The 242,628-nt window shown below is 39.5% G+C and overlaps 1 protein-coding gene and 3 non-coding genes across 4 annotated transcripts; all 4 read right to left on the bottom strand.

The window, feature by feature from the left end:
* Positions 1 to 22,517: 22,517 nt before the first annotated feature.
* On the bottom strand, positions 22,518 to 182,255 carry LOC139696881 (facilitated trehalose transporter Tret1-like). Its single transcript, XM_071595761.1, has 8 exons — positions 181,583 to 182,255; positions 123,756 to 123,933; positions 42,626 to 42,761; positions 34,680 to 35,007; positions 31,797 to 32,021; positions 30,281 to 30,723; positions 26,030 to 26,205; positions 22,518 to 24,971 (listed from the first exon to the last, which is right to left on the bottom strand). Exons 1-8 carry the CDS (start codon positions 181,636 to 181,638, stop codon positions 24,558 to 24,560), a joined length of 1,956 nt encoding a protein of 651 aa, XP_071451862.1. The 5' UTR covers positions 181,639 to 182,255; the 3' UTR covers positions 22,518 to 24,557.
* A 32,724-nt stretch (positions 182,256 to 214,979) lies between these two features.
* Positions 214,980 to 215,052, bottom strand: TRNAK-UUU (transfer RNA lysine (anticodon UUU)). The gene has a single exon. It is a non-coding gene; the product is annotated as a tRNA-Lys (tRNA).
* A 2,535-nt stretch (positions 215,053 to 217,587) lies between these two features.
* On the bottom strand, positions 217,588 to 217,658 carry TRNAG-GCC (transfer RNA glycine (anticodon GCC)). The gene has a single exon. It is a non-coding gene; the product is annotated as a tRNA-Gly (tRNA).
* A 9,881-nt stretch (positions 217,659 to 227,539) lies between these two features.
* TRNAG-GCC (transfer RNA glycine (anticodon GCC)) lies at positions 227,540 to 227,610 on the bottom strand. The gene has a single exon. It is a non-coding gene; the product is annotated as a tRNA-Gly (tRNA).
* Between the last annotated feature and the right edge of the window lie 15,018 nt (positions 227,611 to 242,628).

The following is a 242,628-nucleotide window of genomic DNA, read 5'->3' as shown; positions in this document are numbered from 1 at the left end:
AAGGATTGTTCTCGATATAGAGAAGAATAAGGCTTTTTCTTGATAGGTCTCTTTTTCTTATCTCCATACCCTTTTGAATCATATGTACGCTTACCTAAATTTTGATGCGTTGTCACTTGAAGGAGAAAAGATTAAGTACGCAAAAGTGGGTAAGTAAGACTTGGAACACATTCAACTGTACTTGTCAGCCGTTTTGATTACCGAAAATGAAATTGAATGAAGATAAGTTTCAATGCATCCTGGAACTGGGTGAGAGTTAATTTTCAATCCTCTTTTTTTTTAAGTGCTGCATCCTGCCGTTGGTACTTGCAAAAAGTTCAGAGGGTAATTTAATCAAATGTATCAATTGAGGGAAAAATATTTTGAAGTCTTTTTGAAAGATAACCATTTGCAGTTATTGATTTGTATATTAACGAAACCGGGTAACATTTATGGATGAATTTTACATTGTCTTGTATAGTAATTTTTATTTTTTTAGTCTACTAAATGTGAAAAATATTATTTCAGCCATAAAAATTTTGATTTTAAGGAACAAAAGTAGGTAGTACACTTTTATAACATTTTCCTATGAAAGCACAATTTTTAAATGAAAAACTAATGGAAAAGAAATGTGGAAAAAATTAAGAATAGCTTTTTAGTTGCATTTTTTTTATTCTGCCTCTGCACAGTTGCATTGTGTAGTAAAGTCTTGTTCTTACAGCTTTTGTTGGACCGTTCATCCAGCATCTATGACTAACAAAACAAATGCTATGCACACCTTTTTTCGCAATGTATGAACATTGTTCAGGATGTTTTCCTCTCCTGGTCATGTATTCTGATACAAACTGCGCAATTCTTTTCTTTTTTAGCTGGAAGTTTCTCCAATCCGGCATTTGATCTACTTGCATGAGGAAATATGTCACACTTGGTCTCCCAAAGGCATTCCATCTCTGGAGACTCAATGATGCGTGTAGTGTATTGATACCTGGTCGTCATTTTCATTGGACTTTTTTCTTTATTTATGATGAAAGGAAAAATAGAAGCTTGCTTATTTGCTTGAAATCACATTTGATTCAACCGCACACTCACAAGGGACAAACGGTACTAAAGCTTAAAGAGAACAAACTGTTCTTCGCATACTATTCCAATGTACTTTCTGTCTCAAGGCAGTATAAGAAACAAACCCTATCAGAAAGAGAACTGCTTAGTGTTATCACATAATAAAAGAGGCCAAATGATTTCCTAGGATAGAAGGCAAAGGAAAGCAATATGTTTGCATAGTAATACTTTTACTGGCGTTGCATCACTCGAGTCTTAGCAGTTTGTATCAAAGCAAATTCATCAGAAGGCATTCTTAAGTGAGCAGATTTTCTTTGATTAGCATTTCAGCAGAATGCATAATGAGCCATCATGAAAAGACCCCTCAGCGAAAGAAAAGAGCATAGCATTAGAGTAAGTGTTTACAATAAACTGAGTCCCTATATGTGAACAGTTCAACATAAAAATTATGATGAGATTAATATCTTACTAGAAGTATTCAAACTATAAAATTTAAAGAATGTTATATAAAGCAAAGACTTCATATTTTTGATAAGAGAAACAATGCACAAGATGCAAAAAAAATTGATAAATTATAGCGATTCAAACTATAGCTTATGGTTGACTGGATACATTGACCCGCTGCATGTTTTGCCTGAGATACAAAAGCTGATATATTGGCCCGGCACAATATAAGGATTAACGGGCTGATTTCCATCGTGAGCACCCCAGTTTATGATAGGTGAGTGCCGCTACACATCCGTGGCAAACCCCTCGTTCAATCCTGAGGGATACTCTCCTTATACTGCCTCTACACTTTCTATTGTGCCTTATTTGTAAGCAAATGTCCCCACTTATTTTCCAAAAGTTTCCAGTATTAGAATTATAACGTAACAGTTTCAGGTTTAACTTTGTGGAATTCCTTCATGATGAGGGTAAAAAAGAAACTTTATACTTCCACAATAAATATTAAATATTTCATGACCATGGTTTCAATGCTGCACTCTATGACCACTAATAGGTTGCTGCATTTGCACGCAACTTATTCCCTCTCCCTTACTCACCTTACTCCTCTCTTGAGCAAGACTATATAAGTTGAAAAATGTTGATGTATGTGGGTAAAAAAGAAACTTTATACTTCCACAATAAATATTAAATATTTTGCGACCATGGTTTCGATGCTGCTGCGTTGTGTGATTTTTCAGGTACCAGATCTTCTAGGGTAGTAGTAGTTTTGAGGGGAGGCGACCGACAGCTGAGGTCATTTGCGCCATAGGGGATGGATAGGAAAGGATGAAGGGTGGAGAGAAACCCGGCGTCGACATTAGCCTACTCTTTACGAAAGGCGCCAAGGGGTCCACAGTTTAACGTCCCATCCGACAGACGGCGTACTCACTCAAAGTGCCCTCCACAAAGCACCTCAAGTAGGGATCGAGATACCTCTGAAAATATTCAACACCGCCGGGATTTGAACCCGGGCCCTCTGGGTGGAAAGCCAGTGCGCTAGCCCCCGCACCATCTCGATCCCCCAGATCTTCTAGGGAAACCATAACTGGCCCAGGGAAAGCAACCGGCCCCCCTACCGTGATGTGTGAATTTCACTCTCCCTATAGGGCTTAGTACTGGGTGAACTCTACCATCACCTACCAAACCGATCTTCGGGTTGATTACTGTGTTAATGGTTTTTTTAATCAGGTGACGATGATGTGCAGCATCGAAACCATGGTCATTAAGCATTAAATCTTTATTGTGGAAGTGTAAAGTTTCTTTTTTACCCTCATTACAATTATGATGCTGAAGGAATACCAAGTTAAAGAAACTGTGATGCTATAGTAAAAGCTCAAGCTTGTAAGGCTAAATATTAAAATTTTAAATTTAATTCTAAAGCATAGTTTTTAGTCTGTTACCAATTGGGTGAATTAAAGTTAGTATCCCTTATTTATCTTGTTTAATTTATGTTCAAAGTTCATAATAAATGTCTGTTGCACAACTTATTAAAGAGTAACAGAGCAACTTACAGATTGCGGTTACTATGGTGATTAGCTGGCTAAAGTTATTTGTAATTTTTTGGTATTAGACCTTATAATAATTTTAAATGCATTTTATGGAGATTTCTGAAAATAAAACTATAGAATGTTCAACCTTTATGAGTATTTGAATGAGCGCTACAGGTTTGGCCTGGGGAATAAAAATAGAGAGCTGTTACTTCGTGGGAATGACTTATTTGATAGATTTCAGTGAGTGGAATTCATATAAGTTTTATTTATTCCTATATTATTCTGTTTGTCCAGAATGTAACATAGAGCATGATCTTAAAAATATACAGAAAATAGAACAATACATGAAGATACACTTTTTGATGAAATATAGCAGTCAATCCCGAATAAAAGTTGGCAAAACTCACTGAAACACTTCATATACATTCTTACATTTAATAAAGCTGTCAATCACAAATTATTACTCATTAACTCATCAGCAATGTAATAGTGCTTGATTAATAGCGGCCTTTAAAGTTCAGTTTTAAACATATTTACTGTAGGTTTACATTTTATATTCATAGAGACCTGTTAAATATAAACAGTTAAAATATGAAAGTTCCTAACACTCACCGTTCGCAAGTGATCATTCTCTTTTAGCTATAGGTTGAAAGATGGTGATATCCCTTCACTTTGTACCTTTCTGGCAACTTGTGAGGTATGGTCACTTGACATTTGCTATAACAGAATTACTGATGATGGATTATGTACGTTGGCTAAGTATATCAAGGTAATTAATAGTTAATGCTTATGTATGTAACATTTCACAGTTATGATGTATGAATTATTGTTATAATTTGTATAAAAATGACATAATTATAACAATAATGAATAAAAATGTTCATGACATAAAACCATTAATGCATTTTGTGCACTTTCATTGTAGTGTTATCTTTGCTATCTCTCTTTATAAAATTGTTTATTTAATCAACCGATCATGTCAGTAACAGTATCATTAATTTATTTGGCCAATATTCTGTGATGTGATAATTAATAATTAAAATTTAATTGAATTCCATTTAAATGGATTAACGAAAAGTATAACGGTATTTGGATGCTGGAACCAGTGTTATTTGAAAAAAATTCTGAAAATTGCAACAGCTGTCATTTGAGAAATCAATTCTTGCTGTAATTGGATATAGTCTTAATACCTCCAAATTGTAATGAACTTTTTTCTCCATCTGCACCTATTGCTAACCCATTCCATCTGAAATTTTCTCTTCATTTTAAAATTTGAAAAGTACATATTAGGAGTTCTATGATGGGGGTGATTGTTCATGTTGAATGGAAATAATGACAATTCTAAGTGTACATGAATGCATTGATGGAAATTTCTTGTAACAATGAAACCTTTGAAAACCTAAATCTCCACATTAAAAAGTGTAAAATTATTTAGCCATCTGGTTTAAGAATTTTCAAAGCATTTTTCTCAACAAAAACTTTGAGTAGATGAAGAGTTAATTTGTATTTAGCATATTCTGATGAGCTTGGCCCTTTATGTACATGCACTCTGCCATCTCGTGTTTCATTGCATATATTATTGTTCTTTCAGGAATCTTCACATGAGTTCATTTCACTCAACCTGATGTGCAATGACATAAGTTCAGTGGGAGTCCAAGCCCTTTGTGATATTGGGCCTGATTTGAAAATTAAGTCTTTGAGGTTGAATGGAAATAAATTTGGAACAGAGGTAGGCGGGGATTATTTAGTCTCTTTAGGGAATGACTCGTGGAAGAATGAAACTAAAGAGTGCTTTTACAGTTGGAAGAAATATTGGAGTTATTACAAAGTTACGGCTTTAAATTTCTTGACAGGGAGGGAAAGCTCTTTCAGGTTTTCTTGGAAACAATGACCATTTGCAGCATTTAGATATTGGAGAAACTGACCAAAGTATAGAAAGCATTGTTTACATAGCAGCTGTTTTGCGCAACCCTGATACCAAGCTAAGGTCACTCAATTTGAGTCGACCACTAATCAAGTTTTCAGAATCGCATGCTGCTGAGATTTTGGGACAGATGATATTTGTAAGTTTTCCCTCAAGTTTGATTTGTATGCTTGGACATTTACCTTCAATGTATCCTTTACTTAATTATTGGGTATTTTCATGGGTGTGATTGTTTTAGGAATGTACTGTAGTTCAGACAGTGGCAGCGGATAAGGATTTCTGTGTTGAAGAACTTGGGGATAGCAATTTGTTTGTAAGGGTAGTGCTGTTGCATGGGATTTTTATTGAAGTTCCATTTGCAATCCTACTATTTTTACAAGGGGTAACAGGGTTAATGGATTGACATTCCCAACTTTTTCCCAATGAATTCACTGTCCTTTTTCAAAGAATTTTCTCCCCATTGTGTTGGACCTGATTGCTTATTTTTGTTGATCATTCCTCATCTACTCGTGTGTCACTGAAGTCAGTCTGACGGTAGGTTTAGTTTTTGCCAGGAACTCCTCTCTCCATGTTGTACGGCCGACGTAAACTGATATCACAACTAAAAGAAACAGGATTCTCAAGGGAAATTCCTGATTCTCCTAAATGTCCTAATTTTTTTAATTGCCAAGCATATTTCCATTTTTATCTAAGTTTTTCATGAGGGAGTTATTCCAGATGTTTTATTAATTTTTCATACTGAGTGGCCACCATGTTTTAAATTGGGTGTATAATGAAATTTTCCAGCGATGCTTTCTTTTGACAATAAATGTATTTGGAAACTTTTTTGGAGTAATAATGGAGGTGTTGTTAGTAAGAGTAACAAACTAATGTTTTTCAGTGCCATAAAATAAATAAACTCATGAAGTTTCACCACTCAGCAATCTTCAGTAAAAAGTTTTACCTTTCTTCACTTTAAGAATGATAAATGCATTCCCCCTGGACATTTTCTTATTTCTATCAATGTGAGCATTTAGATATTTATTAAGTTTTTCTTTACACTCCAGTGTAAAATCATCAAGATTCTACTTTGGCACTCTCCTATCGTAGTGACAACTAAATTAAGATGCAAATATTAACCTGGGAAGCTGTGAGTTGCTGACACTGTTCCTAAAGTGATGTCAAACCATGATATAATCTATATCTAGTGTATTATAAAACTGATATCTACCTGTTTCTGCTGGCATCTTCTTCCATACTACCTCAGATGTTTTAATCACGTGTTTGCTATTATCAAAGCCTTTCTTCTACAGAACTTGGGATGGGTAGCTTGAAAATGCAGATGATAACTACTTATTTGTTACCCATTGGTATAACGGACTAAATGATGCTTTAACTTGGAGCAGGTATTGTGCGAAAAGACTTGGGTAAATATATGTATGTACCCAAGTTAAACCTTTGGTGCTAATGAAATTGCACCCACTTTGACGTACAATGTTTGTGAATCCTATTCAGTCATCTAAAAAGTTTTAGTTTGGCACTCTTTGATTCTAATTCTGTTTCATTTTGATCATTAGATGAACATGAATTTAAAAGAACTGGTTCTACAGAAATGTGGACTGATGGATCATGACATTGAACTCTTGGCATTAGGCCTACATAAGTATAAGAATGAGAGATTCTTGTTACCGACTAGAGAACCTCCAGCTGTGAAGTATAAGGTTAGATTTTGACCAATTTTGTATCAGAATGTAATGGAATATGAATGAGCTTCTGGTATTCATGATCTTTATAAGAGATGAAATGATCTCAACCCTCACATTCTGAGCCTACCTCTTAGTTGATTATCGTGGTTATGGTCGGATATTTTGATTATAATAAAATAAGATTGGAACATTTGCTTGGAATAAACAGTTGATAACAAACAGAATCTGCTAATGCTCCAGATAAATGTTACATCAGTGGCGATTTAAAGGAAATCTTTTTCAGGAAGTAAAGAGCTGCTCTTCCTATGAAACTGTAACCTCTGTAGAAAAATACATGAAGGGCAAAGGACTGTGGGAGCAAATGAAGGATGGCATGCTTTCTGAAAATCTCTCAGGCAAAGAACAAGCTTTTGAGCATATGGCAGAGGACAAGGAAAACTCTGAATCTTCAACAGAATCGGATTACCAAGATATTAAATCTGAAAATCTTGTTGAAAATACTCCCCCTCATTCCCTTTCTGATTCTTACCCTGAGAGTGGTGATTCTGAATATAGGTTCACAGAAGAGGCAGACCAAAAGGCAGAATTAATCACTGATTCTGAGAAAAATGAACCTAAAATGAGAACATTGCAGGCTAACCAGGAAGGAGTTTCAGATCTCACACTTCATGATGAGACTGCTGCTAACCCCCTGAAAAGATTAATTTCTAAAGAGAGCTTTGTCTCCAACTTAAGACGCCTTGACCTCAGTTGCAACAGTCTTTCTGATTTTTCAATTAAATATTTAGGCCCGTACCTTCTATCCAAGCCTCCATTAATGATTTTGAATCTTGCATTCAACATGATTGGTGATGAAGGTGCAGTGTAAGCATTATTTTCAGATGTTTTTAATACATATATACATCTATGTGTAATAAATAATGAACCTTATAGCGCCACATGCAATGGTAGGTTATACAGTTTTGACATATTTTAATTTTTCCTTAGGCTTTGTTCATGCACACATGCATTTGGAAAGTTATTCTACAAATCTTTCTTCAACATTACAGTCAAATATTTGTTTGTTGTAAAAGTCTGATGCAGTTTTTAGACTATTGTAAAGACTTTCCGGAGGTATTTTTATTTAGTTATTATCACGCCTACTCTCTTTTGCTGACCATGATAGCATGAAAAAAGTATCCACATTCATGTGCAGGTCTGAATATTTAGTTAACATGCACACATGTTTTGGGAGATGGTTGCGTCTGAATTTCTGTTTGTAAAATCAGTTATTGACAAACAATTTCAAACCTCACCTTTCAGGTGGACCAGCAAGAGGCAAAACATTTTTGAGGAGCTTTATTTTTAATCTTTTTATGTGAGATAGCCTACTAAAAATTTTTTTCATTATTGTGTATGTGAGTAATCCATAGCTTTTTTGTGATTTTGGCAGTGAAAACACCTTTTCTTCATTATAGAAGGAAAATGCCAAAGGTGTAATCATAGTGATATCCAAAACTTGCAAAAAGGGTTGGGATAAGAACAAGAATTGGATCCCTGGAAAAAAAGTGTACTATATCAGGTCCATGAAACAAAACTTGATATTATAGCAACATAATTTCTATTTACTCAAAAGTATTTTGAAAAAGAGTTCTCTGCAGCATTATTTTCTAGGTACATAGCACTAGATAGGTCTTTAAGGCTGATTCAATTTGATTACTTCTGCAGGGAGCTTAGCAGATACTTACCAAGTACTAGCATAGAGGTGCTGGATATTAGTCACAACAATATTGATTTTGATGGAATCCAAAATTTAATTTACCGCCTAAAGCAGCCAGCCATCATGAGAAAACTTTACATATGGGGAAACCGGCCAAACATAGCTGTGCTTAAGGTCCGTTTTGTTTTTAATCTAAGAAAAGTAACCATATTGTTATTATGAAATGGTTCACCTTTTTTCACATTTTGATTTAGCTCTTTTTACTTCTCACTCATATAATAATACAAGGTCTGTCCCAAAAGTAGTAGGACTTATTTTTTCTTGGATATACAGATGGATGGGCAGCGGTTTCTCTGGTTGGGTTTGAGGGAGGGGAATCTCAGGAAAGGCTTGGAGGCCAGTGGCAGTTTTGGCTCCCAGCCTTTGTGGAGTGCAAATCATTTGTTTGCAAAACCTCTATTATGTGACCTAGTTATGCTTTGTCATAAACCGGTTATTGGAACAACGCTATGCCATCAAATTTTGTTTGGAACAGGGAAAAACCAGGAAATGCTCAAGACAGCTTATGGTTATAATGCCATTTTGGTAGATCGGGTGTCTTTGAGTGGCACGAGTGTTTTCAGGAGGGTAGAAAAGGTGTTGAAGATGTCAAACATTCAGGAAGCCCTTTGACCTCCAAAAGTGACAAAAATTTGGCCTGAGTGAAGGGAAGATGCCCAAGGGTGCTACTTCGAAGACTTTAGAGTGAATGTTTTTAATCAAATCAGTCTTACTACTTTTGGGACAGACCTTGTACACATGATATTAATATCTTAGTATAAATATAGCCAGGTTTGCCATCCTCAGGCATTTTGACCTCAAGATATTGAGTAAATCAGATTTTGATAACTTGAATTGCGTAGCGGTGGATCATTTAACATGAATTTGGAAAATTTGTCTGGCAGTGGAGGGGAGGATATAAAGTAGCAAGACTTTTTTCTTTTGTATGTTTGGTACTTCAATTCATAACTAGATACATTTAAAACTTGGATTTTTTCAGTCAAAACACTGAGTGGTGGCAACCTTAACTGCAGGCGAAACATCTTACATGAGCAAAATGCTGGTTTTGAACTTCTTGTAGCTGATTTTAGCCTGATGGTGCTATACTATATAGGTATATGGTATCAACATGTGATTTACAGAAGCCTTATAATGGTTTAACTATGCTTCAGAAATCTTCAGATCATTAGATTTGTTCATGTGAGGATATAGTAATACGATCCAAGTTCTTCAAATGGGAGTTTAATATACCCCCCTCAGGACTACACAGTTGAAATATCATCTTCTCAGTGCTATTCACCGAATGAGAAACAAAAATCCCTCTAAATGTTTGCATATATGTATGCAAAAATGTATACATGTGTACAATTATAATGTAATATTATATTTGTGCACATGCAATGTAATAATAATGATAATAATTTATTCATTTTGAAAAATGGTACCACCATATTTAATTTCACCGATATAAATATTATTTAATATAAAAACATAAGTTCTTAAATGTGATGAATATTGTCATAAAAGAATTCATCCAATGAGTAAAGTGGGTGAGCAAGTAACCAGGTATATACCCTATTGCTGAAACTCTGGATACAGTCCAATTTCAACTGAGTACAGTCATATTTTAGCCAGATTTGTTTCACATGTAGGGAATGACCTCATTACTTAACACCATAATTCAAATGACATTGAAAGAAGGCATGGTAAATTGTTAAACAATACTCATTTCAAATGAGAAAGTTGAGCTTTCTTAGCATATAAACAGCTATACTCAGTTTATTACAGATCTGACTGATGTGGGTCTCCCGGTTAAGTTTTATATCAATATAAATTCCAAGTATTTTAGCAGTTTCACTTTCAGTTATTTTTGATTTAAGACTGCATGCAATAGGCTGGGTTGATTCAGAATTTAAATGTAAATGATTCATATTAAACCATTCCTTGCCTGTCTCTGGGTACCGCTAGTTTATACCTCTTGATCTTCTAGATGTTGACATTTTTGTACTAAAGTGGTGTCAGCAGCATATAAAACAGATTTAGATTTCATATTATAGAGCAAATCATTAATCATGATGATGAAAAGTACTGGGCCAAGCACAGAGCCCTGTGGGACACCACATTTTACTTAAAGAACTGCAGATGGACAGCCATCAAGTTCAACCAATTGGTTGTGATCATCCAATCCAATGTATAATAGTATGTAAAAATATAATTATGAATTAATAAAAAAGGTAGCTCCCGGGGTTCCACCATGAGGAAATGGTTATTATCTCTCGCTTACTATGAGGAAATATGGTAGATAGTATTATTTAACATTCATACAAAGTAGTGCTAGATGAAAATTTTTCTTATCATATGTTCTTAAGCATGAAGTGTGAGGGAGAAGTTCTGCTTAATGTTGACATACCCTTGCCATGCAAAAGTTTCTCATCAATGTTAGTGCCAAATGTGATATTTGGTTTACGGTAATAATACCTCTGATAGTTACTTCAGGCAGGCAAAAATATATCCTCTGAGTCCTCACAAATACCAAGGGTAAAACAAACATTCCAGATTATTTTTTTTACAATGAACCATTTTATGTTATTCTCATAACAACATTTGAACAGAAAATAAAAAGCAGAAAAATCATATATAGAAGCAATATTTTACCTGCATTGATTGACCATATACTTACACATTAATTTTGATACTGGTGTAGATTTTTTAACAATGATTTGGTGTTATGAAAGTGGATAATAATACTTAAAAGGAACAAAGAGTTTTCTCTACTTCTATGTAAGAATGCCGAAGGTTCTACAGATATCTTAGTGTAACCATAAGAAATTTCATGTGAAAGTAAGTTCCCATTTCACGAGAGTTAATTAGGTTGATTATGCCAATGAATTGCTGCATTTTGGAGCATCTCACATGATATCACCAGAATGTACACAAGGGTGATCTGAAACTGAAAGGGAGTCAGGAGGTATGCAGGTGTCTCAGGATAAGTAATTATGTTCAAAAGTGACTGGTATAAGTATAATTTGAGATTTAGGTTCAAGAAAAGATAAAACTTTAATCATATGGTACCTACATTGAGAATGCATACCCATATTATCCTAACACGGTTCCTACCACCATGACCCACTAAAAGGGAAAGTTATGTGCACTCTAAATAATGAAATTTCTATTCAATTGTTCACGGGTCAACCTTGTGGAAATTCATTTTAATTAAATGAAGAATACAATACTATATATCTTTCCACTGTCCTTTATTTGCGTACAACCGGTTTCAATGCTCAGGCGTCATCATCAGGTACAAATTAAACAAGTCGCAGTCCACTTATTTACCAATCATGAGGGAGAGGAGGGGTGGGTGAGAGAGGGGGAGAAGGAGGGGAAATAAAATGGAGTTGCAATCGGCATTGATGGGGAGAGGGGTGTTAAGTGTCAGGACAGGTGCTTGGTTGGTTTACAGTGGGGTGGGGTGAGTGGGTTTGTCGGGTCTATCTGTGAGGGAAAGGGGTACTTCCAGGATTGGGGAGAGGTATTCAAAGAATAAATCGTTAAAAAGGCACTAAACGCAAATAAAGGACAGTGGAAAGATACATTGTATTCTTCATTTAATTAAAATTAATTTCCACAAGGATGAGCCGGGAACAATTGAATATTTAAAAAACGCAAGTATAGCGAAAAAGGCCAAACTCTACCCGACACTGACCATCAAGTACAGGGTGGCATCTTTGAATATCTACTTCAATAGCATATGCATCAATCTTGGACTCATCCCGAACTACGTCAACTTGAACATCAACAGCGATTCCTTAGCGGGAGGCACGCAGTCCGAGCAGCACAGAGAGTATGGGTGAAAAAAGAACTGCAAACCTGGTACGCAAGGAGAAACAGCATCTACCACTACAGATTCCTGTTACACACGGAGCTGTGCCAAGAGCTGAGCTGGATCGAATGGACGTTATTGGATGATTACGTTCGACAAAAAAGCAGTGATATTGCGCCCAAGAAGAGGTTATTTATCTGTGATAAAATTGACCGTCTTGAAAGGTTAAAGCATTCCTCAAAAAAGCCCACTGCGGAAGACACTCCATCCGTCTTTCACAACAGAGTGGTTAACATGTCTAATGTAGAACTTGACATCGAGCACAATAACTTAATTGATCAGGGTTTTAAATATGTCCCGAACATTCCAATTGGGACGAAAGACTTGGAAAATTTAGCCGTGGACTGTGAAGTTGCCCTTGTTGAAGAAAGTCATCGGCTTAAAGACGATCACAGCTTGGAAGTTTAAATCCTTTGTCTATGTGGACTTCCCTAAAAGTAGGTTCTATTCTCAAGAGCTATCTTCGATCATCTCGTGCAAAAAATATTTGAAATACAACAATCTGATCGTTGAAAAAGCGGACAAAGGCAACACAGTGGTAGTGATGAATAAAAGTGACTATATTGGAAAGTTTTATGACTTCATCAACAGTGAAAAACTTGTGAAACTCCCAAATGACCCCACCACGAACTTCCAAAGAATAGTTATCAAGTGTTTAAAAACCACCCCCAATATCCTCAAACAAAGCGATATTTACACAGCAATACTGATGAATCCGAGGGCTCCCAGATTTTTCGGCCTTCCTAAAATTCATAAAGTAAATATTGCCATGAGACCAGTGATTTCCAGTGTATCCGCCCCCACGAGAAAACTAGCCTCCCTTTTGAACTCCCTCTTCAGAGAGTTGACAAATTTCCAATCTAAGTTAGGAGTGATAAATTCCAGTGATTTCTGTGCACAGCTCTCCAAGAAAGGTTCCCCGCCCTCCAAACTTATCCTAGTGTCTTTTGATGTCAAAAACCTTTTCACAAATATCCCGGTTTTGGAAGCATTGTTAGTGGCGGAAAGAGTGCTGAAAAGTGTTGGGCCGAACCACCCTTCCTCAGTGAATACATGTTACTTTTGAGATTGTGTGTGGAACAAAATTATTTCCAATTTAACAATGGTTTCTTCAAACAAGTTGAAGGATTAGCCATGGGGTCCCCGTTATCACCACTACTTGCTGACTTGTACATGGACGATTTTGAAAGTAAAATATTCAGCAACCCCTCAATTTGCGCCAAGAATATTCACTGTTGGTTTCGATATGTAGACGATATCTTTGCTATATGGACGGGCACTGATAGACAGTTAGATAAGTTAATGAACAACCTGAATTCCCAATGCGAAAGTAACAACTTCACTTGTGAGAAAGAACAGAATGATCAATTAAATTTTTTAGATATCACAGTGTCGAGAAAGGGACGGGACTTTGAATTTGCAATTTTTCGGAAAAGTGCCACCACATACCACATTATCCCCTCCAACTCCCACCATCACATATCGCATAAGCTTTCCACTTTTCATTTTCTTCTAAACAGACTGTTGGCCATTCCTCTTTCCATAAGTAATTTTGTTAAAGAACTCAAAACGATTTAAGGTTTACCAATGAAAAATGGCTACAAAGAAAATTTAATTGACAAAATACTACAAAGAAAATGTTCCTCCAAAGCATACAATCTTTTGTTCAAACCAATTAATGTGGGGGAAATAGGTTACACAAATGGTGCAAACTCTCATATTATGGATTAATTTTACAGAAGTTAGACAACCTTTTTCCTCGGGAGAAATTTCGAATAGCTTTTTACTATACTAATGTCTTAAAATCATTCTTGAATACCAGTAAAGACAAAATATATATAAAAAATAAAAGTGGCGTTTATAAGTTAACTTGTGGGGACTGTGGTGCTATATATATAGGTCAAACGGGGAGGTAATTAAAAACAAGGGCGGAGGAACATAAACGCTGTTTTAGAACTTGTGACCTCAAGCAATCACTTTTCGCCAAACATCTATGGGAAGAAAATCATTGGAGTGATTTCAATCCGGAACCCTTAAACCAGATGGAAAAAGGAATGAGGATGGACAAGTGGGAAGAGCTTGAAATCAGGAAGAATTTAAAAACGGGTCATTTGCTTAACGATTTATTGTTTGAATACCTCTCCCCAATCATGGAAGTACCCCTTTCCTTCACAGATAGACCAGACAAACCCCCCCACCCCACCCCACTGTAAATCAACCAAGCACCTGTCCTGACGCTTAACACCCCTCTCCCCATCAATGCCGATTGCAACTCCATTTTCTTTCGCCTCCTTCTCTCCCCCCTCTCTCACCCACCCCTCCTCTCCCTCATGATTGGCATATAAGTGGACTGCGACTTGTTTAATTATTACCTGATGATGACGCTTGAGCGTTGCATTGAAACCGGTTGTATGCAAATAAAGGACAGTGGAAAGATACATTGTATTCTTCATTTAATTAAAATGAAATTTCCTTTCGCGCTGTCATCTTCCCATCCATACAGTCATATGCAACTTTTTGGGTTGAGATGGTTACCCCGGCCGGAGATGGTAACATCAAATTTTTATGCCAAGATATCTTCCTTTTCGTAAAATTCTATGCTAAATGAAAATCAAAATTTAGCTCCATTACGAAAATATACAGAATTCGATTGAAATTTAAATGAAATGATGAATGAGCACAATGCTTAGGGAATGTTTCCATGGAATATATTTAAAACGGCAACTTCGTTTTACCCACCATTCACCCAATATTTCACCCAAGGTGAAGTATAAAGAAATTTATATTCTAAATTTAACTAGAATAATATGCCGTTCAATAATGTTAATGTAGCAAACAAAAGAAAGACTGGAAGATATTTTGGCACATCAAAAGAATGTTTCGAGAGTGATAGGTTAACATGCAGTCCAATGCAATTAGTTTACTGTCATTGAAGACTTATGTCTAGACTAAGGTGTGCCATCTAGGTAATGTTAGTTAACAGGCTTGAAACTTGGAGGAAAATATGATGGATTAAGAGGACCTAGGTTACTGAGCTTAAGTTGAACTTTTAAAAGCATCAGTTTGGCACTTTGTGTGTGAGGTGGCATTTGGTGGCACAAAAATAGTGGTTCTTCCTAACATTGGCTATATGGGGATATTGCACCACTCTACAGTTTTAAACAATACCTGGACCACAGTTTCAAACTTGATAAACTTCTGACCCTTAGTTTTATGTGCCTATCACACCTTTGCATTTAAGGCCCTTGATTTAATCTTTCCTGGTCAGCAGCCAAAGGAGTTTCATGGGAGAATTTTTTGATGTGGTAAAGTACGAGCTTGGTTTGGTAAAGTCGTAAGCTTGTTTTTGTGGATTTATCAAACCCCTTATTTTATTGTCTTTAATTTGTTCATCAAAATAGAAAGACTATCTATTGAAAGTGACTTTTAAATGACCCCTAACAATCTAATTTGTTTGGTCTACATCATTTCGTTTTTCAATCCTTCCTAGTGTCTACCTTCCTTTATGCCATTTACAAGGCCTATTTCCTTACTTTCTCTTCTCTACTTTCCATTCTCCCATACACCATGGCCTTCATGCCAACATTCTCCATTCGAGTGCAGCCCTCAGTATGATATCACCTCTTAATATCTCCTCAACTCACTTTTTCAGCCTTCTATGAATTTGGCCTAGAAATTTCCTTCTTTCTCCATGATTAGAAAAACTTCTTCTATCTTCCTCTCTTGCCTCTACTTATTTTCACTATTCTTCTCCATAGCATATCTAAAAGCCTCTAATATATGTCAATCATCATGTCTCAAAGACCAGGTATTGATTTAATTGATGCCATTATCTAAATCCTTCCTCTCGTATACCTTGCTGTTACCAAGGAAAAAGACTCATCATCTGATAGCTGGATTGCAACTCTACAACAGCATTTTAACTGAGATTGATGGCCTCATGGAGTCAGGGTCACAAATTGTGTTCTCAAATGACCACAGGGAAGATGGATCCATACCTCCTACCATGTAATATACATAACTGTACCATGCATTACTTTCATTTTCTGTTGTTTCATATGATTCTCAAGTAGGGGAAGCAGATTCAGGGCATTGACTAATGAGTAAAGCATGAGAATGGGGACTACTATCAAAATCAGGAATATAGGGGGGAATTTAATGAGCATCCAGAAGTTTTTGGCAAATTTTTAGTTTCTGCCTCAAATTATCAGCAAATATTCCGTATAATTTCCAAGTGACTACAAAGCATTATGATCGTATAGATATTTCTTTACTTGTATGTTATAATTGTTAATTTTATCCTCATTTCACTCATGATGCCTGAGTACTTATAGTATAAGTGTTCTCGACTACCTCCTGTCTGACCGTCACGGAATAAGCTTCACTTTTGAGACTCAAATAGCTCAAAATAAATTCTCAAATAGAAGCAAAAGCATAACTATTAGGCTCATAACAGTAGAAGGTTCAGAGAGTTTCAAACTGCCTTTATCTTGTATCAATTGGCATGGTATTTGCACAGGTTCTGTTGAGCAACTTAGTTTTCCAAGTTTTTTAGTTAATTTCTTAGAGATATTTGAGCATTGCTTTCCTAGAAAAATACTAAACTGTAACCTCAAAAGAATAAAAATAATTGGTGGTATACTGGGGAGTTATTAGCTCTTAAAAATTATTTACTCAGTTAATACCACTCTCACAAAACCAGTGGAAGCCTGCATGACAAAGAGGCTTATTTGAAATTTTAAAGAATTATAATAACACAATTAGGTGTGCAAAAAATAAAGCCTACAAGGAATTTATTTGTAATGCAAATAATAAACAAAAAACAGCGTTGAGAGTAATCAAAGAAGAGGTTGGCCATGATAATACAAAAGAAAATCTTCCTTTTACCTCAGGTACTGTAAATAATTTTTTCTTTAAAGCTGTTGAAGACAATTTGATCCCTGAAAAAGTTGATGCAACCAATATTGGTGATGTACCGCAAAATCTTTCTCCAAATAATTTAAATTTAAAATGTTATTTCGTTACTCCATTTGATATTATATTGACTGTAAAAAAAATTTTAAAAATCCCTCTGTAAGGATATCCATAGTCAGTCTAATTCCCTAATCAAGGATATTATTGTGCTGATTGCAGAATCATTAGCTATGTTACTCAACTTGATGTAATTTTTTGAGGCAGGAAATTTTCCAACAGCTCTAAAGTACTCCCAAACAGTACCCATCTATAAAAAAGGTGATAAAGATGATTTTACTAACTGCCTCCCCATTTACATAATCTCTGTTTTGGGTAAAATTTTTGAAGCTGTAATAAAAGATCAAATACGTGATTTTTTCACACAAATAGTCTGTTTTCCAAATGACAGTGTGGCTTTTAATTTGGGAAATCTACAATTATGGCAGCAGAGTCCATAGTTAATTATGTCATTAATGCATTTGAAGGGAAAGAATCAGTCTCTGTGACACTATGTGATCTTAGTAAGGCTTTCGACTGTGTTAATCATTCAATATTACTATCGAAGCTAGAATATTATGGTATTAAGGGAGTTGCACTGACATTAATGAAGTCATTTTTGGATGATTACCACCAATTGGTTGAACCTGATGGCTGTTGATCAGCAGCTCTTAAAGTACCTAAAATACAGAGTCCCGGAGAGTTCTGTGCTTGGCCCAGTACTTTTCATTATCATAATTAATGATTTTCTCTGTAATATGAAATGTAAATATGTTTTATATACTGCTGAAACCACTTTTGTACCATAAAGTCAAAATCTAGAAGATGCAAAGGCACGATCTAGTGCTACCCAAAGACAGGCTAAGGAATGGTTTGATATTAATCATTTACATTTAAATACTAAAAAAAACAGCATATTGTATGCAGTCTTAAATAAAAATAACTGAAATTGAAACTGCTAAAATACTTCGAATTTATATTGATATAAAACTTAACTGGGAGACCCACATCAGTCAGACCTGTAATAAACTGAGTAAAGCTGTTTATATGTTAAGAAAGCTCAACTCTCTCATTCCAAATGATTATCGTTTAACACTTTACCATGCCTTCTCTTAATGTCATTTGAAGTATAGAGTTGAACTATGGGGTCATTCCCTACATGTGAAACGAATCTGGCTACAACAAAAGAGAACTACAGGTATTGACTCTCTTGCTAATATACCACCATGTGATTCCTGCAAGCCTTTTTTCATTAGGTATGGAATCATGACTGTATCTTTAATGTTCTGATTCATGTAAAAGTTAATCTAGAAACTTACCAATCAAGATCTCACATTAATAACTGCATCACAAGGGGTAAAGCGAATCTAAATACTACTTTTTGCAGATTGTCTTCAACTTACACCTCATTTCATAATGTGAACATTCGATTGTACTTGGTTGAAATTGGACTGTATCCAGAGTTTCAAGAATAGGGTATATACCTGGATACTTTCTCACCTACTTAACTCATTTGATGGATTATTTTGTCAAAATCATCACATTTAAGAAATTGTTATATATGAAGTGGTATAACCATATTAATGCTGGCAACATTTAACAAGGTTATACCATTTATCAAAATGAATAAAGTATTATTATTATTCTGAGGGAATAAATTCCTCTACCCTGCAGTGCTTACTATTTCTTTTTTTTGGTTTGGTATCTGAGTTTGCTAGCTAAATGTTTTTACATATAATATTTTATAAAATCTAAATTCAACTACAACAGTACATGATTTACTCCGAACTAGTATTGTTCATGCACATTTTTATTATTTTGGTCAAATGCAACATGTTCTGGGAAACCAAAACAAATCTGTAGAAAATCTTGAAAACACAAAAAACTTCATGATGAATGGTTTGCGAACATCCTGTGAATACTCTGTAAAACTGACAATTATGTACATGCAACTGAAGTCTCGCTAATTGAGAGTTGACCGGGCAAACAAAATATCCCTACCAGGGATCAAACTTGAGCAATCAGCTTGGAAAGATCATAAAACATTCACCCTCTGATTGGAGTTGCCTTTATAAATGGTTACATGGGCTTTCATACTATTTTTCTCTCAAAATTACAGTACTTAAGAGAAGTAATTGAGATGGGAAACATTTTACAAGAAAATATTGATATGAAAATATACCAAATTGATGGCATAGAATTTGCTGCATTCAATCAGGAGTGTGAAGATGAACAGTCAGAATATTATTGTGTAAGGAAAACCCCTCTTTATGTCAACAGTGAGTTATCACCATGCATGCAGAGGTTAAAAGAAACCACGGAGAAGTCTAATGCTTAAATTGTCACAAAGTACCTTTTACAGAATCGAAGATGAGCATTTTTTGTGTAATTTAACCAAGTGAAAATTATACTTTACTCTTTTGAAGGAATATTTTGTTGTAAAGTTTCATTCTCCTAGAAAAATAAAATAATATTTCCCATGTAAATCTCATGGAGGAATTTTGAGATTGCAAAAATCATATTTGTGTTGAATATGCACATTAATAATAATAATACTTTATTCATTTTGAAAAATGGTACAACCATATTAAATGTCGTCATTATAAATATTATTTAACATGAAAACATAAGTTCTTAAATGTGATGAAGAGTGTCACAAAAGAATTCATCCAATGAGTTAGGTGGGTGAGCCAGTAACCAGGTATGTACCCTGGATTGAAGGAGTCCGTAAAAATCTGCATCTAGTGATATAATGGAACACACATTTCTTTATATATATATATATATATATATATATATATATATATATATATATATATATATATATATATATATATATATATATATATATATATATATATATAAACAATTTTATTGCTCTGGGAGCAAAGTCCCTTGGAGCAGAATACAGGTTACATTAGGTTTTGAAACCTTTGGAGTGAAACTGGTTCTAAACTAGTGATACAAGACATAATTTAACATCAGTAGAACGAAACATATAGTACAATACATACATACAAATACAAAGAACAATAGTTAAATATTTAGCCTGATAGAACAGTAATAAGGTCATTATGGTAGTGTGGTAAACAGATATTCAAACATGTTCCTGTTGAATTGGGATGTGTTCCTGGATAATTTTACTTTATTAGGCAAACAGTTCCATAGTTTACAGGATGAAATACTGAATGACTTTTCATATATAGCCGTGCGGTATTTGGGAAGATGGAATGTTTTTGTAATGCAGGTTGATCTCTTTGTCGTAAGTGAATTGAATATAAAATTTTCATATAAATATGAAGGGGTTTTTGAATTCAGAACTTTAAATAATTGTGAGGCCTTTTGAAGCATTCTCCTCTGATCGAGTTTTAACCAATTCAACATTTTGTAGTAAGGAGTTACACGTTCATTAAAACGCATATTAAAGATGAATCGTAGACAAGAATTTTGGAGCCTTTGTAATTTGGTACTTAGCTCCTTATTCACATCAGCGTAGACAACTGAGCAATAGTCTAGATGTGGTAATACTAACGTTTGAACAAGCTTCTGGCGTAATGTTATAGGGATTAGGTGTCTGAAATGCTTCATTGTGTAAAGAGTTTTATGAACTTTATTAGAAATGGCATTTACTTGCTCGCACCAGGTTAAGGTGCTGCTTAGATAAACTCCTAAGCTTTTCACTGTATTTGAGTAGTCAATTTGAATATTTAAAACACTTATTTTAGGGAGATCACTTGCGAGCAGCATATGTACATTGGCGGTGCTTCCAAAGATTATCGACTTGGTCTTTTTGGGATTTAGATTTAGCCGATTTTCAGTCAGCCATTCACAGATGTGTTGGATATCCTTGTTGACCAAGTCAATGGCATGGTTAAATTCAGAGGGATAGGACTCAAGATATATCTGTAGATCGTCAGCATAAAAGTGATGTTTACAATGAGTTATTATGGTAGCTAGTTCTTTTATAAAAATAGTAAATAATAAAGGCCCGAGAATTGTCTGAATTTCTTTAGAGAACTAACAGAATATAATCCAATTATTATTTAGCCATCATGAGAAATTCAATTGGTAGCATGATTATCAGCTAATAATTAGTTAGGAGAAGGGAAGATATGTTACCCTATTGTCAGTACCTGATCAAGTTCATATTCTGGGTTTTGTATTTGGAGAACCAAATGCAAAAGCCCAAATTTTCTGTTTATTAGAGCTCTTTGTGAAACTGGGTGGTGGTACAGGGAAAGATACTTGCTATTATACCCTGAAGTTGTGTATTTCACGCACTTAAAGGCTTGGTTTTGGGTGAGCTCTCTGTCCTCACCTATAAACAAAAACCAATGGGTTGGGTGACCAGATATGCCGCATTTTCTGGACATATCCTACATAATGACCAATCTGGAAATCTCGAAAATGTGCCAAAATATCTTACTCATAAAGATTTATTTCAATGCAACAATTTCAGAGTGTAAAAATTATTCACCTTTACTGGGATTCCAGTCAAGGTGAATGATTTTTACACTCTGAAATTGTTGCATTGAAATGCACATTAGCGGATGACTCCGTTAAAAGTTACTGTTGCAGCATCTCCCGCAGTTTCTTTGGAATTTGTCAAAGATTTATTTGTTTAATCATTCCTAATCTCATTCCATTTAGTTTGTTAATGGGTTCATACCAAAACATACTAGTCATTTATTCTATGAGGTCTATTTTGTGCATTCTTGTTTCATGCTGCATATATGAGTGATAGTCAGTTTGATGAGTAGAAAAAACATTAGCAAAATCAGCATGCTCTCTGTGGTTTTTCATCATTTGTGTCCAAGAAAATGCAGTTGATACCACGGCAGTAACTTTTTATGCCGTCATCTGCTAAATGCACCTTGCAATGCAACAATTTCAGAGTGTAATGCATAATTTGTGTCATTATGTAATGTTGTTTGCATGTAGCTGCAAGCGTGGTATAATATTTTTGTATGAATATTTGGTTGATTAAGTTATAACTATAGTTAATGAAGTGTCATCCTCTTATAATGTAAAATTATGTTTACCAAGAAAATGACCTACATTTTGGTGGTAAGGTTGTACAAATAAAGTCTCAGTGGCCTGATTTTGGGCAATGCTCACTTTTCCTATGGGTTGAATGCTGTGGGTGAATAGGAATTGCTCAAGTATTATCTATGAGGGATGAGAATCCATTTTTTGTTGTGTATATGGCTGATTTCCTCAATCTATTTATCTCTGAGGAAATAGTGTTTCAGGTTTATGCTTTAATTATTGTATGTATATGAAATATTTCAAATATACAAAGGCCAGTAATAGAAGATACTTTTTGGAGAAAATTTATTAAAAATACAAAAAATATACATCAATGCAATTTGCATTTTATAACATTACAAATAATATTCAGAGAGACAACTCTGTCATTAAGGTATCACTTATTCAAGCGAGTTTCAAAAACAAAGGAGTATAAAAATGAAAAACTGAATACTGTAAAACTAACTGCACATTTAAGAAATGGTGTTGTTGGTCAGCTGATCCCCCAATGTGGGTACTTCAATCATAAGTGGTCACCTTGGGTGACAGAACTTAAAGAGTTTTTGCAATATGGTTGGGTAATTGGCAGCATGTTCCTGGACTAAGAAAAAAGAATTTTCTAGCTGAAAAACTCATTTTTTTCCTCTCATCTAAATTGTTCTCCCCCAGGGGATACAGGCGTATCAATTGCTTCATGTGTCATTCACCACAATCTTATGGAGATATAGTAACTGAAACATCTATTTAATAGGTCACCATGTTTCATCTGGTGGTTGAACTACACATCTGGACCCTTGTGCAATCAAATTGTACAGATTTTCTTATGCTACACATAATTAGCATAGCAAAACCTTTTCACAGCTGTAGGTTTTCAGTAACATTTCATATGATTTTTTTCTTTTTTACATGGGCAGCAAATTTAATTTATTTCAGTGTCAAAGGAGCAAATTGCAAAAAAATCTGATCATGGCAACTGACATTGAACAGATTGACATGATGATGACTTGCTGGAGAGTGACAAGGAAAAAATTGATCATAGTTCTTGATTACTGTAGTTAATAGATTCTTCCAAACGGCCATTTAATCAAATTTAAATTTCACAATAACCAACAATTACATGCAGTTCTTCATATTTATAGTTAACCTATTACCTGACAAGTTCCAATCAACCCTTTTGCTTGAAAACACAATTACTTCCATGTTTGCCTCTGTTGACAGGCTTCTAAAAGTAATACATCAACACACACAAATAGCTTAACAAATTTGATAATAAACTCAATAAAAATCACTGTGGCTTCTGAAATCATCAGCTCGAATGACTTTCTCAGTCTATGTTTAAAGCTCATTTGAAATAATATTGATCATGAATTTTTAGATTGTGTAAATTGACAACATGCTTCGTCCATTTACATGTCAAGTCAATGAAGAATCCTTTATTTTAAAGAAATTAAGGCAAATATTTGCCAATTGACGTTTTCATTGTAATATGATGGAATGAAATTTGTTATTATGCACTCTGTTGTTGCCCATTTGTGCCAAAGTTCTTTTCCATTATTATTTGAAGCCAATTCTTTAATGAGCATTTAGTCATCCAGCTACCTTTCATAGGAAATAATTGAAAAAGTGATATTTTTTGTATCTGATAACAAAATAAACAATGTTGCAATCACAGCCAAAACATATAATAATTATGAATTTATATGGATTAAATTTGAGGATTAGATATCCATCAAAGTATGTAATCAGTTTTGGAGTTTTTCTGCTTATCATCATCATCACTGTTCTTATATCTCTGACAATAGCAACAAAAGTTAAGGGATATCCATATCTTGAATGTTTATAAAGCTACAATGTGACAGTTAAGGGAGTCATTTGATTAATTTCTAACATAATAAGGACGAGCTGCTGTTATCCTTCGGAGAGTTTCTTTTTGGTTGGGCACCCCTTATGTTGTCATCTGTTTCTCTTTTCTCTCTCCTGTCCATTGTCATTCTTATGTACAATTAAAAAAAAATAGTTCTACTTGCTCATAGGCCATCAAAGTGAAGGTTCATTTTAATTTTCAAAGAAACTCAAGAGACCTACCTATCATGATGTGCAGAAGCATCATAAAACACAGTGGCTGTTCCTCATTTGAGGTTTCTCAGTGATGCTAATTCCTAGAGGTCCTCTAGTGTTTGGATATGAAATATGTGCCCAACCACTATGGTCTCCTTTTAGTGGAGCAAGTTTAGTAGGCAAACCAAGGATTCTGTCTCCGCATTTAATGATTTTTGCCTTGCATAATTCTCACTACATTCTTGCACTCAGTAGCACTCAGGGGAAAAAAATAAATAGATCACAGCCTTGATTCATACTCAATTTTGGACTCTTTGCGGGTTTCCCCCTTTTCCATGTCCGCTTGAGTATTCCCTTGCCCCCCCTCCTCCGCTGTCATGGCGGGATTGTCAGCAGCCCAGTTCTCCTTGTCTAGCTTTGCCTTCATGGCGAGGCTTTTGGCCTTACTTGCCACACCAATCTTTCGAAGGTCTATTTTGCCCTCAAAGTGCTGCTGAATCTCGTACAATTGGTGCCCCTCAGTCTCCGGCAGGATGAAGTAGAGATATACAGCTCCGGCCAGTCCAATCCCTCCGTTGAGCCAGAAGACTCCAGGGAGGGTGAGGCTGTCACGAAGGCTAAAGAAGGTCTTGTTGGCGGCGAAACCAAAGATGTAGCCAGCAGAACCAGATGCACCACTAGCCATGGCCCGGACCTGAGAATAAGTTTTGTGGATGGGATGAGATGAGATGGAGTTGTCAACAAAATTTAAAAAGGAGTGTCAATGGGATTACTTCAATCCTCATTTTCTGAGCATCAATGAGGATTAAATGAGGATTAAATTATTAATAAAAAAATAGGTTCATTTTTGAGTCCTTTGCCATGACAGAATAATTATGAAATGGAAATATTAAACTAAAATTTATGCTATCTATTACATATATAGAGACCTGAATACCTTATTCTACTTGTTACATTGATTCTTCAATGTTTCCATTGATTGGTTACTGCTATCCTTAATTCTTTTCCATTCCAGCCTCCAACTCCATGCTAACACTATTCCCCTGCTTCAATTTTCCCTAATCTGCCCCTAAGTCTTCCACTTGTGGGGTTCCCTTCAATTTTTTCTTATATTACAATCCATAATTTCTGAATGCCTCATTTTGGGTCCATCCAGTTTTTCTTCTCATCTCCATAATCTATTTATCTATCATAGTGTTCCTAAATGATTTCCATATATCCTATTTCCATATTACCTTGAACAGTTCCCATGTATTTCATAATGGTATTTTTTTAACCAAAGAATGACAAAAAATAGGTAACAAAAGATGAAAATGCAGGTTTACAAAAATGTACTTACTTTTGAGATTAAACAATACTGAATATCAAATTTGCATGACTACCCGTTAACTCAAAATCCTTGGATATAAGTGAAAGCATTGTCAACACCTAGTTGGCTCTGTAGGTGCTCAGTATTGATGGATTCTCTTGAGTTAGTAGTTGAGTTCCATAAGTTAACATTTCCCACTGTTATCCATAACTTTCCCAAATCTCTCATCCCTCTTCACAATTCCTGGTCATCAAAAACCCATCCATCTAACTTAATTCCCATTTGACCCTAAACTGGAGTCATTTTTGCATTAGAGGTTGAGGTTAATGTAGAAATTTATTTAATGCTATTCATTACCAATTTCATATGAGTACTGTTAAATTTTTATGGCAATATTGATTGCTGTATTAAAAATAGTCCCTGCTTTTTGTTGTCATGCTCACCTCTGGTGGATACACTTCCCCTATGAGTATCCATGGCAATAGCCTAAGTCCCACGTGGGAGAAGAAGGCCGCGAAAGTGAGAAGGACTAAGGGGGTCCAAGGTTGCTCCTCTGTTGGGCTCACGGGGCCGTTTAGGTGGGATATTGTGGCCACGGATATGAAGCAGCATGAGGCAGCTGGAAAGGATTGCATTCACTTTATTCGTACAGTTAGTAGTGGTAGTCTCCTCAGAGACAAGTTCAATTAGACAGTTTGAGAATATGATACTCACTTATCCACGCCACCCTTTCAATGAAAAATATCACTTCTGAAGCGTTTAGATAACGGCAATTGTATTTATTGGACAAAATATTACTTTTACAAAAAAACCTGCCTTTATACGCTAGTCCATGAGCAAAGAGTATCAAAAATGGACACTTTTTATCATGCAAAATTCTTAGCATCGGTCATCATAATATTAAAGAAATAATTTTTTAATATTACAAAAAAATCAGACAAATGCTCAAACTCTTCTTTTATCCGAATGGTGTCCTGTCCAAAATTTGAACCTGAGAAATAAATTAATATGACTCACAAATGTGTTATCTCAATCACTCATTATCACATTTGATTTCTAATAATATTTGGTGTTGGAAAGCTTATTTTAGCACTTGCCACTGTCTCCAACTGTGCTTATGAGTTACATGGAAGAAGCACTGCATTCAAATATACACATGTAATGGTTTCTGTAACTTACAATTAGTTTATGGTAATAACGCCATCAATTTGTTAGCCTATATACTATAATGTACTATGTACTATAATTATATATTATCTATATATATATATATATATATATATATATATATATATATATATATATATATATATATATATATGTATGTATACATATATTATTATTATTAGGTAATCTACCGGTTAAGGTAGTTTTTGGATGGACACAGCTATTAGCTAAATATTTTGTGCTTCCTAACAAAATATAAAATCCAGTATCCTACTCTACATCAGGTCCCTCTTCATCTCTGAGTACTTTCTTCCTCCCTTCATCCCGTCCAACATCCCTATCTTGTTCCTTCCCTTTCCTCGTTTGCCTAACATTCTCCCCTCAATTACAGTCTTCAACATCCCGCTGCCGGTCAATACCCCCTTCAGCCACTTTTCCTGCCTCCATAGGATTGCTCCCAACAAGCTCCTCTCTTCGCCCACCATACCAAGTACTTCCTCATTTGTTTTCTTCTCTGTCCATTTCACCTTCTCCATTCTTCTCCACACCCACATTTCAAAAGCCTCCAGTCTACGTCTATCCTCCTGCTTCAATGACCACGTTTCCGCACCGTACATAGCTACACTCCAAATTAAAGTTTTTACGAGTCTTTTCTTAACATCCTTACTCAACGTCTCTGTCATTAACTCCCTCCTCCTTGTGAAAGCCTCTTTGCCTAGCGCAATTCCTCTCCTTACGTCCTTACTACTTTGACTGTGTTGGTCCAAAACACTACCGAGATTCGTAAACTGTTCTACCTGCTCTAGTTTTTGCCCTCCTATTTTAATGTTAAGCTTAGCCTTTTTCTTTCTAGAAAATCGCATGACCTTTGTTTTATTAATATTGATTTTCATCCCATACCTGTCACACTTCATTTCCAATTCACTCAGCAATGCTTGCAGCCCCTTGGCTGACTGACAAACTAAAGCTTAGTCATCAGCAAACCTAACTGATTTTACGAATTCCCCGCCCACTTTCATTCCTACCTCCAGTTCTTCCCATGCCTCTTTAATCATTTCCTCTGCATACAGGTTGAACAGCAGCGGTGATAATGGGCAACCCTGCTTTACACCTCTTCCTAACACTGCCCAACCCGACTCCCCGTTCCCCACTCGTACCTTAGCAGTCTGAGACATGTACAGGTTGCGGATTAGCCTCCTTTCCCTCCAATCTATTCCTATTTTCTGCAATATACTCATTAGTTTTTCCCAATTCACTCTATCAAATGCTTTTTCGAAATCTACGAAACAGGCAAATACCTCCTGGTTGTGTTCTATATTCCTCTCAATTAATAATCTCATTACTGCAATGGAATCACGCGTACCTCTCCCCTTCCTAAACCCAAACTGATCATCCCCTAAGTAATCATTTGCCCTACTCTCTATCCTTTTGTTTATGATCCTGAGAACAACTTTAGCTGCGTGGGATATCAAACTTATCGTCCTGTAGTCCTCACATGATGTAGCCTTTACCTTTTTCGGAATAGGAACTAAAACTGATCTCACAAAGTCTTCCGGCCAAATTCCTTCCTCATAAATACTATGGATCAGCCCATATAGCCTCTTCATCCCACAATTCCCTAAGCCTTTTAAAAGTTCTGCGGGAATGTTATCCACCCCCACGGCCTTATTTAGTGTTATCTCCCTTAATTCCCTTTCTATCTCATTGTCTAGTATGCCTGGACCTAAGCTATCTTCCTCTACGTCATGTTCCTTTTCAATGTCTAACTTTGTTGGTCTAAGTTCTTTACTATACAGTTCTTCTATATATGCCTTCCATCTCTCTTGGATCTTCCCTGCGTCAACTATTACCTTACCCGCCTTATCTCTAACTGCTATCGTTCATCTCCCTTTCTTACTTCCCGATAAAGATTTAACTTTGCTGTACAGCGCACCTATTTCCCCCTTCCTCTGCAGACTTTCCATATCCTCGCACTGCGTCTTCCACCATGCTTCTTTTGCTTTATTTGTTGCCCGTCTCAATTTATTGTTTAATTCTTTGTACTTCATTTTGCCTAATTCTGTATTTACATTCTTCCATTTTCTCCGCTCATCCATCTTTGTAATCATCTCATCCGTGATCCATTGTTTCCTAGTTCTTTTAGCGTTAACGGTTCCAATAGTGTCTTTTGCGGTTTTAGACAACCCTTTCTTGAAACTTTCCCAATTTTCTTCGATAGTACTTATGTCTTTACCATCCTCCATGATTTTCTCTATCGCCTGTTTGTATTCCTTCCTTTTCAAACCATTTAATGCTTCTACATTCCATTTTCTGACTCGCCGCCCCTGCCTTATCTTTTTGAAACGGACGCTACATTTCATAACCACTAAATTGTGGTCAGAGTCCGCATCTGCTCCCGGGAAGCTGTGCGAATTTATCACACTGTTCCTAAACCTGTGTCTAACCAGAATATAATCTAGCTGATATCTTCCTGAGTCACCTGGCATTTTCCATGTATACCTGCGTCTTTTGTGGTGTCTAAACCAAGTGTTGGTGATGACTAACCCCTGTCTCCTGCAGAACTCAACTGCTTTCTCCCCGCGGTCATTCCTCGTGCCTAAACCGTAGTCCCCGACCTCGTTACCATCTCTTCCTTCGCCTACTGATGCATTCCAATCCCCTATCCAATCCACTATCAAATGTTTCCCTGCGGGAACACACGCAATTATGCCCTCTAACTGATCGTATATCCTATCGACCTCTTCTTCCTTATGGTTACTCGGTGGCATGTATACCTGAATAATAACCAAGTTCGTCGGTTCTGCTTTTATCTCTACTAGTAGTATTCTATCCGTTACCTGCTCTATGTTGAGTACGCTTCTCCCTACCTCTTCATTTAATACTATGGCAACCCCTCGTTGGCTCTCGTCCCCGCCGCTGTATATTATTCTATACTTATCACTCCAGTAATCCCCGCTATCTTTCCATCTCACCTCGCATAGACCTAAAATATCTATATTTCCCCTTTCCATCTCTCGCTTTACATTCTCCAATTTCCCTGTCCTCATCATTGTCCTAACATTCCACGTTCCTATTCTAAGTAATTTGGTCTTCTTCTCCTGCGTCTTCTGTCCTACTGCTGCCGGTTTTCCCTTGCAAAGATTTCGTGGGATGACTATCGCGGAAGCCTTGCCTCCCCCGCTGCCGGGCACGACACACGGCCGATTGGGCCGAGTTCCGTTGTTGCCTGGACTCAAAATCTCTATTCTGTCCATCATAAAGGTCATTTGTGTTGTGCACTCGGAAGAGATTTCGGATGGTTGATCTATTTGATCAAACAACATCCCCCTTGAGGCTAAGGTATACTTTGGGAAACGTGCTGGTAACTTACATGGTTATTGCGATGCAACACCAAATGTGGTTAGTTTTGTAATACCAAACAGAAGAGTGGCTGGTCTACTACGAGTACATGAAACTGTCGAGAGAAATTTTAAAGTGACGATTGAGGCCCTGTGGCCAGGCATGACCTCTTTGGCTTCGTTCCTCACCTAATGCTGAGAATATGGCCAGAGGCCTCTTGCCCAGCCAGTGTATCAAGACGGCGCACACCACCGTCCCCAGCAGCTCGACAATCCCGAGGACCAATGTGGCCGTGTAGCGGCCCACGGGCGACCCGACCGTGGCGAAAATGCTGACGGCGAACGTCTGGAGAGTCGTCATCCCACCGAAGTGCCCGACGAAGAACGCTGTGCAGATGAGCGTGTAGGGCCTGATGAACGTCCTGAGGAGATACGGCTTCACGCGGAACGCTATCCGGGAACAAACTTTGTCCCCGAAGCCCTCCGGGGCCGTCTCCATCCCCTCGCAGGCCGCCCGCTTAATTTCCATCTGGGTCTTTCGAGACCTGGCGATCTTCTGACCGCTGATGTTGGTCACCAGGACGTCGAATTCGCGTTTCACGTGCGAAAATGGGACCCAGCCCCTCAGCCAACTGCAATAAAGAAAAAAGTACTGCCGTCAGTGCATACATGTTGGATCGAAGTAATACTCTGTGAGCGTGTGCAGAGGCACTTGTCTGGGTGTATCCGGGAACCAGTTCACAAATGTGCGATTTCGAAGGTTGTGTATTCTTTTGGCGTTCTTCAAAGAAGGAAGTGATGACTGCGTGATCTTTCTATCCATACTTGGTCGCACAATATTTATTTTGTTGGATTTCGAATTTTGCGAATGAGAGACAAATATTTCAGTCGAGCATTTTTGGTCATCTGTCACTCTTATTTTAATCGGCTCGTCGATGTGGTGATTTTTTTTGCGAGCTCTAAATTAATATTTGAGATTCAAACAAGAGTGCAGTATTTTTGCAATGATTTAGGAGGAAGAGGGGGAGAGAGCAATCCTTTTGGCGTAATATACAGTATATGCGGCAAAAACAAATTTTGCAGAGTAAATTATAGCTAAATGTTTTCTATCGATTCCTTTCATGTTGTCATTAATTAAACACTACTAATGATTTTTCACTTGATAAATTTTTTTATTTTACGACCGGATTTCGATGTATTACATCATATGATGATGACGTAATGCATCGAAACCCGGTCGTAAAATAAAAATTTCATCAAGTGGAAAAGTGCTACGATCAAGTTATTCATCATGTTCAACTTCCAACACATCACGCCTGAAGCTTATAAACACTTCTAGATTGAAAAAAAGGAATACAGTTGATGGGAACTGAGGAAAAGAGATGGGAAGGTTAAGGAATCATCACAGGGCATCATTTGCAAATATATTATCTTGCCAATCGATAAAAACTTGTCCTGGGATATTATAGGATTTTTTTTCTCTTCAAATTGAATGCGTCAATTTATTTCACATTTTCACGGGTTTAGGGTGGTCCCAATATACATCTTATCCTCGCCGGTTTTTCCTTCGTGAAGATGAAATGTCCCGTGGACGATGAAATTCGCAAGAGGATGTGGGAATTCAGCACATAAATTTCATCAATTGCAGAGGGCTCCCCGAGAAGTACCTTGAATTGAGGGGGTCGTGTCGAGGGGAGAAGGTCACCTGAGGGCGCGCTTCGCCTCTTCCATGCGGCCCTTGGATATCAGCCAATGGGGAGACTCCGGGACGCAGAGCAGGGCGGCGATGGCCACCATGGGGAGGGCAGCGCTGATGGCCGCGGCCAGCCTCCAGCCCTCGTTCCCGGCGGCGGCGGTGGTGGCGGCGGTAACCGTGGCAGCCTCCAGGGCTCCTTCCTCCGCGGCCTCTCCGCCGTGACCCCCGGCCACACTGCGGCGAGGAGAAAGGAGCGAAACGGTCAACCCAATTGGACGAGGATATGTACCTGCATTTTTACTTGCCGATTGTTTTTACACTTTTCAGCGGTCTCCACCAATGTAATGGTCATGAACGTTGAATTTTTTTATACTCTGTATTTTGTATACTCTAAGATCCGTAACTGTGCGGGGATTACGCAAAATGCAAAATTATCGTTCAGTCAAAGGAAAATATCTTGATTCCCTTTTATAGAGTTTCCGTCACGTTGTAATATTTTTGTACATTTATGTGCTACGTGCATTTTGTCTGGAAATCGAAAGTATATTTGAATAAGAATTGCGTTTGGTGATGAAGGATTTACAAAAGGGATGGGAAAGATAATTGAGTGAAGGCATTGAGAAAAGATATTAATGACAATTGTGGCATGGAGAAAAATTTTGTATGCTCCGAAACTTGGTCTTCGAGGAAGGAGGATGTGTAGATTGGACAATTTTGACAAGTGGATGCGGAGAAGACTGGAAAACTTAAATGGGCAGAGAGGAAAACGACTGAAGTGCTGGGTATGACACGAGAAATGGTAAAGGCTTTCTGTGACATTCGCAGAACAGGGAATGCCTGACATACTGACTGCGGTTGAAACTAGGATAGAAGGAAGAATAGCGAAAAAGAGGAAGGAAAATAACATGTCTGTTGGACGGAATAATAGGAGGTAATGTTAAGGCGGAGTTGAAAAATGATTTATTGACATATAATGGGGTCATTGGTGTCGAGTGATTCGGTATTTCTTATAAGCATCAGTACTTAGTCCCTGGATCTGTCAAAAACCTACCTTGACCGGTGGTTTAATCTTAATAATAATTTAATCTGAACATTAAGCCTTTCCGTGGGTTTTTAAGCGTCACGGAGATCGATCGTCTTTTGGCAAATTGTAAATTGCGCTGGAGAATTCAACAGTATTAATTAAAAATAAGGTTAACTTTTACTAGACAGTAGCCTCATTGCACTCTAGTTTCAGAGTAGATACAAAGAGGAAAGACAAAAGATTCTTGGAGTAATATTTTTGTCATAGTTTGACAAAAATATTAATCCAAGAATATCTTGACGTGCACAGTTATGGTGTAAAAAAAGTAATTAAAGAAATAATTTGACAATGCATTAAGTTTGCATGGGAAGAATGTAAACTCTCTCATCAGAATTCAAGCATTACAAAATAACTGTATCAATGTAATGTATCTGTAATCATCTCTTTGCTTCCACCCTTGCGGTGGTTGGATGACCGGGATATTCAAACAACTCAAGTACCACATCCAACCTATGAAAGCTGTAGAGCGAGTCGGAACCACAATGTGATTAAATATATTGCTGATCGGTCATTTGACCTTACTTAGCACTTGAAATGACGCAGTGAAAGCCCATGGGCATACTTAAATTACAATTAAACATAGCTCTCGTGTCCTTATCATATGTTCCCGCTTGGGTGGAGCGAAATATCCGGGTTAAGAATCAAAGTAGAGTTTCGAATGTGTATCGGGTAATGGAATCTGCCACTAATCCCGACAGTTGCGGAATTGCGCAGGCATTACTTGAAATTTTAGCACCCTGCAAGCCACCGCTAGGGTTTGTGGCAGGGGGTGAATACAAACTAGATTAATTAAAACCCGAATATGACCCTACCGCGGTCGGCAAATGTTATTCTGACCCCTTATCGTTCGTGGAAAATATGACATCTTAAATCCATCTGTTCTGCACTTAATCTCTCTAATTTTACTGGCATGATCTCTCCTACCGTGGTACGATGGGGGTAATAATACATTTTTGTAAGATCATTACTTAAGAGACGACGTTACAATTTATGCAAGAGCTTCAATCTGTAGTTTAACCTTCGCTCCTCGAGTGATTCCCAGCCTAGCTGCTCTAACATTTTGGATACGCTACTAAGTTTACCATAACAACGTTTTACAAATCTAGCTCCTCTACGATGCACGCGATCCAATGCGACAATTAATCCAACTTCGTGAGGATCCCATCTATTTGCAGCATATTCTAAATGAGGCCTAACCAGTGAAAGATAATATTTTTCTTTGACCCTTTCATCACATTTACCAAGTACTCTACTAATAAATCCTAATTTTTTGTTAGCTTTTCCATATATTCCCCGTATGTGCTTCAACCAAGTGAGATCGTGAGTGAGGGATACGCCAAGGCATTTAAATTGAGTCTACACATTCCATTTCGGTGTTCCCAATGCAGTAGGCGTTCAGGTGGTAATTACTCTTTTTCTTTGTGTCACACCATCGATTCATGGCATTAAGGTCATCTGATAAAGCTGCTGTGCCCTCAGTATCACGGATATCACGGTAACCCAGCGTATCGTCGGCATATACTATAAACGTATCTTATTAGTGACTACGGAGCCAATTTCGTTAAAGTAAAGTAGGAATAAATGAGGTCCGATAATACTTCCTTGGGGAACACCTTGCAGTAACTACTACTGCATTTAAGCCAACTCCATATATAACTACTCTTTGTACCCGACCATTCAAAAAGTCTTTACTCGGGGCATTACTGTCATCCGCGTGATCACTCGAGTGAACTCGCTCAAGGTCATGCGATCCTTCATTGCTCATGCGATACCCACACCGCGGTGTGTGTTCGACAGCCCTGGCTCACCTCTCGCCGATGAGACTACCGAAGAGGAACTCGAGGAATATACCCAGGATGACGCAGGAGGAGGCGGTGGCCGAGAGGACCCCCCTCAGGTGCGGCTCCGTTATCTCGGCGACGTAGGTGAGCACGGGGGCCTCGAGGAGGCCACCAGCCAGTCCCGAGAGGACCATGGCGGCGTACAGGTGGCTCGGGCTAGTGGACCAGTAGAACAAGGACCAGGAGACCAGGAATGGTATGTTGACCGCTATCATGGCTCGCTTCTTCCCCAACCGGTCGGTCAAGGCGCCGGATATGATGCACCCCAGGGGGACGGTTATGAGGTTGATGCTGCCTGGAAGGGAGGAACGGGTCGGGAGAGAGAAAGAGAGCATTTTGTATTTGTCCGTTCGATCTCTAGTTGTGTTGCGTGCGGAACGACCGATGGCGGTTAGTGCGCCGGTTCCTCGGCTCATATTCAACCACGTACAGGTATGCACCTTTAAGGCGTTGAACGATGTGTCGTTCAGTGATTCCCATACTTTTAGCTCGGCGGATCAGGCATAACTCGAGGGTAGGTGGGTCACATTTAAAAATTATATTCATGTGAATTAAATAATATACAAAATGTCAAATTATCCTCTGGAGAATTCCTTCGACTTGAAGCAAGTTCAGCATTCGGTGAATTTTATAAATTACTAGCTGAATACCCGGCTTTGCACGGGTTAGGGAGAAACAATAATATAAATATACTACATAAATAAAAACAACAAATTATAAAGTACAGTAATACACTACTTCATACAAATTTAAGAATCTTTTTTATTTAACACCTGTTTATAAACTACATTTTTTGTTTCATATCCAGGAGAAAGAATATATAAATTTTTAGGCGAACCTACTCTGGAGCAAGCAACATAAAGTTGCCCGTGCCTAAAACATGGCGATCTTAGATCAACACCACAAAACTTTAAAGACTGTCCCTGTGATTTATTAATGGTAATTGAAAAAGCTAGCCGGACTGGAAACTGTAATCTTTTAAAGTTGAAGGGAAGATCAGTTGGGATTAGAGGTATCCGTGGAATAAAAATTATTTCACCTTTTCCAGTTAAAATGACTGGCTGGATTATATTTTTCATTAATTTTGTCACACACAATCGTGTCCCATTGCAGAGTTTTGGTGAATCTAAATTTCGCAATAAAATGATTGGAGATCCTACACCAAGTATAAGGCGATGTTGTGGCAATCCAGCTGGATCAAGTGAATTTAGGAATTCCGTTGGATAATTGACGGCTTCGTCAGCATCCACTACGGTATCAACCGATTTATATTCAATCACGTCTCCTGGCAGCATGGCTAGTATCTCCTGGTTAATTTCATTATCATCATCGTTCTTAGGAGCAAGAATGGCTCTTTCTCGCAACCATTTAAATTTATAAATTTATAAATTTGTAAATTTTTATAATTTTGATTAACGTTAGGATAGACTGCTCGTATCATATCGCGGACAGTTTTCACCGATACACATAAATCTGATGACAATTTTATCATACCAGATGCTTCAATAACTAATCTATCTTCTCCAACCTCCAAAAGTTTATTTGCAAAATTTTGAGCATTCCCATCTCTTAAGAGGATTCGCATGTTTTGTTTAAGGCTAATTTCTTGGACATGATTCCATAGAACAGAATGTTTTAAACAGGCATAAATTTCATCGGCTGGAGTCGATTTTGGAATGACAGGCAGAGTTTGACGGAAGTCTCCACACAGGAGTACCAGAGCTCCTCCCATTAAACTGCAGTTTCCTCTAAGATCTTGAAGTGTTGCGTTGAGGGCCTCAAGAGATTTTTTATGAGCCATCGTACACTCATCCCATACTATCAATTTACAATCTATAAGAACTTGTGCCTGGCCGCTTGTTTTATTTATATGACATGTGGGATTTTCTTGTCGGGAATTATTAAGTGGCAACTTAAGGGCAGAGTGGGCTGTTCTTCCTCCTTCCATTAATGTCGCTGCAATACCTGAAGATGCAACGGCTAGAGCAATTTCTCCATGAACCCTGATTTCAGCGAGAACTAAATTAATTAAAAATGTTTTTCCCGTGCCACCAGCAGTATCAAGAAAAATGATACCTCCTTCTTGTTTATCTACTTGATCCATTATTGTTTCGTACGCGAATTTCTGATCTTCATTAAGAAGTGGCTTTTTATCCGCGATGCATGCTTCTGAGTCTAAGACAGTGTAGCTAGTTTCACGTATATAATCTGGATAAAATACACACTGTTGATCTTGTACAAGTGCAAAAAGACCGAGTTCCACTAAAGTCTTGTTAACCATGGCGATACACTTTTCCTCCAAAATAATCAAAGTTTTATTAAAAATGTCGGAGTTAAACGTAATATCCAATGTAGGATTTTCACTTCGAACTTTAGCCAGTATATCCTCACTCATTGATTCTTTATATTTTTCCCATATTGTTTTTGGGTTAGATGGATTACAGGAGGTTATTATGATGGAAAACAAAATTCGGATTTGTCCTGGAAGAGAAATCAAACTGGCCTCTCGCAGTGAGTCATCCCAGTGCTGATCTCCTTCTAGCAACCCTAAATTCTGGCAAGCTTCTCTGAATGTCTCACATATTTCTCCGTTTACCGTTCTTAATTCTGCAAATGAGCGAGGTCCTCTAATGGTATGTAGAAGCATTCTTAAAAAATAACATTCGGCGTTGTTAGGATGGACTGTGTAGACTCGGCCCGATGCGTCACATGAATAAATATTATTCTCAGGATCAAAGTTGCCCATTTTTCTCCTACAAAAGACTTTCCTTGATGTATTCCACGTATAATATCTCGGCAATTCTGAATACAATAGTGTTCTTGCAAAAGTATCCTGCTGGCATAGTTGGAAAAATGCTGTTTCTATGACAGCAAAAAGTAAACAAATTACATACATACAAACAAACACTCTCCTTTATATATATAGATAAAACTTCCATTTCCTAATGATTTCATGATAATTTTTGAACTAATCCTTCATTCAATACGTCCCGGGACTTTTTGAACGGGATATTATTTTGGGATGGGTAAGGTATGATTTACATCGACTGCCTTGAAAAGGGAAAATCTATCAATAGTGACTATTAAATTGTTGCTTATTGGTGCTTTTGAAGGCGGAAATCGCAAAAAAACGACCACTCACGAAGAAGAAAAAAATATCTTTCATCAAGACAATGCACCACAGTGCCACAAGTCAATGAAAACAATGGCCAAATTGGACGAGTTGGGCTTCAATCTGCTTCCCCACCACCCACCATACTCTCCAGCTCTGCCCCCCAGCGACTACTAATGGCTGTTTACTGTGATCTCATAAAAGATACTCTAAGGAAAAAGATTTGGCTCGAATGAGGAAGTCATCGCTGATCAACTGAAGCTTATTTTGAGAGGACAAGGACTAATCGTTTTACAAGCATGGTATCGAAAAGTTAGAATCCGGTGAGCATGTTACAAATTGTCATGAAAATAGAGCAGGTGTGTGACGCGTACGCTGGGAAATTTGAGTTGGAAGCCTCTTGATTCACAAAGAATGCAGGCATGAGTAAAACTTTTTCAAAGGTAAATTTTTACACGGAAATATAATTTGAAAATTTTTAAAGAGATTTCTTCTGGAAAGTGACTCAGTTTGGGCCTAATTGAACCATGATAATATTTAGTGAGAAAGCTTATGGAGGCGTAAGCAGTTTTATTCATGAAAATGTATGAGAACCAATTCTTTATCACGGTTCCCGTGTCTACACGATATATGGATCTACGTATACATTACTCAGTCGCATCAACGACACCATCCCACAATGATGAGATCCTCACTTGAGAGCAAATTGTCCATTGTGGGGATTTAATTAAAATTCTGTAGAGAAATGATAGTTAACAATTTTGAATGCCACAATAGTATTTTTATTCACACGAACCGGGTTCCAACACTTCGTATCATCTTCAGGTGAACATTACATGCATGCTGGCAAATATGTACTCTTGTTGATAAGAGGAAGGAGGGGCAGTTGAGGGGAGGGGTTTTTTTGGTGGGCAAGAACTGGAGGCTGATTGGCTGGGTTCACAGGGGCCGAGTGGGGAGAGGGAAGGAAAAGGGAAGTACTGCATATGAGGGTCTAGTACGTCGTGATAATCCATGATCACTGCAACTTTCCCCCCCTGCCATACACCCTGGCGGTGGCTTGCAGGGTATATATAAAAGTATATTATAAAAAAAAAACCTCGAAAATTTTCTCAAAACCGCCACTACCGGTCTTTACGTAATGTTGATGGTCGAGTGATCAAAGAGTTAGGACAAATTATAGATTGTTAGATAGGATAACTGATGACGTCGCAAATGCGCTGAAACCACGACAAAATTCATGCACAGCACACTAAGTAGGTAAGAAAGAAACACTTATTAAACTCGTTCTAACTTCAATCCTTGCTGCCTCAGCGGGTAATCGGTCCTCGTGGTTCCGAAGGCTAGGGTGAGGGGTGAGAGATACGGGCAAGGGGGGACTATGACTCTTCAAGTATCCACACAGAAATCCGAGGGTGGCAGGTCGTTGCGTGTCCTCTTGATGCACTTCAGGGGGACGGAGAACAACATGGGGGAGTGGGAGGGAAACACTTGATCATTAACGAGGATTGCGTTGGTCGTTGTATGTAGCACTATTTCAAGAGCCTTTATAGATATTTTTTAGACACATTAGTTCCCTGAAACCCACCGCTTTGGTTTGTGGCAGGGGTTGAAAACACACCAGAGTAATTTTGACCCGAATTTTTTTACCCCTACCGCCGTCGGAAAATGTTATTCTGATCCCTTATCATTAACGGAAAAAATGACATCTTAAATCTAACTGTTCTATATTTGATCCCTTTGATATTTTTGACATAGGGTTTCCTACCGTAGTACGATGGGGTCAATAATAATGTTTCAACATCACTGCTATAGAGTCGTCCTTCAAATTTATGCAAGAGATGTAATCTGTAATTTAACCTTCGCTCCGTGAGAGATTCCTAGGCTATATCCTCTAATATTTTGGATACGCTCCTAAGTTTATCATAACAACGTTTTACAAGTCTAGCTCCTCTACGCTGCACGCGATCCAACTCGGCAATCGATCCAACTTCACGAGGATCCCATATACTTGCAGCATATTCTATAAGAAAACATTTCTTTTTGACCTTTCCTCAACATTTATCCAGTACTCTTCTGTTAAATCTCAATTTTTTGTTAGCTTGTCCGCATATTCCCCGTATGTGCTTCACCCAGGAGAGGTCGTGAGGTAGGGTAATGCCTAAGTATTTAATCGAGTCTGCACATTCAATTCAAATCACCATTCAAAAAGTCTTTAATCCAACCTCGGATATTTTTATCTATGCCATATGCTTCTAGCATAATAAGAATTTTAATATGAGGTAATTTGTGGAGGGCTTTCTTAAAATCTAGAAAAATTGCGCCCATTGGAACATTACTCTCTCCCAAAGTAAGATTATCATGAACAATAAGCGCCAGTTGTGTTAATAAGGATCTACCTTTTCGGAAACTGTGCTGATTTTCATTAATAACTGTCTCACGATCGAACTAGCAACTATATGTTCCATTAGCTTGCACGAAATGTGTGTGAGGGAAATGGGTCTGTAATTGCTCGGTTCCTACTTGTCTCCGTTTTTATATATTGGTGTTATGTTAGTCGCTTTCCAATCTCTGGGAATCTTGTGATCTACCAGCGACTTCTATATTGTGATATCTAGATTCGAGGGAATTTCCGAAGCTAGATCCTTAAATATACGAGCGGGTATTTCATCGGGTCCGGAGGATTTATTATAATTAATATTTTCAGCCAACGTTCTATTCCATTGTATGAGCTTTCAATTTTGGACATCGGTTGACCGGTTGACGATTTGGTAAGTTATCGAGGACATTCGGCAAGACATAGGTGAAGACACTTTGAAAGAAGGAATTTAATAAGTTAGTCTTTTCCAAACTTGGGTTACTCTTTCGCCTTTATCATTTTTTAGTGAATTGACCGTTGACTTATTTCCCTGAACCTCTCTGACGTACAACCAAAATGCTATTGGATTCTCTTTCAAATTTTCCGCTAACCCTTTCCTTTTGAATCCGTTTAACGATTTTCGAAATTTCGTCTTGACATACGCTCAAGATGTATCGGTATCTTGAATTGTAAGTGATATCAATTATTTTATCGCTATAGATATAATCCCTAATATTTTTCATATTGGCATGAGGTAGCCTTTGACGTCATAATGCCTTTCTTACATCCGCGTTGTACCATCTAGGTTCCGTGTTATCTTTCATACATATACTGGGAATGAACTTGTTGGCTGCCGAGCGCGTGACTTCAAGTAAGTGATTCCAGGTATCCTCAGTATTTCGGTGATTACTATCTCTCCTAAAACTTAATTGACTCGGTAGCACGCATTATAGGCCATTATAGTTCCCTTCTTTAAATTTTTCTTTTAGGCTTTTTATTTCGGACCCCATGTAGCGAAAACTTAGCATTTACTGCCCTGTGGTCACTAATTCCTTTTATAGTTTCTATAGTTAAGACGGAATATTCGTTGCTAATAAATCAAGAACATTATCGCCCCTGGTGAATGAAGTGAAATCTTGATGATATTAATTCAACGTAATAGAGTTCAATAGCGACTCGCGGATATCTTTGTCTTTACCGTCCGTTTGAAAACTATATCTGTTCCGCTCAATAGATGGGAAAATGACATCTCCACCAATTATAACGTCGTGATCATTGTTTTGTTATAAGAGACCTTTGATTTGCTGATCTAATTCTAGTATTGAATTATCTTTGTCCTTCGGTCGTCTGTAAAATGCGCATAAATACATTCTTTTGGATTGAGGAGTTTTATTTGAGCACCAAACCATTTCCAAACCATTACCCGGAATTACCTCAGCCCTACTGACGCAAGAATTTATAACTGCAATGAAGACACCGCCTCCGATTCTATTTGTTCTGTCATTTCTTTAAACGGAAAAGGATTTTGGAAAAATTTCACCGTCGGCAATTACCAGTGGATAACAGGTTTCTGTCCCAATAATGATATCTACCCCTGTGCTTTGAATTAGGTGATGATATTCTGCGACTTTGTATTTTTTTTGAACTTCGGCAATTAACTACCAATATAGATAATATTTTCTTGGCACAAATGCTTTTTGAAATTTTAAAGTGGATTGTTTTCGTATTAACATATTTGAAAAAAGGCGTTCGATGTTGTCTGATTCGTGTCAAATGAACTATTACTACCATTGAACCTCACTTTATTTAAAGCTACATTATTTGGCATAGGAGATTTGAGAGACACCCACTGATTGACCTAAACGCTGACCCACATTTTAATCTTAAAGAGCCCTGCAGTGCTCGAAAATCCTACCCGCTCCACACCTGGTGACCTCGGACGTGCAGTGAGATAAGGATGGAGGGGGTAAACGAACATTAAAAGGAAAAAAAAACAAATGTGGACGTGATATGTATGTTGGGAAAGGAGAGGGGATTGTCAATTTCAAATAGAGGCAGGACAGTTGAATTCAGTGCGAATGGATGGGGAATGGGATGTTAAAGACTGTGATAGAGGGGAGCACGTTTAGCAGACGAAATTGTGCGACGAATAAGATAGAAGTATCGGATTGCAGTTAAGGGAGATAGGAAGTATTCGGAATTGAAGAACATTTTAATGTAGTTTGGGGTGTCAAAATGTGTCTGGTCAGATGAAGCCAATACATGGAGCGATGTTCGCTCTGTATCCTTCCAAAAACTACTTTAAATAGTAGAATGCAATTTAAATTTTAGGTAAATACCTTATCCTTAATTTAAGCCTAACTGAATATTTTATCTTCTCGAGAATTGCGAAAATATGCGAGCATAGTTGCGAGAAAAATGCTTGTTAGGATCGATACTCACTGAACCATGATATTTGCTCCTGGGTCATCCTCACCGAGGCATTGGGATTTTGTAGGGTCGGAATGACGATCGTCGGGAAGCCGAGGGTCATTCCGTAAGCCAGGAGCAGCATATTCTTCGCCGAGGTCGCCAGCACCTGGAAAGGATAAGACGGAGGAGGAATTTAGATGGGATGACGAAAGGGGTCGAAAGCAGTTTGACAATCACCGTGGATCTGTAAACTAAAACTCTTGGCCTGATTTTTTTTTTCGATATCTTTTTGGTACCCTGCAAGCTTGAGTGTGAAGCAGGGCGTAAATACAAACCAACTAATTTTGACCCGAATATTATTATTACCTCTACCGCGGTCGAAAAATGTTATTCTGACCCCTTATCGTGTGTGGAAAAAATGATATCTTAAATTAACTGCTGTAAACCTAATCTCTCTAATTTTACTGGCCTGATCAATCCTGATTTAGTACGATGGGGATAATAATACATTTGCCAAACATCACTGCTAAAGAGTCGTCCTTCCAATTTATGCAAGAGTCTGTAATCTGTAATTTAACCTTCGCTCCGTGAGTGATTCGCAGCCTAGCTGCTCTAATATTTTAGATGTGTTATTAAGTTTATCAGAAAAACGCTCTACAAATCTAGCTTCTCCACACTGCACGCGATCAAATACGGCAATTAAACCAACTTCGTGAGGATCCCATCTACATCTACATCTACATAATACCCCGCAAGCCGCCGCAAGGGCGTGTGGCGGGGGATGTTAGGTTACCAACCGTAAAAAGGAAAAATACCATATGCAAAAAAACAACACGGAAAATTACACCCACAGCAGCGCACACACTCATGCAAAAATCCCTTCATCCAATACTCATGCAAACACATATACCGTAAAACAACTAAAAACTGCACCCCATGATGCAGCACGAAAGCCATCCTACAACACGGAAGCCAGGACACAACAAGCAAGAAATTGATACATCACTACCACATGAAAATGCACCACAAACCTACTGCAAACAAAAAATCTACTTGCAGCATATTCCAAATGAGGCCTAACCAGTGAAAGATAGTATTTATCTTTAACCTTATCATCACATTTACCCAGTATCCTTATCATAAATCCTAATTTTTTGCTAGCTTGACCGCATAATCCCCGTATATGCTTCGCCCAGGTGAGATCGTAAGTGAGGATAACGCCTAGGCATTTAATTGAGTCTACGCATTCTATTTCGGTGTTCCCGATACAGTAGGCGTTCGGAAGGAAATATGCTCTTTTTCCAAAAACTCATCACAACGTACTTTTTTAAATTTAATTATAATTACCAAGTGTCGTACCAGCGTTGTATAGCATTTAGGTCATCTGACAAAGCTGGTGTGTTCTCAGGATTACCGATATCACGGTAAACCACTTCATTGTTGGCAAATAAAGGTGTCTAACTAGTGACTACGGAGTCAATGTCGTTAACGTAAAGCAGGAATAATAGAGGTCCGATAATACTACCCTGGGGAACACCTGAAGTAAATTTTATTGCATTTGAGCTAACTTCATGTATCAGTACTCTTTATACCCGACTATTCATAAATTCTTTTATCCAACCCCGGATATATTTATCTATATCATATGCTTTTAGCTTTGTTCGTAGTTTACTATCAGGCACTTTTTGGAAGGCTTTCTTAAAATCTAGAAAAATTGTTTCCACTGGAACATTAATTTCTCTCAAATTAAGAATATCATGAACAAAAAGCGCAAGTCATGTCTCGCAGGATCTACCATATCGGAAATAATGCTGATTTTTCATTAATAACTGTCTCACGATCGAACTAGCAACTATATGTTCCATTACCTTGTATGAAATGTGTGTGAGGGAAATAGGTCTGTAATTACTCGGTTCATACTTGTCTCCGTTTTTATAAATTTGTTTTATGTTAGCCGTTTTCCAATCTCTGGGAGCCTTGTGATCTACCAGAGACTTATTAAGCATGATTTCTTGATACGAAACAATTTCCGAAGCTAGATCCTTAAATATACGAGCAGGTTTGTCAGCTGGCCCGGAGGATTTACTAGCCTTAATATTTTTCAGCTACCGCTCTATTCTATTATATGATATTTCAATTTTGTACATGACTGGCATGATCTGGTAAGCTATACAGGAGGCCTGTAGGAGGCATTAGGTGAGACATTAATGAATACGCTCTAAAAGAAAGAATTAAACACGCTAGCCTTTTCCAAACTGTTGGTTACTCTTTCGCATTTATCATTTTTGAGTGAGTTGACAGTTGACGTATTTCCCTGAACCTCTCTGACGTACAACAAACATGCTTTTGGATTCTCTTTCAAAATTTTCGCTCGACTTTTTCTTTTCAATTCGCTTAAAAATTCGCACATCAAAAGTTTTTCCCAATTTGGGGCAAGTGTTGACAACAATTGCTACAGGACAGTATTATTTGCTTTCAGTGTTCGCAATTTACCCCATGTATATTATTACTTAGCTATTTGGGGAATTTTGAAAGAAAACACTTCATTTATTCAATTTAATCAGTTGCATCTTTCGCCATTTCGCGAGGAACTGTGTACATGTTCGAGTAGCATGGTGAGGACCATCTTGACAGATTTTATTTTCGTTATGAGTTAAATTTCACATAATGAGTTTCGTGTGGCCAACTAATTTTGTTCTATTCTGCGACTACCTCTGCTAATACTTTTTCATAGGTTTCAATGTTCACGAGTTCTGTCCAATAAATACGCGAACTGAGGCCGTTAAAAACTTTATTTTGCAAACTTTAGTATACATCGATTTTTTCCCCTTCAAAGTACTCTCCATTTGTTGCTATGCACTCCTTCCATCTTCTTTTCCACTATTTAAAGCACCCTTGGAAGTCCTCGGCAGTTACGCTTCTTAGTTTTATCGTCGTTCCTTCCTTTATTGTATCCACATCTTCCACGTGATGTCCCCTCATCACATTTTGGGAATAGGAAAAAGTCGCTGGGGGCGAGATCTTGCGAATAAGAAGGATGATCAAGGACGGTGATTGAATTTTTTGGCAGAAACTGGCGAACAATCAATGCTAAATGTGCAGGTGCATTGTCATGGTGAAGGATGCATTTAATCATGTTCGATTAAAATAGTGTACTGTTGATTTTCCTCAATTCAGTTCATCAGCTATCATTCGGACAGTTTTTTGACGATCGGTAAGGACAAGTGACCGCACACGATCAATGTTGTCGTCAACACAAGTGGTTGAAGGTCGTCCCAGCCTTGCATCATCCGCGGCGTCTTGTCGGCCATCTTTAAAACGCTTAATTCACTTGAAAACGGATGTTTTCTTCAGAGCATTATCACCGTAAATAGCTGTCAACATTTCAGTAATTTTTTTCAGTAACTTCAGTAACTTTTACCGCAATTCATCAAAAACTTGATGTTGATTCGTTGCTCCGTAATTTCGTCAACTTCCATTTTCGGCAAAAAGTAAAAACAAGAGCAACAGAAAGTAACATAACTGGCACCATACGCACAGCTCGACGATCCGCCAAGCACAGAAGGTTTGAGATTTGGTCACAGGCGACTAGCCCGCTAGTGGGCAGATTGCACTAGTTCGCGGATTAATTGGACGATCTTACTTTTATAAAGAGTTCGCGCGTGTTTTAAGCTGAGCCATATCTTTCACCTCCAGTCCCGATGAAAAAAATTGACATACCTTAGAACTTGATGGCAGCTCGTAAAACACAGAAATTTCTAACTTTGCCCCGCTGCTCACAGCCGCAATTTAAAGCACAATGGATAGGTGATCGACTAAAATTTGTTCCGAGCAACCTTAACCCGTTCTCCAGGAGGCAAGCACGACAGTCAACGCCTCATGAAAACAGACCACCGCGTGAAAGCGTCCGGGTGTTTTTCTTGCGACAATGTGAATTCATTACAAAAAACAATTGATCTGAGCATGGTGGGCCACTTTCAAAGACATCTACGCTTTCCATATTGTCCACGTTCATTTTTATTTGCATTCCGAAGACGAAAATTTTTTTATCTTCGCCAGGTCGGTTAGGTTTGACGAGCGGTGTCACAGTCGAAAGCCTTTTATATTCGGTTTAGTCCAGCGGAAATTTGGGTCATCTCTTAGTACTTCCATTGCATCGAAGAACGCACAGACTCAACGTAACATTCATTCGACGTGGCTCTTTGATCACGCGTCATTTTGATTACGTCCCTCCTTCGAAGAAGTCTCATGGCCCAGAAACGGTTCGAAAGGAGAACAGGAAAACGCAAGCTAAAATATTTATATGACTGAAATTAACGCACGCAAAGAGAAACTGAGAGAGAAGTTGAATATCTGAAATCTAAAAAAAATAAGAAGGTTCGTCCTTCGCTACGGGAGTCGTAAAAATATTTTTATTCTCAATTCATAAGGATTCGGTTTTAAAAATATTACCAACTTCCTCTGAAGGAAAAAGATATTTAACTGCATACATTTCATGATTTAATCACTCTATCAGTAAGAATTTCGCATATATATCATATATATATATATATATATATATATATATATATATATATATATATATATATATATATATATATATATATACACACACACACACACACACACACACACACACACACACACACATATATATATATATATATATATATATATATATATATATATATATATATATATATATATATATATATATGTAATTTTTTAAGATGTGTACGTCCGGGAATGTTGCCTCATATAATTGCATCTCATTAAAATACATATATTCAACTTTCAAATATTATTTCGTAATATTTCGGTAGGTGTTTAAATAAGATATCCTATTCCATCTTGTATTATTTTGAATTGCGAAAAGCCAATGATTATTTAAGAAAAATAAAAAATTATTTTATTGTTACTTTTCTGGGCAACACCAAAATTACAAAGATAAACTTGTCAACACAGTTTATACATTTAAATTTCATTCGTATTTGGTGTCCTTCACAGCACCTCCCCTTAATTTTCGCTTCAATTATGAATTCGGTAAGATGCCGTACCTTGGAATATGTCCAATTAAGTTCTCTAATCTTCTCGTGGCCTTCAATGTGCCATCGAAGTATTTATTCGTTTGTTATCCTGGCAATCACTTTTATTTTCAGCATTGTCAATCAGGAATAAAAACCCTTCACCGCCGAATTTCTATATTCTGCTACTCCTATTTTCAATGTCCCACACCCTTTGGACAATACACTCCATATATCCGAATGCTAACCGCTTTCTTAGGCCCAGGCTAACACTATTTATTGCTAGTAACAATCTCTTATTTTAGAAATCCCTCTTCGACTGCCCGATTCTGTTTACCGTACGACTGTTGTTTATCTCATAGTTACCCAGCAATTACCCAAATAATCATCCATGCCCACATAAGTGGAGATGAATTCTTTTGACGGTTTTATCTCAGGTGCGCATTTATCTTTCCTCATACTTCAGATTTTTTATCGTGCATCATCAAATAAAATTTCTTCGTGGAGAGAACGATCACTGTATGCATCGAAGATCAATATTCTTACCTTCCTCCCATCATGCCTGACGGAAAGTGAACGCAAGATCATGTCAACGCCCGACATTTAAAATGGTCCACTTATTTTCCTACCTCTCGCTGGCGGAAGAAACTCGTGACGTTGAGCCGTACCACCGCCCTAGCGACATACTATATAAATGGAACAATGAACTGCTCCACGTGAACCTCCATGAACTCTGAATCACTCCGACTTGGTTCTAGGCCAGAAGGTATCCGCTTGCAATCAAAATGACATTAAAATTAGCCCAACCACGCTTTGCAAACCCTACATCCCCCCCACCACCGATTGCTCCTTATTTAGAACGCCTCAAGGTAGTCAGCTCTCACCTCAGAAAGAGCCGTGCGTTTTATTTAAATGTTTACTCGAGAGCAGAGCCCTCATTCGTCTTAAATTTAAAAGCATGATTTAAAATAAAGAAATAATAAGGAAATATATCAATGATAATTTAATTTTTTTCAAATAATTTTTTTAATGTCGTAAGGATCTTTTTAACTATGATAAAACCTCAACATTAATATACCTTGGCAAGCAACCAATACATGGATTAAACTATTTTAAATGCCTCTATTCTATTTCTAATGTTTCTAAACTATTGTGCTTATTATGCCTATTAACTACTATAAATGCTAAAATGAGTACTTTTTCCAGTCAAAAAATTGTCATCGTTTGACATATTTTCACCAATTATTGACATTGAAATACTTTGCCTGACGATTAGAGTTGTGCATTAGACAGTGACGGCGGCGGAAAAAGTGCGCTTTAATTTCCTACTACGATAGCGCACTATAAAAAGAATCACTTCAAACTAAACATTCACGCATGGTTAAATTATTTCTAGTTGAGCCAATAAAGAAAGCTTTCGCTGTCACGCCAATGGGCAAAGGCAAGGGAAGGCGTGAACTACGTCTATTTTGGCTCCTGATATTGACAAAAAAATTAACAGTAGAAATATGAAAGAGTGTTTCAAGAGTATCTTACGAGAGTTTCCCTTTGTCTATTCCATCCTTGTGACCCGGCCAATAACGCCCCAGTGAAGTGCCCAAGTGCCGATAATGCATTGTCCTATTAGTTACTTTATTTGTATTTAATTGATGGTTTTCGAAGGATCAGCGAAGGAAGAAACTTGTGTGAAACATTGAAACGGAGAAGAAGCAAATTCAACTGGAATGCCTACGAGACAACTTGTCGTAAACAAAAGAAAGCGTTTATTGGAGATAAAAAATCCGATCGATCTAATATGCAAAGTGAACAATGGGAAATAAGGGAGAAGAACGAAGGTAAGAGTTCTGTCCAATAAACATGCGAACTGAGACCATTTATTTTGCAAAATTTAGTCTACTTCAAATTTGTCCCCTTCAAAGTACTCTCCATTCTTTGCTATGCACTTATTTCATCTTCTTTTCCACTATTGAAGGCACCTTTGGAAGTCCTCGGCAGTTAGGTTTTTTGTTTTCTTGTCGTTTATTGCTTTATTGTGTCCGCATCTACCCAGTGATGTCCCCCCATCACGTTTTTGCATTTTGGGAATAGGAAAAAGTCACACGGGGGCGAGATCTGGCGAATAAGGAGAATGATCAAGGATGATGTTTGAATTTGTTGCCAGAAACTGGCGAACAATCAATGCTGAATGTTCAGGTACATTGTCATGGAGAAGCATACACCCATCGCCTCGAGTCAAATTTGGTCGCACGCGATCTCTCAAACGCTCGAGAACTGAAAGGTAGAACTCAACATTTACTGTTGGTCCTTCCGGAAGAAATTCATGCCGAACAACACCTTAGACGACAAATAAAACCAGGAGCAATACATTTTCAATCGGATTTTTCTTGATTTGCTGGTATGATTTAATCGACTTGAAAACGGATGTTTTCTTTAAAGCATTATCGCCGTGAACAACTGCCAAATTCCAGTAATTCCTTGATAACCTTTACCGCACTTCACCAAAAACTTGCTGTTGATTCGTTTGCTCCGTGATTTAGTCAATTTCTATTTTCGACAAGCATTAAAAACAAGGGCAACATAAAATAACATAACTGGCACCATACGCACAGCTCGACGATCCGCCAAGCACAGACGGCTCATTGGGTCTCAGTCAACTAGCGACACTAGTGGGCGGAACTACTACCTTGATCAAAAATTTCCCGGAATTTATTCAGAAAATTAAAAATACAAGTTTATTCATCTAAATCTATATTGTCCCCTTCAAAGTAATCCCCATCGACTGCAACACACTTATGCCAGCACTTGATCCAATCCTCGAAACATTTTTTATATTCGGTTTTCGGTATGTCCATCAGTGCTTCCTGCGATTTTTCCATTACTTCCTCTCGGCTGCTAAAACGCGTTCCCCGTAATGGTTTTTTAACTCGATTGAACAGAAAGAAGTCACAGGGAGCCAAATCAGGTGAATTCGGTGGCTGTTGGATGGTATTTGTTGCATTTTTCGTCAAAAAACTACGAATAATGATAGCACTGTGCGACGGTGCGTTATCATGGTGCAAAATCCACGAGTTTTCTGCCCACATTTCTGGTCTCTTTCGGCGAATTGCTTAACGCAAACGTCTCATAACGCCCAAATAATACTCTTTGTTTACTGTCTGGCCTTCTGGCAAAAATTCATGATGCACTACACCGTTGTAATCCATGAAAACCGTCAGCATTGCCTTCTTTTTTGACTGAAAACGACGTGGTTTTTTTGGTCTCGGCTCATTTGGTGAACGCCATTCACTTGCCTGATGTCTGGATTGCGTGTCGTACTCATAAACCCACGTCTCGTCTCCAGTAATGATCCTTTTGATGAATGTGGGATCGGATTCAGCCTCGCAAATCATGTCTTTTGCGACGTCAACACGGTCTCTTTTTTGCATGAAATTGAGGTCTTTTGCTGCTACACGACGGAAACCCAAATCATTAACCACAATGTCTTGGGCGGATCCATAGGCAATGTTCAAGTCCTCCGCTATTTCTCTGATGGTTAATTTGCGGTTATTGACCAACATTTCTTTTACTTTATCAATTTTTTCACCGACTTTCGATGTCGATGGTCTGCCACTGCGTTCATCATCTTCGATTGACTCACGACCACTTGTGAACCGCTCGTGCCACTGGTAAACGACCGTTTTTTTTAGAGAATCGTTGCCGAAACACTTTTCCAACATTTCCAACGTCCGTGCGCCACTAAATCCGTTTTTTACGCAAAATTTAATACAAGTTCGTTGTTGCAAATTTAAATCCATTTCTGAAATTGTAAAAAATCGCCAACACACACAGAGATAGATGTACTCTTGGCTACGTAACTTTTGCAAATGTCAAGTTATGACACTAAGATTTAAAGGGAATATCAACAACAGATGTACCAATTTAACAAAAAAACAGAACTCAAATCGGAACGATGGGAGCGCCACACGGTGGTTATTCCGGGAACTTTTTGATCAAGGTAGTATATAGTCCGCGTCATGGCCGCCAGATTGCACCAATTTGCACATTTATTGGGCAGACTGCGTAAATTTAAATTTAAAATTCCTTTTTTGTCATGTCAATTAATTCCTTATTCATTCCTGAAGTTTTGATTTTTCCTCATCAAGTGCCCTTCGCATTCGTTTGTACGTATCTCTATGCAAATGCACTCAAATTTGCAATTTCTATCCTCTCCTCTCGTTTACCCCCGTGATCATTCGCTTCGTGATTTGTGAGTGCATTTCATTATCACGACCATTCATCCCCCAGGCTGCACGCAGGCGTTTCCAAACCCCCCTCGCTTTTGGACATTCATGATGATTTAATGTTTCCGAACAACGCACACTAATTCAAAGAGTCTCGAAGGAAGGAAAAGAAGATGCAAGCGCATTGGGTCGCTTTTCCTCTTTAAAAGTATTAGTCGTGGGAGAATTTCATCCCGTGACCTTCGTCGTGGTGTTGCGATTCTTAAATCAATGGCGGAGGATATATCTTGCTTAGCTGTGTTCTTGCGCGGAAGGGAGAGGAGAAAATACCTCCCTCTCGGTGCACTCGCTTCGCTGCCTATTTTCTTCACATTTCCATTAAAAAAAATGGAAATTTACGATCCTCGTGGTCAAGGGGTAATTTCTGATTCCTCCTCCCCACCCTCCTTCCCCTGCCAGTTTGCCCACCTGGTGACGCCGCCGTTTTGACTTAAGGTTTACCTTCAAGCCGGATATTCCGGAAATTTCACCAAAGCGTGTGTAAAGAGAGTATTATCCCTCCCATTACTGGATTTTCCACCCTAGTTTCGCGCTGACTCATCCTTTAGAGTAATGGTATCTGAAACGAGATCTTATTGTCGATGATGGCCCTTTCATGTAAAAATGTAAGCATGAAAGGTTAACCTGTCTTTTTGGAAAAATAATACGTGAACTGGACAATTTTTTTCCTGGAGAAATGCATTTATCTTCCCTCGCATTCCTATATCCGGGAAGCCACGTGGATATACAGAGGGTGATGCACCAGTGCTGTATGTGGAGAAATGTGAGTGCATTATGGAATTACTTAAGTCGTGTAAGACTCGAATTTCATATCCAACCCAAACATTGGCAGTTAAGGATTATTTAGATTACTTATTGTTCCATTATCAATTATATTTATGTTATGAATATACAGAGAGCATCACTCATTGCATTACATTTTTGAAGATGTGGCCATGAAAATACGTACATATTTGGGATTAGTAAGTAATTACATAAAATGACACAGTTTCAGGCGCAACATGGTGGTAATCCTTCATGATGAAAGAAGGCACTTTGTTTTTCTGCATAGAATTTTTTTTGTATTACGACCTAGGTTTCGTCACAATGTGACATCTTCGGGTAAATTGGAAGCAAAGTTGTTCAAAAATTTTCCAATTTATCTGAAGATGTTACGCTGTAACGAAAACTAGGTCGTAAAAAAATCAATGGAGAAAGGCAAAGTGTCCTCTTACATCATAATTACTTTAACGTAACTTATCCTAGGAAATGTTGACATTTTAAATTCGAAATTTCATAATTTCTCGTCATTGAAGGGGAAAATAGCTCTTTCAATCACATACGTTTTTCCACTTGCCAATTTGTTTTTAAATTTATGGACAAAGGAATATGTTTTAGGTTCGAAAGAAGCACAGTTAACAGTTTATAATTTAATAGGGCAAAAACTGACTTTCTCAGGACTAGAATACGACATGCTTTACTAACAGAATGTAATCCGAGGAATGATTTTTACAACCGGTGAATATTTATTTATTCCCAAACACTTAACAATTCCTCGGCAACGATGAGTCAAGTTTCGTAATCCGCTATTTGTATTATGGTATTTTATGAATTAGTATGTTTCGGGAATATTGGTAATACTTTTATTCGCTAATGTTATTAACTTAATGCTGTGTAGATTAACCGTGATGTCTCAATTATGATTTGATGCACATTAAAGTAATGAAAACATTTCCCGAGGCGCGCGAATTCAACCCCGAGTCACATTAAAGAGTCGATCGTTTGCGCACGATGAAGCGAGTCTTCGTTTCGCGGGACTGTGGGCATCGTTTCAGCCTTTCCCGGAAAGATCTCTCTCCGCTCGTAGCATCCCGGGGGTGGCATCACAACGAGACCTTGGGAGCATTCTAAAAGTGCTGTCCTCTCTACTTCAGGAAAATGTTCGCTAAAATAGAAGTTCGCTGGCGTTTTGAAACTGCTGGAGAGTCCGGGGGAATCCTCGAAGGTCGCGTTTACATCGCTTTAAAGTCGAGACAAAGGGTGGAGGGGTGGGGAAATGTGATCTCTTCACCTTGAGATTATCTCCCCCAAGACTTTCCGTGTGCGAGGGAGGAAAGTGACGAGATCGTATTTCGTTCTAATGGAAGATGGATTACATCGACGACCCCGCGGAACATTTCAGTGATTACACTCATCACTCCGCGTTCCCGCTTATCTGGCCTTGGATTAATACTCACGGTATTACTTTTCTTCCCTATCAGGGAAATTTTTTTCTCGAAGCTACAAGTCAACTTACAAGTCCTGTAAGAAATATGCTGAAAACTAATGCGCACATGCTTGTAGACCACAACCAAAATGACCTTCAGAAGAACTCCTAATGGCACGTGGAAATAACATTCCCCCTCAACACGCATGCGCAGGTTTGAGGTCGTTACATTCATCCAGTGTATTTTGAGAAGTGGAAGTATGGAGACGTGTTCTAATGATAGGTCAACGCGAGTTTTTGCTGTGTTTAATTTTCTTAAAAATTGTTTCACTTAGAAAAATCATAAATGCTGTAAGCAGATCCATTTCTCTTATTTAATGGCTAGAATAAATGTGCAAGGGATACGTTTTTGTTAACGGAGCTTTGAGATTTGTTTTCACGGATATCTGTTTGAATGGGTCCAAACATTTATGCCATATTATCTGAGGTAGTCAATCAATCAACTGGAGCATACTAATGGAGGTTGGGTTTCCTTGTTCCCTGTCATTTTGGCTACACCCAGCTACGTACACGAGACCTTTCGAGTAAAAGATCTTCCTGAGGAGCTGGCCTCCCTTCCCCCGACGCGTGAATTCCACACACCATGTACATGCAGCCTTTAGTAAGCACGTGCTTAACTGTATGCCGACTACATTTTAATGGAATTGTGTATTTGTTTGTGTTTTTTTAAATGAACATTTTTAAAAAAACAGCTAACATCTATATTCTACATGTTTAGTATGCCATGATGAATTTTTTGCGGATAAAAAATCGAAGACGGCTGAGCAGCCGATTTTTAAGATCGATATGGCTCATTAAAGAGATTGCTGAAATGGCGTGACATCCCTGCGAAATTTGATAAACGAGGGTCATGAGTCGTCCATAAAAGTGTGATTTTTTCTCCTTACCAAAAGCTTTCTCAGCAGTGACAATAATTTCCTTATTTATTGCATACATTGTTTGGCGACAACTCACTGAAGACAAGCAACAAGTAACAACATTCAACACATCAAATAGTTAAATAATGATGGATGTGTTGAATACGTTTCGTTGGGACATATATGATAGTATTGCGTCCCGTGTGTTTTGATTAGTGTGATACATTATCACGCAAATGTTTTCATCAGGGGATGGCCAACCAGCGTAGGAGCAAATTTACTTTTACGACGCTGATACTACAGATTAGCACCAAATGAGACAGGCGGCGTGCATGGTCAGTGATGAGCTTCTACACATTTTTATGTAAAAAAAACCATAAACACAGTAATCAACCCGAAGGTCGGTTTAGTAGGTGATGGTAGAGATCACCCAGTACTAAGCCCTATACGGCGTGTGAAAATTCACACATCAGGGTAGGGGGGCCAGTTCCTTTCCCTGTGCCGGTTATGGTTTCCCAGGAAGATCTGGTACCCGAAAAATCACTTTAGCTTGGGTGGAGCTGCAGGTGCCCAGAGTGCTTTGCCCGGGAATCGAACCCGTGACCCTCCGGTCAGCAGTCCAACGCTCTGAACATAAATGGAAAACTCTCGATCGAATTCCTCTCGATACGAAAGTTGTTAGTATTTAACGGGGAAAATGTTTCAACTTTAATTATGCGGTATTCGTCCGTCATGGATGCAATCAAAAAACTCTGTTAAATCCTCTTCGTGATTTATTAGTACGACCCTACTAGATCCAGGTTGTCATAATAGATCATTAAGTGGGGATAACTAAGATTCATAATCATCTCTGTTATCAGTGTTTTATGTACACCTAGATATATGGCATTCGCGATACTTTATACCCGATACAGAACAGGAGAGGACAAAATTAATCAGACAATATACGAATATATACTGCACGAGTGGAATACCGTTGTTGGCCAATAGAGAATGCAAACGGTTAGGATAAAGAAAACATAGCTATTTTTCTTTCCGATTTGAATTTTTTGTGCATAAAATGAATTGTTCAATTTTTTTTCGTCTTTTAAGAATACTTGTCCTGCTGTCATTGAGTGGCAAATCTCAGTAATGGTTAAAGTAATGGAATTACTTCCGGAAAAATGAAATATTTGGAATGTTATTATGTCGTGGAATTAATTTCATCATAAGGCTCGAGATCATGGACACGATTTCATTAGACATTCAAACGAGCTGCTAAAATAAGGCAAAATAACATTTCTCGGAAAGCGAGCACATAAATAATTAATGCTGGCAAAGTTTGTTCATGAAAAATAGTCATGATAAGTTTTTACCGCTCTTTTGCCTTTTGACTGTACAAATCTCCTTAGGCGGAAAAATTTGCGGTACTCAATCAACTCCAGATGCACATAAATAGTGTTCCAGTGTATGTATTATTAATTGAATTCCTTGAGAATTAAATTTCAGTTGGATTTATTTAATTATTTCTTCTTTGTAATTGTCTCTCTCCTCCAAACAATTCTTACATTGCGGATCAGCGCCATGTTGAGGTATTACAGGGCATCTAAGATACCGATTAAGATTGGCTTCCGTACTGTCCCTGAAAACTGTCGCGCTGAAAGTACGACGTAATTTCTTAAACAAACACTCATCACAGAAGCAATATTTATTTTTAACTGTTTTCTTCTTAGTTTCCCAATTTATTCCTCTCCCATTCATTAATTTCTTCTGAAATATTTGCTCTTTTTTCTATCCGTAGCATGTTGCATTTTATGTTGGTACAGATTTTTAAATCACCCTGAAAATGCATTAATTACCTTATACGACCTCGTTTTCTGCACATTCTCTGAATTTTTTAAAGAACTTTCCACTATTTATTTAACATTTTAAGAATTATAGTTCTATTTCACTCAAAACAAGCTAATGTGTACCGTTCTCTTCCGTACGCTCATCCACTTTCCTCAAAGACCAGTCTAGGTAGCCATACATACGCCCTACGCTATATATAGGGTGCGGCAACATGACTTCCTTTTTTATAAAGCAAAACCCCTTTAAAAAAGAATGTTATGCTGCCGAACTCTGTATTAGTCCTTACTAACTCATTTGATAAATCTTTACCCACGTCAAAGCCCTCATCTCCATCAATTAATCTTTATTTAACGTAATTAAGGTCCTAATTTTCGTAAAGGTATAATAGCTTTCTTCCAACTGCATATTTTTATTTATAATAAGACTCTTCCACAGTACCTTACTCTTTGCAACAGTTTTCTCCATTGCACTCAGAAATTTACCATTCAAACGTCATTTACAATCATTCAAACTCGGAATCAGTGCATTAATTATGGCTTTATGAATGATTTCTAGCAATTTTTGGCCACCAAAATAATCAGGCGGTCTTCTTGTCTCTTAGGATCCCGATAAGCTAGTCTTGTCATCAGGTTTCTCAGGAACCGGACAACCAGAGTTGACATCAATTGATCCCTGACGTACATGATTAAATGTCAGTTAATCAACATGAATAATCATACTATTTATATATCAGTTTATTAGAGTCGATATTGGAGGTGTGAAATACTGAGCACGTATTCCTTACTTCCGGAAACTTTCCGCTGAATGACTTATTCTTACTACATATAACTTACTATTACTCCCATATGTAATCTCAGATCGTGGATTCAAATGCTCCAATGTGTTTCAGTTAATGGCTGCCACAATTTGTTATTGAGTGATTAGTTGATATTGTAATTTGGCGATAAGATACTAAGTGCCCGCCCGAGGAAAATTTGGAATTTAATAGAAATTTGAATGGCGTAAATTGAATTGCATATATACCATGCCACTTTGCATAAAAACTGAGAATTGAACACTTGATAACATGACAGGTAGAACAAAGAGTGGTGTCCATTTCGAGTACGTTATCCTGTTTTAGCCAATATGGCAAATCATATGGGACGAAAAATACAAAAACGGAAATAAAATGATTACAGATAAGAATTCCATTTTCTCTGATATTTACTAGGCAGTCTGATTTGCTAAAATTATGTGTGGATCTATTAAAGCCCTGACTGAAGAAGCGTAATTTTTTATATAACATACAAACTTTATATGAAAAACTTCCTTCGCAAAATAATCACCTGAACAGGGATTTAAACCCTGAACCCTTCTGTTAAAAGCCTATTGCTCTACCAACAGAGTTATCCGGGCCCTATAATAAGGCTGTGATGGTAACCGAGATAATTTTTCTTTAGCATTACCTGCGGAAAGGTATTACCTAAGCAGTGAGACGGGCGATATTGGCGAAGGGTAGAGGGAATCTGAAAGCGTTTGACATGTTATCACTTTGGATAATGGATAAAATAAAATGACGTCTGGGCTATTAGGTTTAAAAATGAGGAAGTTTCAAAGACAAACATGGACAAAAAAGAAAGACAGCCAAGCAAAAAGAGAAAAAATGTTGTTCTAGATCAGCTGCAAATGTGATAAATGCAGGAAATTCTGCTGGGAATTGAAAGCAATGAATACGAGCCATACCCTCGCTTTTGTTCGCTCAATTCTTTTCAAACGAGGCGGTTCTTACACACCTATTCATTATTCTTTCAATAAAAAAGAGAATAAACCTGATGTTGTACTAATTTCTATCTAACTGATATTTTATTTTATTCGTGCCACGTTGTTTTTCGTTGATAATTTTCCTGCCTCGCGTACCGGACGTCGTTCTGGGTTTCTGGCGGTGAGGGATAGGGGGCTCACGCGGGGGGCCGCGGCGACGGGACTCCGAAGGCCCAAGGATGCGTCCGACGCGCACATTTATTCCGAGGCGCTTTTGTTTGGCCGGGGAGGAGGAAGGGGGATTGATGCTCATCTGTTTGCATTCCGCGCATCTAATTAGTGCGACGAGAAAGCGATATCCGGGGACTTTGACGTCGGCCGCTTTTGCTTTCCATTGGCTCGCGAGGTGGGGAAGTACCGACGTACGTGTCGCAATGCGAGGAAGAGTCTCTTCTCGAGGCTTTCAGAGAGAAGACGCTCTAATTAAGTCGGCGCAACAGTGAGGTCTCTCGTTTCAATTTGGGTTGTCGAAATGTCGAAATGTTTTTTCAAATACGTTCCCGTAGTCTCTAGTCCAATTCCCTCTCTTGGCACTATAATTAACAAGCACATACCGTACCAAGGAGGAGGAGACGTTGAGTAAGGATATTAAGAAAAGATTCATAAAAACTTTGATATGGAGCGTAGATTGGAGGCTTTTGAAATGTGGGTGTGGAGAAGAATGGAGAAGGTGAAATGGACCGAAAGGAAAACAAACGAGGAAGAATTAGGTATGGTGGGCGAGGAGAGGGGATTGTTGGGAGAAATCCTATATATATATATATATATATATATATATATATATATATATATATATATATATATATATATGCGATATATATACCTGAGAGGAAGGGTGAAATCGGTGCGCTGTACAGCAAAGTTAAATCTTTATGGGGAAGTAAGAAAGGGAGATCAACGATAGCAGTTAGAGATAAGGCGGGTAAGGTCGACGCAGGGAAGATCCAAGAGAGATGGAAGGAATATATAGAAGAACTGTATAGTAAAGAGCTTAGACCAACAAAGTTAGACATAGAAAAGGACCATGACGTAGAGGAAGATAGCTTAGGTCCAGGCATAATAGACAATGAGATAGAAAGGGCATTAAGGGAGATGAAACTGCCAGATGTTAAGAAAAGACTCGTAAAAACTTTGATATGGAGCGTAGCTATGTACGGCGCGGAAACGTGGTCATTGAAGCAGGAGGATTGACGTAGACTGGAGGCTCGATCGATAATACGGAAACACACGAGCAGTATAATATTGGGACGGCACAGTAGAACACAAATAAAATAGTGACATTTAAAAGGACACTCACAAGGTAAATTGTTTGAGCTTTCAGCCTTCTCCGAGGCCTTCTTCAAGTAAGAGATGTTCTATTGTGCCGTCCGAATATTTATATATATATATATATATATATATATATATACCTGTATATATAATATATACATGAATTAATATGCTAGATAAAAGACGGAGTATGCATTCAAAAAAGCTATCACTCTCTTAAGATCAGGCGTGCGAATGGAATTCTGCGTGTCCATACCTGTGTTATGCAACGTATTATATAGTATATTCAATGGTTTCTGGCTCAACTTTGTGGAAGTTCACGTTCATTTGATGAAGAACACAACATGTCAGATCTGTCCGCCACGATGAAAGGAGGCTTGCATATTTTTCGCACCTGTTTCGGGTGCCCCTACGTGGACGTGTCCGCGGGAGCCGCTACTTCGTAACATAGGAGACTGTTATTTTAACTCGCGGAAGGAAAAAAAAACGAAAGTGGGTTGAGGAGCCGAGAGAGAGGGAGGGAAAGAGGTCGAACAGCTCAATAATCAAAACATCGGCGCTCGTTTCCTTGGAAAGTCAACGACCCACCGCGACTGCTGCTACGCGCCGGGCGATTTTTTTTGTCAAACTGCGTTTTTTTCTTTCCTGCCCTTCAACTTTCCTGTTTGAGTGAAAACATTTTCGCGCGAGTGAACTTTTCCTCCTTCCTTCCCCCGCGTTTCCCCGGTCTCTGTCCGCATATATTTTCGCTCCCACGGAGGCGGGAAGGTTATGAAATAAAATTTGATTTAAATGAGTAATACTCGAGACTTTAAATGCGTAGCGGAGGTAGGAGGATGGAGTAGAAGCAGTTATGCTCAGGAGAGCGTATTAATCCCGAAATCTTCATCTACATTCGCACACATTTTACCTCACAAGTCGACGCGAGGGAGTGTAGCAGTTTGCTTTCAGGCCACCGGACTTGAGTTCAATAACTAACTATTTACAAACGGATATTATTTTATTTTTTAAATATAAATTATTATTATATTTTATTTTTATTTACTCAAGCCGATCAGGGAGGAAGTATTAAATAGGGTGGGCGAAGAGAGAAAGTTACTGGGGAAATTCCGAGAAAGGCAGAGAAAGTAGGGAGAGGAAATGTTGATAGGAAGTGCGTAGTTATAAAGACCGCGATAGAAGGGAGAAGGTTGAGTGAGCGGGGTGGAGGAAGGGAGAGACATTTTTTTTAGACTGTATGAATGTAGGAAGAAGTTACGGTGAAGTGATAAAGGCAATTATGTTGAGAAAACAAAAAAAGTTCGCGCAAGACATATGTAGGAGATAAAATTCATAAGGTGTCCTCCAAAAAACTATCGCTAATGGGTAGAATACCTTGAAAGAGTGAATTTGGTGAAATTTATTTCAGTATTATTTGATAGTCATAAAACCATTCCAACTCCCGCTCCAAGAATGGAAGGCACGTTGCGGGAGATTAGTGCAAAAGGTGATAAGTTTTCATGTTGAGTTAATTACGAGGGTTGCTATTAATATTCACCAGCGTTTCACAGTGGCAAAGGATTGGGCTTTATCGTCAAAAGTGGAAGTAACTTGAATGATGCACTCCTGTTTTGATAATCCACGTCGAAAGTCGCAAAAAATCATCGCACAAAAAGTGTTCACGAGTCAACTCCATTTTTGCACTGAGACAAAATTATCGAGTCACTGTAAACAACAGAAGTAATGTTCAAACGACGAAATGTTCTGAAGAATGTTAGCGTTAAAAGGGTCAAACTTTCTGATGGAAACGTCAGATGGCGTCTAAAGCACTTAGTGTTGCCAAGGCTCAATATATAACAAAGCGTATTAGTGCCCCACAGTGGCCTCAGCACACAATTCCGTCATCAGAGTATATTTATAAAAGAATTCCTGCGCTGAAACCTTGATCCGGTTACCGGTAATAAGTAAGTGTGTACGTATCATATACTTACTAGTATTTTCACTTATCTCCTGCCACATGAATAAATAGTATTTACACAAAGTTACGCCTGAAAATCTTTAGTATGACAAGTACAGTGTAGTTCACGATGTGTGCTCATCATGAATAGATACTAGCCACGTGACCTTTTGGTCTGATCGTGTTTCCTCGACGCTATAGAGTGAAAACGGTGCGTGTGCAGCCTCCCGTAGTTGTACTCCCTAATAGCGCGTAGGTCTACTAATCCTCCAGATAGAATTTTCAAACATGAACAGAAATAATTTAATAACTATTTAAGGGACCTATAAAACCTTCATAAATGACAAAGAAAGTTTAATTCCTGTGAAATTAATTAAGGCTTTTGTAAGATTCCAAAGAAACTGTGGGAGATGCCGCAAATGCCGAGAAAACTTTTTACGGGGTTATCCGCTAATGTGGAATTCAATGCAACCATTTCAGAGTGTAAAAATCATTCGTCTTGACTGATTTTTACACTCTGAAATGGTTGTATTGCTTTTGTGAGAATTTAAACTAGCGTCAGCTATATAAGTAATGTTGATTTTGAGTGTTATTTAAGCGAAAAATATTCCCCAGGGGAGGGGCCATGTTTCCTTGGATCCGCCTTTGGTAACATCACTTGGGAAAAAGATCCAAAGTTGCTGTCAATTTAAATTATAGATGTTATTAACACTTAATTGCATAGCTTTTGATCAACAATATGTGTCGATTTTTATACATCCTTCCAAACTTATTTCGCTCAATCAGGCGCTGAATCTAACGCATCTCATTTCATCACTCTCCCTCCGATAACTACATTTTAATCTTTTCAGTCCCACGCATACTCTTTTAAATTCTTACATATCTTGGTAAAATATTGGTTGGTGCATGTTGTACAAACCAACGTGGCCCTCTCTCTCTGTTATTCTCGTCTTTTAGCTTCCTCTGAAACGAGTTGTGATCGAAAATCAGAGAAGTAATCCGCGGGGATTGGATGGCGGATGCACTTGTGTCAACAAACGGCGAGAATGAGTGTCGAAATAACATCTAAATGAAATAAATCAAGTGTTAGTGTTTATAGGTTTATTTATTTTTATCGATCGTGAACTTTATTGTATGGCCAAATGCATTTCAATACGAGAGACAATTGACGATTTAAATTATATATGTTAATCGGAAATTAATGATAGTAGGCATGTTTATTTTGGTGTGCTTCATAACATTATTTGACTAACGCGATTATATTAATTTTTATATTACAGGGCTATGGGAGAATATGCACGATGCTCCTGCATAGAAAAATATTATGACCAAAGTTGAGTCAACACAACATTAGACGACAATTTCAGCTCATTGGCAATCATCTCGATACTCAATCGACGGTCAGAGCCCAACAATTGTCGAACAAGAACCACATTGTAGTCGGTTTTGCTGGTTGACGGCCGTCCAGAGCGTTGTTCGTCGTGAACCTCTCCCCGGCCCTCCTTAAAGGTCTTTTAAACACGTCGAAACTTGTGAGTAGAACAGAGAAAGGTCCTCCTCACAAATCTTTTTTTTAGTCTCCTCAAGAGATTTTTTCAGTTTAGCACAAAACTTAGTAATCGCGTGACGTTGCTCGATCGTCGATTCCATTTTTTCGTGACACTGTCGGCGCGCAGAGGTTTACAATAACTGACATTTTGCCACTTTCACAGCTTAAAGAGCACTGAGACCGGTTTCGCGGCAAAGCTTAGCGTCCCCCACCTTCACCTGGTTCGATCCCACTCTAGCCAAAAGAGGCGCGGCGCGGAAAAATTAATTGCATTACTTTGGGAACGAACCCTGTATACAAGTCAATTTGAGAACAAGGAACGATCTCTCAGAAAAAAACAATACTGATTAAAGAGCATAAATACCCCTGTGCTTCATACTATGTGTTAACGTCATGCATATGAATTGCCATTAGTCGAATAAATGTCTGATATATTTTAGCGGAAGTCTTTCATGTTTAATTCGCTTGAATACAGTTCGTCCGGTCGACTTCAATCGGGATCGATTTGAGTGAAAATCTCTCCAAAAAGGAAACACAAAAGTGGATGAGTGCATTAGAATGCCCTTCGTTTATTCTGCGATCATTTTCGTTCGGAGATCAACTGACAAGCTAATTCCCTTGCTCGCCCCAATCTCTCAAATAAAACCGCTTCCCCGGGGCACGTGTCTATCCTCTGGTTTCCCCGACCTCCGTACTGGTTCAATTCCCGAAATAAAGGACACGTCGGAATTGCAACGAAGGGGAGGATTACACCGTTGCAGAATTGGCTGCACCGTGATCAAAGGGGGCTTTCTACGCTCCCGAGTGGAGGAAGAGGCAACCGGCATCGTTTTTACCTTTCCGCCGTGCCTCACTCGGGAGTCACGACCAATCCTTTGCTCTTCGACGCGGAAAGAGGGCTTTAATCCGGGAGTCACGATCGACTCCGTGCTCTCAAGGCATTTCCCAGACGGCAGAGGGGGAAAACCCCGGGCAACGCCAATTACTCCGTATTCCGCCCGCGTGGGAGCGGGCAGAGGGAGAGAGACGGAGGAGGCGCTGTTGAAACAAGACTTCTCGGACTTCACCGGGGCATCATCGAGACCCGTTTTACGTACGATCTCCTCTGTCATCTTTCCAGCTAGATGCCGAGATGGTCACGGTCGAGACGACCCTTGATGGGAGAGGACGGAGTGCGGTGGATTCCGTTACTATGGGGAGGTGACGAATATATAATTGAGAAAAGTCGGTTTTTCGAAAGCATCTTCTCTCTCAAGTCATGTTGAAAAGTAAATCTTCCCAGTGATGTCTCCTCATCACATTTTTTCATTTTGGGAATAGGAAAAATTCGCAGGGGGAGAGATATGGCGAATAAGGAGGATGATCAAGGATGGTGATTGAATTTTTTGCCAGAAACTAGCGAACAATCAATGCTGAATGTGCAGGTGCATTGTCATGGTGATGGATCCATCTGTAATGCTCTGTTGAAATAGTGTGCACTGTTGATTTTCCTAAATTAATTTCATTAGCTATCATTCGGACAGTTTTTCGATGATCGATATGGGCAAGGGACCGCACACGATCAATGTTGTCGTCAACACAGGAGGTGGTTGAAGGTCGTCCCGGTCTTGCATCATCCGTGGCGTCTTGTCGGCCATCTTTAAAACGTTTAATCCACTTGAAAACGGATGTTTTCTTCAGAGCATTATCGCCGTAAACAGCTGTCAACATTTCAGTAATTTATTGATAAATTTTATCGCACTTCACCAATAAACTTGATGTTGATTCGTCGCTCCGTGATTTCATCAACTTCAATGTCCGACAAACAGTAAAAACAAGGACAACAGAAACCAACATAACTGGCACCATACGCACAGCTCGACGATCCGCCAAGCACAGACGTCTCATTAGGTCTCAGGCAACTAGCGCCGCCAGTGGGCGGGGCTATAGTCCGCATCATAGCCGCCAGATTGCACCAGTTCGCGTATTTATCGTGCGTACTGCGTATATTTATTCGTGCAGTCCCAAAATCGCATGCTGTGCTTAAATTTTTGAGGAAAAAATATCTCCTTGTATTTGGATAGCTCAAATTTTGTACGCATCGCAATTGAGTGTAATGTGTATTTATCCTTCACGCCCTATAAGCCAAGCCAATGATGTTTTCGTTAACCTCTCTCCCCTTACTTGTTTTTGACCGATTTGAACGTAATTCCGTTAATTAGAACCCGTATTCTATTTTATTCCATGCTGTCGTTACAAGTATCTTTCACTTCGGTTACATTAATAGATTATTTGTTTCATGGCGGCTCTTCTTCTCCTCAAAATAGCGATAGTTCTTATCTTGAAAGCATGGAATATAATTGCAATTTCCTTAATTTATCAGGTTGACAACCTACCTGAATTTTATGTATTCGATCATTCCACCAAATATTTCTACAATGAAACCTATTAGTCTATTATGCTTTACACTTTCCAATCAACTGTGATTATCTTCAAAATGAATTTAATTTACATCTGCATCTACCCTGCAAGTGGGTGTGGAGGGGCGTGTTTGGGCACCACCCGTAATTAAGAAAAAAAACCGTATTCAAAAGCCACAAATGTACACAGTCCACAAACAAGACATGGCATAGATTCATGCAAAAACCCTTACACCCCACACATATGCAAATAAACAAACTACCAGCTAACATACACATGTACCTACAAATATACCTGATATCTTTGCTATGTTTAATTTTGCTCCGACTTGTAAATTAAATGTTTTTAATATTTCTAAATTGACTTCGGTTTCTAACAATTATGATTTCTGATTATTCGGGGAAAGAATGAGTATTTGTAGTATCTATCTGTATTATCTGTAATTCAAATAATAGTTGATATTAGTTCTTTTAAGTCCTTCTCCTAATGACCAATGGCCGCTTGAAATTAATTCAAGATTTTTTTCTTTGCATTATTTTTTTGACATTAGGATGATTGTTGCTGTCTTATGACGTGTATATAACAGTCGTGGAGTCTTATGAATTGCAATTTCCCATTAGCGTTTACACTACGTATAATACCTCAAGTCGATCCTAAATATGCAACCATGTCACTCGCTGTAAAACCTTTTGAGTACAAATTTGAAGCCATTATATTGTCTTAAAAGTTGACCAAAGATTAAACCAATAGATCGCTCTCTAAACGACAATGTAACGAATACTATTGAGCAGGGAGAGAAGGATGAACTGAGGGCCAGTTTTCCAAGGTGTAACTTCAAGATAAAAATGTTGGCAGTCCACTGGACCTCTGTAGGATTATCACCTGCGTTCTTTGTCCGGTTTTCCACGCGAACATGGTGCACCGCTCTTTTCTCTGCGGGCGCTCCATTTCGCGGCGCCTTTCAGCGGAGATCGCATCGAAGGCTTTGCAAAACGTGTCCGCCCCAATTCGAATGCAGATGATGATGACGAGCGGAGAATGCCTCGCCGGCCCCGAATTGCCAACTCCGCCCGGCTTTCCCTGCCACGGCGATGGGCAAGCTATTCGGCGCTCGTGCGTTGCAACTCGGGCGTTTCGTTCCCTATCCTCCGGCGGAACGGAGCGATAGAATTGGGCGCCCTGGAAACTTTCAATGGGGGTCAAGGTCTCGGAGTCAAATGCACTCTCACGTGCAAGGGCAGGATTCACACGTGGAAATCGGGACTCTTTTTTTCTTTTTATTATTATTTTTTCAGAGATTAATTGAAACGAAAGGGCGAGGTAGACCAATGGGGGGAGCGTTGGACATAATGACCGGAGGGCCCTGGTTCGATTCCTATCGACGACTATTTGTACCCTCAGTTTCACCCAATCTGCATGGTATTTTGAGAAGAATATTTTCCTGCGAAGCCAGAGATGGCTCAACTGGCCCGTTTACTAACCTGGATCTGTGAATTATTTCATAATTTTCACAAATAATTTCATTTCAATAGGGTTCAGTTATTTGGTGAGATATCTACCCCTACTTATCAAACCATTCTTTGGTTTGATGATAGTTTTTTAAATGGAAATGGAGTCACAATATGTGTATCTGAAGGCTGCGTGAGAAGTTCTGTGCCAATTGAGAATCGAGCAAAAGCGTGCAAAATGAAAAAAAAACGATTCCCTTCTGTATTTTATATGGTTCCGTAAAATTTGAAATAAAGATGAGAAATTATGAGTTATATATACCGCATTGAATACAGTGGCGGATTGAGAAGACCTTTTAAGGAGACATTTTCAATTGGGGAGACCTTTTAAGAAGACCTTTTAAGGAGACATTTTCAATAATATTATAAACTTTTTTCTTGCAAAGAAATCTCATGAAAGTGTGGAAAATGCTAATCGAATATCATTTATTTAGGGACTGAAACTCACTCTAAAATGGATATTTTAATGCTCAGAGGAAAAGAGTACAAGAATCATTTTCAGACACATAATTAATGGGAATATTTTGAATTTTCTTTTCGTCAAATAAAAGCAAGGGATTCGTGCAACGAGGAAAACAGACCCGTGAACCCATGGTGAAAGACAGCAGTTTCACCATTAGGCACTGGTGGAGCAGACCGAGTGGGTCGATCCGGCATCAAATGCCACAGCTGCGGGCGGGAGTGAAGTGCACGATGTCGGCCGCAAGTAGAACAAATACAGGGTGCGGCAACACAACTTACTTTTTGAAAGCGTTTTGCGTTTGAAAAAAGGAAGTTATGATGCCACACAATGTGTATGTATTGTGTACTTAGGGATTGGGAGCATCCCAATATGGGAAGAGTTCTTGCATGAGGCACGGTGCTAATGGAACGAATATTTAGAAGTGTGGCGCACTGTCCAATATTAGTCGATAGTTGGCTCTTTAGAGGGTGAACCACATTGCTGGAGGTGCATGAGGAGTAGGGAGTTGGTGGGAGAGAGTTAAAAAGCGGGTGGGAGAGGGGTGGATTTCATTTTTTGAAAATAGGACATGTTTTGACATCTAGGTTTATATATAGACATATATTAAGGACATCTAGATTTACTGCGGGGCATGTGAGTGGTTTTGGGACGAGGTCCGGATTTAAGGAGTGAATTGGTTGATTTAAGGAGATCTGATAAGTTTGCGGGGCGTTTGAAAGTAACAGAGGGACATTTGGGAAAAAGGTTGATGGTCGAGTTATGGTTTTTGAGGATAGGGTAGAGAATATATTCTATTGTTTCAGGCTTCACTTCGTGGAAGTAATTGATATCCATTATTGAAATAGAAAGAAAGACTCGTACTTTTCCACAGATTTGTGGAAATTTTCCACAAATCTGTGGAAAAGTACGAGTCTTTCTTTCTATTTCAATAATGGATAGGGTAGAGAGTTTTTTAAGATGGATCTCAGAGAATCTCTGCCAGGGAAGTAGGAGGTAGACATTGAAAGGGGGCGGGTATCTGCGGTGGAGGGAGGTTTTGGAGTATAAGCATGTCTCGGAATAATATATTTAAAGAGGGATTCAGGATAACCTCGTTGGAGGATGGAATGGTGTAGGCTTGAGGGGAGTTCATCAAGGGAGTCGGAATGATAGCAAACTCTATGTCTTCGCTAGGAAAGGACAAAAGAAATGAAGATTTTGATGTGATTACGGGTGGCAACTGTTATAGCGTAAGTTTTGTTAATTGTTGGTCGGTATTATATGTATAGGAGTGTAGAAGTGAAGCATCCACTCTTTTCAATATTTAGAATGAGAATTCTGTCGACTTAATTCAAACCACTGTTTTAAACGGGTTTGAAAATTGTTAAGTAATTGGACGTTTTCAGTCTTATGTCGCTTCTTCCCGCAATAGCTGCATTTATAACCAACTTTTTTTAGCCATAGATATCGTTTTAGAATATTATCAAGTATCAACTCGTAACTTCACTCACAACTTCAGATTTTACTTGTGTGGATCGTTTGAGAAATTGCAGCGGTTCTTTTCAAGTATCAGCGCGTGGTTTATCCGAAAGGAGGGTAATTTATTTGTATTTCAACTGTCATCATTCCGGAAAGCTAACGATGTGCTCATTTCCATTTAAGCGGAAACAGTTCTCGGTTGTGAATCGTGATTTAGGTTTTCACGCTCGCACTCGGGGATTTATTTTTATCCAAATTCCCTCCTGGGGGATGATTACGTCAGGTGCCCGTGAGGATTTCCCGTGGAGGGGTCCGTGCACAGGGGGTGTGATACCAGAATCGTATTTCCACCCGTCGCGAAGGAGGAAAATGTTCAGAGGTCATTCATTCATTGCGTCATCCGATAAAACTATATACCTTTTCATTTGGAGCTCTTCTATCGATTTCATTACTTTTTTTACGTGATTTAGATCTCACATACTATTTCTTGCGTTTATCTTGGTTCCAAACACTCAAAACATTATAGTTTATAATCCTAGATGTATTTAAACATCTCAGCGATATAATTTTATTCTGAGAACAAAAAATGCACTTTCTCACAGATTTTAAATCTGTGGAAAAGTGCAAATTTTTTTCTCGTAATGACGAGCTTCCACTAAATCTCTCCTGAATCTATTGAATATAATTTATTCCACTGATAATTAAATAGAACCAATGAAAAACGAATATATACGGTGCATAATTTTCAATTTTTTGAGTTTGATTTGAACGGTACTAATGAAGAACTACTCGTTGTGAACACTGGGATATTTAACAACAGGAGCATTAAGATTCGTGTTTTCCAGGTTTGTCTTTCAAGTTTCATCCGAGACAGAATTAGTGTTGTCAAAAGTGGGTCATATCAGACATCAGCGAGGTTTCCTCTTGAGAAAATATATGTATAGTTTTGTGATATCATCAAATGGAAAACATTATCAAAACATATACATTTTCGCTCTTTTTGACGGTAAAGCATTTAATGTACCTAACTACGCATAACACAGGAACTACCGCAGGGAGTGGGAAAGGAATTTCATCAAAAGCTACAGAATATACCGCGAGTTAATGACGGGGGGTTTTGGGGTGGATGTTAGAACACCAAGCAACAAGAGAGTTAGTGGAAGGAGGCCGTAAATGGTGAGATCAGTGTTAATTTGCTCGATTATCACTTTTAGAGAAAGATAAATTCATGAACTCGTCTATTAGGCCTCACTATGTCATGTAAGAATTGGATGATTTACGCATTATCTGAAGTATAATCGCTCGCTCAATTGACTTAAGGGATTGGATTAGGGACAGAAAACTCGATGTCAATTCTATAACTTATTTTTTGCGGGAATAAGGAGCTCCTAAAGCTATCTATCGATGCTAAAGGCATGGCGCATTTGGTGGGAACGGCGAGTGAAGCATCCAATGATTGATCAAGAAATGGAGAAACAAAGATGTGAACGATTGACTGCGAATATTTAAGGTGTCAATCCCATTGCCAATATTGAATATTAACATTAGAATAGTAATAGTATTTAATATTGACTATAGGGTCGACTCCTGAAAAAATGGAGGATATCAATTTTGCACAAAACTGAACTGTTAAGTTTCAGCATTTTTGGTTCCACTGTTACGTAAACTGCGCGACTCCAGGTAACCATCGTGAAGTATGTGACGTAGATTCTCAAGGATTTCCCATTGATGGAACGATCTATGTACATAGGCCTTGATGGATAGTAGGATATTTATATATTATAGGAAATGTGAAATATAAATGCATTAACTGCAAAACAGGCGAATTAATGAGGAGACGTCGGATTAATAAACATTGAAGCAATTATTGATTGGAACAGTTGACATATAAAACTATTCGAGCCCTTTTCTAACAGGGTGAACACTTTTAAGAACAGATGTAAGCAATTTATGTAAAAATTTGATCAATAGATTGCGTAAAATTTGAATGTAACAGCTCAGTTTTGATTTTTTTTCTTGTTGATTTGGGAAACTGATGTTAATGAGATGGGAATTTTCATTTTTATTTGTGTTAGAGATTGATGTTTGGAAGTTTCTTTTGGGCGTATTATTTTCTGACTGATTTTATTTCATTTCTTTTGGGATATTGATTGGATTTGAGATGTCAGGTTATTTTTCCTGAGGCAAGTTTGATTGTAATACTTGGGACTTGTGCCACCTAACAGCTGCACATGTTAGTTTTAATAATAATAATAACAATAAAAAAAATTATAATAATAGTATAAATCCTTGCGGGGCAGAATGGGATGGGATTAGATTCTCAGGTATTTAAACGGAGGAACCGTCGACACTCACGTTGATGGGATGGGGCAGAATTTACACATTGACTTAGCGAAAGATCAAGACCGAAGAGAAGACGATGGCTACATAATATTCTTCCTCGCGGTTTTAGGATACGACAAGGTTTTCAGGGCTCACGAGAGAGATCTCGGGTGGAAAGGAATGGCACCCGGGGGTTTTCTCCCGGTGTTCTTCGTTCCCTGGTTTTAAAAAAAAATGAACTTTCATGAACGTCGACGGAGCACTTGTTTCAAGGAGGCTGATTCCTCATTTCCTTCCTCGCAAGCCCGCGTCATTCGTCGAGGGATCCATACATCCATTAACAACGGTTCCCGCGGGAGGCATGGAGCGTTTCCCCAGATCTGGTTCGCTCCAAAACCTCGTCCGTGGGCATTCCTCGGAGGAGGAGGCAGGCAAGGTCCTCCTCTGCCCCCCCTATCGCACCCCGCCGCCCCCCTATGGGTACTCGGTCACTGGGGACGGCAGCAGCAACGTTGGGGGCCGCGTGGTTCAATTATGTAAATGGAACGAAATTGCGTGCAGAGTAGACGGTATTTTTTTTATCGGTTTTTCGCCTCCTCAGGAAACTATTAGAGAAAGCCTCGAGGTTTTCTCGACAGAGGTCTTTGTTTAAACAGCTGCTGTTTAACGAGGGAGTAGCAGGACAAAAGTCGTCCAGAGGATTTCGTTATTCTTCTTTTTTTTAAAAGAATTTTGAAAAGAGGGATATGTGCATTACTTAAACGATTTAAAAAAAACCGGAATTTCATCCGCGTCAAACAATCTTTCATCGTGGCTTTGATGCATTCAAATATTTTCGAGAAATCTTCAAATTTTCTTATTTGATGGACTGTAGAATTTTCTTCACGATTCTCATATTCATACTTGTGTACACATCAAGATCGACCCGATGTTTTTGTCTCGAAAGAGCGTTGAACATTTTCTCATACGCCACGTTTTTTTCTCAAAAGGGCGAGATCTAGAGAAAGAAAAGAAAATTATTCGTGGCCCATGAAATATGGTTTATTCCGCTGGAGTCAGGCAAAGAGAAGAAGTTGATCTGGACGTATTCGAAGCGTTGAAATTTATGATGCGACCCTGCCGTGTTTCTCTCGCTGGATTTCAAGCCATTATGCTCCTCCAAATGCATTCAGTTTCAGTTGCGAAATAAATGCATGGCTTCGAGTTGAATTAGAACTTTAATATTTTCAAATATCGTGAAACCTCTCGAGAACAATGGTTGAAGAGTCTATAGGCACTCCGTACTCAATAACTCCGAGTTGAAGTAAACATTATAACGGCGACTTCTGCTTGAACTTTTAAAAATATATTGAATCTTCTTTGGGTTAAAAATATGGCATTACTCTCATGAAAGTTACTCTATAACTGGTATCGTGAGAGCTTTTGTAAAAATCTTTTGATACTTGGTGACGGTTATTTAAGCAGGTTAAAGTTAAGCTACAGATTCGGGTGTGATGGGGTGTTCCATAATAACAGAGAAGAAAACTCTTGCAATATTCCACCTGATAAAAATTATTTTCTTTGGCTTGTTTGTTATTCATTTAACTTGAAAATAATGCAGTAAAACGAAAATGAATTATTTTTGAAATGAAAAATTGCAAGAGTTTTCGTCCCTGTTACTGTGGGTGAAAGATGTTTCAAGAACACTACCTGAAATGGAGTAAGTCCATTGCTCTTTCATGTATGTTATTTTAGCACTTTTGAGTAAATATTTCTGAAACATGAAGAGTTTAAGGGCAAATAGAGTTATTCAACATGCTCTCTCTAGGCATTCATTAGAACGTACCCACTGGTTTTGTTTAGAGAAGGATAACCAAAAAGAAGGAATTTTCAGTCACAAATGCACGACGATAAATCCAGCCCTTACTATAGTCATTTACTCTTCACAGTAATTTGCCAGGTTAGGGTGAGTTTGCGATTAACCTTAGAAATATGCGTGATCTGTGCAATATATGCACGAACTGCTTCAATCTGGCGGCCATGACACGGACTATAGCCCCGCCCACTAGCTAGGCGCTAGTTACCCGAGACCCAATGAGCCGTCTGTGCTTGGCGGATCGTCGAGCTGTGCGTATGGTGCCAGTTATGTTAATTTCTGTTATCCTTGTTTTTACTGTTTGTCGAAAATGAAAATTGACGAAATCACGAAGCAACGAATCAATATAAAGTTTTTTGGTTAAGTGTGTTAAATTATATCAAGAAATTACTGAAATGTTGGCAGCTGTTTACGGTGATAATGCTCTGAAGAAAACATCCGTTTTCAAGTGGACAAAGCGTTTTAAAGATGGCCGACAAGACGCCACGGATGATGCCGGAAGGCCGGGACGACCTTCAACCACCTTGATCATCCTCCTTTTTCGCCAAATCTCGCCCCCTGCGACGTTTTCTTATTCCCAAAATGCAAAGACTTTGATGAGGGGACATATCAGTGGGAAGATGTGGAAGACACAATAAAGCAAGAAACGACGAGACAACTAAGAAGCCTAACCGCGGAGAACTTCCAAGGGTACTTAAAACGGTGGAAAAGAAGATGGAATGAGTGCATAGCAACGAATGGAGAGTACTTTGAAGAAGAGGACAAAATATATGTAGACTAAATTTTGCAAAAGAATGATTTTATGGCCTCAGTTCGCGTATTTATTGGACAGACCTCTTAAATTATTCTGACCCTAAACTCTGATAGACCTGGTACAAAATATTCCATAACCTACTTTCAACAAATTCTTTAGCTCTGAATATTTTCTTCCTTCCTTACTCCAATCCAAAATGCCTATTCTATTCTACCCTCAACCTTGCTAACCCACGATTCTCCCCTCTGTTACCGTCTTCAGCGTCCCACTGCCTCCCTCAGAATCTCCTGCCTTCCACTTAACCCACCTTCTTCTCATCTCGCCCAGCAGTCTATCTCTCTCTTCCCATTACCATGCCTAAAGTTTAATCGTTTGTTTTCCTTCATTTCGTCTTGTTTTCTCCATTCTTCTACACACCCACATCTCGAAAGCCTCCATTCTACGCCTATTCTCTTAAATCAACGATCAAATTGTGTATAAAATAGTTACAAAATTACAATTCATATAAATATAATATATTTATATAAATATAATTCATATAAAACCACGCTCCATATTAAAGCTTTCACTAGGCTGGAATTTACATTTTTACTTATTTTTTTGTTTTTTTCCCCACTTTATTAGGCATTTTTTTACACCTTTAAGAATGATTCATTTTCTCGAATAGAAGCCCTTCTGCCTCTTCTCAAGGCAGTTGTGGGATTACAAGTTCTTCACTAATGGTTACCATCGATATCGAGAAAATAATACCATCCATTTTTAACCGACCGATTGCAACATATTTTTTCGTATACATTTATAAAAAAGATCACAGAAATTGCTGATATATTTATGAAAGACGGTCTGGAATTTGTGTTACACTTCACGTTTAACCAGCATTACGGTGACTCGCAAACATCCATGTTATCCAAGTTTTAAGTTAAGTATTTGAATAATATAAAATAAGTGAGCCAGAGAGAGTACTATGGCAAAACCAAGCAACTTCAATGCCGTTTATTGCACCTAAATTGTTAACACCTGCCCGGAAACAATTGCACGAAATAAGGCTTTTAAATATGCGTGACGAAACGCGGGTGTGCGCGTTTCAATTGCACTGCCGCAATTAAAACATCATTAAGATAAGAGGTTTTTACTAAAACATAAGTAATAAATAAGTAATATCAAGATTATGCTTTACAAAAAACTGATCTAGTAGCTGTATTACTCACATTTTATATTTCGTTATAATTAGTCACGAGAGAGGATGGGGAAACGCCGGTGTCGCTCCATTTATCAAAGGGTGTAGCGGTGATTCGAAGCTGATTGGGATTGCATCAAATCCTATGCCCCTGGTTGACAGTCGGAGAAAAATCCTGTTCAATAATTTTGAAAAATGTAGATGAAGGCTTTCAACTCTCGTCAGAACTAAGTCCCTTGTCAGCGGAAGCAGATAATTATGTACTTGAAATTGCGTGGAGATAATTAAATGAAAACAATCAAGAGATTTTAAGGAGATGGCCTCGACTTGCAGCTGCATTCTGGGCCACGAGAGATGAAAAAAATTGAGGGAATCTCACGCGAGGATCAGAATGCGAAGCGTGACCGAAAGCGATTAATTAAATACATCGTCAAATTCGAAGGAAAATCCCAATGAATACATGAAGGTAACCTGCTCCAGCCTGGGACCGCTCTCTTGATTATGGAGGAGGTCAAGATTAGAATCAACTGGGCACCTTATCTGATGCATGCCATGGTTGAACCTGGACCTGAAATGCTTTGGTATGTTTTCACATGTCAACCGATTGATCAATACGGAAATACTATCTGTATCACGTACGAAAATATATTTATTTGTAAATAAATGCACGCATGCATATGTTCCCCTGCCACACACCCTAGCGGTGGATTGCGGGATACTAATAGAAATAAATAAATCCCTTTATGCAGTTTCCTTTCCAGGTAGTCAAAGTCATAAAATCTTCATTTTGAGTGATTTCAAGAAGCAATAGTCCCTTTCCATGAATTCATACTTCCCCGTCATTTCGCAGATATTTCTTCGCCGTAAAATTCATTCATTGTTTCATGCATGCCCTCCTGTTCCTAAGACTTCTAATGCTCGTGAATCTCGAGATTCTCCTCAATCACGTCAGTCGCCGAGAACTCACTCCGTCGGAAGCTTTTTTAATGATGGTTAATTTTGAAAAAAAATCGATATAATAAAATTAGAATTTTCTCCCGATAAGCGGACGTGGTAGTCTAACGGGTAGAGTAGCCCTGGGCTACTTATTCGAGGGTTCGATTCCGCTTGACGTGTCTGGGCACGCTCAGCTTCACCGAAACTGATTTTTTTGGGTACGAGATCTTTCTGGGAAAACACAGGTGGCACAGTGAAATGAACGCCCCCCCCTCTTTTAGTACCTTGTTGGCGTATTTAACTCGTCGTTGGGCTTACATCTTGGTACTCTACGCTTACCTATCAAATCAACTTTCGAGTTGATTACCCGTTGTGAGTTTTGGTTTCCCAATAATCAAACACAGTAAAAATAAAACGATATTACGATACACGTGATATTGCAAACGGATAATTTTTAATTATTTGATTATTTTATTGTTAAAAGTAATTTCTTTTAACTGAATTTCTTTAACCAATCATTGTTAAATTTAATATTGATGTGATAATCAAATAATTTTTCGATGAAAGGTATGCTTGAATAAGTAACACAATTTTTACTCTCTCCATAGAGTAGTAAAGGGAAAAAAGTTGATTATATGTGAACCTCGTTTGGGAGAACTTCTCTGTTACCCTAACAATAAGTCTACTTTTACTTCCTCTTTGTGCATCAAGTGCCTACGTGTATATGACAATTTTTTTGTGTTCAATAACTCATTGACCATCAACCAGAGAAGTACGGAATTTCTTAAGTTGCAATTTTAGATGAACTGACTAGATTTATCCCAAAATCCACCAAAATGGATTTGACCGTTTCGTCTTTTTTCAGATACATGTCACCCCCACATAAAACATTACAAAAGAGCGGGAGATATTGGAAATATTTTGATGAAACTGATCTGTTAATAAACATTTTATTTTTTTTCGTTAAAATATGGCATAAACGAATTATTAGCGTGAACTGTTACATGGATAACAATCGCATTATTTTATTATGGACACCATTGATCGTATCTTTCCAGAAATATTAAAAAAACATCGTTCAAAGGCGGATTTGCGGTTCTTTCCTTAGCCCATGCAAATTCGGTCACCATAGAAACCCCTATGATAAACGCCGGCTCTTAATCCATAATGTGGCAAAAGCCAGATACATTTCATCCTGGAAGAAAACGCTCACTGAAGATGCTACAAATAGGAGAACAAACTAAATAAGAAGATGACTCTGTTGACGATGATGTGTCTTCTCTCATTTAGTTTAGGAGAGCCACGGAGAAACAACTTTAAAAGAAATTAGCTATGAAATATGTTCACGTCAATTATGAAATGCTATTTTTAACCGAAAAGGGAAAGTAATTTGCGGGAAACATCAGTTTTTATTTCTACTACAGATAATCTTAGGTAGATGCCCCGAAGTAACGCCTGAAACCATGAAGTTTCAACTGCAGATGTAAAGCTAGAATCATGTTGATGGAAAAACTCCGTTATATGCGTATTTCGCAATAATTTCTCTCAAAATTATTTTCCTTGGATCTTCCTTCCTGCCTGGAAAAAGCAAATTCTAGGGCGTCAGGCTTTCCCTTGTGAACTGATGTCCACCCGAACATTGGTGTTCGAATTCCGATGAATTTCCGCGTTTCTCTTTAGGCGTTGAGATGGGATTATGGCAATTTTGGGACGTTTTCTTTTGATTGATGTACTCGTTTTTTTATTCCTTTTCCGAAACTATTTCCGATGGCAGTCCATTAAATTTGGAGAGCAGGAAAGCAGATTTACCGGTGGCAAGGATGACAAAAGAGGGAATATTCTCTCGAAATATCCAGACACAAAAAACGTACTTATTCAATTTTTAAGCATAAATCAGCAACAATACCGGGCAGACGTATTGGAGCATTAGAGCATTATGACTGATGATAATTAGTAATGGCTGATGACACTATCGCTTCGTTGGTTGCTCTTTGAGGATCATACACAAATATGTAGAAATGTTATCATGTACTTTCTGAATGAGCCTCTTTGGGAGGAGGCATAGATATAAGTCAAATAGGCCAACGCTCATGTATTTAATCTCGAAATTCCATTTGTTGTTTATGCAACCTTTTTTCATATGGCATGTGAGGTAATGAGAATAAATAATTTTTACACAATTGAGGGGCATATGCAGTGGGCTAGGTAGGCTATAAATAATTACCATTTTTTTCGGTTTTGTCGAAACCTAATCCTGAGTAAAGAAGATCATGTAGTATGCGGTGTACAATAATATTATAAAAAAGTATAAATAATTTGATGAAAAATTTATAATATTCAACTGAATAAAAAATAATGTTTAGTAACTAATATACATGCATGTGTCTATATGCATGTCGCATTATGTGGGTGTATATATATATATATATATATATATATATATATATATATATATATATATATATATATATATATATATATATATATATATATATATACCTACATACATACATAATGCGCAATAGTCTGTAAGAGTTATGCTCTTTTTACCGTTGTAAATAACTTTTAATTACCTGTAAGAGCAATGGTCAGAACGAATTCTAATCACATATCTCCTGAATCCTACATTTTTTCTCAGTATGTAGGGTATTCATCGTGCCAATGAGTGAATAAAAGTAAATATAATATAGAGTTGTACATGTAGAAATACTCCAAATTTTAAATGCTTGCTAGAATAGCGGTAAATTCGTCATCAGGCATACCGTCTTACAGACGGTAAAAAATTAGCTCAGGACGAAAGACTCTCCATTCTCGGGATGTCACCGCGTAGGTTGTTTTTCTGACAACAGTTTCGGCCGTGTTTCAACGAGCGTCTTCAGGTCGTCTTCGAAAAACAGCCTACGCGGTGACATCCCGAGAATGGAAAGTCTTTCATCTGAACGCCGCGAAAATCTACGATCCATTAGCTCAGGACATTAAGAAAAGGACTGAGGTTTACTTTTTCAAGTGAAATAAAGTCGAGTATCAGTAAATTGTTTTACTGAAATTGATTATGTATTGACCTCGTGGAACCAAATTAACATCCCGGGTCTACAATCTATGTAGTGGGGGTGAAGGTCTACTTTCACAGTTTATGGAAGTAATAAAAACTAAAGTAAAAAGTTTTATTGCCGAAAGCTAAAACTTTATCCGATTTAGAACTGTTCCGAGAGTGCCTTTCAAATCGATTCGAAGCCTCAAGCATTAACCTCTTTGCCTTCACACTGAGGGGTATCTTATTTAACCTTTGTATGGCTTCAGAAGAACCCTAACAGAGCTCGGTGTTACAAAATATTTGTGAATTCTCTCACTTTTAACCATACCTCCATAATGAGGCTAAAGAGTTTATATTTTACAACACGCTTCTTTTTCTAGTTTTTTTTTTATTTATTCAGTACCCAGGAAGCCACCGCTAGGGCGTGTGGCAGTTGGTGATTATACACCAGACTAATTTTGACCCGAATATTTGAACCTCTACCTCGGTCGGACAATCTTATCCTGATCCCTTATTGTTCGTGGAAAAAATGGCATCTTAAAATATCTGTTCTAAACTTAATCTCTCTAATTTTATCGAGATGGTCTCTCCTATTGTAGTAAGAGTCGTCCTTCCAATTTAAGCAAGAGATTTAATCTGTAATTTTAACCTTTGCTCCGTGGGTGATTCCCGGCCTAGCCGCTCTAATATTTTGAATACGCTACTCAGTTTATCATAACAACATTTCACAAATCTAGCTCCTCTTAGCTTCACGCGATCCAATTCGGCAATCAATCCAACTTCGTGAGGATCCCATATACTTGCAATATATTCTATATGAGGCCTAACCTGCGAAAGATAATATTTCTGTTTAACCTTTTCATCACATTTTTTTGTTAGCTTGTTCACTCATTCCCTGTAGTACATGTTTCACCCAGGAGAGGTCGTGAGTGAGGGTTACTCCTAGTTATTTAATTGAGTCTAAACATTCTATTTCGGTGTTCCCGATACAGTAGGCGTTCGGAAGGAAATATGCTCTTCATCACAACGTACTTTTTAAAATTTAATTCTAATTACCAAGTGTCGTACCAGCGTTGTAAAGCATTAAGATCATCTGACAAAGCTGGTGTGTTGTCAGGATTACCGATATCACGATAAACCACTGCATTGTCGGCAAATAAAAGTGTCTAACTAGTGACTACGGAGTCAATGTCGTTAAAGTAAAGTAGGAATAAAAGAGGTCCGATGTCACTTCCCTGGGAAACACGAGAAGTGGCCCTGGAAATGTAGTGCATTTGAGGTAACTTCATCTATTACTAACTCCATCTATCACTACTCTCTGTACCCGACCATTCAAAAAGTCTTTTATCCAACCCAGGATATTTTTATCTATACCATATGCTTCTAGCTATGTGCGTAGTTTACTACGTGGTACTATGTCGAAAGGTTTCTTAAAATCTAGAGAATGGCATCCAATGGGGCATGCTCTCTCCCGAAATAAGAATATCATGAGCAAAAAGTGCAAGTTGTCTCTCGCAGGATCTACCTTTTCGGAAACCGTGCTATTTTATTTTAACCAAATGCGCTTCGGATGCCAATTTTAGATGTAACATAGCCCTTAAGGATAATGGAATCGCTAAACTATTCATTGTCAACCGGGTACATGTTTACACCTGCCACTGGTGGGTACATTCGAGAAGGGAAACGTAGCAGAGGAGAGACGATTCAATGCAAGACTGAAATTATTAAATAAATTCAGATCCGCATGTTTCAGCACCGAGGTCTCGCAGATTATTCGTACTCCTACATACATTGGTCGCTTGGATCATGCATGTAAAATTCGGGAAATAGATGCCAGGACTAGCCGACTCAAGGACTCCTTCCCACGGACAATACGGGATAGCAACTGTAGGATTATAGATAGTAAAAATTCCACTTGCCACCCTTCAGTGTCTAAAAAATAATTAGTTCTACTTAAATGCATGCTCCTCCACTAACCTTATGTGTTTTGTTATAATAACCCATTCTTTCCGAATGACCTCATTCGTGTTCTGTTCATCTGTTTTTAAGTTTCCCTTTCAATCCCTCGTCCCTCTCCGCGGGGGGAAATTCCTGCTACCTGCAACGTTGGGTCGAATTCCCTTCCTTTTACTGTCTCTTTGGGGGGTTGAGTGTTTTGTGGTGCATTTTCATGTCGTAGTGATGTTTCACATTCTTGCTTGTTGTGTCCTGGCTTGCGTGTTTTAGGATGGCTTTCGTGCTGTATCCTGGGGTGCAGTTTTTTGTTGTTTTGCGGTGTATGTGTTTGCATGAGTATTGGATGGAGGGAGTTTTGCATGAGTGTGTGCGCTGCTGGGGTGTAATTTTCCGTGTTGTTTTTTGCATGTGGTATTTTTCGTTTTTACGGTTGGTGAACTAACACCCCCCGCCACACGCCCTTGCGGCGGCTTGCGGGGTATTATGTAGATGTAGATGTAGCACTGGGTAACAGGTATGGACCTGTCGCGAACAGTTGTGAGGAATAGAAGGAGCAATTACATGTATATCCAATACTCAAAAGGGAAGGAATTTGAAAACCCAATTGCGGCGAGTAAGGTAGCGGATAGGATACTCGACCACTGTAGGCCTTTTTTAGGATAGAGAGCAGGTCACTTAGTGGGTCAATAACATCTGGGGATAGCGCGTATAATATTATTAATAAAAATATAAAAGTCATTGACAACACTGGCAATGATTTAGAAAGACATGTGACACGCACTTCCCCACAAAGGCGTCCTAAATTACAGTCAGACACTAATAAGGACGTTATTCAACATCAAAATAATTTAACTATACTTGTTATAAATTGCAGAAGCCTCAAGAACAAATCAGCGGATCTAGAACACATAATCCAAAGTCATTCCGCTGATATAGTATTAGGCACAGAGAGTTGGCTGTGCAATGATATTAATGACCAAGAAATTTTCCCAATAGATTTCAAAGTTTACCGACACGATAGAGATACAAGACCCGGAGGAGGGGTTTTCGTGGCAGTTAAAAGTCATTTTGAAAGCAGGCAAGTTTCATTTGAAAATAATAACATAGAAAGTGTTTGGTGCACCTTAATACGGACCAATCAACCCAACATAAATTTATGCTCTTTCTACAGACCTCCAGACTCAGATTTGAAAACACTTCACACCCTCAACGATCAAATTCACAAGTTTACACGTAAATATAATAACAGCATAAACATAATTGGTGGCGACTTTAACCTCCCTGGTATAGATTGGGACAGCAATATTGTTAAATCTGGGACCCGCGATCGCGAATCTTGCAATTCCATGATAAAATTGGTTCAAAGAAACTCCCTCCATCAAGCAGTACGCATGCCCACCCGTGGAAAAAACATATTGGATCTATTTCTTACAAACACGCCGGAACGTATTATTAGTGTATCAACTGATGAGGGCTTGAGTGACCATAAAGCAATTAATGTCCATTTGGACATAGCAATAAAAAAGATTGTTAAACCAAAAAGAAAAATTTATAATTACCATAAAGCAGACTTTGAATCTTTTGCCAATCAATTAAACTCTTCACTACCCGAGTTCAAAACCCGCTTAAGTCATGCCAACGTGGAAGAAACTTGGACAGAATTTGTCAATATCATGCAAAAAGGAATCGTAGATTTCATACCTATAAAATACGTTAAAGCAAATCGCGACCCCAGGTGGTACAATAAAGACGTTAGAAAAGCCCTTCGAAAGCAGAGAATGCTACACTCTAGGGTAAAGAGGGCAGGCGTGAACACATCATCTCCTGAGAATACACAATTATGGGACACATATAGATCCTCTAAAATTGAAACCAAAAAACAATTACGTAGCGCCTTACTGGAATTTAAACGCAAAGTACTTTGCGAGCACTTGGACACTGACCCCAAAGCTTTCTGGTCATATGTTAGGGAAGTAAATGGGAGTAAACAAACCGTGGCTTGCTTAAGGGATTGTAGCAATGTAATTCATACAGACAGCGAGGTTAAAGCTAACATCTTAAATTCATTCTTCCAAAGCGTTTTCTCGAATGATGTTGCCACCGCATATCTCCAAGAAACAATACATACTCCACCCATGGAAAAAATAACAGTGGACCAACAAGGAATTCTAAAATTACTTAATGAGATTAAACCCAACAAATCCCCGGGTCCCGAAAATATACCAGCTAGGGTGATAAAACATTTAGCTCCAAACATTGCCCCGTACCTTGAATTTATATTTAACAAATCCCTCACAGAGTGCAAAGTACCTAAGATTTGGAAAACCGCGCAAATAACGCCTATTTTTAAAAGTGGTGACAGGGAGGATCCCAGTAATTACAGACCTATATCTCTCACTTCTATCTGTTGTAAAATATTAGAGCACATAATCGTCAGTTCAATAATGAGACACCTTGACAACATTAACTTTTTAAGTGACAATCAACACGGATTCAGGAAAACCCGCTCCTGCGAAACCCAATTAGGATTATTTACACATGATTTACTTGTATCTGGTGAGAGAGGTAGGCAAGTGGATGCCATCTTCTTAGATTTTCAAAAGGCATTTGATAAGGTCCCACATGGTAAACTCATTCATAAATTAAAGGTCGCGGGTATAAACAAGGGCGCTATAAGTTGGGTTAAAGATTTTCTTTCAGAGCGGGAACAGAGGGTAGTCCTTGATGGCGCTAGTTCCGACAGCGTTCGAGTCACGTCGGGGGTACCTCAGGGAAGTGTGATCGGGCCGTTACTTTTCTTGATTTTTGTTAACGATTTGAACCGCGAAGTGAAAAGTAACATTAGGATGTTTGCGGATGACACGGTGATCTATCGGGAGATATCTGGGGATGAGGATCGTTTTATTCTAGCGCAGGATTTAGATTGCATTACTAAATGGTGTTCTAACTGGGGATTGACTCTAAATTATAATAAATGTTCGCTGGTAAATTTCTTTAAAAGATCAACGGGATTTGCTTACAAATTAGCTGGAGGTGACCTAGCAGTAGTTGATACGGTAAAATACCTAGGTGTCACATTCACTAAAGACTTAACTTGGGGGACTCACATACGTAAAGTCTGCGGTCAAGCAAATAAAAAATTGGGATTCATTAGACGCATTGTCGGCAAAAGTGACTCAAAGGTCAAGGAACGTTGTTACCACGCTCTTGTAAGGCCTCATTTAGAATACGCATGCAGCGTGTGGGACCCGAGTGAAAAAGGTCTCATTCGGGAAATTGAGAAGGTTCAACGCCGGGCAGCCCGTTTTGTAAAAAATTCCTACGATAAAACGCAAAGCGTTACCGAAATGCTCAGGGATTTGGGGTGGGAATCATTAGAAGAGAGACGATTCAATGCAAGACTGAAATTATTAAATAAATTCAGATCCGCATGTTTCAGCACCGAGGTCTCGCAGATTATTCGTACTCCTACATACATTGGTCGCTTGGATCATGCATATAAAATTCGGGAAATAGATGCCAGGACTAGCCGACTCAAGGACTCCTTCTTCCCACGGACAATACGGGATAGCAACTGTAGGATTATAGATAGTAAAAATTCCACTTGCCACCCTCAGTGTCTAAAAAATAATTAGTTCTACTTAAATGCATGCTCCTCCACTAACCTTATGTGTTTTGTTATAATAACCCATTCTTTCCGCATGATATCATTCGTGTTCTGTTCATCTGTTTTTAAGTTTCCCTTTCAGTCCCTCTTCCCTCCCGGCGGGGGGAAATTCCTGCTACCTGCAACGTTGGGTCGAATTCCCTTCCTTTTACTGTCTCTTTGGGGGGTTGAGTGTTTTGTGGTGCATTTTCATGTGGTAGTGATGTTTCACATTCTTGCTTGTTGTGTCCTGGCTTGCGTGTTTTAGGATGGCTTTCGTGCTGTATCCTGGGGTGCAGTTTTTTGTTGTTTTGCGGTGTATGTGTTTGCATGAGTATTGGATGGAGGGAGTTTTGCATGAGTGTGTGCGCTGCTGGGGTGTAATTTTCCGTGTTGTTTTTTGCATGTGGTATTTTTCGTTTTTACGGTTGGTGACCTAACACCCCCCGCCACACGCCCTTGCGGCGGCTTGCGGGGTATTATGTAGATGTAGATGTAGAATCTTAAAAAATATAATAATTCTCCAGTAGAAATGGTTGAAAGTCGTTGTAAATGTATATATTTCTTCAGCTGCATATTTTCTTCCGGCCTAAGATATATTTACTTAGATTGTTGTTGCAATATAATCTTAAGAATTGGAGCGCCAATAAGAAAAATACACTTCCATGTTATCTGCAATAACTGTCTAGGTATTATAATATTTTAAATGACCTCAGGGCAAAATTACTTTGTTACTAATCATCAATAATGATGAGTCATAGTAACTCAAACTATAATTGTTACCAACCAGACTGCCGATCAAACCGTGTTTTGCTATCGAACCCATACCCATCTTACATTTGTCCCCGCCAAATCCTTGTAACCTTGTAGTTTGGACTGGTTAAGTTTCAAACTGGTTTGCCCCCAAATTCCGCTTTTCGACGGCAGGCGATGGTTTATGAACTTGCGATTGGAGAAGATTCATTTAGTATCATGGACACAACATTGTACCATGTCGGATTTTTTTAAGGAAGATGATCTATTTATGTTTCTAAACTGGCTTAAAATGAAGTCCATATGCATGTGGAGGCTTGAATGTCTTGATTTTCTCCATTACAATCGACGAATCTCCCTGGGAAGTGACTGGACGATGAAAATTGCAATAATTAGAGCATGGATTCATTTCGCTTAAAACTGATATCTTTTAATTAAATGATTTTTCGCATTGAACACAACTAGTTGATTTGAATTGCCATTATTGAGGATTGGCTGAAAGTGCCGCTTTTCATATTTGATTTTTTTATGTCATTTTAAAACCTATGAATTTTTGAAAACTATTTAAACATACCAACCCATGAAGAACACTGAGTAAGGAAAAAAATTCCCCGGTAAAAGATATTTCATCGCCAAGAATATGATTCATAAACGTCAGTTTCGTGGATTTTCTCCTCGATATAAATTGTCTGCTGCGCGGACCGAGATCCGTTATACTCGTAGTCTTGATCTCGCTGCCATGTCACATGCCGCCAATCACGTCTCGTCCTGTTTTTTTTTACTATTGAGATCATTAGCAAAAGCAACGAGGCCTTCAATTCTCTGGCACCTCACAGATATCAAACCTGAGATGCCCTATTCCTTCAAACTTGGTCAGAGATGAAAACGTGTAATGGATTAATATTAATAATTACTGCACTGGATTCTCAGAAGGCATTAACGAAACGAACACATAGGGGGGATCGAGATGGTGCGGGGGCTAACGTACTGGCTTCCCACCCTGAGGGCGCGGGTTCAAATCCCGGCGGTGTTGAATATTTTTCAGAGGTATCTCGATCCCTACTTGAGGTGCTTTGTGGAGGGCACTTCGAGTAAGTACGCCGTCCGTCGGATGGGACGTTACACTGCGGACCCCTTGGCGCCTTTCGTAAAGAGTAGGCTAATGCCGACGCCGGGTTTCTCTCCACCCTTCATCCTTTCCTGTTCATCCCCTATGGCGCAAATGACCCCAGCTGTCGATCGCCTCCCCTCAAAACTACTACTACGAACACATAGCAAACAAAGTCAGTAAGTATGCAGTATAAAGGGAAAAGACGATTTCGGAATTTTTGCAAAGGATAACAAAAATCAGCTGTCGAAGATCAGTTTTCATACTTGAGTGGCAACAGCGGTTTTACTGGGGGAAAATTCGAATGAGCTGAGGAGAGGAGAAAATATCTCAGGGGACGTAAGGAATTGAACAGAACTCTACATAAACATTGAAATACGAAGGAACATAGAATATCCATTTACGATATCTCTCCCTCGTTGTAAAGGCTATCTTGTCAGTTTTCAAAATTTTATTAATGCACACTTTTATTTAAACGGTTGTTATTTCACAAGTATTCGCTTTTTTCTCATAAGTAGAACGTTCGAAATCGAACGAAAAATCTCGGGTTTAAATCGGGCAATGCGCCTAGCCCACAAATGCATATCACTCGATTATGCTAACTATTTATTCATATTTACTCTCAAGCCATACGAAAGATGGTCGTGGGGATCGAGATGGTGCGGGGGCTAGCGCACTGGCTTCCCACCCAGAGGGCCCGGGTTCAAATCCCGGCGGTGTTGAATATTTTTCAGAGGTATCTCGATCCCTCCTTGAGGTGCTTTGTGGAGGGCACTTTGAGTGAGTACGCCGTCCGTCGGATGGGACGTTAAACTGCGGACCCCTTGGCGCCTTTCGTAAAGAGTAGGCTAATGCCGACGCCGGGTTTCTCTCCACCCTTCATCCTTTCCTATCCATCCCCTATGGCGCAAATGACCTCAGCTGTCGGTCGCCTCCCCTCAAAACTACTACTACGAAAGATGGTCGTATAAACAACAAATGGAACAGGTATTTGGACTCCAAAAAGAAGTAACGGAATCATTAATAATTGAAGGGAACATCAAATATCTTTTGAGGATGGAGTCCTTCAGTCTCTTGCGTTGTTTTCAAGGAAATATAATAATAGCTGGAAGACCTTCCACGTATCGGCAGAAGGCCGAAAGAACTCTTTCGGGTCCGGTGAACTGTCGGCGTTCCTCGGATTAATTCGTAAAAAACGGAAAAAAACTAAAACAAGTGGAGGTCAATTCGTGCTGTAAACAATAAAGTACTGTTGAGCTTTTATGTAAGAAGTAGTTCAGGAATGAAGAAAGAAATGAAGTGGGAAAATGGGAGTTCTAAATTAATATGTAGAGGATTAGATTTGGCCAAAATTTTTGAAAATCAAACTTTAATTCGTAGAATCCTTGAGAGCTTGAAATTAAGTTTTATATCCATTTCTCGTGATTTTCTTTTATAGATTTTTATAACCAATTTCCCCAAATCTGTATCCGTGTAAATATGGTTTCGCCATTTTTCTGGTGAATGTGTTTATGTGTCGTATGTTTATGTGTGTATATATATAGGAATGTGTGTGTATGTATGTATGTATGAATATATACATACATATATATGTATATATATATATGTATATATATATTATTATTATTATTTATATTAATAGGTAATCTATCGGTTAAGGTAGGTTTTTGAATGGACATAATTACTAATTAAATAATTTGTGACCCCTAGCAAAACACAACATGCTACTCTACCTCAGGTCCCTCTTCAGCTCTGAGTATTTTCTTCCTCCCTTCATCCCGTCTAACATCACTATACTGTTCCTTCCCTTTCCTCGTTTGCAATCCACTCCTTCCTCCTTGTGAAAGCTTCTTTGCCCAGCGCAATTCTTCTCCTTACGACGCTACTACTTTGACCGTGTTGGTCAAAAAAAAAATTTTTTTTATAAAGGAGTAAGACAAGGATGTAACCTCTCACTAGTAAGGAGGTTATATATATATATATATATATATATATATATATATATATATATATATATATATATATACCTGGAAGAAGCAATAAAAGAAACAAAAGAATGGTGTATCAAAGGAGTCAAGGTAAATGGAGAAGAAATCAACATGCTCCGGTTTGCAGATGACATCGCGGTAGTGGCGAAAATGCGAGAGGGCCTGCAAGCAACTCTAAGTACTATGGATAAAGTACTGGAGGAATGTAATATGAGCATCTACAAGAAGGAATACTCCGTTCTGTCCCTCTCTTCCTTGAGGAAGGTGGCTGCGACCAGCGAAAATTCGAAACTTAGTGAGTCTCTTTTTTGTGTGTTTCTGTCTGTGTCCACTTGTGCTAAATTTATTCATTAAATACAGGTATATATATATTTTTCTATATATATATGTATATATATTTTGTATATATATATGTATATATATTTTGTATATATACGAGTATATATATATATGTATATGTATATGTATATGTATATATATATATATATATATATATATATATATATATATATATATATATATATATATATATATATATATATATATATATATATAAACACACACCCAAATATATATTCGAAAATATCCTCATTTTAGTTCAATCATCCCTTCGCCAAATATTTTGGGAGCAAATCGCAATTACATGAATGAGATGAAGTTCGTGGTTATAATTTGATTTAGGAATGCGACATTCCTTTTTTCGATTATGATAACTTCAAATAGTTTATTTGCCCTCAGTTTCCGACCAATAGAGGCAGAGTTTGTTTTATATATTTTTATTTGTATCCGTGAATAAATAATTTAGCTTTGCATGAAGAGAGTCACATTGTAGCCATTTAAGAGAAAAGCAGATCCTCTAGACCGCATACGACGTGATTACGTAACGTTGTGAGCCATGGAATCCATTTTAGCGAATAGTGACCTGGGAATAAGGAAAAATGAATTTCTTTTGCCAACACTGTTTCCTTTCATTTTCAAACATCTGGCCGTGGATTAACTTTCTAATGCTCTTTTTTTGCCTCGTAACGTCCAATTCTTGCGGTTGGATTTCATGGACGTATTGAGGTCATTGTTCGAGGAAAACATGTTAAGGCCCGCATAAAGACCTCGCACTAAACCGGGTCTTAAAATATCACGCAAACTGGTTCCGGAATTCAAGGCACCCGGAATGAAGGGGGCCTGAAATCAATTTGTTAATGACTAATGGCTACTTATTCCTTGATTTTCGCGGTAGCTGACCGGAGGAGGAAAATTGGCTCATAAAATAATTTGCTTAGCCATTGTGAGCACTTTTTAAATACTGTTTTCCGTTAATAAATGAATGTCTCCATTTTCCGTCCAACAAATACGCGAACTGAGGCCATAAAAACTTTATTTTGCAAAATTTAGTCCACATCGATTTTTTCCCATTCAAAGTACCCTCTATTCGTAGGCTATGCACTTATTCCATCTTCTTTTCCACCGTTTATTAAAGCACCCTTGGCAGTCCTCGGCAGTTAGGCTTTTTAGTTTTCTCGTCGTTTCTTGCTTCATTGTGTCCACGTCTTCAAAGCTTTATTATGGAGCATGGTTTTATATGAACTATATTTATATGAATAGATTATAATATATTAAAATATGTTATATTTATGCGAATTATTCATGTGAATATTTTATGTGAAACTTGGTCGTTGATTTAAGAGAATAGGCGTAGAATGGAGGCTTTCGAGATGTGGGTGTGTAGAAGAATGGAGAAAACAAAACGAAATGAAGGAAAACAAACGATTAAACTTTAGGCATGGTAATGGGAAGATAGAGATAGACTACTGGGCGAAATGAGAAGAAGGTGGGTTAAGTGGAAGGCAGGAGATTCTGAGGGAGGCAGTGGGACGCTGAAGACGGTAACAGAGGGGAGAATCGTGGGTTAGCAAGGTTGAGGGTAGAATAGAATAGGCATTTTGGATTGGAGTAAGGAAGGAAGAAAATATTCAGAGCTAAAGAATTTGTTGAAAGTAGGTTATGGAATATTTTGTACCAGGTCTATCAGAGTTTAGGGTAGGAATAATTTAAGAGGTCTGTCCAATAAATACGCGAACTGAGGCCATAAAATCATTCTTTTGCAAAATTTAGTCTACATAGATTTTGTCCTCTTCTTCAAAGTACTCTCCATTCGTTGCTATGCACTTAATTCATCTTCTTCTCCACCGTTTAAAGCACCCTTGGAGGTCCTCGGCAGTTAGGCTTCTTAGTTGTCTCGTCGTTTCTTGCTTTATTGTGTCTTCCACATCTTCCCAGTGATACTACCTTGATCAAAAAGTTCCCGGAATAACCACAGTGTGGCGCTCCCATCGTTCCGATTTGAGTTCTGTTTTTTTTGTTAAATTGGTACATCTGTTGTTGATATTCCCTTTAAATCTTAGTGTCATAACTTGACATTTGCAAAAGTTACGTAGCCAAGAGTACATCTATCTCTGTGTGTGTTGGCGATTTTTTACAATTTCAGAAATGGATTTAAATTTGCAACAACGAACTTGTATTAAATTTTGCGTAAAAAACGGATTTAGTGGCGCACGGACGTTGGAAATGTTGGAAAAGTGTTTCGGCAACGATTCTCTAAAAAAAACGGTCGTTTACCAGTGGCACGAGCGGTTCAGAAGTGGTCGTGAGTCAATCGAAGATGATGAACGCAGTGGCAGACCATCGACATCGAAAGTCGGTGAAAAAATTGATAAAGTAAAAGAAATGTTGGTCAATAACCGCAAATTAACCATCAGAGAAATAGCGGAGGACTTGAACATTGCCTATGGATCCGCCCAAGACATTGTGGTTAATGATTTGGGTTTCCGTCGTGTAGCAGAGCCAAAAGACCTCAATTTCATGCAAAAAAGAGACCGTGTTGACGTCGCAAAAGACATGATTTGCGAGGCTGAATCCGATCCCACATTCATCAAAAGGATCATTACTGGAGACGAGACGTGGGTTTATGAGTACGACACGCAATCCAGACATCAGGCAAGTGAATGGCGTTCACCAAATGAGCCGAGACCAAAAAAACCACGTCGTTTTCAGTCAAAAAAGAAGGCAATGCTGACGGTTTTCATGGATTACAACGGTGTAGTGCATCATGAATTTTTGCCAGAAGGCCAGACAGTAAACAAAGAGTATTATTTGGGCGTTATGAGACGTTTGCGTGAAGCAATTCGCCGAAAGAGACCAGAAATGTGGGCAGAAAACTCGTGGATTTTGCACCAATGATAACGCACCGTCGCACAGTGCTATCATTATTCGTAATTTTTTGACGAAAAATGCAACAAATACCATCCAACAGCCACCGAATTCACCTGATTTGGCTCCCTGTGACTTCTTTCTGTTCAATCGAGTTAAAAAACCATTACGGGGAACGCGTTTTAGCAGCCGAGAGGAGTAATGGAAAAATCGCAGGAAGCACTGATGGACATACCGAAAACCGACCGTAACTTTTGCAAATGTCAAGTTATGACACTAAGATTTAAAGGGAATATCAACAACAGATGTACCAATTTAACAAAAAAAACAGAACTCAAATCGGAACGATGGGAGCGCCACACGGTGGTTATTCCGGGAACTTTTTGATCAAGGTAGTATGTCCCCTCATCAAAGTCTTTGCATTTTGGGAATAAGAAAACGTCACAGGGGGCGAGATCTGGCGAAAAAGGAGGATGATCAAGGTGGTTGAAGGTCGTCCCGGCCTTCCGGCATCATCCGTGGCGTCTTGTCGGCCATCTTTAAAACGCTTTGTCCACTTGAAAACGGATGTTTTCTTCAGAGCATTATCACCGTAAACAGCTGCCAACATTTCAGTAATTTCTTGATATAATTTAACACACTTAACCAAAAAACTTTATATTGATTCGTTGCTTCGTGATTTCGTCAATTTTCATTTTCGACAAACAGTAAAAACAAGAGCTACAGGATGTAACATAGCTGGCACCATACGCACAGCTCGACGATCTGCCAAGCACAGGTGGCTCATTGGGCCTCAGGCAACTAGCGCCGCTCGTTGGCGGGGTTATAGTCCGCGCAATGGCCGCTAGATAGCACCAATTCGCGCATTTATTGCACAGACCATGCATGTAGATATTTACGTTTACGTAACGATATTTATTAAGATGTTATTTGATACATTTTCGAGAAAAAGGTTTAGTGATTGGCTATAAAAGGTTGAGTGGTTTTAAGATGTGCTGCTGAAGTGTAGCAAATGATTATCGGAACACAAAATAATTAAAACTTTGTACTAAACGATTGCTAAAATTCGATTGTTCAGTGTGAAATGAACGCTTTTGTTTTATGTGTGCATAATTACGTTCTCCAAATTTATAGCTAGCAATTATTTCTTGTTGGTCCATGCAGGATATTCAAAAAGTATAAATATGCCCTATGCGTGTTATAAATCAATTAAGATAATTACAATTCAGGTCGTTTTAAACGATTCAGTCAATGAAATCAATACGCTACTTATTAAATTTAAAACTTGGAGCTAAGTGTTGGCTTGACTTTTTTTCAAGATCCAACTCTTCTTTCGACTAAAGATTTTGCGCACTCGCAAATGCCTTTGTTTTACCTTTTCGTCGACCCGTGTTGAGCGAAGAATATTATTGACTCCGGCACAACAATTAACAGTCTCTCGAAGAGCTTCTGCGCATCCGCGATTGGCTGTTCGGCTGAAGAATCAAATATAACGGACTTTTTTCTCTTTTCATTCCTGGAAATCGATTTCAACTCAACTATAGTATATGATTCCCTCTTGTGGACGATTCAATTATGAGAATCTTTAATCATGTATCGATATCAGTACTGAAATAAGCAATACGCGAACTAAGCAATTTCTATGAAAAATTCCTAACCCCAATATCGAGTACGATTGAAATGATATCTAATGTACAAGGTCCGTTACAAAAGTAATGCAATTGAATTTTCCGTGTGGTGGTTGAAGTGGGATCGAACCACTTGGAGTAAGTGGGGGGGGGGAGCGCGCAAATATTTGCCGCGAAATGCAAATGTGTTCAATAAATTACTAAAAAAAAAATTGCATTACTTTTGGAATGCTCCCTGTATTTTAACATTTTAAGGCTGTATTTGCCAGAAGTTATTTTTTATATTTCAAGCTCCCCTTCCTTTCTCCTCATCTCCCCTCGTCCCTCACCCCGGGGTTGATATTCCATGCGGTCAGCTGCCATCAGCAAGGTTACACATGCGGCATCAGAGAGGGGAAGTTGCATGACCCTAACTTAAATTATGATTTCCCCTTCTTGATTCCTAGTTCTGCGTGACCTATCCTAGTATGGTTGCGGTCTCTCGATTTACTGAATGGTTTTCATTTTCATCCACTCCTATTGTATATACAAGTAGACTTTAGCAGTGGATTAAATTTACCACTTGTTTTGAATTAATTTCGGTGCTAAGATACAAACATGTGAGCGTAGAGGTGTGAATTCTCTCTTTGATAGCCATCGTGCACGTGTTTTTGAGAACTATTAGGTGGATTTTTCTCCCCTTCCCCTCTCTCACTCATCCCTTAAACCTGCCACCTGGTTTATGCACCCCTTGCCACACACCTTTTTGGTGGATCGCGGGGGACTTGTGTGGATGTAGACATCCCCACACTCTCCCGCAGAATAGTTTGATATCATAAATTTGTGACCCAACTTAGACGATTCGCGTCAGCAACGGGACAAGAGCTACAGTGTGCATTCCGAAAGTAATGCAATTACATTTCCCGCGCCGCTCCTATTAATTGAAGTGGCATCAAACTACCTGGAGTAGATGGGAAGGACACTAAGATTTGCCACGGAAATAATCTCAGTGCTCTCCAAGCTGTGGAATTGGCAGGACGTCAGTTATTGTAAACCTCTGCGCGCCGACGGTGTCACGAAAAAATGGAACCGACGATCGAGGTCCATTACGCTATTACTCAGTGTTGTGCTAAACTGAAAAAAATCTCTCGAGGAGACTAACAAAATGATTCGTGAGGCTTACTGGGACACTGTTCTGTCCTCCTTACAAGTTTCGAGGTGTTTAAAAGGCCTTAAAGGAGGACCGGGAAGAGGCTCACGACGAACAACTCTCTGGGCGGCCGTCAACCAGCAAAACCGACTACAGTGTGGCTCGTGTTCGACAATAGTTGGACTCTGACCATCGATTGAGTATCAAAATGGTTGCCAATGAACTGAACTTGTCGTAAACTGTTGAGTTTTGCAGTTTTACTGAAGATTTAGCGATGAGGATAGTACGCGCCAAGCTCGTGTCCAAGGCGTTGTCAGACGACCAAATGACACACCAAGTGGAAATTTCAAGTGAACTCTTACAACGTATTGAAAATGAACCTGATTAGTTTGACAACGTCATCACTGGTGATGAAACCTGGGTTTTTGAATACGACCTAGAAACAAAACACCAAAGCTCTGGGTGGCACACCCACCAGCCCCCCATGCCGAAAAAGGCAGGAATGAGCAAATCATAAGTGAAAGCAATGCTCATTGTCTTTTTCGACAGTAAAGGAATGGCCCGTAAGGAGTTTGTTCCTCAAGTACGGACAGTTAACGCTGCCCAACTACGTGGATGTGCTGAAAAGACTCCGAAAAAGGGTCATCAGGACGAGAAAAGACTTCTCCTTTGCCTGGCAACTCCATCACGACAACGCGCCTTGCCACAACACTCTACGAGTCCGCGAGTTCCTGGCCAAACACCAGGTTCCGAAGCAGCCCCAATCCCTGTAGTCCTGACGTCGCCCCAGCAGAATCTTTTTTGTTTCCTCTCATTAAGGAAGCCCTGAAAGGAACCCGTTCTTCGTCCCTAGAAGAGATCCAATCAACCGTGACGAAGACCTTGCGAGAGGTCCCAGAAGACACCTTCCAGGGCGGAAAATTGGTCATGGCAGAGTCGATGGAAAATGCGTAGAGGCCCAAGGACAGTACTTTGAAGAATTTTAAGTGTTTGTGCAAATATGTTCAATAAATTACTTTAAAAAATAAATTCATTACTTTCAGAACGCACCCTGGTCGTTATGAATCCATGATATTCCAACGCGAAATTTGAAGAATAACCATACAAATACGTCAGCCGTCGCGTGAGTAACCATCATTCTTGCGTATTGACTGGATCCATAAATGCGCCCCACATTCGATAGCTCCGAGTTCATTGCATTGATAATAGTAGTTCCATGAATTAATATTCTTACTTGCATGATGAAAAAATGCCCATTAAAACTTAACTTGGAGAAAAATATAGACATCCATAATCAGAAAATAACCTCGCATTTTCCACACTTTGATTGGTGCGCCGATCAACGCGTTTACTACACTGTAGCATGTGCCATCAACTATGTTCATGTGAAAATAATTCATGGTAATCCCCATTTAGGATGGAGTTGCATAATAGGTGCTCCTGGAATTTCAACCCAAAGTCTAACTACGCCAAACATCTAAAGGAAAACTACCGCGGTGACACCGGAGGTCCTTAACAAACTGAGGAAAGGTGTAAAAACAGATTCCTTCAAAAATTTGGAAATTGCCATCCACGCCATTCAACTTTTGAAAAATGCAAAGCTATTTTTAACAATGGATAACTCAACCGTGGTATTTAACTTGAAGGGGAGAGACGACGAAAAGTTATGGAATCAAGTGCCTGATTCCAGCTCCTCTTTGGGAGGGCATGGAATTAGCTTCCTGGAGTGGCAACGGAGGAAGTTTGGAGTGGAATTCAGTGTTCGCTGTGGCTCGCAGATATGAACGTAGCATATTTCTGACCTTGATTCCCTTTAATCTTTAGAAAAAAAGCTCGTCCATCATCCTTATTCAAAAACCTGTCTTCCGGTTTTCGCCGTTCAGGGATTTCATATTAACGATCAAATATATGTAAATTATATTTCTGAAGATATTACTCAAAATAATCTGTTTTTGACTCCTTTAATATCTTATGCATACTTGTGAAGTTCTCTCTGGCAAAGGTTGAAAACTTGATCATTTGATTTAATTGGATCAGAAGATTGATTGAATTGATTGAAGACTCACCTAAACTTATGTACTACACCGCAAGCCGTCGCAAGGACGTGTGGCAGGGGGTGTTAGGTCATCAGCTATACTATATATAATCCAATAATTCAACAAACACATGGCACTCAGTGATCCACTCACAGGGAATGTGGAAGGGGGTGACCGGGCATCATAAGTCAGGCAACATCCGTTAAACGCATTAAGGATATTATACTGTTATTAGGTCCTTTACTGACTAGGCTAAAGCGATTCCTGAAATAAAGGGTTGGGATGCGACTCTCATCCGCAAACGAGAGTTAGGAAAGAGTGTGGGAGGGTTAAGCACGAGGCACTCGCCGTTCGAACGCGCTCATCTCATCGGGAAACGCACGGCTTCTCATGGGGCTCACTCACTTACCGGTTTCCTCTACGATTGAGCCGATGGGGAAAGAGGAGGAGCCGGTCGAAGACTTAAAATCACTTTGCTGCCTATCTTTCTTCTCTCTCCCTCGAGAAAGATGCAACGAGAGAGATGCTTGGGAATTTTAACATATTTTTAAGCATTTGTGAAATAGATTTTTCTAAGTTCCAATCGAGAAAGACGTTGGTCCAATTCAGTCAGATTTAGTTTCATTCTAGCTTTAATTTCATTAAATCGAATTTGGAAAAAATTAGGAGTAGAACAAACTTCCTACCGGAATCCGCAAGCCTATTCTGCATTTTTTTGCGAACAATCTTCCAAGCTTACCTCTATTAAAGTCTTCGGCATTCCATTGCCAATCAATATGCTTTGCATCCATTTGTTCGGTCTCCTTACAACTTCTCCCAACAATTCCCTCTCCTCCCCTCTGACCATGCGCACACACTTCCTCGTTTGTTTTTCTTTCTGTCCACTTCACCTTCTCCATCCTTCTCCGCACCCACATTTCAAAAGCCTCCAATCTACGCCTATCGACCTACTTCGACGACCATGTTTCCGCGACCTGCGAAATCACGTTCCATATCAAAGTTGCGAAGTATCTTCTTGACGTCTTTACACAACGTCCCCGTCTTCAGTTCACTACTCCTTGTGAAAGTCTCTTTGCATAATACAATTATTCTTATGATCCTAATAATTTGACAATCTTGGTCCAAAATACTTCCAGTATATTTGACTGCTCTGCTTGCTCAAGTTTATGACCTCCTGTTTTTACATTTAACTTAGTGTTTCTCTTTCTCGAAAGCCGCTGCACCAATGGCTTTTTGACTTTAATTTTCAACCCATATAAATCACATTGACTCACCAATGCGCTCAGAAACGCTTATAACCCTTTGGTTTACCGTAAAAGTAAATATTGATCATCCGTAAATCTGATTTGATGAATTCTCCTCCGAATTTCATTGCCGTACGAACCTAAAATATATTACGTATATTTCACGATTAATCAAAAGCAAAAAAGAGTTTTAATTTTCTTCACTGCTCTTACGTCATGTGCTACATTCGGCAGAGCGAGGGTGCAAATACATATTATTAGTTAAATGAGGGACGCCTCCTTTGAATACGGATCGACCCCCACTCTCCCCTCTCAATCGATTCCCTGCGCACCTACGTGCATCTCAATTCACTTTAGCTACGCCATTGCGAGTGGAAAGAGCTCGCCTCGATAATCGCTCATCACTTAATCCTTCGTCTATGGGTGAGCTCTCGTCCTTTCAAGTGGCTTGATGGCAAAATGAATGCCCGCTCAAGGTTGATTGGAGCTCCCCATGAAAGCGGGACGCAATACCGTTCTGGTACGACTCCATAAGACAAAGGCTCTCGACGTTCAGCGAACTTGGGAGAAATAAGGACCTTTAAGTAGATAATGAATCACGACTCCTGCGAATATGCGTCTTTGTCGTGAAACGCCAAAGTCTTATTTAGTTGGCCAACTTTACATCAACACGGGATTTCAAAACCTTTCTTTGATAATTTGGCCAATTTGAATCATAGTTTTGAAAGGTTCAAAGAAACCAAAACCATGTCAATAATATTTCAGAGATCGGATGCAGAACCGACAGATTTGAGATGCCATTATTCTGCTATTCTGATAAGGGATCAGAATAACTCAAAGTGACCGCGTTATGGGGAATAAAAAAAGTATTTACAATGTGTCATGCTGTAATTTTATCATTTCACCTTCGTTCATTTTCTCTTTTTTACCTAAAGCTTACAGCTATCACTTATTACGCGTACAGAAGTAGGTTTCAGTTAAGTACCGCACTGCATGTACCTTCCTGTTATCAGGATACGAAGTGTGTTCAGAAAATAACGGGTATTTTTAAATTTCGCGGGTTTGAAGATTCCGATTGTCAAATTTTTTTTTGTGTTGGTATGCATACTCTTAAAGTATGATCAAATTTTCAGCTGTATTTATTGTTTGGTTTGTCTGTGGCAGCCGCTCTAAGGTTAGACGTGTTTTTATGAGGCTCGGCGATTTTCGTTTGTTGCAAAAAACGGATCAAAGAATTTGTATCAAGCCTTAGTTTCGACGTCATATCCGTGAACCCATGCTTCATCAACTGTTACCACAACACGTTTCAGTGATTCTGCATCGTCGTTGATTTCATTTAGTGACTTCTCTTGAGCAACTTCCATTCGCCGCTGTTGTTTTTCAAAATTCAACAATTTTGGAACAAATTTCGCTGTCACGCGTTTCATACCCAAAGTATTCGAAAATATTTCATGGCATGAGCCAATCGACATACGTACCAACATCATCAGTGACTTCTCTGATTGTTGTATCGCGATTCGGCGATCATTCATAGCCCTTTCTTTCATTTTTCTTTCACGTTTTCATCGGTTGCTGATGTGCTGGGGCGTCCTCCTAAACGTCTTGGAAACGCTTATGCCACTCTTAAACTATTATTTTACTCCTAGCAGACCCACCATAGTCCATTGTTAACATTTAACACACTTTATTTCATTTTTTACGCAACATTTTGCAGAAATTCCTTGAACCATTTTTTTCGAACAAACAAAAATCTTCGATCTAATAAAAACACGCCTAACCTTAGAGCGGCTGCCACAGTTAAAGTAAACAATGAATGCAGCTGAAAATTTGATCGTAATTTAGGGGAATTCATACCAACATAATAAAAAAATCGGCAATCGGACTCTAGAAACTCGCGAAATTTAAAAATTCTCGTTATTTCCTGAACACGCAGCGCAATCTGCACATCTACAACTAACACTTAAGAAGAATTTAATTTTTGATGTTTCAAGCCTAGCGTTGGGTCAAAACCTGCCAAACACCCTAGCCATGGATTGGAGGGTATCATGTGGATATACAGATGCAAATCCAGGTGGCATAGCACACATGTCAGAGACGGGTTTCAAATTTACGACCTTTAGGTTTCAGTTGGCGAGCGCGTTGACTCCCATCCGGCTAAACACAGACAGCTAAAGAAAGTTGTTCAGTGGCACCATTAAGTCCGAATTCGCTATATGCTCTACCACAGCAGGTAACTCAATAACTTTTTCTGAAATACCAACTGGACAAGATAAAGAAGAGAGAAGTACGTTGAAACTAAAGCCATAAGTCTAACTTGAAGTCTAAAAACATTGAACCCAAAAATGTCACCAAGGTGGCATTATTTACAATGTTTGACCCCAAAAGGGTAGAAATTAGGATAGCGATGGCGACGAGAGTCAGAAATAAGGGAAATCTCATTAAAACGGAGTATCATGACCTTTACTGAATAAATTATTTCAATATAAAAAGCTACTCATCACTAAGGAGTAAAAATATTTATAAATCCGGAATGGAAGTCTGATATTCTAGTTTATGGTAATATTTTCGAGGTTTTAGGCTTGCTTATGTTACTATTGAGTAACTTGCGAGGGAAGAACGATTATCTACTTAAATCTCTCTGTTGCAGTGCCCATCTCTCTCATCATATCCCGATAGTCGAATCTACGAGATTCATTTTAGATCTAGTCGAATCTACTAGATTAAGTCTCATAATAATTCCATCGGTGTCGTAAGTGAACTCGAGTGCCCTGTACCATTCGCTTAATTCGAAAGTCCTTGTGTGCTCCTTTTATAAGCCAAGAGGTTCCTGACCTAATTCTTCTATTATACACGTGACACGCTTACTCTGTGGTAATTTTTAAAAAATCTGAAAGATTTCCTCTGACTCCATCCCAATTCCTAAATTAATATTTTCTCCCATGGATCCCAGATACTTTCCACGTATTTGAAATGTGGCCTCACTAAAGCGAAGTTCCACCTATCTCTTACTTTTTCATAACATTTTCCTATAGCCCATCTAATAAAATTTAGCTTATTTTTAAGTCTGGCGGTCATTTTCTTTTGATGTGTTTACCCATGAAAGGATTTTTGTCAGTATTGCCAGTTTTGAAAGGATCGACTTGATCCCATCTATTTTCAAATGAATGTCTTGTTTATCTTTTATGATTCCAAAACGTCAATGCTGTACATTTGTTGAAACATGATTTTAGCCACCATTCTTTACACCACTCTCATATCAGGTCTATATCATAAAATTGTTGAACCCAATCCCCCTAGGTTCCCTTTTTTCTCTGTAAATCACTGTGTCCTCAGCAAATACGTGGAATGTGCAATAAATGCGAGAACTGGTGCAATCTGGTGGCCATGACGTGGACTATAGCCCCGCCCACTAGCTAGGCGCTAGTTGCTTGAGACCATGTGAGCCGTCTGTGCTTGGCGGATCGTCGAGCTGTGCGTATGGTGCCAGTTATGTTAATTTCTGTTATCCTTGTTTTTACTGTTTGTCGAAAATGGAAAATTGACGAAATCACGAAGAAACGAATCAACATCAAGTTTTTTGGTTAAGTGTGGTAAATGATATCAAGAAATTACTGAAATATTGGCAGCTGTTTACGGTGATAATGCTCTGAAGAAAACATCCTTTTTCAAGTGGATTAAGCGTTTTAAAGATGGCCGATAAGGCACCACGGATGATGCAAGGTCGGGACGACCTTCAACCACTTGTGTTGACGACAACATTGATCGTGTGCGGTCCCTTGCCCTTGCCGATCGTCGAAAACTGTACGAATGATAGCTGATGAACTGAATTTAGGAAAATCAACAGTGTCCACTATTTTAACCGAATGTGATGACCCATGATTCTTCACCATGACAATGCACCTGCACATTCAGCATTGATTGTTCGCCAGTTTCTGGCAAAATGTTCAATCACCATCCTTGATCATTCTCCTTATTCGCAAGATCTCGCCCCCAGCGACTTTTTCCAGATTTCGACCCATGGGAGTTAATCCTGTTTCCAAAATGCAAAAATGTGATGAGGGGATATCACTGGGAAGATGTGGATACAATAAAGGAAGGAACGACGATAAAACTAAGAAGTGTAACTGCCGAGGACTTCAAAGGGTGCTTTAAACAGTGGAAAAGAAGATGGAATGAGTGCATAGCAACGAATGGAGAGTACTTTGAAGGAGACAACATCTATGTAGACTAAATTTTGCAAAAGAAAAGTTTTTATGGCCTTAGGTCTCGTGTTTATTGTACAGACATCTCCATCTAGGGCTTGGATGTTGGTAAATGTGACCATTGTTATCGTTGTTAATAGTTCTATGCAAAGGCCGAAATGTGCTGTTTTCGGACTAATACTGAATAAATAAATAAATTAATTAATTAAATAAATCTTAGATTGCTTTCAAAAATGTGAGTAAAGTGCTCCAAAAAATTGGAGCGCTGTTGGATCTCTCGTGTTTGCCTTTGATACTTTTGCACGCAAAACCAAGTAGTTGTCACTCTCAATGCGTAATTCTCGGGGAACGGGATTAAACTTTAGCCGAGGGAAGACAAAAGGAAGACGGATGCGATATCAAGATCGCGTGCGCAGTCACCCCGAAGCCTGTGGCTTTTGGAATCTTGCGTTTGGTTGCGAGTCCATTATGTACGGCCGTAAATTAAACATCGCTCCAGGCGAATGCGGTATTTCGTGCTGGTATAACGCTTAATTTGGGCGCCTTAATTTAATTCGAGTTATACCTACCGGCGTACTAATTAATGACGCGACGGCGGTGGAGGGGCTCCCGAATTCATCGTTTCGATTAGAAATATTGATAAATTGGGTTTTCTGCAGCAGATAAGTCGCTTATTCCTACAATCTGCTCTTATTCTTCCGTGATTTAATAAGGATTTCTACCCAGAGACGTATTAATCATTAGGTTTAAACTACGTTGATCATTAGATAATGGATTGATGTCGCTCTGCCATCGAATTTAATTGTACGGCACAGACTGTATTTTGCAGACAGGCACTGGCTTACGCACTTTCCATTTAATGACACATTTTAGGTAGATATTTTCGGACTGTAGTTTTTTTTAACTTGCAATTCTGTTCTTGGTTGAAATGGATAAAATACTCAAAACTAAAATAAACTGTGATTAGTAGTTGATAGCAGATTTTACTCTCCCCTAATTCTCTACCAACTTCTAGAAGATTGTACGTATTTAATTTCTGCATTAGTCTAAGCAAAAGGCTAACTTATTAAATTCCTTCTTTCAAAGCGTCTTCACCAATGTCTCAATAAATGCCTCCGATAGCTTACCAAATCTTACCGATAAACCGGTGCCCAAAAAATTGAGACATTATCGCCGAAGAGAGACTGACCATTGGCCAGGAATTGCGGCGACAAAACGAAAGAAGGTGAAGGAGAAAGGCGGACCCCGGCAACAGTGAGGGGCGACGGATCGCCATTGCCACCGAAGGGGAGGCGGCTCCGTCTCATTCTTATGCCGGCCTCGTCCCTTCCCCCCGAAGGCCAAACTTTTAAACCACCACTTTCGCGAAGGCGCCGAAATGGCTTAGGTTCTCCTCTTAAGCTCCGAGCTACAATAACCCTGTGGGCTGTTTGATTGTGTGGTGGCATGCATACGACCCTCAATCACCACCGCCTTAACGAAAAGGGTGTGTGGGCAGAATCCGTGGCGGATTTCTTGCGCACGCATTTTGAAATGTTCCGTTAGGAAACATTTGACATTTCACAAGGATGAGGGAAATACAAACGCACCTATTGGTAGAACTTCATTAGCAGTATATATCATTATTATTTATTGCATCGGTAGTTTTTGAATGAGAATCAAATATACTTCGCCGCGAAAATGAAAACGATATAATAACGAAGATACGGAATGTTACAGTGATGAACACAATTCTATAAATGATGTTTGAAATAAGGGTATCCAACGGGCGGAACGTTATCACTGTTCAGACAGTTGCGCATAATTAAGCGCAGGATTAAAATCAATATGATAAAGGTGGCCAGTTCATTTCCCTCTTCCGCCCGTGGTGATCTTTCGTCCAAAAAATTGCAAAGTTTGGTTGAAGATTTGGGTACCCAAAGGATTCGCCTGAAATCCAACGCGGGCCCATAGGACAAGTACCCAGTGCTCTAACCACTGGTCCACCAATCCTCCTTGCAAAAAAAGAAGTAGAACACAGATGTCTTGGAAGCACAATACAAATGTCTCATTGCGGCGGGTCCTGGAGTAAGCAGCTATAGTTCAGAAACTTTAACCTTGTGTTGAGAAAGGTCCCACAGAACCCTAAAACTCATCATATATCTTTGCTCATATTTTATATGGGCCTATGCTTATCTCTCATTGTATTTAGTCATTCATTCTTTATTCATTAAAAGAATCTTCTCGCATAAAGTCAAAAATGTTCCATTAAAAAAATAACGTTGACATCCTTTTTTTATGTCTTTTCACCTCCTCACGAAACTTGATTTTATTTGGAAGCCATTTAAGTACTCGATATGGATAATTATTCTACAATGATATCCAATTCAGCTGGACGATTCTTACTCCGAATTTTATGTTTAATTTTTAATTTAATTTAATCACGTTGATTAAATTCCTTTGAAGGTAAGATGGAAATCCACGTATTTTGTTTAGTTCTCAAACTGCAGTAGTCGGCCTTGCAAAATATTCACAGAATACATATTTTTTTAATCTCTCTTCGACTTGATCGTAATTTTAATTCGATTCGATTTTACGCTATGTGACTGGAAGAAATCGTCTCGGTGACTAGTGCATTGTCTTACCCATCTAACTTCGTGAATGACTCTCCAATGGATGCAAAGTTTTCGATGATATTTTGGTCTCTCTTTGAGTTTTCGTGGTGAAAAAAACTTCGGAGGACTGCGCAGCATCCATTACTTTGAGTATTTAACGGTAAAATATTCTGCAACAGGCTGAATCGGAGTCTCGAGAGCCTACAGTCGAAAATTTTACGATCGATAGCTATTGCGTGAAACGGAGTCCGTTGTTGTCAAAAAATCAACTATTTTTATATGTACAACCGGCCTCGGTGGCGGCGAGGTAACGTCCTGGTCTGCCAATCCATGGGTCGCGGGTTCGATTCCCGCCTGGGTTGGTTTTCTTCCACCTAGGGCTTGGGTGTTTTTAATCGTCTCCATTGTTATTCTTTGTTAATAGTCCGATGTAAAGGCCAGAGTGCTGTTTTCGGACTAAGGCTAAATAAATAAATTTTCATCTCCATGAGAACAGAAAAAAGAAAATCTACAGGTAGTTTGTATCGAGAGGCGAGGGTAGAGATCATCACGGACTAAGTTCTTCAGCGCATGAAATTCGTTAATTGAGGGAAAATAGAGAAAGCGGTTCCGTTCTCTGCATCGCCTTCCAGTTTTCCCAGGGAAGACCTCTACCCGAAATATTGCACGGGAAAGGCCAAGTTCGGGATGTGCAGAAAGTCACCGGGAATCGAATCCGGGCTCTCCGGCCAGTTATACGACACTCTACCTACAGTGCTTCTTACAGATCTCAATTTGACAAAAATGGATGCCTTTTCACTCAAAGAGTATTGACCTAAAACTACTCCTGCCTTAAAATTCCTGGTTTCTCTTAGCACTTTCTCATTTACTTGATTCTCCGCTTATGCCCAATCATCCTAAATCTTTCATATTCCAGTGTGCACAACAGAGAAGACTTTGCGTGGACCTGACCTAATTCTCATGTGTTTTGAATTAGCCATCGCATTGCATCACGTGGAGCAGTTGAAGAGTTGAATGCCATTCCGATCCTTTTACAAGGACAAGAAGTGTACTGCTTCAGACTGAATCCAATTCGTTAGACCAGGCGCACAGTAATAAAATGGTCGGCAAGGAATTTAATCAGATATTGGCGGTGGATGCTGAAATGATATAAACTAAATAACATTTGTAGGTTCAAATTAAATTCTAATAATAATACTGAATTGAAATTAAATGATACTATTTATTTTGTAATTCCAAACAATTTTGTGTGTGGAATTACAAAGTCAATAATTATATTTCAATAAGTTATACAAATTCCATAAAGTTGCGTCGGAGACAACAAATAATACACCTGAAGTTCGACAGAATGTGAATTCGAAGTATGGGTTTTGAATAGTTGATATTCTCAAAAAAAGGCGGGCTTAGATACACGTTAAAGACAAATGTAAGGGTTGGTGGAATAGTTCATTTGTTTAGTGAGTGCTTTGAATGAGGGTGGGCAGAGTCGGCAGAGACTGCAAAGCAAATTAATGAATTATTAAAAAATGCAGTATGAGGTTTTAGGATACTTTATATCGTATTAGTTACGGTTTAAAGGTGCAGTACTTTGAAGTGCCATGTACTATCATCGAAAAAATGCCCTAACCCACTAAACCACAGCTAATTGCAACTTCATTTGATCCTCAAGGCGTGTCCAATTATAAAAAAAATACATCTTTCAATATGAAACAGAATTACAGAAAAAAATGCAATATGATAAACATAAGAAGCTTTAATTCCCTTTTAGTTTTTCGGCCATTCATTCAATAACAAGGAGAAAGAGGAAATCAAGGAAAATAATATATATATAGAAATAAGATAGCGGAACGAGGGTTTTAATGGTTAAGTGGTTGGGATGCAGTTGAAGGTGAGGAAGGAAAGAGTGAAGAAAGGGAAAGAGGATATCTTCGGACAAGCATGAATGAAACAAGTATCGGAAAATATTACACATGAATTTGCACACTTTGAAATCACTTTGAAGGCAAGATCGAGAATTCATTTGGAAGAGAGGGGAGAGACGGGGGTAATACAAAAGGAAGTGGGAAGGTATCACGGGATCGTTGAAGAGTATTATATTTTTTATCTTTGCGGCAAAAAAATTCTTTTATTGCTCAAGGAAGGCTGTTTTTTTTATTTTTCCACCACGGGATGTGTTCAAAAAGTAAGGTGACTTTTCAAATTATGCGGGCGACATACATTCGATTTTTTTGTTTTCCTTTTTTGGTACACATATATAATATTTCACCTGGTATGCATGTTCATTAAAAATGAAACACCAAAATACAATTTAAATAAAACTGCCAGCTACTTCTCAAATACTAGCACATTCATCTCCATGTGTGATAAGGAGAAACTAGTTGGATCTCGGGTCAGTATAAAAAGCATTTCTTGATGATTTTAACGATCCTCTTTCCATTTCCAACTGCAATCAGGATCAGTACATTTAACTTATTTTTATTTTTTGGCTTTGGAAAAAATACTGCATTCAACACCGTCTTCTGAGTCCGCCGACTCTTACCGTGAGATTCCGTTCGCTTGCTCGTGAGCCGTTTTCCTACCCTCCCCTCCCCCGCTTTCCCCATCGAAGGATGATGTTGCCGAGTGAAGGGAGGGTGAGTGGAGGGTGGTTCTAATTTCTGCCGCGGCGTGTTGGGGATGAAAGAAGGTCGTCCTCTCAGAAGCACTCACGGAGGAGAGGGGGGGGTATATACTATCGTCTTCTTGCACCGAAAGCCAATTTAGTTTCCTCTTTCCCATCTTCAATCACGAAATTAACTGCACTTGCGTCGAGAAAAGAGGCCGGAGAAACATTAACCAAGCCAACATGAACGGGGTTTTAAGATTTTTCAAGAAAGAAACACTGCCTTATCTTTTGTTCCTAAAACTTCTATTATTCCTTGTCATGAGAGTTTCTTTGATAACATTTACCCTCGGACTCCTCAGTAATTCCGCGCAAAAAAGAGTAAAAAATACCTGAGAATTTTCAGATGTATCAATACAATTAATGTGCTTCAGGGATTATAAGGTAGCTAATTTAATATTTACCAAGATCCAGTTTGATAATATATCGTTAAACTGAAGGTTTTTTACTTTATTTCAAGCCACAAAACCCGCTTTTTGAATCGTTAGCTAAGTTCAAGACAGTCCGCTAAAGTGCTCGTCAATTTCAAGATGGACATCAAATACGGTTAAAATGTTCAATTACACTAAGCAAGTCTGAATTGCTTACAAGTATCGGAATTATCACTAAGCTCAACGCAGATTAAATGTACACATAAACATAAGTATACATTAGTACATTAACTTAACTATTTAGTATATCCAAGCTAGAGTACGTGATTAAAATGCATTGATTTTATTACGTTTGATTGGTGGGCCACTGGCGTAGGGAGAAATCTCTCGCGTGCCCTGTCTGGGTCAATGCTTTCTATTACACTTTAGCCAGAGCGTTTTTGTTGAAGTTTGAATTCTTGAGATTAGCAAGGATCAATACTATTTAGTGCATCCAAGCTATAAGCTGCCTGATTTATTCGCATTTATTTTATTACGTGCGATTTGTGGGAGGAATCTCTCGCAAGCCCTGTCTGCGTTAGTACTTCATACGGGTGAGGGTTAATGCTATCTAGTACATCTTAGCCAGAGCGTATTTGTTATCATATTTAGTTTCAATCTTTTTTCCTGTTCTAATCCCCCTATATCATTTAATTTTTATTTTATTTTAATTAATTATTTATTTTTACTCTCAAATTTTCCCTCACCATTTCCTTTGGCCACTTATAAGATTTCGGCTGGGGGTTGATTCTTCCCATAAAATTCACTTAACATTGTGGTACATTTTCTGATTTTTTATTCTAACAACCATTCCTTACATCACTCCGATATCCGTTCGAAATCTTAATTGTGCAGCACGCCACCTGAAGGGGTCGCTATTCATCTGTAAATTCCTGTGTCGCCAGCAAATAATCTGAGATTGCTGCTAATGTGGGAGCTTAGGCCGTTAATGTATAACAAGTAAAGTAGGGGCACTAGAACACTTTCCTGCGGCACTTCCTAATGTGCCACAGAGAACTCCACTTCTACTTCAACACGACAACTCCTCCATAGTTACCGACGCGAAGCTTCATACAGCTCAAAAAGAGTGCGCATGACGCCATCAGATACGGCGCCAACATCCTTGTCGAAGTTTACCATGTCGCGTAACGTAGAGCCGGTGTCCAGGAGTTGGTAACTTCACTAAATGTATAGAATTTACTTCATTTATTTGCTCAGTTTGCTTTTGGAGAGAACCGATACCGCACGAGTAGTGTTAACGTGTTTTAGCTACTGAAGGAATGGACAATATTCCGCCTGCCCAATACTAGCGCCATCGCGGCCAGTATGCAAAACAAAGAATAAGAAACGAGCTAAGCGCAACGTAAGATTTAGTAAAGATTGTTACAGTATTAATAGAATACTTGGCTAAGTTAAGGATTCTTCTCATGGAAATCTGTTTTTGCGACAAATATTTGATACTTAATTAATCGTGATTTTGGCGTAAAATAACTTTTAGGCGGAATTGATTTTTGAAACGCCGGACAAAACATGCCGATGTCACGTGAATCCGTTTGTGCCTCTTTTTCTCCCTCCGTGCGAATTGGATGTACACTCTGCTGACGCGAGGCTGCGCGGTACGTTTTGCAATCGATAGAATGCAGTTTCGAAATCGCAAATGTGGTTTTCGGAAGCGCTCCCCCATCAAAGATCGTTTCTCGACGCACCCTCCCATGGTGCTCGAGACCCCTGGCGACCTCGTTCGCGGTTTACTGGTCGATGTCCCGGAACGCACACACCCCTAAGACTCCCCTACTCACAAAAAATTACGATTATTAGAAGAGTACTTGGTAAATGCAATGAAAAGGTCAATGAGAAATATTATCTGCCGTTGTTGGGCCTCATTTATGATATGCTGCGAGTATATGGAATCCTCACGAAGTTGGATTGATTGCCGAATTGGATCGCGTGCAGCGCAGAGGAGCTAGATTTGTAAAATGATGTTATGATAAACTTATCAGCGTATAAAAAATATTAGGGAATCACTCACGGAGCGAAGGTTAAATTACAGATTGAATCTCTTGCGTAAATTGGAAGGGCGTCTCTTTAGCAGTGATCTTAAAAATGTGTCACTACCCCCATCGTACTACGGTAGGAGAGATCATGCTAATAAAATTAGAGAGATTAAGTGTGTAACAGATAGATTTAAGATGTCATTTTTCCCACGAACGACATTGTTCGACCGTGGTAGGGTCACGTTCGGGTGAAATTATTCTGGTGTGTATTCACCCCCTGCCAAACTCCCTAGCGGTGGCTTGCAGAGTATATATAAACGAATAAAATGTATAAGGACGGCAGCGAACAGCGTGGAATTCTCATGGATTCCTATTTGAAGCGTATCGTTTACTCTTTTGGCACGACAACATCACCAGGGAAGCATGACGGATATGAAATGAAGAAGTGGTATAGAAACCCCCCCGACCACTTCGCCCATCGTTGTGGTCACCGATCTTTGAAACAGGTATTCTCCGCGCAACGTGACGACCCAAACTCGTTTGGTTTCGCATACTCATCGAGTAGGATATCCACGAGTTGGGAAGAGGGAGTTTATCTCGCGATTTGGTTGAGAAATGCGGGGATTGGTCCCTTCTCCCTGCCTGCTGATTCGTCGAGACCCCTGCACGGACGTGATTCAAAATATCACGTCCTCGTGAGTTTTCGCATGATTAACGACCGCTCGGTGATTTTGTCGGAGTTGGATAATGAAGTGTCATCTATTCTCTAGTCAGAGCGAATCCGACAGTTAATGGAAGGCGTGAGATGCCTTTTTTAGATAGGAAAAAAATTAACTTGGAGGAGGTAGACGAGTGAATTAAACGGCGACCGTGTATGCAAATTCTGCAGATTTCCCATATTACAAAAACGTCACAGTTCGGTAGCTCAAAGTTTCAGAGTAGCCAATGGAATGATGACAGACAGCGGGCGCTTTCAGATGTAAATTGTAGCGTAGAGGTAAGCTGCTGGCTTATAAATGCATGGAATTTTAAATTTACCATGGGTTAAAGTCTGTTCAAGCCGATATGCGTAAGCTTGTTCAACCATCAAAATACCTGACTCATACAGAGTTGATTGAATTAAGATGTAGGATAATGAAATGTAACGGAGTTGATGGAGCCAAAGTAAAACTATACTACAATAGAGGTGCAAGGAATAAATGGAAAAAAATTAAGCTAAATGAACTTCATCTAAGCTGTGTGATTTATCGCTGTAATACCCTAACCTAGAAAACCAATATTATGATTGAATACTGTGTTTATTTTCGGTATTTAGGACCGATAAATGAGAATTTATGGGCATAGGCAAGATTTTTGAATTAGCCACGCCTGAAAAAGAAAAATTCTTTTAAACTTCCTATTTTTTAGAACCCTTTTGACTTTTATTATTAAGCTTTGTTGTTTGAATTTAACTTTAATGGATAGAGCAAAAATACCGCGCAATATAATGAATATTCACGAAATGGGTTTTCAGGAGAGGGAATTTTGGGTAGTCCAGCGAGGACCATTCTGCTGTATTTAAGCCAAGGGAACATTTATGTACACTGCCACGGAAAATTTTGAGAACGGCACAATTATAGAGTATACACTTTTTGTACTCATTATAATAGAAGTTCAACTCCATCATCGAGGGGATCGAGATAATGCGGGGGCTATCGTACTTGCTTCCCACCCTGAGGGCGCGGGTTCAAATCCCGGCGGTGTTGAATATTTTTCAGAGGTATCTCGATCCCTACTTGAGATGCTTTGTGGAGTACGCGGAGTAAGTCACTTTGAGTTAGTACGCCGTCCGTCGGATGGGACGTTAAACTGCGGACACCTTGGCGCCTTTCGTTAAGAGTAGGATGACGCCGGGTTTCTCTCCACCCTTCATCCTTTCCTGTCCATCCCCCATGGCGCAAGTGACCTTGGCTGTCGGTCGCCTCCCCTAAAAACTACTACTACTACTCCATCAACGTGTATGACTGGATGTTAAGGGTAATTCTTTTTGAATATTCAAGAATTTCTCCTTGAGGGTAAGGAGCTTCGGTTTGAACTGATTTGTATCCACACTCGGAATTCAAGATATTGTTCTGAATATATTCGGCACTTTTCTTTTCCTAGGTGCTGAATGTCTTGCACCATTTTAAGATTGCATCAAATTGGATGCCTGGGACATATTGCTAAACTGCAAACCTATGAATGTAGTCCAAGGCATAGCTGTGGAAAATGGAAATGTTTTCGATAGCTAATGTTGAGAGACCACCAACTCTGCACTGAAATAATTATCCAGAGGGTATCATCGTAATACCTTGAGTGAGATATTTTATTTTTTCCGAGTATGTCAGAATCGCAGTCGCAGTGAGTAAACTTGCTCAAGACCCGAGGAAATAATGTTTACAGGGACGTTGAGTAAGGATGTTCGGAGAAGACTCGAGATGAAGAGAGGAGATATTATGAGAAAAACTTTGATATGGAGCGTAGCTATGTACGGTGCGGAAACGTGGTCATTGAAGCAGGAGGATAGACGTAGATAGGAGGCTTTTGAAATGTGGGTGTGGAGAAGAAAGGAGAAGGTGAAATGGACAGAGAAGAAAACAAACGAGGAAGTACTTGGTATGGTGGGCGAAGAGAGGGGTTTGTTTGGAGAAATCCTATGGAGGCAGGAAAAATGGAAGAATGGTGTATTGATCGGCAGTGGGATGTTGAAGACTATAATAGAGGGAAGAATGTTAGGCAAAAGAGAAGAGGGCAGGAACAGGATAGGCATGTTAGACGGGATGAAGGTAGGAAGAAAGTACTCAGAGATGAAGAGGGACCTGATGTAGAGTAGGATACTGGATTTTGTGTTTTGGGAGGAGTCACAAAATTTTTATTTGGTAGTTGTGTCCCTCCAAAACCTACCTAAACCGGCGGATTACCTTATAATAACAATTGGTAACGATTGACTGTTACTTCAAAATGAAATTTAAAAAAATTGGCGATAAATTATTTGCTGTATGTTATCTTTGCGCACATAACAGTGCTAACGTTGAAGAATATAATAAATGATATCCGATCATTAGTTTAGGGGATTAATTACTTTTAATCTTCTCACAAGGACCAATGAGCCTTACTGGGATGAGAAATAGCACTCAGGCTATTGCTAAATCAATTATCATCTCTATAATGATGATTTATTAATAGATAAGCAGATTTTGAACATTTTTATTTGAATATCTATTTCTCTATGTAAATTCAATTTAATATTTGGCAACAGCATAGTTTAAATTTGTTCGAAACTTCTGTTCTCATCTAATACGAGATTCGTAAGAATCTATAAAATATCGAATGAAACTAATTTATTCGATATGAAACCATTTTTCCAATTAATAAGAATTTAAAAATGCCCCTGAAATTTCACATCTTATTTAAGATATTGTTTTTTAAATGCCTTAGCTGATCATATATTATTAAAAAGAATTTAATTTAAAAAAATAACAGTGTGTTCACGTGAGTCAAAGCGACAAAAAAATATTTACAATTCATGTTCTGCAATAGTAACTGTTTATTTTTCCAAAACACTTCAATAGCTTACATGTTTCAATATACTACCTTGATCAAAAAGTTCCCGGAATAACCACCGTGTGGCGCTCCCATCGTTCCGATTTGAGTTCTGTTTTTTTGTTAAATTGGTACATCTGTTGTTGATATTCCCTTTAAATCTTAGTGTCATAACTTGACATTTGCAAAAGTTACGTAGCCAAGAGTACATCTATCTCTGTGTGTGTTGGCGATTTTTTACAATTGCAGAAATGGATTTAAATTTGCAACAACGAACTTGTATTAAATTTTGCGTAAAAAACGGATTTAGTGGCGCACGGACGTTGGAAAAGTGTTTCGGCAACGATTCTCTAAAAAAAACGGTCGTTTACCAGTGGCACGAGCGGTTCAGAAGTGGTCGTGAGTCAATCGAAGATGATGAACGCAGTGGCAGACCATCGACATCGAAAGTCGGTGAAAAAATTGATAAAGTAAAAGAAATGTTGGTCAATAACCGCAAATTAACCATCAGAGAAATAGCGGAGGACTTGAACATTGCCTATGGATCCGCCCAAGACATTGTGGTTAATGATTTGGGTTTCCGTCGTGTAGCAGCAAAGTTGGTGCCAAAAGACCTCAATTTCATGCAAAAAAGAGACCGTGTTGACGTCGCAAAAGACATGATTTGCGAGGCTGAATCCGATCCCACATTCATCAAAAGGATCATTACTGGAGACGAGACGTGGGTTTATGAGTACGACACGCAATCCAGACATCAAGCAAGTGAATGGCGTTCACCAAATGAGCCGAGACCAAAAAAACCACGTCGTTTTCAGTCAAAAAAGAAGGCAATGCTGACGGTTTTCATGGATTACAACGGTGTAGTGCATCATGAATTTTTGCCAGAAGGCCAGACAGTAAACAAAGAGTATTATTTGGGCGTTATGAGACGTTTGCGTGAAGCAATTCGCCGAAAGAGACCAGAAATGTGGGCAGAAAACTCGTGGATTTTGCACCATGATAACGCACCGTCGCACAGTGCTATCATTATTCGTAATTTTTTGACGAAAAATGCAACAAATACCATCCAACAGCCACCGAATTCACCTGATTTGGCTCCCTGTGACTTCTTTCTGTTCAATCGAGTTAAAAAAACCATTACGGGGAACGCGTTTTAGCAGCCGAGAGGAAGTAATGGAAAAATCGCAGGAAGCACTGATGGACATACCGAAAACCGAATATAAAAAATGTTTCGAGGATTGGATCAAGCGCTGGCATAAGTGTGTTGCAGTCGATGGGGATTACTTTGAAGGGGACAATATAGATTTAGATGAATAAACTTGTATTTTTAATTTTCTGAATAAATTCCGGGAAATTTTTGATCAAGGTAGTATGCATTGCGCGCATTTGAGTCCCCTTGGGTTCTCTGACCACACAGTAAGCAACCTGGGCTCATGGTTTAGCGATCGCGAGCCTTAATCAGATGACGCCCGCCTGTCTGATTCATCAACTCTGTCAATGGGGACATTAATATTGTCAACTCAAAGGCCGTGTGGGACTCTGCTCATCGGCTTGCATTGATCGTTGTGGACGTGAATTAATGACAGTGGAAATGCCGGCACTTACGCAGTGCCTTGGGTGGTGGGGTCATTGCGATTAAGCATTCCCGGGGGAGCACTTCAGTGCTCTGGATGGAAGTCACGACCTCGCATCGAGTCGCGTGGGCTTGGAACGTTTGGGAATGCTGGACTCTCGCATTCGCACGGCATTTAGATCCTTGTTTAATGGTTGAGGTGCCTCTTGAGATCCGGTTCTCGTGGCGGAGGATGACTCACTTTCCTGCATTTGTTTGAATTAATTCATAGCATTTGGTGCGATTCGCGTCAACTTATTATCCCGAATGATCGTTCCTAAAGAGTTTCTCTCGTTTCATAAAAAAGCAAATATATATATATATATATATATATATATATATATATATATATATATACATATATATATATATATATATATATATATATATATATATATATATATATATATATATATATATATAATATCTTCGAAATGGAACGCTCTTCGGCGACGCACAAATATAGTATGTAAAAACACAGATTTAGATTTTTAGAATATAGAAACACAAAGAAAGGACACTCACAATTTGTTATTTGACGTTTCGACAGCACGGCTGTCGTCTTCAGAATCTGAAGACGACAGCCGTGTCGAAACGTCAAATAACAAATTGTGAGTGTCCTTTCTTTGTGTTTCTATATTCTAAAAATCTAAATCTGTGTTTTTACATATATATATATATATATATATATATATATATATATATATATATATATATATATATATATATATATATATAATAGAGATTAATTAAAAACAGGGAAAATCTATTAGAAAATTTTGCTAGGTTTGTTTAGAATTGCTCCGGGGAAAGGGTGGGCGTAACGAGTGTGCTGTGCTGTGGACCTTAATAAGACATATTTCGATGGAATTCTGAAATGTGCATCTCAATGTAAAGGAAACTTGGGCAGAATTGGGAGGGGTATATTGAGGGGAAGCAGTGGGAAAAGGGTGGGAAAAGGGGAGGAAGGCAGTAGAACACTGGGCCCAGTGGGAAAGGCGGTGGGGTTAGGAGGCACGTCGCCCAGGCAGAGGACGGCTAATTGAAGGGAGCATGTGGGAGCGTCAACTAGCGGCCCTTTTTATAACTGAATTGTGACGAGCGAAGGTGAAGGTGAAGCCGCCGATCTCAGGATGGTGCTTGGGTGCCGGATACTTCACCCCGCCCTTGGTCAAGGTCCCCCGGAGGTCGGGGGCTTGAAGAACGGGGGAATGGGGGAAGCAAGAGGGAGGGAGAGGTTGTGGGAGTGAATTCTTTTGGGAAGGCGGTGGGAAACAAAGGTGAGGAAGTTGCGAACAATTGCTCATCACAATGGGGAACATTGGGCGACAAATAATAATATGAGCATTAATAACAGTGAGAGTAAGCATATAAATATTTTAAATAAAAATAATGCAGGAAAGTACATTTACACTCTCTTTGGAGAAAGAATCCCATCTAGCAGTCATTGCAAATATTTAGACATTTACTTAACCAGGGATCTTGGGCGGGGAGTCCAAGTAGATAATATGATACGTAAGGAATTTAAAGTACTGCATTGGGTAATGAGAAATTTAAAAGGAAATAACGTAGCCAAAAAAACAAAAAGCATATAAGGAACTGGTTATCCCTATCCCAGAATACTCCTCCATAGTATGAGATCATGATGAGGTGGGACATATTAAAAAGAGAGAAAAAGTTCAAAGAAAGGCAGTAAGATATGTACTCGGAAGGTACAAAAGAACAGATAGTGTCAGGGAAATGGGAGAGTTTGAAATATTGAAGAAAAAAGAGTAGGTTAGGCGCGAAGTGTAGAATTGTCAAAAGTGACAATCCGTGGGAAGAATTATGGAAAGAGATAGAAAAACCAAACTTTAAGGGTAAAAACTGCAACAGTTTTAAAATAAAAATACGAACGCAAAAAACAAAAAATACTCGTTTTTAAACAGAACTATTGCTGATTGGAACCAGCTACCTGGAGGTTTGTTTGAGCCCTTTCCATCCAATTCTAGGAGTTTTAAGAATAAGTCTAAGGCAGCCACTGGGTGATAAACTTCATTGATAAGTGATTATTATACTATTGTTCTTATTAATGTATTGTTTGTATGTGATGTGGACGGCGTTAGAATTAGTATGTTTAACGGTGCGTGATTTTGAACGGTATATGAAATTGATGAGTGTCTGTTTATGGACGGAGTGCGGCGATGGACGGAGCGTTGTAGACATGGTATGAGCCTAGCCCATGGGAGATGGTAAAGGTGCGGTTGGTAATCTTAAAGTGTCATTATATAAATAAGAGTATTTTGTCTCATATCTGTTCTCCTTGTGTATGCATGTATGTACATTGTAAGAGTGACCGTTGACCTGACTTGACAGTTTCCACCAGGACAATTGCCTTATTGCGACGAGATTTATGTAATACTAATAATTAATCACGCTAGACATGGCAATTTCAATCTGCGACAATGCGACTTTTTGAATACAAATCATAGGGTCACTTGCAACATAGACTATTGCGACTTGGTCATTGATAAATGCTGAAACGGCGGAAGGGGAGGGGAGTGACGTGGAGCGGGGTGTGTAGGGAGGTGCGAAAGAGGATGCCGGAGTGGACAATTTAAAATTGGTCACTTCATTTTTTCCAGGTCAATTGCGGGGAATGAAGTTGCGTAACTTAAGTTATTAGTGCTTTGTTGATGAGGATTGTGAATGAATCTTAAACAATTTGGAAGTGAACCCAAATCAGGTTTTCCCTCCTGAATAAACTCTTTGCCTTAATTCCTCGCGACTGGTGCGAATGTTTCTTTGCAAAGTGACCTGCATATGGGTCAAAGGTCACCAAAATATCACTCCTCCCGCAAGGAGCACGGAGGACCGGGGAGGGTGGCAAAAGTTTCTTGCTATTTGATTTTTGCAATTTTATTCTATACATCCAATCATTTAAAATGCATAGGATTTTCTGTTATTTACCGCACGCGTACCCAGCCACTGAAAAGCGATCCCATCAGCTATACCATATAATATTAATCCTTTATCCAGTGTTGCAACTTGCTCCTTCGCCCCGTCACCCCGGGCGAGTTGCGACAGCCATTGATCGGGCGTTCTGCAATATCACGGCAAACTAATTGTGCCCTCAAGGAAAACGTAATTCACATCGTATGATAGGTATTATTATTTAAAGGCACTGATAAACACATAATAAACAGAAACATATATAATAAAATTGTTCGGGGATAATTTGTTGATGGTAAAATTTTACATTACCACAGTTAAAAATAATACAAAACCCGGGTTGCAATACAATAGCATCGCCATAAAGTCCCTGTAAACATTTGATTGAAACTATCAATAAAAATTGCAATGGATTTACTCAAAGTTTCGAAAGAGCGATTTTGGTTTATTAAGGAATATTTTCTTTATATTTAGGATTCCCATTCTTCGTAACTTGGAAGCCAATTATGAAGAAATGTTTAATGTTTTCAATAAATAAATTACTAAAGTAAAACTTATCCTCCTTTAAGCATTTCTTGAACTATGCCCGAGCTTTGAGCTTCATTGACTACGTTGATTTTATTCCCATATTTTTATATGCACAAGGACAAGACGCAGAAGTACACTCGCCATCGGGAGAATCACAACCATCAAAATAGTGAACTTTGAGCTCCTTCTCATGTGCTGTCTTTTCGTGGGTGTCCCTGGCCTTTGTTTTACGTGGTGTGGCTGCGTTCGTCAACTTATTTATTCTTGTATTTCTTTCATTGTGACCCCTACGTCCAAGGCGTTCTCTTTGGCTTGGAGGAGAGACGGCCATGAGCTTAAAAGATCCGAGCGGTGGGGGCTCATCGTCCCATTCATGGCGTGTGGAGAGTGAGATGCCTGCCTACTCTCCATGGCCCTCGTCACCGGCGTGGATTTTGAGTTACCATTGGAGTGCGAACACGCGGCGTGGATACATCAGTCGTCCCTTAAAGGAAAGCGTTTGAGTCACCGCCGTTTGAGCGATCGAAACCCTCGAGGAGGCCTCGCGCACAGCTTTGGAACTTCCCCCGTATATGACGTTAATCAATGTACAGCTTACGAAATACACGTTCACACCTCAGCGATACTACGTAATGGAACGTGATCACGGTACTATATTTTGAAGGTTTTTGCAGCGAGTGATGGTTTTGCTGCATAATTTTTTTCGGGAAATCCCATTGCGAATTTGGAATTTTTTGTGACAGCATCATGTTTTACCCAGAGAGAACTTCATCGTGTGAAACTGAAAATTTAGTCCTAATTATGACCTTGTGTTCACATCACCGGCCCTTGGCCGCTGTTGAGCATCTTTAAAGGTTTTTTGAAAGTATCAATCGGTTTATTTCTTACGACCAATGAGTAATAACGGATTTCTTGTTATTGAAAAAAATAAATATGGTCAGCAATAGCCAATGGCCATCTCATAGAAACACAAAAATGGCTAAAAAATTCTTCAATCAACTTCTGACGACGTTTTTAGCAGGAAGAATAAAACATTAATATATCTGAATATATGTTTATTAGGCACAGGGAAATTCCAAAAAAATGTATATGGAAGAGAGTACATTATATCTGGCTTCTGTGAAAATTTTTCTCCTTGCTTGAATTCATTAGTTTTCAGATGTCTTCGTTGAGTACACCTGTGAGATTTTCTCGCATAAGACTACATATTGGGCCACCAATAAAATGCACCTCGAGATATTATTATTGCTATTTGGTAAGCTATCGTTTAGGGTACGTTTTGGACGGACGCAATCTGGATACCCTTATATTTCTCAGCTTCGGCAAAACAAGACAACCTTGCAACCCACCCAAACATTTAAATATTCTTAAATTCTGCATGCGCTCTACTTCCTTGCATTTCTCCTATCCTTTTCCTGCCTCTCCCCCGCTTGCGTAACATTCGCTCCTCAAACACAGCCTTCAACATCCAACCAAAATGCTTTTCACCCGCCTCTTTTGCCTCTTTTAGGTTTCTCCCAACTCTCCTCTCTACTTTCCCAACATGTCTAGTCCTTCTTCGTTTGTTTTCCTTTCTGTAAATTTCACCATTTTTAGCCTTCTCCACACACACATTTCAAGAGCCTCCAATCTACGCTTCAATTTTAAATCATCTTACTTCAGTGACCACGTGTCCTCTCCATACAAAACCTCGCTGTGAAAAAAACATAACAGTTTCAGGTTTAACTTTGTGGAATTCCTTCATTATGAGGGTAAAAAAGAAACTTTGCACTTCCACAATAAAGGTTTAATATTTCGCGAACATGGTTTCAATGCTGCGCATCATCAGCAGATCTGATGATGATGTACAGCATCGAAACTAGGTTCGCGAAATTTTAAACCTTTATTGTGGAAGTGCAAAGTTTCTTTTTTTTTATCCTCATAACCACGCTTTAAAGTTTTAGGTTTTCATGTCTTTTCTTAGCATCCTTACTCAAGGTTCCTGTCATCAATTCCCTCCTCCATGTGAAAGCTTCTTTGCCCAACGCAATTCTTCTACGTAAGTTCCTACTACTTTGACTATTTGGGTCCAAAACACTTCCAAGATAGTTCAACTCTCCAACCTGCTCTTTTTGAAAAACTACCGTTTTAATTTAGCTTAGCTTTCCTTTTCTTGAAAAGCGAATCAAGTTTATTTTGTTCACATTCATCATCAACTATTACATGATTTTTTGTACTCTCAAGCGAATTTTGCTCTTACCTCCAGCCCTTCCCATGCCTTCCTTAAAATGAATTCAGTGTTCATATCGAAAAGTCATCTCAATATAGTGCTTCTTAAAGTATCAAATGTTACGTGCCCGTTGAAAAATGTCTCTTGCGATATTCCACTTGTAAGGTGGCGATCATATATTGATTTATTGGCAATAATGGTTTATAAGTTCCTCCGGGAGACAATTCTTTATTCCAAATTATATATTATTTAAAAATTCATAATTATTTTAGAGCTAGAATGCCATTTAATGAGTTGATGTTATGACAAACAGGAGTGTGAAAATTCCTTCTGGTGCGTGCTTAGTGTGGGATCTCCCCCGGGGCCATTTAGGAAGCAGTGCAGAGGCTTGGCAGGATACCTTGTAAACGTATATTTCAGTGACTCGTAAAACATAGCCGATGGTAATTTCCAAAAAATATATCAAATGAAATTAACTTCACAGTAAATATTCTTCAGCCATGTAAGTTGATACCATTAAAGTAATTGTAAAATAATGGCAGAAATATTATTAAGCGGGAATTGTAATTATTCATTTTGTTAAATAAGTTATCTGTAGATTTACCTTACTATGATGTGTCATTTTAAGTTTTTACACTTCACAATCGGGTTTTGGGGCTTCTTGTGCAATGTTCGAGCCTCTCGAAGGCGCGGAGAGAAGATTGCGACATTTGCCAACAATTCGGCGCGCGGAAAACACGCGTGAAAACAGTTCACGCTCTAAAGGTCTCCGTTTACAAAATTACTAAACGAATTTTGCAGTGAAGACTTGAAGGGAATTCCCATGGTTACGGACGCACGTCGCATCACGAGAACATATGTGAACAATTTGGATTTAGGGTCTCACGCTCTGGGCAACCTAAGAAAAGACAACTCAGGATGTGTGCTTAAGCGATTAGCTGTGGACGTACTCACTGTTTCTATTGAATTGTTTTTCTCGCCTTGCCGATGACAAATATCGATGACAAACGATGACACAACGTTCAAAAGAGAGGAACAGGTGTACATACATGCAGATGGAGAAGCCTTCAAAAAACGTGACATCTATTCTTTCAATTTAGTCACGATGAATTTACCATCCAGCTTAATAATTTACAGAATTCTTGCTCTATAATCGTCGTATAAACTAGGAATGACGCGTAATAATAATGAACTCTTTGTCCTTAGTGAAATACAAATCTTTTAAGAGTTTCTTATCGGAATATATTCATCCCACCAAGTTGTTCGAATGGACAATTACTGTGAAGAATGAAAAAGTTCTGGCAACTTGACGGCAGAAATTCCTGAAGTCGTATTTAGTTGACATCTATCGTTTATGCTGGCTTGACAGAATATTTATTTTGTCCACGCACCTAAATTTGATTCTTGTCAATCCCCTGATGTTAAAAAATTATTTTTATCTTGCTCACATGGAAAAAAATTCCAACTGTCATTTTTAATCATCTTCCCGCTCTCTTTACGAAGAGAGCGGGAAGATGTATGAACCCGTGAGCTTTATTGCGTTATTCCATTAAAACCTCGAGGGATTTAATTTCCCATGCTCCGTGGACGTTGGTAAAAGACAAGGTGTTATTCTGATTTTAATTGAATACACTTCAGTAATTAACAACGAACGTGTAATTTACGATCGTAGATTCGATATTTTTCCTGTTTTAAAACTTGAAAACAAAAACTTCAGTTGTTGATTGTACCCATGTAGTTATTTTTACATGGCAGACTACCGTATAAGGTGAGTTTTAGACGAACAGAGACTGGGCAATGATACACTTATTAGTCTCTCCTATGAAAAAACAACCTGACACAAGGCATTAAAATATACAGGGTTCACTCCGAAAGTAATGCAGTTATTTTTTTTGAAAGTAATGTATTGAACAGATTTGCAAAAACACTTAAAATCCTTCAAAGTACTGTCCTTGGGCCTCTACACATTTTTTTCCAGCGACTCTGCCATGATTGGTACGCGCCATTTTGAATTCACGCGTAAATTTAAAAGCCCCACGTCATTGAATATTGACGGAACTCGCTGCATCCGTTAGTTCATGATGGATGGTGACTAGAAGTTTGGAATGCATTCGATGAAAGAACCAGAACGAGATTTTAGCGACAAATTGCGTATGTTGCGCAAGTAAGCCACTGAATCCATCGAGGCAATTCGAACCCAGTCATTGAACTTAAAATAGTAGATATTTAATATAGGCGGAAAATGTCCACGCTGTAAATAGCTCATTTATGAACTTATTGAGTTGAATAATGGTGACATAGCGTTCGAAAATTATATATGTTTACATCGTATATTCATGACACCAGAAATCTCTACTTTCAACTATCGAAATGGAATCTGATTGAAATTAGCCAAGGTAATACGCTAATCACTACCATTGCCATCAAACCGAAGGTTGGATTGGTGGGTGATGGTAGATCTCACCCGGTACTAACCCTAACGGCGTGTGAAAGTCAGCATGAGGGGAGCCGTGCAAGGGGAGGCAGATCCATTCTCTGTCCTGGTTATGGTTTCCCAGGGAGACGAGGTACTCGAAAAAATTACTCAGCTTGAGTGAAGCTGACGGTGTCCAAAGGTGGCTCCCGGAATGGAAAGCCGTCCGGTCAGTATTCCATCTCTCTTCCCTCGCTCTTCCCCCTGGACAACCAGGCCCCTGGTAACATGTTATTATTTGTAAATTCAAAAGTGGACAAATTCACCGCATGAGAACTGATAAGGTATCATAAACAAGAGTGACTAGATCTTATCAAGAAAATAAAAGTGAGTCGACCAAGGTGGGCACGTCAGCCAGAGGTTGCACTTCCGGATGAGCTCACGTTGTTTGCCTAGCGCATACTTATATACTCGATGACCTTGACCCCTTAAGTGCCCACTTTCACTCCGTTCGTCTTCCCTCCCCTTCACTTTCGCCCCAACACCACAAATCGCTTTAGAACCTTCATTCTCCCGCTCTTGTGTGTGCACACACGCACGAACTGAAGAGCATCCTATTGGTCGATCACAACAGCTGATTGAATGACTGACTGACCTGGGGCAGTGCCCTCCTGAAGTTCTTCTTTGTCTCCCACTCGTGCCCATGGTCCGGCACGCTGCTCTCCACCCCAGCGTCCTTGGCGGTGTCCTCCTCCCTTATGGCGATCTCCTTGACCCCGCCGGCGACCACCGCCGGGTTCGGGTCGACGACGCTGTCCTCGGGCCGAAATCCACTGCGGGGAGACACAGAGAGATGGGAGCCGTTTCAATGGGTGATCGATACGGAGGGTGGTTGAAAAGTGGCGAAAGGGTAATACAGAAGGAAATTGAGACTTAAAAACGACGGACAGTGGAGTGGAACCTCATTGCCACTTACTAGGGGTTTGGATCGTAGCTGCAAAAGTCAAGAGTACACGTACTAATGACAAGTGGTGAAACATCCATTCATTGGTATTTCTTAAACAGGTACGATGTGAATATAGAGTATATATGTAGACTCTCTAGAAGGTTCTTATTCATTTTTGTAGCGTACTTAAACACATTTCGGATAAGCTCTGGGGCGCCAATTCTTGAAACACTGCGACTTCGCCTATTTTTTTTACTGCAAATCAATAAACGCTATCGAGAAAAACGCCAAGTGGGTGCTGATATATTGATACTATTGAAACCGTTATACGAGAAATACAATTGCTCACGTGCTTTCAGTTTTTTTGTGATAACGACATGTATTTCTGCCCCATTAATCCATAATGTTTCCGTTATACGTCCTCCGCTGTTATTAGAACATGTGACAAATCTTGGATTTTTATCGGTCGGTATCTATAAAAATTGGCAAAGAAATCGACATGGCATATTTTGTCGTCGTCGTTTGATAGAGTGCGCTTAGAACTACGGTAGAGAGCGAATTATACCAACATGACATAAACTTGATATCTCGATGACACGTTCTTTAGAAGGAACGAATAATTCACCGCTATTGGCAGGGTGTCCGCTGTTGGGAGAACAGCTTCTTTGCAAATCATGGGGATGTAAAGATTATTACATAAACGAACTCTGCTGTGCGTGCTCAAATAATGGCTTTTGAGCACCGAAATGAGCAAAAAACAGAGAGATTCATGAAAGAAGCATGTACAGTACGAGGGTGGTCCCAGATGTACCCGACCCAGCAAAGAAAACACCAAAATTTTGGAAAAAAATGTAATTATTTATCAACATAATCTCTTTTCAGCTCTATACACTTTTCCCAGCGGTGTTCAACAAGTTTGATACCCTTTTTATGATAATAGCTGTCTTGCTCCTGAAAATAGCCATTAACTGCCGACATAACTTCTTCACGGTTGGGAAAATCTTTGACCACCGAGTCATTTTTTCAAGTTTGCGAACAAAAAATAATCCGAGGGGGCGGAGAAATTCGGAATGATTCAGCAAGCCTTTGTTAATTAAGCTATGAGTCGAAGCCGGTGTTTTGAGTATTACAGTCATTTTAAATCGGGCAGAAATTCGACAGATGAAGATTCGCGAACGAGGCGGTCTTCCACTTCGACAGACCCCAACCTTGTCAAATTGGTGAACGATTTGGTGCGGGTAAATCGCCGTTTAACTGTTAGGGAGATAATCGAGGAAGAGGGCATTAGTTTTAGATCCTGTCAGACAATTTTGACAGTGCGGACATTTGTCAGGAACTCATGGATCGAGCAAATGGTGACCCAGAGTTTCTTGAAACATTTTTTTTTGTTTTCAAAGTCAAAATCAACATTGAAAGGGCGCCTATTCGACTCTACTTCGGACAATGAAACTAATTGTACGGCGGACCTGAGGCGGCTTACCAGGCAGGGTTCGGGAGCTGGAAGAAACGTTGGCAAAAGTGAGTCGTCAGCCAAGACATGTACTTTGAGGGCGACAAGTTCGATTAATCTGTATCCATCAAAATAAACAAGTTATAAATTGAGCCATGTCTTTTTTTTTATCACACCTTGCATTACCAGCTAACATACACCTACGAATATACCTTGTATCTACGCAATTTTTAATCTTGTCCTAATTTGTAAATTATAAGTATTTAATATTTCTATTTTGACTTTAGTTTCTTACTATTTTCATTCATGAGTATTATTACTGCAGTACTGGTACTGCGAGCCAAAAATACTTTACATAACTGGACTCATTCATAGAGTATGCCTCCTTGGCGAGAGGCGTTTCCTCTGAGGAAAAAAATTCTCGTCTACCACTTTTTACGGAAAAAACCAGGGTTAATGATCAATCGCTTGTAGTGTTCCAAAGTTCGGTTTGTCACCTTAAGTACGCGAAGTGCAGGGACAGAAAAATTAAATCGAAAGAATGAGTGCCGTTAACGAAAACTTAGCCAAAACTGAAATCAAGGGAAACGTTTACACGTTCACAATTTGGGACGACGGCGTATGTTACGTTAGCATCCGTACAGTGGTTACTGATCAAATATTCAGATGGCTTGCAAATGAACCGGCACTCCTCCACATAAATAAGCGTTCTTCAATGAAAAAAATTGACATTATATACTTTTAGAATTATCATAATCGTCCTCACAATTTTAATAAAGAAATAATCGCTTTTTCAGCACTACACTCGTATCTTTGAACTTTCAAATGATTTTCTCCTTGAAGTTCAGTTTTCCAATGTTAATTGAACTGCAAGAACCAAAATCTTACAAAAATGTTTTTATCTGATATTCAACCTTGCCAATAGTTCAATTAAAATTTCGCGAATGATATGATACTAATCAAAGGGTAATGAATAGAGCAGGAAAGGCATCCATTTTGTATTTTTGGGTTCAAATTATTTGAGTGGTAAAAATGAATGATTTGATTGATGGAAAAAGAAACGCATATAATTCATTCATATCCGGAATAGTCCTGGTCGCAATGCATGGGAAGAAAACAAAACCATAAGATGTTTGCATGAGGAGTATAAAGACTGAAGTAAAATTGTTGCCTATTCAAGGTCAAAGGCATGATATAATGTCGGCAGTTTCGCTCGATTTCCTCTTCCAAGTGCCCTTGTGGACCGCGGGACAAGACGAGAGCAAAGTCTCCTGTCTCAAGGTGCTCCCCAACGGGGACCGGTTTGGTGAGTCTTATTATAACACGCAATGACGAATTCGGTCATTCCACTGATCGACACTGCCCACTTCCCGCTGAGGGGGCATGGGGGTGTTTGATTGTTGGTTCGAGATGTGCGCATCTGCTGGAGATATCGTATTCCAATGAAAGGATCTAATGTAACCAAATGTGAACCTTAATGGTGGCTTTTAAAGTATTTAAAGGCAAATGTACGAGGTTAGGTCGAAAACTAATGCACACATGCTGCTTGTAGACCACAAACAAAATGACCTTCAGAAGAACTCCTGGTGGCATGTGGAAGTAACATTTCCCCTCAAAACACATGCGCAGGTTTGAGGTCGTTACATTCACCTAATGTATTTTAAGAAGCGGAAGTATGGAGACGTGTTCTAGTACCATGTCAATGCGAGTTAAACAGCGTGCTGATATCGAATTTTTGCCTTCACCTCATCGTCCGAGGTGTAATGAATACCCTTGAGGTATCTCTTGAGTTGAGGAAAAAATTAAAATCGCAAGGCGCAAGATCGGGGTAATAAGGAGGGTTTTTGTTTTTTTCTCGTCTGTGAGATGGCGTGCTGGACCCATCGTGCACAGATTTTACAGCGTCTCAATTGTTCAAAAATGAAGCCGACACGTTCTTTGGATATTCCAAAATGGTTTGCCATACGCTTTTGAGTCATTCGCCGGCCATTTTGAATCAAACCCAGTGATCGGACGTCCGCTGCGTGTTTCATCAACAATTACGGCTTTACCAGGCTCGCAACCACGAAATTATACTACCCATCGATTTACAGTAGACCTATCAAAAGCATAGTCAACATAAACAGCCTTTGAACGACGATGACTTTCCATAGGAGTCACTTTTTCGAGGATGTTCTCCAAGTTTTAACTAATAAAAACTTTGGCGTAAAGATTCATTATTTCTTTACCTCAGTGGTCCATATGAATGTACATCTGCTTGTTTCCGTAAACACTGGTTTAATATACACATTTATACATAATCTGGTTAGGTCTTGAAAGATCTGCCTTTAAGTAAATATATTCGGGTACTTGTGTTCAACTTTGTCATGATTGCGTAACGAGCGAGGAAAGAACTTGAATCTGTCGATAACGTTGTCTATCTCTCTCTCTCTCTCATTTTACTCCCTTGGTCGAATCTACTGATATGATTTGGTGCTCTAATAACTCTGTATGCGTCGCAAAAAACCTCAGCTGTCCTGTACCTTTCTATAAGTCTGTTATCTTTGTGGATCCAGGGGCTTCCAATCGAATTCCTCCAAGCTTACCCGTCACACACTTTCTCTTTTATCATAGCAATTTTTTGAAGAATTCTGGAGATTTTATCTTAAACATTTCCAATTCCTTGGTTTACCTGCTCTCTCATAAATCCCAAATGCTTTACCGGCATTGCTTAAATGTGGCCTAACTAAAGAGAAGGTACACTCACTCTTACCTTTTAATCACATTTCCCTACAACCCGCCTGATGAAACCTATCCCCGAAACCAAACCCTTTCAAGGTGGTCCACACATATTACTAACACGAATTTCCACAGTTAATACTTCCTATAATACATTTAGCTAGCAGTATAAAAAATGATATAACATAATCCATGTAACAATAAATACTGCAATATTTATTGGACCGTGCACTTTGCCAATACAACTGTTACAACCAAATGCCTCTCCCAAAATATACAGGATTTTCTTAATTTGTTTTAAGCCTTGCTTATCCGATTATTCTTTTGCCTGCATTCCTAATTATTAATTCATCTAGGTTGTGTATCGCGAAAGAGTCGAGTTATTGATTTTCATGGTTTATCTATGCACACGCATATTAAATGTGCTCCCCAATGCACGTGCTTTTCAGAGATTTTAATTGGATGTTTTTTCCCTATTACACACCCCTCAAAAACTAAACCATCTCCTTCAGCCCCCAAACCCGTTCTCTGGTGTTTGCACCCTCTGTCACGCATCTTATTTGATGCATCGGAGGGTAAACAGGGTCGCACCCAAAAGTGGTAGGACTGATTTTCTCTGGCTCGAATAGAGCGGTGGAGGGGGGTCTGCTTGGCAGGGTAAGGTGGAGGGGGCTCTTAGCAACACACCGACACCAACCTCAGTCGCCTGCGAGCTGTCGTTGAGTGAGGACACCGTTTTTAGTGGAGCAAGTTTTTTGTCCGCGTCGAAAAACAAAATGAATCTGAATTTAGAGCAACATTATTCCGTGAAGTTTTGTGCGAAACTCGGGAAGACGGCAAATGAGACCCTCGATATGATCAAGAAGGCTTATGGGGGCACTGTCTTAAGCCATTCCACAGTATTTGGGTGGCAAAAGTTGTTTAAAGAGGGTAGGGAGCTCGTTGAAGACGACCATCGCTCCGGACGGCCGTCGACGGCAAGAACCGACACGAATGTGGTTTATCCCACCAGCGGAGACTGTGAATGCGAACTTTTACGTGCAGGTGCTCACCCGCCTCCGAGAACGCGTGAAAGGAGTCCGACCGGCCATCGCAAACTGCTGGGTGCTTCATCATGACAACGCACCGTGTCATGGCGCGCTCGTCGTCAGACAGCTCCTGGCCAAATTGGCGTTGCCACGTTGCCGCACCCGCCCTATTCTCCCGATCTGGCACCACCGGACTTCTTTTTCTTCCCCCTGATGAAAAGACAGCTCAAGGGACGACGTTTTGACTCGATAAAGGCCGTTCAAGAGGCTTCGACGAGGGTCGTCAACGGTATCCCCAAAGAAAATTTCCAGCGGGCGTACGGGGAATGGGAGCAACGTTATACTAAGTGTGTAGCAGCTCAAGGAGCATACTTTGAAGATTATTAAGTCGATGTAAGTATATCGTCAATAAAATTCTTGTAAAAAAATCATTCCTACCACTTTTGGGTGCGACCCTGTATGTGCAGGTATAGATTTATCTGTCAAAGATAGGTTACAAGCGGTTATTTACAACTAATGCGTGGCAAATATTGAGTGACATCCCTCTAGTATGCTTTGCATTATTTCCCTCTTCAGTTGTTCCTGTTTCCTACTCGTTTTTCAACACGGATGTAACACTTCATCCCAATATCGCTTCCATTCGATAATTCTCTCTTCTTCATATTTTACCCGGAAATTTCTTCTCTTCTCTCGTCTTATTCAAAAACTTCCTGTTGGGATTCCTCTCTGTGCAACTCATTCCCTCCACCCGTATTCATTTCCAAAGCCTCTCATTTACGCTCATCCTCTTGCCTCAAACCCCTAGTTTCATTATGACTAGATTCATATCCAGAATTAAGTTATTACTGGTTAATTTAATTATCCAGCACATTTGTTGCAAATATCATCCTCTTTGCAGATTAGTTTTTCCAACACAATTATTCTCTCACTGTCCCGAGCACTCTGCCCATTTTCCTACTAAATGATGCCAAATATCTTTAACTTCTCCTGCTTTCATTTATTACTTCCTATTTTATTATGTTAATCTTAGTCTCTAACTTCATGAGAATGTAATTTTTTTGATACTTTTATTTATTTTGGTGACCTGTAAGCCACCAACAGGGTGGGTGGCAGGGGGTGAATGCACACCAGAATTATTTTACCCGAACATAACCCTACCGCAGTCGAACAATGCTATTATGATCCCCTATCGTTCGTGGAAAAAACGTCATCTTAAATCTCTCTATTCCCCGCGAAATCTCTCTAATTTTACTAGCATGATCTCTGCTACCGTAGTACGATGGGAGTAATAATACTATTTCAACATCATTGCTAAGGAGACTTCCTTCCAATTTATGCAAGAGATTTAGTCTATAATTTATCCTTCGCTCTGTGAGTGATTCCCAGCCCAGCTCCTCTAATATTATGGATCACTACTAAGTTTATCATAACAAAATTTTAAAAATCTAGCTCTTCTACACTGCCTGCGATCCAATTCGGTAATCAATCCAACTTCTTGAGGATCCCATATACTAGAAGCATACGAGTATATGCACTTAGACTATCTTGTGATTAATCCCTACCCTACTTCCGGCCTAGCAATGTGAAAGTATTTCACATGTGATATCTCACTTATATTTCACATCACATTAACGTTAATTTCGCGCTTAATGAATAACTGATCGAAGCACTTTTCCACTTGATAAAATCTTTATTTTACGACTGGGTTTCGATGTATTACATCACATGATGATGAGGGCAATGTAATGTATCGAAACTCGGTCGTAAAATAAAAATTTCAACAGGTGGAAAAGTGCTTCGATCAGTTATTCATTATGCTCGACTTCCACCACATCACGCCTGAAGCTACTCAATTAGTTAATTTCGCGCGTTATTACGACATTTAACGAAATGCCAATTCGCACCACTCCTTCGCATCGGCATGGCCGCAGAGTAAATGCAAGCCTGCGTCGTAGGACACCAACGATCAAAGAGGAAGGGGGAAAGCTCTTGGAAGCAGGGTGAACTGAGAAATATACTGATTTTTCCTTCATTTGGTGTAGGGGGAAAGAAAAGAGAAGTCGTATCATTTGTCCGCTCAGCAATTTACCGCTCTCCCTCCGAAAATTTTGATGGCTTTCATAACGCAGTGCGTAGCTTTGATTATTCATGGTGCAGAGAAATTCTTACAATTTGCATTCAGTTTAATCAAGTTAGTATCTAGTACCCATGTCTCCATAGGATTACATTCTAGATTTTTTTATTAAATTCTTGACGTTCTTTCATTTGACTACCGGTTCATGGTTCAAATCCCTTTTGATGCCCTCGAGTAATTCCACCTACAGGGTGTGTTCCAAAAGTAATGATTTTATTTTTTAAAAGTAATTCATTGGACATATTTGCACAAACACTTAAAATTCTTCAAAGTACTCTCCTCGGGCCTCTACTCATTTTTCCCAGCGACTCTTCCATGACCGGTACGCGCCCTGGAAGGCGTCTTCGAGAACTCCTCGCAAGGTCTTCATCACGGCTGATTGGATCTCTTCTTTGGATAAAAAACGTGTGCCTTAATCCGAGGGAAGAAAAATAAGTCTGCTGAGGCGACGTCAGGATTACAGGGGGGGAGGAGTATCGTTGGCGCCTGGTGTTTGGCCAGGCACTCGCGGACCCATAGCGCGTTGTGGCCAGGCACGTTGTCGTGATGGAGTTGCCAGATGGCGGATGTCTTTTCTCGTCCTGATGACCCTTTTTCGCAGTCTTTCTATCCACGTAGTATGCAGCGTTAACTGTCGGTCCTTGAGGAACAAACTCTTTATGGGCTACAACGTCACTGTCGAAAAAGACAATGAGAATGGTTTACTTTTGATTTTCTCATTCTTGCCTTGTTGGGCAAACCCCTCTCTTTGCCCACCATACCAAGTACTTCCTCGTTTGTTTTCTTCTCTGCCCATTTCACCTTCTCCATTCTTCTCCAAACCCACATTTCAAAAGCCTCCAATATACGTCTATCCTCCTGCTTCAATGACCACGTTTCCGCACCGTACATAGCAACGCTCCATATCAAAGTTTTTACGAGTCTTCTCTTAATGTCCTTACTCAACGTCCCTGTCATCAACTCCCTCCTCCTTGTGAAAGCCTCTTTGCCTAGCGCAATTCTTCTCCTTACGTCCCTACTACTTTGACCGTGTTGGTCCAAAACACTACCGAGATACGTAAACTGTTCTACCTACTCTAGTTTTTGCCCTCCTATTTCATTGTTAAGCTTAGCCTTTTTCTTTCTAGAAAATCGCATAACCTTTGTTTTATTAATATTGATTCTCATCCCGTACCTGTCGCACTGAATTTCCAATCCACTCACCAATGCTTGCAACCCCTTGGCTGACTGACAAACTAAAACTTGTCATCAGCAAACCTAACCGATCTTACAGATTCCCCGCCCACTTTCATTCCTACTTTGAGTTCTTCCCATGCCTCTTTAATCATTTCCTCTATATACACGCTGAACAGTACCGGTGATATTGGACAACCTCCCCTCATTACTCTTGAATATTTTATCCCACATCTACGTATTTAATGTTAAATTCGGAGTGAGCTTCCTGCCCTAACTCATCAAAATTAAACTCGGGCTGTTATTTGCAGATGGATGGTGTATCAGTCATTGTTTTTGCATATCAGTTCTTTATAAACAACTTGCGTTTTCCATGCTGGATCCCAAATGCTCAATGTCGATGTCACACAATAAGATAGAAACGTTATTATGAAAACCAAAATGTTGAGTGATTGACACGAGTCGTTCTGGTATGGATTTAATTTTTTATCTCTATCTGATCATTCACTTTAAAATCTACCCTCTGAATAACTACGATAACTATGTAATAAAAATTGACTCCTTTCTATTCAAGCTAAGTGAAGGCGTTTGACGAACTCGTTCTCAAAAAGAAAAACCAAAAAGTCGCCAATGGGTTTCATTACTTTTTTCGCGAATGAAAACACTTGGAATTGCGAACTTGAATTTCGTTTCGTTGAATTTATGTGATGAATTGGTGGCAATTACAGTCATTCAGTCATCACTTTCATATGTTGTCCCAACTTTTTGACAGTTATGTAGTAAGGATATTAAGAAAAGACTCGTAAAAACATTGATATGGAGCGTAGCTATGTACGGCGCGGAAACGTGGTCGTTGAAGCAGGAGGATAGACGTAGATTGGAGGCTTTTGAAATGTGGGTGTGGAGAAGAATGGAGAAGGAGAAATGGACAGAGAAGAAAACAAACAAGGAAGTACTTGGTATGGTGGGTGAGGAGAGGGGTTTGTTGGGAGAAATCCTATGGAGGCAGGAAAAGTGAATGAAGGGGGTATTGACCGGCAGTGGGATGTTGAAGACTGTAATTGAGGGGAGAATGTTGGGCAAACGAGGAAAGGGAAGGAACAGGATAGAGATGTTGGACGGGATGAAGGGAGGAAGAAGGTACTCAAAGATGAAGAGGGACCTGATGTAGAGTAGGATGTTGTGTTTTGCTAGGAGTCACAAAATATTTATTTAGGAGCTGTGTCCATCCAAAAACCTACCTTACCGGTAGCTTACCTAATAATATATATATATATATATGTATATTATTAGGTTGAAACAGACAAACATAGGGTTTGAGGGGAAGGTGGAAAGATACTTTGCCAGTAGATGGTTTTTCTACCGAAAATATTATTCTGCTTGGAAACTTCTAAATAGAAAAAAAATTGAACCGGAAAAAGTTCCACAGACCTTCGGTTTTCCGGACAGATGCCCTGAACTTTTTTCTAATTGGAATCCTCCTGCTTCAACCTTCCCCACTAACTTCTCTTCATCCTTCGAGGTGTTCCCTGGCACTTCCCTGATCTAATGTGTTTTTGAATATAGGAGTGCATGTATAAATTACTCGTACACACATAATGGACAAACATAGGGATGCTGAGGAAGGTGGAATCGAGCGGTTCGTAAGCGTAAAAAAGTTTCCTTTACCGGGACTTGAACCACGGATCTTCGACCAGGTCTAACCAATTGAGCTCTTCAATAGATAGGAGCGTTTCAAGTCTCCCTGGATATTGTACTTCTTCCCCCCTTAGCTTTTATTACGCTAATATATAATGGCATTGAATATCTTAATATGCAGGTAACAGATGTCCTCCTTACCATTAAGTTGCGTGAATGAATTCGTTAATTGGGAAACAATGTTAAGTATTAAAGAAATAATAAATGGAATAAACATTGGAGAAAGAAGTGATCAAAGAATATGATTATATTTAATTGCATTTTTCGTATGGTGGACGAAGATATCATGACATCTTCAGGTGACGGCTACGCTAAGTGGAATGCTGGTCTCATGATTTACAGTTTTCTCCTCCGCTCGTCGTGCACTGTTGCCGTTTGGTCGGCAGTGGAAAAAGTGCAGCTTGCCATTAGGAATGATTTACGATACTATGGTGTCGCTATGGTACCACTGAACGGGGCAATTTGTTATTTCTCTTTTCTAGGAGTTTTTTTCCTCTCGGATGAGGCTAGTATAACAGAAAGCTCTTGGACGACGGATTGCAACGCATTTCGGTTAAAGGGTCGAGGAAATTTGTCGTGGAGAAGAAATTGGTTGTGGAGAGAATTACCGGACAACGCACGGTGGTGGAGTCCGAGGGAATCCGAAGGTGTTCCGCCGCAGATCAAACGGGCAGACTTAAGCGCTAATGCTTTCCTTATTCTGTCTCCCATTAGTAACTTTTTGAAGTTACGCCGCTCCTTAGCGCACTTGGTGAGCGATTGCGTGATGAATGCTACTACATAGTGCGCAGGTGTTTGAAGTAAAATTTTACCCGGCCCTCAAGAGATATTTTAAGCCTCCCTGAATATTGTAAGCTTGAACCCCTGGCTCCATTATTAGCCCAATCACTTACGATACTACAGGTGAGACTATTTCGATTCCAGTCTTTTTACGTTGCATCCATTATTTTCAAAGGCTATGTTAAGGCAAGATAAAATATAAAAGGAATGATATCTCCATCAACGACGAACAGAACATTTGCGATTATCTAGGGCGAATGTCTAGAAGCAATTAAAAATTAAAAGATTAGCTCAAAATTCAAACTAGAACCCAAAAAGCATTTTGTTCCGATATCATAGGGGTTCAGGGAAATAATTCTACATTCAGTTAACTCAAAAAAGATGAAATTGAAAGAGTAACCGGCAGTTTAGGAAAGATCAACCTATTAAATTTCTTTTTTTAAACCATTTTGACCTATTTCTCACCAAACGTCTCCGATAGCTTGCCAAATCGTTTCTGCCAACCATTACCCGAAAATGAATTTTCACCTAATGGAATAAACGTTTGCTGATAAGAATTAAAGCTATAAAATCCTCCGGACCCAGTCAAATACCAGCTCGTTAGTTTAAGGAGCGTTGGAAATTGCGATATATCTAAAATTCATATTAAAGAAGTTCCTAATACATCACACAAGGTTTCCTACGACTAAAAAACTGCTAATGTGACACATATTTAAAAACTGGGACAGGAAAAAACCGGGTAATTACATACCTATTTCCCTCAAAACCAATCGTAACATGCGATTAAAATTTAACGGCATTGCAAAAAACCTCATTCAAACAATGAGACTCATGGGCTCCGTATTAACATTAAATGGAACGTGCTATCCAGTATTTGATATGGGAATCGTGCAGCGAAACCTCGTCTTGAATTTTTTTAGAAAATTTGAAAGACGTGGCATTGGAAAGGTGAAGCAGGTGCTGTACGAGTAAGACAACTTTTGAGTGGTGAAATCTTTTAACTGCTTCCTAGTAAGAAGTTAACAAGAAAGGAAAACATTGACCGCCCGCTTGGGAATGCCTATTATGACATGATTGGAGATTATTGGAGAGATGCGACGGGGGAAGGGCTCATCTTTCTGTCAATGCGCGGAACGACTAGTTTGATGCGAAACCTCGGCGGCGACGCAGTGGGGGATACTCTTATAAGCATCGGTAGTTATCGTTCGGAAAAAGTAAAAAAAAGCTTAGATTATTTGCTATTTTTCATTAGCAGTATACCGCTTAAAGAAGAATTTGTATGGATATGGAAACTAAACACCACTGCATTTCTAAGCGTCACCTAAGAGACACCTTAACGTGACCCCCAACATTGCAACAAAACCTTCTTCAATTCCGAATACTTAATTCCACCCAGTTCGCCTATCCTGTATTCCTCCCCTACCTCCTTACCTGCCCTACCCTATTTTAACCTTTGATTCTATGCCGTTAAATACTTTGCTTGAAAACATCTTTATGTTGTCGCCAGAGCTCCAAAACTGAGATTGGAAGACGATACCAAGGATTAATTATATTTACGGTTTTCTAAATATGGACTCTGACTCCGTAGTTGCTCGAAGGTCATTCGGAGAGTGTCACCTGCAACTGGTCAACAGATTTGTTCGACACAGCAAGCGTCACTTCCTCTTCTTCTTCTTCAAGAAAGTGGTCGTCCTTCGGTTCTTCTCGGTTTCAACGTGAACTCTACTGTTTCATAGAGTCGTAAGTGGGTTATGGAAAGGTCAAAAGATGCAGGCGTCAAGCAAAAATCTAAATGCTGATTCTATCTATTTTGCATCTCTTGGAAATAGGAGAGGTTCTCGCAGCATTCGCCCAAACTCTTGGATCAAATGTAGGCCGCATTATAAGCAAAATGGCAGAAAAAATAATGTTAATGTATTTGTTTGGTATTGAAAATTTTTGGTAAACTTAATACAAGGTGAAGCTGAATGCAATGCCTGATTTGATGGGTGAATTGTAAATAAAACCAACCAAGATAATTAATTAAAAAGGTTTTTATTTCTGAATACTGCATCCAATGCAATTTTTTTCAATTAGGTTTTGAAAATTATTTCGTCCAGGTGACGACGTCAGTGAGCGATGTACGAGCGGAGTCATTCAAAAATTCATCGTCAGTGAGCGATGTACGGACGACTCGTACATGCGGAGTCATTCAAAAAGGTTTTCGAAAACTCTTTCCAACATACCTTTTGTCATTCTAGCGATGACATCTGTAATTGCTTCCTTAAGAGCTTCCAAGATCCTTGTTCGAACTTTGTAAACCTCAGCTTTGAGATATCCCCAAAGAAATAAATCACGCGAAGGGGTCATGGAACGTCCCCTCATAAGGAGATCAGGTGGCCGGGAAATTGTTCTTTCAGGATTTTGCGTGGCCAACGGGCGGTATGGGCGGTGGCACCATCCTGTTAAAACCATAAGGCTTCTGTTTTCATATTCCTCACCAAACTGTCTCTTCCATTTTGGGGAGTAAAAAGATTTTCTCCAGCATCTCACAATTGCGCACAGAGTTAACAGTAACAGTTGAACCTCGAGATTAAAAAAAGTAAAGCTTAATAATGCCTATGGAGGACACATCGCACCAAACTGTCTCTTTGAGCCTATGAAGAGGTCATGGGTGAAGTTCGCGAGGGTTGCCAGTCGCCCAGTTACAAAAATTTTGCATATTTACTGAGCCAGAGAGGTGAAAATGCGCTTTTCGCGTGAGCGAAAAATCGCTGGACCACAGGTCTACGTCGCCACCACACTATTATTGTTCTTAAAGAACGTTTCTACGACAAAGCCTCGATGCTCACCACACTACTAAAAATTGCGTTGTTTTTTCCAGCTAACGCCACTACTCCCACCTCGCTAATTTATTTGAACGCTCTTCAGTGATTTTTTAAAATTATAAAGTCCATTCTGCCTCACCCTGTACAAAAGAATTCGAAAAAATAGATAATTTTGACAGAAAATCCGCTAGGTTTGTTGAAAAATGCCACAGGAAGCAGGCAAGCATGACGAGTATGTTGGAGGAATTAAGTTAAGAACCTCTTGGTTAACGAAGAGAGCAGGCAGGCCTTCAAAGAGTTAATGATAATTTAGAGGGCATCTAAATTTTCTTGCAACACTGATGGAATTAATTTGGCACCAAAGTGTACATTCGATCATCTCGATAAAATTAGAGAGAGATAAAATATTTGCAAGGTGTACTCATACGTAGACATATATGCACGAGTGTTTGGTGCATATATGAGGCGGGTTTGAAAAAGTGACGGGACTCTTATAATTTTGCATAGTGCACAGTTCTCGGTATAGTACACGTTGGGTTCTTGTCACAGGGTCAAACGATCAATGAAGAGTACTACTTACAAGTTCAAGACCGTTCGTGTGAAGCAATACGAAAAAAAACGCCCGTATTTGTGGTGAAACAATTCATGGCTATTGCACCACCATGATATAATGCACATCTGCTCACACTGCTCACAGCCTGTTGTTCGTGAATTTTTGACCGCAAACAGCTCTGTAGTAGTGATGTCCCAGCCTACATATTCGCCGGAACTGGCCCCGTGTGACCTATTCTGTTCCCCAAAGTAAGGAGAACCGTCAAAAGGGCCGTCGTTTAGCAAACATCGATGAGATTGAAAGCACATCACCGGAAGAGCTAAAGGACATAACAGAGCTCGAGTTCCAGATGTGTTTCGAGGATTGGAAAAAAGCGCTGGCATAAGTGTTTTATAATATCTAATGGGGACTACTTTGAAGGGGATGACATTGATATAGATTAATAAATAAAATCTTCCCAAAAACTCATATTCCCTTAATTTATTGAACTCGACTCGTATATTCAAGTGAATGTGGCAACTAATATTCCTGCATGCACGGCCAAAGCCACACGCTCTTTCGGTGACTTTCCGGATATTTTGTTGATGTAAAGGATATTCATATCGTTTTAAAAATTGATTCTTTCCATATTAGCGAGGAAGAAAAATCTAAGTGACTCAGTCACATTAACTCACGAACGTAAAGACTGAGAAATTAATGAATATTCCTTATTAAGGGACTAGCGGGAATATTTTGAGATGCCGGGAAATTATCCCGTTTCATGGAACATGGTTTTCACGCAATTAATGCTTACATTTCCAGAGCACATATTAATTATTTCTTCAGCTACTAAATCGAAGGTATCTACTTCATGTGTCGGAAATAATTCCATTATTCATAAAGTTGAAGGGTAAAACGATATAATAAATTTAGAATGATTCGTGTAAGCGTTTATACCGACAAGAAAAATGTTTGTAGTTGATTATTAGGTGCTTTCATTATTTTTACAAGAGGAAACACATGAAATCTATTCACATTGAATAAAAACGCAAATAACTAGATATTCCAAAAAATCACACCAAATTATAGCGTTTTGCATGGAAACATTGGTCGTATCTAAAAAATATTGCGTCTAATACCTAATACCGTCTAATAAGCATTTGTGTTTCAAATCGAGGTCCTTAATTGTGTTTGACCTGAGATATGCTACTTCGCAGCATATCTCAGGTCAGACACAATTATGTACCTCGAGTATGAAATGGCCATGGAATAATAAGAAATTCGTGGCCCCAATCCCGTTTTTGTGGCTTCCAATCATTTATCATACATTTTTGTCGGCCGTAAGAGCTGAAAGTTTTCCTTAAATTATATAACGTGATTCCAATGCAACAATTTCGGAGTGTAAAAATCATTCGCCTTGACTGGGATTCGATCCCAGATCCCTCGATTTTCGGCCGAGAGCTTTAGCCAGTTAAGTTATCGGCCTCGATAGCTTAGCTGGCTAAAGCACTCGGCCGAAAATCGAGGCATACGGGTTCGAATCACGGTCACGGCGATTATTTACCCTCTGAAATTGTTGTATTGAAATGCATTTTAGCGGATGAATCTGACAAAAGTTACTCTTGAGGCATTTCCCGCCGTTCCTTTGGAATTTTATGTATCGGAAATTATCATCTAATTCTTGAATTCGCCCAATTCTGCTGATGCAGAAAGTGCCACGGGAAAACACGTGGAGATGAATTTTAAGTATTTTGTCAACTATAAATGTTTCCCATTAGTAGTATCGAATTTATTTCTATCATTAATGACGGAAAAATCCACTAGATATTTTCTATTTATCATATTTTTGAAATGGATCCAAATGAACAAAATTAATGGAAACCATGGATTTAACATTCAAACATGAAATTGTTTGCTCTTATGCTTCAAGTAATATTTTAAAGCTATCGCAAAATCTATTTTAAAATTTAAAAATTTCTAAATATTTGAGAAACCATAAGTTGAGGAAAGAGGTTTCTTTCTTGGAAGAAGGAGGTTTCTTTCTTTTCCGATATGAATCGCTTCCACAAAGTGACGCCTCAGACAATTTTATTCACCATAAGTTGAGTCTTTTCCTTAGTATTTACTGATTAATTTCTCCCCGGGATGGAACCGGAAGGATAATGACAAGGAAAACAGCGTAACGAAGACTGGTCACTTAGGGGTTAAGAGAGCAAACTTTTGGCTTTGTCAAGGTATTCAGATTTTGAGAGTACTGCTCATTAACATAGGTTATTCAAATTTCACTGCATAAAACAAATCAAGGAGTCTTATTTTCTAGGAAGCCTAAAAATAGAACACCCCAGGTTAGTTTCAAAGAAATTTGCCCTTGACATGAAATTTGTTGGCTGCCACGGAAAATAGGATAGGATTCGAAATGCCAAGAAGCATTTGTCATTCGGAAGAGACGCTCTTTCAAGGATAAAGCAAGTAATAAAGTTAGCCAGTTTAAGCCCGCGAGTAAGAGTCATCGGGCGTTTCTCAGAGAGGAGCGACTTATTCTTTTGCTTTTATGTTTTATCAAATGCACAGAAGAAAACGGAACTCTCAGCTGGTGACCTTTTATTATGAATTATATAAATGCGGGAAAGGAGCGCTTGAATATCATTAAAGGTACGTAAACACGCGTTCATCCTTGACATTCAATGAATGCCCTACGTATTCTCATCGCATATCTTGTTCATTTAAATCAACCATATTAGTGGATTTGCGCATAGCCAATCTTTCACGCAGCTTCCTTTTCTGCTCGTTCGCCTTTGGCACTTGGCTGGCCAAACATTCCGGAAAGAGTAAAACATTTATCTCCCTCTCTCTCTCTCTCTCTCTCTCGAGGGAGGGAAACAACGATGGATGTTACGTAGGTCGGACCAATGTCACGTGACCTCCACTCCTCATCCCCTCCCCTCCTTCCTACTCCCGTCACTCGACTTCTTTCGTCTGGGTCGCCTCTCTTCTCTCCCGTTGAATATTTCATGAATGAGAGAGAGCCCCTGGCCTCGCGATAGCTCGCGCCAGCGATTGACGAGCGGAGACGCTCCTTTTGGGTCGTCGCCGTGGTTTCGTTTACCGATAAAAAAGTAGGGAATCACTTGCTGGGGTGTTTTTGCAAACCGTAGATGAAGTACAGCTGGTACATTACCAAGTTACACCGCTCTCGATCCGAAAAGGCACTCAGATTATCCTCCGTGAGAAGTCCCACCAGGAAAACTAGACTGACATGGAAATCAAAGACAATGCGCCAAACAAGGCACGGTGAAAATAATGCAAATTGAGAACGCTTTTCGATTCTAATTTTTGGAATAAATAAACTACCAACTGTTTCTCTGGGATACGTCTCTGCATTTCATCTACGTCTCCATCCAATGAGCTCTGACGACTGAGATCACTTCGCATCGTTCAAGAAATACAAATCTTGAAAATGCGGCCATGTCATCAAAACATCTTTGATCCATACTCCTAGCGAACGATTGTGATGCGACTTTTCCTGGTCTTTGCCAGCTGCACTGACACAGAATTCGTGTTGTTCTGTTGCCTGTCGGGTCTTCGATATTTTGCCATGTTTATGTAGTCTTATGCATGTTTTGAGCACTTTCTACTCCGCCATACTGCCATCGATTGAATAGATTTTTATTAAAAATATCCAACACGTCAAAACAGAATCTGAGCATCCTCGGAGCAGCAGTATTTGATTTTCCGCTTGATATATTAGCGATGGAAATAAAAATAACAGGCAGATCACTTGGTTCGCTGTTGTGTTGCAATCACTTTGCAGTTTTATTTTGTCTTTTCTAAATGTGTCAGATTTTTTATGATATCCGATATGGTGTAACCCTTCTTGAAAATATGGTGAAACAGTGTCTTCCCATCTGTGCATAAACTTTGATATATTTCAAAAACGACTGGCGTGGCATCTGGAATTACTTGGAAATGCAATAAATCCCTAAATGCCCGACTGGAGATCATTTTGCTATAATTTTTGCACTTGGAAAGTTTGCAGTATCTTCTATGAATATAAGAAACTGTCATTACGTTTCTAATAACATGAAGTATGTTTCTTTTTTCCCCACCATTTAATCTCTTTGAGACGCAACGTATAACCGTAGCAGAGAGAATATCGATCCCGACCCTGTACCTTTAAGACCTGATTCTTTTAAAGGGAGGCATTATTTATAGGTCACTCATTTAATAACGCCATAATTTTTTAAGCTAACGCTGATTACCGAGAAGCGGAAATAGTGCCTAAAGACAGGCTCCGCTCGTTGATATTATATCAGTTTGTTTTTCAAAATTTGAACAAGAAAAACTTCTTTGAGTTAACCTCAATGAAACTTTTTTTCGTCAAGCAGACTAATACTTTGAGTTATATTAATTGAGAGTTAGTTTTGTTCGATGAGAGAAGTGAGAATAGCGATTACATGGCGAATGCAAAAGGCGAAGTAAATGCAGGGTTCTATCGTTGACTTTTATCGCTTTCAAACGAAGTTACAGAGCTTTATCTTAAACAGTTTAACTACAAGTCAAAACATATTTGGAGTTATCATAAATATAATTGGTGAGGTTGATAAAGAATGATATAGGTGTGTGGGGAGGGGGATTGGAGTGAAAACCATAGAATTAGGGGCATTTTTTTATTACAGCTCAGGGTTATACGTATTTACCTCGTGGTGAGTCAGAGGTACCAAGTCACCCTTGAATCTTCACGAGATGATTACTGTGCATAAATGGATAAATAATGGTTATTTCGTCGTTAGCAAATACACGAAAGGCTTCGTCAAGAAGTTTGGAGTCTTATTAAGTAAGAAGGGGAAATTCGTAACCACTGTCAATAATAAATCAGGGAAAGTATCAATTGACCCTCGAAGGATTAAGAAAATATGATAAGGATACATACTTATAAAGTATTATAGGGTAAGGTAAGAAGCCGAAAGTTTTAGAAATAGAAAGAAAATATAATTTCAATGAGGATAAATTACGTTAGTTTCATGCCTGTCGTGACACACGTAATTCAAGTGACGAACCATGCCTGTTATCTCAGATGTGAAAAATGCCACAGCATCGATGAAAATGCGTTGATGCACCCGATCCTGCCTTATTTACGTTTACAGGTCGACATCTGCGAGTGAAATTGACACCGTGATTCTTTCACGATTAATTAATCAAATCAGGACGGTGCATGGTTATCAATTGTATTGACATCCTACGTCAAGGAACCTCAAAGCGTATGCATTTCTGTACAGTGTGTTGAGCTCCGCGTGGAAACGGTGAAAAAATCTTTTTTGAGCACTAATTGGAACTTGGTATTCCATTAACTTCGCAGATTTTGAAAAATGTGTAAAAATGAATTTGCAGAGTTTGAGTTTTCAGATCTTTTTGTAATATTTTCAACCTTTCAACTGCATGAGAAATTATTAAACCCTATGCGGTTAAAGTAAGGAATGATGAAGTATATAGAAGAGCAGAAGAGGAAAGGACCATGTGTAGAACTCTACGGCAAAGAAGAACTATGGGTGGATTGGACACACATTGAGGTACAAAGGATCGATTAGGAATATACGAGGGTCATCCGGAAAGTAGTACCCGTTCGTGCCGCATGAAGTGCTGACGACGCGAGTAGCCGCTGGACGAGGTCAGATAGCTTCAGTGGCTTGTCTGCCTTCTCTGAGCCAAGTTGCGTGACGCTAGCATTGCCTGTGTTGTTTCTGTGATTGTTTACAATGTTTAAAAAAATTGAGAACGCCGCCAGTTGTGAAGTGAGGGCAGTGATTAAATTCCTCAATGCAAGAAACGTTCGCCCATGTGATATTCATCGCCAATTAAAGGAGGTGTATGGAGACAATGTAATGGACGAGTCGTCTGTTCGGCGGTGGTGTCGCAACTTCAACATGGGGAGGGGGAACACACACGACGATGAGCGTTCGGGGAGACCGTCTGTCATTACAGACCAACTGGTGAGCTCAGTTGACGAATTCGTGAGGAACGATCGGCGCGTCACAATTGATGACATCTGTGAGCATTTTCCCAATGTTTCTCGAACAATTGTTCATGAAATTGTTAAACACCATCTGCATTATGCAAAAATTTGTGCAAGATGGGTCCCTCGCGTATCTCAATGAGCTGGCGGAGAAGGACTATGCAGCAGGAATACAGAAACTTGTCACACGTTATGACAAATGCCTTAATTTGCTTGGAGATTATGTTGAGAAGTAGTTTAAAGTATCCTCTTTCAAATAAAATTTTTTATGTTTGTTAATATTTACTTTTGTGTCTTTATTTCACGAATGGTACTACTTTCCGGATGACCCTCGTATAAAGAATGAAAAAGAGAAGGGAAGGTTCCACGAGGAAGACCAAGGGACATATACATAGGAAAAATTAGGAAGGACGTAAAACAGAGAAGGTATCAAGGATTAAGGAAATTGAAATTAAATTATGTGGCATGGAGGGCTGCAGTAAACCAATCTTAGGATTGAAATATTGATGATGATTACGGTAAAAGTTTTGAAATTTAGAATTTTTTTTAGTTTTGGTCACCATAAAATCAGCTTTTTGCAAATAACGGATTTTTTATTCAAGACTTTTGCAGTAGTTTAAACGCCAAATGTTTTGGCATTTAACAGCAAAATTATTGAAATGCGAAAATTCAGTCCAAATGTTTCGTTTCAACAGCAGTGCAGGAAGATAAAATGAGGAATAACAATCGAAGAGGAGTTTTTATGGGGTAGTCGGAAAAGTTTCCGACCAAACAAATAAACAAGACTTTTTTTCTTAAAAGGTGATTTTTTTCAACCTAGTCTCTGTTTGGATACTAAGTTGGCTAGACATGATATTATGGTTTGGCATAGATTTATGAATACCACGACCAACTCTCAGAGTCTACCGGGAGTGCATGCGGAATGCGTTTATAATGTTGAGCTCTTGAAGTGTAATGTTCAACATGAGAGAACAGTGGCAGTATTAGAAAATGGAATGCACACAGAAAAATTAACTTTGGTGAAAAGGAAGGAGTAGCAGGAGGTAATGGATAACACATTAAAGGAGGATGAGGGAAGGGGTACAGTGGAATAAATCCGGAAATATCTCAAACAAGAGGTTAAAGAAAGGGGCGAGCGAACAAATACGAGTTATTCGGAAGCGATCAGAATTTATTTTGCAATGAAAATGACGGTAACCAGTGAAAATTGCATTTAACTTTAATTAGCTGTGAGTTGATGAAAAAAACTGGTGTGACCTGAATATATGGGAATTTACTGCAATTATAATTCATTGCATTTAGTAAATAGTTACAACAAGGATACAGAAATAATGGAATTTACAACAAAAAGGCATACGGATTGATGTGGGGAGATGATAAATGTCCTGAATATTAAAGCGATTAAATTATTAAAATACATTTTCATTGATCCAGTGCTCATAATCCTTTTTTATTTAAGTTTAGTATTTCCAAAATTTTTACTTCAAAACTTTTTTAAAATTTGTAAATAAACGGATCATGTTCAAAATCAAAAACACCAAAAATAAAACTATTAGGCATTAAAATTAACTTGAATTATCTACAGTAACAAACATAAATTCCACTTTAAAAATAATTGGTGATCAAAAACAGACTCATTACAAAAATTAAACCTTTAAATTAGTGTACAAACACTTCATTTAACACGCATTAAATTTTTTTTCGTGTGTCAAAATGAAATTTAGTAAAAGAAATATCCTTAAAATTCTACTGAGTTAGCTATATACTTAACTATGGCTAAACTAAATCAGCTTTAAACCTATTATTTGCTATCGCATTATTACGTGCATATCAATTTCATTATTAAATGCGCTAATGCAGTGAAAATTTAGAGGTAAAAAACTGGTAGAACGATAAAAATGTTTAATGGCAATAATTTCAACTGTGTCTGAACATATATCGACCGTGATGCTGCTAATACGAGGTGTGTCCGAAAACTATCCGACATGCTTTTTTATAATTTTTTTGTTGTTAGGGTGCCGTGCACAACGAATATGCCCCAAGAGGTCAGACGATCAACGAAGAATATTACGCTGAAGTTCTGACAAGATTGCGTAATGCCGTGAGGAGATAACGCACCAGCATATTCATCGAGCCTTGTGCAGCAATTTTTGGCGAAACGCAAGATTGTACAACTTCCTTAACCTCCGTATTGTCCCGACATAGTTCCCTGCGACTTTTGGATGTTCAAAAAATTGAAAATGGCACTAAAAGGAAAGCGGTTCGACGATTCAGAGTAATGCGACGCGCGAGCTGAAGGCTATTCCAAAATCTGCGTTCGAGGACTGCTTTAAGATGTGGAAGCACCGCTGGGAGCGTGTGGTTCAATCAAATGGGGACTACTTGGAAGGATAATGCCACGGCCCGGATGACCATGGTAGAATAGCACCAATGCGGAGATATGAACGCAGGTCATATAGTTTCCGGACACTCCTCGTACGTTTATTGATTAATTTTTAGAGATCATATTATGCAGTTTTCAAAATGATTTCATCATTAGCTCAAGTGACCCCTGGGATACACCCAAATTCGGCTCTAATTTTGTTAGGCCAAGATAGAGCTCATTCCGAACTATCTACGTTCTACTGTTTATTCTATTCCAGTTTAAATCTAGACCATTATTGACAGTCCACCATTTTCAAAACGTTTTAAACGGTCATGATAACGATATAAAGTGTTATTACGCATCACTTAGCCTTCTTCTGTTCTGCATTATTTCTTTTTTCAGTTCTTCAACTTTTTACTTCCTTTCATGCCGACCATAAAACCTCATTTCTTCCTCTTTCTTCTCCCACAGTGTTTTTCTTTCTTTCCAATCACAAACTTAACCATCTCTAAATATTTCCTGAATCCACTTTTTCTGACTTTGAATTTCACCTTGCAGTTACTCTGTTCGCCAGCCATACTTAACACTTCATCGTTAATCTTACTCCCCGGTTCCACTTAGCTTTTAATCATTCGTCTCCTTATACACACCTCAAAATTCGCAAATATGCGCTATTATCGTCTCTGAAATACTAGGTTTCGGATCCAAATAGCGCTACGCTTCATTTTGAACTCTTTTCTAGTCCTTTTTTTATTTTGCAAATCTATCGTCACTTCCGTTCATCTTAAAAAAGTATTTATTTTCTACGTATCTCATTTAATATGGACATTTTCTACCGAAATACTTTAACTGTCAATATCTGCGTTTTATGGGCATTTGAGTTTGATTGCATTCACTTCACAGTATACTACACAAATGTATTCTGGTTTGAGATGAGTCCTTTGCTCCACGTCTCTTCGCGGATAGCTCAATCCTCCGACCGAATTAGGCCACCGATTGGCTCTTCTTCCTCAGTGCTATGTTGACTGTCGCCATTATGACACTCCCACGAGGGAATTAACGGTTTGCAAAGCTGTCCATCACTGCTCCTTCCATCGGAAACCATTTGTGCTTACATGCTTTCCTTAATACCATTTATCATTAACCGTTATGTGCTTTGGTAAACAGGATATGCGGCAGATTGCGTGAGTGGTATTTTACCAAGTTGTAGTCGTCACGGATTTGTCTTCGAAACCAGTAAACAACTTAATAATGACGATCGTTTCTAACATCACTCTCTTACGGGCTGTTTCACCTTCTTCGGCTTCTGTTAACTCTTACCCTCATTAATGAGCAAAATATTTTTGCAGGGAAGAATACCGCGCTAAAAAAACATATTTAAATGAATAAGTTAACGTAGATGGTAACCAAGGGGGAGCGTGGTAGTCGATTGGATAGACCGCTGGGCTACTGGCCAGAGGGCCCCGGGTTCGATTCCTGGAGTACGCCTCTGGGCATCCTCAGATTCACTGAAGCTGCGTGAATTTTTGGATGATAGATCTTCCTGAGAAATAACGGACGGAACAGGAAAAGGAACTGCCCCCCTTTTCACGCTGTTAATATGTGATTTTCACACACCGCATCAGGCTTAGCACAAGGTGAGCTCTACTACCCTCACCTATGAAACCCGAGGTTTACTTCGGGTTGATTACGAATGGCGTTGAGGGTATCCAAATTTGATTGGAAATACATTGCATAAGTACATGCAGATTCTAAAGTTTTGATTTCAGGGTCTTTACCTCTGAGACGAGATATTTAAAGCATGGTCGTTAAGTGAACATAATTCAAGCCATGATTTATGCTCGGTGTCGTCCGTCATCTTGGATTTTTTAATTTATTTGAAGGCAAACTAGCGTCGTTATTTAATCGACATGTAATATCGTCGATTCCACGATTGAAAACGGCGGTGACTTAAGCATTTATATGCTAACATATATATATATATATATATATATATATATATATATATATATATATAAAACGATTGTACGGAAAAACTCACACGAGCGGCACAATAATGGGCTGACACAATATAACACAAATAGAAAAGAATAGACACATTTAAAAGAACACTCACACGGTAAATTGTTCGAGCTTTCGGCCCTCTCAGAGGCCTTCTTCAAGTGAGACTCCCTTGAGTCTCTCTTGAAGAAGGCCCCTGAGAGGGCCGAAAGCTCGAACAATTTACCGTGTGAGTGTTCTTTTAAATGTGTCTATTCTTTTCTATTTGTGTTATATTGTGTCAGCCCATTATATATATATATATATATATATATATATATATATATATATATATATATATATATGTATATATATATACTACCTTCAAGTAAGAGATGTATATATATATACCTTCTTCAAGTAAGAGATGTTCTATTGTGCCGTCCGAATATTATATATATATATATATATATATATATATATATATATATATATATATATATATATATAGCAATATAGAGATTGAATAACATCGATGATATAGAACTTTTTGATGTGAGATTTAGGTCAATTCACGTATATTTTATCCAAAGTCGCTTGTCAAGTGTGGTAATGTTCCCTGATGTGGAAATTCGGCGAATCGGAGGAATAATGCCAGAGAATTTTAATGAGTGCCATTTAATTACCTTCTGCAGTCGTGACACAAATTGGTAAATGCTCTTAAAATACTTCTATGATTTTTATTGTTCTCTTTCCTATTTTATTACTTCAGATTATCTAAATGTTAACCGCTAAAATATTTAGGACGACATTTTGGCAATCATTCTCCGCGCGAGTGGCGATTTTTCGATTCAACGTAATGACACATAAAACTTCCAATAATCGAGCCACCATCTTTATCAAGATTTGCATAATTGAAATGGAACAATTTTCTCGAAGAGTACGGTAAATTAGAATCGAAACGTTTTAGAAGAACTACTCAAATTAAAGACAAAATCGACTCGTCAGATGTAACAGTTTGTCAAGGATCATTCTTAACTTATTCCACTTTTTATTGAACATGGTTAATGTTTAGCGAAACTTATGAACTGCACTAAGAGAAAAGGTTTTTATAGGGAATGACCAGAATTTTTTAGTTCTTTAAATCACGAATAAAATTAGTTAAAGAAGGAAGTCATGATTTCATTTTTCCTTTTCATCACCACCACTCACGGAGCCGGTGGAAATTAGTAATTTCAATTCATTACCCTTAATTTTAATAAGATAATGCAATGTTTCATTTCAATTGATAATTTATTATTAATTTCCATCAATTTAATAAAACAGAGAAAACAAATGACGAAATAAATATAATAACCGTAAAGGAGTTTAATTGAAAGTGCATGGAATAATTTTTCTAACTTTTATAAATGGTCTGCACCGCAACTTAAAGATGTTTGCGCGCAATAATATGTCCTGGGAAACAGCAACAAGTTGTCTATTGTGAAGAAACGTTGGTGATAAGATTTCACTCGCGGCGACTTCGGACTCAGTCCTTTTTGAAAAACAGTGCAATAAAGTTGCAATACTCTCTCCCATGACATTCACATTGGGGCGTTGGAATGTGATAGCGATAGTCTTAATACTTTTTTCATATTTTTAATAATAACCTTTAGTAATTTGATCAGCTGTTTCATCTAACCAGGACTAGGGCCTCCCCGTGATTATCTCGATGACAGACAACATTTTTTAAAAAATCAGCCGATCGCACGCCAGGAATTGAATGTTCCGCATTTAATTAATCCTTTGTGAAAACAAAGTAGCGTAGCCGACGATTAATCAGCAGATGCAATTCCAGGAAAGGAAAGAATTGTAATTTCCGGCGACATTATCCACCGTCCCTCCAGCGAATCGGATCATTTCCTCAGTTCGGCGCACATTTCCATTTCACTCGCAGGCGACGCGAAGCCATTTCGGGGCTAAGATAAGGGGAATGAAATTTAACACGGAGCCCTTAGCAGGATCAAATATTAAGCGTTCTTGAAATGGCTCTCCCTGCACCATCGTAGGCAATGAAAATTCCTCGCTTCCCTTAAAACAAAGGTCTAAATGTACGACGATTTGCCTCCCATTTAAACCTGTGTTAGATGTGTGAAAAATCGCGTTCATATTGAAAACAATTCTTTCTCCATGGAGGCGGAATCACAATGATTTACCTGTCACTAACTCGGTTGGGATGGACATGAAACTGTTAGATCTTGGCCGTGTTTGAGACAATCAAAATAATACTCCTACGCGAATTCAACTATGAATGTGGCGAATAATATAGCTCAGCCAATAGTCAAGAGAAATTCTATGATGTATTGCGCGTCGATCGACTGGAAGGGAAGGCAATTCTTCATCAGGATGTTGAGCTGGACATGTTTACTTTCACTATACTTTACATTGGAATCAGGATCATTAAGTTCACCCAAACCCGCTCAAAGGTTCACCTTGCGAGGAGAAAATCTTGCAAGAATACTGGCAAATATGGAGGAGAGGATGAAAAAGTACCATTTCAAGATAAACAAGACTAAAGGTATTTTAGTAAATGTTGGGAAAAGTACCCCCAATTCAGTGTATGGGAATACAGGCTGGAACAAATAGATGAGCTTTGCCATTAAGGAAGCAATATCACTGGAAATAGAAAAAAACTACCAACGGCAAATAATGCCAGAGTACATAAAATGATATTCATTAAAACTTAGATATGAACTCTATTTTTCTCAGACTCCGAGATAACACAGTTGTAGTGTTATTTAGTACCCTGCGAGCCCCCACCAGGGTGTCATTACACACGAGACTACCCTGGACCCAAAATAACTTCCCCGCCTGGCGTGGTCGGACAATCATCATTTTATTCTCATCCCTTATCCTTCGTGGAAAAAATGACATCTTAAATCTATCCGTTCTGAACTTAATCCCTCTGGTTTTACTGGCATGATCTCTCCTACCGTAGTATGATGATACATTTTGATAGTGATACATGACGATTGTATTGATAAATTTTTTTAAACATTATTGCTAAAGAGACATTCTTCCAATTTATACAAGAGATTTAATTTGTAATTTCACCTCCACTCCGTGAGTGATTCCCAGCCTAGCTCTTCTAATATTTCGGATGCGCTACTCAGGTTATCATTACAACGTTTCACAAATCTATCTCCTCTCCGCTGCACGCGATCCAATTCGGTAATCAATCCAACTACGCGAGGATCCCACAAACTTGCGGCATATCATAAATGAGGCCCAACAACGACAGATAATATTTCTCTTTGACTTGTTCATCGCATTTACCCATCAATATTCTAATAAATCCTAATTATTTCTTAGCTTGTCCACATATTCGCCGTATATTTTTCACCCAGGAGAGGTCGTTCGTTTATTTTACTGTTGGGGTGGCGGATGAAAGAAAACTGGAGGCGAATGAAACGTGTCGCTACAGAAGAACGCTAAAAATAGAGCGGGTATGCGGAGTAACAAATGAGAAAGTACTTCCATGAGTGAGTGAGGAAAGAGCTTGTGCAGCAAACCCACAAGATGAAGAGGGAAGTTGATTGGACATATCCTGAGACACGATAGAAGACTAAAGACCATGATTGGTGGATAAATATAGAAGGAGAATTACAGAGGAAGGTCAAAGATGAACTCGAGACTCACTTAAAGGTGAATTACGGTGAAAAGGAGCCGTGCACGCATGATCAAAGATGGACTGGCGGGGAACAGGACAGTTGGGAGAGCCGCAAGAGACCACTCCTCCGATTTAATTGCCCGTGATGATGACTCACCCTTCCTTCCCATGCCTGCAGTGAGTTTTTCCTGAGGTCGAGGCATTGTTCACCGCTTTCTTGCACCAATTAACAATTAATTCGCCGTATCATAGAAACCAAAAGTCCAATTTTCAAAATAAGATGAACGAGAATTAACAGCTATATATCACTTGGACAATATAAAAAAAATCGCGGTTTCAGTAACTTTAAGCTAGTCAGGAGTTTGATAACTTTTCCACTTGTAGAGATACGCCCCCGGTCATTAGCAGTCATACAGGGACGCACCCAAAAGTGGTAGGACTGATTTTCTCTGGTGCAAACGGAGCGGTGGAGGGGGGTCTGACTGGCAGGGTAGAGTGGAGGGGGCTCTTAGCAACAGACCAACACCAACCTCAGTTGACTGCGGGCTGTCGTTGAGTGAGGACACCGTTTTTAGTGAAGCAAGTTTTTTGTCCGCGTCGAGAAACAAAATGAATCTGAATTTAGAGCAACGTTATTCCGTGAAGTTTTGTGCGAAACTCGGGAAGACGGCAACTGAGACCCTCGATATGATCAAGCAGGCTTATGGGGACACTGCCTTAAGCCGTTCCACAGTATTTGAGTGGCACAAGTTGTTTTAAGAGGGTAGGGAGCTCGTTGAAGACGACCATCGCTCCGGACGGCCGTTGACGGCAAGAACCGACACGAATGTGGACAGAGTGAGGACACTGCTGAACACAGACCGACGCTTAACCAGTGAAGAAATTGCAGACCAGTTGGGTATGTCTGCATCCAACGTCCAACGCATTATTTCACAGGATTTGGCCATGCGCAAGGTGTGCGCCAAGATGGTGCCGAAAATTCTGCAATGGCGCGCTCGTCGTCAGACAGCTCCTGGCCAAATACGGCGTTGCCACGTTGCCGCACCCGCCCTATTCTCCCGATCTGGCACCACCGGACTTCTTCTTCTTCCCCCTGATGAAAAGACAGCTCAAGGGACGACGTTTTGACTCGATAAAGGCCGTTCAAGAGGCTTCGACGAGGGTCATCAACGGCATCCCCAAAGAAAATTTCCAGCGGGCGTACGGGGAATGGGAGCAACGTTATACTAAGTGTGTAGCAGCTCAAGGAGCATACTTTGAAGGTTATTAAGTCGATATAAGTATATCGTCAATAAAATTCTTGGAAAAAAATCAGTCCTACCACTTTTGGGTGCGACCCTGTGTCTCTCAAAATCTAAGCACCCGTTCCTCTCATCGGAAGATCACTCCTCTTCAATTACCATTTATCTGCGAAACTTTCCGTTGACGAATCATACAGTTTCCACCGAAATAGTCATCCTCTTGGTCCTGGAGGTCTGTCATGGTTGTCCCACAAATTTACTCGGCTATACCTTACTTCCAAGTGCTTTCCCCTCCGTGAACTCTTAAAAATCATGAACTAAGCGTGAGCTTGCATAAAATTAACCTCATAGTTGCCACTTAAACTGCCAAACGTCTTGGAACACAGACTTATGCCATGTTTTTCATTAAGTGCGGTGACAAGGAATCTTCGTGAGTCCTGAAGCGCGAAATGTCTACGCAAATTGAAAGAAAAAACATCGGCCCGTCTACCTGACGTCCATTCCTCTCTCTTATTTTCTAAGTAAATAATTTCATGCAAAGTGCCTCTCTTCCTCCAGTCGCTTTCCAGGAAATAGGGTACTCGTTTCACCTGACAGGAGGGTAGTTTTCTCCGTGAAATTGTCGCTAATTGACAATTATTAGTTGAGTTCAGTGAAAAATTGAGGACGGGCGCCATCTGCGAAAGCTCTGACGCACGGTGAAGCATACAACCTTGGTAACGGGGGTTCATTGGGTGCAGGGCAAATGGATGCAGATGCACTATTTTCTCTTATAGATCGACGAATGTGTCTATTTTAATAAATTAAAATTCAGTGCCCGATATAGAAATAAATGATGTTTCCTTTGTAAAATTAACATAAAGTAAACTAGAATAAACCCTTGATTATTTCCAAATTTTCCTGAAATATGCTTGCTACGAATGCTGGGCTTAAAATATCAGCATGGTCTTTGAAATTCTGCAAGTTGTTTGTTGATATTAACCAATTCTTAAGCTTGAGAGATAATAACAAATGTTTTTTGAGTAGACCAGACAACATTTGTGGAGTGTAGCATTTCCGTGACCGCATTACCGTATTTGTTCCATGCTTGTGTGTGTGTATATATATATATATATATATATATATAAAGAAAAACACACACACACAAAATTTGTGTATATATTTAACATAAATGCTATTGCGCATCCATTCAAGCAACCCTGCCACCCTCTGACCCTACACTAAAACTCAAAACAATACAGCAGGAGTTTATCTGGTTCCTGGATTCTTTGAATTACCAAGGTTTAACATTAGAATTTGTTGTCTCAGGCGTAACTTTGTGGAATTTGCATAACATATTGAAATGTAATGAAATAATTGACTTTGTAATTCCACACACAAAAGTGTGTGGAATTACAAAGTCAATTATTTCATTACATTTCAATATTTAACATTAGAGATTAATTACCCCAATCTTCACATATTTTCATCCCCCTTCCGCTCCCAACACCTTCCATATTATTCCCACACTTCAAAAAATCCCCCTCCCAACCTTTCCATCCAGCGCTTGCAGCCCCTTCTATTATAATCTTTCCTGTAGTTCATTCCTTCTCTTTCTTAAGAAAGGTGGCTTGGGACCACCGAAAACTCGAAAACTAGTGAGTTTTTGTATTGTATATCTTTGTCCGCTAGTGCTAACTTCATATATATATATATATATATATATATATATATATATATATATATATATAGTACAATACACAGTAACACACAATATAGAAACACAAAAAAAGAAGAACACTCACACGTTATTTCTTGATATTTCGACGGAAACAATCCGTCTTCCCCTGAAGATATAGAAGTAAAGAAGTAAAAGTGATTACTTCTATATCTTCAGAGGAAGACGGATTGTTTCCGTCGAAATATCAAGAAATAACGTGTGAGTGTTCTTCTTTTTTTGTGTTTCTATATTGTGTGTTACTGTGTATTGTACTATTCGGCACTTCCGTGTTACGTCTACGAAAGCATATATATATATATATATATATATATATATATATATATATATATATATATATATATATATACAGATATAAGGAAAAGAGATAGGAACACACATAAAGGACGATATATATAAACTATGAACACAGTAATTAACCCGAAGGTCGGTTTGGTAGGTGATGGTAGAGTTCACCCAGTACTAAGATACGGCGTGTGAAATTCACACATCAGGGTAGGGGGGCCGAGAGACGTTTAAAGCTTTTAAATTACTAACACTGGTTATGAATTTCTAATTATAAGGTCTCTTCTATATATATTATCTGTGCTTTGGTTAGATTCCAGCCACAAATTTACTTTTGAAGTGTCAGCTCACTTTTGAGAGCAAAACATTGAGTTGATTGGAAATGGGGCCTAAGTAGTGGGAAGTGTTTGCCTCGTCAATCGTGCCAAAGGGATTGAAAACTGCCATTCACATTTGACCTTGGTGACTGCAAAGGATGACCTTTAATCATCCATCACTAGACCACGAAAAAGCTGTGAATGAGATAGTCGGGGCTAATTGACCTGTCGAGTTCTGAGAAGCTGCGGGCAAATTGGACATTTTCTATGGCAGTTTGCACTCCATCACCCATAGCTTTTCTAAAAATATGTGCACCCTTCAGCAAAGCCAAACAAAAATCAAGGTTCATCGCCAAATTTGGACATATTCCAAAGGCGGTGTATCATTTTTGGCGCTTCATCGACCACGTTGATTTATTGGTTTGATATTTAGAGTTTTTCATAGGAGTTGACTCTTCACTTCCACTCAGCGACTGGAAGTTGGCAGGTTGATGTTGGGAGATTGGTTGATAGGGAAGTTGTATTTTTTGTCGGATACAGACTCAGTCTGGGACCTTGGTGGTAAAATTTGGGGCATTGTCGCACTTACTCGGAACCGCGAAATAAATCACGCCATAAAAAAACTGTTCCCGTAATCGCAAACGCCAGCAGTTATTTGAACGTATTATGAATGTTGTTGCATCTTCACCAAATAAATATTTTTAGTTCAAAACACTTGACATTTCGAATTGAAGGAGTAAAACTTGTTTTTAAATGCTCTCTGTTGTATTTGCCTGTAAGGAGCCCCGCAAAGCCTCAAAGAAATAGATGATGAAGTGGAACTAATGGAAAGTGCAGCAAAAAGTTATTGTGTTTTGCCAGGGGAGTGAGAAGAATAATTGCAAAATTCGAATAAAAAATCGTGAATCAGGCGAGACTATTCATTAATTGCTTTGGGATTTGGGATTGGGAGTAATGAGTCACGTCAGATTGGTGAATTATTGGGAAATGCGAGCTCATTTTCTACCCTTCATTCCTAACTTGCCCGATTGAGGTCATGGATCATAAATGCCTCAAATCGCCTAAGCATGCCAAAGATATCCAGTTGTATTATATCCAGTAATCAATGAAAGAATGAATTAGATTTTAAGATAAGAGACATTCGTGGGATCGGGGGATTCAAACACTCATGGGACACATAACGAGGGATCTGGGTTCGAGTCCCAGTCAAGACGAATACTTTTCACTCTTTAACATCCATGCACTTTCGTTGCACATTAGCAGATGACTTCATTGAAGTAACTATTGTGGCATCTCCCGTGAATCTTCGAATTTGTAAAAAAACACCTCTGCGTTTAAAAAAAGGTAGGCTTTGAATTCGGTGACCGTGGCGCAACGTGCACGACTACAATTACTTAAAAGAATAAATGAACGATAATACGTCATAACATCTTCTATTTTAAAGCCACTAGAAAGCCGCAGTGAGCGAGGAGGCCTCTGCTTTCTTAATTGGTTAAAATGTATTGGTTTAAATGAAATGCATTAATGTATGCAGCGAAAACCATCTTGCGCTAACGTGAGATTTAAAAATTCAATCTTCATTTTCCACTTCGAATAAGTAAAAAGTCCAATAATGGACATTATACTTAACATTGTTGGGTTTTGTATTCTGGTTGTAGTGGTCGAAACAGCTGAAGTCTCCATTTCAATTCGGATAAGTTAGATTATTACGTAAGAGACGAACATGTAGCGTTCATTCCTTCTATTTATATAATCGCCTATGAGTTGCTAGGGTGAAGCATTAATGTAAGGGAAAATTGAACAGATGCTTTCAAATACCGTTAGGCAGCATACCGATTTCATATTGCTTCTAATGCTGTGAGCCACCCCGAAGGAGGAAGAATCGTGGAATCGTACTAATATTCTCGCTTGTGTCGTATTCTTGGAGTGCGACGTGACAGGTAACACCTGAAAAACGCAGCGGTAACGATGCAAGTAACACTTGCCTTCAATCCAAAGGTAGTGAAAATGAATCCTTTGTCTTGGCCAAAGATAGTTTTTTTTTACAGCGAGGATGAGTGAGAAGGGGCAAAAGAATAGTAAAGCCTATAAAATAGAACGTAGATTTGCATGATTCCAAAACCTAGTCTCCTAGGAAAGAGGGGGGGCAGAGAATATGAGATTTCCTAAGAGTGGCCATGGCGGCAGATCAAGGAAAAGGCCAAAAAATAAGATACAGAAATCATGAACGGAGAGAGGAAGTTCTCCGGAGAAATTTACAGAAGACGACAAAGGTGTTTGGAGAAGATGTTGAGAAGTGGTGGCAATCTCTGATAGAAGGGAAACTTAGATTAATATGGAGAGAAAAAGGAAAGGGATATGCGTGAGAAATGAATGAGCTAAATGAGAAAATGTGGGCAATTTAGGAGTTCCTACTTTTCTTACGAAAATGAGGTTGTACGAGTATATTCCAACTCCCACTGTTTTTTTATCCACGGAGACACCTTTGCGTGAGGGCTAATAGGTGAAAGATGAAATAATCACGCTTTTTTGCATATGAGTTCATCATTGAGGATTTATTTGGGTCAAGTTAAACCCTTAATTTGGAGTTTTATCTTTTTAAATAAAATAGTTCATGAAAGAGCTTAGATACTTAAAATTTAGTTGAAAAGGAAATCAGTCACTTCTAGATTTTTTGTTTTCGATTTGTGTGTATGGGGTAGATTATCGTCGTCAAATTTACTTTTATGCTAAAAGTACGGAGCGCAAATTTGTCGAGGTGGAGGGAGGTGGTAATACACAGAAGCTTTTGACCTCTTGTACTATTGTGTCAACCCCTGTATAGCCTGCCTACCACATGAAGAGAGGTGAGGATAGTGCCACGGAAAAGGTGTTAAAGCCATCCATCCAGACTCCATCCGGGCCGCAAAAGTGCACATCAACTGCCATTGTTATCAACGTCGCCAACCAAACTTGGGGTTGATTACTGTGATTTTGTTTATGTTCCTGGTAAATCAAAATTAAAGCCTTTTACAAGGAGGCGGGAGTTGAAGAGCACCTTAATTTAATTCCAAGAAACTGCGGGAGATGCCGCAACAGTAACTTTTAACGGAGTCATACGCTAATATGCATTTCAATGCAAAAATTTTAGAGTGGAAAAATCATTCGGGATTCGAACCCGGACCCCTCGATGCACGGCCGAGTGCTTTAGCCACTTAAGCTATCGAGGCTTAAGAGGACTTCGATGGATTCGGGTTCGAATCCCGGTCAAGGTACATGATTTTTACGCTCTGAAATTGTTGTACCTTGATGAAAGACATAAAGAAAAGATTGGTGGAAAATATTTTCATTGAGTGCAGTTTTTATGACATTGAAACCTGAAATTGGTCGTTGAAGCGCAAGGATAAGCGTAAATTTGAAGGTTTCTAAGATGCGATTGTGAAATCAAATTTGGAAAATCAAATGGGCGAAAAGGAAAACAAATGATGAGGTAATAGATCTAGTTAAAGAAGAGAGAAGAAGGTTGTTGGGAGAAATTTAAAGAACATAGGACAAATGGATACAGGAGGTACTGAAAGTAGGCAGTGGAATGCTGAATAGGGAAATAGAGATGAGAATGCTGGAAAAGTGAAACAAAGGTAGGAAAATAATACGCATTTTTGATTGAATTTAGGGTGATAGATAGTATACGGAACTAATAAATGAGTTATTGCAATATGTAATATGAGATGATTTGTTTTTTGTTGGTTCGGAATACCGTAGCAATGAGTGTAATGAGTGCATGGGTCAATCGTAATCTTACTCTCTAAGACATTGTACTAGTTCTAGCGTTATTAATCTCTATTTTCTGGCGAGAGTGAACTATTTTTATCTAGCCGAAAAGCACCTAAACTCTTAAACTGCCACGAAAAATAAAAACCATTTAGACGCCACAGAAAACCGGTAATTACAAATCCATTACGAATCAAGTTAGGTTTTAATTTAATTCCGTCTGGTTCTTATTTTCAGATTATTAGAATTTAACACGGCCTCGTTCATTCGTTTGTAGCCTCCTTTAGATTGTATTTTTAAAGACCATTCAGCAATTTTAAAGAGTAAACATAATTCGCATTGACCGTGACCAGTTTAAAAAATTTGAAATAATTGCATTTTAATGCAAATTAGCGGATGACTCCGTTAACGTTTTTGTAGCGGCATTCCCAGCACTTTCTTGGAATTTTTATACATAGTTCATTTTTACGATAATTAATTAGAAAAAATAATGGAAGTATAAAAAAATCTTCTTTAATTTGAAATTAGAACACGTTTCTATCGAGGCTGAACAAGGGGAATATCACTAGATGTTGAGGAACGCAAGGCCTTCCTCTTCTCGTCTCGCGTTTCTCCATCTTTGCTATGGTCTCCCGAGTGGATGAAAAGCCTTGGACCAAGAAAAGAGCTTCCTATTAATTCTTCCGCAACTTCAGATGATTTCATCGCAGGTGTTCTGCTTCTCTCAATTGAAGGGGAGAAAATGCCAACCAGGAAATGAAAGCTTTAAGGTCTTTCTCTATCGCGGTGTCAGGAGACAAAATGTGGCGAACCGTGTGAAATGATTTGGTGGTATTTATGGCGTTTAAAATGCAGTTCATAGCTTTTATATTTTATAACTCTTAACACGACTTCTCTTGGAAGAGGAAAACTAGTCCAGAAAGTTAATTTTTGTTATCGCAGGTTCATTTTATTTCGCCGTAGTCTTTGTTAGCTGAAAACAATGGGGAGGAAAACTAATTGAGGAATCTAATGGTAATTAATACTAATGCAAAATTCGCACTTTTTGCAGCAGAGCCAATTAAATCATCCTTAATTTTTCACATATTTCTAAATTTGACAATTTGCACGCCGTAAATTTTAAAATTATGTTAAATTGATTCATTTTTTCTTCAGCACTTGGTTGTCAAGTCTTTATAACCTATCGTAAGCCCCCTCTCGTTTTTGCCCTTCGTGACTTCGATCCACCGTTGAATGCGTTTTTCATTAAAGATGTGCTCCACTTTTTGACGTAACAATGGGCATTAAAAAATATGTTCCAATCGATTACTCAGAATAAAAACTTTTCCTCCCTGTAATCGATCTCGTCCGCTGGTGAAGTCACGCGTGTAGGACTCGTGACCCGGTTTACAATCCAGTGAGGTCCACGTACTGATATAAAAATCTGGACCGAAATTTTTCATGAAAAATGCGGTTTTAAAATAAGCGTAAAGGAAGCGAATTACTCGTACTAACTTAAGACTGAAACTTTCTGCTTAACACACGGTTTGTTTGTAAATGAAAAGTTGTAAAACATGTACACTTCTGAGTACAGCTATAGCAAAAGAGCCGTGGGAACACTTAGATTCGGGGCACAATGCCATTTAAAAGTTTCAGTTTCGGCAATCGAAAATTATCTCGAAAACTTTTGCGCTCCTCTCAAATTTAATTACTTCTTAAACTATCGAGCTAAACAAGAGTTGAGTTTGACACGATTAATTTGGGACACCTTCGTAAACCTGTATTAAATAAAAAATTCCAAAATTAAATTGATATCTCGGGGTTAAATATAGATTACGGATTATTCTAGAAATTGCAATGACTAAGTTAAGAGACTATGATGAACAAAAAGCAGGGTGCATATAAACACGCAAATCTAACAGCATTGTAAAACGCTTGAGTATTAATCCAAACGCTTTTTCAAGAATTTAAAATAACGTATGTTAGAAAATATTGCCATTTTAAAATTACTAAAACGCTGAAATCCTTGAAAATTTACTTTATTCAACAAAGGATAAGCGACTAATAAAAAATTCTATTGGTTCAATTTTGAAATCAAGAGTTAGATGCATTTGCGGAAAATTTTATCCAAGTATTAATATTTAGATGGTATCATCATCACCCGTATTTCATTCTTAAGATTGGTTTTTTTTGCAGCCCCCCTTTTTCCTCTATTAATTGGTGATTCCTTCATCCCCTAATGGATTTACTCTTTCAAATCCCGCTTAATTTGGACTATATGCTGTCTAAATATGTTCTTGCAGCCGTTCTTCAAATGATGGTTTCCTCTTCAGCTCTTCCGTGTAATTTTCCGTTCCTCACTTTGTCTATCCATTTCATCTTCAGCATTCTCCTCCAGCACTAAACATTCGAAGGCTTTTATTCCTCGCTGGTCCACTTTTCTATTGTACCATGTCTCTGATTTCAGACCATACTTCTGGTTGTACATTATATGCATCTACACAATGTCCCGCAAGCTACCGCAAGGGCGTGTGGCGGGGGTTGATAGGGCACCGGACATCAATTCATCAATATTAGTTCATAGTTCATAAATGTATTTTAAAATAAATCACCTCAAAACAAATGCACTCATGCAGTAGTTAACAGAGATATCCGTAGTCCTGATGAAGGATTGGCATTAGCAGATGACCTTGATGCAATACTGCGTTGGTGGAATGAGTATCACACTTAAAGAGTTTAGTAATGAATATTTGGAAAAGGGAATAGTTATTTCCCTTCCGAAGACCAACTGCATCAAAAATACCATAAGCAAGTGTAGCTAACTCGAGTAAATACTGAGTGCTTAACCTAATTCACGACCTCTCCTGGGTGAAACGCATTCGGCGATTATGTGGATGAAATTGCAAACAAATTGGATTTATTGGAAGAATATTTGGGACATGTGACGAGAGATGCTTATCTCCCGCTAGTTAGACTTCATTTAGGATGTACTCCTAGTAAATGGAATCCTCACGAAGTCAGGTTGACCGACGAATTTGATCATAATCGATAGATCTCTTAGTGGATTTAGGCTGGGAGCTACTTGAGATACGAAGAAGAGAACAAGCGAGACTTAGACTTTTAGAAAGGTTCAGAACAGACGAGTTCAACGATGACACTGTAGGAATTATAATGGCCCCACACTACTTAAGTAGAACAGACCACAAAGATAAAATAAGGGAGATAGATTCCAGTACAGATAGATAAAAATACTCATTCTTTCTCCGAACAATCAGCAATCATAATAGTAAGAAACCAAAGTCATTTTATAAACATTACAAACAATGAATTTACAAGTGAGAACAAAATTAAACATTGCAAAGACATCATGTAGGTGCACGTGCATGTTAGTTGGTAGTTTGTGTGTTTGCATTTTTGTGGGTTGTAAGGGTTTTTGCATGAATGTATACCATGTTTGGTTTGTGGATTGTATAAATGTGCGGTTTTTTTCTTAATTACGAGTGGTGCCCTAACACCCCCCGCCACACGCTCTTGCGGCAGCTTGCGGGGTATTACGTAGATGTAAATGTAGATAATGTGTTTTATGCATGTCAATTTTTTTTCTGTTGGTGCATTCGCTTATTTATCTATACATTCATTTATTTACATTCGGCGCAAATTATACAATGTCCGACACACAAGTGGCAGCTTCACTCATTGGAAACACGAGTCTCGCATGTTCAATGCCACTGTGTCGGAGTGCGGTAAACGTACTGATCAACCAAAGCAACAAACCACTTCCGGAGTGGAGAGCCTGTCATCTAGAGAGAATGGGACTTACAGGATGTAATAACCGCTGCGTTCCTGGGCGGAATTGCGCCCTTCCTCCCTCCGCTGGTCGACGATTGTCGGACGGACTTGCACCAATAGCGTGATCGCTCCACGGTGAGAACTACCTTCGGGCGCGGAACACTTTTTTGAGAGAACGCGGTTACTGAAGGCCGGAACTGCGTAGCGGGGAGGGAGGGAGTCCGGGACGGTCGAGGGAATGCATCGGCTCTGTGCCATAGTTTAGGGAATGATGTCGCCGGTGAAAGATGGTCATCGGAAAAAGAACGGTTTTTAAAGCAGCGAACGAACATCTTTTTAAAGCAGCAAACCGAAAAATTGGACTTCTAAATCTAATGAAAATAGACATTTCAGGCGTGATATGGTGGAATATCATAATTAATTGGTAATTTTTTCCACAAAATAAAACTTGAAATTTGTCATTGAAACCGGTTGCATTAATAAATTTTATTTTGTGGAAAATATTACCAATTTTTAATTCTAAGTCTAAATTATAGTCGTGAGCAAGCTCTTAGCAAGTTGCACGTAGCGGGGGATGATTACACGCAAGACTACGTCCTTTTGCCACAAAATACTTTCCCCCCCCTAGCGCAGTCAGACAACGTTTTTCTGATCCCTTATCGTTCACGGGAAAAATGGCATCTTAAATATATCTATTATACACTTCATTTCTCTAATCTATCAGTTAAAAAAGAGCAAATCTGTAATTTAACCTTCGCTCCGTGTGTGAAATGCAACCTAGCTCCTATTAAATATTCTTGATATGCTACTCAGCTTGTCATAACAACGTTTTACAAATCTAACTCCTCCACGCTGCACTCGATCAAATTCAACAATCAATCCACTTTCGTGAGGAATCCGTTTTCCATTAGCATACTCGCAATAACGTCTGGCCAACAAAATAAAACATTGCTCTTTCAAATTTTCGCCAAAATTTCCCAATACTCTTCCTATAATTAGTATTTTTTTTAGCTTATTCCCCGTACATATTCCACCCTGGAGAGGTCGTGAGTGAGGGTAACGCCTAAGCGTTGATTAGAGTCTGCACTTCCTATTTCTCTATTCATGTACGATATGCGCTCAGTGAAAGATTATCGATTCAGGGTTATTGGTCACTCCGTGCCCCACGGGGTACATGATATTTCGGGAGCAGGTGAAATTGTGGCGTGGCTGGAATCGGTGGCGTTGGGATTTGTGAGGGTTTGCAGCTGAGGGCGATTGGGTCCTGCGGTTCTTAGCCAGCGGCTGATATTTCGTAGCTTCATTTATGTATCTTATGTATGTATATTGCTTTGGCCACCACTATCGAACCACTATCTGCTTTAGTCATTGTTATCTCCGGGTTGCGACAGAGGAGGTTGAGTGACCTAAACTCAAGCCGCCGGAGATATTTTCTCTGCCAAGCAACAAACTTCCCGAAAACTACAATAAATCTTGCCCCCTCCCCCACCACACTCCCTCTCCCTCCCCCAGTCCTCTCCTGTTGACTAAGGCGGAAGGTCACCGCCGCTGAATCAATTCAGGAATCATGAGAGTGTTATTTTCAACGTTTCTAAATGTAGTGTGTGTTTGTTTGTTATAGGCATTATTTAAACATGGATACATATAAAATGAGAGAATTTCAGGCAATAACTAAGCGAAAAAGTAACTAGGGAATTTAATTTAATTTATATTTTTTAATTTCATTTAAATTTCACAAAAATATGTAGCGTAAATTTCAACAACTTGCGCCGAAGGCAGCAAATATCACAGAAAAGTTTACCTTTCGGCGGTTAGACTGACTTTGGCGAACGAAGAATGCATACGTGAGTGTTTATACATATATATATATATATATATATGTATATATATATATGTATATATATACATATAATATGCATATATGTGTGGGTCGTGGTAGTCCAGGGGGTAGAGAGTCCAACCGGAGGGTCCCGGGTTCGATTCCCGGGCAAGGCGCTCTGGGCACCTGCAACTCCACCCAAGCTATGTCATTGCCCGGGTACCAGATCTTCCTGGGAAATCATAACCGGCACAGGGAAAGGAACTGACCCCCCTACCCTGCTGTGTGTATTTCACACGCCGTACAGGGCTTAGTACTGGGTGATCTCTACCATCACCTACTAAACCGACCTTCGGGTTGATTACTGTGTTTATGGTTATGCATATATTTACATATTATTTATACACATATATATGCATATATATATATATATATATATATGTATATAAATATATATATATATATATATATATATATATATGTAGGTCGCGGTAGTCCAGTGGGTAGAGCGCTGGACTGCTGACCTGAGGGTCCCGGGTTCGATTCCTGGGCAAGGCACTCTGGGCACCTGCAGCACCACCCAAGCTAAAGTGATTTTTCGGGTACCAGGTCTTCCTAGGAAACCATAACCGGCAAAGGGAAAGGAACTGACCCCCCTACTCTGTGTGAATTTTTACACACCGTATAGGGCTTAGTACTGGGTGATCTCTACCATCACCTACTAAACCGACCTTCGAGTTGATTACTGTGTTTATGGTTACATATATATATACATATATATATATATCATACATAATATATATGTTACATATAAAGAAATATTTATATAAATATGCTGTCCAAGTTTTCATTCAACACTTCCGTGTTACTTTGATGAAATCATCTATAAATATAAATAAATAAATATGTATATATATATATATATAAATATATATGCACACATATATATTTATACACACATACACATAAATTATTTACAAAAAGTTCCAGAGGAAGGAAATCAATAGACGAAGAAAAGATGCTGAATAAATTGAAGTGGGAGGTAAGACAGAGTGTAATGGAAGAGTAATCTAGAAATAAGAAGCGGAAGAGATGGCCCTCCATCAAAGTTTAAGATTTGCCGGGGGAGCACAAAGATGAGATAAGTAAAAATCTCCGTTTGGTGCAGCCAGGGAACTCAGGCAATATCGTCTCGCCGTTAAGCTTAGATCAGAGTGCTCTTATGTGGGATTTAACGAGGTGAACTTTACGTTTTACTTTGATTAAGCGGTCGAGTTAAGAAAAAGGTATTCCTCGAAGGAGATAAGCGCCCACCCCCTTGAGGTCAAACTCTCCGTCGCCTGCAACGAAATCCATTTATCTCGCGCCAAAAGTTCCGACGTTTCCGTTTTCTTTCTTTCGGTGCTTTCTATTTTTTTTTATTTCCGTTCCTTTGATTTCCCGGGCAAATCCCCGGGCGCTGTTCTTGGGGCAGCCGGGGAGGAGGAGCAGGAGGAGGCCGAGGGATATCTCGTCCCATGTGGCGAAGGCGGACGGGGAGAAACCTTTCTCTCCCATCGAATAAGGAGGCTCTGGTCAGACTACGTGAATTTGGCAATGATTGGCGTTCCATTCCTAATTATTGCAAATAACATAACATATTTGTTACACTTTACACCCTAATATGTAAAAATGGCAAGTAATTATGTCTCATTATGATCGTCATGATGTTTTGCACTTACGTACGGCTGTAGCTCGATTTAATGACCTTAACTTTGAAAGAATGAGCATTTTATAATCATAAATGTTAACTACTCCTAGTAGAACTTTTCAGCTATTTAAGTTATTTTAGCGTTTTTGATGAAAATGAGTAAAGCTTAGGACCTTAAAATGAATTACCTTAGCTAAAAAACCGTTTACAAAGAGGCGGTATCCGATGAAAAGTACCTTAAGTGAAGGTGTTATGAAAAGACTACAGAATAAGTGTGAACAGTTGGTCGTTGAAACACGAGGTTAAGAGTAGATTCGAGGCTTTTTGATTTGGGTCTGAAAGATGGAGAAAATGAAGTTGACGGATAGATAAACAAAGAATGGCGTTCTGGACATGATCACGGAAGCGAGGAGGTTGTTAAGAGAAATTAGAATAAGGAGAGACAAGTGATTGCAGGAGATTCTGTTAGAAAATGGGATGCTGAAAGCTGCAATTGAGGGAAGAATGGTACAGGGGGGTAGAAGTAAGAAAAGACTAGGCTAAGATCGAGTTATTTGATTACCAATATTTCTCAACCAAAAATACAGTAATCAACCCGAAGGTCGGTTTGATAGGTGGTGACAGAGTTGATAGATGACATTACTAAGCCCGACGGCGTGTGAAATTCACACATCAGGGTAAGGGAGTCAGGTCCTTTCCCTGAGCCGGTTATGGTTTCCCACGAAGATCTGACGCCCGATAAATCGCACAACTTGGAAGTGAGAGTACCCAGGGGTTTGTCTGGGCCCTCCGGTCAATGGTCCAATGCTCTACCCCTGCACTACAGCATCTCACTTGCTATTCTTAGCATGTGGAATGTGTGCATTTATTCAATTGAATGTCGTTTAGTAATCGTAGAGATTACCATAATTAGGGCCCTTGTGAAAAGCACCGAAATATAAGAAAGGGCTTTGCAAAAAGGAAACCAATTTTTTAATGATTCCAGTAAATAGAACGTTCCTCAGAGATTCTGCTTTAAAATTGTCAGAATATCTTGAATGCCATGGGGTGAGAGCCACCACCTTCGGCGTGGTTTGGATAAACTTCAGTATCCGTGTGCGGGCGACGCACGGGTTAAAGAGCGCTGGAAAACCTCGTCCTTCCCCCCTCCCCAGTCTCCCTTCGCATCACGCATTCATTCGTCTTCTGTTTGGTTGGTCGTGACCCACAAAACCTTTCTCCGTCGAGTCGAGGCACCGCCGACCCCTCTCCACGTGACATCCGCGTACCATCGCCGCGGGATTTAATGTACCGTTTCCTCGCGAGACATTTCTCGACCCCCGCCTTCGGGGAGGACTCCGTGCCGCGGGGAAGGGATGGAGTCTTCCACCCCGGCGAGTCGAGGATGAATTAGTGAGGAGGGCCGCTGGAGGATAAGGGGGCGTAGGTGAGGAGAAAGAGAGAGAGAGAGAGGGAGATAGGAATAAAAAAAAAGAAAATTGCAGTCGGCCTACTTTTACATCTCCTGACGCCAACGTTTTGAAGAGTGGATAATGGCCTGGAAGACGTGTTATTTTGGCAAAGTTCCTCTCTGGAGTGAATTAAGGGCAGTCCATTGGGAACTCAGCGGTTTTTGCCTCTAAATAGTTAATGGAATCATTCTTTTATTTTCCCCGAGCCTCCAGATATCGAGTTTGAACTGGAATTATCCCTAATTGAATCGAAAAGTTATCCATTGCATTATTACCTGGCGAGTATTTTCTTCCACATTGTGTGCCATCTCTAAATGATATCATCAAGAAGCTTTCATATCCTCATGGGATTTGGTGTGCAAGAATACTATCGATATTTTCAAATTAATTTTTATGTCCTTTTCAATGCAATAATATTGATTTAATTTGGGTCTTTGTCTCTAACTAATCACTTGTAAGCAGCCCTAGAAAATCGGGAACCCGGAAAGGAATTGATTCCTGACTTTTTCATCAATTATTTTCTTCAGATTAATTTTTATATCAATAAAACGAGCTTGCTTTTGTTATAGTTGGTGAAAAGTAGTGGAATTCCGTCCATGAATTTATTTAATATTCGGTAAGAAATAAATTTTCAACAAAATTTGACCAATTTGGGGAATCTATAATAAATGTGGTTTATTATTGGCTCCGTTTTTTTTAATTGATACGTTAGAGTCCTCTTTCTGTCTCGTAGGTAACATGATAAAAATATATACTAAATAAGAGTTTCAGTAACTATCATAAATTGATAGTTTGTTGAAAACAGTTTTCATTTGTATATTTGTGAAATAGTGTATAGAAATTTTAATAGATTTTAGAGAGGTTTTCATTTTGTTTTTAAATTTCAATGCGTATATTCAAGGTTTAGATCTCTACGGAGGTGCTTACAGACCAAATAATTCAACATAGCCATATAATGTCCTGCAATTCGCTACCCTCTTTAAAAAGTCCTTTTTAAATACATTTATCCGCCAGCACCATTTCACACAACTGCTTTCATCAATCTTCCAAATTCGAGTTTATTCCTTTTATGTACAAATATTTAATAAACATCGTAATGGCACTAGGTATCGGGTTCCCATAAGAGCGACCGTGAAATAGTTCTGGGTACTTTAGAGTAATTCTAATTGAACTCACAGCCTAAACTGAATATCAAAGAAATAATATTTCTAGAAATCATTATGTAAACATTTAGAAGAGTATTCGGTAAATGACGAAACATTATTTCTCGATCGCTTTGCACTGCATTGAAAAATGTATACTTTTGAGTAATGTACTAAATTTACCATTTCATAAATTTAGAATGGAATATCTAAAAACTATATAAAGATTGAAATAAACGTATCCTACCAAAGGGCTATGCATTACTTCATATTTTCCCTCCAATAAGTTTTTCTTCTGGCAACGCTGCTATATTTATCACCTAATGATCACTCTGTGACTGAATGAAGACAGGAAGTGTGATATTTAAAATTAATGATCTAAATAACAACCAAAATAATTAAGAATATATATATATATGGATATATATATATACCGTGGTATATATATATATATATATATATATATATATATATATATATATATATACCACGATTGTACGGAAAAACTCATACGAGCGGCACAATAATGGGCTGACACAACATAACACAAATAGAAAAGAATAGACACATATAAAAGAACACTTACACGGTAAATTGTTCGAGCTTTCGGCCCTCTCAAACAAGACTCTCTTGAAGAAGGCCCCTGAGAGGGCCGAAAGCTCGAACAATTTACCGTGTAAGTGTTCTTTTATATGTGTCTATTCTTTTCTATTTGTGTTATGTTGTGTCAGCCCATTATATATATATATATATATATATATATATATATATATATATAATTCATAAACATCTTATTCCATTAAAGTTAGTTTTTTAACGACACTTTTCGGGGCAAACTGGAGAAATATATACATGTGAAGGCAGGTAAAACTTCTCCAACAACGGTGTTGAGTATTGAAGGGAAATTTGGTCTTTTTTATACTTAAATGTCTTTGTTAAAAGGCCAGTTACCCAACAATAATTTGACAAACTTTGAAAGCTGACAATATATATTCAATATTACATACATATATGTTCGTTTCAGACTGGCCAATCGGGCATGCATAATATGCAAGTACCTCATTAAGCCGTTTCGAATGGTGAACTGTATTAGATGATTGGACATTGTTTATGGAATGGAACTGAGCTTAAAAGTTGCAATCATCACTGGGCAAGATCGAAGTTTCTTTGGGAAACGTTTAAAAGGCAAGTCAATGCTGGCGAAGACCTATCTAGGATTGATTGAGGTGCTTTGATCCGCCTCTTAGTTCCATTAGTCGTTAGTGGATGTTTCATCTAAATAAAAGCCTTCTTTTCTTTCCCTCTTCTGCCTACCACATCCATCTTACTCTTCCATTTCTAATGACAATACCCACTAGTATATAATTGTAAATTTTTACACTTCTTGCATTTATTTTACTATCATTTTCTCTGGCGGTTTTTACCACTTTTTAAGGTTGAAATTGTTGTAGCCTGGACCTTAGATATTCGGTAATGCGTCAATTTGGTACTCCACTCTTCGAATGCCAACATGTTTCCAACCGAGGGTTCACACAATTACCAGGTGAGATAGAATGGACTCCCAGAATGGAATAACCCATTTGACGGGCTAATTCTTTTAAAAAAACCTACCAAGATAATTAATTAAAAAGGTTTTTATTTCTGAAAACTGTATCCAATGCAATGTTTTTCAATTAGGTTTTGAAAATTATTTCTTCCAGGTAACGACGTCAGTGAGCGATGTACATGCGGAGTCATTCAAAAAGGTTTCCGAAATCCCTTTCCAACATATCTAGCGATGGCATCTGTAATTGCCTCCTCAAGAGCTTCTAAGGTCCTTGGTCTTCATTGTAAAACTTAGCTTTGAGATATTCCCAAAGAAAAAAATCACATGGGTTCCAATCCGGGGAGATAGGGGGCCATGGAGCATTCCCTCGTAAGGAGATCAGGCGGCCGGGAAATTGTTCTTGCAGGACTTCGCGTGACCAACGGGCGGTATGAGCGATGGCACCATCCCGTTGAAACCAAAAGGCTTCTGTTTTCATATTCCTCACCATGCTCTCCCATTTTGGGGAGTAAAAAGATTTTCTCCGGAATCTCACAATAGCGCACATAGTTCACAGTAACAGTTGAACCTCGAGATTCAAAATATTAAGGCCCAATAATGCCTGTGGAGGACACATCGCACCAAACTGTCTCTTTGAGGCTATGAAGAGGTCATGGGTGAAGTTCGCGAGGGTTGTCAGTTGCCCAGTAACGAAAAATTTGCTTATTTACTGAGCCGGAGAGATGAAAATGTGCGTTACTACACTATCGTTGTTCTTAAAGAACGTCGCTAGGACAAATCCTTGATGCTCGCCAGACCACTGCATGGTAACTACTAAAAAATGACGTTTTTCCCAGCTAACGCCACTACTCTCACTTCGATAATTTTTTTGAAAGCTCTTCAGCGATTCTGCTTCACCCTGTACATAAAAAATTTAAAAAATTGATAATTTTGAGCGCAAATTCGATAGGTTTGTTGAAAGTTGCCATAGGAAGCAGGTAAGCATGACGGATATGTTGGAGGAATTAGGTTGAGAACCTCTTGGTCCACGGCGGTTTCCATCAACATCGTAGGCCGATACCGCAGGAGTGGCAGCTGATATCAGGCCGACACACTCGGTCCTCGCCACTAGTACCTAATGGTGAAACTGCTGCCTTTCACCATGGGTTAAGGGTAGCTTTTTTAGTAGGAGTCTATTTCTCTCGTTGCATTGTTCCGAAATGCCATTATTGCATTTTTTCTGATAATGTGTGGTTTTCTCGTTCCGAAAAACCATTGAAATAAAATTTTATAAGCCGAGAAATGTTTGCCAGTCACGGGAATAGACCTTCGGCTCCACAGGTAGACACTCTACCTCTGGTCAACCCCCTTCGTCAAATCCGCTTCGTGAGTAGAACTGTTTAACCGGCGAATAAAGCAATGCGAACGGAAAGTTGAATGGGAGGCTGTCGGTGCAGCGGTGCGGAACAATCGAGTTACATAACCGCGCGGAGGAAAGGGAGGGGGGGAGGGAGGTGGGAGAGGGGAGGGTGGGAGAGTGCTGAGAGTGACCGAGGCATTCCATTCGGGAGTCGGGAGAACGCGGTCAGTCAGTCAGCGGCGAGGGGGCGGCGAACGGCGCATTGTTGACGCTGGGAATCATGTCGCTTGAGATGACAGATTGACTCGCGACACAAATAGTTAAAGAGCTTAGGCGATAATGAGAATATTGATTTTCTGGCCTCTCGCTATCGAATGTCACTTTGATCCGTACGAAATATTGAGTTTTGTGAAATAACACGCGTGTTTAGTCAAAAAAAAAATGTGTGAAGTTTCAACCAGGCGCTTTCGAGCGAGACTTCTTCGGTCAATGGTCGGTGAAAAATATTTTGGACAGAGAGATGACTGGAAAAAGAAAGCCGGAGGCAAATCGGATGGGTAAACACAAATTTTGAGGACGAAACAGACCAAATTTTCATTTCAGGAAATGGGGAGGCTTCCAATGTCCATCATTGGAAGGGAAAGGTCAACAGCGTGGTTTTTCATGAAAAATTTATTGGTTTGACGATCTTTTTCGGCGATAAATTTTTCGATCATCTGCCACGCTTAAGACCAGGAATTAGGCATTCACCAATTTCGAACATTTTTGTTTTGACTTTCGTAAATACGCATTTACGTAGGTGACGAAGAAGGTGCACTGTAAATAAGGTACGACATAGGCTTTATTATGGCAAGCGCCACTCGATATGCAATCCATCATGGGTTACTGACGAATTGGCATCGCCTGAAGGATTCGCATTTAATGGAAATAATTAATCATCAATTATGTCGAGCTGTTAGTGTTCTTTATCGGTACAGTAATCCGAAAGGAAGAATAAGTGAATGTTAGTGGACCTGTATTTAGGTATGAACTGGTACTTTTCTGTGCTTAAAGGAAGAGTAGTGTAAAATATTCCTATTAATTTTCATTAGTAGTCCAATTTCCGAAATTGAAAATAAGCACTACTACAAGTCTGGAGCCTGGTTGGTTTGATAGGTTACATAGAAACAGCATGTAAGTAAATCCTAACGAGTATAAAAGTCAAAAGTTAGGGTGTTTGGGAAACTTCTTCCTTTACCAACCGCGGTCGTATTGAAGGCACTTTCACCCAAAAATCGTACTGAGACTTTACATATTGTACCTGACCAAATCCGAACGCTCCCCTAGGTGAAGACACCCACCAATAGGCTACTGCGCTATTCTTAGATTTCTTATATATGTACTGGTGACAGGACATTGAATTGAAAATAATATTCCTTAACATGGATAATCAATAAACAAGGGGTCATCGAGCAGTGACAATCTGAATTACTGAAAAATACACGTCTACATGTGTTGCACTATTTGCATAGGAGTTGTTATACATACTATATATGCGTATGCATACGAGGTACGTGTATATATATATATATATATATATATATATATATATATATATATTATATATTACACAGTAACAAACAATATATAAACACAAAAAAAGGATCACTCGCACGCTATTTCTTAATAATTCCGTCGAAATTATCAAGAAATAGCGTGCGAGTGATCCTTTTTTTGTGTATATATATTGTTTGTTACTATGCAATGTACTATTCGGCACTTCCGTGTTACGTCGACGAAATCATCTTTATATTTATAATATATATATATATAAATATAAATAATAATAATTGAATAATTATAATATTTTTATTCAATATCATAAATTAAATTTTTCTCCTTGCTAATTGGGATGGCATTGAAAAAAATGCTTATTTTTTAATAAACGTGTCAGTGAAAATTCTCGTGCACCTAGCCTCCGAGTCATTACGAAGTATTACCCAGTTTGGGTGAACTTTGACGTTTTTCAAGCCTACCAGAGCCAATGATTTGCCTTGAAAAATGGCCATCAGTCTCTAGAAGACACTTTCTTTGCGTTGCCTTGCCCCTTTTTCTTTTAGCCTTCCTTGTTTTTCTGGTTTCGTTGCACCCTGCACCAAATTACTTTGAGAATATTTGCCCATATTTTCCCTGTTAAACTCTCTTACCTGCTCGTTTATTCCCACGAGCGTTCTTTTTCGCCCTTATCTGAAGTCATTAAATCTTATTGAGTTAGGAAAGATTGGTAATGCACTCTCTATCTCGGAGCGAATTCCATGTTATTTGTGCGTCGAAACAATTTAAATAACACGATCTTAGTTTAAATAAAACATCGGTAAATGTTTCACATAATTATGTCAAACAGCAATGAGTCAGAATTATGTCTATGAAATATTATTTATATTAGGCAATTTCATAATTTTTGTAATTCAAAGATTTGAAAATGACGTCTGGAAATGTAAAATGGACTTCAAAAGAAAGTTTAACTATTTAAAAAAATAGAATGCATAAACCCAATTATGAACCGATGCGATAATTATTCATTGCCCCTACCATGCTATTTGAAAGAATCTTTCCATGGTTCAGGAAACCTTGTTAAGTGATTTATTGGTGGCGTTTTTCAAGATAACCGATCGCTGTAATTAAAAATAAATGCGTCTTCGCGATGATGATTCATGAAGGAGTTTTAGTCCCACCTTAAAGAAATTAAGATGCACAGTAAAAATGGCAACAGAAATTGTTTGCACTTTCACAAATTCCATTTGGGGATGACACCTTACGCATATAAAGCAAAACCGGTCCCAGTTCATAGTCTCAAAGGTGGGAAGATCCCTGACATAATTAATAGAGAAATAAATTAAGAAAATCAAATCAGAGGATTTAGCGTAAAAGTGTGTGAAACATGCATTCTTATATGCTTCTGGAAGTATAAATGTTTGAATAATATATTATGTAAAGCGGGCAATTTAGAAAAAAAATATACGGTTGGCGAGTTAATTCGCTATGGCTGATTGTCTGGTGTAAGTTCTTAGTTTGCCCGTAATGAGATTTCCGCTAAACGTTTGTTTAGGATAATCAACGCAAATAAGTGTTGTTAGACATTAAATGTTTATATTTTAAGTCTAGGTTTCGTCAACAACAAACAATGTTTGATCACTCATCATTTTATGCTTCAAATATTGATTTATATTTACTCACTATAATGAAGTCATTAGCGGCCAAGTTTCTTTGTTAATAGCTATAATCAATCAAGAAACAGTCAGTAACGTGGATGAAAATTATGGTCAGATAGTAATGAATTTGGGATAATTTGCATATGATTAATGACTGAGGGTCAGGGAGACGTAGGTTGGTGAAGCAGAACTTACGGTTTTTCCACAATGAAGCCAATCCAACTGCATAGCCACAATGAGATGTCAGTCCGAATCATTTTTCCCGCGAACGATAAGGCATCTAAAACACGGCAAACGACGTCGCTTATGGAAAAGTGTGTTTTTTACAATTTTAAGTGGCCTAGAATGAATCAAATATTTTATTCGAAATGACCTCACTGCATATTATTGTTACAAGCAGCTCGTTGCGCATATTTAGAGAAACTTTTCAATCATGCATGTCGTGGTAGATTCAGGTGTACTTAATATTATCTTCATCATTGTAAATATTTTGCTCATTTATATGTTGACAAAACTTAAATTTTCATATTGAATTCCTGGTGTAGAATTACCCCCTGCCACACCCTAGCGGAGGCTTGCAGGATACAATGTAGGTATACTAAGTCAGATAAACCGTGTCATGAGACTGAAATGAGACTGATCATGACTTAACCGACCCCTGAGTGACGCAGCATAATCCATCCTCCTGACGAAGGGATATTAAACGGTGATGTTTTGCTAACCATCCAGCATGTTCTCAGTTTTTCGAGACACTTTATGTTTATAGTATTTATCTAAAATATCTACGCGATTTCTGAGATTATTATGCCCCGTTTAAAGAAACTTTACTATGAGCATTGCACGACGCCACTTGGCCCGAATTCCCCCGAAGGATTTCACCCGAAAGTAGGCTGACATTTTCATGCCAGGACTCTTACTACGTTTCTTGGCCGATGTCTTTCGCTAAGGCAGACTTTCGTGTAATGGGAAGACCAAGGATGAGGTGGAAACGCCAAGAAAACACTCCCTCTTTCAAGAATAAACAATAGTCTTAACTTCTCTCCTGATAAGTGGGCTGACATATTTGCCGAGCACCTGTATGACGCCTTGAATATGTAATAACCCACCCTTACGGATACGGAGGACAGAACTCGCAGTCACAGATCTAGTCAAGTCTCTTCCATTCTGTCCCCCCCCCCCTCGAACTTGAAGTCATAGTCATCAACGAACTAAAACACATACAAGTGCATTATAAGTCCAGATCCACCTTTGGTCAAGATAGTATGCCACTCGATGCAATCAAAAATGTACCCACAAATGCCATTTATCTTTTGTATCGATCTTTTTAACTTTTTGTCGCGCCTCTAGTTTTTTCCACGATCTGGAAAATTGCAAAAATAATATTACTTCCTAAACCCAACGGAGACCTTAACAATCCTAAAAAACTTACGTTCCATTGTGATTAATATGTTCCCTCTCCAATTTCTTCGAAAAACTCATATTAACGCGCCTCAAAACGTATCTCTCTCCCTTCCAGGTCCCGGAGAAATTTCATTTCTCTTCTAAAACTTCGTCTGCTCAAGAATGTTTTCGTATCATAGAACAGAATATTCTTTTGATGACACTGCTTACAGTCGTCGCACGCCTTCGGAACGAAACCTCGGAAAAATAAAAATCCTCCTCCCGCAAAATCTTGCGTGCGGGGTTCATCCATTCATTGGACCCATTTCTAAAACTCCCTTATTTCCTGAGCAGTTCATTATCTGTGCGGCGCGGAAACGACAAGTAGAAAAGCATTCATCCTGTGACTGCTATGCAGCCGTCACGGGCACACGTTCCCACAGGTCTCTCGCAACCACCCTCAACCCTTTTGTCTCCCTGCACACAATTAGTCGCATGCGGAAGGAATCCCCGCGGAATATTTTCGTCCGTGACATGAAATTCTGTGTCGGGTGCGGAGGTGGGGGTTGCATCGATTGCTTCAAGTCCCAAAACAGTCTTCCCTCCTCTCTCTATCTCTCTGCGAGAAAATGTGACGAGTTACTGCAAACTAAGGACCAAAACATCCTTCCCGCTCTCCACATTGAAGTAAAACAATTCAAAGCAAAACGGGTGAAATTTCGGTCCAAATGGAACTGGGGAGGAAGCCATCTCCCGAGTTTACTGCGTTATACTTTCGCGGTAACCCTGCTACTGAACAAGTCTACCTACATCACCTGCTTCAAAGTGAACGTCAAAGATTAATCCTGTTAAAATTAAGAAACATGCAAATATGACGATTTTAACTCTTTATGAATGACTACCATTCAAAAATCACCTGCGATTTTTACACCATCACAATCTGTTAGTAAAAATTGTAAAACCTCGTTAGCCTTTCAAAACATGCCGATGAAAAGATACTCTTTAAAATGCCGTAACAATGTCTAACAATATGCGAAGATAATATTTCGGTCCAAATGGAACTGGGGAGGAAGCCATCTCCCGAGTTTACTGCGTCATATTTTCGCGGTAACCCTGCTGCTGGACAATTCTACCTACATCACCTGCTTCAAAGTGAACGTCAAAGATCAATCCTGTTAAAATTAAGAAACATGGTTAAAAAGAAACTTAACAGTTCCACTAAAAGGATTTAATATTTCACGTCCATGGTTTCGATGCTGCGCATCATCATCTGGTGATGAGAAGAGTATTTGTTGGAAAAATGAAAAACCCATTACAATAATATTTTATGCTGGGCTACCGTTTAAGATACAGTTTTTGTTGGACGTAGTATAAATACAGCTACATTTAGAAACCACGCTTAACGCGACATAACCTGATACCCCATAATAAATGGTCTGCCCAGTAAATACGCGAACTGGTGCAATATGGTGGCCATATCGCGGACTATAGCCCCACCTTCTAGCGGGCCTAGTTGCCTGAGACCCAATGAGAGGTATGTGTCACTTGTCCTTACCGATCGTCGAAGAACTGTCCGAATGATAGCTGATGAACTGAATTGAGGAACGTCAGCAGTGCATACTATTTTAATCGGACATTTGGGTTTTTAAAAAATGTGTGCAAAAATCGGGCGCATTCAATATTGATTGTTCGCCAGATTCTGGCAAAAAATTCAATCCCAATCCTTGATCATCCTCCTTATTCGCCAGATCTCGTCCCCTTACGACTTTTTCCTATTCTCAAAATGCAAAAATGTGATGAGAGGATGTCACTGGGAAGATGTGGACTCAATTCAGCAAGACACGACGAGAAAACTAAAAAGCCTAACTGCCGAGGACTTCCAAGGGTGCTTTGAATGGTGGAAAAGAAGATGGAATAAATGCATAGCAACGAATGGAGAGTGCTTTGAAGGGGACAAAATCGATGTAGACTAAATTTTGCAAAATAAAGTTTTTATGGGCTCAGTTCGTGTATTTATTGGACAGGGTAGTACAATAAACTATTTCTCCTTCCTCTAAAAACTCCGTTCAAAATACCTAACCTACGTATTCCTCCCCTTTCTAGCTTGACTAACGTTCTTTCCTCTGTCAGAGTATCCTTCAACATTTCATCCCCAACTAAAATACTATGAATTCATCTTTCCTGCTTCGTTTGCATTTCTCTCCCTTCGCCATAAATAGCATTTCCTCGTTTGTTTCCCTACCCGCCCATTTTACCTTTCCCATCGTTCACTACACCTGTGTAAATCTCTGCCTCTCGCAAACCTCCAATATCATCTTGCTTCAACGACCATGTTTACGAACCGTAGAAAACTATGCTCCTGGTTGTTGGTACTTTTGCAAATCTTTTCAAAATAATTTTTTTTTACACCAACGTACCACAAGTTCAAGATTGTGAGAGTAACTGTTTCAATTTAGGGTGAAAAATGCCAAAATGGGGTGGAGGAGAGTCGCAAAGTTCGGAAGCATATCGAAAAACAGCGGCCGGGAATATCAGCGGGATACCCGAGAGCATTCAGAGCGTCGGCTGTCAGGCTTTGCTTAAATTTTGTGGTTCAGTCGAAGCTAGCGCTTTTTTTTGTTGTTTCCGCCTCCGATTCACAAGAGCTGCTTTCGCCGCATCGCATTGTGCAACGTCATTTCGCGGAATGGGTTTTAATTCCACCGGTGTGTGTGCTTACATTTTTATGTGTGTGAGTGTGTTTACATATATATGCGTCTCCCTCCGTTCGTGGGGCGTAATCGCAGAGTAGCAAGGAAGCGAGATTACCATTTCCTGATGGCTAAGTGGTATGGGGTAAAATTTCAAAATTAACACATGCTTCTCATGCCAATTCAAGATGTGAGGGTGATCATACTCTTAAGCCCTTCCGGTAATGAGCATAATGAGTTGAAAAAAATCCATGTAATTTACGTCATGAGATTCGGAGGTGGCCGAAATGCCCCTCTCTCGCACACGGACGACTCGCCAATCTCAAAAACCTTCTGAGATCCACCAACACTTTGGCGTATTTGCCAAATTATCTATTTGTGTTGTTTTGCCCTGAAATGAATATTTTGCTCTGAATGGACACTGAATTCCTGAGTAAACTTTGGTGAGAGACTTTGATGCCCTACTCTTCGTGGCCATGTTGCTCTACCGAATGGAAACATTCACTGTGAACAACATCTTTTTACGATGAATAAGAATTACTTAATTTTTCCACACAAACTTTTATTTTTACGACCGGGTTTCGACGAGGATCGTCATCATCAGGTCTTAAAAAATTAAGTAATTCTTATTCATTATGAATCGTTTCCACAAAGTGACGGCGGATACTATACAGTATATCTGTTTACGACTTTATTGGTATCCGGTTTAGCGCGAGGTCGGGACGGATTTAGGGGAAATAGTTTTGTTTTCCCGTTTGGAAGCTGCCCATGCAACCTGTTGCAACCTTTTCTGACCTTTTCTCCTCCGTCGCAACGAAATTATTCCGGTGGGATGAGTATTCGGACACCTGTAGTCTCAACACCCATCAGTTAAAAGTTCATATCGTCTCCCGTATCTAAGATCTGATTAAAGTATAGCAAAAGTTAATGAAAGACTTGTTGAATGCTCATTAATTTTTCAATCTCATATATTTCACCATCTTAATTGTTATTAGATCCATTTCTGCATTTAGCAGAGGAAGACAAATTTGACTACCTCGAAAGAACTTGACGAAATATTATCACGGAAGTGGACTTGTTGACTTGAGAGTTTGTTGCTATGGAGGAGATGCTTCACTAATGCATAATATCACTCAATAATAAAATTCACTAATAATATCAACAAGATATTGATTACTCAAGGAACAATCCAAAAAATACATCTTGCCCTCTTTTATCACCCAATCTGTCGCATCGGTAATTGCTCTAATTACACACAATGCAACAAATGAATTGAACAACATTGGATGCTCAAAAATGTTAAAAAATGATAATTTTGCTTGCATAATTCTGAGAGTGATGTGAAAAAATCGAAACCATCAAAGTGTGGAAAACTCCAGTTTTTTTGAATGATTTAAATTCATTTGAGTTGCCTGCAAATTAAGCTCTGAACCTCTTATGACAGTGATCAAAGTCTGCCAAATTAGACTATTGTATTCTTATTGAAGTTTTTCGTAAACTAAATTTGTTATTAAATATTATTCCAGAGGTTGATTCCTCTTCCAAACAATTTCATTTTAAATATCTCTTCGGTCAATGATTCTAATACTTGTCATAGTTATCATTTAGACATATCTTTATTTAGTTTATTTCTTCGTTTATATTTGGGATTGAGTTAAAACCGCTGATTTCCTGCATTTTGGCGAATAATTATTCAGATTACGTGAATATTTTTTCACTGGCCCGTTCTCTCAAGAAAGCACTTGTTAACTCCATTTAGAGTACATGTCAAACCGGTTTAAGATACGAAAATTCGAATTTCGGCTGTTCAAATATGTTTCTTTAGCACACTAATGTTTTTGAAGGGACAAGTGTTTTTGCGTTAAATATACATTTCTCATACTGACCCATTCTGCGTTCCGCTCCGGTCATCCATATCGTCTTTCTTATCTTCGATGTACATCCCGAATCGCCTCTTAAGAGGTCAGGACGGTGTGGAACGATCGACGGCTAAGGTTCACCCCTCTTCCAAGGTTCCTCCCTCCGGCACGTACCAAAAAAAAAGCCTCCTGCGTCGAAAGTGGATCACTCTTGAAATGCTCGCACCAAACACTCGCGCATATCCGGGGTAATGTTATATAATTATTTGCATGTATACCAAGGTGTACGTTAAAACATATGTCTTCCTCCTTGCCGGTTCTGGAGAGTCGCCGCGGAGATGTCGGTCACACTGTCGAGGAGCGGGGAGACCTCACGGGGGGCGGCCCGGCAATCACTGTCGCTCTCCCCGGGGGAGGAGACGGAGAGATGCGTTTTTGCCTTCCGATATCTCAAATGCAGATCTTGTGTTATTTTTATAATTAAACTCGCATGCCCTCCACCCGGGCGATTTGTAAGCGTTCTCCCGTTCCTCTCCTAACTCACACGCCCTCGGCTGCGTGCGTGGCCCGATGGGGATGGAATCCTCACTCGGGAGGCAATCCTCTGCCCACTTCGGTCTCCTCGCTGCCCTGCTCCTCACCAGCGACCGTTGCGACCTCTTAAAGCGCTCAGCGGGCACTGAGAGAGCCGCTGGCTTGCTTGCTTACCTTCCTCCTCCTCTGCAGACTGGCCGACCGGCCTCGGCACCGGTGACGTAGAGCCAACCGCCCTCCTCCTCCTCCACCTCCTCCATTCCCCATGACAACACACAACAACTCTCCCCCCCCCACCACCACCCATCCACCCCTCCCCCCCACACTCACTCCCCCTCTCCGCTCTCAAATGCCCCCCCCTCTCACCCCTACTCACTAGGAGTTCAAATTTTTTATTTCTTCACGCGCGAGGCTTTCACCTCCCCACCTCGCGCCTTCTCCAGTACCTATCTCCATATATCCATCCGTGTCCCCCCCCCATTCTCTCTCCCTCCAGCGCCCCTTCCCCCTCCCTCGCCCTTTCCTCCCCATTCCCTCTGTCACGCGCACACACACATATGCACGCACGCACAGTCGTCCATCACCCCGCCCTGCACCCCTGTTCGTTTTGATCTACCTCAACCTCGTCCGATGTGCCTCATTCCCCTTCTCTCTTTCTCTCTCTCTCCGCCAACAGGTGGAAAACACTCCAGCATGGGGTGCTCTCCGAATCTCTCCGGATCGGTCATCTTTTTCAGGGGTGCAAGGGTCGTGGCACTCATTGAGATAGGTAAAATAATGTGCACTGTAAAATTTTATATGCAGTTAAATCTTGGATTGTGTGGAAAGAAGGAAGAAGTCTTAGGTGATAGGGTCTTCGCCTACTGACTGAAGACTCCTGGGTGCTATCTTCGGACCACTACCTAAAAACCTTTGGACGATTTTGAAACTGGGAATTCATGATTATTCCCAAATAATACCATCCAAAGTTTCTATTCTCTTCCTCCCTCCGTTTCACTCTTTCCTCTTTCGTCCTCTTCAGCATCTCATTGCCTCCAAGTATCTTCTCGTACATAAACTTCCTCTGCTTTCTTAGAATTACTCGAAAGAACTTTCTATTTCCCACTAGCATGCCAAGCATTTTATCGCTTGCTCTCCTTTCAGGTCGATTTATTTTCTCCACTCATCTCCCAAACCATGTCTCAAAAGCCTCCAAACTACAGCAATCATGTTTCCTCCACGACCAAGCCTCCGACCTACGCCCCATATTGTAGTTTTCACCGATATTTTATTTGAAACTTTAATTAAAGAGCAAACCATCGCCTCCAACCCCTTTGCCTAACACAAGTATTCCCGATGTCCCTTCTACTCATCCCAACTTCTTTTAAAACACTTGGTTTAGAGGAGAACTGTTTCATCTGTTCTAGTTTAGTATGTCCCCCCTTTGTGTATACTTGTTTATCCTTTTTAATTCTTGAGAATACTCTTGCTCTTAGTTATCTCATTTTTTCCATGGCATTACTCATATCATAACAGAAAGAGAGTTAAACGATTGCAATTTTCCACTTTTTATTTTTTAAGTTTCACGTTTCATCTGACAAGTGGAAAATGGCAAGTGTTTTTCTCTTTTTCTGTTATAATTGAAAGATTCCACCACATCATACCTGAATCTCTATTGCACATTACTCATATTTCTCATTTCTTTAAACCTAAACTCATTCCATGTTAAGTACTCGTTCGCTCTCATCTCCATCCTTTGGTTGATATACTTTAGTACTGTATTCACCACGCACGAAATCAAATTTATGGTCCTACAGGCTTCTTACTCCTGTTTACTCCATATCAGACTTTTCCTTATTTTGAGATGGGTATCAATACTGTTTTAAAAAAAACTTCAGATGAAATTCCTCCTCTATAAATGCTACGAATGAGCTCCTACATCGACATGATATTCTTTTTTTATATCTTAACAGACTGTTCTATTATCTTTGCCATTTAGTCTTCCATGCATTAATTCCAACTTTTGAGAACGTCTTCTGCTTTGATTATTGTTTTTCCCTATGCATGTTTGATTGTTCAAATGGAATTTCCTTTCTTGCATCCAGGCAGTTCCTTCACTTTTCTGTAGTCCACTTTTTTCGCCCTTTCTCTATAAACTCTCCATATCCTCACACTACTATTTCCACCATATTTCCTTCGTCCTTTTAGTTTATGACCTCAGTTTGTTGTTTAGCTCTTTGTACTTTCTTCTTCCTACTTCTAAGCCCTCATTTTCCCTTCCCTTATCTCATCCATCTTCCTCATCATATCTTCAGTAACCCATAACCCTAACCCATTTCCTGCTAACCCTTTCTATTTGTTCGTTCGTCGATTCCTTTCTCTTGCTTGAGATATTTCAATATTTATTCTACCAGATCCGTTCCCTTATCCTCCTTTAGAATGGTATCCACTACTCCCTGCTACTCCTCCCTTTTCACCTAAGCTAAGTTTTCTACATTCCATTTTCATATACTATCACTGCTCTCTCATGTTGAGAATGACGCTTCAAGAGCACACAATTGTAAACGCAATCCGCATCCCTGATGAGCTCTTTAAGTAGATCATGCTTTCCATAAATCTATGTGTAACCATAATACAGTCAAATCGATATTTCCCGGTAATCCTTATGTGTACCTACGTCCTACGGTATTGGCTCAAATGAACCTATTGCACACCCGCAAAACTCTATAGTTTTCTCCCTCTGCCAAACGGTATTATCTCGCCTACAATCTGTCTCTCCACTTACGTCCAACAAATTCCAATCAACGAGCTTAATCAATTGATTTCTTCCAGGTAAATTCGCAATAATTCTTCGAGATGGTCGTATACACCATCCATTTTCCCCAACTTATTACTGCTTGCCGGTATGTGTACCTGGAATTACGTAACACTAATTTTGCCTGGACTGCTCCTATTTCCACTATTAATATTTTGTCATCCCCCTGTTCCACTCTAATTAACCTTCTCCCCAGTTCCCTGTTCAGTATCATGGATACCCAACGTTGACTTTTCATCTCTCCACTGTATGCTACTCTGTATATATGCCTCCAGTGATCCCCGCTATCATGCACTCTTACTCCGCACAGCCCTAGCACGGTTATATTTCCTTCGTTTTATCTCCTATCCCGCTTCAAGATTTTTAACTACCCTATCCATAACATCTTAAAAATATTCTAAGTCTCTATTTTAACTGACCCGCTTGGTTACCCCGCCTTCTACTGCTGTCAAGTAGTAGTAGTAGTATTTAGGGAAGGCGACCGACAGCTGAGGTCATTGGCGCCATTAGATGGACAAAAAAGGTAAGTTGGCGAGAAACCCGGCGTCGGCATTAGCCTACTCTTTACGAAAGGCGCCAAGGGGTCCGCAGATTAACGTCCAACCAGACGGACGGCGTACTCACTCACAAGTACCCTCCACAAAGCACCTCAAGTAGGGATACCACCTGCCGCCGCCGCCGGGATTCGAACCCAGGCCCTCTGGGTTGAAAGCCAGTACGTTAGCCACCGCACCATCCCGATTCCCTGAAGCAATAGATGCAATTTTGTAAGGATTAAGTGTAATTACGTCGAGGGAAGCATTTCCTCCACCGCTCGACAGCCCAGACCAGTGGGCCGCGTCTTGCCATGACTCATTCCCGTAAATTTGTCCATAGTATTTTCTTAATTGAGACGTTTTTCCTTTGGCCTCCTTAATGTTGTTTTTAAAGCGATACAAATACTCAAATAGCCGTCACACTGGGGTCAGACGCCTTTGTAGTAATCTCACTGAGGAACCGCTGCTTGGGCTGCCATGCGCCTGGCTCCTGAACTTCGGTCTATCTGACATGGGTGACCTTATTATGAAAAATTATCACTGCTCGGAACGCACTAGCCCTTCCTCCACGTCAAGATTGTAGTCCATGGAGAGGGAACGCGCTGTAGAGAATTAGATTTCATATGGATATGAACATTGTGGATTTCATATGGATTTCATATGGATGCCGCAATGGGATGGCTTTCGCGTTACTGAGCTCAAGGTGCGATAAGACCTTTGCCGCTAGAAGTCAGAGCTACTCGCGACCTCATTTCCACTGCACTCAATTGCGTATCTTCATGTCGCTTGCTTGCAAACCTGTGGTTCTGTTCATCCGATAACTTCTTTTAGGAGAATTAAACTGAGCAATAATACATTAATGTTGCTTGCCTCTGCCATGGAATCTCAATACGGTGAAATGGTAGTAATTGTTCAGCGACTCAATTGATCGATCGATTCCTCGGTTGAGATCAGTCGCTGGTTAAAAGAGACAGTTTTACGTGAGAGACTCCTACGTTGACATGTGGGATCTCTCAGTTAACGTCAAAACCGTCAGAAAGTCAATGACTAAAGTAACCAATCAAAGTACTTTGAGTTCAGCTATTTTGAAATAAATAAACTTTTTGCAAAGCTAACTTATATATAGGATTCTGTGCATTCCCAAAGTAATAAGAGGGATTCATAACGATGGAATGATTTTTAAAGACTACTAAAAGAGTATTTAAATGACTCTGAAGATGGCAATAGATGGGAGAACTCAAGGAAAGCGAGGTAAAGGGAGGGAAGGAATATATTGAATAATTCTAAAATGGAGTTGGAGGATATTTTGCGCCGTATTTTATGGGGTATGGTAGTGTGAAGTTCCATGTCCATCAAAAACGTGCTCTTAGCTTGCAGACCGCTTCCACTGATAAAAAAGAAAAGATGGCAATGATTTTAATGCGTGTGCTAGAGTGAAGAAGTTTAAGCGAAGCAGTGATTGCGAAGACGAAACACTTTTCATGATGAAGACGTAACATATATCACAATAATGTCCATTCACGTTGACACTTAAAGGTTTACGGCCGTATTGAGAATACTTTTGGCCCTCTTCTTTGAAAAAATGTGAACTCATAGATTCGTGGTAAGGGGAAAAAATTGCGATATTCTGTACTGATGACTCAGCGATTTTAATTTGAGAAGAAAGAGGAGCTCACAGCACATTTGAACCTCTATGGAAAAGACAATGAAGAAGTTCATCTTATGTCTTAGCTTCAGTAAGACGACGATAATAATTTGTGGTATAAAAAAGAAGTCAACGTCATCACGAAAACAGGTCAGCCAACACTGGAACGACTTGGGGGATCAAACAGACGATGCGAGCAAGGAAGTTGGGCTGCGATACATTAAAGCATGTGCATTTCGTGAAGCATAGATCTACATCTACTTAATACCCCGCAAGCCGCCTCAAGGGCGTATGGCGGGGGGTGTTAGGGCACCACCCGTGATTAAGATAAAAAACTGTATGCTGAAACCACAATTTTATACAATCCACAAACAAAACATGTTATACATTAATGCAAAAACCCTTACAACCCACACAAATTCAAACACTCAAACTGCCAACTAACATACACATGCACCTGAGAGTATACCTAACAGCTTTGCAGTGTTTAACTTTGCTCCGACTGGTAAATTCAATGTTTTTAATATTTCTAAAGTGACTTTGGTTTCTTACTAATATGATTTCTGCTTGTTCGGGGAAAGAATGAGTATATGTACCTATCTGTCCTGGAATCTATCTCCCTTATTTTATCTTTGTGGTCTGATCTACCTACGTAGTGTGGGGCCATTATAATTCCTTTAGCGTCATCGCTAAACTCGTTTGTTCTGAACCTTTTAACGATGATAAATTTGGCGGGTTTGATAACCTATGAAGAAGCCTAATGAAGACTGTGAGAAGATAGATGCTCGTCGAAAACCCAGCGAAGGAGAAGGGAAGGGATCGAGATGGTGCGGGGGCTAACGTACTGGCTTCCCACCGTGAGGGCGCGGGTTCAAATCCCGGCGGTGTTGAATATTTTTCAGAGGTATCTCGATCCCTACTTGAGGTGCTTTGTGGAGGGCACTTTGAGTGAGTACGCCGTCCGTCGGATGGGACGTTAAACTGCGGACCCCTTGGCGCCTTTCGTAAAGAGTAGGCTAATGCCGACGCCGGGTTTCTCTCCACCCTTCATCCTTTCCTGTCCATCTCCTATGGCGCAAATGACCTTAGCTGTCGGTCGCCTCCCCTCAAAACTACTACTAGGAGAAGGGACAAAACCATTGGGCATATGACGAGGCGAAAAACGTGGTCATTGATGTTTCTACATAGTTACGGAGAAAAGCTGTAATCGGACGATGGAAGCTGTTAAAGGAATGTATGGAAGCGAGGTTGCAAACAATCAGATGGTCATGCACCAGAAAAGCGTTTGGGAAATTATCAACTATGTGCTTATTAATGTTTTACTTCTCTTCATGCCCAAAATTCTTTTTTTTAAATTTCTTTCAGTTCCTTCCATTTGCCGTAAAGATGTGCTTCTCTGTATCTTCAGGTGATACCTAAGAATCTTATGAGTTAGAGGGAGAATACGAACGGGAAGATGGAAGGTTCTATAACACAAATGCGTTTTCTTGTGACAGCAGCGGAATTATTATGGATGCTCTAAATCACGAGTATATTGGTAAATTCGACCACCAGAATAAAATGAGAGAGAGAGAGAGATAGACACCGTCACTACAGATTCGTGCATTTATTTTTCACGAGCACGATACTCAATCACAACAAAAAAGGAGCTTAATTACTGGAGTATTTTTGCTAAATACTCATAAACGTGATAATTTAGTCGAACACATCAATTATAACCTGATGACAATCAATCAGATTTGTTAAAATCACTACGAGGAACGAGTAAGCGTGACGGGATTAGGTTGCGATTGATTCACGGAGAGAGTAAGCAAGACTCACAATTTTTAGTAGGATTCAGGATGCCTGAGGTTTTTTCGCGACACAAGAGGCAATACTAACGCCGAGGTGAATTGGCGATTTTGGTCCCCGGGATAAAATAAGAGAGATAAAAACCGTCATAGATAGATTTAATTGCTTGTTCCTCCCTCGCGCGACACGCAAACATAACAAAATCGAGCACAAGGGCCCGGAAAAAATAATAAGGTGAATTAACATGAATATTTGAGTTTGTTGAACTGATAAAGCGCAACAATTATTGCATTTGTGTGCACGAGTGGTCCTGTGTATGAGGTAACACATACGACGCTGGGCTGAAAACTAATGCACACATGCTGCTTGTAGACCACAAACAAAATGACCTTCAGAAGCAATCCTGGTGGCATGTGGAAGTAACATTACCCTTCAACAGGCATGCGCAGGTTTGAAGTCGTTACATTCACCCAATGTATTTTGAGAAGCGGAAGTATGGAGACGTGTTCTAATGCTATGTCAACGCGAGTTAAACAGCGTGCTGTTGTCGAATTTTTAACTGCCGAAAAAGTGACTTCTACTGAGATTTTAATGCCATTTAAATGCTATTTATGGTAACGATGCCGTTGATAGGTCTACTGTAAATCGATGGGTTGGAAGTTTTCATGGTTACGAGCCTGGAAAACCCATACAGGGACGCACCCAAAAGTGGTAGGACTGATTTTCTCTGGCGCGAACGGAGCGGTGGAGGGGGGTTTGCCTGGCAGAGTAATATGGAGGGGGCTCTTAGCAACAGACAAACGCCAATCTCAGTCGCCTGCGGGCTGTCGTTGAGTGAGGACACCGTTTTTAGTGAAGCAAGTTTTTTGTCCGCGTCGAAAAACAAAATGAATCTGAATTTAGAGCAAAGTTATTCCGTGAAGTTTTGTGCGAAACTCGGGGAGACGGCAACTGAGACCCTCGATATGATCAAGCAGGCTTATGGGGACACTGTCTTAAGCCGTTCCACAGTATTTGAGTGGCACAAGTTGTTTGAAGAGGGTAGGGAGCTCGTTGAAGACGACCATCGCTCCAGACGGCCGTTGACGGCAAGAACCGACACGAATGTGGACAGAGTGAGGACACTGCTGAACACAGACCGACGCTTAACCAGTGAAGAAATTGCAGACCAGTTGGGTATGTCTGCATCCAACGTCCAACGCATTATTTCACAGAATTTGGCCATGCGCAAGGTGTGCGCCAAGATGGCGCCGAAAATTCTGCCATGGCGCGCTCGTCGTCAGACAGCTCCTGGCCAAATACGGCGTTGCCACGTCGCCGCACCCGCCCTGTTCTCCCGATCTGGCACCACTGGACTTCTTCTTCTTCCCCCAGATGAAAAGACAGCTCAAGGAACGACGTTTTGTCTCGAAAAAGGCCGTTCAAGAGGCTTCGACAAGGGTCATCAACGGCATCCCCAAAGAAAATTTCCAGCGGGCGTACGGGGAATGGGAGCAACGTTATACTAAGTGTGTAGCAGCTCAAGGAGCATACTTTGAAGATTATTAAGTCGATGTAAGTATATCGTCAATAAAATTCTTGTAAAAAAATCAGTTCTACCACTTTTGGTTGCGACCCTGTATCTGTTCATGAAACACGCAGCGGAAGTCCGATCACTGCCACAGACGAAAATATCGCAAACTCGCCGAAGATTTGATTCAAATTGACCGGCGAATCACTCAAAAGCGTATCGCAAACCGTATGTGAATATCAAAAGAACATGTCGGCTTCGTTATTGAACAATTGGGATATTGTAAAATCTGTGCACGATTGGCATCATGTCGTCTCACAGACGAGAACAAACAAAGCCCTCCTTATTCCCCCTTATGCCCTTCTTATAATGGTTTAGACCAATAATAAACGACCACGCGGAGAGAAAAAGCGTGTTTTTTAAAAGTCTACTAGATAGTCTGTTAGTGTCTAGAGATAGTTTAATATTATTAAGTCTATTAGATAAACTAGAATATTAGAATTATAGCCGTTGATCAAACACAACCATCATTGCTTGCTGTATTTAGGCTTGTGTGCGCACGAGTATTGTACGTATATGAGCTAATATGTATTGAATTGTACCCATGTACGTGTATAGTTTATTGATTCTGGCAGGTACTCTGTTACCCTCAGTCACACACCCTTGCGGGGACTTGTGGGATACTGTGTAGATGTGTGTATCACCTATACTATCCCTTTATGAATTTAAAAAAAATGTTTATAGCTGTAGGAACAAATACAGGGTTCGTCCGGAAAATAAGTGTACTGACTCCTGGGCTGGGCGCGCCGCTCCAGGCGCGCCCAGCACCGCTCTGACGGGCTGCGATTGGAGGGTGGTATGTTGGCAGGCGACGCTGAAAAAGGCAGTCGGCTCTGAGCTGTGGTGTAGTGAGGAGCTCTGTTAACGCGAACCTCCACGCTCGACCCACGTCACGGAACGCGATGCCGAAGTTTTTGGAGCAGCGTTATTCCATCAAATTTGCGGTAAAGCTTGGGAAATCGTCTACCGAAACTGTCGGTATGATTAACCAGGCTTACGGGGAGTCAGTCATGTCCAGAAACATGATCTTTCGGTGGCACAAGATGTTCGTGGAGGGCAGAGAAGAGGTCGACGACGAGTCTTCGAGAGGTTCCCGATGATGCCTTCGTGGGAGCGTTCCAGGAATGGGAACGCCGCTGGAACAAGTGTATCGACTCACAAGGGTCCTATTTTGAGGAATATTAGCTTAAGATATGTAAAAGTGTAATAAATTTTTTTTCCTGAGCTCAGTACACTTATTTTCCGGACGAACCCTGTATGCATTGTAGTGAATGACGAACACATTCACAAGGGAGAGACCATATATTTGGTTGAGATAATTTCAATGAGCGCTTACCTATGTCTCGGATACGTGGATTTCATGTAAATTGGGTTCTCCAAATGGAAATTCTCCGTAGACTTTGTCGATCTTTGAATAATGCCAATGAGTCATTTTCTATTTAAGTCAATGGAGTAACTATTAGTAACATAGATTTTAGTAATGGAGTAACATAGATTTTATCATGCTACGAAAGTGGTCTGAAAAGTTTCCGAACTCATAAAATGTCAGAAAAAATGTCTTGTATCTTTGTTAGGTCGGAAACTTTGCGGGCCATCCTCGGACGTCGGTGTCTGAAAGTCATGATTCAGGTAAAATGAAAAAAAAGAAAAAAAAAGAAAAATTCTTAACATGTTGATAAGCGTGTATGTATGCATGATAAGTAATTAAATTTCAATTAGAAGATTTTATTTCGCTGGCACTCAATTCTTGTGGGAAAACTAGTTTGGATAAACTCAAACAGATAATTCCTATCTCTTTTTTTTTTGGATTCGTTGCATAATTCTTGGTGCATCCACATGGCGAGGCCACAACTTATTTCCTGAGCTTATCGTTTCGGTTGAGCAACCGTGTTTTTTCCTTCCGGCTTTCCCTAAACGTGAAGGTCATCAAAAGGTTTTAGTGATCTGAATATTGTCTCATGAATCATATCCGTTATTGTGCAATCAAATATTACTCTAGAGCGCGAGCAATGATGAATTATTAGTATGACTGATTATTCTTCCTCTCCGAAAGTACGTTAAACCAAATAGGTCAATGTCATTCAGGAATTGCTGAAGTGTGCCGTTAATCTTTCTAAAGAGCTTTCAGAAGATAAAGACATTTCTAGAGGATATTTTCTTTATAGACTATTGTGAATACGGTATATTCGGAAGGAATGCATTGTTTTGTAATTTTCAATACATTTTTAGAAGATATGAAATTACTTAGAAATGCTCTCAGGCGGCCACGGGTATCCCTATGCAGTCGATGTCTCTGTTGGGCCTGGGATTCAATACACAGGATATATACACAGGGGAGTATTGAGTATAGTTACATCTTTATTACTTTAAAATAATTTGACGCTATTGTTTAATATTTTCTCAGGTAAAATTTATGCCGAAAGTAAGCCGATAAGTATTTATACCGGCAGTATTGTCAAGACTAAGTTAGAAGCATACAAAATTATGAATATTATATTTTTTCCCGGAGTTGGATCATAACATGGATGAAAAGTTTGGTGAATGAATCCGAAAGATGACTCAAGTATTCGGTCAGTCAAAACCCTTGTCTCCATATTGAAAGTTTGTGGAATCTACAAGTTTTTCTCTTTGCCTTTTTCAATCTGAAAACTTGCGTTTATGATTTACTTTTTTCATTCAAAGTGAATTTCATTGCATAAATAAAAAAATTATCATTTTTTCATCTCAAAATTATTAAATCATTAATGTACTTTAAAATCTCAATTTGAATATGCGTCGGGTGTTTGGTGGACTTATTTGTGGAAATTTAAACAGGATACAAACAGGAAACCTCTTTTGTGAAAACCGTTATGAACGAGGAGATAGCTTCGTATATTTATCGGAAGCTCTTGGGACACACTAGAAACGTGAAGATTACAGGCGCAGCTGATACTTCTAGAAAATTACAAATAATTAGAGCTAAACGCTGGGAAATATAATTTACGTAAATAAATTAAGATTCGCTCAAGTGAGTGATGACATAACACCCTCTACCACTCGTGGAGGCTGGTAGGGTAAGACATAAATGTACTTGCGATCTAATTGCTAGTGTACTTCCAGTCGATCAACGCCCTGAGGAAAATAAATGTCCAAATATATTCCCCACCACTTCCAACTTGTCTCCTCCTAACCTTTTGACCTTTTTAACGACCTCACAGGAAGAATGTTCTGAAACGAAGCTCGTTTCAAGGTGAAATTTAGACGCTACGCAACTTTGCGATAATTCCCGCCTGGTGATTTCCATTAATTGTTGCAGTAAAATCACAAAGCATCTTGACGATTGACTGAAACGTCCCTTTGGCAGTTTTCTGAAAGGAAGACTCCACCACCATTATCTCCCTTCAATGGACTTGACCCTGGAGGCCCTTTGGAGTGTGAAACACATCTCCGGGCCGGATGTAACTAAGGCCGTGGTTTCAGTTCCACCAGTGGGGTCTCGGTGACGTGCTGCGAAGCCGGTGAATTGTCATCAATGTGTGAAATTTGATATTTCGTCAGGGAACCGCCCGCTAAACAGGCCGTAGGGAGAAGTCTAATGTGAGGGGTGGGATTATCATCAAAGGCAAGAGTGGATCCGAGAGAGGGAATTCGAGGATATCTTCGGCAGCTAGGAGGAACCAGGGCTCCGAAGTACTGAATTCGCAAGAAAAATAATGTGTGTACCAACGTACGGCTTGATACCTGCCATTTTTATCTAAATTTTACTCTGCGAGTGCCATCTTAGGTAGCATTTCATTAAAATTCATGCTTAATATGTGTTTCAGTACATTTCATTGAGTAGAAGTGGTGTCGAATCCAGTATTATTTGCTATATCAGTGAGATTATACACATATTTATATACGTGGTCTGCCCAATAAATACGCAAACTGGTGCAATTTGGCGGCCATGACGCGCCCCCACTAGCGGCGCTAGTTGTCTGAGACCCAATGAGCCGTCAGTGCTTGGCGGATCGTCGAGCTGTGAGTATGGTGCTACTTATGTTAGTTTCTGTAGTCCTTGTTTTTACTGTTTGTCGAAAATGGAATTGTGGAGGGTACTTTGAGTGAGTACGCCGTCCGTCGGATGGGACGTTAAGCTGCGGACCCCTTGGCGCTTTTCATAAAGAGTAGGCTAATGCCAATGCTAAGGGTTCTCTCCACCCTTAATCCTTCCCTGTCCATCCCTAATGGTGCAAATGACCTCAGCAGTCGGTCGCCTCCCTTAAAATACTACTACTACTCGAAAATGGAAATTGTTGAAACCACGTGACAACGAATCAACACAAAGTTTTTTGATGAAGTGCGGTAAAAATTATCAAGAATTACAGAAATGTTGACAGCTGTTTACGGTGATAATGCTCTGAAGAAAACATCCGTTTTCAAGTGGATTAAGCGTTTTAAAGATGGCCGACAAGACGCCGCGGATGATGCAAGGCCGGGACGACCTTTAACCACCTGTTTCGACGACAACATTGATCGTGTGCGGTCCCTTGTCTTTAACGATCGTCGAATAACCGTCCGAATGATAGCTGATGGGGATACCCGTTCTCTGAGAGTTTCATTAAAGGAAGAGGCAAAAGAATATTGGTGGAAAACCAAGCATTAAATACGTGGAGTTAAGCCATAATTCTATAAGAAGGGACTAATAAATTGGAAAATTAGGTCAGGAAAAATTTTATGTGGAAGAGCAGATAATGATCGTTTGTTTGCATTATCTTTTATTCTTTTCCGGGTAAGTTTACGATTCATCTGAACGGTAATGCCCTTTCCAAAATGTAAACTATTTGCAGTTTTCTTCTACATCTAATCAATACCCCGCAAGCCGCCGCTAGGGCGTGTGGCGGGGGGTGTAAGGACACCACCCGCATATAAGAAAGAAAAAAAAAGCCGCATGCAAAAGCCACAAATGTATACTATCCACAAACAAAACATGGTATACATTCATGCAAGAACCCTTGCACCCCACACACATGCAACAATAAGTGTTAACAAAGTCTTGTAAATCAAATCGGCATCCCATGAAAAGCGAATGTTTTTTTACACTTTGAGATTGTAGTGCGCGTTAGCGGATGACTCCGTAAAAATCTACTTTTGTGGCATCCCCCCCTTTTTTTTTCTTAGAATTTCTTGAAAATCAGAATTCGGTGATAGGCGGAGGAATTCAAAGGTCGTTTAATTCCGCCTGCATTACTTGGAATTGATAAAAAATGCTCTATTAATGGATGGAAAGGATTAAAAATATGAAGTTTTATGCGCGGTAGAGGAAGAGAGACGGCTGCGCAGAGATATTGAAAAGATGTCGAGGTAAGTGGGTAAGGGAGATACCGAGAGAGGCTGAACACGGCGATACAGAGGGGAGAATAGCAAAAAAGCGAGTTAGAGGGAGGAAGTGAGAAGCCTTTTCTGCTCTATTCGCGAATGAAGAGGCTCCCAACATAATTCTTCCAACATGCACGTCACACTTACTCTCTTTTTCTAATAATATTTTCAAACGAATATAATGGATTCCATGAAACTGCGGGATGTGCCGCAACAGCAGCTTTTAACGGAGTCATCCGCAAATATGCATTCAATGCAACAATTTCAGAGTGTAAGAATCATAAACCTTGACCGGGATTCGAACCCGGATCCCTCGATGTCCGGCCTAATGCTTTAGCCAGTTAAGCTTACCATAATTTCTGTGGAATAGGACGCCTCGATAGCTTAACTGGCTATAGCTTTCGATCGGATATCGAGGGATCTGGGTTCGAACCACGGTCAAGGGGAATGATTTTTACACTCTGAAATTGATGCATTTAAATATAATGGTTTTTTTTCTGAGCCTTTGTCAGATCCGGGATTTACATGTTCTCCAATGGATCCGGCATATTTTCTGGAAACTCCAAATGTGGCCTGACCAAAACGGAGTGACACCTCAATTTTATATTTGCATTACACTTTCCTGCAACCTGTCAATGACGCCTAGCTTTTTTTAAGGCTGACCTGCGTATTCTTCAATCAGGATGGTACATTTCCGGGATCGTGTAGTGATTATGAAATTGTGGTTAGTATATGTTATATGTATATCGGTATATGTAAAACATAAAACGTTGTATTAAGTGCTAAAAGAGGTAATTAATAAAGGTAATAAATATTAATCTAGGTAATATTAAGTAATGAAGTTTAGTAATAGATGCTGCACCAATTATTATATCAGCAGGATCCGTATGAGCGAAAAATAAGAAATTGTAAACAGATATTTGCTTCAAGATGTTGGAACGCTCCCGCGGCCGTGTAACAATGGTTGGTTGAGATACCCTTGGACTATTTGTGCCACCTTGTACTCCAAATAGTAGTCCTCTGTCATTTGTTGCCATTAACAGAGGCCGTAAGATCTCACGTCATATTTTCCCCAAGTAACCCGGAAATGAATCGGAAAGCTTTGGTCGCCCTTGTATTGGTAAATCGTATTTTTTCTTCGTATCACGCCATTTAAACCATTGTTTGTGCAAAAGCTGGAATTGACATTCGCATAGAATGCCTTCTTTGAGAACGTTACGATTTTTTACGACTCTCTGTGGCTTGGATTATCTCCTAAACACCCTCGACAGGCAGAAGCGATGTCCAATACGTCTCACAACGATTTGAATCGGGAACAATGACAGACTGGACGTGATGATTTCCGAGAAAGACGAAGTGCTTCTTTTTTTCTTTAATTTTCCAAAGGCAGGATTCACTTTCGAAAAGCCCCTTTTGGAAATCATTCATGAGGCCAGAGGAGGAATGAATACGCGTCATTCACCGACCGGCCTTGTGACCTTTGTCGCGGCGAACCTCCGCGACTCCGACGTTCGGACTAACGCCCATTTGTTTCCCTCATTACGAATGGTTTCCTGCGAGATTTTCCACATAAAAAAACGAGTCGACCTCGCGTTCGGCTTTCAATTCATCCCTGTCGCGGCGTTACTGCTTCCGGTGAGGCGTCAGACGATTTCGCAAGTGAGCGAAACACAAATACAATGACGAACTTGCTTCGACGCGCCCTCTGGGGTTCCAACAACGGATGGTGTCGCCTTTGAAACGGCAAACGTTGAAAACTATAATCTGACGCGGTACTTGTGTTAAAAAAATGCCTTCACTTTGCTCGGGAAATGTTTTTCTTCCATGATCTGCGACATTAATATTCGGTGATTTTTCGTGACTAGACCATGTTTTATTGACGCTTGCTCAGCATCATCGGTGTTCTTACCCAAGTCCTCCGGTCAGCGCACTATGCTACCTCGCCCCAGAACATCAGCCAAAAGTAATATCTCCCATAACATTTGCGTAGTCATCAGTGACTGAACTTTCTATATACATTAGTCAGAAATTGGGTGTTCGCGTCATGCGGTCTTTAAAAACTTAGAGGATTTTGATGGAAATGCATGAAAAAATGAATTTATGGTATAAAGAATGTCAACCCCGGTGGCTACGGGGTAACGTCCTCGTCTGGCAACCCAGAGGTCGTGGGTTCAACCCCCGCCTAGGTGGTTTTTCCTGCATGTAACTTGGGTGTGACACATAGGATGGTTTAGGTCTATGTAACTGTTGAAGTTTTATATCAATGTTCAAAGTCCGATGTAAAGGTCGAAGTGATGTTTTTGGACTTTTGCTAAATAAATTAGTTTAACTCTTATTTAAATTTATGTATGTTTTATATCGTAATCAGAGAAATTCATGCATTTTTAAGGGGATTCCTCTTTGATCCACGGGGAACTCTGTTGTTTTCGCGTTTTATACTTGAGTCTGACGTCTCGCGATAATCCATAAGATAATTAATTCATCAAAGAAGAGAAATAATATTTCTACCTCATTTTTTTACGTCGTAGCCAATCGCGCCAAAATTGTGTTTGGGTGATATTTAATGGCACGGAGGACAAAGAAAACTTTCACGCAGCCTAGAAGCTCAATCAACTTATCCCTTGTTAATGTTTGCCGTTTAATGTTAAAAGTTAATATTAAACTACGGAGTTTGAGAAGTTGACGTAATGATTTAATGAATTATTTTTCCCTCGATCCTTCACATCTCCTGTCAGCGATGAAATGATATAACAGCAATATCATTTTCGATTAGCTGAGAGAATTGAGTGTTTTTTTTTTGGTGACGGCGCTTACTCGTCCGTACTCTCGTAAGGTTTACACCATGTGTCAGAGTGGCGTGAAATTGAATTTTTTTCTATATCTCATGGTTGTTATAACATTTTATATTTCCCATATGTGACAAAGTAAAGCGATGGATCAGCTCGTTGTTAATAGATGATTCAATTTTTATTTCATGATTATTTGGAAACAATGGGTCAATAAATTCATAAATAATCCAGTATTCCATTAGCAACGCAATAAGAATTTGTTCAACCAAGCAAATAATTCAATAAATTGTTCACTATACGAGAGTCCAAATGAAAACGCAAGATCTTCACTCTGTGGTGTATCAATATTATATCCTTTCAAAATGCAATGTAATTTCTAAACTTATTATTAAACAGTTTCTGGCTAAATGGCAGGTGAGCAATGGAACCACAATGAAGATATACTTATCTATCATCGCAGCTACTTGAAAAAAAATGGAGCCAGATATTGTATTTTTAATGGAAGAATTTCAGAGTGCAAAAACCATTCGCTTTTACAGAGATCCCGATCAAGGCGATTGATTTTTGATCTATGACATTGTTGCATTGAAATTCAAATTAGCGGATGACTTCGTTAAAAGTTACTGTTGCGGAATCTCCCGCAATTTCTTGGATTTGTATTTTTACGTGTGGTGTAAACATTTTGTATGAGATACAGCCATGGATTTCAATTTAACAGAATTTTAAAATTAAATCATGTGCTCACATTTGGTTCATTAAGTGTATGTTGTTTCAATCCCATGGAAATACTTTACATTGGCGAATAATAGAGGGCCATTATGCAGAATCTGTTTGTCTCGGCGAGATACAGGAGAGTATCTAACCTGTTGCGTAGAATGTCCCCACTTTAAACCCAAATTTGTATGCATTGATGATCCATTTAAACCTTACCGTATCTTGTAGCTCACATTACTTTCACGAGCAAATTGTATTTATTCGACTACACGCATTCCCAAAGTTAAATGATAAGGGCTGCCGCCCAAGCAACCCCTCCCACACACACACACCCTTAGTAAACATGCACCGCTTTGCATTCAAATCCTCGACAAAAGACGGATTGAAGCGTTAAAGTTATTCGTGTAAAGATTGAAGAGAATGAAACACGCGGAAAAAATACGTGCACAGGTTGAGTGGAATGGAAAAAGCATTCAAAGGTGCGAACATAACACCCCCGACCCGTTATCGCAATGGTTTCCGATACGCCGACCTTGACCTGGCCATTTAATCGCACCAGCTGTAGCTCCCGAGGCCTGGGTTTTTATGACCGTAATCTCCAAGGGTCGGACGTCGTCGGGGGCGATGCGGCGGCGGCGGTGATCACCTTGGCGGGGCCTCACGGACAATAGACGGTCGCTTGAACGGATCCCGCCCCCGTTGGCCGCCCGTCGCTTTAATCATAATCGATCCATCCCATCACGTCCCTCGTCTGTTTACGTGATCGCCAAGGTGTCTCCGAGATGATGAACGGGACATCCGCTTGCTCTCCCAAAGCATCTTCGTCTACGCTTCTGCTCCTCGTGTTACGTTTGTACATCCTACGCTTTTGCATCTCCACTTACTTCCACGAGGGAGTGTGGCAGGGGGGGGGATATTAGGTAAAGAGTCGTTAGGGCACAAGGGTATTTCTTACGAGCATTTTGGTATGATTTTTTTTGGCGAGTTCGAATCATCGAAACGGAGGTTTTCCTACTGTTTCTTCAACGAATAGTGAGTGTAAATAAATGTTTCCGCAAATTGCTTTGTTCGACAGTCTATTTGCATTAAATTACAATGATGATTGCAATTAATTTGCTTATAAATGGTTTAAACCGTAAACGTACATCGTCAGATACAAGGAGAGAGTCATAGCTCCATTTCTAGGTCCCTACTCGACTACTGAGTCTACATATTCACGGACCAAGTTATGTACTGAACCACTTATACGAGAGTTGGCTGAAAACTAATGCACACATGCTTGTAGACCACAAACAAAATGACCTTCAGAAGTACTCCTGGTGGCATCTGGAAATGACATTCCCTTCAACGCGCATGCGCAGGTTTGAGGTCATTACATTCATCCAGTGTAGTTTGAGAAGCGGAAGTATGGAGACGTGTTCTAGTGCTATGCCAACGCGAGTAAAGACAACGTGCTTTTATCGAATTTTTGCCTTCACCTCATCGTCGGAGGTGTAATGATAACCCTTGAGGTGTCTCTTGAGTTGAGGAAAAAAATAAAAACCGCGGGTTATCGGGGGGCTAAGGAGGGTTTAGTTTGTTCTCGTCTGTGAGACGGCGTGGTACCCATCGTACACAGAATTTACGGTATCCCAATTGTTCAATAATGAAGCCGACACGTTCCTTGGATATTCCAATATGGTTTGCGATACGCTTTGGAGTGATTCGCCGGTCATTTTGACTCAAATCTTCGACGAGTTTGTGATGTTTATCGTCTGTGGCAGTGATCGGACGTCCGCTGCATGTTTCATGAACAATTACGGCTTTTCCAGGATCGCAACCACGAAATGTTACTACCCATTGATTTACAATTGACCTATCATCAGCATCGTCACCATAACCAGCCTTCAAACGGCATTATAATCTCAGTAGGAGTCACTTTTTCAGCTATTGAAAATTCGATAACAGTACGCTGTTTAATTCGCGTTGAACCTACCCATGCGTTTTTAGTGGGAAATGTTACTTCCACATGCCACCAGGGTTGCTTCTGAAGGTCATTTTGTTTGTGGCCTACAAGCAGCAGGTGTGCATTAGTGTTCAGCCTACCCTCGTACTTAAAACATTTACTCAGTTACTCAGTGTCTTACCAGTTATTGATGACACGTATTATTTTCAAGTTGTTCAATGCCATAACGCAATATCTACCCCTCCAATCGCATAGGTTTACGGATTAATGCGTAGAGTATATGAGAACATCTACACGATACTCTATTAGCTACGGCTAGACTGTGTAGCATGGGACGATTCCATACCGGGCGAGCAATATCGATATTAAATGTTGATTAAACTTTATTAAATTTTGTAGTACTTAATTAATTAAAATGATGGGGATATTAATATAACCACAATATTATTATTATTTATATTACACGAAAAACTGAATATATTAATCCACGTTTAAAACATTACGCATGTGAGACAAGTTGAAGGGAGTAAACTAGAAGAATACTGATGACACTCTACGTACATGGGGATAATGGCCAACTAATCAGGTTATTTAGCATACAAATTATTCCCTAAGCGCCGTAATTGCCAGTTATTCTGAATTCTTGTCATTTGTGGGGAAAATGAAATTCAAAATTCATACGTTCCATTGTTGATCTCTCAGATCTTATTTTCTTAATCTGCTTTAAGTCAAGTGAATTGATGTTTAGGCGAATTGTAATGTGGTGAATGCATTTCCTCTTAAATGTGGATGAAAAAGTAAATAGACACCTGGTGACAATTCGATGGTACTTCCCTCGGGGGCGCAGCGCCGATGTAGCTTGTGGCTCCGTTGCTCCCCATGGGGGTCCGCGTGAGCAAGCGCCATTCGTGTCTCTTCTCTCCTTGTCGCGCGGTTGCCAATCGTGAGCGACTCGCGCCTGCGTTCCGATGCAATCCTTGTGCTCCCTCAGCCACCGGGGTATCTCGGTGGAACTAAGGAGACCCTTGGCTCGGATTGTTCGATGCTAATTATTTAATATTGAACTTTGATAATTACTTCTATGTTTGACTATATCAACATTATCCAATAATATCCACAATATTGTGAGTAACTAACAGCAATGACAAATTTTCCACATTTAATCTCGACCATATCATCGTATTCCAGTCTACGTCGTCTATCGATGATATAACATAGAAAGGTACAAGGAAGGTACCAAGAAGGGCTTGCCAGATGTGTACTGGGGAAGCATAGGAGGATGGAGAGTGTGTCTGACATGCTAGAAACGCTGGGCTGGGAACCTCTACAAACTAGAAGGAAAGTAAGCAGACCTTGTGGAATGTTCCGCATTCTGAAGGGGGAGAAAGCTTGGGCAGAGCTTAGGAAAGAGGCGGGGAACCCAAATTTTATAGGCAGAAATGATCACAAATTTAAGGTAAAATGCCGGGCACAAAGAACGAATAAAATAAATTTTCTTTTCTCAATAAAACAATTGTTGATTGGAACACCTTACCAGCAAAAATATTCGAGCCCTTTCCTTACAGGGTAAATACTTTTAAGTAAAGGTGTAAACAGTTTATGTAATAATTAGATTAATGCGTTGAGTAAAATTGTATGTGACAGCTTAGTTTTGATTTTTTTCTTGTTTATTGGGAAACTGATGTTAATGAGATGGGGATTTTCTTTTCTCTTGTGTTAGAGATTGAAGTTTGGAACTTTCCTTTAAGTGTATTCTAAGCCAATTCTTCTCCCTTCCGGAGTGCATTCCCATATTGCCTCAAATTTCAATCCACTTCGTACGTCTTGTCAAGCTTAGGATGATAACCAAAAATAATTTCGTATGAGTTTTCAAAGCATTATTAACTTTTCTTTAAGAAACGCCTGGAGATGTCAGAAGTGACGATCCCACCGACGTAGATTGATTTTCAACAACATTACGAGTTAATATTGCAACGCTGATCTCGTGGCGCTAGTACTGTCAGCTGTTTTACTGATATTATTCACGGAGTCACACATACTATTCCTTCTGAGAAGTTAGCTGAATCACGGGCCTGCATAACTGCGAGGATTGCTAATTGCTATTTATCCCGTACCGATTCAAATGAGTTGATGCAGAATCGGAATTCTCAGTTGATAAACTTCTCACCTCAAGCTACTCTGCACGGAGAATTCCAAAGAAAAAAATGCCTGTTATTTTTTGTGCGGAATGATCTTTATTGATTCGTCAGTGAACTGTGGTACTTTATCGCGGTGTCCACCCCACTTACGTATGATAAGTTTTCTTCCGGAAATCCGTTTGGTGTTTACATTTTAACAGAAGCGATTTTTTTCCATCGCGAATTGAACCTCGTGTATCTCCGAGAAGGTCTACTTTTATTGATGTGAAACGTGCTTCTATTTCCGGAGAATTTGATGAGAATGTTTTCAAAAGTGATTCCTTTATTTTATGCCAGTGCTGTGTTTTGAAGTGATAGAGTGTGAAAGGTGTTGTTTTTTTCCGTAGGAGTGTATTTTTTGGTGATATGAGCGTGCCTCGGGTAGAATCCATCGAAGGAAGAAAGGGCTTCACACTCTTTGGAAACAGGAGCACCACATCTCGTTGAAAAGCATCGAGGATTCAGCGGAAGTAAGTGGAAACACTTTCTTTTTGTTTTTTATTTATAAAAGGTAATATCACCATGGAAACCGGAATTTTGATTGATACTCCGATGTTTTTTTTAAATATATGTTGAACCATAAACAGTCATCCCACAATCAATTTATCTCATATGCTTATTTTTTGGCTCTGTCGTTAAATGAATTACTCTCATACAATCATGCACGATTATACGTATAATATCACCAATTTTACTGCATATTATGCCACTTTTACAAAAGAAACACGATGGTAAATATTAATCTTTAATCAAAAACATTGTAAAAACCCGTGTATACAGTCCTTTCAAGATGTCCTTACTGTAAAAAGTTACCGAGTTGTGGGAGACTTGCTTCACACTATTCTAGTCTCTTGATGCAGTCATTTACGCCTCAGATTCTTGTATTTCGAAATATTATTTTTTTAAATAATGAAAGTGTGAAGTTCAAAACAAATCGAAAGTATTTAAAGGCATCAATATCTCCTTAATACACCGCAATAATTGATTCTATGGAAGGACATTTAACAAAGAACATTTTACAAGCAACGCAACGATATATAAGGCATTAAAGGTTGCTACACTGCACGAATAGTCACTGGATTGGATTGGTAATAAATGTGAAACAAGCGATAACGGTTAGGGGAATAATTATCACTTGCCCATTCAAATAAAAGGATGAAAAGATGAAATGCAGTTTCCTTAGATTCCCAGTTTTCACTTAATATATGTTTGCTTCATCCTTTATTTCACTAAAAGTGCGCAAATGTGATAACTTGATATCCGTACGTTTTGAAGAAAAGGAGGATAAAAGAAAACTTGCTACTATGCAGCATGCCGCAATTTCAATGCCACAATTATATGAGGTGTGTTCAGAAAATAACGGGAATTTTTAAATTTCGCGATTTTGGAGAATCCGATGGTCAATATTTTTATTATGTTGGTATACATGCCCCTAAAGTATGATTAAATTTTCAGCTGTATTCATTCTTTACTTTGCCTGTGCAGCAGGCGCTATGGTTAGACTGTTTTATTAGATCGGCGATTTCCGTTTGTTAAAAAAAATGGATCAAAGAATTTGCTTCGAATTTTTCGAATGCTTAAAAAATTAAATAAAGTGTAACAGTGTGAGATATGTTAACAAAGGCCAAAATGGTGAGTTTGCTTTGAGTAAAACAAGAATTTGCGAGTGTTTTAAGCGCTTTCCACAAGATGGCCGTGAAGGCGACGAACACATCAACAACCGATGAAAACGTGAAAGAAAAAGTGAGAGAAATGGCTATGAATGATCGCCGAATCGCGATACAACAATCAGAGAAGTCGCTGATGATGTTGGTACGTATGTCGACTGGCTCATGCCATGAAATATATTCGAATACTTTGGGTATGAAACGCGTGACAGCGAAATTTGCTCCAAAATTGTTGAATTTTGAACAAAAACAGCGGCGAATGGAAGTTGCTCAATGGAGTCACTAAAATGAAGTCAACGACGATGCGGAATCACTAAAACGTATTGTAGTAACAGGCGACGAAACATGGGTTTACGGATATGACGTCGAAACTAAGGCTTGATACGGATTCTTTGGTCCGTTTTTTTAACAAAAGAAAATCGCCGATCTAATGAAAACACGTTTAACCTTAGAGCGGTAGCCACAGACAAAGAAAACAATGAATACAGCTGACGATGTTATCATGCTTTACGGGCACGTATATCAAAGTAATGAAAAAATTGACAATCGGAATCTCCAAACCCGCGAAATTGAAAAAATCCCGTTATTTTCTGAGCACAACTTGTAGACAGATACAGAAACGTTTCAAATACCGCACATCACCATTGATCATTATTATCAACGGCTGAGGCTGATTTTTACAAATTATAAACCTATTATTTAGCTTTGTCCATCGTTTTTTATGAAACTGCTATCAGAATGTTCCAATATTTCTATTAAATAGGTAGATAAAATTCTGAGCCATTATGTTTTATTAAGTTTTATTAATTATTTCATTTATATTTTGCGCCTCAATACCGAGCGAATTGCGTGCGGTTTCCTGGAGGGTACTCGTATTTCAGAAAGTACCGTATGGTTGTTTCTGAAATACAAGTACCCTTCAGGAAGCAACACAACCATTCACGGGTGGCGCTGTTCTCCCAATCGCCGCCATCCAAATGTTCTGGAATCAACGTGCCTAAAGATGCTTATTTTATGACTTCTCTTTGAATTTGGTTGGGACGTTGGATGAAGGGCGAATGGACCGAGGCAAGGGTAGGGATCATCCCAGGGGTGCACTCAAAACTAAAATGAAGAAATAATAATTGAAAAAATTGATTGGGAATTTTAACTTGGTTTATTTTATTCGAATGTCCTTTTTCTAGTCTTTTTGTCCTCTTGCTGGTCTCATTTTTTATTAAACAGTAAACTATAACATGCCAAATATAAGACAATAATAATACTGAACTTTCTGATGTAAATAAACACCGAGAATGTTTTGCGAGTCGTAGAGGACGAAATATGGTAAACATAATTTGATAAATTCATTTCCATTTTAATTCTAGAAGCTAAAAAAATTAAAAAAATGTCTAGCAACAATACTTTGAGTACACTCTTGGATAAGTCCTCCCTCCATATCCCTTTCTTTTACAGGTTCCCCTTATATTCAACAGATTACCCCTTGTCCTTTCGGTCATTTTCGATAATTTTCCTTCTGTGTAAGGTGGTCGGAACACAAAGAGAGAGACCTTCGCTTTTTTTTCCGTATCCGTGGATTGCGTTTCGCCACCTCGATCGCACTACCTCGATTTGCCGGCGTGTTTTAACGACTGACGCCCTCGTCTGGGGAGTAAGAGGAAGGCATTAATGAAACATCAACTTGAAAACACAAAGAAGCGAGTTTTACGAGGATTTTGAAAACTTCCTTGTTGCCAATGGGGAAATTAGAGATACTGCTCTTTATACTTTACTTAGATCGCTTCGTACTGAATCATAGGAAAGTGTTTTCTATGGTTCGGTATCAGTAGTAGTAACTTTAATCGTCCGTGGGCAAAATATATTTGCATAGAGTCGTCAGGGGGAAACACAAAAAAGACACATTACAGAAAAAAGCGTTGTTACAGGACATATGAGATATGATAAACGAATAATTCGAATACTATACACGGATTTGAAGACGAGAACAAAGTTATTACATGTTTTATTCCATATATTCACTAGCATGGTAAAACACGTGTTTTGTATAACATATTTTGCACACAGCTTGAATGTCTTGTGCCTCAGATATTCAATTGCAGATGGTAGGTAGTTGAAGAGATTGAACTCTTGGTATATCATGCTGTTGAGGCATTTTGATGTTCATTGTCTGTTTAAATGAATAATTTTGTATTTCATTACTACAATTTCAGAGAGTAAAAATCATTCACCTTGACTGGGTCCCATGAGCCAAGCAATCATCCCCTTCGTCCCTGAAACTTTTGTTTTAAGAGGACGCCTCGGTAGCTTAACTGATTAATGCACTCGGCCGGACATCGAGGGATCCAGATTCGAGTCCCGGTCAAGGCGAATAATTTTTGCACTCTGAAATTGTTTCAATAAAATGCATATTAGCGGATTACTCCTTTGTAAGTTGCTATTGCGGCATCTCCCGCAGTTCCTTGGAATTTGTCAGGAATAATTATGTAGTTAGTTTTTGTAATTAAGGGTAATTTGAAAAGTTCTCCAAATGAAATAAAAATGAACGACTTATATTAATAAATAAAACATTTTTAGTTTTCAATATTACCTCCCTGTACACTAATGTATTTGGTCCGGCGATGTTACAATGTCTTGATCACATCTCGAGTCCTTCAGGCCTGTAAACTATCCGTCTACTTCGGCTCTTAGTTATTTGTATGAAGAGAATCTCCATCCGTTGTAGAAAATCTTGAGCATCGGAAAGAGATAGAAATCTGATGGAGCCAAATCAGGCTTTGTTGAAAATTATAATCTTAGTTTAAAGTATTTTAGTACCTAAGGAGGTATTTAAGGAGGTACTCTTAGTTGCCATGGCAACGACACTTGAGTGTGAGCGTGCATTGTCTTGATGAAAGATGACTTTGAACCTTGCCAAACCTGGCCTTTTTTCGTGTATCTTTTGCTGTAGTTGGTCCAGGAGGTTAGCGTAGTATTTTCCAGTCATTGTTTGACCTATGGGAAGATAATCTATCAGCAGAAATACTTTCTCATCCCACAAAACTGAAACCATCACCTTTCCGGCCGACAGTATTGCCTTTGCTTTCCTTGGTGGTGGTCAATCAACATATTTCCACTGCTTTGACTGCTCATCTCAGGGTTATAGTTGTAGAACTAAGTTTCATCTGTGGTCAAAAACCGGCGCAAAGAATCTTCTTGGTTGCTCTTAAAACGGCTGAAATATCGTTCGAAAATCTCCATTCTGATGCGTCCGTGATCCTGCGTCAAGAGTCGCGGCACCCATCTAGAAGATAATTTTCTTATATCCAATTTCAATTCAATGCAACAATTTCAGAGTGTAAAAATCATTCGCCCAGTCAAGGCGAATGATTTTTAATCTCTGAAATTGTTGCATTGAAATGCACATTAGCGGATGACTTCGTTAAAAGTTACTGTTGCGGCATCTCCCGCAGTTTCTTTGGAATTTGTCCAATTTCAATATTAAAATGTGATGTGCCCGTTGAAAATGACATCCTTACAGCTTTAACGATTCCTCTGGCCGACCACGATGCGGTTCATCATCTAAACTGTCCCAACCAAACTTAAACTCGTTTACCCACTAAGCAACAGTTGAATTTGAAGGAGTGTAGTCTCCCAGAGTGTTCTGAATGTCGGCATGGATTTCCCGTGCTTTCATACCTTTCTTTAAGAATCACCGCTCGAATCTCAATATTTTCCATCTTCACAAATCACTCCACAGGGACAACAATAGCGAGGAGTCTGCATCACAGATCTCTTCTCAGATCACTGGCGCGTTACTTGTTAACTCAAAACGGATTAACTATTACCACGCGGGGAACTCGCTGCGCTAGCGCTGACATCTGGTGGTGATTCCGTGAACCTATCGAACCTTATGATCTTGAATTGTAACTATGGGAATTTGAATTATTTACGTAGAAATTATATTTTTTTGTCCATTGGAGCCACTGTTTCCATCATGAAAATGGTTGGCACTAGTAAAATGCTGAGTTCGGCATATTTTGGTTCAGAGGAAGTACATAATGTAACCAGTTTTATTATTTTAAAAATTGCTTTCTGTATCTGATATACGTTTTCCACATGGTGCGAGAATCCCCATTGAGGAATTTCAAAGGTAATCATTGTGTGGGTGTATTCATAATAGGCTGCCTGAAGAACATCCAGAGAGAAGAACATCCAAACCTGAAGAACATCCAATTTAGCTAAAACACGAATAGCATAGCAGAATGAGCTTACTGTTCTTGTTAGGTTAGCTGTATGTTCTTTCCGGGATTAATTAAAATCAATAAAAACGCAATAGAAATATAATATGACGTTTTTCCTTAATAATGAAGTTCATCTAATATTATATTATTGACATTATATTTATTGACACCGTCTTCGTTCCTCTTGTCTTCTTTCATGTTGGTTTTGACCTGACTTCGTCATTTTTATGGAAGCTCCACCGGAGAACAGTTTCACTGGTTTTTAGGCAACTTTTTGCGAAAGAAGTAGAGAGGAGGAGCGAATCGACACCATACACGTTGAATGCCCATTATCGCTCGATGGTACACCCTCGTTCCATTCTTTACTTTGACAGTGGAAGACACTTCGCGTTGGCAATGGCCGGAAGGGACCTGCTTCACTTGCATTTATAAGGACATAGATGTCGAGAGAGGATTCCGATTCTATCGTTTTGAGTGGTTCGACGGAGGTTAAGATGAAGAAAAAAGGCGACGTTTACTTTTTCCGCATCCGTCTGCTGTGAACACGCCGAGAAGACTTTTAAGACTTTCGCGTTCGGGTGACGTCGGACGTCGATAAGTGAGTAAGACGCAGCCCCGATTAGGTGGCGGAACTATCGGGTAACTATTGTGGAGTCCAAATTATTGAAGTTTGCTTTATGTTGCGACAAACTTTTAAATAACTCGGTGCAAATACTTTGGAGAAAACGGAATATTTCAAGCTAACCGCTGTTCGCGGCGTTACCAAATCCCTGGGCGACTGCATCGCTTTTTCAAGATCATCGTCAGTAATGCAGTTCCATGGGCTATAGCCACTATAAGAAAAAAACGCTAATATATTAAACACTTAAGATTGATCCGGGTGCCTTTATATTAATATCATTTCCTTTTTCGGAAAAGTGTGTGCATCTCATATCAGTTACTTGAAAGTGTGACATATTATACTCCTCCATAGTATGGGATCCATATGAGGTGGGACATATTAAAAAGATAGAAAAAGTTCAAAGAAAGGCAGCAAGATATGTACTCGGAAGGTACAAAAGAACGGATAGTGTCACAGAAATGTTAGATGTACTGAAATGGGAGAGTTTGAAAAATAGAAGAAAAAGGAGTAGGTTAGGCGCGATGTATAGAATTGTTAAAAAGAACGAAGCGTGGGAAGATTTATGGCAAGGGATAGAAAAGCCTAACTTTAAAAGGGGAAAAAACGACCATAGCTTCAAAATAAAAATAAGGACTCATACAACAAATAAGAAAAAAATACTCTTTTTTAAATAGAACTATAATTGATTGGAACCAGCTGCCTGGAGGTTTGTTTGAGCCCTTACCATCCAATTTTAGAAGTTTTAAGTTGAAATGTAAAGCAGCCATTGGGTAATAAACTTCATTGTAGTTTTGAAAATATTGTTTGTATGTGATGTGGACGGCATTTTGTATGTGATGTGGAAGTTTGTTTGCATGTGATGTGGAAGTGTCATTATGTAAAAATATTTTGTCTCTTCTCTGTTTTTATGTGTTCGTATGTAATTTTCGTCGTAAGAGTTATCTTTGACCTAACTTGACCGTTGCCACCAGGATATTTGCCTAATTGCAACGTAATTGTGTAAATAATAAAAAATATCTTTTCGTAACGAAAACAGCTTTTTCCGCTGGGACCTCCAATTCTCGCCGCTAAGCGCATGTATGGAAAAAATTGCATCTTTCATTTGACGACCCAACCTCCTTAAATCCCGCGAGGAGCGTCTACATCCCTACCCGGGATTCAAGGAGGATTTTGGGTAATTGGCCGGAGCGCCTTGGAGGGACAGCTGTAACGAGGTTACCCGACTCCGGCCCCGTCGAATTGGGACGTGGGAGATACCGTATGGCACGCTCGTACAGCGTTCACGTGGGCCGATAATTCGATGGAGTCCCTCCTCTTAATATGCTCGCAACACTACGTCAGAATGTCATTGAACGGGGTGAGATCCGATTCATGCAATAGTGGTGCCGTAGTGGTTTCTCGCCGTTTCGATTCCCGCGCGAGCTTCGCTATTCTGTAGCTCGGAGAATAATCTGTCGTTAACCCATCAGCAACGTAAATCTTCACTAATAACAAATATCTCTCGCCCACAACTCCATTCCACGAGGGTAATTCATAATCATCAATATTTCAATCCTAAGATCGTTTTACCTCAGCCCTCCATTCTTCCCTATTTAGTGTTAATCCCCTCACACTCAGATAGGTTCCCTGGTTTACGTCCTTCTTAATTAGTCCTATGTACCTTGGCCTTGGCCTTCCTCGCGGGATCATCCCTTCTGAAGAATTCTGCATGTCCGGGTTTTCACCGCGTTGTTGTTTGAAGCCGACAACAGTTTCGCCGAAGTTTCATCCGGCGTCTTCAGGTCGAAGATGAGGGACTCAGATTTTGGCCGTCCTTATATAGGTGGTCCCGTCCAAGTGCTGCTCTCTGATTGGTCCTTTTTCGGAGGACTCTCTTCCACGCGTTGTGGAGATGGTAGCCTTCATCTCTATTGAAATTCGCCGGGTTTTTGGCTATCTCAATAGCTTCTCTGATTAGGCGTGGGTAATATCTACTTTCCTTACTTATGATTGTAGCGTCATGGAATAGAATATCATGGCCGGGTTCACTCCACTTATGCTCGGAGATGGCCGAGAGGTGAAACTGTTTGTTCGTAGTAGCCCGGAGGTGTTCTTTCATCCGAACTTTCATAGCTCGGCATGTTTCCCCGATGTAGGCTTTCCCACATGAACACGGTACTTGATAGACCCCTTCGTATAGGTCTTTCGAGATTTTGTCCTTCGGTCCGGGGAGCGCGTCCGCTATTTTCTTGGTGCAGTTGAATCTTGTCACCACGTCGTGCTTTTTAAGGATTCTGGCTATCTTCTCGGATGTTCCGGATACGAAGGGGATAGTCGCGTATGCCTTTGGGTCCGGTTCCGTCTGCTTGATTGACTTGTCAGAATCTCGTCTTCGCCTTTCTTCCCTGGCGGTCCTTTTTAGGACCATATCGTTCCGATAGCCGTTTTGTTTTAGTGCTCTCAGGAGATGTTTCTTTTCAGTCAGCAAAGAATCGGCGTCAGAGATTTCATACGCTCTGTGAACTAGTGTGTCCACCAAAGATGTCTTTTGGAGCGGATAACAAAACGGCTATCGGGGAAACATGCCGAGCTATGAAAGTTCGGATGAAAGAACACCTCCGGGCTACTACGAACAAACAGTTTCACCTCTCGGCCATCTCCGAGCATAAATGGAGTGAACCCGGCCATGATATTCTATTCCATGACGCTACAATCATAAGTAAGGAAAGTAGATATTACCCACGCCTAATCAGAGAAGCTATTGAGATAGCCAAAAACCCGGCGAATTTCAATAGAGATGAAGGCTACCATCTCCACAACGCGTGGAAGAGAGTCCTCCGAAAAAGGACCAATCAGAGAGCAGCACTTGGACGGGACCACCTATATAAGGACGGCCAAAATCTGAGTCCCTCATCTTCGACCTGAAGACGCCGGATGAAACTTCGGCGAAACTGTTGTCAGCTTCAAACAACAACGCGGTGAAAACCCGGACATGCAGAATTCTTCAAGCCACCGCCGCGAAAATCTACGCAGCCATATCATCCCTTCTGTTTTCCCTTCCATTATATCCCTAATCAATCCCTTGTGTCTCAATGTGTGTCCAATCCATCTATTTCTTCTTTGCCGTAGAGTTCTCTTTATTGCCCTATCCTCTTCTGCTCTTCTCTGTATATACTTCATCGTTTCCCTCTTTGCCTGTCCATTTAATCTTCAGCATTCTCCTCCAGCACCATGTTTCAAATGCTTCTATTCTTCGTTGGTCCACTTTTCCAATATTCTATGTCTCCGATCCGTAGAGTGCCATGCTCCACACACGGGCTTTTTGACGAATTGCTTCCTTGTTCATCTTGTTCAAAGGACATCTTATGTTCTTTGGACATAGTAGATGCCTCTTCTCAACGAGGGCAATTAAATAAATAGAAATCGCAAAATTAGAATTGAGACAATGATAATCGAAGTAACTTCCTGAAATAAATTTCACCCTTTTGCATAATCAACCTGCACATTCAGAGGCACATACGCATCACATCTCTCTACATGTCCTTGATAGTCTGCAGCGAAGAAGTATTTTGTTTGCCGCCGCAGCCAACGAGTAACCTCTTGGGCTATACGGCATCATCATTTTCGCAACGTCGGCCACCTACATGAGTTTTTGAAAACCCAAACAGATGAAAATCCCTGGGGGCCAATTCGGCCCTTTACGGCCGATGTTCCAAGGATTCCCAAAAAAATGTTCGTAACGGCTCCTACGCTTGTCTTGCAGACGCTAGCGACTTATTTATTGGCCTACCCTCGTACAACAGGATATGGCGAATCAGCATCATCTTGGGTCGTCCTGCCACGGAGCGAGTTCACTCATTGTGTGACCTCCGTGGCCGTTTGTCCCGAGCCTTTCTCTTGGTTTCTTTGTACTTTCTTCCAATCTTTACTATGTCCAACATCCTATACGCTGTTTTATCCCTCGGGAAGAGAGGAGAAATGAGAACGATGTGGCGAAAGACTCGTTGAATACGAGATAAGTGAAATATTGATTACAAACGAGCTAGGCTCACAAATTGTTAAGAAAGCGAACAAAAATATTTCACTTACGCAGGGGTATTCGGAGGAGGGGGAAGTGTTCATGACGCAAACGTCCTTGTAATTATTTAAGGCGCTTGATCTGGGCACCCTCAGCTTCGCCCAAAATGTGTGATTTCATCTACATCTACATAATACCCCGCAAGCCGCCGCAAGGGCGTGTGGCGGGGGGTGTTAGGACACCACCCGTAATTTAGAAAAGAAAAAGAGAAAAAAAAACCGCATGCAACCACAAAATCATATATCGACAAAAAAATACATGGCATACATTCATGCATGAACACTTATACCCCACTCACATGCAAACACTCAATCTACATCTTACATACACATGCACCTGAAAGTATACCTAACAGCTTTGCAGTGTTTAACTTTGCTCCGACTTGTAAATTCAACGTTTTTAATATTTCTAAAGTGACTTCGGTTTCTTGCTATTATGATTACTGATTGTTCGGGGAAAGAATGAGTATTTGTACCTATCTGTCCTGGAATCTATCTCCCTTAGTTTATCTTTGTGGTCTGATCTACTTAAGTAGTGTGGGGCCATTATAATTCCTTCAGTGTCATATTTAAATTCGTTCGTTCTGAACCTTTCTAAAAGTCTAAGCCTCGCTTGTTCTCTCCGCACTTCAAGTGGCTCCCAGCCTAAATCCCCTAAGAGACCTGTCACTTGTGTTCTTATCATAACAATTTTTAACGAATCTAGCGGATTTTCTCTGGACTTTATCTAATTCTTTTTGCCAAATTTTCTCCCAAGGATCCCAAATACTTGCGGCATATTCCAAATGAGGTCTAACTAGAGCAAAATAACACCTCTCTTTAACTTTTTCATTACATTTCCCCACCACCCGTTTTATGAAGCCAAGTTAAACATAAAATAACAATAGTTAAGAATTCCAATTTTATGATCTCAACTAGGTAGTCTGTTCTTGTAACATTATGTGTGCATCTATTAAAGCCCGGACCTAGGAATAATATTTTTTATAAAAGCTGCAATCTGTATCTGAAAAACTTTCTCTGCGAAAAAAAACGCCCAAACAGGGACTTGAACCCTGGACCCTTAGGTTAAAAGCCTAATGCTCTACCGACTGAGCTATCCGGGCTTCGTGTGTGTGTGGATTTTGTGGCTACCAGATTTTATCGGAAAATAACTGGGGGTAAGGAACTGGCCTCCCTTATTATCTTAACAAGTGAATTTATCCCTATCTCTCAAATCGAACTTCAGGTTGATCACTGTGTTGATTTATTAATTCCAATGCGATTGTACTCGCATATATTCTACTTGCACAGTACTGATAGGTGTAATTAACTTGTATTGAAACATAATTATAATTTATGATATATTCAAAATATAGCAACATATAATACGAAATGATCATGCAGGCTGTAAGTTTGTGCCCAATTTGTCGAAGAAGGGAAGAGGAGGCTGATGGTGAGGTGGGCGTTTGATGGATTGGCACTGCTGGCTAAGGTTTCTTAAGGAGTCACAGCTTAGCTCCACTGACGCGAGTCAAAACTCTCGTGGCGCGGCCCTGAACAGCCTATTCGAATCCATTGCACCCTAGCACTCCAGTTCACAAGGGACAGGGACTTTTCTTGGCGCGCGTTGAGCGCTTCGAAGAGAGAGATAGAAACGGGATCGTCAATCCGTTGAGATGGCGCCACAAACCTGCGTTTAAACGCTAGGGTGCGTTCAAATAACCCTCGCCGACCTTGTAATAGACTTGATGGACATACAAAGCATCCAACAATAGATGTATAAAATACGAGGCGGATAAGTAAAAGAAAATATTAGAGGAGGAGAAGCCAATATGGAGCGCGATGAGGAAGAGAAGACCAAGAGGAATTGGACACACCTTGGGGAATAATGGATTTGTTTGGATCATAACAGAAGGGAAAGACCTTAGGACGAGGGAAGGTCAAGTACTGGGGCAAAGTAAAGAGGGATTTTAGGCGGTAGAGCTAATAAATGGGTTCAGAAAAAATGATGAATGTGATGTCCCATCGCGCTCCACCTGGCAAAGGGGAAGCACATACAAACATTACGTGCGTCGCGACCTTGAAGAGATTTGAGCACTTTCGGTATCCAATAGTCACGACTAATGTAAATTTGACCATATTCAGAATGGACGAGGTCGACTCCATTTAAGTCGTATTTCCAAACTGGCCATCTTCGTAGGGTCTGAAAGCAATTGAACTCATAATTTGAAAACATATCGATGAGAATATGGAAGAAATTTGTATTTGTTCGTAGACCAGACGTCTCATCGAATAATAAGGGTCGTTGTCTCCAAAAGGCGAATGTTTGAGTGAAGAAAGTAAAGGAAAAAGCAGCTAGGTTCGCGAATTTATTGCGGGGTATTCGCTCTGTTAAAAAGTTAAAAAGAAGAGATTTTTCTCTCCAATAATCTGGCGTGCAATAAAGTAATGATTTATGTCGACACCGTTTGAAGCGAATTATTTTGCACCATAAGATTCGGTGAATCTTTTAGGAATTGAAATTGAAGGAAGAGATGCGTTGGATTGCGGCTAACGCATAACATTAAATAACAGTTTTTCGACCGTGCAGGAGAGAGGTTGCGGGTTCCGCTCGCCTGTAACCGGAATCCCAGTGACGGGGAAATTGTAGCGATGCGAATCCCGTACACTTTGAGAGCGGCTTTTCATTGTATTTGCGCCAACCCCGAAAGATATTACTCAAAGGCATTGATGCACAACCTTTTCCCACAAACGTGAAGGGCAACAGATATTTCCCGAGTCTGCGGGCTGCGCTAGAAAAATTGAAGTTGCTGAATATAAAAATTATTTCATGCATTTTAATTGTTTTATAATGTAGATATGATATTATATTATGTACGTAAAATGTCTATTTGAGAGAAATATTTAAGGAAATTCAAAAGAACAATTATTTTTTATCATTTCAATGCGTCTTGAAGAAATAAAAATATGATATTTCAAAACTCGCATGGCTAAATTTATCAGCATCAATTTTTGTGGGCCGCATCAAAGCATTAGCGGTTCCACGCGGCCCGCGAGCATTGTGTTATGTGCGTTCTAAAGTAAAATTCATAGGTCTGCACGTTTAAAATCCAAGGGGTGATAAAGATCGTTTCTTAAGCGACGATCCAAAAGCTAACATCTCATATCTTAAGTTTTTACTCGAAATGTCACACCTACCTTTTTGTTCAATTAATTTGCGAACAGTTTTTGCTCTTCAAATGTAAAGTACTTTCAATTAGTTGCAGGTAGTATTTCTTTAACGTTTGATCAAGTCATTTATTTTCCTTTTCCAACTTTTTTTTTGAGTAAAATGTGTTTAAATTGTGTATTATTCATGACAACGCAAAAGATTGCTGGACCCACCGGTGGCGTTTCGCAGGGTGTAGTCAAGGAACGAGATCACTATCTAATGGCACGTAATCTCTCGAGTTTTCCTATCTGGTCCACCCGAATTTATAACGAACGCGGTTCTGAAGTCCTACCCTATTTCCAAAACGAATAATAATTTTTGCGTCACTTCTTATAGAAGATCAATTAATCGAAACTGAAGATTTCAAGCAGTCTTTAATTTTCAGTGGCCTCCAGGGATAAAGGAAAAGGATAATAAAAGTAAAATAGCCTTCGGTTTAAAAAAAAGATGCATCGGCCGGGAATCGAACCCGGGCCGCCCGCGTGGCAGGCGAGCATTCTACCACTGAACCACCGATGCTTTGTCTAACTAAGTGAAATGTTTCCACTTTGTTAAGGCTTGCTTACTTGGATCTTGACGAGTATTTTTTTTGTTCTGCTATAGCCTACTCAGCGCCAGCCATGCGTGCTCTTCTTCCGTTGCGCGCGTCGTAGAAACACGTTCACTCGCGGCATATTCGGTGTCGGGAGAGCAACGGCGTGGAATCTCATTTGTAGGTCGATTATCTACGAGTAGTATTTGCTCATTCGCCTTGTTCCAACTCTAGAAACGCCTTCCCCTTCAATTCAGAACACTGTTTAATAAATCTGATTCTTCGACCTATATTACCCTGCGCTTTCCCGTCAAGGTCTTTCGCAGTCCAGATGCACCTACTTGTAAACCGCGTAAAATCAGCTGAAAACGTCACCACCAGGAAACCAAAAAGAATTCCATGATTCCTGCGTATCCAAGAAATAAGAAAATACATAAAAACGTGATCCGATCCACCACCTTCTTGAATTTAAGGTCCATAGCTTTTCAAATAACCTACCCCGCTCTCAAAACTCTACTTTGGACAAGGTCTCGGAATAGCACTATGAAAATACTAACCAACGTAGAGCCCCTTAGAGAGCGTCACCGCTAAAGCTGTGTGTTCGTATAGCAGCCATTACAATGAAACTATCTCAGAACGACATCTCATCCGCATTGTCATGGTAACAACGCACATTGACAATGCTCTAATATATGATTTTTTATTGAGCTGGGAGTACAACTGACCCCGTGGGGGCCGTTTTGTGTAATTTTTACTTTATACAGAATACGAAACCGCCATAGAAATAATTTTGATGATTTAGTTTCGCCAAGGAGTGAAATGTATCGAGTTCTGGGCAGTGGGCTTGCTCTCTCATTATTCTACGAACGTGCCTTTGATCCAAACGGGATCGAACTCTATAGTCTCCACGGCGTTAACCATGATTGGCATCCTTGAAAGTGTGGAATAACATTTCCCGAGAGGTATTTCATACCAAAGGAATATTTACTCAATTCCGGAACTCACCTAGCTACTCTCGGCTTATGGTCCTTTATAAGTGCAATCATTCATTTCAAAGGTCTGTGGTCGGTAAAAAAGAATGAAACGACGACCTAATGGATACACTGGAAATTTCTTGATCATATGACCCGCGACTAAGCACTCTAATTCTGCAGTAGAATAGGAGTCCTCTGCATTACGTATGTAGTTGTCTGCTCGCGTGAGCAACAGGATGTCTCCATCCTTGAATTCTTGAGATGGTACTCCGCCAAGGGAGCAGCTTGATTCATCAATAGTTAGAATGAGTAATTTGAAAAATTCAAAAGTAGTTGCTTGATGAGACATTGGCCTTAAATTTTTGATACTTTGATAGTGTCCATATCCCCAAATGTACACACGTATATCTTTAAGAACCAGCTTCGCGAGAGAAGTAGAAATACGGAGAAATATTGGAGTGAATTTCCCATAATATCCGGTAAGACCCCAAATATGGCTGAATTGTTGGGGATTCTTTAAGAGATTTGTTTTTGTGACGCTGTCTTATGCGCTACTTGGTGGAAGTATTTCCATAGTAAAAGAGCTAAGACTAACTTTGCAGATCCCACTGGACTTTTTATTTTTCACGACTATGTTTTCGTTGCAAGGCAACATCATCAGGTGGTGACGCTAATCTACTAAGTCAGTCTTCGTTCTTTTACTAGATTTGAGTTTGTCTTCGTCCGGTTGCAAACTTTATACCGACATCACATACCGTAAAAATGTCCCTTCTTTCGAAAAACGAGGCATTTCCAGGGTAGTTTACATTCCCTAAATCTATAATCATGATATCGTGAGGATATTCTCTGCCCTATATCACCAAGGGAATAGAACACTGATGAGTGCATGGAAGAGTATGGCCTTGGTATGTCTTCTTCCTATAACATGAATTTTATTCAATGAATATTTCAGTTCCACTATTTATGACTAAACCCTGGACATAATCACTGAACGAGTAGACACTTCCAAAATCTATTTATTTCGGCACCACAAGTTTCGATGCATATCTGGTACCAGATGCATGGCTGGTAATATGTTGATACCGGTGGTACCGATGAACTTTATTTTGAAAATATACGAAGTTTACGCTATCAGTGATAATCAATTTTCATATAGAGTAGCCTTAGAACTCACGTAGATATGATAATTTATGGTGATATTTTAGGCCACCAGAAAAATAATACTGTCAAATTGTTTTAGGTACAATATTTTTTTATTGATATGTATGCATTAAGCGTATTTAGCCAACATTAATCGATCATTTTCTCACAGAATACAACTCTGAGCTTTAGAGATATAATAGCACTCTCAAATGAGACATTTTCATGGTTTCCAATTTAAGTGTTGAAAGCGAATTGTTTGTCTCATTTCGCCTCTCAATGATGAAAATTTTATTCAAATTTAGCGTGTTTACTAATTATATGAATCTCAAGTCGTTTTATAAATAGATACCTATTTAAATACTGGGCCATAGGTCGACCTTTGTTGAACCTTCGAAGGACCCTAGATCCCTATGTGGGTTTCGTGTAACGAGGGCGTTATTTGTTTGGCTTAGGTTAAGGACTAGAAAATGTCCCCCGAGCAGAAATTAATAATGCACTTTAATCCATATCGTTGATATTTTCAAAAAATGTCTGATGACTCGCAGATAAAGGACCGATGACGTCAACTCACTGGTCCATATTATATTAATATGGATACGAATCTCCTTTCTCCACTAGCGTGAGATTTTAATGAATAGCACGGCACGTTTTGATGAGTCCGTGCTGAGAGATTACATTGCATGAACTTTAACGATATCTATCATGATTGAGTGTAATTAGGCCCTGGGTTACTTTTTTCATAGTTATCAGTCAATCTAAGAGCAACTTTACGGTGAACGGCGAAAAAGACTGGATTCGTGAAAAACGTCGATAGAGACAATTAATGGCGATGCCATAAATTGCCAAAATTGGCGATGCCATAATGGCATGATGGATTTTAAGGACAGAGGCATTTTTATTAACTCCACATTGGAGTAAGTTACTAGTTAGATATCTCACTTTCGATTTTTGAATGCAATTAAAAACCAAGAAAATAATACATTCAGGAGCCTCATAATATTTCTAAAGCCGTAAGTTCTCTTCAATGAGAAAATTAAAGATGAACCATCGCATTATGCAGAGTAATTTCAGTTCGAGGCAAAATTATTAAATTATTATTTTTTCCCATTAAAAAGTATTATTGTTTGCACATAGTATTCAAGAGAAATAAAAATCAAGAAAAGGTCCAATAAGTCCGACTTTATTTATTTTTTAAGTTATAATAGAATACAGTCATTTGTAATCAAGTATCTTCAGCCCGGTTAAATTAAAATGACAAGACTCCAGGGTACTATATGAGATGTCTTCATCATTTTTTTTATAAAGTGATCTTAATTTTGTAGGATGTAGCTTGCAAATCTTAATCGAAAACCGAAAAAAAACGTATACCAAAATTACGCATTGGTATTCATTTACCCCAGTATTTAATACAAACACTTTTTTCGCTGCCGACGTGGCAGGAATTCATAACCGTCTCCGTTTACCTTCGCTCGAAATCAGGCTAGGTGTTTTTTCTCTCACGAAGCACTGCCCCCGCCCCTGTTCTCCAGTGGAGCAAAAGCTCCTAGACCCCGTCCACCTCGAAACAATGAGTTATGGTCCCGTCATTGTGTTTCCACTCGGGTGGAAGCGGGTCGAGGAGGCGGGCGATTTGCAAGCCGGGGGGTGAGAGGGTAGGGGTGACCACCGCCTCATTCCGACGCAGAGCAAGGAGACGCCGATGTTTGAAGGACGCCCTGCGTCGGTCGTCGATCACCCCGCGCGAGGTCCCCTCCGTCGTACCGTGCGATCCGTCGCATCTTTGGACCACACTGACCGAAGGTAGGGAGCCCCGGGGGGGTTGGGGGGAGAAGAACGGGGGGTGGGGGTGGAAGCGGGGGGACGTTTGGCGCCCCCGACTTGCATTCGAGGATCTTCCATTTTTAAGCGGCGCTCGAGCGCATCCGAGCGACTCGATTAATGGTCTCAGAGCTGTACGACGCATTATTTAAACGTGACCACGGGTGTTTTTTTCTTTTGTTTTTTGTTCTATCCCGTGACAACACGTGCGCGGAATTTTCACGGCGTGAAGGGGGGATAATTTCTCCATTAATCTTTGGTGTCGGACCATCGTCTCGACTCAAACGCTTCAGAGTCTTCGAAACACTTTGAACTGGTTTGTATCGGCTTTGCGTATTGGAAACTATGTAATATCCCCAAACACCTTTCTGATGTTTTAAGCTGAAAGATTGTAAAATAGGGAAAAACCTTATTTTTCATCGCAGTACTCAGATCTAAAAACGATTTCTTGTGCCCATAATATATGTGACATGTTATTTAGATTTGCTTTGAAGTTTTAGAGATTAAATTATAAATGAATATTTCATTGACCTTAACAACCCACCTTAGCCGTTGAGCAGGGCATTTATGAAGTGTTGACCCGAGCGCAGTTTCGGTTTTCAAGCCAAGCAGGGACTCCATACATAACTTGAAGAATTAATTCAGATATTTAGATGCATGGCATATATTTGAACTCCGATGATAGATTCTTCTACTAATGTTTTCCGACGTCAATGGCGCTGACAAGGCAAAGGGCTTACCTGGATTTTTGGTTTTCTAATAAATTTCCGATAAAGCACGATAATTTTTTGCAACTATTTGCATAAATTGTACTGTATTGATCCATTGTAATTTTAATTTTTTCGAAGATTATCCTGACTATCGTTTGACCCGGAAGTTTTGAACTAGAAAGAGGAAGGAAATAAAATCCTTGGGAGAGGGTTTGGATGCAATTCAATGTAAGCCTTTCAACCCCCTTTGATTTCAAGCTGCCTGCATTCATAAAGATTGATGTCTTATGATACAATTGAGTTTATTGTGTTTGTTTTACAAGCTCAGCTATGGAAGCGGTAGCGAAATTGAACCTGATGACCCGTAGGCTTGTACGGCAGATATTTCAACCGGCAAGAACAGTTACCATAGTCACGAATAGATTTATTTCTTCCATTTCTCCTCCGATTGACGTTAATGAATATCTACCTCCTTCCTATGGTAATTTTAATTAACTCAGTAATTTTTGTGACTGTGTGGATCATCAAATTATAACACCAAAGTTGATGCTATGTGGGAATCAGACATTTGAGGCAAATTTGTCTGAATTGGAATAGAATTAAATCTTAAAACTAGAAATTGGGCGAAAGTCAGCCATATAATTAAGGTTAAAATAGTATAAATAGGAAAAATTTTATGAATTCATCATATTTCAAACATGCCTAAACTAAATTTCATCCATACTAGAATTATTTCAACCCTTTGTGTTTGAAATGCCATGAGACTTTAAAATGGTCTTTATGGAAGATAATGGAACAACACTGAACATTATAATTAGATGACTGAAATAATGAACTTTCAAATCTTCCTCCCAATACTTGATATGCTATGAGTTGAATTACCCCATCTAATATATTCTCTATACACTGATTCTCATTTTCGCTAATATTTTACCCTTAAAGTACATCAGTATTCATTCGACAAGATTACATTTCAATCACCAGTCTTTACTCCGATCCGAAATCGTTTTTAAACCCCTTAATTTCTTAGTCTCAGGAGTGATTTGGCAGAATTGGAACGCGCTAATGACTAATGATTGCAATTCCCCGCTAGTTGAACAATGTTCGAGTATTCTCAAATAGGTGACGATTCAGGCCCCGTGTCAAGATGACACGGGGCCTGAATCGTCACCCATCATCAGAAAACGTGCAAGTTCGGTATTATGTAAGCCTTTATCTCGGAGGAAAGGGAGCGGAAATGGGTGATGATGGATCTGCTTCCTTCCCATTCTCCCAATGCACCCTTTCATCCTCCCCCCTGCGGGCAGAGGTGTGACAGGAAGACCCCCTCTCTTTATTTCCCCCGAGGTAAGAGTGCTCATAAGATGGTAGTTTTGCTCATTCCACCCCTGAAGATGACGTAGCATCAACATGAAAATCTGGCCAGATATACATTTGGCAAATATAGGAAAATTAGATTTCCTTGATCATTATAATATCTCTAAATGCCCTATTTTAATAGTCACGCATTTTACGGCCATAACTAAATAATTTGGAAGCCGAAAAGAGCATTAGAAACGGGCCATCACAGGGATCCATACTCGGTCCTTTTCTTTGGAACATCGCCACGAACGATTTGCTGGATCAATCCCTTCCTGGAAACTGAAGATGGACAGCCCACGCTGACGACCTTATGATCACAATGCCTGTAAATTCCACGAGAGAAATAGAAAAAATCGCAAAGGAATGTTGTCATATAGTGGAGTCATGGAGTGCAAAAGTAAAATTAAATATTCCTATTATTAATAGACCAAATACATCGTGTTCGGGGAAAAATTGTTACGAAACCCAACTATTAAAACCTATGGTCAAAACATTAGAAAAGCTTTCACAGATACCTGGGCATTGAATTCGATGACAGACTAACATTCCAAGAACACGCAAATCACGCTGCTGGCAATGTCAAGAAAATATTTGACAACTTAAGAAGGTTGTGCAGAAACAGATTTGGCATCACCACAAATAGCTTAAAAACTGTATACAACGGAGTCACCATCCCAATATTGGCATATGGCTGGGAGGTGTGGGGAGAGGGACTAAATGGCAGCAGAATCCGGAGGAAACTGGAGGAGGCCCAAAGATCTTGCCTAATTGCAATATCCATGAGCTACAATACGGTCTGTAATGAAGCTCTACAAATAATAACTGGGATACAGCCGATAACAGTATCAATAGAGAAAAGAAGAATCAAGTCACGGATGAGGTAGATGGGAGAGACTACTCCAGGAGATGTACCATTGTCTCCAACTGAGAAATGGAGCAGGAACAGGAAGATAATAAGAAGCGCATTTCCTGGAGGAATGGAAGCGGGAAATATTAGAAAAGGGGAAAATAGCCCGACAATTCCTACCTAGCGTGAAGGAAAGAATGAAGATCAACTTTAAAACTTAGAAAGAAATTATCACACAAATTTCAACAGGACACGAGGATATTAAATCATACCTCTAGAAAATAGGTAAAAAAGGAGGGGACATGTGAATGCATGATGAAGGGGACACGGGAATACACAAAGAGTCCTCCACCGTCCAATTTATGTCGAGGAAAGACCCGAACTGGAAGCTATCCTTAGATATTTGCATAACGTCCAGCAAATTTGGAATTATCTACATGAGGAACCGATTAGGAAATTTTGCATAGATTTATCAACAAAAGATAAAGTGGGAACGGGGAGAACGACGGAAAGGAAGGGCATGTAACTCATATTTTGTATTTTGTAAAAAAATAACGAAATTGTATTAGGGGGTTAAAATAAGGTACTCCAAAAAAATTGAAACCCGATTCTAATCGAACAGGCCAAATTGCTATTATTATTATCTTACGGCCATTACTGAATAATTTTCTTTTGAGCCCTGGGGTTGATTGAGAAAAGCGTTGGCCTTCCGCATTTTCTCGAGTAATTGAAGTTGACGTATGATTGTTTTTTACATTTCCGTGCGTATGGCTCTATATGCGTATGTCGTGTCCCAAGATCTTGAAATTTTCCCCACGTGCTTGATCGGCTTCGATGAACGGACGCGGAGGAATTCGGCGAACTCGGTCTCTTCACCGGGACGGTGTCTGCCGGCGTGCCTCCTCCGCTAACCAAGGACTGGACAAAGGCGAACGGTGAACTTCCGCAAAAATACAGCATCTGAGGCGACGCCATATAAATAGATGATAACAACCAGCACTCTGCCGTAATTCACCCGGTGGCATTTCTCTCTAATAAAATAGGAATAAAACGATATTTAAAGCTTAAAAAACGGCATCAAAGACACCCCTCATCATGAAAATCCTTATATGTGGATGCAAATATCGCATTAATACATATCAGGAGAGCTGAAATCATTTTTTTATCCAAGTGTCAGAATGGGCTTACATGATAGAGTTAAATACCAATATTTTAAACAGAATAAAAAAAAGAACGTGCCAACGCACTTGGACAAACGAGGCATATTCATAAAGTAAGGGCCGTTTGCTTATATTTAAATATTGGCGCTTCAGAACACAGTTTTACTCCTGCAGCGCCATCTAATGATTCATTTAGAAGCTATAGCAGCATTTGTTTTGTTTCAGAAGTCGTTTGCTGGTCCGTGTATGCAAACAACAATGTCTACGACAATCGTCCATCCCGCCAGCTGTGAAGTGCGTTGTTCTGTCATACGATTCTTGTATGCAAAAGGATTGTCGGCTGCTGAAATTCATCGGGAGTTATGCCTAGTTTATAAACCTACGGTTATGAGTGAAGGAAAGGTTAGACAATGGTGAAGTGATTTAAAAAAATGGACGAACGAATGTTAATGACGAAGAGCGAAGGGGCAGGCCCAGTATTCTGACCGATGAAAATGTTTCGCAAGTGGAGTTGCCTTGTCTAAAGTTGACTTTAACTTAGTGGGCTGTGCACAACTATGAATGCCTGTGGCACTGTATGTACGGGATTTCGTCGCAACATCTTGTTCCTATGAGGTCCCCTAAATGTCGGAGTTTTAGAGGACGCCTCGATGACTTAACTGTATAAAGCACTCGGCCGGGTATCGAGGTATCGAAGATCGAATCCCGGTCAAGGGGAATAATTCTTACTCTTTGAAATTGTAGCATTATAATTACATTGTACGATAAATGGTAACTAGGGGACAGGAGCGCGTTTTTGGGTACGGTAAGAATTCGACAGTGATTTTTTTCATTTTTTTCTTTCACTATGGGCATGGAGGTCGTCGCAATTCGATTTGTCAACGGAAATTCGAAATCTTAGGGGAGCAGAATGAGATCATGTATACAAAGTTTGATTCGATATGAGCAGTTAGCCTGCATGCAGCACCTGTTTGAGGTTGGCAGCCCAGAGTGATACAGATGTATACTATTCCGGCCAAATGTAAAACATTAAAGGAGAAATAAATTATTTCTATTGTTGCACTGGCTTAAGTGATACATGCAATTTAGAAAGGCGCCGTTACGTAGTTAGCAGCTGCGTATCCTTCCGTTCAGTGCAAAGTGAAAGTAAATGGCGCCGAGATATGATGCTAACAAGACAGCCAGCATTGCACCGAATTCAAATCTATGACTAAGACCGCAGTTTCAACTGATTTTTGAATTGAAAGGTAAAATCTTCTTGCAGAAGTAATTATTATTCAAATAATATTTGAAAAAATCGCGACATGGTTGAAACCATTGGAAATTTGCACATATAAAAAACAGAAATGTCCACGAATTTCCATGAAATTATTTTATCGAACAATGATGCACTGGGACATAGTAGAGTAAGAAAATGTATCTTACTTTGCAGTTAATATATTTTAGTAATAAAAAAAGAATAAAGAAACAGCACTTGAAATTTCTAGCTCAGTTTTTTATCAATTTAAATAGAACGTTTATTAGATGTAACCTTAGCCGTCTAGGATTTCCCAAGAAGACGTTTGCATTCGGAAAATCAGACATTCGGCGAAGAATCACAGTTGAGAGTGTCCGGAGGTTCCATCCCGAATCATCTTTCAGCTGTAACCCCGGCGCTCTGCTCAATGGGCTATCGTACCCCTAAATATGTAGATATGTTCTAATGCAATGTACTGCATAGAAATTGAAATACCTCAACGCCAAGATAGCATTTAATTGACAATCGCACAAAAGGAAAAAGGACGAGACACCGAAAACTCGGATTGTAAGGCATTAAAAATTGAAGTAATTAATTATCTCTGATTTAAAAACAATTGCATCGGCCGGGAATCGAACCCGGGCCGCCCGCGTGGCAGGCGAGCATTCTACCACTGAACCACCGATGCTTGAATTAAAGTAAAGTGAAGAAAAAAATTTTACTTTTTCCACTCGTGGAATCGTGTACGTTTTTCACTTTGGCCTACTCAGCGCCGCCGGCCGGGCGCTTTATTCTTCTTCTGCGCATCTTGGGACGTGCACGCGCCGCGGTCTTTGAGAGTGGATTTCTGGAGGAGGGCATTGCACCTCGCGAGGAAATCTCACTTCTCGACTGTGACTGGGTGGCGTTCAAATAAGTAATGACTGTAAATGGTTAATAAATCCATCTACATCAATCTTATGGAACCGTAGATATGAAACGCTGCTGGCCAACACTTTAATTCGGGAAGGTTTGATTATGCCCGTTCTCTAATCAGTTACTTGAATGACAGGAAGCCCGCAAAATGATTTCAGAACAACTCGCATTTGTGTCCTGTGAAACATTCGTATTATTAATGAGCTGAGATTTAATCTATTAATTTCGCAAAAAGTTGAATCGACCGAGAATATCGCTTTGCATTCGAGCGTTATACCACCCAACCATCGATGAACTTAAAATGCATTTTCATTGACCGAGAGCTTCCACGTTTATGTAATTAAATTGAGCTAATTCATCAGCAAACCAGAGAGGATCAAAGGAGAAGTGTTATTTAACACTAAGGTTTTTTTCTGGCGGATCCCACATGTGTCCCATGCGCCAATTGCATTTAGCCGGTTTCATCCTCTCGAGATGTTTTCCTGTTTCACTCGTATCACAAGGTTTGTCAAAATTTCGCACCCGTAGTCCGCAACTCTGTTGAATGCGGGAGTCATCGTTCCTCCTCTCCCGACACAACGGAATGGAGCCCACTTCGTGCAAACCGCATTAAAGCATGTCTGGAATGTGTCGTAGAATTGAAATCGCATGTGAATCCTGCAATGAACTCTACGGGAAAGAGGTTTTGCAAGGCTCCATTCTTACCTGTACTTAGTCGTATGAAGCCCGCAGTAATACAGGCGAACCTAGCGGGAATGTATTGCTAAGGGAAGAATGCGTGTGAACTGCATTAGGGGGTGAATACGTGCGACTGTGACATAGAATTATAAATAAGATCTGGGATGGTGATACTTCGAAAACTAAAACATTCATGGGAAGAGGAATATTCATGAATTTACAGCAGCGAATATGACAGAGTTGCAATCGGCCCTTTTAAGCCGTGGAAATACGTGGATTAAGTGAAAATTTTAGTCAAATGTGACGCGAGATACCAAAACTCTATCCGTAATGATCGTTAGCGCGATCAATTACCGAAATAGTCCTAAATTTAGGACGTCTTCCTATAAGTGAACATTAATTCTATATTTAAGTGATATCTATAAATTTAACATCGTCTCTTAGGCGTGAAAACGTGGGAGAGTAAACGATAAACCCAGCCCCAAAGGCCTACTTAAATTTTTGAAGACAAGGGTAAATGATTAAAGCAGATTTAACCTCCAGAAAATTTGCACCTTAGTTGAAATTTATGGATACCGAAGTGCAGCCACAGCAGCGTGCCATAAATCCAAATTAGTCCACGAGGCTGACCGATGCGTCATGTCAGTCTTCGCAAGGGGACTTGGGGAAAAATTGGGCGATGAAAAATTCAGAGGCTGGGAAAAGAAGATGGAATCAACTCGTCAAAGTCGCAAATCTGTCTTCTGAGGAATTAAAACCTCACACGAACTGAAAATTAATGCCGGGAGTAATATTAAATGAATTAGACTTAAATAATGATGATGCTGACAAGCGTTCTCTGAATCCCTTTAATTAATATGAATCTCCTTTGCAAAATTGTTTTATGCCATGACAGTCATAATTGTCCACCGAGCTTCGGGGGATGGGGTACTCGAGGTGTGTTGACAGCTCAAGATGCCGTGCGTATAATACCATATTTGGCCTCTCCGGAGCTCCAGTTTGCTCCAAGAATCATGTCTTCAGGAACGTCTTTGAAGGTAGGAAATATTTGTTTAGTATGGTATTGTTGATTAATACTTTATTGAAAAATTCAGGGAATGTGCAAGTACTTGTATAGCGCTTTTATGCATTACTTATATCTTTCTTCTGGTGCTGTTCACTGGCACTCCAGAGAGTTGGTAGATAAGTGCGTGGCAGGGTGTATTACCACAAGAGCCTTGGTGTGAATACGATGTCTGTCCAATAAATACTCGAAATGAGGCCGTTAAAAACTTTATTTTGGAAATTTTAGTCCACATCGATTTTCCCCCCTTATAAGTACTCTCCATTCGTTGCTATGCACTTATTCAATCTTCTTTTCCACCGTTTAAAGCACCCTTGGAAGTCCTCGGAAATTAGGCTTTTTAGTTTTCTCGTCGTTTCTTGCTTTATTGTGTCCACATCTTCCAAGTCATGTCCCATCATCACCTTTTTCATTTTGGGAAAAGGAAAAAGTCACACGGGGCGAGATCTGGCGAATATCAAGAAGGATGATCGAGGATGGCGATTGAATGTTTTGCCAGAAACTGGCGAACAATCAATGCTGAATGTGCAGGTGTATTGTCATGGAGAAGGATCCATTTACTCATGTTCGTTTAAAATAGTGGGCACTGTTGATTTTCCTAAATTCAGGTCATCAGCTATCATTTAGACAATTTTTCAATGATCGGTAAGGACAAGGGACCGCACTCGATCAATGTAGTCGTCAACACAGGTGGTTGAAGGTCATCTCGGCCCTGCATCAGCCTTTCATTGCGTCTTGTCGGCCATCTTTAAAACGCTTAATCCACTTGAAAACGGATGTTTTCTTCAAAGCATTACCATCGTATACAGCTGTCAACTTTTCCGTAATTTCTTGATAATTTTTACCGCACATCACCAAAAAATTTATGTCAATTCGTTGCTTCGTGATTTCGTCAATTTCCATTTTCGTCAAACTGTAAAAACAAGGAAAACAAAAAGTAACATAACAGGCACCATACGCACAGCTCGACGATCCGCCAAGCACAGACGGCGCAGACGGCTCATTGGGTCTCAGACAACTAGCGCCGCCAGTGGGCGGAGCGATAGTTCGCGTCATGGCCGCCAGATTGCCCCAGTTCGCGTAATTATTGGGCAGACCATGCACTACGGGGTAAAAAACGTATTTGTACATTATGCATAAAAAATGGCAATAAAATGCTTTTGTCTAGCATTTCAAAATGCATGACCTTGGTGTTCTGGTAAACCTTGATTATACGAGTGATGAATAAACTTTCAAAACTTATTTTTTCCCCGAAACCTCCTCTGTTTCACTCTGTCTAGATGGTGTGGCACCGTAAGAGTTAGGTAAGAGGTAAACTCATACTATTGAATTTTTGAAATACGTTGCTCGACTTGCACTCATTTAACAATACTTTACCATTAAACACAGTAATATTTTTATATCTTAACAATTTTGAATACCGTCTGTTCCATATATTTATTTTTAAAACACACTCGTCAATAGAAAACCATATCGCTTATCGCTCTTTCGTTTATTAATCTTTAGTTTATTATTTCGTCAAAAATCTACTGATAGTTAAATTATTTTTGCAAGAAAAATATTTAGAAAACGACTGAATAACCACTCGCAATGCTGTAGTCAAATACATTTCTGCGACGCAAAAAAAGAGAGCCCTCGCCATTTTCAGGTAAAGGTGACTGGAATTGCGTATTAATTCACGCAGGGACATTGTTCGGCGACGTGATCCGCACTTTCGCCGTTCCGTGGGCGGGGAAATGACGTTCGATCCCCTGCGAGTGCGTACACTCGCGGCCGCACGGTGCGGCCCATTACCCTGATGAGCTGGGGTCCTTCCTCGTCTCCGCTTCCGGACCTTGGTTTCTCGGGAGATAATGGATTCGAGAGCGTCGTCTCCGAGACGGATATCGGATGCGCGCTGATGCGTTGCACGTAGTCCAGGCGGAAAAGCGAAGCAAACACCGCCCGAGACCTTTCCTCCCCACGCCTTCCCCGCGAGGCCTTGGCGCCGACACGCCATCGGCACCACTTAAATCTGCATACGTGGAAGGAGGCATTTTGCTGCCGGTAGCCGTCAAACCATCTCTTTGCCTCTAAGACTCCTCCAAGGAGGCAGGGTGCAACTTTGACAATTCACGATTGCTGGAGTTACAATTGGTGAGGGTGAAAGAAAAAGAAAAAAAAAACAACTTTGCACTTCCACACACGTTTAATACAACACATTAATACGTGTTGTATTAAAAGTGTGTGGAAGTTCAAAGTTGTTTTTTCTCTTTCTTTCACCCTCAACATGAAAGAATTCCACAAAGTTAAGCCTGAAACTGTTAGCTTTGGAGTTGCAATTGTTTTTTATTGAATGTTATATCTCATATAAATATCATACATACTTACTGGAATCTTAGACGTAAGCGCAAGTAGAGTACAACGCCTGTTGGATAGGACGTGGAATGGTATGATTCCTTGTTGATTTTCGCTTATAGAGTAGGCTGATGCCGACGATACTGGGTGTCTCTCCGCCATTATCCCGCCATTCCCTGCTGGTCCTACCCATATCAAAGTACTCGCCTACCCCTAGTGTCCCAAGTGGCCTCAGCTATCAGCTATCTCCCACAGTACAGGCCAGCCATCACCCTGTACGTCTTGCAAAGTTAAACTATCAAGGTTTAGAAGCATGTACCAGGAACAGGTACTTGTACGGGGCAATTCAAGGAACTCTAAGGAACTAGGGTAGACTGGAAAATAATACACACATACTTGTAGACCAAAACCAAAATGACCTTCAGAAGAACTCCTGGTGGCATGAGGAAGTAACATTCCCCCTCAACACGTATGCGCAGGTTTGAGGTCGTTTCATTCATCCGGTGTATTTTGAGAAGCGGAAGTATGGAGACGTGTTCTAGTGCTATGTCAACGCAACTTTTCTTGAATCCAGGACTCGACAGCTGCCTTCACCTCATCGTCTGAGGAGTAATGATTACCCTTAAGGTGTCTTTTGAATTGAGGTAAAAAATAAGAAAGGAAATTTAAATTAAAAGTTACAAAACAATAGCTTTATTTTAATTTAATAATATAGTATGTATAGAGAAACTTATGTGTTCAAGAATGTTCACCCAAGGAGGGAAAAAGGAATGAAGGCGACGGGAAAGGATACGAAATTCAATCCATTATTTCAAAGAAAATAAAAGAAAGGAGGGTGGTGGGAATACTTAAGTTGTTTGTCAGGAAGCGGACTGGCTGTAGGAGCCCTAATATAGAAACTGGAAGGACGACGTTTGTAGATCGACGGAGAGATGGGTTCTGGAGCAGGATGGCTGGAGCACCTAATCACTGGAGGGAAGGAGAAGGATGCTGGACCCTTTACGTATTTTATATCGTCTTGGGGCCTCATGCGCCCGTCGTAGTAGTTCTGCGTTCATTTCTCAACGCAAATTAACGAAAATCCATTCGAATATTTTCCTTGAACTTATAAACTGCGGGTGTTACTAATATTTCCAGAATTTTGCGTTTCCTTTCAAGCGGTATTTTTTCACGTGACTTAAGATTTGGATTTTGAGGTTAGACTTATTTAGACCTTGACTTGGAGTGATAATGTTGCAAAAAATAAGCTATATTAATAAAAAAAAAACATTTTTTAGCTCTAAATTTACTTCAAGCAAAAGTTGTCATCATCGCAAGTTATTCATGCATGGCTACACATTGGCCGTGTACCGGTTTTGGATGGATACGAATTTAACACCCATTTGTTTCAAGATACTGCAGGATATGCCGCGGCAGTAATTTTTAACGAAGTCACCCGCTAAATGCGCATTAAAATACATCAATTTTACAGTGTTAAAATCATTCTCCTTGACCGGGATTCGAACTCGGATCTCTAAAGATCCAACCGAGTGCTTTAGCCAGTCAAACTATCGAGGCGTCCTCTTGCACTTCTAGATTATGGGGGCTTTTTAAAGGAACAAGGTGTTGTGTCAAAATACCATGAGTACAATGCCACAGGCATTCATAGTCCACGCGCCACAATCCATGAGGTTCAAGTCAACTTCTAACACTAGGGGTGTTTCACCTTCGATGAATTCCAAGAAACTGCCAGTCAAGACACAATTGGGCACTGAAATTAACCCTCTTCAATTCCAAACACTTCCTTCCTCCCTTCATCCCGTCCAGCGTGTCTATCCTATTCCTTCCCTTTCCTTGTTTGCATAACGTCCTCCCCTCTATCACGATATTCTACATCCAAATGCCAATCAAAATACTCAGCATCCATCTTTCCTGACTTCTGTAGATTTCTCCCAACAACCCTCTCTTCTCTCCTCTCACCATGCCTTGCATTACCTCGTTTTGTTTCCTTTCCATCCATTTTACCCATTTTCATTCAGCTCCGCACTCACATCTCAAAAGTCTACAATCTACGCCTATGATCTTGTTTAAACGACCAAGTTACCGCGCCGTGTGAAAACACACTCCATATCAAAGTTTAAACGTGTATTTTCTTAACACCTTTAATCAACGACCCCGTCATTAATTCCCTCCTCCTCCTCTTGAAAGCTTCTCTTTCCCATACGACTCTTCTTCGTATGTCCCAGCTACTTTGGCCGTCTTGGTCCAAAACACTTCCAATCTAGGTAAACTCTTCCACATGCTCTATTTTTTGCCCCCCTATTTTAGCGTTTAACAAAGCTTTCCTCCATCTTGAAACTCTCATAATGTTTCGTTTGTTTTTATTCACAAGATTATCAATCATAATAATAAATTAGTGTCTTATCTGGATTTTTGGGACCGCCGCTATTATCTCTATGAAAATTAACTAACACACTATCAAATTTACTAAAGAAATTCTTGGAGCTATTGGTGGACTTTTTACAATATACTGAGAAATGAATACACTGCATTTGCATGAATCAATACATATTTTCCACGACCATGGCTTCTTCAACAGTTTAGCACAACTTTGCATCGCCTGATTATGCTAAACTATTGGTAAAACCATAGTCTTGGAAAATAGATATTGATTTGTGGAATTACAGGGTTTATAAATGTCTGTATTATCATTTTACTACGCTATAAAGCTTCACCTTATAACAAAAAACCTTGAGTAATTTCACCAGTATGAAAATTGTAATAATATCATACGAGGGTCATCCGGAAAGTAGTACCCGTTCGTGAAATAAAGACACAAAAGTAAACATTAACAAACATAAAAAATTTTATTTGAAAGAGGATACTTTAAACTACTTCTCAACATAATCTCCAAGCAAATTAAGGCATTTGTCATAACGTGTGACAAGTTTCTGTATTCCTGCTGCATAGTCCTTCGCCGCCAGCTCATTGAGATACGCGAGGGACCCATCTTGCACAAATTTTTGCATAATGCAGATGGTGTTTAACAATTTCATGAACAATTGTTCGAGAAACATTGGGAAAATGCTCACAGATGTCATCAATTGTGACGCGCCGATCGTTCCTCACGAATTCGTCAACTGAGCTCACCAGTTGGTCTGTAATGACAGACGGTCTCCCCGAACGCTCATCGTCGTGTGTGTTCCCCCTCCCCATGTTGAAGTTGCGACACCACCGCCGAACAGACGACTCGTCCATTACATTGTCTCCATACACCTCCTTTAATTGGCGATGAATATCACATGGGCGAACGTTTCTTGCATTGAGGAATTTAATCACTGCCCTCACTTCACAACTGGCGGCGTTCTCAATTTTTTTAAACATTGTAAACAATCACAGAAACAACACAGGCAATGCTAGCGTCACGCAACTTGGCTCAGAGAAGGCAGACAAGCCACTGAAGCTATCTGACCTCGTCCAGCGGCTACTCGCGTCGTCAGCACTTCATGCGGCACGAACGGGTACTACTTTCCGGATGACCCTCGTAGATTACGTAGAAAATCAAAAATGGCGCCACAAATAGCATAAACCTTCATTTTTCTTTTAAAATTTTACTTAATTTTTCTAGGACAGCTATGATCCGAGCTCTGTAAGCAATTGCTTAAAAAATTGGGAATTTGTCTTTAAGTTTTCAAAATCTTTTTGCTCTCGTACCCTCACTTCTTAGGCGTTTGAAATTTAAAGTTGGGATAAACATATTTTCACACTTATCGTTCGAAATGCTATGAAAGCTCGCAAAGGGAGGTTTGCCACCCGGCCTCTCCTCGAGCTGTCTCTAATCAAAGGAAAATACGGCCAAAATGTCTTCGCAAAAATAACTAACGCTTTACACTTGATACGTATTAAGACCTCCAGGAAAATTAAAAAATAAGCAATGCTGTTTTCTCTCTATATTCCAAATTTGTTGATGAATTTTACGGCCTTCCGATTTGGTTATTTGTATCTTGTTGGCTTCGAAGTCCACCTAACGGGAGAATGATGTTATTTGTGCGTTAATGTCTTGATTTCCTCACCGAATGTAACTTTTTAAAGACTGGATAATAGGTTAGAGGTAGGAATAAAAGTAATCAGGAGCATTTTTATTACCCTTTTGCGTAATTAAACTTTATCCATTAGGTTTGTTCAAAGTATTTAAAGTTATTTTGGAGCGCATTTTACAATCATTGAGCAAGACATGGAACATTTACATGTACAGAATACCCCGCAAGCCACCGCAATGGCGTGTGGCAGGGGTTGTTTGGTCACCACCCGTAATAGAGAACAAAATCACATGCAAAATCAACGTAAATGATTAATACAGTTTCATGCACTACGGTATCTATGTAAGCTGTGGAACGGTTATCATGAGTCATAATGCAATTGCTGAGATTCTTACGAATTTGGAGGACCAAAGCATGACATTTGGAAGTAATAATTAAAGCAGATGGCAAATGTTACGCATTTGAGCAATAAAATGAACAAACATTAATATAGGGTCCTTCAAGTTGCCTTTATACCTGATGATGAACTTTGCATCACGGTGAAACACGCTGTATTAATATAAATTATGTGAAACAGTGCGTTATTCCTTCCCACGTATTGGTTGTATGTATTTGTGATGCCATACGAATAAGTTTGGCGAAAAAAGCGCTAATGAGGAGGGAGAAATTGATGAAAAATGTTCTGTAAACTTTGGAGGACATTTATAGAGGAGATAGCTTTACATAGGGAAAGTGTGATATGGAGCATATAGTTCCTAATATCCCGTTTGAATTCTTGTCTACGGGGACGGAAGAGGAGGAGGACTTGCGTGATGTGAACTGAATGAAGCGGAAAAGTTGGTCGGAAAATAAAGTATCAGACGAGAATGATCAGCGAAGAGGAAGTTTTTGCCAGAATCCAGATGGATCATTGGCGAAGAATGGAATATATATTCTGGAACAAATACCCTAGAAGTGTATGACGTTGTTTAGTAATTTTAAAAGGTCATTTAGAAACTTATATCTCATCGGTGGACAACGAATTAAAAAAATGCCCTGGGTAAGGTAAAAAATCATGCTGTTGTGGTCATTCTAGTTGGCCATCCCCAAAAATACAAGTTAAATTAAAGCGGGCATGAGGTGATGCGTGTGTATTGAAGCAGTTGTAGGCAATAAATGCTATGGAATATAACAACTAACTGTCATTAACACCCTTCGAATAGACAAGTAACTTTGTTCTGCCCGATTCTGATGGACTTTATTGAAAGTCAGTGTGGGGGGGGGTCTTGAAGGGTGCTTCGAATATCCGGTCAGTGGAGGAATAGATAAAGAAACTTCTATCAGCAATTTCACTGACCCTTAATATTTTTTACAAAGATAACTTTATGATATTGCAATATGTAGTCCGGGTTTTCATTTGGCTCTAGTTCAATATCCAAGGCTATTCGCTCGAAACACATATACCGACAAAGTTATAAAAATAAATTACTAGAAGTGAATGAAGACTAACATTGTAAATTCCTCTGGACTTTTTATTGATTTTTTTCACGGCCATGGCTTCGTTGCAAGGCAACAACATCAGGAGATGATTTGCTGACTCAACTTTATGGAATTAACATAAAATATTGAAATGAAATGAAATAATTTACTTTGTACTTTATCGTCATCATCACGAGCTGATGATGACGTTCAACGTCGAAACCCGGGTCGTGTTTTTTAAATTAATTGTATGGAATTACAAAGTAAATCATTTCATGACATTTCATTTCAATCAGGTGATAATGGCCGAGAAAAATATAAAAAGTCAATTGGAATCTGCAAATTTAATCTTCCCTCATTTATTATGAAATACTCCCACCAATTAACGCCTCAGACAATGTCTTATAAATAACTAGAGAAACAAATTACTAAAGTTACGTTGTATCAACGCACTTATTCGATACTCTTGCGAAAAAATCAAATCCTCTAATGCTCATCTTTAACTGCCGTACAATAATGTGAATAGGAATTAATGCCCTGAAATTTTTCCTCCCTTGGACAACCATCCCATTTTTTTAATGTGTGATCTATAATTTTTTTCTATTCGGAAAAAAGAAAGCGTCATCTAGTTACCCTCGCCGTGGATTGCTTTCGCGACGCCACCGAGAGGCGTTTCTCATTTTCCGCCCAACCCGGATACGTTCGCACACGCGGTTTCGAGTCCTCGGGTGTCGAGGCGATACTTGCGTCGGCAGAACCGCCACCGCATCCATCCTCTCGCCCCAGGGGAGTGATGAGGGCACCTCTGTTCTCTCCCTCGCTCGCTCTATTCGAGCCTTGAGCGAGCGAAGAAGTTTAGTGACGCAAACCCTCCCACGGCGGCGAGTCGGAGAGGTGGAGAGGCGTCCTTTGGTCCCGAGGGACCCCTTGAGAGGGGTGGGGGACCCTTGCCTCCGTTCCTCCACGCGTGGGGATGGGACCCGAGGAGAGGCAAGAGAACAATGACTGTCGGAATTGACTCAATTGACGGTCGCAATACCGTCGTCCCCGACCCGAGTTCTCTTCCCTGATTCCTCCCTCCCCCGCACCACCGTCACCCTCCGCTCGAATAATCCCCACAATAGGAAGCGCAGCTGCACAATTGATGGTGGGCGCACTGGTTCAGATTTTTTCTCCAACATGGTTAATCGTTTATGACCTTTTTTAATTCTTCCGCGATTCTAGCGATTCGAGAAATATCTGTTCTCATTTCACATGTACTGAGAATTGTGGCAGATAATAAGAGTACTACTGGGAGAAACAGAGTGCATTCCAAAGGTATTGCAATTAAATTCCCTGCGCCGCTCCTATTCGTCGGATTGGAACTAAACCACTTGGAGTAGGTGGGGGAGGGGGAGTCTATGCTTTGCCGTCAAACTTTTCTCAGTGCTCTCAAAGCTGTGGAAGCGGCAGGACGTCAGTTATTGTACATCTCTGCCCGCCGACAGTGTGACGGCAGTCCAATCGAGCCGAAATTTCTAGTGAACTTTTTCAACGTATTGGAAATGAACTTCATCATATGGACAAGGGCATCTCTGGTGATGAAACTTGGGTTTTTGAATACGACCCAGAAACAAAACGCCAAAGCTCCGACACAAAGCAAAGCACACCAACCAGTCCCCCAAGCCCCAAAAGGCAAATCAAAAGTGAAAACAATGCTCGTTGCCTTTTTCGATAGAAAAGGAGTGGTCCATTAGGAGTTTGTTCCTCAGGGACAGGCAGTGACATTTAACACTGTCTACTACGTGGATTTACTGGAAAGACGCGGAAAAAGGGTCATCAGAACGAGAAAAGACATCTCCGCTACCGGAGGGAGGAAGGATCATCATCATCTCTCCGGTGATGGAGTTGCCAACTCCATCGCCACAACGTGCTGCGAGTCCGTGAGTTGCTGGCCAAACACCAGGTGCCAACGCTGCCCCCCCTCTATGGTGTCGACGTTGACCCAGCAGACTTATTTTTGTTCCCTCGGATTAAGGCACCCCTGAAAGGAACCCGTTATTCGTCCATAGAAGAGATCCAATCAGCCGTGACGAAGACCATGCGAGAGGTCCCAGAAGACACCTTCCAGGGCGCGTACCGGTCATGGCAGAGTCACTGGGAAAAATGTGTAGAGGCCCAAGGACAGTACTTTGAAGAGTTTTAAGTGTTTGTGCAAATCTGTTCAATTAATTAGTTAATTGTAAAATAATTGCATTACTTTCGGATCGCACCCTGTATTCAAAGCCGCCAAAAAAAAGATGCAGGGTGTACTGTGTGGAGAGGACTCTGAAGGGGGTTGGATTTAGGAAAGACGAGGTTGAAGGGAACGAATATGATGATTGGGCGAAATAAAGGGAGGCATGAGGAATGTCGATACTCACAAAGGTTTATTTTCGTGGAGATTTTAGAGTATATATTTAGTGCCGTGCTAGATTAGAGAAAAGAAGTTTTCCCTTCTATGATAAATTCTGATACCGAATAGGGAAAGCATCCTGAACTGACATTTTTACATGTGTGGTTCTCAAAGATCAACCTAGGTCATCCTCTATCACTCCTCTTCGTCATGTTTCCTTCAATTATGGTATTTACTAAACTACCGTGCCTCAAATAGTGTCCATTCAACTTCCGTCGTCTTCTTGTAAGTGCTCACCATGGGCTTCTCTTTCACCCTCTGTAGTAGGAAGTACTTCTACATTTGTTATTCTGTCTTACGATTTTATTTTCAGCATTCATTTTTAGTACTTTCTCATTGCATTCCATTTCATCTTGATTGTTCTTAAGGAGTAGGTGACAGAAGACACTCCGTAGTCTCAATCTCGCCCCAAATTAAAGACGAATACATTTCTATCTATCTATCTCTTGTGCCCCTATTCTCCAAGTTTCATATATGTGGAAAAGTAGTCTCCATGTTTAACTTTTTATCGAATTGCTTCCCGATGTCCACACTTGTCTTTGTCGTTAGTAGTTGCTTCTTTGCATGGAAAGGCTTTTCTATTCATTTAGCATTAATCCGAAAACAGCACTTTTTGGCCTTTGCCTTGGACTATTAACAATGGACGCAGTTACGAACACCTAAGGCCTATGTGGAGGAAAACCCACCCAGGTAGGAATCGAACCCGCAACCCTAGGGTTGGCAGACGACGACGTTACCCCACCACCACCGGGGCCTTCTATGCTTCATACTGTAGCCCTTTAACTTCTTCCATCAATAATGATCCTCCTGCCTGAGTAGCAAAACCCTGCCACTTGTTCCAGGGGGTCCTTCCAGGGTGTTCCAGGATGATACAGGGTGTTCCAGGGTACTTGCTTGGAGATTTTCTTTCTCACTTTGGCTCAGATCATTACCTTAGTTTTAATCCTGTTTGTATTTAGGTTGTTGTACTGTTTAATCCCCTTCTATATACTTGTCGGTATCCTTTGAAGGTACTCCTTCTACCCTGGCGGTATAGTTATGTCGTACGAAATTTGTGGGGTTAAACAAATGATTCGTGGTAAAGCAGAGTTCGGGTATTTAGTCGCGTACAAAGGGGCTCTAGTGGCGGATTCAGAGGGAAGCCATGGCCACATCCCACGCAAAACAATTTCGGAATATATTTATTTTACTTAAAAATTGATTGGAGTTCAAGACTCATTAATTTTTAAAGTTATACTTAGATACACCTATTCTGTATTTGATGTTACACTCGCGCAGCCATAGGGCTTGTCATAAACTGAATTTTTTCCCCATAAACTAGGGCAACCTTCGGGTGCTAGGCTATACTTTGAGGTAGATTTTAGTGTAACTAAGGTTTTCCTCATCCCGACAAATTGAGCAGCGATTGCTGTGGTTTTCACTTCCAAGGTCCAGCGTCTAAGCGATGGAATCTACACGGAACACCGTAAGCCAATCACCCTTGATTTGAACAACAACAGTCATTCGCGGGATGCGTTTTTTTTATGGGCACTGGATTTATTAGGATATCTTAGGAGGGAAACAATGGAAGGAAGCCAAAGGTAAAAGAAAACAATGGGATTTTCCCAGATGAAGTGGGTTATCAAACGCCTACTCAGATTTTAAGTAGTGAGGCTTTTTCTTTGAAAACAACCCGATCAAATATTCCTCCGTTGATTGCAAAATATTCGAATATCATTTTTAAAGTTAAGAGGCATTTCTATTCACAGTTATGTCGCCAAATATTGGTTAATGTGAAAAAACTTAAAAATCACTTTAGAATATGAACTTTGGGATTGACATTATATTATGGAGTGCTTGTCTTACAGAAAAGTGAAAAAAGAAAAGTTTTTTCCTCTCTAAATCCTACTGCATAGAGAGGTATTGCACATTTTTTCATGCCTACATCCGGGTCTTTTATGGGAATTAAATACCTCAGGGATTTGGCCACTAAAATGGTTATTTAAATTCTATTAGCTTTCTTTTTTTTTTGAACGAACGCGTCCAAAGATGGAAATACTATATGCGTTCTCCCAATACGGTAAAATAATATGAGAATTTAAATTGCGGTGGAGAAATTATCAATGCTTCAAATGAGGTTGCAAATGAGGAATCAACGAATGAAAGCATTCGGAGGAGATTGGCACATTATAGTTCACGGGAGTGGGGCACTGCAAAGCTTAAAAGTGAGGAATGCAATCCTTGGATGCCTGGCGAATGTTTAAGAGCGAACAGGATTGACTGAAAAGAGTGAGAAAAGAGAAGACATGCTGATGAAGAGGAAAGAGAATTCTGAAGCACTGTATCCAATTCGTCCGGTGATCCTTAGTGGAGAACCAGATACATTGGGCACATCTCGAGCCACGATTAATTTGCTACCAACGTAATAAAAGGGAAGGTCACTCGCGGAACACGGAGAGCACGCAGCAGAAGGCGGACACATACAAGGTCTGTCCCAAAAGTAGTAGGATTGAGCCGATAAAAAGAAGCATTGCCAGAATTGATACATTCACTCAAAAGTCTTAGAAGTAGCACCCGTGTTCGTTCACACATCGCTGCCAGCGGGTTTTCCACGCCTCGTACGCCTTCTGGAAGGTGGCGACCGGAATGCTGCTAAGCCCCCCGTCACGGCCTGTTGTAACGCTTTCACCGAGCCATGGTGAGGTCCTTTCAGCATAGATTTGAGGCGGGGGAAGAGGAAGAAGACTGGTGTGGTTTTGTCTAAAAAATTTGGATCCTCACTCACATGGTCGAGAAGCTCTTGGAAGATCCGCGTGCGAGTTT

Source organism: Hetaerina americana, unplaced genomic scaffold, assembly GCF_022747635.1.
Source record: "Hetaerina americana unplaced genomic scaffold, ioHetAmer1.1.p SCAF_7, whole genome shotgun sequence".
Lineage (NCBI taxonomy): Eukaryota > Metazoa > Arthropoda > Insecta > Odonata > Calopterygidae > Hetaerina > Hetaerina americana.
The sequence above is the reverse complement of the archived record's forward strand: the minus strand, read 5'-3'. Positions and strand labels throughout refer to the sequence as shown.

What these genes read in the sequence shown, in the direction of transcription:
- LOC139696881 (XM_071595761.1), bottom strand. Translation starts at nt 181,638, where the DNA reads ATGTACATCGAAGATAAGAAAGACGATATGGATGACCGGAGCGGAACG. An exon ending in GAGGCGAAGCGCGCCCTCAG is followed by an intron (nt 30,724 to 31,796) that starts GTGACCTTCTCC and finishes TCTTTATTGCAG; the next exon opens with TTGGCTGAGGGGCTGGGTCC. An exon ending in GGCCATATTCTCAGCATTAG is followed by an intron (nt 26,206 to 30,280) that starts GTGAGGAACGAA and finishes AATCCTTTCCAG; the next exon opens with CTGCCTCATGCTGCTTCATA.